Raw genomic sequence first — 288,358 nt, 5'->3', positions numbered from 1 at the left:
CCAGGAGGACACTGAACTTTAATCTTTGGGAGGAAAAAAGTCTTCAATTATTTGCCGAATGGAATGCCACAAATATTGTCGCTGAATGAGAATAATTTTACCTAATAAAACTCCTAATTTTGCTGAAGCGGCAAAAAAATTTATCGAATAAGGAAAATTTTGGGAGGTCACAACGACTTTGCATTGGGACTTTCCTGGGCCTGCCCTCCCCTTCCATGTTGAGATGGTGACACCCTTGTCTGGCTGTGATCTATAAATTTTAGGCCCCCCTGGCAAAAAATTAGCAGAGCCCCTAACTGGCTACTGGAGTTCTAAGCCACTGAAAGCCGGGGGCCCATTTAGTATAGTGAGCCGCCCCGCACTGCAGGTAAGTAGATCTGGAGCGGGGGCTAACCGAGCCCAGGCCCAAGGAGTTTAGAAACCCATCTCTCTTTAAATATCCAATGAATGAAATTTAATTTGTATTTATTAGGCTTTACATATGCAATTACGAAAAGAAAAATAATTGCTAAAATGTTTTTTCGTGAATTTCTTTCTATTTGTAGTTTGAAAATTAAAACATCATTCAGAACAATTTGCATAACAGATTATCTAATAGTCGATAATATTAATTTCTGTGACTGCCTGTCCCTAACCGCATCTCCTCTGAACTGGAAATGTCTGCCAAGTCAATACTGGTACTGTTGAATACATCACACTCTAGGATTCCCCGTACCTACCATTTTTGTTCTAAACTGTTGGATGGGGACCTGAAGACGGCTGTTTTTTGATCCAGGTTAGAAGACGAGTAATCTCTGGTCTAGCACTCCCAGAGGTATTAATTCTTTGAAGGACTTTGACTGCGACATATTTAACTTGCCCCAGTCACCATTAACAAACATGGAAGATCTTTGACCGGCTGGCATCGGACCTTGGACCCTTCGGGTAAGCAGGGGTCCTCCCCCAAGAGCAAAAGCACCCCCCCAAAAAATACCTCTCAATTTTCTTCCCCCCCCCCCCTTCCCTTAGAAATTCTATTGGCGCAGTCTGTACCATGACCCCTTCCAGGTGGGCACCCCTGAGTTAAGAGTCTGACATCTTACGAATCCGGCCAACACACCCCACCTTTGGATACGGGTTGTTAATCTCTGTATTTATTGCACCCTGTCTCACCCCTCTGAACCTTGAGGGGCCAGATATCCAGTACTGATTATGTCTTGAGGATATCCAAGGATGTCATGATACCCTAAAAAGCATAAAATCTTTGAGGCGGATGGCAAACGGGTTGGCGTGCAAAGCGAGCAGGGGAGTCGGGCCCCCTAGTCTAAACTATTTATTTCTGTGTCTATCTTCTCCGGATTGGCCGTGTCTACCTGTACCACTGGATACAGGGCAAATAGGGGAAGCCATTTCCTCTCTAATTAAATCTTTAACGCCCCTCTAAACCTTTAGGGGCTTCCATTCCTGAGGATATTCTGGGATGTCTCGACACCCCTAAAATCATTAATAGTCACCTGCTGCAAGTGGCTTTGAGCGCCCACAGGTGGCAACCGGGGGTTGGCGAGCCAAACGAGCAGGGGGCAGAGCCTCTAAAATTCCATTACAACTATACTGCAGTTTGTACAGAATATGTTTTATTATTCCTTTTTATAATAAAATGACAGCTTAAATAAAGAAATTTGTTTGAAATCAACCGAAGGTATACAAATAAAGTGCATATTGAAGAAACAACAATGAACATTGATGTAAATGTGCATTTATTGGTTTCGCAACTGTAAAATTTTGTGATGTGTATTATGGGAATGATGATATGTATAGTGAAGAACAGGAATTCCAAATCCATCAATTGGGTGGTAAGGGAACCCTCTGAATTTTAGAAACAATCAAATTTGGCATTATTGTGTGTACGCAGTTTGCTTTCTTCCTATATAATCTATTGTGCACAAATCTTTAGACCCCCCCCCCCCACCCATGGAAAATTGTGAAATGAGACCCTACTGTAGCTTAAGGGGGTTCTACGGAAGTATACATGTGTACTTGAGCTTACAGCTATTATGTGCAAAGTCTATGATGGCTGCTGAGTGATGAATTAGCTGCTTTGAGTGTTCAACAAAAAGAAGCAGAAATATTGGAATGCATCAAAAGACAAGTATTTCAGGAGTCTTATACAATGTGTTGAATAGTTTAGATGCAAAGTTTGTCAAACTTTTTTTCTGACCAAAATGTTCAGATTAACCTCACAGCAATGAAACATTGCTTTCCGTCAGCAATATTACCAGCTCATTTGCTCATTCATCATTATGGGATTACCAACTAATTTACCTCATCATTCGTCAAACACAACATCATTTTTAATTCCTAGTATTCATTTATATTTACTGATGGGAGTGAAGTAAAAGATCTTGCAGCTTGGCCCTAGAAACATTGTTGTTTATTTTATTTGTACAAATTAATATTATTCGACATGCAAATGGATCATATATCAAACCTATAAATAAATAAAATTCTCAACCTGACCGTCTCAAATTTCATGAAAGTTTCAGAAGCCCTACTCTCTGACATCTTAAATGTAACAGTAAAACCCCTCCAAACGGCCACCCCACTGATGTGAACAATATTTTATTCTCCGAGTTCCAAGAAAATAACATTGTTAAATCTCTGTCCTGCAGACACCCCTCTATTGCCGACAAAAAAATTGTTCCATTAGTGTCTGTATTAGAGGGGTTTTACTGTATATAGTTTTTAAAAAACTTTCATACATGATTAGTAATTAATTTCTGAAAGTTGTTAAAAAGCACAGCACTTCTTTCTAACTTGCTGGCAGTGCGTAAAATTTTATAATTCAAGCTTTATGAGAGCTACAGAGCTGTATTATAACTCACTTTGAAGAGAAAGACATGCACTTCAGTTGAATGTGTAACTTAAATACTTTTTGGAAAAAAATTCTCTTTCCCAAAATTTTCAAATTAAAAAAAATTGAGAATAGTGTCATTTTATAAAAAAGAGCATGATTTTTACTGTATTTTAGTGAATAGGGCCAAACATTTTCAGAGTGGGACTACAACAAAAATTTTAAAAAGTACATAATTTTAAAATTATTGGAATAAAAAAATGTTTAACTTACAAATCAGAGATGAAAGATAATGAAATTATCCTTAAAATGCGCTATTGTACAGCTCTGTAGTTAAAAAAAAAACCTTATAACTAATGATGTGCTGGATCGTTAGTTATAAGTTTTTTTTACGTTAATAAGTCAGATCTGAACTTTTGAACTTAACGTTTAAAAGTTCAGATCTGCGGATAGGGATCACTAGTGTCTAGATTCGTGAGAACTACTTGTGGGTCAGTACACGCCAGAAACTAAAAGTAGATAAATTTTAAATCGTGGAGCAACAAAGAAATTGCTATTACTCGCAAGCATAAAGGTTTAACATTGAACTCAAAATTTTCTTTTATTGTGTAAACAAGATTATAATTCCTACTTGGAAATTCCTAACAAATATTCAACGCAGAAAATTTCATTCTTTCAACTAGTCCCAATATTTAAACGCACATATATAAGATCTCACTGTTCAAACTGCGAAAAACACTACGTTGGTTTTTAATTAATATTTTCATTAATTCATAGGTGTCCACCAAGGGAAGGTCAGACTACGGCATTGAAAATTTTAGGAGGGTTGTTTTCAAGGGTATTTTTCTCTGTTGCATTTGGGGAAGAGGTGGACACCCCTGGGTAATTAGTGTTACAAAGATGAGACCAAGCTAAGAACACAAAGGTCAAGTCACCTTTTGAGCGTAAAAAAGAATGAACAAAATCGTTTCATCTGTTTGGGAGCTACGATTCCACAAACACACACAAATATACATGTCAAACTTATTATCTCTTTCCTAATAGAGTCGGGGTTTAAAAATTAACTTTTTTAATTTCTGAAATTATACCTTATTTAACAAAATGAAAACACTTAACTTACATAGAATTTAAGAGTGTTTCATGCCTATCTATATTTAGAATTCAAATATGTGTTGAAATTTAAGAATATAAAAGATTTGTTTAAGATCTGGAAAAAACAGATAAGGATACACATTTTTATCTTCCCTCGGACATCCGGCATAACACTAGTCAGGATTTTTTTAAGCCAATTTTTTGTAAAAATTATCCTACAATATTTGTTGCAACTGTTCTGAGCCCACTCTGAACATTTGGGATGCATTCATTATAATACATTACAAAAAAAAAACCCTGAATTTTTGAGACACAATGTCAAAATTTAAAATTGTGAAAAAATATTTTTATCTGAAATATTTGTGTTGTTACACATCAAAGTAAGGCATATGCAGTTTTCTTTAAAATGAGCTATTATGCAACTCTGAAGCTCCCATAGAACTTGAGTTAGGTATAACATTTCAAAACACTGCCGGGAAAATAGTGTTTAACAAACTCAGACATTAGTTACTGATCAATTGTGTAAGATAGATTTTTTTTAAAAGTTTATATACATTTGAGGTGTCAGAGAGTAGTAGGATTTCGCAAAGTTTCTTGAAAATCTGAAACGATCAGCTTCAGAATTTTGTTTATTTTATTGCTTGGTTTAAAATGGAATGACCCACTTACCTGTCGGAAAATAATCTGTACAAACAAAATCAACAGCAAATTTCGTAGGGCCATGGTGCAAGATCTTTTACTTCACTCTTATCAATAAATATAAATGAACGCTAAGAATTAAAAATGATGTTGTGTTTGTAGAACAGTGACGAAGAATGTACTCGCAAATTAGCTGGTAACCCTATATACAGGAGGGAAAGCAATGTTTCACTTCTGTGGCGTTAATCACTTAACTTTTGATCTATTTATAAAGTTTGACAAACCTTGCATCAAAAATATCCAAAGCGTGTGATGATTCTTCAATACTTTTCTTTCGATAAGTTCCAATAGTTCAGCAAGTTTCATAAAACTCATTGCGCGGCGAATACAGCAGCCATCTTTGTTTTGACTCTTAAACGTACGTACGAAAGATTTACGCCAGAAAAATCATGGCGTTAATTTACCGTACGTTCGCGTTTTGGCAGCTGCCTTTTGCATCCGGTAAGAAAGGGCAGAGACTAGCGAATTTTGTTGCGTACGTAAAAGTGACGTCACGGGTGGGCGTTGCATGCGTTAAATTTTTACGTATTGGGCAGAGACTAGGCCTCCGAGTGTGAATATTTATACCATATAGAAAGGTAAGTTCTTTATTTTAGAATTCAAAAAAAAAACCTCTCACTTCCAAAATTCTTTGTTTTTACAGATCCTTGAGGGGTTCTTGTAGTTTTTAACTTTATTTTTACTGTATGTAAATTAATTTTACAGAAATAGTACGGTTATTTTGTTCTAAAAGTTAATTCTTATCGATGCCACGAATTATTTAGACATTAACGTGCCTCCTTTAGGTACTGAATTTTATGTTAACAATTGAAAGTTCTTTCGGTTGTACTCTTAAAAATGCTGAATTTTATTAATAAATCTGCGCAATAATGGTGCATATTTCACACTTAAAACTGTGTCATTATTGTACACTGAACGGAAGGAGCCACCCTTGGGTGTACATACACATGAATATGCATAATATACATAAATATACATAATTGTGACCATACTCCGACTGTAATGTATATTAACAGTCGGAGGGATAACGGACCGAGCGGAGCGAGGTCCTGGCGAGCCAGAGGTCTCATAGTACTTTCGTAATGAGACCGAGGCAGGGCCGGCGAGCCGAGGTCTCATTACGAAAGTACTATGAGACCGAGGGCTCGTATCCCGGAGAAATGATGAAAAAAAATTAATGCATTAATTTCGACTTGTAATTAATACAATAATTTATCTCATTGTATTTTAATATGTTTACAAAAAACCCCGGCCCTGTACATTTTTGAAGCATATATTTGTGATGTTTTTTGTTGTGCTTTTATGTTGTTTTTATATATATTGTGTTCTGAAGTGCTTTGATCATGTTTTTTTATCTGATTTTTTCCTGTTGGCGCTAAAAAAGCATCGCTAAGAACGATGTATGACATATGTCGTCATACATCGTTTTCTTGGCGACGCTTTCTTGGCGCCAACAGGAAAAAGTCGCCAAGGGTGGGGTATATCACATCAGTTCCTAGTAAAATTAATGGTTCATTTAAAAACTATTAAAAGTCTGAATTTTCTTACATTTTAATTTTAAAAACAGCATAATTCTAAAGTATACTTATGATTGAAGCATATTTCACAGTTTTCAAATGACATTATGAAGAATAAAATTATTTAAAAAATATTTTTAGCTTGGTGTTGAACGTACATTTTCGGTGTCGGACGTAAATTGTTCATATTGCACTTAAACCATTGCTCTTAAATGTAAATACATAAATATGATTACAGTTATAAATTTGTAATTTATAGGTTACATATACTACTGAAACAAAATTTACCAAATAAATTCAAAAGTAGGGTTGATTGGGGAAGTGGGTCACCCCCAAAAACTGAAATATCCATTTGGTTTTTATATTTATTTAGATTGAGCATGTCATGGTTCATCACAGTGATTAGTTTTGCATATATTTGGGTTTCGTGGAATTTTTTTTCTAGGTCAGAGAACTTAGACAAAAAAAAAATTCTAAAAAATATTTCTTGGCGAGTTAATCAGCATTTTTCAAAGAAGTGTTTCCCGGTTAGCATTTAATTTTTTTATGATCATTAAACATTCATGAACAGTTTAACTTAAAGTGCATACTGCAATCAGAATATTTGAGTAAAATATTATTTAAAACTTTTAGAGGAGGGGCCCCACTTACCCCGTAAAATTTCGCTATAAGAGGTCCCCACACTATGGGGTAAGTGGTTCGCCCCATAACAGTTAGGATTTGAAAATCAAAAGCAACTCTGATGAATTATTTGTATTAGTGAAATACAAGACAACTATAATGACTTAGTAAGAATTGATAGTTGCGCTACAAAAGCTGGTGATTAGTTATTTGTGAAACTTACCTGCAAGAAAACCATCAAGATTTATATGGGTTGAATGTTGATAATTGTTCTTCCTTAGCCAATTTTGCATAGACGCAGTCATTTAGTGTTTTCGATTTCTTTTTCCACTTAAAAGTTTTGGCAAATTTGCCAAAATTGTGTGATCTTAATAATCTATATTACATTCATTCAACACACCTTTTCTCAAAAGGGGTCCTCCTTACCCCTATCAACCCTAAATGTATATACAATAAATTCACTAAGTTGTTTTTTATGCATGTTTCACTTTAACTTTGAAATTAAAGGCAGAAAAAGGAGAAACACAGTTGAAAATATATGTTGTTTAAAGGAATGTAATGGTGTCGGGCGTAAAAAATTTTTACGTCCGACGCCTAGATTTTAGTAAAAAATATTCTCTTATTATAAAATGAAAATAAGTTACATCAAAAAGATTGAAATTCTTTCTTTATACCCAAAAATACATGTATGTAACTTTAAAATTGGCTCCGCATAATTAAATGCTTATTTTGGTGTTGGACGTAAAACACTTAATGTACCCCAGAGGAATTCTTTTGCAAATCAAAATGAATAATATTTTGACACATTTTTGAAACATCACCAGCAACAGATTGTATCATTAAAGGGTTATTCGTCTCAATTCATAATATTAGAATGTATTTTTTGGAAAAAACAGAATTTTTTCAAGAGTCGCCAAATATGGTTTGAAAATACTCAAGATGTTGACCCTAGTTTAACCTCCTGTAACTTATTTATAACTGAAGTAGTCAGATTTTAGACAGGCGTTTCAAAATATACAACTCTTTACCTTTAAAATGACGCCTCATTTGTTTAGAAAATTTTGAAAATTTGATCATCTGGTTGACCTTATCATGGAATTGCCCAGCTTTAAGTTAGCATATCTTTGTGTTCTAAAATCAAGTATAAAAAATGAAATTAAATAATATTAAGTGAAAGTGAAAATTTTTATTCCTTTCATCTATTTTTTGTTTTAATTCGTTTCTATGTAGAATGCTTGTTTAGCAAAAAAAAATTTGTTTAATATGGGAACTTTATTATAGCATGTATTGCATATTTTACTCTTAGAAAACAATTGTCTGCAAATATTTAGAAGTACAGTGGAGTCTCAAAAATCCAAGGTAATTGGGGCTCCCCTCACCTTAGATTACTGAAAACTCGGATTACCTGGAAAATGTTCCATATTTAAAATTTACACAAATCGGAAGACATAATGAGGATAAGAACAAATGATAAATATTTCCCATCAATGTGTAGAAAGAACAATTTTATGACTCAAAATTTAAATTTAGATACTTCAAATTTTTTCGTAATCATTTCGTTTCAAGGTTTTTCTGGCTAAACCCCCTAGGTGGTCCCTCTCCACAAACTTCATTGGGCATTCATGAGCATGAAAGGCCACTTTGCCATGTTTGGAAAAAATCCGACGAAAACTGGATTTGCATGAGGACCCCCCCCCCCCCCTTGTGGGATGTATCCTCACCCTCCCCCCACATAGATAGGCAAAAAAGCCCTATGACAAATCCTGATCATCAAAGAACCGCTGTGCCAAATTTGGCAACAATCCAACGAAAACAGTGGATTTGTAAAAGGATAAGGAAATCTCCTGTGTGGGAGGGAAGGTTGCCCCCATTGCGAATGAAAAGTACACTATGTTAATTCTTGAGCATCAAAGGGCCTCTCTGCAAAATTTTGCAAAAATCGGACATAAACTGGATTTGTGTAAGGAAAACTTCCGTGAGGTGTTTTCGCCCCCCACCCCCCTCCCTCATAGGTAGGTGAAAAACTCCCTATGAAAGTTTCTGAGCATTAAAGAACCTCTGTCAAATTTGGCAAAGATCCGACAAAAACTGAATTCGTAAAAGGAAACCTCCGCGGTGTGGGGGGGGGGGGGGGTCCGATTCCGAATGAAAACTGCCCTATGTGAATTCTTGACCATCAAAGGACCTATGTGCCATATTTGACAAAAAACTGACGTAACTGAATATGCATTAAAAAAATTATTATTTGGTTAATTATAATATATAATACATTTAAAACTATTGTTTTTTAATCATACACACATTTTTTAATATTGATTATAAAAATGCAATTGATTTTTCTTCAGCAGATCCAATCCAAAATGCATATTATTAGGTACATCAATTATCTCATCAATTTCATTATTTCACAAGCAATTTAACCGAAAAAAGAATACTCCGAAAATGTTTTAACTTTTTTAATTCCGCTCTTATACTGAAGTCAAGACATACCAAACAACGGAGCTGCATTGAACTACCAAAGTAGCGTAAAACCAAACATACTCTCGGATTGGCGTTGCTATAATCATTACTGCTTCAAATCCGTTAATGCGTAGAAACTTACATAACGACCCTATTTTTGCACATGCATCCAAAAAATCCTTCAACTCCGAATATGCCACCTGCCTGTCTAGCGACAGGAAGTTTCAGTTTCATTCGGAGGTCAGAGCTGCCAAAGATAGAGAGTTATCATCGTTTCAAGTGGTGCCGTGCGTTATGAAGGGAGTCTTTGAGAATATATTACGATGCAGTGCTTACACAGCGTGCGTCGCTTATTCCCCGAAAATACTTTAATATTTGAATTTCGTTGACTTATGCTTTGTTTTTATATTTTATAAAATGTAATGTTTCTTTCATTTTACATTGAGTTTCATTCATGCATAAAAGTATTTATAAAAGTTGTACTAGTTCATTGTTTTTATATTTTGTAAAATATGTTTCTCATTTTGCATTGAGTTTTATTCATGCATAAAAGTATTTATAAAAGCTGTGCAAACTCATTGTATATATATTAACTTTCATGCTTAGTTTAATTATTCAACATAACTTTCTCACTTGTAATCAATAAATTCAACTATATTTGTTCTGAATAGGGTGGGAGGAGGGGGGTCATTTCATGTATTATTTTTACCTTAAAAGCTTTTTTGCTGCATCATTACTTTAGTTTCCTTGTTTCACACATTAATTCTGTCTATTTTCAGGCATTAATTAAGCAGTCGATTTGCATTCAACTGAGGTCCAGAAGAAGAAAAATATAAGCAGAAATTTGTTTTTATTTTGTTCATGAAAAGGGTGTTTTTTTTTCTCTTAATTTTATGGGTGGAGGGTTACTATAGTATATTAGGGGGTTTTCCATTGCTCTTTGGGGTGGAGGATGGGCACCCATGCATCACTTAATTGTGTATTATTTATGAATTCTATTGACTTTACTATGATTAGTGTATTAATTATTTATGATTGCTTTGTTTTTGTATTTTATTAAATGTAATATTTCATTCATTTTGCAGTGTGTTTCTTTCATGCATAAAAGTACTTGTTTAATGTTGTGCTAATTCAATCTGTATTTACCAACTTTCATGCTTAGTTTATTTACTTAAACATATTTTATTGTCACTTATAATTGATTTTTTTTTTTTTAATGAATAAATTCAGCTATCTTTGTTTTGGTAGGAGGGAGGAATCATTTCATGTATTATTTCTACCTTAAAAGCTTTTTTGCTATATCTTAACTTTAGTTTCCTTGTTTTACACATTAATTCTGTCTATTTTCAGGCATTTAATTAAGCAGTCTATTTGCATTCAACTGAGATTCAGAAGAAGAAAAATATAAGTAGAAATTCATTTTTATTTTGTTCATGAAAAGAGGGTCTTTTTCTCTTAACTTTATGGGTAGAGGGTTACTATAGCATATTAGGGAGTTTTCCATTGCTCTTTGGGGTGGGTGATGGGCACCCATCCATCTCTTGTTGTGTATTATATGAATTATATTGACTTTAATATAATTAATGTATTAATTATTTATGATTGCTTTGTTTCTGTATTTTATTTAATGTAATATTTCATTCATTTTGCAGTGTGTTTCTTTCATGCATAAAAGTATTTGTTTAATGCTGTGCTAATTCATTCGGCATTTACCAACTTTCATGATTAGTTTAATTACTTAATCATCTTTGATTGTCACTTATAATTGATTTATTTTTTTAATCAATAAATTCAGCTATCTTTGTTTTGGAGGGAGGGAGAAATCATTTCATGTCTTATTTCTACCTTAAGATGCAGCTTTTTTTCTGTATCTTTGCTTTCATGACCTTGTTTCATACATTGATTCTGTCTATTTTCAGGTGTTAATTAAGCAGTGTATTTGCATTCAACTGAGTTCCAAAGGAAGAAAAATATAGGCAGATATTTGTTTTTATTTTATTTTATTTTTTTCAGGAAAAGGGAGTATTTTTCTCTTAGTTTTTTTTTTTTTTTTTTTGGGGGGGGGGGGATTACTCTAGCGTTTTAAGATGTTCTCTATTACTTTTTAAGGTGAGGGATGGGCACCCAAGCATCACTTATTGTGTATTATTCATGATTTCTGTTGACTTAAATATAATTAATGCAATAATTATTTATGAATGCTTTGCATTAAATACACCACCAGCTCAGTTGTTCCATCCGCGGACTGCAGTTTCTTACTTTTCAGCACTCATCAGCGTAGAATAGGAAGCAACTGAGCTGAGGGCCAAAAACCTCTTCAGGGAGCCAAGAGAGCCAAACAAACTGGTAGCTAGTGTAGAATTAGCTCACCAGATGAGTGACCGCAGCAATGGTGCGGTTCAGCTCAAAGATTGATACAAAGCATGGTATTTTGCAGTAAGTTACCGCCCTAAGCCAGGACTAAGGCAGAAATATATAAAACGCTCCGCCAGCTCAGTGATTCCATCCGAGGAAAAGGAATAACTGAGGTCAATGGATGGAATAACTGAGCTGGCTTCAATAACTGAGCTGGCTGTGTATTTTATGTATTTCTGCCTTAGCCCTGGCTTAGGGCTCGTAGGAAAAAAAAGCAGTGAGTTACAGCCCTGGCTTAGGGCTGTAACTTACTGCAGGCCTCGGAACTAGTCTCTTTTCTAGCTATTTGTCTCTTTTTTTTTTTTTTTTTTGAGTGCCTCTTAAGTCTTTATTTTCATAATTTAGTCTCTAAAATCTCTTTTTTTTTCCTACGAGTGCTATGAAAATCTTACTTTTGACGCCTGTTGAAACGATTTCAGTTCGCAGAATTTCGTTTAGCAAACGTACACAGCCTGACCAATCAGATCGCTTCCAATGTTCAGAAAAATAGCTGAAAAAAAGAAGCTTTGTCAATGGAGAGTAGTGCAATAAACCACTCCCCTATGTGCAGTTTTTTTTTTTTCAAAGAGTTATTGTGTGAAGCTTGAGGGGGGGGATAGTCCTTAGCCCTCTGTGTCGCCAATTCTAGGATAAGCTGTAAAGTTCAGAAGCTATCAATACAGAACTTTTTTTATTGTGCAAATGTAGTTTTATTTTTCTTCTTTTTTTTGCTTTTGTGAACTTAATTTCAGGGGGAAGTATCGAATTTGAAAGGGATGAACATTTGCTTTTCAATTACTTCTGAATTAAAATAGAATATTTGTTGAAAACCTGTTAAAAAAAATGGAAGATTCAAACAATAAAAAAAGTGCAAACATGGAGCTGCATGCTTTGCGGAAAATCGGTTGCTGTGTATAAGATATCGGTCTTTTTGCATCCTTGAAATATTTCAATTATTTTTCAGTTTGGAAGCTCTTATATGCAAATGTAGGACAGCTTTTTTCATTCATATTTTATTTTATGATTATTTTTTCTTTTTGTGAACTTTATTTCAGGGAAACATCAGATCGGAAAGGCATAAGCATTTAATTTTACATTTATTAAAAAGCTGTTTAAAATAAAGTAATGGAAGAATAAAAGTATGCGAACATGGAGCCACGTGCTTCGCGGAAAATTGATCGCTGTGTATAAGATTTCAATCTTTTTGCATCTTTCAAATATTTAAATTATTTTTCAGTTTGGAGGCTATTATTTGCTAATGAAGGATAGCTTTTGTTTTTGTTATAATTTTTTTTTTTTTTTTTTGTGAACTTAATTTCAGGGAAACATTTGATCAGAAAGGAATAAGCATTTGGTTTTTAATTTGTTGTGAGCTAAAATAGAACGTTTATTGAAAAGATTTTAAAAATAAATAAAATAATGGAATAATAAAAACGTGCAATCATGGAACCACGTGCTTCGCGGAGAATTGGTCGCTGTGTATGAGATTTCAAACTCTTTGCATCCTTCAAATATTTCAATTATTTTTCAGTTTGGAAGCTATTATATGCAAATGTAGGACAGCTTTTTTTATTTAAATAATTTATTTTTTGATTGTTATTATTTCTTTCTTTTTGTGAACCTAATTTCAGGAAAACATCCAATCGGAAAGTCCTAAGCATTAAATTTTTAATTTGTTGTGAGCTAAAATAAAACATTTATTGAAAAGCTGTTTGAAATAAATAAAGTAATGGAAAAATAAAAGGTTGCGAACACAGATACACGTGCTTCACCCAAAATTGATCGCTGTGTATCAATCTTTTTGCATCCTTCAAATATTTCATGTATTTTTTACTTTCGAAGCTCTCATACGGAAGTATAGGATAGCTTCTTGTACTGCAATAATGTATTTTAATTTTATTTTTATTATTTTTTTTTTTTTTTGCAAACTTAATTTCCATGTAAGATTTCATTCTTTTTGCATCCTTCAAATATTTTTTAGTTTTGGAGCAATCATATGCCAGTGTAGGATAGTTTTTTTTTAATTGCAATATAATGTGTTTCAATTTTATTTATTTTTTTATTACTTAATTTTTTTATGAACTTAGTTTTAGGGTAGAAAGAAATAAGCATTTGATTTTTAATTTGTTTAAAATTTAAATAAAACACCTTTTGAAAAGTATTGAAAAAACAAAACTGAAAATTATAAAATAATAATAATATGCCAACATGACGTTGTTATTTCTTATTTTACTTTTTATGTGCAAAGGTATTTATTTAACCAGGGGTGCCGACCTAGGGGGGCGGGGTGGTCATGGCACAGACTTCGCCATTGAAATTCTTAGGGAGGGTTGTTTTGAAATTGTTTTTTTTTTTTTTCATTTTTAGGGGTCTTTGCAAAATTTAGAGGTGGTGCGCCCTTTTTCTAAGGGGGAGGTCAAAGGCTTTTCTTTTCTACCCCTGATTTAACTTGAGCTTCGCAGATTATTGTATTTTAGACTTAAATCCTCTTGCATCTGAAAATAATACAATTATTAAGTTTGAAAACTATCACATCCTTGTATGAAATGGCTTTTTCATTGCAATAAACTTACTTTAAGGAAAGTACCATATTTGAAACAAATAAACATTTGATTTATTATTCAAAATTAATTTTAAAATAATTAAGTAATAAGAAGTATGCAAACATTGCAACATGTTTCGCAGAAAATTGCTTGCTGCATTTCAGATTTCAATCCTTTTGCGTAATTTATTTATTATTATTTTCGTTAGATATTTTGAGGAACTTTTCTTTCTGTTTTGTTTCAAAACTAAAGTAAAACTTAGCTTAAAAAGTTTTTCTTCTCAAAATTGAAATTAAAATCCTTTTCTATCCTGCAAATATTTCAATTAGTTTCAAATGTGGAAGTTATTTTTATCATATTAGCTTAGAATGCCTTTTTATTTTAATTTATTAATGAATTCTTGATAAATCTTTTTTGCAGACTGAACTGGAATGAAATTAGCACTTTTGTTTGATCACCATTTGCATACTTGCCAACTTTACTGTTTTTAACGGGAGACTCCCGTTTTTTGCTTCCATCTCACGATTTCCCGTTTTTTACGATTCTCTCCCGTTTTTGCAGTTTTTTCAGTCAATCATCAAAAAGTTTCACTTTCTTCTCAATAGATGGCGCCCTTTTCTAGTCTAACAATGTCAAGGAATAAGAATTTTTCCAATTAATAACTCGTTTAGTAAAAATTAATTTTTTAGAAGATTTCCACATTGCATGTTCAACGAAGCACGTGCTTTGCCGAAAATTGCAGCAGATTTCAATGTTTTTGCATCTTGAAATTATTTCAATTATTTTTAATGTTTGAAGTTATTTTAACATGTGTGTGCTACCCTAAACCTACTTATTTTTTATTGTATTTTCATTATATATTGATTTCCTTTTTTTTTTTTCGGATTTAAGTAATTAAATTTTTGTAGCTACTTTTCTGGTAGAGACTGGAGAATGTATGAAACTTTAAGCAAATTCACTCCTTACTATTTAATTTTTCCTTTGCAGTATATTTTTCTTGCTGCTACCAATTTGCTTACATCTGCAAAAAATCCCTATTTCACTTTAAATTTAGTATTCATGTTATTTAAAAACATAATTTAATAATTCTGTAGCGAGGATATGTCGATGGTGAATCACCTATATACCTCTAGTAAATTCTCCTGTTTTTTTTCCTTCGAAGGTTGGCAAGTATACATTTGGAAAAAGAGAATAAATTAAAATTAAATCGTTATTTCAAAATTTCTAATGAGATATTTGGATGCCTTACTTGACAAATTGACTAACTCCATAAAACAAAAAGTAGATAATAGTTATGAAGAAGATATTGTTATCCATAAGAGTAAATCCTCGTGTTACATTTTCTGCCATCAAATGTTCAGAAAGATACTGAACCCATATTTAATATAAATTCTCATACTAAGCATTGATGAAAGACTATTCAAGCAGAACTGAGGATTTTTTTAAAAAGTGGAGTTAATCGATTTCGCAATAGAGGCATCCATTAAAAAATATATAAAATTAAATGAAAAGCTTTCAACTTTGTATGCTTTGAAGAAAATTGTTAGCTGTGTTAGAGGTTGCATCCTGCAGAGTGTAGAAATCATTTTTTTGAAGTATTTTATCAAAGCCTGCGCTACAGATCTCGAATTGCTAGTCAACAATTAGCTAAATTTTAAAAGTTTTAGCCTTATCCAAAACTTTTAGCAAAAGACTTAATTTTAATAAATTAATAACTGTGAGTTTTTGTGTTTTTTTTTTTTTTTTCACTTCAATCAGAAAAACTGGAATAATTTTATAAAATATGCATTGTAAGTGCTTATTATTTTCACTATGTAGTTTACATTTTAAGTTTAATAAACATTTGATAACAATGCATTAGACATTGAGTTCCTAATTTATTCTTATTTTTTATTACAGAATAGTAGTTTTGAGGATTGAGGAAAAATCTTATTTCTGTTTTTTGTGGAAATTTCTAAGATTTTTATGTTAGCAGATATTTTTGCCTAGTTGGAGTGTTTTCGCTGTTATGGTTTTATAGCATTTGGCGTGGTGACAAATGCTTAGTGCAGGCTCTGTTTTGTTATACCAAACCATTGTAGAAATCATGTTGCTATATTCCTGACTTAAAATGAATTATTTTTAATATTCTTGTTTTGCTCTTTAATGCTCACAGTATTTTAGATTTGAAAGACTGAGTTATTTGATTTTTATTTGTTTTTAAATTTAGATAGTATTTTGAAACACAACTTATTTGTATGATATTTATTATCGCTATTTTTCAAATGGAGAAAAAAAGAATATTTAAGTACTGTAAAAAATAAAGCAAAAATTAAAAAAAAAAAAAAAAAAGAATGATTTGCTCTTGATCTCTGATACATTAAGTAGTTTAATTTCAATTTTTTAACCATTAATGAAGCATTTTTTTTAATACTAGATTTAAAGTAAAATTTAAATTTTATATGTTACTAGCTGTACCCGACGCGCGTTGCTACGCCAACAAAAAAATACATCATTATACTGATTTTCATGACAATCGGTTAAACGGGGCAGAAGTTGCTACTCTGCAGTGCCACCTGGTGGCAAGTGGCTTCAATGAGCATATTATGCACCTTCTCCGTGGAAAAATACATATATATAGCAATTTTCATAATAATCGGTCCAGGTATCAAGTGAAGCCGTGACTATACTCAAATTTTGTACTCACGCAGTTTGCAAGATCAATCAATCGCTAAAAATATCAAATAGAAAAAGTTTTAAATCCCCCCGTTGCATGGAAAGCCATAAAACAATCATGAAAGAATTTATTTGTTCAAACTCAAGAAAAATGGCAACAGTTAACTTCTTATCAATGAGATCTTTCACGCGAATTAATTTCTGCAGCCGCTAATTTTATTCGTATTTATCCAATGGATTGTGACTTAAATTAGAATAAAAAAGGAGCTATCGATCGGATTTTTTTCGAACTGGTCTATAAACATTCCCAGTACCAAAAATAACAAACGGTGAAAGTTTCAGCCAAATCTGCCGGGTAGTTTTTGAGTTCATGGATGACATACAGACAAACATTGATTTTTATATATATAGATCAATACAGTATATTTTGCTTTTTTTCTTCTTTTTCTTTTGAGCAATCACGATTGCTTATTGTTCTCACCTGACAGTTTTGAATTCCTATGATTTTATTCCCCCCCCTTCCCCGGGTCCCTCTGCAGCACTACCTTCGGCCGGCCACAGGGCCCCAATTTGGAAATGTGGAGGCCCCGGGGCAATGAAGGAGTGAAGGCCCCAAATCAGGGTTCGAAAAGATCATCATATTTTTGAAAATATCCGATACTCTGATATACAGTCAACCCTCGATAACTCAAACCTTGATAACTCGAAATTTTTGATACCTCGAATTTTTTTTATCCCCCTTCATACTTCCTATACTGTCAATGTTAAAATTACCTTGTTTAGTCGAAATTTTCAGTTTTAAGCCCTTGATAACTCGAAATGTTTTGCTATTTCGCTTGGATTCCATTTCCTTTTTTCTTGTTCCAAAATGTGTACAAACCTGTTTCTATTCTATTCTGAGCCGTTCCGAATTTTCAACATTCCTCTTCTTTTGTCATTTCACCCTCTTCCGCCCCTCTCCCCTTCTTCTGACTTTTCAAAGTCACACACCTGCAGGAGGGGAGCTGTGAAATGTTGGCGGGAGGAGAGTAGGGGGGGGGATAGCTGCTTCTTGTTACAGTTCTGCTGGACCCTCATTCTGTTCTATCTTCACATCGCGTACAATGGTAAAAAAGAATCATTTCAGATAACTTTCAAAGCAGTCCATATACGCTTAGTTAGCTATGGCAACCAAACGAAAATTAAATACGCTTTCTATTCAGGAGAAGAAACGACTAATTGAAGAAGTGGAAAAAGGTTCCAAAAAGAAAAACCAAATCGCAAAAGAGTTTGGAATTCCAAGCAGTACATTATCGACCATATTGAAAAACAAAGAGGCTATTCTGGAAAAGTGTGCTGACGGCTTTGAGAAACGAAAGAGAATTCGAGTTAGCGAGTTTCAAGATATGGAAAAATGTTTAATGATTTGGATAACGCAATGCAGAGCACAAAACATCCCTCTGAATGGAAATTTAATAAAAGAGGAAGCCGAAGCATTTGCTAAGGAATTAGGCCATTTAAGTTTCAAAGGAAGCAATGGATGGTTCGAGAATTTTAAAAACCGAAACAACATTACATTTCTTAAGGTATGCGGCGAAAGTGCATGTGTTGATTAGGAATTCTGCATGGAATTTAAAGAAAAACTACATTTAATCCTGCAAAATTATGATGAAAAAAATGTGTTTAATGCTGACGAAACCGGACTTTTTTTTAAATGCACTCCGGATAAAACCATGGCTATAAAAGGAGAAGCCTGCAAAGGAGGCAAGAGAAGTAAAGAAAGATTGACTTTGCTGCTTTGTTCCAATATGGATGGGACTGAAAAACTACCGCCTCTAATGATTGGAAAATCAGCTAAACCAAGGTGTTTTTCAGGCGTGAAATCATTTCCTTTTGCTTACGATTCTAACCGTAAAGCTTGGATGACTTCCAAAATTTTTGAAAATTGGCTAAAAGAATTAGAAAGGAAAATGAAAAGAGAAAAAAGGAAAATCGTATTGTTCATTGATAACTGCAAAGCTCACAACATAATTCCGAAATTGGATTACGTAAAGGTTGAGTTTCTTCCCCCAAACACGACATCAAAATTACAACCCCTTGATCAAGGGATTATTCACAGCTTTAAGATCAAATATCGCTATCAAGTTGTGAAAAAACTTTTGGCTGAAATTGAAGAAGGAGTGAAGTCTTCTGGAGTGACCATATTAGAAGCCATGCGAATGACTGACAAAGCTTGGAATAGTGTAACTTCCTCAACCATCAGAAATTGCTTTAAGAAAGCTGGATTCGTAAAAAATGAAGAGGATGTCCCCGTATGCGACATAAGTGATGAAACTGAGATGAGTGTGTCAAGGACAGATTGGGGACGACTTTCCGAACGTTTGGATTTAAATGAAGTGCAATTTCAAGAATTCCTAAACGTTGATGAAGAAGTTGCAGTATGTGGTCGATGGGAAGACCGTGAAATTCTTTCTCAAATAACTGCTCGCGATCCAATTTCCGAAGAGGATGAAGAAGAGATCTGCAATCCTCACCAAAAACCTACAAACAAAGAAGCCCTATCCGCTACTGATGTTCTACGAAGAATTCATCGAATCCCGTCCACATATGACAGAAGAGACTTTTAGAGCGCTTTCTCATTTAGAAATTGTAGTGGAACGAGAAAAAGACTTGAATTTGAAGCAAACCAGCATCGATTCTTTTTTTAAATGACTCAATATATCAGTAAGTGTTTTGTGAATAATATATGCATTTATTTTCAAAGTATTTGTTTGCATTTTATCCCCCACCCCCCAGCTACCCAAGGATTTTTGATAACTCGAATTTTTGTTAACTCGAATTTTTTTGATGCTCCCTTCAAATTCGAGATATCAAGGTTCGACTGTATATCCGAATATTTTGATATATATGTATATCTGATATTTTCAAATCGTGAAAGTTAGGATATTTTATAAAAATTTTATTGTGGAGGCCCCGGAGCAGTAGCCCCGCCTGCCCTCACTTAAATCTGGCCCTGGTCAGCCACTTCACGATGCTGCTCCTGTTGCAAAAAGAGTCTCCAGGTTGCGTTAGTTACTTGCCTACATTTACACATACACCTACACACGCATACAGACACCTACACATACGCACAACTACACACAAACACATGCCCCTACACACACACACAAACAAGCATACCCCCCCACACACACACACATGCTTACATACACACATTCGTGATTGCGAAAAACATAATTTTAATTCAAGATATCAAAGTTCAAATTATTATTATTATTTTTTTTTTTTTTTTTGAGAGAGAGAGAGGGAGGGTAAAACCGAAATTTATTCAAATTGTCATCATTCAAGTTTCTTATTTTAAGGTTGTCATTGGGTTATACTTTTTAAAATTCATGTTAATTCTGCTGTCCACTGTTAATCTTAATAAATGGACCTATGTGTTTTTATTGAGTGTTTATAAGTTGTATTTCATGTGGCAGGGTTTCAGCCGAATATATTCTCTTGGGCATGTTTTTTGGAAAAAATTAACTAGACTACAGATATTGAGCAATTATACATTATAGCATTTATTGTATAGAATAATGTTAAAACTTAAATTTAACAGCAAGTATTCCTTTTTGTTTCTGAACCCTTAATGCAGTTAAGATTACATCGGTACCATTTACCCGTTATGTTATAGTTTTGCTGTTTATGTGCCATGCTTCTTTCCTTTTTCCTTATAAGTTGAAATAGCAGTCCCCAATTCAAATTTGCATCCTGAAATAAATGCTAAGCACCCAGGCCACAATCACCTTGTCATCTTACTGATCTTATCAGAGAAACGTCGGTGAACAAATTGAAGTAGAAAATTTATAAAATGCGCTTTGAATCTGAATTGAACTAGTACAGATTCGAATATCACTCCTTTGGCATATAACACACAGTCAGTGCATTGGCTACAATTGTTGAGCAAACTTTTTTTTTTTTTTTCAAATATAGTATGATTTTTATACAATATTTATAAAGGTTTTTTTCATACTATTAAAATACTTAATGGATTAGTCAAATTTATTCTACCCAAAAAGATGGAAGGCACATGCCCCTGGGCTACTGTAAAATAGGCCTGAGCTTGTCTACTTTTAGTCTCTTTTTTATGGTTTAAAGTATCTTTTCTCTACTTTTTTGGGTGCTTATTTTTTTCTTAGGCCTGCTTACTGCAAAATTCCATGCTTTGCCATCAATCTTTGAGATGAACCGCACCCTGCGGTCACTCATCTGGTGTGCTAGTTTTGCACAAGCTATCAGTTTGTTTAGCTCTCTTGGCTCCCTTAAGAGGTTTTTCGCCTGTAGCTCAGTTGCTTCCTATTCTAGGCTGATGAGTGCTAAAAAGAATGAAACTGCAGTCCTCAGCTGGAATAATTGAGATGGCGGTGTATTTTTTGTATTTCTGCCTTAGCCCTGGCCTCGGGAGGTAATTTACTGCAAAATACGAATGCTTTGTTTTTGTATTTTATGAAATAAAATGTTTCTTTCCTTTTATGTTGTGTTTTATTCATGCATGAAAGTACTCTTTTGATAAAGCTGTGCTAATTCATTCTATATGTACCAACTTTCATGCGAAGTTTCGTTACTTATACATCTTTGATTGTCACCTAAAATTTATTCATCACTTATAATGAATAAATGCAGCTCTCTTTGTTGCAGAGGGGAGAAGGGGAGGGGAGTCATTTCATGTATTTGTACCTTAGATTGCATCTTTCTTTCCTGTATCTTAAACCTTGTTTTATACATTAATTCTGTCTATTTTCAGGTGTTAATTATGCAGTCTACTTGCATTCAACTGAGTTCCAAAGGAAAAAATACATATGAGCAGAAATATGTTTTTACTTTTTTTCCTGCAAAAAGTTTTTTCCCCCCTCATAAGTTTAGGGATTGGGGTTTCTCTAGCATTTTAGAAGGGCTTTCATTGCACTTTGGGATAGAGAATGACCACCTGTGCATCCCTTACTTTGTAATATTTGAATTTTGTTGACATGCTTTGTTTTTATATTTTATAAAATAAAATGTTTCTCTTATTTTACATTGAGTTTCATTCATGCATAAAAGTATTTATAAAAGCTGTGCTAATTTATTGTATATATACCAACTTTCATGCTTAGTTTCATTATTCAAACATAACTTTGTCCCTTGTAAAGAATTAATTCAGCTATATTTGTTCTGGATAAGTTGTGTGGAGGAGGGGGGGTCATTTCATGTATTATTTCTACTTTAAAAGCTTTTTTGATGTATCTTTACTTTAGTTACCTTGTTTCACACATTAATTCTGTCTATTTTCAGGTATTAATTAAGCTGTCTATTTGCATTCAATTGGGGTCCAGAAAAAGAAAAATCTAAACAGAAATTTGTTTTTATTTTGTTAATGAAAAGGGGGTCTTTTTCTCTTAATTTTATGAGTGGAGGATTGCTTTAGCATATTAGGGGGTTTTCCATTGCTCTTTGGGGTGTGGGATGGGCACTTATGCATCACTTATTGTGTATTATTTATGAATTCTATTGACTTTAATATAATTAATGTATTAATTATTTATGATTGCTTTGTTTCTGTATTTTATTTGTTAAATGTAATATTTCATTCATTTTACAGTGTTTCATGCCTTAAAAGTACTTGTTCAATGCTGTGCTAATTCATTCTGTATTTACCAACTTTTATGCTTAGTTTCATTACATAAACATCTTTGATTGTCATTTATAATTGATTTTTTTTTATAATGAATAAATTCAGCTATATTTGTTCTGGAGGGAGATGGGAATCATTTCATGTATTATTTCTACCTTAAGATGCAGCTTTTTTTTCTGTATCTTTACTTTCATTTCCTTGTTTCATGCATAAGTTCTGTCTATTTTCAGGTGTTAATTAAGCAGCCGATTTGCATTCAACTGAGTTCAAAAGGAAGAAAAATATAGGCAGATGTTTGTTTTTATTTTTTTCAGGAAAAGGGAGTATTTTTCTCGTAAGTTTTTTTAGGGGGGGGGGCGTGTACTCTAGCATTTTATGATGTTCTCCATTGCTTTTTGGGGTGAGGGATGGGTACCTGTGCATCACTTATTGTGTATTATTTATGATTTCTATTGACTTTAATACAATTAATGCAATAATTATTTATGAATGCTTTGCATTAAATACACCGCCACCTCAGTTATTCCATCCGCGGACAGCAGTTTCATGCTTTTTACCATTCATAAACCTAGAATAGGAAACAGCTGAGCTGAAGGCAAAAAACCTCTTAAGGGAGTCAAGAGAGCCAAACAAACTGGTAGCTAATGTAGAATTAGCACACCAGATGACTGACTGCTGCAATGGTGCGGTTCAGCTCAAAGATTGATAGCAAAGTATGGTAATTTGCAATAAGTTACCGCCCTAAGCCCGGCTAACGCAGAAATGCATAAAATATGCCGCCAGCTCAGTTATTCCATCCGAGGACAAGGAGTAGCTGAGGTCAGTGGATGGAATAACTAAGCTGGCTGTGTATTTTATTATTTCTGCCTTAGCCCTGGCTTAGGGCTGTAACTTAATGCAAAATACCATGCTTTGCCATCAATCTTTGAGTTGAACCGCACCCTGCGGTCACTTATCTGGTGTGCTAATTCTGCACTAGCTACCAGTTTGTTTAGCTCTCTTGGCTCCATTAAGAGGTTTTCGCCTTCAGCTCAGTTGCTTCCTATTCCAGGCTGATGAGTGCTAAAAAGAACGAAACTGCAGTCCTCAGATGGAATAACTGAGTTGGCAGTGTATTTCATGTTTTTCTACCTTAACCCTGGCCTAGGGCTGTAACTTACTGCAAAATATGAATGCTTTGTTTTTGTACGAGGGCTGTTTTTTTTTTTTCAACTTCCGATCGTGCCGCTAGACGGCAGGGCGAGCGGCGTCGGTCAGCAATGCGCGGCAGTCGACTGTGCACCTCTCCCACTACAACCTCACTCTTTTTCGTGCGTTTGACGCCATTACCAGTTTATCTAGTGACACATAAACATGGCTACCATGATAGAATCTCCCCCTAAGTGTGAGATTCACCTTAGAATGAAACGAGTTTATGGTGAAAGCTTTATGAGTGACAGTGCAGTGCGTGATTGGTGTAGGAAATTTAAAGATGGACGAGGCGACATTCATGATGAAGGGGGCCAAGGACGAAAGTCGGTCGCAAACAAAGACCTCATTGATCAAGTTGATTAAACTGTAAGAAGAAATCAGAGGTTTACAATTAATGACCTATCCGATCAGTTTCCTGAGATATCTAGGTCAGCCCTATACACTATCGTAACTGACAAGTTAGGCTACAAAAAGCGCCGTGAAAACCCATCTCAAATCACTGGCGGCAAACTTCTATGAAGAAGGTATTAAGAAGCTTGGACCCAGGTATGAAAAATGCCTCAATTTAAATGGCGATTATGTTGAAAAGTAACTAATAATGTACCTAACTTTTGATAATAAATTTATTTAATTACTCTCTCTAGTTTTATTTTTATACCACATCGGATGTTGATAAAAAAAAAACAGCCCTTGTATTTTATAAAATATAATGTTTCGTTCTTTTTATATTGTGTTTTATTCATTAGTGCAGGCGCTAAAGGGAGTTGAGTATGCGAAATGTGAGGACCGCATTCTGTAAATTGTTTTGAACTCGGAAAATCTTGCAGGTTACGATTCTGGATGTTGCCAGGAGGCTTGCTAGTCCATTAATTTTTTATACCCCGCTCACTTAGGTACTAAGTAAATGAATTGAGCTAACTCATCTGAACCATTTTGATGATTGCCCTAGTTACAATGTTCCATTGTTTCTTAAAATTTAAGATATTTAAAGATAGATAATTTAAAATAAAGCAAAAAAATTAAAAGAATAATTTAATTTTTGTTGGAGAGAAACAATTATTTAATACCAAAAATCAATTTTTTACATAGGTCTTCAAAAGCAAAATATAAAAATCAATCTTTTTTATTTTGACAGTCATTGTTGAAGCATTTGCAAAGCGAAATACAATTTAATTGTAATTTTTTACAAAAACGAGCCTTTGACGGATGAACATTTACAGGGCTGAATCAACAGTTCCGGTAATGATCACTTCATCAGTTGCAGTGGGTACCTGCAAGTTGCCATTTCTTCTTTCGTAGCCAAATAAGGTATAATCAATAGGCTGTAGTAGTGTTTGGTCAGCATTTATCGAAACATATGTTTGTGCTGAAGCTTTCAATCAATGTAAATGTGAAGCATCTGATGTGTGAATTATTTTTGATAAATTTAAATGGAAACTGATATTTTGCGTAATAAATTTATGCTAAAGCTCATCAGCAGTTTTTTTTTTTTTGGTTTTTTTTCGAGAAAAGATAAGTGCAAACAGTTTCTGGTTCAGTTAATTGTTCGAGACTAAGATCTGGATTTCTTAAATGTCGTAGAGCTTTTTGTACAAAATCCAACGATGCAACTTTTGAACCTTGTTTTTTTTTGAACCTAATCACTGGTCGAATCACAGCCACTTAGCGAGTGTAATGCTGGTAGAATATGACAAATGTTTTCACCTAGTGATTGAGCTGCCAAATGACATCCTGAAATGAATTTATTCTTGTACGAACCGTCAAACCATAGACCTAAACAACCAAGACGCGCTAGCTTATTACAAAAATAAATTCCCAAGATGAAAACATCTGTATCATCACTAATAATTATAATATGGGTAGTTATGGTTTTTGCAGCGTGAAATATATGACAAAACATTCTAGAATCAGCTTCTAAGTGGTTGGAATTTAATTCAGGTATTTCAAAAAATAGAGAGCCTTGTGATTTAAAACATTTTGATGGATCATCAAATCCTCCACAAATATATAACTCTTGATTTATTTGTACATATCTCGACGAAGCAATACAGAGAAATTGAACAAGCTGTAACTTATCAGTGCTGGAAAAGAAATTATTCCAATTGCTTGGGACTTTTGTATTATCATTTGCATTTATAACATTTTTATTTTTTTGACCCTTACTCCGTAAAGCTGACTCTAAATATTTGCTTGAAAGATCATCATACTTGACAAATACTATGTCCACTCGTTTTACGTTTAGCTTCAAGGAAAAATCGTGGATTCTTTTGAAGAATGCCTCAGCAAAGTCGCCAAAGGTGTTGAAATTTTTTAATGGAATTCGGTGAACAAGTGCAATACCATCAACAATAAAAATTTTAGAATTTTTTAAATTGAAAATCTCCATCCGCTTGTTTGCACAGCAATTACAATGACTTTCAATTTCAAGAGCGAATTCCGATTTTGGAGATTTCCTATAAAATTCTTCTGCGACAAAAAGGTACTTGCAGTAATCCAAAATGTCATGAGCTCCTGAAATTTGTGTCAAATCGTCGTTGATCAGCCAACATGAATGTTTTTTTGAAAAAGACATATCTGTTGCATCATAACTTTTTATTACTCATAGTTTTTCTTCCTTTTTCATATGTAGTCACAAAGATGTCAAGTTTAAATTTTTTAATAGGGTAGGATCACTTTTTACTCTTAAGAATAAACTGCTCTTTTTCGTACATACTTTATGCACTCTCTCCATTTCCTACATTATTTAGCAAACATTGAGAAGAAGATTCATCAGCAAGTTCACCGGTGTATATATTTTGGAACACGCTCTTCATTGATCCTGGATTGCGTCCATTCATTATGGTAATTGATGTCACTTGTATTCCGATATAGGAAGAAAAATCCTCGTGTTAGCTGTTTTTAAACGGATAAAGAAGTAGCCATCTCTGCATCGCATCTTCATTTTTTGTAATACCAATCAAACCTCCAGTCACTGCTGAAGATCGATTCTGAGACTGCTCTAATGCTAAATCGGGACTTACTGCATTAAATCTACCTTCCGTTCGCTTGACTGACAGCATTCCTCTCTTCATATAATTTACAACTTCTAAAGGTAGTTATATCGTACCTTGTAAATAAATCATGTCTTTATCAACTGTATTCTCTCTTATTTCTCTGAGACAAGTATTTAGCAAATGCATCAATAATGATTGTCAAAATTAAAAAGATTGATTTTTATATTTTGCTTTTGAAGACCAATGTAAAAATTTGATCTTCGGTATAAAATAATTTTTTTCAACAAAAATTATTCTTTAAAGTTTTTATTTATTTTTTTTTTAATTTTAATTACCTACCTTTAAATATCTTAAATTTTAAGAAACAACGGGACATTGTAACTAGGACAATAATCAAAAAGTTTGCTCACTTCATTTACTTAGTACCTAAGGGAGCGGGATATAAAAAAAAATTAATGGACCAACAAGCCTCCTGGCAACATCCGGAATCGTAATCTACAAGCTTTTCTGAGTTCAAAACAATTTACAGAATGCGGTTCTCATATTTTGCATACTCAACTCCATACAGCGCCCGCTCTACATGCATAAAAGTACTCTTAAAACAGCTGTGCTAATTCATTCTATATATACCAACTTTCATGCAAAGTCTCATTACTTATACATCTTTGATTGTCACTTAAAATTTGTTCATGTTTTATAATGAATAAATTCACTTATCTTTGTTCCAGATGGGAGGGAGGTCATTTCATGTATTATTTGCACCTTAGATTGCATCTTTCTTTCCTTTATCTTAAACCTTATTTCATACATTAATTCTGTCTATTTTCAGGTGTTAACTAAGCAGTCTACTTGCATTCAACTAAGTTCCAAAGGAAAAAATACATATAAGCAGAAATATGTTTTTACTTTTTTTTCTGAAAAAAGGTTTTTTTTCCCCTCATAAATTTTGGGGTTGGGGTTTCTCTAGCATTTTAGAAGGGCATTCATTGCTCTTTGGGATAGAGGATGAGCACCCGTGCATCCTTATTTTGTAATATTTGAATTCTATTGACATGCTTTGTTTTTATATTTTATAAAATATAATGTTTCTTTCATTTTACATTGAGTTTCATTCATGCATAAAAGTATTTATAAAGCTATGCTAATTTTTTTTTATTAACTTTCATGCTTAGTTTCATTATTCAAACATAACTTTATCACTTGTAATGAATTAATTCAGCTACATTTGTTCTGGATAATTTGTGGGGGGAGGGGTCATTTCATGTATTATTTCTACCTTAAGAGCTTTGTTGCTTTATCTTTACTTTAGTTACCTTGTTTCACACATTAATTCTGTCTATTTTCAGGTATTAATTAAGCAGTCTATTTGCATTTAATTGGGGTCCAGAAGAAGAAAAATCTAAACAGAAATTTGTTTTTATTTTGTTCATGAAAAGGGGGTCAGCCAGGGGTCTCCAACCTTTTTCACTCGTGAGCCACATTGTAAATTTTTGGAGGCAAGGCGGACCAGGCTAATGATATTTTAGCTCAGACGGTCTATTTAGCACTACCCCTCCCCTCTCTACCCGTACATTGCAAATATTTTTTTTAATTAAGCGCTCAATGGTGGTTTTTGAAAATTTTTGGGCTTGCTTTTAAGTTTCTATATTTCCTTATACGTATTTGCTGTTAGCTAAATTAAATAATATTTTAATTGCCTGTAAATCTCTAATAATATAACAATAGGGAGTCTTGTAAAATTTAGAATAGTTCAGGAAACTGAAAGAAAAAGTATTCTTTCTCACAAAACAAAGTAAAGTTTTTTTTAAAAAAGGCTAAAGAGTGAGTGATACAAGACAAAATTATTGCAATGTACTACAAGTTTATTTTATTGAATTAATGACGATTATTAAGGTCTTTTTCTGGTAGAGAACTGTCATAAAATGAAGCACATGTTTTCCCTGATGCCCAATGCCAGGGGACTACGCAGAGAGATTTGTTCTCAGAAAGAGCAAAAAGAGAGATGGGTGCTGCACTCATAGTTATGGTGAAAAATGATAAAAATTAACAGTAAAATGATTTTAAATAATTATTTGTGAATTAAAATAATATCAAATTTATAATTCCAATGAGCCTGTCTCAGCTCCGAAAAGTAAAGTTTGTAAGCTTTCCGCGAGCCGGACAAAATCAGTTCGCTGGCCGTAGGTTGGAGAGCCCTGAATTAAGCAGTCTATTTGCATTCAACTGAGGTCCAGAAGAAGAAATATATAAGCAGAAATTAGTTTTTATTTTGTTCATGAAAAGGGGGTCTTTTTCTCTTAATTTTATGGGTGGAGGATTGCTTTAGCATATTAGGGGGGTTTCCATTGCTCTTTGGGGTGTGGGATGGGCACTCATACATCACTTATTGTGTATTATTTATGAATTCTACTGACTTTAATATAATTAATGTACAAATTATTTATGATTGCTTTGTTTTTGTATTTTATTAAATGTAATATTTAATTCATTTTACAATGTGTTTCATTCATGCATATAAGTACTCTTTTAATGTTGTGCTAATTCATTCTGTATTTACAAACTTTCATGCTTAGTTTCATTACTTAAACATCTTTGATTGTCTCTTATAATTGATTAGTTTATTATTATTATTATTATTAATGAATAAATTCGGCTATCTTTGTTTTGAAGGGAGGAGGGAATCAGTTCATGCATTATTTCTATCTTAAAATGCAGCTTGTTTTCTTACTTTTACACAAGTTTTATGTCGTACTTTGCAAAGAAAAAACTTAAAACACATGATATTTTGTGCTATTTGATTTTAGGGCTTTTGGTGTATATGTAAAGGGGCAACATTTTTACTTTTATTTATGAAACTTTTCAGTATTGACCATTCTTTATTTCTATAAATTATAATATATGACATGTACTGAGTTTAGCAAGCTTTCTTTTTACCTTATATTAGTTCATAATGATATTCTAGTTTATATTCTAGCTATATAATTAGTTTTGAATATATTTGATGAGAATGCTTACTATTATATTAGCTTTTAGTACTTGTGAATAATAGCATAGAAAATAATTAATCCATTGCTTTTTTGATGTGCTGTATAGCTTATTTTTTTTTAAAAATTGTCTGTTTAAGCATTGGTATGTCCAGGGCTGCTAACTACTACGCATTTGTTGTATGTCTTCACTAGTTTCTGTGGAAAATTCAAAAAATAAAATAATATTTGCAACATTTACTTTGAAAACTTGGTGCAGTTATTTAAAAGAAAACTTTTAAGGAACCAAAATGAGTGATTAGGGTAGAAAACTGGCTCTAGCCAAAATTTGTCTCCACATGGAGCAATGTTTCCAACATCCCTGTGTCAATCAGAAAGTGAGTGCCCTTTGGGTTTGTTCGGACCCTTATTAAAGATATTTTCTCTGCGAGGGATGGGGAGATTTATTAACTTGTTTTTTAAATGCATATTTCATATAGATTCTTTTTTCTTAAAAGGGAAGGGGGTTTATGTTCTAATTGTTATGCAGCTTGATTTAATTTCTTTTTCCTTGCAGAGGAGAGGAAGGAGAATAATTCTGTTTTTTGTATTGAATATATGATGAGTATTTTAGTTAGGTACTTTTTCTTCTGGAGGCTGGATTATTCTTACAACTAAGAAAACATTTTAATTAAATTCATTTTTCTGTAGGGAGAGGGGGAGTACTTTGTTCATATTGTGTAGTGCATATTTTAGCTAAGCGCAAGAGGGTAATTCTTCCCTCACCCCTAATGGTTGTAGAAAGTTATGGGGGAGACGTTATTGAATCATGCTAGAGGACTACTCATAAATACTTGAAATTACATATTTCTTTCATTTTTACCATGCATTACTGTCCTAAAAATGTTGGCAGCCCTGGTATGCATCAAAGATTGAGATATTTATTATTATATGTAGCTCTAATTAGCTCCTTTCACACATGCCATTTTATACTTTCCTTTATACTTATTGGGAGAAAAATGAAACACTCCTACTTATTTATCCATCATGCACACTTAGTGATCGCAATACCGGTATTTCCAGCAATTATACAATTTCGTAATACCAGAATTTGCTGGGGTAAAATACTGATATTTTTGGTATTTGCTGGAAATAATCAAATTTCAATCAGAATATCATTAAACAGAAGTAGTGGAATGATTTCAAAATTATATTTTCATTACTAGATGGTATGGTGAATCGCAGTTTTGCACATCATGTCTTCTATTTCCCTGAGCACTCACACTTTCCCCTTTGTGAAGGTTAATTTTCAGTGCAATTTCGAATGTATTTGTTCTATGAATAATTTAATCCAACGATGAATTGCGGTAATACTTTGATATTTTCTTTAAATGTTCGTCTCAACTGTACTGAATTCGGCAAAAAACTTTTTATTATTAGTAAAACAAATGGTAACTTGTTGTCATCTGGTACTGGTTTGTGGCCATGTCTCACTTTATACCAGGAAGGATAATATTTAGAAATTATATAGTACCTCAAAAATTTGCATAGAGGTTAAGCAAAATCATTCGAAATTTTTTAGATATTTATATAATCATAATTGTAAAGAATTTTGAAAAGAATCCGAAAACTAATAAGATAAACTTACAAGATCAAATTTAGTCCCGTTTATCGTAAATTTCCAAACCAAAGGGTTAATGATGAAAATCAAACACAAACTCCTGCTCAAGCAAAAATGGTCTTAATATTGAAAAAGTATCGTCTCTTGGAAAAAAAATTAAAACTAGCTATAAATCTTTAAAAAATAAATAATAATAGTACAGACAATACAAAAGAAACATGCACATAAAAGGATGTTTCCAAAAATAACACGCAAGAGATAACACATAAGAGATCGAATTATTTGAAGATGAAGGACTTGTAGACAATTAGAGATGTTGAATCTCGCATTGTTAACAGTACCATTGACCTGCGTGAATTTAGAAAGACTATTTTCAATTGTAAGACAGTTGAATGCTAAATGAGTTCCAGACAATTCAGTAGATACACCATGTATGTTTTTGTACAAAATTATGAACTGTGGCGACAAAACAATGTTTTCAAGCATTTTTTGAGAAATTTTAAATAACGGTAATCCGGTATCACGTTTTAAAAATACCGGTATTGAATTTTTGGTCCGGTATTGCAATCCCTATGCACACTAGAAAAACCTGGGCAGCAAAAACTGATTTAGAGTGCTTAAATCGGCATAAATAACAAATTTGATTACATTCTGTCCATTTGAACACAAATTTTTTGACAAATGGACAATCAATATTTATCACATGCCAGTTACTAATCAATGAAAAGAGCTTCTAAGTGTCTGAAAAGGAAAAGACAAAAAAAAAAGGGTTTTATATGACTTGTTATATGTTTGGATAGTTTAAACACAAAAATACTTGAATTAAATGAGTTATCTGATAGCTTTTAAAAACTCACAACAAACATTCTTTTGTTTAATTTCGAAAAAATTTAAGCATTTTAAAACTTGCCAAAAAATGCATACTTTTAAAACATGTCGGGGAAAATAGGGCAAAGAATTTCTGTATTTTGGTTGATGTAGAATTTTTTAGCATTTGTTTTCTGAGTACAGGTCGTGAAAGTTAATAGTGATTCTTCTTGTTGCAGGTGGCATTCTAAATCATGTGGATTACAATGATAGCAGTAGCAGTGGTGGTAGGTCTAGTTTCTTTCCAGGTCTTCTCTTTATTCGAAAGGATTCAAGGAGAACTAGTAGGCTAAGGGGAAGTCAAACTTTTAAGTTCATGATATGTGTATTCCAGATCAAAGAATAGTAAAAGGGGACCTGATTCAATTGTTTAAATTTTACAAAATGAAAGATGTTGAAGGACTAAATTTTTACACTCAGAGCAATCTCAAAATAATAGACGAAAACAGTTTAGAAATGTTTTTAAATTTTGAAAGATTAAATGTTTAAAACATTTGCAAGACCTCCAAAAACAAAAAAAAAAAAAAAAACCACAACACAAGCAAACATCCAGTCTCCGTCATTAATTAAATTTTGACATCTTAAAATGTTTTTTGCAATCACAGATTGCCATAAGACCCTACAGGTTAGGTAACTTGAGAAATTCCAACCCATCATCTGTTTTCTTTTAAAATGTAGAAAAAATTCGAACATTGTCTAGTTTGAAGATTTTGGTATTCTTTCAAGCTCATGTTTTAAAAATGTATCTGAAGCACTTCAGCGCCGTGCCATCTTAAAGAGAGAATGAGTTATAGAAATGAAGATATAAATAAAGGGATACAGCATTAAATGAATGTGGTCAAGCAAAAACTAAGTTATTCTTCATTGCTCAAAAAAAAAAAAAAAAAAAAAAAAAAAAACTCACTATTTGATAATGTTTTTAAGAGAAAGAATGAAATCTGAAGTTTATGAAGGTAAGTTCTCACAAGTTTATGAACAAGGTAAGAAAAATCTCAGATTTGGAGTTTCCCTTTTAAGTTTTGTTTTGCCAATTTTGTCCCTCATGAAAGATGACCCTTTAACTTAAAAGTTCGTTTTTGTGCTAAATTTTTCAAATTATTTGTGAGTAATGTAATAGTTATAAAAAATATAAAAAAGTTTATATCCTTTAAGGTATTGAAAAAAAAAAGAGAAAACATTTTAAAACTTGCTAAAGATGCATATTTTTGAAACATGCCGGGGAAAATAGGCCAAAAATAAATCTATTTTCTGGATCTTCAATAAAAGGTTTTGCTCTGTACTAATTTAATTTTTATGAGTGTGATATTGACAATTTAAGAAATTTTCTGTTATAACCTTAAAAAATGCTTCTGTAGTGTAATTTATTGAAGAAGAAATTATATGATCCCATAGTTTAAGAGGCCGCATCAGACAGATTCCCGATTTTCGAATCCCTATGTTAACCAACGGGGCAGAATGTCTTCTCATTCTTAAGATAGCTCATCAGGAAATTGAGATTTTCAAACTTTTCTTTTTTTGACTTAATCTGTGACGACTATAGAGTGCTTCTACTTTTGCGGTTTTTCATTAAAATAATTCAAATTTTTTTTATACAAACTTGAAGTTGAACTTTGAGAAAAGGTGAATTTTTGACGAACCAGGAGGAGTATTCGGATTTTTAAAAAAATAGAAGCATAGCGTATAATCTCAGCTTTCTAAAGATGTTAAAATATTTTCTATAGCTTTAATAGAACAACAGTAATCAAATAAATGGTGAACCTATTCCAATTCACAAACTAAAAATTTCCATCCCCTTTACGAAGGTACGAGATTCGCCTCTACGCAAGTGATTTATGGCCTTTTCAGGGAAACGGTCAGCACCCCACTTGTGGGCATGTTTCTTCTCCACCTGCTGTCCACAGATCGACTGTCCTAAATAGCTGTCTGGAAAGCGTTTTTTTCTTCGCTTGAGAATTGCGAGGAAAAAACCTGGCCAAAATGACGCTCTTAAATAATTTTAATTTTGCTTAATTTTTAATAAATAATTGCGTTTTTTTTCGTAAAATTATGTATATAAACACAAAATATAAGCTTTAAAAGTATTTAAATCACGATTTAAATGCAGTTGCAAAGCTTTGGGAGAGGGGGGAGGGGAAATTGAGAGTTTACGTGCTTCTCTCAAAGGGATAAAATTAATTGAAAACACTCATTAAATAATTATTAATTAATTTTATCACGATGTAACTATATATATTTTTTAATTATTACATCATATAAAAAGGAAAGAATATTTGAATATACCTAGAAGAAAATTTGAACTTACCCTTATCATTTTTGTTTGCTTTTCGAGTATTGGAATTTAAGGACAGTGCGAAAAAAGATATGTAACTCATTGGTTTTAAACCCAAGGGTATATATTACCGCGATTTGTCTATTACTTCTTTTTTCATTGAATTAGTAATTAACATAAAAAAAAATACATATGTATGTGCTTACCTAGAAGAGTTATGGCGGGTCAGAAAGCAAATCATAAGTTTATGATCAGCAGCGGATTTTAGGGGTGAGGCAGCCCCCCCCCCAAAAGGGATGGATTAATTTAACTATTTTATTAATTATTTTTAATTGAATTGTTTTTTGCATTTTTTATATAGGTTATTAACACAAAACACACAGCATATTTCAAATAAAAGCATTCTCGTTTGCTAAAGAAGTAATACTAGAAGTCAGAGGCACAGAGTGGTGGATTATATTTAACTCACTGGTTTCGAATTCTAGGGAACGTATAATCGCCATTCGTCTTCTACTTTTTCTTTTATGGAATCAATAATTAACATTTTTAAAAAAATGTGTAGGTTCACCTAAAAAAGTAATTTTGATCCAGGCAGCTATTTGCCAAATAATAGATTTCTTTTTCAGCTCATAAAAAATGCAAAATGATAGAAATCGCATGAGGGTAGTTTCTTGGAAAAATCATGATTATTAATGAAAACGGCATGTAGTATCAATATGTTATCTCAACTGTGTCATGACTTTAAAAACAAATCAGCAACTGCTTTGAAATTCACACAGAAATAGTTTCTGAATTCTTCAATAAATCTTATGTTTTATGAAATTATGATTTTCTTACTCAAATAATATTTTGTAGTTAAAATATAAATTAATTTATAAAAACTCAAATGAGGGATGGGTTTATTGAATAACATTGCCTTCAATGTTCCTAATTAAAACGACTCATTGTATAGCATCTCGGTGACGTTAAATTGGGTTTAGTATTTAATTGGCTTGAAACGTTGAAGATGTTTTCCGTCCACATTCAAAATATATTAGTGCATAATATTCCTATATTTAGAAGTAGATTCATTGACCGCAAAACCATTCAAAAATAAAGTCATTAAAACTCTGTTGTTAAACATCGAATAGGTGGGGGGGATTCAATTTTCCGTGCCTCCTCCAAAAGATTTTTCTGTATACTGTCCGTTTTCAGCTTATACGAAACAGCATGGTAAATTAGACTCGTCCAAAATAGGCCTTTTTATTATTTTTTATTTTGGTTTTACTCTCCCATTTGGTTTCACCTATGTAAAAAATAATTATTGTGAAGTTTGAGCTCATAATTTTAACATTTAGAGAGAGGTAGCTTAACAGCCTCAAAGTTTTGCATTTTTCCATCTTATGCTACGAATGTAGGTAGAAATAAAACGGATGCTAGGAAAGGTATGTAATTTCATTTCATGGCAAATACACAAAACTTTCCAATCTTTCAAAATCCAAACTTCTAAGATTGCAGACAAAACGTAATAAACTGGGGTTATAATAAGCGAGCTTGGGCCACAGGGGACATTTTTTTGCGATTGTTTTCCGAAGTGTTTCCTGAAATAAAATTATTAAACTCATACTTCATACTGTAATAAAAAATATTTTTGATGATTTTTTAATCTCTTATGGCAGTGGTGCCAAACCTTTTTCTACTTGAGACCGCACCTCATATTAAAATGATTCTCGCGGTTCAGAACATAATTAAAATTTGAAAATGTTCAACATTTTTTTAAATAGCATGTGAAAATGAGGAAAAAAGAATAAAAATTAAAAACCAATAATTGATGTAATCATTACTTGATGCATCTTTTTTTAATTGCATCAGTTTATCAGAAACCAATTCTGAATATTTAGCTCAATTTTTGACGTTCTCATTAAACGTGCTTTTCGATTTGTTGAGTATAAAGAAGACCACGGGCCACACATATCAACTTCACAGATCGTATGTGCCCTTCGAGCCGCAGGTTGGGTGCCACTGTTCTTATGGTATAACTTTTACACTGTTTCGATTCATTAGTATTCTTTTCGTGAAACATTTAGCTTAAAACAAAAAATCTGAAAAGAAAACCTGAAATTTATTCAAAACTCTTGCTCTTAAAAGCATAGATAAATCAACTACTACGCACAAATTCGAAAAGAGAAAAAAAGGACATTGAAAAAAAAAGGTAAGTAATGATTCAAGACTGCAATCTTTGATTAAAAAACTTCAGAAACAAATTTGATTTTTTTTTCCGAACGCTTTGCTAATTCTAAAATTTACCCTATGAATTAAAACAGTATGTTTCAAGTCAGAAAAATACGTTCCCTGATAATTCACATCGAAAGGTGGCTTGGGGGGGGAGGGAGTTAAGGATTCTGTCATCCCCATAGAGCTTGACAAATATGGAAATTAATGCAGAAAACTTTTCATAATCATCATTCTTTTTCCGTTACTTTTATTTTGATTCACGTTTCTACAAATGAATTTATGATTTATCATACCAGTGCGTTTAATTAAATCAGGATAAATTTAATTGATTATGAAATTTACTGACTTCTGGTTAGAAAGTTAATGATGGTGTCGCAGCTGCCAATGAAGTTCTTAAACGTAATTTTCATAATCGACTTTCAAAATTTGAAGCAGAGGCTGAAATAGATCAAATGCTACAGAATATAGATTGCAAAAGATTAAAATAATACTGGAATAAAACTGTTTTCAAAAGTAACAGCTTTGCTTTTATTCAAAAATATCATTTCTTTAAAATTGGGAGGGGGGTGGGGGGGCCTGTTTTGGCACATTTCTCAAATTTTGAATAATTGTTTCATTTTGGTGAGTTCAGCCAGACCGCAGGAATTTTGCGCCCATTTGCCTGGTGCTGGACGGTAATGATGCGGTAATATTTGATGAACAAGAGCGGCAAATTCGAATCGCAACGTGATCCATAATTTGTTTTATCAATCCTGCGAATGCTTTTGATTTGCAGATTGATAATGCTGCATTTCGAAGGAAAGCGAAATGTTAACGATCCTACTGCATATCCTTCTTGTGCATAAAAAGTAGCATGTGGAAGCATTTTAATAAATCAAATTTAGAAAACAAATAACGAATATAAAATTAACAAAATTTCGAGTTTCAGTGCATAAGGAAAGGAAAGTTAGGCACAAAACACCGATTGTGTAGAAGATTTCGGTCGAAACTAAAATGCGCTAAAAGTGTCAATGCAAAAATTGTTATGTGGTCCTCCAATACTACACACTGACACTCTTCCCCTGCCAATAAATTTTGAGCGTTGACAACATAGAGGGGAAGACGTCCCCCAAAACCTGTCAGCCGCTCCATGTAGAGGGGGAAGAAAAACGCTACAGCTCTCTCTCTCTTCCGAAAGCTAGAAAATTTCTGTCTGATGAGTCTTCTTAAAGGAACATATTCTGTTATTAGATAACTAAGGGTTTAACTTTTCACCAAAAAAAAACAGCAAGCATTCTTTTGTTTTGCATTTGTTTCCTGAGTAAAGATCCTGAAAGTTGATAGTAATTCTTCTTGTTGCAGGTGAAGACATAGAATTTCGCCTCCTCCACATTAAAGAAGAAAAGGAGGAGGAAAACATGATTGCTGGTAATGCTTGTAAGTACAATTTTATCCTTCTCACCTCAAGAACGATATTTTTATTAGATAGGGATCAAAGCGGTGGCGGCTCCAGGGGGGGGGGGCTTCGAGAGCCGAGTAAGATTTTCAAATCTGAGAGCTAGATCTTGATTGTTCAAAAATTCTATTAGCTGTACCATCAGTTTTTGCATAGGAAAAATTTAAATATTTTTTGCATTCACCCTATCAGCAAAATTCTTCATATAGATATTTTTTTTTCTGTATTTGCTTTCAAAACTGATCTTTCGTTTGAAAAAGCACAACAAATAAATACAGCAGTATGGTGTATTAACTCACAAAGAGCACCAAAAATGCCATTTTTTCTTTATTCCAGAAGTGATTTTTTTAAAACTTTCATTGTCTAATTTTAACTGCAGTATTCTTTTTTTTTTTTTTTTCATTCAGAACGAGTTTAATTCTTTTTTATCTGAGTAATGCTAAAAAAAAAACCTACCTTTAGACTTACAGGTTAGAAAAGCTAAAATTGTGGTGGTGTTAAATGCTACAGCTTCCGGAAAAGAGGTGGAGCTATCAGTGACGCCAAAAGTTATGATTGCTCAGCTAACCAGTGACATTTACTTGATGTTTGCTTCAACTGTGTGAGAGCAGAATCATAATTTTTGAGAGTGTTGGCAAATCTGCTAGAATTTCGGTTTTTGCAACATATTTATTTTGATAGGAGTTTTTATCCCAACAGGTGGCACTCCTCCCCCCTTCCGTGAATTGAGATAGTTAATACTTTAGTTCCGAGTAGTACGTGTAAGAAGGTTGCTGTTTCTAGATAGTGTGCTAAGCCATTCCATCCTCAATCCATTCCTTAACTTTATCAAAGATGGCTTACTCTTGCATTATTGGACTGCAATTCGGAAAATATGCCAATTAAGTTTTTATTTTTATGCAAGTTGTCATTTTTAGAGCAATGACAAGAATGTCACAGTTTAGAGAAACAGACCCATTAGGTAAAATAAGTAAATAACTTGCTCATACCAATAAAGCATTTTTATAAGATTACTCAATAGCTCTTTAAAATTCACTTGTAATTTCTTAAGGTAAAGTTTTTTAGCCACTTTTTTTAAAAAATTTTGCCTTTTAGTATATTTTTTTGAGTTTAAGGTAAATATATCTTGTGTAGTTTATATGTATATATAAACTACAGAAAAGCAAAAAAAATTTCAATATATGTAGAAGCACAGTAACTTAATGTACACTAAAACTGCAATGTATAAAGCAAAGTAAATAAATAGAATAAATTTAAATCAGAAAAAGTGTAAAAAGAAAAAGTAGAACAAGAAAGGTCTTGTAAGTTGCAAAAAATATTAGACTAACTTAGACTATTAAAATTTGGGAACGTGTCTGTAACCCTATCTCATCTGGACTGTCAGTACACTGCTCGACATTGAAATTGCAACACCAAAAAGGAGTGTTCAGAAATTTATGCAAATTTTAGAGTAGACGTACATCACTGAGTTAAGTAAATGATGTGAAATGCGTAACTCTCCGACGCACGTGAAGTAAGATATAAAGGAAGGAACTTGCAGAATGGGCAATATTCGTGTCGTTATTTCTGACTGGAAAATTATCGAAGAAATTTTGTTTTTATCTTGGAGGATATGTGTAACACGAGAGAATGTCAGGCCGCCGTCAACGAAGGCACTTCCAACAGATAGACAATTTTACGAGGGGTATGGTGATCGGACTGAGAAGGGGAGGTTGGTCCGTACGTCAAATCGCAGCTGGTACCCACATGGATGCGAGCACGGTGCATCGGCTGTGCCGAAGGTGGTTGGAACAACGAAATGTGGTAAGATTGAGGGGTGCAGGGGCAGCCAGAGTGACGTCAGAACACGTGGATTGACGCATCCACCGACAAGCTGTAGCAGACCCACAAGTCACTTATTCCTCGATTCTGCAGCAGGTGCGAGATACCCTGAATGTTCCCGTGTCAACCAGAACCATTTCCCGTCGTTTGGTCGCACGTGGTCTGCAATTATGGCGTCTGCTAAGAAGATTGCCATTGACCCCACAACATAGACAGCAACGTTTAGTATGGTGCCGGACTAGAGTGATGTGGATGACGGAATGGCGAAATGTCGTGTTCTCAGATGAATCCCGCTTCTGTTTATCCAGTGATAGTCGCCGCATACGTGTGTGGTCTCCACGTGGAGACAGATCTAATCCGGCAGTAACTGGAACGTCCCACCGCACAACAACGTGGCATAATGGTTTGGGGCGCAATTGCGTACAACTCCATATCACCTCTAGTTCGTATTCAGGGCACTATGACGGCCCAACGATACTTGGATAATGTGCTGCAGCCAGTGGCAATCCCTTACCTTCAAGGGCTATCTAATGCAATTTTTCAGCAGGATAATGTCCAACCACTCAGTGCTCGCATCTGCCAACATGCTCTCCAAGGCACACAGATGCTTCCCTGGCCACCATACTCTACTGACCTGTTACCAATCAAACATGTGTGGGGAAGACTCTGTCCCTGCCTCGTTCAGAAGACGAACTGTGGCAAATGGTTGAAAGTGAATAGAGAGCCATCCCTGTATCGCTGTCCGCGGTGGTCCTACATCCTACTGAGCCGACGCCGTTCTCACTTTGTATTCTGCCTAACATTTTGAAATTAAGATAATTCCTTGCTGTCTCCGTCTTTTTTCCAAATTTCATCACTTTCTGACCACTCCTTCTTGGTGTTGCATTTTCAATGTCTAGCAGTGTATTTACTAGGTCAATGCTGGTACCGTTGGGTACAAGACATCCAAGGAAAGCCATTACACCCCGTCTCACCCCTCTAAACAGTGGCGTACTGGGCCGCCAGGATACTGGGAAAATTCCCGGTGTCCTTAGTGCGCCGGTGCCTAAGTCGGTTCTTTTTTTTTTTTTTCTTTTTTTTTTTTTTTGTAGGAATTCGTGCTGGACAATGAGGCACCAGGTACATAAGATCTATTGTGTGAAATAAACTAATAAGAGGACTTGACTTCATAAAACTATGAAATAGGAGTTTTTAAAATCAAAGTTACTTCCATTCATCAGTTTATGTTTTTCTCATTCCAATACAAATCCTTTACCCAAAGGAAAAAATGGTGGCAGAGTTTTCCCCTTCTTTTTCAAAATAAAAGTGACATACTTCTTCATAGGATTTTTTTTTTATTTTTTTGAAGTATCAATTGACAAATCGTAAAAACAATAAGTAACTATTCAGTGCCAACTTGAACTCAGTTGACACTAATAAACCTTTCCATTAAAATTTTTGGCTAATGCCGTGGTTCTAAGATTGTTTTGAACCAAGGCGCCTATTTTGGGGCATTGAACCTTCCTACGGCACCCTTCTCTCTATAACTTAGTGGCAAGGCAAAGGTTTTAGTCTGGGGGGGGGGAGGGAACTAAGGTCAAAATTTTTTCATATCGTCTTTATGTCGTTTCCACCCTCTTTTATTAACATAATTGTAGATACCAATTTAATTTTAACATTTCAAATTTGGAAAATAAGGGAGGGAGCGCCTCCTTTCCTCTTCTCCTCCGAACATTACCGAAGATCATTTAAATGCATTTTAAAAACTACAAAATCAAAAAAGTTCCGGGGTAGAAGCCCTCGCTCCCTACACTTATTTTTGAATAAATGTCATTCTCATGATTAGGTTCATATTGTCAATACTTAGATCTAATAATGCCAGACTCTTAAACCAGAAGATGAAGACATTCTTTTTATTTAAAATACATTTGAACCAATTAAGGGGCCGCCAATTTCATACACCCGCAGTAACGGATTTTAGGGAGGGGGAGGCACAGAGGGAACATATAGGGCCACACACACGAAGCTTAAAATTGTATGAGTGGAGGGGGGAGGCTTTTTACTGGTCCGTTGCCCCCTGAAAAAACTGCCTTTGTATCCACCCCTGTATACCCCCTCCTTTTTTGACTTCGCACCACCCCGGGGGGTGCTCCCAATTGTAGTAACAGTCTCACATTTATAAACCTCTAAAACAGCTTTTCTAAGTCATCAATTTTAAAAACTTTGTGAGAGAGCTTCCTCTTGCCAGGGATGTGTACCCAATCTCCATTTCGTCCTTTAAGGTTATCAAAGATAGCCTAATTCTTAAATTACATTTTTTAAAGATTTTAATTTCAAAAAATTTTCTAGGAGAAACCCTCAAACGCAATATTTCCCTTCCTTAAATAATGTCTAAAATTTCCGTTTTAAGACCTCAATTTTGAAAAATTTCCGAGGGAATTTCCCAAAACCCATGTTTTTACCTGACATCATCAAAGAGGACAGACAAAGGCATATTTAGGATTTCAAAAGTTCCGCGAGTGTGCCCCAGACTCTATCCCTGGCCAACATAATGAAGTTTTTATTTTTTTATTTTTTAGGACTTGAATTTCTAAACATTATCGTATTATTAGAGGAGAATACCCTATCTTCATCCCTGAAATCACTAAAGATGTGTCTACAGTAACGTCTTTAGGACTTAAATTTCAAAAAATTTCCAGAGGGAAAGTTCTGAACAACTCACCTCCCACATCATTAATTTCGTTTTCAGAACCTAATTTTTAAAAACATTCTGGAGGAGAACCTCCAACCTCAGCATTTCTCCGAAATTGATTAAAACCGTTTGAGTTTTCGTTTTTCCAGACTGTAAAATCGAAAAACTTCTGGGGCGAAATTTTCCGAACCCCAACCCTTCTAACTTCACCTCAGACGGCTTACTAATTGCATATTTGAGACTAATTTCGAAGAAATTTTAAGAAGAGAACTTTATTCCTTCCCCATTCACTAAGGCTGTCTAATATTTTACCACAATCGTGTTTTGGACTTCTATTTTGAAAAAACTTCCGGTTGAATCCCTCACCCAGAACTTCCCTTTTTCTTGCATCACTGAAGGAAGATCAAAAACAAAAACTTGCTCTCATTTCGACAAACGGGGGAGTAGTTGGGTCTAAAAGCTTAATTCTCCCAGGGCGCTGAAGATTATATACTCCCCTGTTCGTTAAGTTTAATTTATCAGTTGAGCTGGGTGGATAAGCGTGGGAGGGGGGGGGGGGAGTTATGAAAATAGGACAAGGCGCCGGTCAAGTGTTTTTCCCTGTACACATTTTCGACCCAGTACGCCAGTGGCGAGCAGCTTCTTACTGGGGTTAGAACACTAGTGGAGAATCTGAACCAAAATAAATCTTGGAGTCTTAATTTCCATATTTTGTGAAAATAAAATTCTCTTATTAGATACACCATCACTTAAAAGCACTTCTTGGCTCATAGCCAATAAGGAATTTTAGGATAAAGATTCTTCATATTTCTTGGGAACTTTCCCCTGTAATTGAAGAGATGAAATTCAATAAAACAAACTATTTTAAAGAAAATTGCCAAAGAAACTAGTGTAAGCTTCAAGTTAAAAATGCTCCTTCTCTGTTGAACTAGCCTGATTAATCAGTGAATTGAGACACTTGAGGGGTTTCAACAACCTATCTATTTGAAAGAAACTTTTCATTTCAGTTTGTTAAAAAAATAATATAGAAATGCATCGATGTTGGTAGTTATTTGAGACTAAAACTGTGTAGTTTCTATCCAGATATCAACTCCCTCGCTGAGGAAAAACAGGGTCAAAAAAATCCCATGGAGCTTTAACTACGATTTTCTTACTACTATGCTAGCTAAGTGAATGCAATAAAGTTATTTTCTTTCTTAAATATTCTTTGAAAATTGTTCTCGTACAGTGTATCTATATCAATGGTGCAGCATGAGAGGAGAAGGGGATTACACTAAAGAACAGTTATGAGCAGATCCCCCCCCCCCCCTCCAAAGTAAATTTTGGCTGTGCAAGTAATATATAGTTAGTGCACCTCAATGATATTTTCTGAAAAACTGGTGGGCCGCACAACCAAAAAGGTTGGGAACCGCTGGTTTAATTATTCCCACATTCATAAATTTTGACATCAGCTTTTAATTTTTACTTAGTTGTTCAGCTTTTGCATTTTATTTTTCAATTATTTTATTTTTTCATATAATCATGGTAATCAATGCAAGATCTATAATAGTAAAAAATTTTTACTAATACACAGGGTTGGTACGCCCTTGAAAAACCTTGAAAAGTGCTTGAAAATAAAATTTCATTTTCAAGTGTTTGAAAAAGTTTCTTAGTGCTTGAATCCTTTCAAAAATTATAGTGCTTAAAATTTTTTTAAAATATTTACCAATGCAATTTTCTGAACATGTGTTCGATATGCAACATCACGGAAAACTACTTCCGTGTTTGAGATTTCAATCCTTTTTGCATCTTGTAATTATTTGAATGTTTTGGCTAATTATTTTCACATATGCTACCTTAGATCAATTAGCATATTTTATGTTTAATTTTAGCAAAAAATAAATGAATTTGTTTTATGGGAAACATGCCAAGATTGAACTTGGTTCGCGAAAATTTGCTTTCCTTGTATAAGATTTCAATCCTTTTCCAGCTTATAAATATTTTTATAATTTTTGCAATTAGCAATTTTTTGACACATGCTATAGCAGATTAGCTTATTTTATGTTATTTTTTCTTTGATAACTAAAAAATTAATTAGTTTTATTTTGTTTGATTATATACTTTTTTAATATTGAAATTTTCCTTTATTATTCATTGATTTTTGGTTATTACAGATTATTTGTAATATTTTAAGTTTAAACAATTGAGCACCTAGCATTTTAACTTAAAGTTTGTACTTTAATAGTAAGTTAAATAATATAATTTTATAAAGTTGAATTTATTAGTACATTTTTTCCTTTTTGTCTGCTAAAATAATTTAGGTATGTAACAGGGGTGATTGTGTTTTGGTTATTCACTGGAAATACAGTGGTGTTTGTTATGCTTTTACCTCCCTACCTCTGATTTCCCCCTTTTCCTCAAATGTTCAATATTAATACTTTAGTGGGCACTTGGAACAGCTTACTCAAAGAGGCTGTAAGCAAAAGGGTATGTAGCTTAAAGAGGGTCATTGATCTTCATTGGGGTCTAATAAATTGACTAGGACCAGCCTAGCTAGGCCCAGTGCCTGTTGCTGGTCATCACATTTGTATATTATTCCTTAATATTTTAACTAGAGATGAAAACAGTCGGAAAATTTCCGAAAAATTTTTTTTTTCAACTTTTCAGGGTTTTAATTTAAATTTTTAGCAAAAAGTGATTAGAAATTTCACACGCTTAAATTCTGTTGCAATTTCCTCCCCCCTCCCGTTTTATGTTAAAATACTGTCTAACGTTAATGCAAGTTGTTGTATGACAGTATAATTTGCATATGGATCAAAAAATGTTTAATAATACTTTTTTACAAAAAAGCTTAAACCAATAACCTTAGTGAAGAATTTATTTTCCTTCTTCATAAAACAAACAAGCATACCTTTAATCACAAAACTGTTTCTGCTGACTGCAAAGCTATTGAACAGGGTGCAGCAAAAAAACCCAGGCAAGCAATTTTCCAAGAAACTTTATTAAAAATAAATAAACTAACAAAACACAAAAAATAATAATATGAGAAGATTTTTAGCAATCATTAAATTTAATTGGTTTCAAACTAGCAGCCTTTTACAGTAATACAGAGATGCAACTGCTTATTGAAATTTTCATTCAAGGGCAGCAAGTCCTTTTATCAATCCTATTCCCTATAAAGCAACTGGTTTAGAGAGTTCAATTTTATATGTAGTTTAGGGTAGACATTTGACTCTAAAATAGGCCATACAGTGTAATAAATGGGATTGAGGTCAAGCGAGTAGAGCATCCACTCAAAAGATAATATCTTGTCAAAAACAATGCGCTTTGCACCACTCTTGTCTTTTTGGCCATATGAATCGGTGTGGAGTTAAAGGAAAATGTCCAGTCTACAATGCTGAAGTGCTCTTAGGCCCACAGAAGTACAATAACTTCTAAGATGTCCTTCTTTTTGATTCATTTTACGGCCCTCATCCACAAAAAACTAGAGATTTTTTGTCGCTTGTCCTGATTCCATCTCAGACCAAGCCTGACTTCGGATTTTGGCGATATCTAACACTTTCTAAGGTGCTTGGAGTGTCTACCAAGGGCGCCCATATGCAAAATTTTAAGGGGGGGCTCTGATATTTTCCCCATGGTTTAGCAGGATATTTTCCCCATGGAAATCGACTTTAGTACAGATCAGAGTTAATAAAATTTAACATTTTTGATAACTAATTCATTAATGGCTGGAGAAAAAATGTTTTTACATTTTTACAAAGAAAAAAGTATTAAAAGGAAGAGGAAGTTCTCGTTTCCAAAGAGGGGGAGGGCTTGAGCCCCCACTTCCCCCCTATATGGGAGTCAATGGTGTCTAGAGACCAAATCCTATGGTTCTGGGGGATATGAACCGGTTGAACAGTAAATCAGTGAAAGGTATCTCTTCCAGCGTGGACTTGCGGGCCCGTCTCAAAAGTTTCTGGCATGTTTAGAGTCATACAAATGCCTGAATTTTTGGAACTTGCAAAACTTTTGTTTGAGCTGTTTTTTCCCTTAGTCACACTTATCGGTCACAAATTCCCACAAACGACTGCTCTCGGGGAAACACGAGGATTTGATTGAACTCATTTTTGGATGACTTGACGATTATCTGAAATGTTCACTGTTCATTTTTGTACACTTTCCGGACATCGACTATCATTTCCAAGCCACTTGAAACGGCATGCCGTTTCAAATACTGTTTGTCGAGGCACAACAAGCAAACGAACTGTCGTTCTACTTGGTTAAACAACTTAAAATAGCAGGTATTTCGCTTAAAATTGTAAGAAAACCGAAAAACAGTACATAAACTAGGTAATATATTGTAAATTATTTCTGAATAAAGTGAGAGACAAAAATAAATTAGGTACTCATTAAAATGAAATTACCTTCCTTCCATTCGATGATACAATTTTTGTCCGATATTTTTTTATTGCACCCTGTATACTGCTGTGCTAAGCAAAAAAGGGGACTTTGCAGTTGGGCTCAAGCTGAGATATTGTATTTTAAAATGTGGCTCTCTTCCATACATTTGATTCAGATATTTTTTTTTTAAAGAATTTTTCAAAACAATAGCTCTTGATCAAATGACCCTAAAACACATTTTATTTATTAAGTAAAATACGAAACAGAGAACAACTTAGTTATAATAACTCAAATTTGTTCAAAAGGGCTGGTATGACTACTTTTACTACTGTGCTTAGCACGGCCGTATGAATAAACTTAAACTCCAGTTTAATTTTGGTTCAGCTTAAGAAAAATCAAAACTCAATAGCTTTCATTTTCAGACAGTAACATTGTATTATTTTTCTTCCAAAAAAAAATATCAATCATGTTTGAAAGTCGAAAATTTCAGAAGTTTCAAAGGCAAACTAAAATAGAAAATGTAATTGTTATGATTAGACACAAATTACTCAATATTATTGGTTGAGTGACGACTTGACTTATTTCTGGGTTTGACCATGAAAGCCCTCTACTCAGTTATAAAACAAAAAGGGTTTTTTTTCTAATTAATCTTACCTTTATATGTATTTCTGTCAAGCAGAAAAAGAAGATGTGTGGATAGCATATACTTTTTAATGCCTAACCCTTTATATGTTACAAGAAACACAGAGCTATTAAGAAACCCTAATTTTATTCAAAAAAAAATCAAATTTTCCAATTTTTCATGAAAAAAAAACGTTTTTTTTCCTCCACTTCAAAATTTCCGGAAATTTTACATCTCTAATTTTAACTTAATAAAACTATTTGAAAATAAGAAATGAATTGTATGTATATCAAAAGTAATTGTTGTGCGTATGCCAATGTATATTTAAGTAATAGGGGGCATAGTTTTAAAAATTATCCCCTCCTCCCTCCTATTTGCTCTTTGAAACTTTCAGGTGATTTTTCATGAACTGAGAATCATACCTGAATATAATTGTCTTTCTAAATTTAAATTTTATTTTCAACAATAACCCATTTGTTCCCAAGTTGTCACTACTTTTTTCATAAAGTATGTCAACTTCTTGTGAATCTTTTCGGTTTGGAAATATGGCGCAATGAATCTGAACATGCACATTTATTGACTGTATCAAGTTATTCAGTAAAAGCAGGCTCACGTTTGCATTCAGACAATTTATTACTTTTTAAGCAGTTTTTTGCAAATTTTGAGGTGTGGAGACTTGACTGGGAACTTTCATAAAATGTTTTCTTTCTTACAAATTTTTCAATTTACTTGATAACAGTTGAAATGCCTTATTGGCTGAACAGCTGATACATTCATACAAATAATTGATTTGCATACTCATAAATGATTTGCAAATGTCTAATATTTTAGAACTTAATAGTGCAATCCTGCAACCAGAAATTACCTTTTGGGTTTTTCTTTTTTTGGGGGGTGGGGGTGGGGGGGGGGGTAGATTTCAAAACCTCCTCTCTGGCTATGCCAATGAACTTTGGTATTTTGGTTTCTTCCCATAAAAGTTCTCCCATGCCCTCATAGTAGGGGATTTTTTTTTTCTTTTTAAATATTAGCTTGCTGATTCTAGAAAATATTCTCCTTTAAACGTGCATAACTAAACCTCATTGGATTTCTCCTCTTTATGATGGAGATTTTTAGACATTTTCAGAAAAACTTTCGAAAAAGTAGATCTTTTATCAAAGAACTTTCTAAAACGTGTAATTTACCGCTGTAAGAACTTTGCTTTCATGCCTGCTTTAACTTCTTCTTTTCTTTGCTAAACTTTAGAAAAGTACTTTTATACCTCCTGCTATTCATGGAAAATACTTACGTTCCTGTTATGATCTGTGATCTCCATTTTTGAAACCAGTTATTTTTCAAGATTATAATTTTTCATAATCGTTGCTTTTTGTATTAATATTCATAAAATTTCTCCTCTTAATTTCTTGTCAATTATCCCATTTGTGTTTTAGACAACTAAAACAAAAAAGTGTGGTGTCAATGAAGGCCCACTTTAAGATCATAATTTTCAATCCTACTAGTTAGTGAAATTTATAGTTATTTTTCTTGTTGTAGATGAAACAACTGAAGCCGGTTCGATTAAAGAAGAACCAGATGCAGAAAGAGATAATCCTTCAACTTCAGGTCAGCAAATGAAAGGTACTTTCATGACAAAAGACCCTGAAAAAACTTCAAAAGAGCACAGTCCAGGTAAGTTGACTTTATGACATTGATTTAAAACATGGATTTGATATCTATTATTGGCATACATGATGAGGATAAAAATACTACTATAGGGGTCATTCCATGTCAAATCAACCAAAAAAAATTATTTTCAAATTTACCATCTCAGATTTTCATGAAAATTTCAGGGATTATACTGTTAGACATTTTAAATTCAGATCTACTTTTTAAAAAATTAATCTCTTTTGGTTAATGAGTTATTAATCTTTTAAATCTGTAAAAAAGCGCATTTTTTTTTCTCATCTGTTGTGCTTAAAAATGCAACAATTTTAGTTGTATGGGGTCAATACAGTTGGGTAATAGCTCATTTTAAAGAGAATTGCATAAGCTTTAATTTGACATGCAACTTGCATATTTGTCTTGCATTTTTAATTTTTTTTTTAATTTAAATTTTTTTTAAGTTAGTGTCCTTTAAAAATTTTGAAAAAAATATATGCTTTTTAATATGTTTTAGTTGATTTATCCTAAAAATTTCAGAGTGGGGACATGATGGGATCAGCAGTTATAGCAAATAATGCAATGGTGCTAATTAGTATTTTTGTTTAAAAATTAAAAAAACAATAAATAAATAATACTTTTTTAACTGCACAAAACTATTTTTAACAATTTAAATTTATTTCAAAATATACATGTTTTAGTTTTTTTTACTGATATTATAAACATTTTGTAGTAAAACTATGAATAGTTTAATTAATTTAAAAAACCTTTAAATTTCAAAAAAATCTTAAATTTTGGTTATCTTTTATTCCTTTGAAGTTCAGTAAACAGAACTAGCACAGAAACTTCGAGGATGTAATTTTGAAATGTTTAAACACAAAGTAGAATTCAATACATAAAAATACCTTGTGGGAGATAAGTCTTTCATCTCCTCAGTTTGGAAAGTAGCTTTTTACTCACCTTTGAACTTTCAGATTCTGAGAGATTATAAACCCTTCCAGTTTGTGTTGTAGGGTCAACTTTGGTTAGTATTTCCGTTTTATTTACAACCAATACATCAGAAATATGAGGGTACTTAAAGGATGGAGAAGGTCCATGATGTTGTAAAAAACTTACTTTAACCTCCTCATTTTCAATTCCTAAAACACAACCTAGCCACCATTCATTATTATATACACATGTTACAAAACCAACTATATCATTCAAGTCCAAATCATCAGCATCATCATGTTTGCTTACTATCTCTTCTTTTGTGTGGTGTGAAAAGGAGTAATATTTAACGAAAACTGCTTTTGTTTTTTGGTCTGTAATTGTGGAACTGTTGAGTTCCTTTCACTGTTATGGCTTCTTCAAACCTTGTTTTCAGAAATGCTCATTCTTTTTTGTAATCTTTTTCTGTTGAATATATGAAATCGATATTTTTAATATTGTCTTTAGACCATTCACATAATTGACGGGGGGAAGAAAATTTAAAATAAAAGTAATTTTAAAAAGTAAGAGAAAATAATCTAAAAAAAATGTCTAATAAAAAAACATATATATATATATATATATATATATATATATATATATATATATATATATATATATATATATATATATAATAAAGCAAACACAATTTCAAATATTAAGCAAAATATAAAGAATTAATGATGATGAAAAGGAAAATTGCAAACAGCTATTAAATAGGAAAAGATAAAGTATGAATCCAGAGCTCATCAGCCGTGGAGGATTCATTATTTATGGTCAAAAGACCAAAAATTTAACTATGAACTAGAAGAGAATGTTTAAGTTCCAGTACATGCAATATAGAGTAACATTGGGAAAAAGCACCACTTGCTAAACCAAAAACAATAAACTCCCCTGCTTTTAGTTTTAGGTTTTATCTCTAGTTTATTGTTTTTTAGTTTAGCAAGTGGTGCTTTTGCTCAATGTTACTCTATATTGCATGTACTGGAGCTTAAACATTCTCTTCTAGTTCATATTTAAATTTTTGATCTTTTGACCATAAATAATGAATCCTCCACGGCTGATGAGCTCTGGATTCATACTTTATCTTTTCCTATTTAATAGCTGTTTGCAATTTTCTTTTTTATCATCATTAATTCTTTATATTTTGTTTAATATTTGAAATTTTGTTTGCTTTATTTTCTATTTACTTGGCTTTTTAGTTTTGCTGCGTTGTGCATCTACGGGCTTTTGGTGTGGTCTTTTCAATATTTTTCACTTTTATTATTATATATATATATATATTACAAAAAAAGTGTCATTGCATTATTTGCTATAACTGCTGATCCCATCATGTCCCCACTCTGAAATTTTTAGGATGTATTTATTAAAACATATTTAAAAACATATATTTTTTCAAAATTTTTAAAGGACACTAACTTTAAAAAAATTTAAATTTTAAAATTCTAAAAAAATATTAAAAATTTTGAGAGAAATATGCAAGTTGCATGTCAAATTAAAGCTCATGCAATTCTTTTTAAAATGAGCTGTTAACCAACTGTATTGACCCCATAGAACTAAAATTGTAGCATTTTTAAGCACAACAGATGAGTAAAAAAACATGAGTTTTTACACATTTAAAAAATTAATAACTCATTAACCAAAAAAGATAGATTTTTTTTAAAAAATAGATTTGAATTTAGAATGTCAAACAGTATAATCCCTGCAAGTTTCATGAAAATGTGAGATGGTTATTTTGAGTGATTGGTTGATTTGACATGGAATGACCCATAGCTTGAAAGAATCTAATCCGGTAACATTGGGAAGGCTATGCATTAGGGTGGGGCGAAAAATAAAAAGTTTTTCCGATCAACTAGTAATAGTTGCCAAAAGTTGTCTTTGGTGATAGTTAGCAAAAGTGCAAAATTTGATGAAGATCGGATAATATCTTCAGGGGGCGCTGTGGTCACAAAGTTTTATTATAGATTTTTTCCCGGATTTCATGGTTAAAATACGAAAAATAATGCTGTTAACTTATATCATTGCATTTTTTTACTCATAAGATTTATTTATGCACTGAAAGCATATGAAATAACCCATAAAAGTTCTTTTATGTTATTTATTTATATTTCCAGCATCTTAAAAAGAAACAAAAAAGTAAAAAATAGTGACTTTTAGGACAATACTAAGTAAAAACTGATGAATTTTACAAAATGTGACACAAAAATTATGAAAATACAAATATATTAGACAAATAAAATTAAACAGCACTATTGAAACAATAATAAACTAATTTTAAAAATCTGTAAAAATTTACACTACATACGTGATACAAATTTATGTGTCACAGTTAGAGCTTTTACGAAAATAGTCATTTTTACTTTCAAAGAAAGGCAGTTCCTTTCGAGCCTCTAAACGTGCACGAATGAAACCATCCCTGGCTTCTATTCCACTTACGGCCAGAGATGCATCCGTCACCAACTTTACGCAGCGCTCCACAGATTGAGTATGACAAGGAAATTTGCACATGTTTTGAAGAAAATGAGGAACATCTCCGGTTTTCACTAAGTCATGTAGCTCGTCCTCAGTTAGTATATTTGTTATAGGAGGTTTTGTTATAAGCACTTCTTCACACTGCCAATTGATCAAGTCGACATAGTCAGAAGAAGAAAAGTTAAGCTCAGGGATGGTAAAAGTACGGATATCATTATTGTTCACAGAATTAGTGTCTCGTACTCTCAAAATCCGACGAGCAGCTATTTGCCGTACATGCCTTCGATCATCATTTAACATCGCCAGCAAGATGTTTTCAGGATGTGCAAAAAAGGCGTTCCGCTGAATGACTGGATCGTTGACATGTAACAGGTCGTCTGGCAAATAACGCGACAGATGAATAACGTGCCACAAGTTTCGTGCACCATCCTTGCATGCTGAGTTGCACTTAATTAGAAACCAGCAAGGTGTATAAACTTTAATAACGAATGAAACAAGCATTTTTAAATTTGCTGTTGGATATTCTGTGCCGATGTACAAACGCAAAATCCGACTGGCTGTCGTGAGCCATCTAGAATGACTCAAGGAACCAGGTACTCTTTCAGAAAGGTGTACGGAGCAGTTGCCACTAATAACGGCTTCAAATATGTCCAGTAGATATTTCTGGTCAGTACTTAGGTCCCCTCGGTCGATAGTTGGCATGTTTTGAATATTGCACTCAACGGCTTTATATTTCACTATCGGTAGTGATTCGCAGCCTATCAACATTTTGCCAATAGGACCGCTGAATCCTCGGGGATTAGTACTTGGTCCATCCAAGTATTCTACTAAATGGCGAAGCAGCAATTCGTTGACATGAAGCTGGCATATTAACCACTGCAATGGTCTGTGAAAGAATGTTTCAAGGCGTAAAATCACGCCACTTTTTCTTCCGGTATTTACTGCAGTACCGTCACATCCGACGGCGCACAACTGAGTAATATCAATTTTGTTTTCGACAATGAAATCCAGTATGCCGTTTGCAATTCCTTCTGCGTTTGATCGATTTGGCGAAATATGTCCTAAGTATTTATTATCTGGCAGCATAACCAGTGTTACATGTTCTTCAATAATTATTTTTCGATGATAACTGCCGGACACAGATTGTTCCAAGAACAATGTACTATCCTTTCGGCCATCAAAGTACAGACCTTGTACATCAGCACATTTTGGCCCTTGATGATGAGCTTGCAGATTTTTTCTCACTTTTTACGCTCTCGTTTCACTTTGCTTGGATCGATTATATTTGAAGATGTTTCAGGAGAAATTAAGCCCACGTCTTCTAATATGGATGATGCCAACGCGGCCGCTGATCTATTCGAAACACCTTATCGGTCACACGTTTTAGAAAATTTGTTCAAACTGACTCTTGCTTGCGAAGTGCTTGCTTTATAATTTATAACTATAAATTCAGGATCCTTTTCATCCGTACCTTCTATTGAATATTCTTTATCAATTTCTGTTTCTTCAGAATCTTCTTCACGGGTATTAACTATGCTTTCCCTCTTCTCTCTTGATTCTTCTTTCTTTTTTCGTTCAAAACTCAGTTTTAATTTTCTTGTGGTTTGAATATCAATGTTTCCAATAAACATTTTTCTATCACCACGCTGATCAAAAAGAAAAAGTTGTTCTTTGGAAGGAACTTTGCGAGTCTTGTCGCAGTTACACGCACTGAAACGGCATTTACAACAAGCGATGTCGAAAAGTTTTTCTCGAGCTTCGGATGAAAATAACTGCATCTTTGCGTTAAACACATTTGTTTTAACAGATTTTTTGTTCATAGTTTTCTTCAGGTTTTTATATTTGCCGCGAAAATGTCGAATCATTTAAACGATTCGTTTATGTGAAACTATAGGAATAGAGGAACGATGCCATATCTCTTCTAACTTCGTGGCTACGTCTTCTGCTATCTCAGTCACTGTGGGCTCTTTGGAAGAACTAAACTGTTTCTTTTCGTGTGCAAGAAATAAATAATACTTAAATACATCTTCATACGTAGGTAACACAGAATCAGACAAATTTTTTGGTGTTCCGAAAATGGAATATTTTAACATTTTCCTTGTTTTTACTTTCAATCCAGCACAATAATCCTTCGAATGTTTTCCGCTCATTATGGTGTTAGAGATGGCGTTTCAATGCACTGAAAGTATAAACATACACTGTGCTGTGCACTCGATGCTATAGAAATGCGTCTGGAACTTTTCTCGGTTAGAGTTCAAGGTTGTATGACGTATTTAAATGGCATTTCACATGATTCTAAGAGCTCGACGGCAGTGTCTCTTCAAATTACGGAGTTTTTACAACAAAACCATGCATTGCTTTCTTTTAATGCTAACGTTTAGTGACCAAATTTCTTTTGGAAGCTATTCTATATGTTCTTAATACATACATGTCCTTTAGAATTAAAAAAGGTGAAATTAAAGTTAGAAAAAAGCATGATTTTTACATTGAAACCATGATATTATAGGAAAAAAACAATGTTAAAACTTTGCGATCGCAGCGCCCCCTGAAGATATTAACCGATTTTCGTCAAATTTTGCACATTAGCTAACTATCACATAAGACAACTTTTGGCAACTATTACTAGTTGATCGGAAAAACTTTTCATTTTTTGGCCCACCCTACTATGCATATCCTAATCATAGCATTACCTTGCTTCCAGGTTAGGTTTGTCCCAACTATAGAGCAATAATAGTGAATAAATTTCAAGCTTGCTTCAAAAAAGCCTTCATTCAAAATTATTACCATTGACATTACTGTTGTATCGCAACAAACTTTTGCAACATGGGTTTTAGATTTAATCATCTAATTTGGAAATTGTATTAAATTAGCGTTTTTTGCCCATAACTTTTTTCTTTCTAAAGAAAAAATTTGTTCAATCAAAGGTTGACGGCACAGTGAATATTTTAACGTTGCTGGCTGGTCAGTTTCTTGGAGGTACAGGATGGGGCAGGTATCTCAGACTCCCTGGTTTTTGCAGGAGGTTCCTGAAACACAACTTTAGTAATGTCATTTATTGACCCCTTTTCAGAAGCAGAGACGGATTCAGTAACGGCTGGCTGCATCGGGATATTCCGGGCGGAGTCACCTTTTTGTTATTGGGTATCAACAATAACAAATTGGGGTTGGGGGGGGGGGTTTTAAAGTTTCCCCCGGATGGGAGTTATAGAGGGTTGGTAAAGTGTGACTGCCTGAATTGACCCTCTCTACAAGCGGAAGGCAACATACAACATGGTTTTGCCAGGCTACCAGGTGAACCGTTAGCAATAATGTTTAACCCTGGTTGCCATATGCAAAGTTGGTATGCTCCTTGCAAACTCCTTATAAACTCCTGTTTTTTAAGAAAAGAAAATAAGGGCCCTTAAAACCCCTGAAATTTGCTATTATCTCCTTACAAACTCCTTATTTTTTATTCTACATGGCCTTAAATATTTTCTTCCACCGCCAATTCAATACAAGGGATTAGGTTATACAGAGTTTTACCGAAATTCCGGTATTTCTTCGTCTGTTAATACAGGACATCTGATTTTTTTGTCAGACTATTTTCTTCCCCACATTCGAATTTCCCCCCCCTTACTCTAAATTTCTGACGAATTATGCCGGTAATTATTAATAATATTACATCTTGTAGCCTTGTTAAAGTACTTTTTAAAACTTTTTTTTTTTGCTTTAATAAATTCTTTTATTTTCCATTTTTAGACCTGATGCTTTCATTTTGATTAAAGCAATCTCTTTGTATCTGGTATGAGTCAAAATTTCCTGATTTTTGATGCTTTTTTAGGAGGCAAATAAATGAAATTTCTTATTTTTATAAAAATCAAAAAGTTCAAAATTTTCAAGCAAAATTATGTGTCCTTTATGAGAGTCAAAAACGCTGGTTTAATGTGATTTCTGCGTCAATTACGTCGATTATTATGAAAAATATGTTTATTGTAGAGCTCTAAAATGCAATTCTAAAATATTTTGCATAAATAAATTCTTTTATATGCCGTTCTTTTTAGTTTTATCGCATTCAATTTGAAAATCGCTATATCTTTGCATCCGCCATGGGAATAAGATTTTTTGCATTTATGATGTTTACTATGCCTTGTGAAGAAGCAAGGAAATTAAGTTCATTTGTATTTTTATTAAAATCATTAAGTTTAAAAGTTTTTAACGTAATTCATGCTCTTTAAGAGTGTTGAATGTCATAAAGTTAAGTACTGAATCACTGGCTGTAATTAATTTTTGTTTCAACTATTTTAAGTGTTTTAATACATACGTAATATCTGTAGTTCACAGGGTTTGTAATTTTTTTTTATCTAAAAAAATCAGACTTTTTTTTTTAATTTGTAGATGTTACTTAACATTTATTAACATAATATATTTTATACAGTAGGTGAAAAATGAACTTAATAGCTAAGCAGTACTACTATTGTTTCCTAGAATTTTAATTTTCATACTTTTTGGAACAAAAATTCTTAAAATTTAGCAGTTTTCTATGTTTATCAGCAAAGAGTCACACAAAAGTTTTAAAATGGTCCACAAAATTTTGATCTATTTTGAAGATTAAAATAGTTTGTATAAATTTTTCAAAAGGATCTCTAATATTTAAATTTAATTTTCTGTGTTTCAATCTCGTATATGTTTAACTTTATGTTAAAATCAGACACAAGCTTCACTGAAAATTGTTTGTTGTGTTTGAAGTTTGTTCTTTTGTATCCTGTAAATATTTCAATTATTGTGATAGTTGGAAGTTATTTTGGCCTCTACTACTTTCAGTTGTCTTATTACAGTTCTTATTTAAACAATCATTTTATTTTTTTAAGGGTTTTTTTGGGGGGGTCAGAACATTGTTAGTATGTTTGTTGTTAGCATTTTTTTCCGGTGTAAAGTTAATTAAAATTAATTTAGTAATTTTTGTTTCAGATCAACAAAATAATACCAGGATAAAATCAAAGAAAAAAAATATTGTGAAGAATAACAAGAAGTCAAGTGGTGTGGACCTTGCAGTTCTAAGTAAACATATTCACATCAGAAAACTCGACTTCAATTTAGATTGTGTGACATGTAAAAAATATCTTTTTGAATATGTGGAGGATTGCTGTTCCAAAGAATCAGATGGAGATAAAACGAAAGACAAATTCACCTGTAAAAATTGCAATAAAATTTATGCTAAAAAGGTTCCATTTAGGAACCATGTACTAAAGCATTTTCGAAAGGCACCTAAATTACAGTTTTTTTGCCCTTTTTGTGAGGCTCTATATACAAGAAAAGGTCCATTAAATAAACATGTGAAGAAATGGCATAGTAGGGACATTCTGTTACGTGAATTGGAAAATGAAAAAAAAGCATATTATGCTACTTATAAAGTTCAAAACAAAATTGAATAATATTTTGTTCAAGATATTTTGATTGCCTAACATGTTTCAATTGAAAATAATTTTCTATGTATCCATTGTAATGAAATGTATTTCATACACTGTATTTTTATGAATTAGTGTTGTGTAGCTCAATGAATTTTTATAGGCTTTATTCATCAGCTTAGAATGTTACAAATCATTCCTATTCATCAAACCAATTTTTCTTTTTATATTTATATAGTCGGAATATATTTGTTGTTATGACGCCAAAAATGTTTATTCTTTTATCTGGAATTTTTGGATTAATCAGGAGGTCTGATTCCTATCTATCATTTGAAAGTAAAAAATGAAATCGAGTAATAGAAAAGAAAATAATTCTCTGTGTACCCTATGTAATGAAATGTATTTTATAAGCTGTATTTTTATGAATTAGTAAGTTATGTTATACTGCTCGATGAATTTCTTTGGGCTTTATTCATCAGCTTAGAATGTTTCAAATCATTCCTACTCATCAAACCAATTTTACTTCTCTATATTTTTATATGTGTCCTTATATACTCAGAATATATATGTCATGACAACACCAAAATTAAGATGTTTTCTTTTATCTAGAATTTTTGGATTAATCAGAGGTTCGGTTCCTATCACTTGTGAATAGTGGTGGGCTCCAGGCTCATTTTATTTCGAGATTATGGAATAAAAAATTGAATGTTTTTGGGGTTTTAACTACATCTCTTTTTACTCATAATAGCACCGTTTGTATTCAAAACTTCCTAAAGTTCAATGTAACAAATATCTATAAAAGTAATTTATGTGTGAAATTTGTTTTCTGATGGCAGGGCTGCCAGAACTTGGGAATTTGTAAAATTCTTGGGCTATAGTGCTTTATTGATGAATAGATACATTTATTAAAATTTTTAATGATAGAACATACTAAAATCGCTAGGCATTTAAGAATGGAGACTTTTCTTTCATGCACGTGCAGTAATTATTTTAAAAGGTTGGGCTGGGAAAAAACCAAAGAAGAAAAAAATATAATTGTATCAACTTTTTTTTTTTTTTTTTGGTAGCTGCAAGCAGATGATTTTTTTACATTTTTAAAGGAAATTGTTCCAAGATATAATTAATCATAATTTTTATTTTATCCATTTTAAGATTAAAAACTGAGCAGCTACAGTGGTGGCAATTGCAAGAAAATGAATTAGTTTTAAAAATTTTTTCTTTTATATTTTGCTTTTATCTTGGGGAATTTTATATGTGTTTTTTTGGGTTTCGTGAAAATTCCCAGTGGCGGCCTTGCTGTATTACACATTGTTCACTCTAAGTGCAAGTATAAAGCTTTGTATACCTAGCTTTTGTTTTTTCTTAAACTGTGACTCTTATTTATATCTTTAGTATTTAGATAAATGATTTTGAAAATAATAATCAAAATTTGACCATGATTCAAAAGCTACTGCACAGAGTCCAACATCACAATCTGGACAGTTGAATCTTGTTTCACTGAAAACTTAATAATATGATTTAGCAACTGAAAAAGTAAAGTAAAAGCATTCAACCCTATAAAAAGCACATATGAAATAATTTTTAAAAGATGGATTGTGCAGCCTACCCTAGTTGAATTTGGGAAAAGCTGGGAAGTGGTTAACAACTAGTGTGGTGTAGTGAAGTGATATATTTGGTTATTTCTTTCAAAGTTTTAATGGAAATATTTTGAAGATTTTATTTTGATCGCATTTTAAATATGTTACACTACCTATTGCTATATTCTAAATAATGTCCACATAATAGACATGCAATGTACCATTAGGGCAAGAGCAATTAATGCAGTGTTTTTTATGTTAATGGGAGTCTTGTTGTTCTGGTCACATTGTTAACGAAAACAAGAAATAGCCAATTTAAAGATTTTTTGATTGCAGAGTAAGCAGTTTTGTAAATTTTCCCACACTCATGTAGTTGAAAAGCTTCCTTTTACTGTATTAACTAAATTTTATGGCATTGTTTGTATTTGTTTATGATCTATGTTCTTCTCTATGAGTTATTGTTTTAACTAAATCTTATGCAGTTTTAATTGTAATTCATCTTTCATTTGTATTTTATAATGGAGCATTTTGCTTTTCTTAATAAACATGCATTTATTATTCTACTGCATTCAAAGTTTTTTTTTTTTTTCTTTGTAATGATCTTTTCATAGATAAATTTTTTTCTGGACTAACCAGGAATTTTGGGATTTTTTACATAAAGAAGTTGAATAAGATTCCTTAAAAAATTTTCAGCTTCTAAAATTATTCTAAAATTTTGTTGGTATTTCTAAAGAAATTTTCACTGGTCTCCTTATGAGAATTTAGGTGGTTTTTTTTTTAGGAGGGAGGAGACTTTTCACAAAATATTTTATTGCAAAGCAAACTACTAACTTTTCCCTAGATATTTAATCTAATAACGGTTTACAATATATTTCGTTGAAAATCAGACCCTTTACAATATTTTACCTTCCATAACAGACTGTGCATAAATTTTTTCTTCTGAAAAAACGAACCCTTTAATGTTAAGAACATGTTTTATAACTCTACTGTAACAAAACATACAATACCTGAAATTTTTAGCATTTTAACTTTCTTAAACGCCTATCCCGACCATGCATTCTCTTCTGTAACTTGTTCATTTTAATTTACTCTAATTTCAACATTTGGACATCAATTATTTTATTTCTTACCATTAGTCTAAACTTTACTTAGTTTTCTTAAGTCTGTAAAGGACTTGTAAACTCCTCAGTTTCTCAAGTACAGAAATGTCAATCCTGGTACACTTGAATCGATTCAAACCATTCTTAAATGTTAGCATTAATTTTTATCAAATTGTATCTTTGGTTTATAAAGATGTTGAAAAATTAAATTGATCTAAAAAATTGATAAGGGTGTTGGCGATAACATTAGAATCCAGAAATCGGGGAATTCAGCAGGTCGAGTAAACTTAGGCAAATGTCAAGGATTTTTTTTTTCTTTATTTTCATTGCCCATTCAAAATTTTGTTTGCTATGTCAACTATGATATTAATCATTCAAACAGTTCTTAAAAATTCTGCTCAAAAATGTTTCCATAGTCATTTGCATACCTTTTCTGCTTTAAAAAATGCATTAACTTATCACATCATTATTTCTTGATATTTTTTTAGCTGGTAGAAAAAAAAATGCAGCTTTCTCTTTATTTAATACACATGAATGTTTATACTGCTTAAAAACCACAATATTCTTGGGGGGGAACGGCAGAGTTGAAAAGCAAGTATGTGGGCTTTGATAATAAATAATACAAGGGGGTTTTTTTTTCCTAGGTCCGATCGATCGTGAAATGAAGACCACAAAAACAATGGAAACTTTTATTTGGAATATGTACTTATATGTATGGAAACTTTTATTTGGAATATTTGGAAGGTGTATACCTTCCAAATACTTCTCGACATAGTCACCGCTCCGATTAAGACATTTGTCGTAACGTGGTACCCTCGTCATAGAAGGCAGCAGGCGCGGATCTGCCCCCCTTGTTGACCTAACAAATTTTGTCTAACTCCCGCAAGGAAGGTAAACACCAAGTTTAGCGGATGCCTTTCTGTTTCACATTTCTGTAGCTATCAAGTGAATTAAATGTCAGAATTCAAGTTGTATGGCTAAATCATTTTATTTATAATAATCCAATAATTAACAACTGTAAAACAAACTTTAACATGAGTAAATGGTATAAACAAGTATGAGGAATTTCAACACTCAAAAACATCCTTCATGTTCCTAAAGAACATCTTCCCAAAAAAAAACATTTGATAGCCTAACATGAATTATCCTAAAAATGTTTCAAAAATTTTAAGTCCCTAACTCTCATGGCGAAATTCTAAAAGCCATCCCCTAAGTGCAGGACGTCGCCTCAACAGCGAACGATCCTCTCAAAAATACGACTATCGTCAGTCGAAAATGAGAAACGCGAGCAGAAGTAAGTGATTTCCTTCTCATTTCCCCCTGCTTTTATAATACAGCGCACTCAATGCACGTCACGCCGGATATGCCTACGTAAGAGCTCAGTCTGGATGTTTCCAGAACATTCGATTTGCCGCGGAGCTATCGGGAGATTACATCATCTCCGCTCGTGCTCTGACGTCACATCCTTCTTCCTGACGAAACACGTCGTTCGAAAGTCGTTCAGTGTTTACACGTTGATTCTCCCGATACTCGAATTGAAACAAGCGTCCTTTAAGGGACAAGATTAACCGCCTTTTCATTTATTAAAGAAATACAAGTGAGTAAAAACATTTACACTTCGTTTTCAAAATGAACTGTTGAGAATATTTCTCAAATAGACATTTTTGGCTATCACCCCTGGACAAATCAAGGGGGCGCCGAAGCCACATACATCCTAAACACTCAGAAATAATTCTTCTAAAAAAATTATCTAGATGACAACCATTTTTCACAACACAGCCTAAACTCTGTGATAAGTCCCCCCCCCTGCGCGTGGGGCGTGTCCGCGTCTACCTAAGGGGCGCAACATGCGCCAATTATGAACTTTCCTTCTAAGTTTTAAGGAAATTTTGGAATTCGGTACAAATGAAAGAAAGATATTTGGAAAATGTATTTGTTTCATTCCCCAGTTCTCAACCTGGGTGGAGTGGGGCGCGCGTCTGTGTACGCCTAGGGAACATAAGAGTTTTCTCTCTAAAATTTAGAGGGAATGTTTTTGAATTGGGTAAAAAAGAAAGATATTTAGAAAATGTACTTGTCGTATTCAGCAGTTCTCAACGTGTGTGGAGTGGGGTGCGTCCACGTCCCCCTAGGGGGGCACAATATCCGTAACATAGTTTTCTCTCTAAAATTTAGAAAGAAAATTTTTGAATTTGGGTTTAAAAAAAAAAAAAAGATATTATTTGGAAAATTTATTTCTCTCATCCACCAGTTTTCAACCTGTGTGGAGAGGGGCGCATCAATTGCTTTTGCTAATTGCTTAAATTACTTTACCTAATGAATAAAACGGTAACTTTTTGACTACAGGGGGTCCTGAAAAAGAGTTTGGCCAAGGGCCCCTTTACATCTTAATTGGGCCCTGTGCACCCGCGTCCACCTGGTATTGGGGGGGGGGGAGCGCAATATCCGCAACATAAGAGTCTTCTCTCTAAAATTTAGGGGGAAAGTTTTCGATTTGAGTAAAAAAGAAAGATATATTTAGAAAATGTACTTGTCTTATTCAACAGTTCTCAACGTGTGTGGAGTTGGGCGCGTCCATGTACCCCTAGGGGGTGCAAAGTCCGCAACTTATGAGTCTTCTCTCTAAAATTTAGAGGGAAACTTTTTGAATTGGGTAAAAAAGAAAGAAACATATTCGGAAAATTTATTTCTCTCATCCTCCAGTTCTCAACCTGTGGGGAGTGGGGCGCATCCTCGTCCGCCTTGGGGGCGCAATATTCGCAACTTATGAACTTTTTGGACTTACTTCAGCTGATGTATTTGGAATTTGATAAGGGAAATCATCGATGAGTGTTGCATAAATTCTGTTTCGTGTGAAACGTAAGATAATAATTGCAAATATTATTTTCTTGCACTATATTTTATAAAGTCATCAATACCTTTTCGAGTTACTTTGTTGTTAGGGAACTATGCGTTAACTGGGGGGTGGAAAACCTGCAATTTATCAGTTTTCCTTCTTGATTTAGGGGGAATGTTATGGAATTTGGTATAAAAGAAAGAAAGATATTCGGAAACTTAATTTGTCTCATGTGCCGGTTTTTACCTGTCGGGAGTCGGACACGTCCGCGCCTCTTAGGGGTGCAATACTTATAAAATTGGTGCGTTTCCCCGAAATTTAGGGGGAAGTTTTGGAATCGGGTGCATTGCACATCATCAAGGTTTAATTCCATCCCCACGGTGGATGATTAAGTGAATTATATGTTCCATTTAATTATCTTCGGCTTGAGTAATTTTCATTATCTGAATATAATTTCACCGCTTGCTTACCATTTGGAACGCTATATTCAAATGTTTTACTTTATTTACATATGCTTTTTCTGACGCCCAGATTTCACGTCGCATTTTCTTAGTCTTAAACTTATGGAGTATATAATCTAAATGTTAAATGACTCCTGATTGTATGTTAGTATTTTACGGTTAAACTCCTGTTATCAGCATTGGCGTCGTCAGATAAAATTTATTGTGGGGGTCCAACTTTAAAACTGCTAATTTCAAATTGCATAAAAAAAGCATGTACAGTAAAAATGGATTAACATTATCATTTAATACATAATCTTATAAACTGAAACTCCTTGATTAGCAACTGTGTGTTATTTTTCTGTAGCGAATATTTTTAAAGATTTTTTAATGAAGCGTTAACGTTGCGTGACTTAACCGTTTTTTCTGTATTTTGAGCTGAGTTAACCTACTGAAGCATAATATTGAACCCGAAATGGGGGTTGCGGGGGATTCTCTTCCGGAAAATTTTTGAAACTTTTGTTCTATAGTTTTAGACGGTTATTGGTGATGTTTAGGAGAAGAGAGATTGAGTTTTAATCGAAGTTTTAAAAACACGATTGTAGGTCATGTTGGTAAGGTAATTTCATAATACAGAATCTCGATGTTCCTAAAAGTTTTTCTTCTTTTTATCATTAAAATGAAATTGGAGGGGAAACTTTTAAAAAAGGGGGGAGAGGGGACATATCAGTCCCCAGTAGCGCCAGAACGTTCAAATTTGGTACAGAAATCGTGTTATTGGTCAAATGACGGTGCTAAGTGTCACTTGTGCGTTATATTCGACGTACAAAAACAGTAATATTATCACCGTGCCGTGCCCGTGCTAATATAACGTAATATTTGACGGCATCAAACCGGTGTTAATTTTACCGTTCAATTTCAGTGCTAATGCCACCTAATTCGAGCGCCCTCTATCTGTGTTTACCTCGGAATAGTATAATGAGCTAGAAGTTTCCTTGGAATCTTCTCTTCGTTCAAATACATAAAATTCTGTAAAATTGTATGTTTGTTTGAAGATTAAAGAACACAGTAATGGATTAACCTTTGTCAAAAGTAAGTAATCGAGTTAAATTAAGTTGGGGCAGAGCCGTGTCCAAGGGGAGGGTTTTAGGGGTTAAACCCCTCCCATTAAGGGAAAAATAATAAATCAAATGAAGAAAATGCACATTTGACTTAAATTAACTTTAATGTGGAAGCTGGGGCCATGGCCCCTCCCAAAGCCTTGTGGTCATAGGAATTTTTTTCGGAAGAAAAAGAGGGAATGAAAATATTATGATAGGATAACAAAGTTACAGAGAGTAACAAACTTTAAAAGAAATTAAGTTCTTGATTGGGAAAGAAATTATATCCCTCTCCTAAAAGCAACTAGTATTTCCAAAATTTTGCTCCATCATTAACACCATTTCTTGATGTCAACTTAAAAGACACTTGGACGATCTCTAAATGGTGCTGTCCTCAGAGTACACCTATTGCTTGCAAGAGCAATGGGAGCCTAAATTTGTGTTTTTATGAATTTAATTTCGAAACTTTTCCAAGGGAGAGTTCCATTTTCCCGTGCTCCTCCTCTAATGCTACAAACGAAAACCAAAAATTGCATTTTAGGACTTCAGTTTGGAAACTTTTTAGCTTACTTACCCTTTTCCCTCAATTAGCCTAAAACCGAACTAAATGGCTCTTTTGGGCTTCAATTACAAACAATCTCCGATTGGACCCCTCCCCCCCCCCCCCTCCTCCGACTAATATGGTGATGATAGCTTTAAAATGGGGTTTTGGGGGAAAAACTCACGAAGTTCCATCCTCTTCTCTAATACGTCCAAAAATAGCTTTAAATTGGATTTTTAGAACCTCAATGACATAATATTTCAAGAAATTGGGAGATACCAAGCAAGCTCTTTTTAATGTCAGCAAATATTGCCTAAATGTGCATTTTTCGGCTCGATAGCAAAAGAACTAGATGAGCATCTACCCCATCTCCTAATTTCTCAACAAAAACGGCAGAATATTTCGGTTTTAAAACTTCATTTTCAAAAAATATTTTGGGGTCAGTACCCTAACTCTGACCTTTCTTCTTACGTCATCAAAATAGCCTAAAATGCGTTTTTAGGACCCCAATTAAAAAAAATTACCCGAAAATTTCCATTTTGAAACATTTCTAAGTTAAATTCTTAAAACAATGCCTTTCACCTAACGTCCCCAAAGATAACCTAAAATTGAATTTTTAAAACTTCATTTCAATAAAACTCCTGGGGAGTTTGCTCAAAAATTAAAGTTAAAATTAAATTAAAGTTCCCCAACTCAGAGGCCTGTGCAGGATGTTTTATGGGTCATAATGTGATGAAATTTCGGAAACAGAAAATTCAGATCATGCGCTCGTGATTTATTTAAAAAAAAATAGTACCTGAAGTTGCCGATAGGTGGCGTTGCAGATCAACAAGACATTCTATAGATGTTCTATATGTCTGCCGTGGTTCTCCACAACTTTTTCCATCCGTAAAGCAGTGTGTTCCACAGCGGAACGCAATAAGTGCACATTAATACCACGCACATTCTGAATAATTGAGTCTTTCAGATCTGCCAAGGTTGCTGGATTTTCTCGGTAGACTTGATCTTTTAAAAATCCCCATAACCGAAAGTCACATGGGGTGAGATCAGGCGAGCGAGGAGGCCAAGCTGTTGGGAAACAGCGGCTGATCACACGTGCATCAGTGAAAGTTGCCCGTTACACCTACACCTGTTGAACGCCCAGAGAAATATGGGGAGGTGCACCATCCTGCATTGTCCTGGAGGTGGCCATGTTGTTGCAGTTCAGGAATCACAAACGTTGTCAACATGTCCTAATATCGTCTTCCTGTGACAGAGCAGGTTTCGAATCCTCTTGGAGTCACCTCTTCAAAAAAAATAAGGCCCAATGATGAATGTTGCAGTGAAACCGCACCATACCGTAACCTTTGCAGGGTGCAAGGGCACTTGATGAATTGCTCGCGGGTTTTCACTTGCCCAAATCGAGACCCACGTGATAACAGGCCAGACAACTCCTCTCCCCCCCGCTTCGTTACGCCATCAATCGTCGATCTTTGAACTTGGCGCGAAACTTTGAAAGCAGTGCAGTTTGCAGGCACACAGTACACTGTTATAACCAGAGGTTCCAGACGAGTGAATATATTCCCCCTAAGGTGAAAGCATGGTGACCAAGGGTGCCATACTGGCCAGGAAGTAAAGCAGAGGTGCGAAAGTAGCAGACAGTCGTAGATAGGGGTGCCAAAACAGCAAGCAATCGCTAAATGACTTGCTGGCGCATGCGCTTCCGGCATACATTCACCATTCAACCACTTCAATATGGCGGACGAATGATAGGTTGCACTACGCGTGGCTCCTACGTCTTTCACATTGAATGAAGTACACTATTGGATTAAATCTCAACTTTTGTAGGATAATTCTTTAAAATAACAAGTAAGTACAGCTTTTGATCACTTTGTAGCTTTTAGGGCTTTCAAACATAGTTAAAAGTACGTTTAATGCTTTTCAGTTACCGTTAGTCCGTTACGATACCGTAGTACCGTTAGTTGTTTATTTTCAGGTTACCGTTACCTATCGTGAAAATTCCATCATTCACACAAAACGCTATTAAATGTATCTATCATTATTTTCTTGAGTACTCGATAAGCAACATTTAATCACCGAAATAGTAACCGCAATGATATTTTCAATAACCAACAAGTGAGAACCTAAATAAAAATGATTCTTGCGCTTCGTGTAGCGAGCGCAAAAAATAAAGAAGAAATCTCTCTCCGTCTATCTTTTTCTTTTGCTTTTTCGTTCAAGTGTTTGAATCATTTCCTGTTAGCGGTTATTCGATAGTGTTAGGAGTTTCTTTAAATTTTTAACTGTCGAAAAATTTTATGCGCATTTTATTTTATTGTTATTTTGATTGAAATGTTGAACCTTTGAGAAACGATTTTGTTTTATCGTAACTTTAATATCCCAGAATATTTTTGGCTGTTCATGTAAATAATTCATAAGTACATCTACACTTTACTTTCGGTGCGGTTATTTCTCACAAATGATCATTAACTTAACTATGATTATTCAAATAATTACTCGTCTTTAACTTTAAATATATTTGTGACAACTCTTTGATACCAAATAAAGTCTGTAGATATTTATTGTTTTATTCATCTTTAATATTACTTTGTAAAAAAAAAAAAAAAAAAAAAACTCATCAGTACGCAGAATTTTTTCACAAGTTTTTTACCGCCCCGAGAGTTATTATAATTATTATTATTTATTTTATTTATTTTTAAGAAAAGGATAACAATTTCACAGGTCCGCAATGTTTTACATTTGTTTTTACCGACCCGTGGGTCAAAAGAGGTTGAGAAACACTGATGTAGAGAACGATCAGATGAATTAAAGCAATGAGCACTTTTTAACTATGTTGAAAACGCTGAAATATGGTCAAATGCTGTAATTACAAGTTTTAATCATTTCCAGTACTGAATTCATGCAATGTGAAAAGTGTGCAAAACGTAGACTATCATGAATCAAAACAAAACTATTAAAAAAAAGAAAAATACACAACTGTATTCAAAAACGCACACAATACGGGGGAAGGGGGGAGGATCTACAGTAAGGGTGCCATTTCTCTCTCCGAAGGTTCATTCTTTTCACCCCGGCTGCCTACTTTTTGAAAGGTGCCTGTTTTTCACCCTAGTTAGAGGTGAAATTTCGGCTCCGTATTGGGTGCCGCTGGTGAACAAGCGTTTCACCCCTGAAAGGTGCCGAATGCAACCTGTAGTTTTAACAGTGTAGTGCTGCTTTCTCTGGTTGAAATAGATTAAATAGGAAATATGTAACTTCGGATGCACATTCTTGAACACAATACTGTTGGATTTATCTCATCCTTTAAACGTACCGGAATGTAGAGACAATTAATATATATATATATATATATATATATATATATATATATATATATATATATATATATATATATATATATATATATATAATAAGTCTTGTAAGTGTCTGAGTGTCTGCTAAGTGAAAGGGAGTCAGCGATTTGCGCTAACAACCTGCATGAGAAGAAAAAAATCGGGCGCCTCATGGAATAAATTTTAAAGTTCGGAGGTAAGTACTTTTCTCAGATAAATAAATTAACATTTTATGCTTCATGCTGTTAAGGTTACTTAACTTTTCCTCCATTACACAAACAATTGTCAGTTTCCTTTCTGATATCTTTGTCTGTAATTTGTAATTTCAGCATACTGCTTTAATATTTGAAACAGTTAACTTGCAACTTTTTATTTCTTTATTTTTTCAACCTTGTACACGCATTTATTCGAAATGGATTTTCCAAGCTGACAATATACATGTGTCAAAATTTTCCGCGAATATACTTGTTGCTATCAGAAGCAACGTAACTTGGTGTTGATATTCAGTTAATATGTAAACAAGTTTATTGAAACAGGCTTTTAACTGAACTAATCTTATATTTTCGGTTTCGATTAAATTGTTTCATACGCTAGCATGTGTTATTTTGATCAAAAAACATTCCTTGATGCGCTTCCGTAGTTCTGAGGTAAGAAGATTAGCTTTGAACGCCGGAGGTGGTGGGTTCGATACTCAAACATTTTCCCCCAACTACGCCCCTGCAATGTTATTCAAACAAGCTGGTTCTGTGCGCAAATTTAAAAAAAAAATATGTTTTTTTTTTTTTTTTTTTTTTTTTTTTTTTTGGCACTGTTGTCTTTAAGTTTTATGATATTTATGTACAAATTGTGGTTGAGTTAACGGTATTCATGATTTCTGGGCTTGCGAAAGATTACTTTTTAGCAGTGGATACAACGTGTTTTGCCAAATGCTCTATGCTTGTTTGTTATGCTTAAAAAAGGCAAAATGTCTTGAACTATATAATTTATGAAATCCTTGGGGTTTTCTGTTAAAAAGCTTTCAGGAACACTGAAACTGTAACATAAATTGAATTAAGGGGCTGTCCATAAAGGATGTTGCAAAATTTGAACAAATCCCCCCCCCCCTCCTAGTTACATGTAACGCTGTTCAACATGAGCATATTGTTACAAACTACGCATGATGTCACACTTCTTGTTATCCTCTCCCTTCCCCCTGTCACAAAAATGTCACACTGAATTCCTAAAAGAGCCTACTCAGCAAAATGTTGATCTAAATTTAACATATATGAAGTTTTAAGTATTGAAGAAAGTTGATAAAATGGTCATTCTATGAGAAGTTTTTTGAAAAAGGTTACTTTGTCATCAATTAATGCTCTTTAAAATAATTTTTCAAAAGCCTAAAATGATGAACTATTAAAGCCCCCCGCCCCCCTACACAAGAATCATTAGCAGCAGAAAAAGCTGAAAATGGAAAAGTAGTCAAATTCCAATTTTAAAAAAAGGCTGCTTTGATATTGAATACATTTTTTTTTTTTTGATGTACAACATACAGTATTCATGATGTTGTATAATTCATTCTTTAATTAACGTTTTTCAAGTTGAAAATTCCTGTGTAACTTTTCGAGAGTGCCCACCGAAGGGGGGAGGGGTAGGAATCATAGTCTCATAATAATGATAGCTTTTCAACGGCTATAGTTATAAATAACTGTGCCCTTTAAATTTTAAGGGAGATGGGGGAGATGTTTATGGGGTATTTTTCTTGAAGTTTTCATAATTGAAGGAGGTAGGGCACCGTTTACTTTGGGGGATGGCACCCAAACATTCATGTCTTTTTAAAAGCATAAATTTGCTAAGCTAAGTTAACATTAATAATCTGGTACTATGTATTTTAATTTGATGTTATGTCTTTGAAACATATTGCAGTTATGTTTCTCGTTTACTTTAGTAAAAATGTTTATTTATATTTTAAAATTTCATTTTATTCTTATTCAAATACAATGGTAAAATTATTTTGTGTTTTGATGTAATTGTAAAATGAAAGTTTATTTATTTATTTGAATACTTCTTAAGACTCAATGTTTCAATAATACAATATACGAGTAGTTAAAATGCGATTAGTGTTAAAAAAAAAAATTCAAATGAAAAATAAAACTATGTTTAGTTATTTGAATAATTTTGTGAGACTTATAAATGTTTTTATGTGAAATACTATGAATTAAGCTCAGTGTATTTTTTAATGTATGATTATTGGTTCCTTTTTATGTTTTCAAATGAAAAAGTAGAAGTTTTAATACTACTAAAATAGTAGAAGACAATAATAAATAAACCAAATAGTTTAATTAAACCAAAATACTAATCAAAGCGCTCATTTCCCAATATCATTGTGGATCGACGAACGATGACGTCATTTGCTAGTTGGATGGCCTTCCTATCTCGAAGGCCTCGCCCAAATGCGGCAGTTGTGTGCATTCACTTGATCATTCAGGTGAAAATGGGCCTCATCCGTCCAAAGGATATTCCACGGCCAAGCAGCATCGACTGGCAAGGAACTGCAGCGCAAATGTTTCCCGAACCACAGGGTCCCCATCCGACAGCTGATGAAGACTGGATTTTGTAAGGAAAATAGATACGTTTAGTGGTGACGTCAGGGGTTGCCAGAAACTCGGGGAAGTTTCCAATCATGCCGTTGCTATGCGGGTTGCTAAGGAAGAAACAACGTAGGATCTTCGTACGAATAGGGTTAGAGCGATGTTTAATTGATGGTTTCTTGCCAATTAAATGCTTAAATAATTTTTTTTTAGTGGTTTCAAGTTACATATAAGCCACCTGTAGACATCATTTGACGAATATCGATAGTTTTTACATGTGAATCGGGTTAAAATTCGGCAAAACATAGACTTATGTGGAATACAAGTGTGTTTTCTAGAGTTATACACTCTTCTTATTGTTATTTCTTTTTCTTTGGGTGGAGGGGAACAGCTCCGCCATTTGAGAGGGTCTGGAAAGACATTGCCCCCCCCTCCCCTGCTTTCGGAAAATTGCTGTATTTCTATAAATTTTGCGCAATTTTTTGTCTTTCGATGCAATATGCATTGACTGTATATGATTTAACACCCCCCCCCCCCCCCTTTGCAGAAAAATTTGAAATGACGGGACGAGGGAGATACATTTTTTAAAATCCTGTTTAAAGCTTTCTAAGAATTTGATTATAATTATTTTCTTCGGGCGGGATTTTTTTTTTTTTTAATGGTATAAGTAATTTTTTGTTTGGGGAAGGAGAATTTTTCACTTTTCTCGATTGTGATGCTTGTTTGCATTGAAATTATTTTTTTTTCGAATGGGAGGGGGGGATGTTAGGTTACATTGTCCTTATTCTAATGCGAGTTTGATTGGGATATTTTAGTTTAAATTTTTTCTTCTGCCAGAACACACACGTAATTTAAGTTAAACTCCAATTGAGCTCTATTCCGAATAGGAATAAAAACTAGCTTGAAGAAATTGATAAAATTCCCATTGAACCTAGAAAAAAACTAATATGTATATCCTTGTCCCCCCCCCCAAAGAGCAATTACTTAAAACTACGCGTAGCAAGAAGAAATATCCCCTCCCCCCGAAGAAAAAAATAATTTAATTGAACTATGAATTGCAAATAGTAGAACAAACTGAAATTTTCAGTGTATATTTATGTATATTGATATAAAAAATATGTATAACAAGTAGAGTAAAGTAAAAATCCCCGCCTTGGAATACAAAAAAAAAAAAAAAAGATTAAAATACTCGTGACAATTTGAAGAAAACAAGCAATTCTCCCTTTCCCCCAAAGAGCCCGAAGGAATGGAGTTTCATTAAAATATGCATTATTACTGGAACAAATGCAGAAAAATTCTCCCCCCCTCCAGGTATCGCTGACTAGGCTGACATGGTCTCTCGTCTTCTAAAGAAAAGAATGCATACAATTCAATTAAAACTACTCCTCTTCCTAAAAAAAAAATAAGAACAATAATTACATTTCGCTTTAAACTTTAAAAGAAAAATCTCCCCCCCTCCCCCCCCCCCCAAGTCATGATATTTCAAATTTCCTAGAAGGGTACGTGCAAAAAGGAAATAGTCAAGGTACGAGTATGTTGCGTCGAAAAACAGCAAAAATTACGCCAAATTTATAGAAATACAGTTATTTTCCAAAAGGCATGAGAGGGGCAATACCTCTCCTGACCCTCTCAAATGTCGGACCTGTCTCCCTCCCCCCCCCCCCAACGAAAAAGAAATAACAATAAGAAGAGTGTATAACTCTAGAAAACACACTTGTATTCCACATAATTCTATGTTTTGCCGAATTTTAACCCGATTAACATGTAAAATCTATCGATACTCGTCAAATGATGTCTACAGGTGGCTTATATGTAACTTGAAACCACTGACCTGTATACTAGCTGAACCGCGCATCGCAGGTTCTGACGCGCGGAGAAGTAGAAGCGAATAGAAGCTCTTGGGATCCGCCATGCTCAACCCCAACTCGAAGTGAAACTAATGATTGGTGTATTGAGCTGCGCGCTTTAAATTTAGTTATTTCACTAAATATAAGCGAAAAAAACCGTTTCATGTTGAAGAACTAACATCATATAAAGTCTAGCATCGTTTCGTCTGGAACAGACGTTAAAAACATTCAGTTTTTAATTTTAATGAAATAGAAACCTGTCGAAAAATGGGTGTTAAAACCGTGATGAGATTCGTCAGTGCAATATTATACCGATTCAGACCTCCCCCCCCCCCGCCCCCACCATTTTAAAACCGAAACATCGTCTTATTTTGTTTTTAAAGTATTTTTATTTTTTAACTAAAGGCCGGATTAGAAAAGAATTGTTTAATTTAAGAAAAGGTTCCTATTTTTTAAAAATATAAGTAAGAGATACGCCCGCTTACCGAATATTTGATTTAAAAAAAATTTAACAGTACAATTTTTGCCTCTGTCCAATTTTAAATAAAGAATGTTTTATACACTAAAAATGTATTTCCATAGAACTCCTAAATTTGTCTATATTAAATATAATTAATAAAAAATAAAATATGTTTATCAGCAATTCTGAACAAATTGATATTGCTTGAAATATCGTTACAATTTATTCAAAAAAGTCAATTTGCCCGAAGTTTTTGCAAAAAGTTTAAATGCCCGAGCACATTTAAATAAAAATAAGAGTGAATCAATGAAATAGCTTGAAAACTCCTAGCTACTGCAATTAAAAGTGTAAAATTATAATTTTCTTCTATATCACTCACCTATGAATAGATTTTCCTGGAGTTTTTTGCCTGCAATGTTTGTAACTGCAATTTATTGCACTGCAGGTAGGCATACTTTAATAAGAAAAAGCAACAAGCAAATATAAATCTGTGGCAGAAATGAAACAACAAGCAACAAAAAACTTAATAAAATCAACATAAAATAACAATGGCAAAAGAAAATCTTGATTTAAAAGTGAATTTGAGAAAAAATGCAAAGCGATAACAGTAGCAGAACGCTCGATCAACACTGACTTGGGGGTGAGCAAGATGGCGTTCAAATCACTTCAGCTCGGAAACTGCGATGCTCAGTCCAGCTAGTATACAGGTCAGTGCTTGAAACCACTAAAAAAATTATTTAGACCATTTAATTGCCAAAAAACTATCAATTAAACATCGCTCTAACCCTATTCCTACGAAGATCCTATGCTGATTCTCCCTTAGCAACGCGCATAGCAACGGCATGATTGGAAACTTCCCCATGTTTCTGGCAACCCCTGACGTCACACTAAACGTGTCTATTACAGTACATTGGCGAAATGAGAAATAAAAACGAGCGCGTTTTATTAAACAGCATGGTAACCTGGATACATTAAAGCAACCCCGAGGAAAATGTAAACCGAGCCGCCCCTTTAAATTGTGAGGTAGAAATTGCAATGCGAAATATTGCTGTTTAAAGTTTTAGTTCGTTTTAATTTCACGATTTACTGTTTTTTGTGTTGTGAAATATTTCCGATTTCGTTGGGTTTCTTCTGAAATCTTAATTTACATCTGTATTGTTGTTATGTTTGGAAAATTCTACTTGCTGTAAACATTCGCAATAAATCCACATTGAAAGACACGCAGAACAGATTTTAACATGGTAGATAATACATGCTGTTTCAAAATGAGTTTCTTTGACTGTTGATTTTTTTTTTTTTTTTATATTCTTGAGAATAGTAGCTGAAATACGATCTGAGTGTGCTTCTCTTATGTTGTTGATGTTTTAATTTATTGGTTTTCTCTGAACAATATGTTGAAGATTTTGGTTATTTGGTTAGTTCATAAAGTTTTTTCACAATAAAAATGTCGTGAGAAAATCTGTAAAAAATACTACCATTTAATGATCTAAGAAATACAATTTATCTCAGGAAAGAATATAATCCTTTTCATTTAATTTGTAATTTCACCTTCATCTGTCTCAGTTTTTAGTTTTACAAAAAAAATAAAAATAAAAAGGGGAAAGGATGGGTGGGAAGATGTTGAGTCACTGCTCCTATGCTCTGTGGGGCTCGTGAGAATTTGAGCGACCTGTGTCAGCCTTTGCACACTCCCCTCCCCCCATTTCCTAGAAAAAATTGAAATGACACGTTTGGCTACCACCAACTACTCGCAATCAGTAGTCATTGGCCCCAGGAACTGTAAGCTGTTCCATTTCGATTGTTTTATGCTCCGATACAACAACATAAGGAGCTTGTGTCACTCCTTAACTGTACTAAATCATTATAGTCTAATAGGTGTGAGTTCATTTGTATGCTAATGATAATAATATATTCAGAGCTCTAAAAAAAATTTTTTTGACCTTGTTAATTTTGCCTGTATGAACTGATAATTGATAACAATTTGCAGATTGCAAAAAAATCTTAATTATATTAAAATGTTCCCTATCAAAGGAGTTTACAGCAAATATTGTATAATTGACTTTGAATTCACAGCACCTGTGATAGTTAAGTTAGAGGGGGGGGGGGGAGCCAAAGTGAGTGCCCTTGGCTAGTGCATTCTTGCACCCTTTGAACTTGTTCGTTTCCGTTTTTTTCCCTTACATTCATGGCATGTGAAGCAATCCGGAAAACTTGCAGAAGGGGTTGCTATTCATATTGTATTGTAATTAACTCTGAATTTGGAGCACTTCAGAAGTGATTGGTAGTCGGGGGAAAGGGGGGAGGAGGCTCTTGAGCCAAAGTAAGCATCCTACAACTTGTGAGCCACCCATGTTTTTCTTTTTTAGGTTCAAAGCAATCCATATAAGTTTGCAGAAGGAGCTTGCAGTTAATTATTCTTGCATTATAATTAATTTTTATTCATGGCACTGTGGAAGTGGAAGGAAAATTGGGGGAAGGGCCAGATCTGAAGCCTAAGTGAGCGCAAGATATGGCACGCTTCTCCATGACATTCAATCGTTTTCTCAACTTCATACTTTGTGCAGAATAGGGAGCTGAATAAGATTCAGTGCAAAGGGTTGTGAGAGCCCATGGTGCCCCTACCAATCCTTACGCCCTTATGAATGAAGAACCTTTCAACAGAAGACATTTTGACAAAACCTTATTCTTTTCAAAGTCAAAGAGTCGGAGTCATTTTTCCTCCAATTCCTCAGCCTTGGTTACCACCTGCTTTCTCGACACTAGCTGGCTTATTAGTAATGGCAGATTAAATCAATTAAATTACCTGTTTTATTGGTAAACTTGCTGCTAGTAAGTGTATTTCATTTAATGATAGTTGCTTCGAAATAAAAACTTTTTTGCAATTGCTAATTAACAGTGAAATAAGAATCAAACAGATCAAAGTGATATGGCATCAAAAAAAATTGAGAAAACTACAAGAAAGGCCCGCATGTCTTTCAAGATTCAAGACAGGAACTTAACATTTTGTTTGATTGCTGCTTCCAATTTGAAAGTTAATGATGATTATGAGCAAGATTTGAAGAAAAACATTTTTTTTACACATTTGTCAATTATGCATGTATGACATCCAGAGACTGCAATTTCATCCTTGTTATGGACTCATCAGTCTGGAATGGTCAATCACCAAGCTGAAGGCAGATGTCATCTCATTGAAGCTAAGAGTGCCAACAAACCGGTAACTAAATTTAATTGAGCAAATCACAAGGGTTCACAGCAGTGGTGTGCTTCAACTAAACAATCGAAGGCAATGCATGGGTATAAAGCAGAAAGTTACCGTCCTTAAGACTGGGCTAGGGCAGAACTACATGCAATATACTGACATCCCAGTCATGATATCCAGAGACTGCAGTTTCATCCTTGTTATGGGCTCATCAGTCTGAAATATTCAAGAACCAAGTTTGAGAGGCAGATACGAGACTCATTCAGCTTGAATGAGATGATTTCCGTATGTTGCCTGTAGTTCTACCTTAGCACTGGCTAAAAGGTGGTAAACTGCTTTATACCCATGCTTTGCTTTCAATTGACGAGTTGAACTGCACCATTGCTAGGGACTCTCGCTGGTGTGTTAATTTTAAGTTAGCTACCAGTCTGTTGGCACTCTAAGCATCAATGAGATGACATCTGCCTCCAGCTTAGTTATTGACTGTTCCAGACTGATGAGTCCATAACAATGACGAAACTGTAGTCTCTGGATGTCATAACCAGGCTGTCGGTATATTGCATATCTACCTTAACCCTGGATAACTTACTGCTGAATTGTTCCATACATGTTTTTCTACAACAATGTAATTTTCTTTAAAAGTTAGGAGTCACTGTAGACCCCTTGTCAGCTAGGGCTTGCCAGCCCTCCATAAATATATCACTTGGATTCCAAGCTAGGCCCACTATAGTTCGGGGAAACCTAACCTGGGAATATTGTGAAGGCTACGCAAATCCTAATCACAGCATTACAGAACTGCCGGTTAGGTTTACACCAGGCAGACATGGCCTCTTGTTGACCCTGTCGAAATTTAAACTTCCTATAAGCAGGCCTGTCATTTAGGAGGGTCAATTGCCTCACCCCTAGCTTTGAGAAATTAATGTTACATATAAGGGGTTGTAGTTCCTGCAATAAAATTTGCATTGAGTAAACATCCTCTCCCACCCCTCAAACCCTGGAAAAATTCGAAATGACAAGCTTGCTTATACGAAGTATTAGCAGTTCAGGAATACTAAGAAATTAAGAATTTCTGTACTTATTTATGTCTTAAGCAAACCAATGTGATTTTAGCCAATTGTAATAATTACTGTGAATAAGAAACAATTACCTTTTCACAGATTATAGGTAGTTCAAGTATTTGGTAAATATTCACTTCAAATTACTTCAGAGTTACCAGAAGATTAGTTTTCAGTGGCTGATTTATGGGTTTAAGAGGCCCATTGAAATATATTTTTGGGGACCCCTTTGTCTGTAATTATCATCATAATTGGCTGCATAGCCCATTGCGAGCCTTGGCCTATTTCAGGAGATCCCGCCAGGCTGTCCTCCTCTTTGTCGTTGACCTCCAGTTTTTGATTTTAATGAAATCAAAATCAGAGTCCACACAGTCGACCTATCTTGTTTTTGGTCTACCCATTGGACGCTGTCCAAATGGGACCGCACTAATGACCGTCAACGCAGCTCTGTCATTTTCCATTCTTGAAAAATGACCAGCCCATCTCATTGTTTAGTTTGGTAAATTTCAAAATATTGATATTTCTAAAAAGTTTATTAAGTCTTTGTCTATCATAGAAGTAAGTAAAAAAAAAAAAAAAAAAAAGGCTGCAATTTTGAATTATCTTTATAACCTTATGGTCCTTGGAGCCCCTTACAATTGCAACATGGTAGATCTGCCATTCCATCTTTAGATTTTTTTTTTTTACTTGTCTTGATGCTGTTCTAGATATTTTGGTCTAAACTCGGATTTTTTTAATGCAAAACCAAAATACTTCATAGCTTCAGAACAACAGTAACATATCTAATCACACATATAACACTAAGATATCTTACTGTTGCTTTGAGGGGAAAATATAGGTTTTTTTTTTAAAGAAACACAACAGAGATTTTATTAGTATTTAAAATAAATTGATATGATATTCCGTTATCATTCTTTATTTTCAACTTTAACTTTTTAATCACCAGTAGGATTGCAGGAAAGGTAGGAAAAATTCTTAATATTTTTTGACTGTTCCACAACCCAACTAGTTTTTAACTCATAAGTAAAATGCATTTTAATATTTTTCGGAAAATATAAAAGGAATATCGTCTGCAATTTGAATTATGCGTAACTTCAACACACAGAAGAATCAAACTGAAGTATATTTACGAATTAAAATACATTGAATCAATACTGAATTAAAAGAAATGTCAAATATATACTAAAAAATTCATATATTTTTTACATTATATTAGTCAACAATATAACAACTTTTTAGTAACGCTAACAAAATTCGTGGTTGTTTCACAAAATAAGATTGTATGCGACAAAACATAAGTTTCAAGGATCTATACATATCTATCTATACATATAATAAAATAAGATGTTTGTGTGTGTGTGTGTGTGTATGTGTGTGTGTGTGTGTGTGTGTGTGTGTGTGTGTGTGGCGCGCATCCCGGGAAAACGGTAAGGTCTAGGAAGATGAAATTTGGTATACAGGTGTAGTTTTTGCTGAAGTTGTGCACCTCGGGCTTCGATTTTTGATATTTTAATTAGAAAAAAAGTTATTTAATGTTTTATGTGATTTTTAGCACTTTTTAGTACTTTTAACCTCACAGACCCCGAACCAATCACGCCAGACAAATATTTTTGGTACTATAGTGTCGGAAATTTAATTTTAAATATGATGAACAAAAAAATTTTGAAGATAGAGCAATTTTTGTATTTTTTATGAATTTTTGAAAAAACCTTTAATTTGCATGTTTTCCTGGGTTTTATTTTTTTCTAATATCATCCTGCGAGAAGTATCAAAGCCTCATTTCTGAAATTTAAGTTGGTAATAGTAAAAACATTTCGCCCTCTTCAGAAGAAAAAGTTCTTAAAAATACGCAATATTTTTTTTTTTACAATTTTTTTAATGCTGAACACATCATGTCCTTTCACGCATCAGACGAAAAAACCGTTCTTCAATCTTTTCTGCCTGTGACGTTACTACTTGGGTTTCGATTCGATATTTACGATGGAATCTTAATCGCAAGCAATGTTAATCTTTTTTTTTTTACTATATAGCTTACTTCTACATTTTCTGACGTGATGACCACGTGTTTTTTCAGCAGCGCTTGCTTTTTTTCTTTCCTTTTTTTTTGTTTTATTTAGGGATTGCATTTATTTCTTTTTCCACGCCCCCCCCCCCCCCAAGCTGGACCTTTCGCTGTATCTATATTACGTTATATTTCATAGTTGTGCGCATCAATTCAATAAAAACAGCGAGATTTTTTTTATCTTTGTCAAACGCTACTTTTTGCACAATACGGGGAATTTGAGCTTTTTTTTTTTGCTCTACTTAAATAAAAAAAAGCGGTTTTTTGAGTGTTTTTATTAGGAAATGGGTGAGGAGGTCAAAATAAATAGAGATGGATAAGAAAATGTAGAGATAGATTGTAAAGGTAGATAGCCGCCGAAGGCGGCAATCTTGGCGTAAAAATGTGAATGGCACAAAAAAAAGATAGAGATGGATTGATTAATACTGCTGCCAAATTTATTTAATCAACCGCCGAAGGCGGAAAACTTGAAGTACAAAGGTAAATGACAAGATTGAGCCCTCAATTCCAAAATTTTAGTTGGTAATAGTAAAAACATTCCGCCCCTTCAGAAGAAAAAAGTTTTTAAAAATAAGCAAAAGTTTTTTTTTTTACAATTTTTTAAATGCAGAACACGACGCCCCCCCCCCCCCACCTTTAAAAATATTCCAAAGGACATAACTGGAGATAGATCTGGAAAACACTTTATTCAACACAAAATTTATTTAAGCAGCCGCCGAAGGCGGCAACCTTGGCGTAAAAAGGCAAATGATAATATTGATGTATAGAAAAAAAGATTGATTAATACCATCGACAAAATTTTTCAAGCAAGACGCCAACCTTGGCGTAAAAAGGCGAATGATAATATTGATGTATAGAGAAAAAGATTGATTAATACCATCGATAAATTTTTTTAAGCAGCCGCCGAAGAAGCCAACATTGGCGTAAAAAGGCAAATGAAAATATTGATATATAGAGAAAAACATTGATCATTACCGTCGCTAAATTGGATAAGCAGCCGCCGAAGGCGGCAACCGTGGTGCAAAAAGGTGAATTGCGTAAAAAGGCGGACCAGCTGGTCGCCGCAGGCGGCTAGTAATAAAATAAGATGTTTGTGTGTGTGTGTGTGTGTGTGTGGCGCGCTTTCCGGGAAAACGGTAAGGCCTAGAAAGATGAAATTTGGTATACAGGTACAGTTTTTGCCGAAGAAGTGCACCTCGGGCTTCGATTTTTGAAATTTTAATTAGAAAAAAAGTTATTTAGTGTTTTATGTGATTTTTAGCACTTTTTAGTACTTTTAACCTCACAGAACCCGAACCAATCGCACCAGACAAATATTTTTTGTACTATAGTGTCGAAAATTTAATTTTAAATATGATGAATGAAAAAATTTTGAAGATAGAGCAGTTTTTGTATTTTTTATGAATTTTTGAAAAAACCTTTAATTTGCATTTTTTCCTGGGTTTTATTTTTTTCTAATATCATCCTGCGATAGAAGTATCAAAGCCTCATTTCTAAAATTTAAGTTGGTAATAGTAAAAACATTTCGCCCTCTTCAGAAGAAAAAAGTTCTTAAAAATACGCAATAGTTTTTTTTTACAATTTTTTTAATGCTGAACACATCATGTCTTTCCACGCATCGGATCGAAAAAAAGCGTTCTTCAATCTTTTATGTCTCTGACGTCACTATTTGGATTTCGATTCGATATTTACGACGGAATCTTAATCGCAAACAAATGTTAATCTTTTTTTTTACCTATATAGCTTACTTCTACGTTTTATGAAGTGATGACCACGTGTTTTTTCGGCAGCGCTTGCTTTTTTCTTTACTTTTTTTTTTGTTTTATTTAGGGATTGCATTTATTTCTTTTTCCATTCCCCCCCCCGCCCAAGCTGGACGATTTGCTGTATCTATATTAGGTTACATTGCATAGTTGTGCGCATTTATTTCAATAAAAACAGCGAGATTTGTTTTCTTTGTCAAACGCTACTTTTTGCACACTACGGGGAATTTTGGATATAACTTTTTTTTTTTTTTGCCCTACTTATATAAAAAAAAAGCTGTTTTTTGAGTGATCTTTGTTTTTATTAGGAAATGGGCGGGAAGGTTAAAATAAAAAGAGATGGATAAGAAAATTTAGAGATAGATCGTAAAGGTAGATAGCCGCCGAAGGCGGCAATCTTTGCGTAAAAATGTGAATCGCACAAAAAAAAAAAAAAAAAAAAAGATAGAGATGGATTGATTAATACTGCTGCCAAATTTATTTAAACAGCTGCCGAAGTAAAAAGGTAAATGACATGTTAGCAAACAGCCGCCGTAGGTGGCTGCCTGCATAGAATGGCGAATGGCGTAAGAAGGCGAACCAGCTGGTCGCCGCAGGCGGCTATGATGAAATAAGATGTTTGTGTGTGTGTGTGTGTGTGTGGCGCGCTTACCGGGAAAACGGTGAGGTCTAGAAATTATTCTGTTCAAATTAATAATAGTATAGATATAGATTGATTGATACCGCTACGAAATTTCTTTAAGCAGTCGCCGAAGGCGGCAACCTTGGCGTAAAAAGGCGGGTCAGCTGGTCGCCGCAGGCGGCTAGTTTTAAATATAATACGAGGTAAAATATGAAAGCCATAACGTATGAAGATGAAGCCAAGCTTTCACGACTGCACAAGGAGCATTTGTAAACAAAATTTATAAGTCTCAATACGAAATTTAACTAGCGTAATATCCATACACGACTTGCAACATTTAAGAACTTGATACATATTGTGTTCAAATAATTGTTTAATTAGACCAAGAATATCGTTCAGAGTTTTAAAAATACAGAACTTTATGACAATCGCGACTATTACAATGAACTTTGTTTTCAAACACATGTTGCAAGCAGAGGCGCTTGAGCAGAGCATAAGCAGCACTGCGAAATTCTCGTCAACCATTTTGGCTTTTTGGCAGCTTCCGAATTTCGCCAATGCACTGTAATTGAGAGGGTTTCAAAATTCGCTTGCCGGCGCCCAAAGTGCTCGGCGCCCGATGTTCCCGGCGCCCAAAACGCTCGGGGCCCAAAGTTCCCGGCGCCCAAAATGCTCGGCGCCCAATCTTCCCATTTCGTATAGGGCATATCCACAGCACGAGAAACACGTGGCACATGACAACACCATGTGGCGATTGTCTAGTGGTATCCACGACCGCCAAAGCAACATCTTCTACGCGTGCAGAATTCACAGCATGGCGTTCTCTACCTGGCAAAATTCCCAGTTGTCCAGATCTTTCGAACTTCCTCATCATCTCTCTTAAAGCGCGTGGTGACATCGGTCCTCGGCGCATGTTCTTCAGCCGACGGAATGCTCTTAAAGCAGCACATGAGTTCTCGTCATTCTGGTAAAAAAGTTTGACCAATAGAGCTTTGTCTTTCAAAGTCACCATTGTGTACCAGCGGGGTTGAAAATAACTGCCTGTGCAGCGCCTGTCTTCCACCTTCCACTTTTGTAGGGCTCATCTTTTGCATACGTTGCGCAGAAGCTTTATTTCTGCAAATCACGTTGTTGAAATATGCAAATTTCCCAATTACTTGTGTTACAGCGCCATCTATCAGCAACTTTTAGTACAATTTTTTTTTAAATAAATCACGGGCGCATGATCTGAAGTGTCTGTTTCCAAAATTTCATCACATTATGACCCATAGAACATCCTGCACAGGCCTCTGAGTTGGGGAACTTTAATTTGGACAACCCTGTAGGTATACATTTTTTTATAAACATACCAAACTCTTTTAGACACTGTTAAACAGCTCTTATTAAACTGCTTTAAAGTACTCCGCAACTATACATTACAGTTTCTTACATAAAGAACTAGGCTTTTACTATTTTTAAAAACACTAAAAAAAACAAAAAACGTTTTATTCAACGTAAAATACTTCAAGTTGCACAATGAGTTGAATAATCAAGTTGAATAATCAATGGGAGGGAAAGACATAAAATAAAACAACACGGCACGCACAGTATGTAGTAATAATAAAATGCTGCTCGGTAAGTAGTGCTCTGCACAGTAGATACAGTAATAATATTCATGAGTTGAAAAATAAAGATGATGATGATTTATGCTCCTTTCTTTTTAATTACATTTTAAAATGCTATTGCTTCGCCTTGTCTTTTATAACGTTTCCATTAACCTCTCTTCCGAAACTCTTTAATCCACAGAGCAGCTTCCATTTTCATAATACATACCCTACTAGCAAAATTTCTTGCATCAACCTTGACAGATCTTGATATTATACTGACGGCGTCAATATTGATGTGTTTCATACTGCATAAAGCTTGCATAAAGATTTAAAAGCAATATTACAATAACAACACGTATGCAACATTGCATTCATCTTAAAATATCAATATTGATATTACCTTACAATAACAACATTGCATACATGTTGTCGCCGTCAAGATGATATTGATTTCATGCTGTCGCCGTCAAGGTAATTAGTACACAATAGAACAGGTGGACCTTCGTTGATAATTGCGCATGCGCGCAGTTCTTTCTACCCAGCGTCCCTCGCATTGCTAGCACATTCTTCCTGCTTCGACCAGAGGTGCTGCACGTGGCGTTGCATTCTTTTAGGCTTCGTTAAATTGGTTGCTTAGTTATTAGTGTGGAATAGTATTGTTTTAGGAAAAACTTATGAATGACTAATAACTGCATTTGTTTATTAATATAGTACTAAACAAGTTATATTGCAGACGATGTGCGATCAGTGTTAGAAATGGCCGAAAATAACTTTTTTCGTCCCTGGACTTTGAAACGAAGGACATGAAGCCCAGAATTTCGTATTATCACTTCGATCTCACGTAAGATTAATTTTATTCAATGGTATTTATGTTATTCTTTAAGATAAAATCATATGTTTTGTCCATGGGATATTTTCAATGCTGACACCCATTTGAAAATGTACTTTATTGTATTTATTTATTTATTTATTATTTTGCTACCTTTACTCTTAAATGTGCTATAAAAACTTCCGCAATTATTCCTAACTAGGCATTTTATGTCTTTATAATGCAATTAGAAGCATGAATTTAAAAAATAAGTCAAGTATTACCCAAAACGAATAAACTTTCATTTTTTAAATAAAATTGCGAGTAGTATTAATATCTTTATATGAATTTCCGATCAGATGTCAGCTTTAAGAAAATATTCTCAGGCTAGAAAACTATCTTGAAGAATAACAGAAATAATTAAAGAATGAAATTTAATTCTCGAGTTTGAAATGAAAATAATACAAATAAATAAATGGATAAAACACCTTGCAAACGTGCTGATTTCATACTGTCATGTCAATGTATCCTGACATTTTCCTGTCATATCAATACGTATGCAATATTACAAAAGCAAGATCATCTTGCCTAGACCTTGATTTCATGCTGTCATGACAACATCTTGATATTATCCTGTCATATCAATACGTATGCAAGATTACAAAAGCAAGATCATCTTGCCTAGACCTTGATTTTATGCTGTCATGACAACATCTTGATATTATCCTGTCATATCAATACGTATGCAATGTTACAAAAGCAGCCTACCTTGATATTTTCCTGATATTATGCTGCATACACCTTGTCAGTCAATATTGAGGCAGCCTGCTGACAGCATAAAGGGAGTAACATAACAACATTGAGGCAGTATTAATGCAAGATGATTTTTCTTGCATGTCAACCTTTATGCAATACTGAGGCAAGATATTTTGCTTACTGGGTATTTACTTTGCTTAGACACTACTCCTCAATTCAATAATTGAAACTAAGTTCTGAAGCCTAAGCTCTAAGTTCTGTTGTTTTGACTTTTAATTGATTCAATTTAAATGAATTAATGAAAGTAAAGAGAGAAATGAGAAATTCATTTAATTGAATTAATGAAAGATTCACTCATACTTATTTTCGTGCTACCGTCGACATTTTGCTCTTGTACAAGCATATCGAGAATATTAACCTTCTTTTTTGGCAAAAACTTTTCTTTTCTTCCCATCGTCAAACTTTGGATGAAACTACGCACTAAGGCGTCGTTCTATTTCATCAACTTTAATAATTAGAATGAAAAATAAATAAATAAATGAAAGATGCTGAGTGTTTATTTGATGCACTAACAACGCGATACGGAGACTAGTTTGGTGTGAGAACTTTCGCTGCTGTCAGTGATGCTAAAAGGATGTAATAACATTCATGAAATCAATATTTAGCAGCCAATAATGAAGTCGATACTTCCTCCCCCCCCCCAAAAATCGTGTTGTCGACGAGGAATTCGCGTCAGCTCTAAAACTCGTTACTCGAGAAAAATTCGCGTTACAGCCCTTTCGCGCAAGTCGGATCGCGTTGTAGCGGGAGTCGACTGTATATGCCTTTTGCACGTGTCCTTCTAGAAAAATGTGAAATGTCAAGCCTTGGGGGGGGGGGGGGGGTAATTTTTTATTTTTATTGACATTAGTGCTCAAATTTTTTTTTGAAGAAGAGTATTTTTAATTGAATTGTATGCTTTCTTTGCAATTGTATGCAAGACGATAGAAGTCATATACTGGGAAGGGTGGGGGACTTTTCAATTTGTTCCAGTAATACTGCATATTCGGGGGAAGGAAAAATTGCGTTTTCTTCGAATTGTGACTTTTTTTTTTTTTTCGTATTCAGAGGAGGGGGCTTTTTACTTTACTCTACTTGTTTGTGCATATTTAAATATCAATATAAACATGTATAGAAAATTTCAGTTTGTTCTACTATTTGCAATGCATAGTTTAATTAAATTCTTTTTTCTTCGGGGAGGGGGTATTTCTTTTTGCTGTGTGTATTTTGATTAATTGCTTTGGAAGGGATGGGGGGCGAGCATTAATTTTGTTCTAGTTTCAATGGGAACTTTATCAATTTCTTCAAGCTATTTTCTCTCACTTTTAGGAGTAGAGCTCACTTTTGGAGCTTATCTTAAAGTATGTGTGAGTTCTCGCAGAAGAGAACCTTTAAAATTAAAAAACATATTGTAAGTAGAACAAATTTAAAGTCGCTCTTCTCTGAAGGAAAATCGTTCCCGATCAAACACGCATTAGGATAAGGACAAGTGTAACCTCCCATCCCCCTCCTACTGGAAGAAAAAATAATATCAATGAAAACATGCATCACTATCAAGGTAAGTAAAAATTCTTCTTCCCCAAAGAAAAAAAACTTTACAATTTATAAAAAAAAAAAAAAAAAATCCTGCCCAAAGAAAACATACAATTCGCATTAAGCTTTGAACTAGATTTAAAAAAAATCTGTCCCTCGCCCCCTCATTTCAAATTTCACCCCCAACTCCCTTTTGCAGAAGCATGACATACAGTCAATGCATATTGCATCAAAAACCAACAAATTACGCCCAATTTTTTAGAAATACAGCAATCTTCCGAAAGCGAGGGAGGGCGGCAATGCCTCTCCAGCCCCTCTCAAAATGACGGACCTGTTTCTCTCCCCCCAAAGAAAAAGATCTATTAGATCAGTGTATAAACTCTATAGAAAAAGCACTTGTATGCTACATAAGTCTATATCGTCGAATTTTAACCCGATTCATTTGTAAAACCTATCGATACATGTCAAATGATGTACAGAGGTGACTTATATGTAACTTAACATTACTAAAAAAAATATTTAAAGCATTTAATTAGCAAAAAACCATCAAATAAAATGTCGTTCAAACCCTGTTCCTACGAGGATTCCATTCATCAAGGCAAATTGGAGCAGAAGTATGCAAAAGCGCCCATATGGGGGGGGGGGGGCAAGTAGGGCTCAAGCCCCCCCCCCCTTGAAATTAAAACTTCCTTGCTTTATATACTTTTTTCTTCACAAAAACGTAAAAACATTTCTTCTCCAGCAGTTAATGAGTAAGTCATTAAAAATGTCAAATTTTAATAACTCAAATCTGTACTGAAATCGGTTCTATGGGGAAAACAATCCTGCTAAACCATGGGGAAAATAACTGCACCCCTCTTTGAATTTTGCATATGGGCGCCCTTGGGAGTATGACCTTTGTTCTGTACTCTTAAATATGAAATTAAATTCTTAGCAAAAATAAATCATATGAAATCATGCTATCAACATTGCTTTAACGAATAGAACTTTCCGATAAACCTACAACACCTCTAGGTGCAAAACAGATGCAGCCTTTGATACATCAGAAAAACAATTCACATGTTTTGCTTTTGCTGAGCATAAATAATATGGGTTTTAATTTGGATTAAAAATGAAGAGCAAAATGCTCTTTAGTGTTTTCATTTGTCATACTATGTATTTACAAGCACATAAAACAATACACATCTTTTAAAAAGATTTATTTTGTTGTAATCTTGTACAATAAATTGCCAAAAAACAAACTGAAATTTAGATTTATTGTTTTAAATACGAAATAAATATGTTAGCATCACTAGTAATTTACTTTTAAACATTCTGCTCATTCAGGAATTGATTTAAACGTTATCAAAAAATGGAAGCTCAAGAATAGGTTTCTTTAAATCATAACATAGAAATTACACAGACTACAGTTCATTCATTTATCAGGAATTTTTGCTATTTAAATTATAATATACCATTTTTTAAATCTGTAGTAGCCAGTTATTTTGTTTATAGCATAGAACAGATAAGTTGGAAACATGGAGAATAAAATAAGCTTAAAAATAGATTACTTGATGAGGCAATATTGGACAAATCATCATGGCAAATTATAATCCCTAATAAGGATATGAAATGCACAGTAATGAAAGTTAATCAGAATTCAACAGTTTTGTCCAGCAAGCAACAATACTTTTAACGCTGAGTAACATTTATTATCTAAAACTCTAAATATGTACTTCTGAGAATAGAAACTCAGTTTACATAATAAGTCTATTATATAAAATACAAATACTTGTATATAGCTGCTAAAAAGCCAATCAATCCATCCAGGTATTATAAAATATTTCATAAAATACATTAGTCAAAGCAAATATTGTTAAAATCACTCTGAAAGTTTAACACTCTAAAACAGTTTAATACTGATGGCTCAAACAGAAGCTGCCATGTAACAACTCTTTATGCAAATTTTATTAAAATTGAATGAAAGATTCAACATAAATAAATTTCAAAATAAATAAACTTTAAACAGTAAATAAACAAAACAAAGATAAATAACAAGAAGTTGATGAATTATGATATTTGATCACAATATAGAACATTTTTGGTACTGTATTCACAAATCGACTTTAAAAGCATGTAATTGCTTACATACTATATATATATATATACAGATGGATAATATATATATATATATGTACATGGCTATATAAACACATAACCATGTAAGCAAACTAATATTATTGATGGCACGTTAATTAGAGCATAATATCAATTAATGGTTTTCAGTGCACATCATTACAATAAAATCCTCATTATCTTAAGGCAATAAATAATTCTACATAAAGTAACAAATACATATTTTAAATAACAAATTTAAAATGTCCAAAAGTAAAATCAAGAATAGGTATTAACTTTAACAACTAAAAGTCGATCTGAGTACATATTGCAGAGCTAAAATATACCTACTCAAAATTCTCACAAAACAAAATGCTTTTCCAGCATTTTTTTTATGTCCTGAAGTTCACTTGATAAATCAATGAGTCACGCATTTTGTATGTAGTACAAAATATTGGGTTATTATGCACAAACTGCTCAAAATTACACAAAATCACTAATAACACAATCATGACAAGCAGTGCCAGATTAAACCAGTGTAAGGTCTGTAGCAAATTTTATAAAGTGGCCCTAGTTTTTGTATGAAAATGGATAGTCCTACCATGGGAAGGTAAAGGGCAGTATCTGAATTTTTTCTTTTTGCATTTTTGTCATCTATTATATTAAGCCTTATATTGTACACGCTTGCTTATTTGGCTCCCGCTGAAAATGTAACAAAAAAACGTCGAATTTCAGCATTTCCCTATTCTTAGTTAGGAATCAAAAACACATTTCTTCAAATTGCAGATACTGCCCTTTACCTTCCCACAGCAGAATAGCAGATTTCTTCAGTGAGACAAAGTTTCCCTTATAATATATACATGCCAAACATACATACACATTTGCACGCACATAATTTTAGTGCTTTATGAGGATTATGACCAACCTATTACTCTCAATTTGAGAACGCAATACTAGATGATCTATGATGATATTAGAAGGAGAAGATTCTGGCGTCTTTTCCAATAAGTTTTTTGAAATTATCGTCTTAAAAAATGTGGTTGCAGACTATGCTTGGGTAATGTTAAAGAATGGGATAGGGTTGACAGAGACTCTCTAAGCAATTTTTCAAAATTGAAGACCTAAACGAATTCTAGACAACTTTTTTTGAAATTATAGTATCAAAAGCACAATCTTAGACCATCTTTGATGATGCTAGTCAAAAGGGGTTTGGATCTTCCGTGGAAAATTTTCAAAATTATTAATCTAAAAATGTCCTTGCATTTGATCTTTAGTGATATTAAGAAAAAAGAAATCAAAGTTTCTTCCGTAGAAAATTTTCAAAAATTAACTCATGAAAAAGTGACTATGGGCCATTGTTGGTAACGTTAGGGTAAGGAATGAGCTTCTGGGAATCTAAACAGGCAACCTGGCAATTTTTTGTAATTGAAGTCTTAAAAAAGACATTTTAGATGATCATTAATAGTGTTGGGTACTTTTAGATGGCAGGTTTTTGAAATTACAGTTCTAAATATGCAATTGTAAGCCATCTTAGATAACGTTAGAGGGAGGATTGGCAGGGTCTCATCCATGGAAATGTTCTGAAATTGAAGTTTTGTATAGCAATTTTAGATTACTTTTGATAATGTAAGGCTATTTTTTCCTGGGATTTTTCAGAAATTACTTCAATTTTCAATGTTTAGAGTAATACATGCAGCTTTTAAAATATTTCTACAAGGTCTTTTTCAAAACACTTGTGAAGAAAATATTTTCCCCTTTATTCATCATATTTAATGAACATTGTTTCATTAAACAAAATTAGAGTTGATTTGCTTTAAGTTTGGCTTTTTCCTCAATTTTATTCTTGAGCTTTTTTAATTGGCTCAAGGTTACCTGTTTTCTTTTAAAAAGTACTGAAATATTGATTTTATATGAAGCAAGTTCTTCTTCTGGTCCACAGTAGAGTCAGTTGAGAGGGAAGATTTTTAAAAACATTGAGGAAAGTGTCAAATATCAGCATCAGCTTTCAACCCTTGAACACTAACTGGGGAGTGCATATCACTGTATTAGTGAAAGACGATAAATGCATTTGTAAATAGCATTCAACTACTTAACAACTTGCTTTTCAAACAGTAAGCATTACCTTCAATAGGGAAAGAATGCAGAGGCCAAGTGGGGGAAATATTGTCACTCATTTGTACTTCTTTCATCATCAAACACATTGCAGTTTATACATTAGTGATAGTGTTTAAAAACTGTGAGTGAGTGTGTATGTATGTATGTAGTTCAATGCACAATACTAATATTGTGAAAATGTGATAAGAGCATCTAAAATAGGGTCTTATTTTCACATATTTTGTGTAATTAATAATATGAGGGTCATGGTGACGGAAGTATGTTATTTCATGTCTACAGGGCTCTATGTATTTCAAGAAATGATTTTACAAGGTCGTAAATAAGTTTTCTATTCTCTAACTAGGAAAATATTCGCTTCATAAATAAAGAATCCTATATCATGGAAATTCAATTATACCGGTAGAGGCTGGAACAATGCAACCAGAATAATGAAGAGTTGACAGGTGGGGTGAGTCGAAAAAAAGTTTTGTTCAAATTTTGATGATGGGTAGTAAGGAAAAGGTGTCATTGATGAAGAAGTGCACATAAAAAAATCGAAATTTTTAAGGACAATTTTTCGACCTGACGATAAAGTTCTGTTTTTGCCAGATGTATCTGAAATAATTATCTAGTTTGTCACACATTAGGAATGCGCCGATTAGCAAATTGGCTTATTACCGATTAATGCTCATAATGATTATTTTTAATGCTACTAATTTCTCCATTATATTTTTTCTCTTATAGTTTTGACTTTAGAAACAGTTCATAGTTTATTTCTGAGCTACATGATTTATTTTTCTCCACTTTTGTAATTTTTCCAAAATAATTTCAAAATTTCATCCAGTTTTTTTGAGCCAATTTTCATATTATTGTAGATAAAATTACATTATGTTTATTAGACATGAAAATGTAAAAATATTCGGGGGTAGCCTGTAGTCATCAGGCTAATTTAAGAGCTTCTTTAATTGAAATTTGTTTTCAGTTATTAGTAGTCATTTAACCCAAGACTTTCAATCTTTATAAAAATTATAACATTAATTAAAAGCACTATACTAAGGAGAAAAGTATACACGCATAAAAAGTCGGCAACATTGTGTACATGTTTGAAATTTCACTGAAATTTTGATCTCGGCTTGAACAGTGCCAATATACAATCGGAATTTCATTAACCATATTTTCCAGAAAATATTGCTGGGTTTAATGAAAAGTTAAGGGGAACTATTACTGATTTTTATTGCACTAACTATTAAAATTGGTTGACTTGTGTGAAACTCGTTTCAAGCGGGCGATTTTTAATTTTTTTCAATTTGTTCTCATAGTCTTTGGTCCGACTAAACAATATGGTGGCAAAAACAATCGTTTTTGTAGTAAATTCTTAATCTATCTTTCTTGTGAAGAAAACCTAAACATTGCAAATAAAGGCACAAACTTTCTCTCAACAGTTTCAAGAAATGATCATTCTTAAAATTTTTAAAAGGAAAACAGAAATCACAAAACTTTTACAATAATACTGAGTCTGATTTTCACTTCTGTTGATGACAAAGTGGTCCAAAATTCAACTAGCACTCTTAGGAAATCAATCAAAGGTGTTCATTATTGTTACAAAATATTACTTAATAGCAATTCAAATATTCATAATGAAAATAAAAATGAAAAATGAATTACAAATACCATTACAGTAAGCTCCAGATTATCAGCAGAATTGGGTAGCACAAGTACCCCGGATAATAAAAACTGCGGATAAACTGACTAAAATGAGAGACAAATAAGGTAAAAATTGTCTTTCTTAAAAAACTTAGCTGTATTGTTGCATAATACTTTCTTCAAACAGTGAAAATGTATACAGTAATGTAAAAATGTTTAGTATTTTTTTTCAACAGAACTGAAAATCAATAAATAACATTAAACAAATAAATAAGTTAAAAAAAGCGACCAAGTTCAAATTTACAATTTTTCGACAAAAAAAAAAAAAAAAACCTATTGGTGTTGCTTTCTACTGCAAAAATACATGCTGCTGATTGCTGATTGACTCGCGGATAATCAAATGGGAATAATCAGGAGTTTACTGTATTAAGACATATTGTCGTACAATTACAGAAAAAACTGGCTTATTTTCAGAAAAGCCATCCAACATGTTCCTTTGCATCAAGACAAGGAATCATCACATACATTTAAATAAATATAATTTCAGCCAAAAAGTGGACACATCTACTAGAATGAAGACTATTCCATTTTAGGAACCATGGAAAGAGACTTGATGCTACTTTGATGGATTTGTTACTGTGATCTTTCAAAACGAGCAGTTTTCTGATATCTCATTACCACGTTTATGTTTTTGTGATAAATTTGTAGATATGAGTGGCAGAAGATTCAAACTTGTTTACAGTACAAACCATTTCACAGTGAAAGCTACGATACCGATCCATTGTAAAAAAACAGCTCACTGTGTGGCAAACTGTTCATCAGTATAGGAATTAATAAGAATTTAGAGCATGTAATTTTGAACAAATGCACACAACTTAGAATTTGTTATATTGCTACGACCTCAATAGAAATACAGACCGCCATCAAGTACCTAAAGCTTATTAGTCTTTTTTAAATTAATCTTTTACAATGTAATTTTAAGGATAAATACAAACAAAATATTGCAATTTTGCATATGTCTGATTGATATAAGACGTAAATCTTATGAGTAAACAATTAAAATGTTAAGCTAACTTTGGTAAGAGAAAAACAACACCACATTAAAGAAAATTACAAATGAGAAAATCTAGATAAGGAGCAACCAATTGTTTTGAACACAATCCAAGACTTCTGCGAAAACTCAGCAATGGCATAAAAAGTAATATAATAAATTATTTGTGACATGTGATTAAAATGCCAAAAACTTTGACAAATAAAAATCAGCAAAAGAAAGCCACAGAAAAGGAGGAAGGGGGGGGGGGGAGAGATTAGAAACAACAATTCAAATAAATATAATATCACAAGGTAAAATCTGAAAATGTATAACAAATAAATGCAACAACAATTTAAATAAAACTTAACACATAAATGCTCTGAGAACAGGTATTTAAACAACTAGGTCAACGGCACTAGTAACTGACAAGGATCCAGTAACAGACAGTTATAAGTTTGGATTTAAATAATAAGAATTTTAGGCGGATAAAACTGATGCTGCTGTGGCCCATGAATACAGTGTAACTATCTAGTGTTACCAGAGTGAATTTTATGAGCCAGTTGGTATTTACAAGGCTGTGGTGGAAGGTTATGAACAGCCACCACGAGGAGTCTGTTACTGGGGCTCGGACCTATTTTCGGAATAAAGCAAATAAAAATTAAATTAACTAACTCAGAGGATCCAGAAGCAGCCAAATGTAAGATAAGATGTAGTTGCATCAGAGAAAAATAGTTTAAAAAGTCTAAATACATTAAAAGGCTCAGAAAATTGAGTTAACTTGAGAGGGATGTCTTAAGCATGTCTGTTACTGGTGTTGTTATCCTAAGAGCATTTGTAAAAGAAGCAGTTGAAAACTTTGTACAATGAAATGAGTAAAAATATGACAAGCTGTATACATGTACTAATAAAAGCAATTAAAAGAGTTAAAAAAACTCTGCAAACAGCTGTTTCGGGATTAGGAACTCAAACCCCTTCAGTGCATAAAAGAATGAAGGAACACAAAGTTCGACAACGGACAATTGAACAAGAAAAAATAAGATATGGCTGAGCAAATAGACTGAAAGTGGCCGGAAATGGAAACGTCAGGTTAGCAGAAAACAGCAAGGACATCTGTACCAAGAAACAATGTCATACACTGAAAAAATTTCAATAAAGGAAAGGACGGAGATTCTTCTCGGTCCTACTGTTTAAACAATGACACTGCTTCTTACTAACTTGCTAAATTTTTGGTATCTGTTTTTTCACCTCTTCTTGCCAGCAATTCTTTTACTGTCAGAAACTCTTTAGAGTTTGTTGACAAACTTCGTATATAGACCTACATATTCAATTTACTGTGGAAGTGAAATCTTGCAATCATCTCTCTTTCTTGAAGGTTTCTATTACTTGTCTTGACAATATTTTTATTACTACTGTTTTCTGCAAACCCTTTGTAGTCACTCTTCCTCTATTTGGTCATCCCCGACAATAAAAATTAGCCTCATTTAAAACTTTTTATTTTTTAGGCGTTAGCTATTTGTTCTAATTCTGTTTTACTTTACTCAGAATTGAATTTTTAAAAAAATCATAGCGTTGGATTGGGGTTTTCAATTGATATGATAGATACTATTTACAGGAAACTAATTCAACTACAGTAGAAGACCATTATAACGCACACTTTGGGACCAGAGCTTTTGCGTTATATAGATCATTTTACCAATTTTGAAACTAATATTCAGACTATATCTATATATTTGCACTTCAGAATAAGTTAAAACTGCAGTGTGTATTAAAGCACTAAAATATTACACTTAGTTTTTCACAAATAAATATGTTTCACAATCAAAAGGAAGTGAATTGTCCTGCACTTCTGCTAGCTTTATGGTTTGCATAACAGCTGCATTTTCAAGAGCCATCTGGGTTTTTCTACTCACTATGAGTACTAATTTTCATTTAAAAGCTTTGAATAAAGATAGAAAGATGAAAAACTGTTTCAAAATTTAATTTTGCCAAACAATTTTTATCTTTGTAACGAAAAACAGAGGGATTTTTTAAGCTTCAAAATCTATTGTTTAATTCTGAAAAGTTGTGCAGTTTACAGAGAATTGCTTTATATAGGTCGGCGTTATAAAGGTACTGTAATAATAATAATGGAACACATACTCCTGAAGTCATTTTACCCTTTTTTTCCAAGAATTTGTCATCAAATCGCTAAAATCCTGAAAAGGTTCAATTTTTCTGTTATTTTACCCCAATTAAAAAATTGAGTTTTTCACAACTTAAACACTCTGTTCAGAGATCTGATAGATGGGGGATTTAAAGTATTTTTGGTCAGTGTGGATTGGCATTAGGGATGGGTCGTTTATGAACGAACTGGTCAAAAAGAATGAATCCTTAAAATGAATGAATCCGTTCAATCGCTTAAAAAATGAACGACCGTTCTTTTGAACGGTGAGCAGTTTGGAACATTGTATTGATGCACTTGTGATAAAATCGCATTAAAAAAAAAATTACATTCATCTTCAAATTTTTAACTCTAACATTCAATATCCAGAGATTTTTAATAAGAATTATTGCTGTCTATTTTTTTTCTCCATTTAAAAAAGTGTTGCATTTTTTTTTGTTTGCATATGTACTGTGGAATAACTTGAAGCTCTCTAATATTTAAGGAGAGTCTTAATTCAGTACTCTGGCTGAGCTACTGACACATTTGTTGATACTTTTTTCGTTTCACAAGATCTATTGGTAATACTCTAAGTGTAAATGCAGTGCTGTAGCTGGAAAAATTTAATAACTTGACATTTAATTTTTGACATGCTGAAATGGAACCTCCAATTTTTGGAATGGAAAATATATCTCATATTTACCAATCGGCAACTGAGAAATAGCTTACAAAATAAACTATAATTGCTTTATGCATCTAAACCTGAATTAAGTTTTTTTGAATCATATTCATATGCATATTCTCTTTCTTTTTGATCATTTTAGCTATTTTTCCTTCAAAGAATATTACTGATCTAATGAAACATTTCGTGCATAGAGATCACTATCGAAAAAAAGTAAATTACAAAGTTGTTCGTAATAAAAAGAACTACAACTTTTGTATTTTCACTTTTTTTAAAAAACCTCAAAACTCATGCAAAAAATTAAAATAAAAAAACAACAACAACTTTTTGGTTTTTTGTTCTTATTTCCCATAAAAAACTATTTTTTTTCATGAAACTTAGTGAAAAATTACATTTTTATGTCTCAAACACACTGCAATTTTATTGATTTAAAATATTTATTTTTTCTTCTATTTTTGATTAAGTAAAAAAAAGCATTGTAATTATCAAACTAAAAATCTCACGTCAAAATATCTGATTTAAAACAAAAAAATCAGAGCGTGTTTTTTCGTTGGAATCTCTACTTTCTGATGGTATAAAAAAATATACACAATAGTATGGGAAAATTTCTCAAAAAATGAAAAAAAAACACGAAAAAGTTCGAATTTGAAAAAAAAAAAAACAACATTACGTAAAATTTTAAGCTATTTATTAAAATTTACACTTTAATTAATCAAATAATGTAAGTTTCCATGTTAAACTGCTAAATTATAAAATTGAAAATCCATAGAACATAGAAATTGCAAAAAACACGCAAAAATAGTTAACAAAAATCAACATACAAGCAGTATGATAATGTCCTATTACTGCAACTAAATCAGGTACATTTCTCAAACGAACTATGATGTTTTTATCAAAATCATTCTGTGTGTTTTGTTTTTGAATATGCTGTAATTTGATTTGTTATTTCTAGTATTGTTATTTTGAATCAATTGTAATTTTTCTTTTGAAATATTGAAAAAAAATCATTGCAAAAAAAAAAATAAAACAAAACTCATGAGATTGGAAATTAAATGTGAGAGCGTCTTTATTTATCCTTTGATTTTCTCTGTCCTGAAGTACGAAACGTAGTTACTGCAGTCTCATCATCATATTGACTTTGACAAGTTCAATGAGTTAAAGCTGATGTTAAATTCTTAATTTTTTTGTGCTTATTGTCTACACTTCTCTTCATGGTGACGTCAGAGCATTAGTCGATCAGTGATATTCGCTTTTCTATATGAGAGGATGACTTTTTACTTGAATGGTCTACAGAACATTGTAGCCTCCAGAAAATATTTCGTACAAAAGAGGCAAATGGTCTAGAAAGGTCTGGGCCTTACTACCTGCTGATTATTTCGTAGCAGCTGCTAAGATCATTCGAGCAATGAACAACATCATTTATAAACATACACGTGCAGGTTAGTTACTCGAAGTAAGTCGTGATGAATTTACTTATTTAAAATAAACTTTTGGAATCCCTGTAGTAAGGTAAATACTATGTGTATTTTAATTTGAATCAATCCGCTATAAAATAAAAGTATTATTTTCTTTCATAAATATGCTTAACATAACATAACCTAAAGAAAAATTGAATGGTACAGAAAAATGGTCGTTTTTTAATCAAAAATTTCTTTTATACTTTTCTTTTTAATATACCCGAACACTGAATATGTGAAGCTATTCAAAATAACAATACAAGAGATAACACAAAACAAATTACAGCATATTCAAAAACAAAACACACAGAATGATTTCGATAAAAAATTAGTTTGTTTGAGAAATGTGTCTGATTTACTCGTAGTTGCAGTAAAAGCGCATTATCATACTGCTTGTATGTCAACTTTTGTTAACTAATTTTGCAATCTTTATGTTTCATGGATTTTCAATTTTTTAATTTAGCAATTTAACATGGAAACTTACATTTTTTGAGTAATTAAAGCATAAATTTTAATAACTTAAAATTTTACTCAAGGATGATTTTTTTTTCAAATTCAATCTTTTCTGTGTTTTTTCATTTTTTGCGAAATTTTCCTATACTGTTGTGTATATTTTTTTATACCATCAGAAAATAGAGACTTGGACGAAAAAACACGCTCCGAGTTTTTAAAAAAATCAGATATTTTGACGTGAGATTTTTCAATTGAAAACTACAATGCTTTTTTTTTTTTATTAAATCAAAAATAGAAGAAAAAATAAATATTTTAAATTAAAAAAATTGCAGTGTATTTGAGACATAAAAAGGTGACTTTTCACAAAGTTTCATGAAAGAAAGTTTTTTTTTTTTTAGATAAAAATAGAAAACCAAAAAGTTGGTTTTTTAATTTTTCGCATAAATTTTGAGGTTATCTGAAAAAAGGGCAAATACAAAAGTTGTAGTTCTTATTACCAACAACTTTGTCATTTACTGTTTTTCGATAGGACTTGTAGTTTTGCCGGAAATCGTAATAAACCATTTCCCCCCTTAAACCCTCCCTCTTTCCCCATTGCCGAACTCAGACTGCTCGTAAATTATTTTTCCTATTAATAATTTTATTATATTTTCTTACTTTTCCAATCTGTTTCATCCTGTTCTAATTTTTTTGGTCTCAAACATTATTGGCACTGGCCTATAAGACTTTTTTAAATGAATGAAGTCGTTCAAATGAACGAGTTGAATGAACGGATCAAACGAATGAACGATCCTCTAATGAATGGATCATTAAAAAGAACCTCATTGCCCACCTCTAATTGGCATACATGGGACAGACTAGACATGCTCTAAAATTCCATATAAAAGAACATGAACATTATGTCAAAAAACAAGATTTTAAAAGATCCTCCATCGCCCAACATTGTTGATCCTGCAACCATTACTTTGATTTTTTCCTCTGCTAAAGTTATCCATGGTACTTCTTCCACTTCGGATTTAGATTTTTGGGAATCTTACTGAATCTCTAAAAATTCCACTTTATTAGTGAATGATTTGTCGAGCATGCACTCTTTCCCTACTGTTTGGAAATCTTTCCATTAATAAAATTTTTTCAGTGTATGGCGTTTTTCTTAGGTACAAATATCCTTGCTGTTTTCTACTGACGTAACGTTTCTGGTTCCGGCCACTTTCAGTCTATATATTCATCCATGTCTTATTTTTTCTTGTTCACTTGCCCGTTGTCGAACTTTGGGATCCTTCGTTCTTTTATCCACTGAAGAAGGGGTTTGGCCCTAAAACAACTGTTTGCAGAGCTTTTTAACTCTTTTTAAATCTTTTTATTTGTACATGTATACACCTTGTCATATTTTTACTCAACTACGAGTATTCTTAAACTTATGAAGTGTCATGAAATAATAAAAATGATTGCTTCATAAAACAAGTTGGAGTTGGAACTACATTGCACATCCCATTATAGTGAATTTTTTTTACAGAATTTCATTTCAATAAACAAAATTTGAAATTAAATATGTTATACTATGAAAACAAAAGATCAAATGGCATCACAGTAAGTTTTCATAGACAAACTAAATTTGTTCTTTCATATGTGTAAACATTAGGTAAAAAAACGCAATCCACAAACAGCTAAGAACTTTTCAATAAACAACTCAGAGTCTAAGACGGCAATATGGGCTGCTCTGCCAATTAGAGAATTGGCACTACTGGGCAGAGCATGATGGACATCATATCTAAGCAGGGCAATATCTGGATTTTGTATGATTGGCTGAATAAGGTTGGTAACCATTTCCCGATAAACCATACCTAAAATAAAAATAACCAAAATTGATGAAAAATTTTCAATCAAGAGTTAAAAAAATTACATTTTTAATCTTTAGTGCATATTTATGTTTTTTGTTCATACTTTTGACATGTTGTAGCATATAAAATAAAAAAATATCGCAAGGATACTACACTGGTTATAATAAATTACGGAAAAATCACAAAAATGATTACTCAAAATTTACACGGGCAATTCCATGTCTCAGATGAATCACCTTCTCTACCTCACCATTTCCGATTTTAACGAAATTTGGTGGGAGGGACACATATGACAAGATAACTAATCCTGCCAATTTTTAGAATTCCAATTAAAAATTTTACGAAATACAAGGCTGTTAAAAAACTGAAAAAATACGAAAAGTTGTGACACATAAATGACTAACTTCTCTCCTAGTTATAGTAGAATAAAAACTCAAAAACCATTATAAAGCTAAGGAATAGAGCTTTCTATTGATATAAAACATTACTTTCTTGCGACTGGTTTAAGTTTCAAGGTCATTCGTCATGACTTTTGACCTTGCATATCTCAAAACATGCTCCCTTAAAATTTCTTTGAAAAATATATTTTATAGCTCTGACACTATTATTCCACTACACAAAAACTTAGACTGGGATCGTAATGTCAAGGTACTGAAAAAAAAAAAAAAAAATCAGGAATGTTCACATGTTTTACATAGTGGAATGTTCACATGCTTTACATTGTGGACATTGTGAAGTTATGATTGTCTGCATAAGGTTGGTAACCATCTCCCGATAAACCATACATAAAATAAAAATAAGCAAAATTGATGAAAAATTTCCAATCAAGAGTTAAAAAAATAAAATTTTAATCTTTGGTGCATATTTATGTTTTGTGTTCATACTTCTGACATGTTGTATGAGCAGCATCATAGGTCTGTCCAGGATTTTTCACAGGGTCCGTTTTTTATGAAAAATCAAATAATTTTGTGAAAAATCAACTTATTTTGTGAAAATCAAATAATTCTGAAATTTTTTTTTTTTAATTTTTATTTTTTTGTAAAAACAAAATTTTAGAATTTTGAGATGGTGCAAACGACATACATTAGGTCCATCACCTTCTTGACTTCTTCACCATTTCCGATTTTAATGAAATTTCGTGTGAAGGACACATATGACAAGATAAGTAATCCTGCCAATTTTCAGAACTCTATTTTGAAAACTTTACAAAATACAAGGCTGTTAAAAACTTAAAAAGTGAGAAAAAAACGAAAAGTTGTGACATGCAAATGACTGTAACTTCTATCCTAATTATAGTAGAACCTCGATAAACCGAGCTTCAATTAACCGGGGTTTCTGTTAACCGAACCGATAATAAAGTCTATTTTTTGTAGATAAGTAAGCCCTGACAAAGATAAGATGTTTCATTTCTCTGTTCTTCAGGTGTTTTATGCGTTTTTTTAAAAACAAGAATGTACAAATAACATAATGATGAATTTTTAATTTAAAAAAAATATTTTTCGGATATATTTTTTTTTTGTTTTAACCTTGATATTGTAAAAATATTCAATTGAATTTATAAAACTTATTACAAGTTACTTTCACTTTAAGTTTTTTTAATTGCAAAACATTCTTTTTTATACGTTCTTTTTAATCCTTTAAGAATATTCTACTGTGTTTTTTAATGATACTTTTTGAAATTTGCGATCCTGACAAGTTTTTGTATGAAGTTTCTATTAACCGAGATTTCGACATCCGAGGCAGTAGTGGTCCCAGTTAGCTTGGATAATCGAGGTCCTACTGTATAGTAGAACAAAAAATTAAAAAGCATGTCAATTTTTCCAATTTTTCTGAACTCAGCAAAACAAATTTATGATAATTCCTTTACATTTAAAAAGACTAGTTATAGTTGTAAAGTTTTTTATTTTTTTGACATAAAAATTAATATTGACTCCAAATGTGAAACCATAACTTACTATAAAAGATGCCAATTTCAATTCAAAGTTAACTGACTTCAAAAATTAACTTCTTGCCTCAGTAAAAAAGTTATTATTGGCATGATTGTTTTGCAAGCTTTTAGAATAAAAAAAAATGTAACACAATCACAGCATTGAACCAAGAAATGAATCAACTTAAAAATAAACTACTTGAAAACAATTTCCCAAATATGGAGTCGGCATGTTTTCGAATGTCTCCGAATCTATTATCCCGAAATCAGTCCGAATCCACAGCCATGCAATTTAGTGCCACTAATGGCATCTTTTCTGCACTACTCATGATTGAAAGTAAAAACATAATTTGTTTTACTAATTTTGTTGAAGACATCAAAAAACAGCATTTTGTCCAAACTTCAACGCATTGTGGTAGATCAAGAAGTTGTTCAAAAAAATTCAAATTTTTTATGTGCCCTTTGCTCCACCAATGGCACCTTTTCAGAACTACCCATCATCAAAATTAGAAAAAAGTGTTTTCGGCTCACCCTACTATGCCTGTGCGTCACAGATTATGGACCTAACCATTCTTGTGCAGGAAGGCTTGTGTGACTCGTGCATATATAAAAAATTTAAATTATTATTCATATAAATGAGAAGTAAAAGTATTAAATCCATGCAATTGTTTACGAGGAAAAAAAAACCTTGCCTTGTAAGGACGTATCTTTGAGGGCAGGTTTACATAGTTCAATTCGAGCAGAATGAAGGGGTACATAGCGATCTTGAGAAGATCCAAATAATAAGATATTTTGAAAGTGCTCCAAGCCTAAAAAACAAAGACGACAATTCCTTTTTAGCAAAAGAATTCACAAACAACACATTTTAATTTTAATAAGTTCAAAAATGCTTACCAGGTTTTTGGCTTAATTTATACAGAAATGTTTGCCTTAAATTTGATGAATCCTTCATTGCTAATTGGAGCAGAGAGCCAGATTTTTTCCACTTTTGCATGAACCACATACCTAATAATCAAACGTTTGATTTTTACAAATAGTTTTAGATAAAATTGTTGTAAGTAAAGGATTAAATTCCTTACCCATATTAACTAATCCACTACTATTGTACAATGTTCCCAGATGAGGACCAGAGAGTGAAAGAAATGTATGAAGTCGACTTAAGTATGGCTTCATTTCTGATCTTGTAAGAGCTGATCGTATGATTATATTTCCTAGTGAATGGCCAATGAAGCTTTAAAAAAAAAAATGATTTAAGCAACACTAAGCACATTATATATATATATATATATATATTTATAAAAGCAACAACAAATCTAGTTTCCAAATTCTTTCAGTAAAAGTTGCTAAACAGTTATTTTTTCAATAATGCAATCAGTGGCGCACCTAGCATGGATAACACCCGTGGTGGTGATCTGTGGTGTCCCGCCCCCTCTTACAAATGCACATTTGTTAGTACAAAAGCAGAATCAAGAGCAAAAATTAAAAATCTTCTAAAAAGCTTTGATTGTTAAAACCAAATACAAGTATTTTGTTTGATAACAAAAAGAAACTGGCAGCATAAAAATTTCAAGTCAGTGAGGTTGAAGGCTTCCTCTCCTAATCAGCCAACAATGAAATCATTACTAATCGCCTGAAAAGTTTAAGATTGCATTTGACTTTTACTTAAAAACTATTATAATTCTAGTTCTATATGACTTGAAAGTCATACCACCAGACACAGAAAAATTTGTTCTTTCGATTGGTAACAATATTTTAATTTTAGCACGAATTGTTCACTAACAAAATTGGGGGGGAAAAAAAAAGCAAATTTCAATAGGACTTTAATTAAAGTCTTCAAATATGAGATTAGCTAAGAACACTCTTGATCTAGTCACCTTTTGAACAAAAAAAAAGATTGTTAAAATAGGTTCATCCCTGTAAGAGCTACGAAACTTTTTCAAAATTAAAGTTGTAAAATGCAATTTCAAATAGTTTGGAATGGCAGAGGGGGGGGAAATCTCTCCCCCTAAAAATTTTTTTACACTGAAGTCTCAAAAGCGCCTTTTAGATCACCTTTGGTAATGTTAGGAGCAGAAATGAAGCTCAAGAACTCTCTCCTGCAACTTTTCAAAATTTAAATTCCAAAAACAATTAATGATCTTTGACAATGTTAAGGCGGAGGGATGTTCTAATCTGAAAATTTCAAAATTGAGGTCCTAAAATTGGTGATGTTGTGGAAAGTGATGGGGTTCGAGACTATCCCCATGACTATTTTTGAAAATAAAGTCCTAAATCCACAATTGTAAAATTTCTCCGTAGCTGGACACTGAAACCTATCCAACTGACCATCTCTAACGCCACCAAAATGAGCTAAAACTGTGCTTTTAAGACTGTCTTCAACATGGAAATTTCCGGAAGATGTCACTCAACCCCCCCCTTCCCGTCCGTCCGTCATATGATTCAAAGACAGCCTAAAACTTTTAAGGTCTTGTTACTTTTGGTATTTATCTTTTGTTCAAAGCAACAGACTGCAAAGGAATTTCTAAGTGTTACCTTTGTCTTAAATTTTATAAATTTGCATATTCTTTTAAAAAGAAATTATTTTACTGTGAAAAGTTATGTCGAAAGATGGGTAAGGGCAGCAGCATTGAATCTTTACTTCACTTTGAAAAATAGAAGATGTGACACTGGGGCCGCCAGCGTGCCGCCATCGTGTTGTGCCTTGGCTTTCCCCCTTCCTAACATGAATCCTGACTACCTCCCTGCTACTGAACGTTTATTCTAAAAAAATTATGGGTGAATGTGGCAGGTTGAGGAGGGGTGGTGGTGCTAACTAAACCATATGAACTAAAGTATTGTTAGCCTGCCTCATCTAAAAAACTTACAATGTGGCCCAAGAGTAAAAAAGGTTGAAAATCCCCGCTCTAAACTATGTCTCGACATTCTTCATATTTACTCAGAGGTCATATTAAAACGAAAAGCATACACATTTGAATTAAGTACTAAATTAAAAACAAAGCCTAGTCATTTATTTCTCTTACCTTTTTGATGACGGAAAGAACAACGTTTCATGCTGAGTGGTGGCGGGAAGAGAAAAAATTCTGTCAACAAAAACGCCTTCCGTTCTCAAACTCTAAACTGCCCATTCTGCATATAAGCCCTCTAGTTCCCGCTAAAAATCATCAGATTAGTCGAGAATTTACACCACTACTTCTGCCTCATGTACAAGGATGACTGGTGACAACAATCAGCAGGGAGACAGTCTACCCCTTTACCCGCATGGCAATTCCACGAAAAGTGGCTCTGACACACTAATTTTTTTTTCTTCACATAATACAGAAATAAACCTTATTTTTTGACAAAAACATAACTACACTTTTCAATACCAGCAACAATTTTGAGTTTGAAATATTTTTATATCAGATTTTAGCCTTATTTGATAACATTTGGACTAAGTAAAAAAAAGGCATCGTTAGTGAAATAAATGCAAGAGCCCCATTTTTTTACTTAATCATCATTTTTTTTTCGGGAAAAACTATCAAATATCATGAACACAGATGCTTTACTATATGTCTCAATTTTTTTTAATAAAGATTTTTGATAAGTTTTTAACCCCCCAATATATGCAGGTCACTTTTTATTGGTCACACACGAATGCAAAAGGAACAAAAGTTTTCCTCCAAAGTCAAATTGGGAGACTAGAAGAAAAATATCTCATATCATAAATTAACTTGGTACATAATACCTGTATTCTGACTTTCATCTTCAAACATTCAGCAAAAAGTTTTTAACGAGGCTTATTGAAAGATGTCCCACACGTAATGCTCCTAAATTGTTTTCATTATAAAACCACTTTTACGTACCATTTTTATGAAAAAAAGTACTTTACATCATTTAACTAAACATATTGTGTACTGGCACTGAAACCAAGACTCAATGTGTGTTAAATAATAAATAAATAAATAAGTAAGAATTGTTTATCTCAAAACCCAAAGAGCAACTTAAACTAAGTATTCGTAATCTAACTTTTAATCCTACTTTAAGATCAAAAGTACAATGTTCTAAATACCTTAAACTGCACCAATATTTTTGATAATTTTTGATTTTTGAGAAGAGAAGTGAAAAAATTCAACAGATGACTTAAAACATTCCAAAATAGTTTTAAACCACTTAAGTAAGTGTTAGAAGTTCGTGATAGTTTATAAGCTTGACATTTTACTATTTATTTTCTGTACAAATAAAAATTAATTTCATCTTCATTCTTTATTTTGTGAATATATCCTTTCAGTTAAAGTATTTACTGGCTGTGTTGCCCGGTCTACCTTGAAAATAAAAGTTGTGTCAAGTGACGCATTTTCAACAATCTGGCTTAAATAAAAGAAAAAAAAAGTGTAAAATATCCTGTCAATGTGTAGAAAACAGCAATTTTATGCCTCAAAATTTAAATTCAGACCTCTTACGTCTTTTTTTAATTAAAAAAATGTTATCATTGTTAACAATAGGCCTAACTAACCGGTTTCACTGATTTTCTGGCAAAAATACCCTATAGGAGGATGAAAACACCCCTATGTGAACTCAGCAAATTTGAGAAAGATACGATGTAAACTTAATTTGAACAAGGAAAACCCCCAGGGGGGAGTAAAACCTCCCTTCCCCCAGGAGGAAAAAAATCTCCATGTGAGTTCTTGAGCACCAAAGAACATTTGGCAAAGATTCGATGTAAACTGTAGATTTTTATTATGAAATCCCCTTCATCTGCTGCACGCAGTCACATACGTAACGCTAATAAAATATCTTTTATTGCTATTGTACGAGCTTTAGAAAAAAAAATATTTGTGGAATACTTACTTGGTATACTTAGACACATACACAAAAAATACCGTTCATTTACCTTTTAAAACTTCACAGGAAATTACAAAATAATATGAGGCATAATTTATTTTCAGATTTTCCGAGTCACACACATAACGCTGCATTTCAAATTTTATTTTAAAAAAAAATTGAATTATCCTATGAAAGAAAAATTTGCCACCTAAAAACTCCTACATGTGTTCTGTCATTCCAACAAAAACTATTATGAAATATTTCATATTGGTTTTTATTGTTTTTTGCAAAGAAATGGTGTCAAAAAGTCACACGAGTAACGCTGGGATGGCCCCGCAGGGGATGACATGTTTTTGCACCCAGTTGCGGGGTCTTCAAACAAGTAGGAAAAAAGAGAAAAACTGTTTGAAAATGCCTGTTGTAATTCTGTTGTACAGGAGGGGAAAAAAAAGAAAGAAAGGTTTTACAAAGGTTTGAAATCCGTTTACAAAAACGAGGATTGAACCAATGTTGAATTTTCCAATGTCGCCCAGCGTAGTGTTTTCATTAATGTAAGCTAGGTGGACAGAAGTCAAGTTCAGAATTCATCATTTCATCACACAAAATTAAAGTGTTCCTAAATTCACATGATTTAACTGTTCAAGATGGATATTATTTATACTGGTAAGTGCTTTTTTACCCTAATTTAATAACACTATCTGAGGATTAAACAATATAAAATTTTTTTTTGAAGATAAACGAAAGAGTTTTTGCTTGTTAAAATCTTTCAAGTGATGGTAATGATTTTTCCCATTTGTACCCGGGCAGAATTTTCTGTCATAATAGCTGCTCTTTTCCTATTAGTAAGGCGTATTAGTCAGCACACTCTAGTACAACATATTTTTCTCTAGAGTATTTCCTTTTGAGTATGGATTTCTTTGAAGAATTATTGAAGCACCCAAAGCTTAGAGGAAAAAAAATATATGTTGTACTCGAGTGTGCTGACTATAATACGTCTTATTATATACAGAAAACGCTACTATATACAGAAAATTTAACCCGGGTACAAGTCATTACCATCACTTGAAAGTTTTGAAACATGCAAAAAATCCTTCGTTCATCTTTAAAATTATTTAAAATATTGTTTAACTACCAGATAGATTAATTAAATTAGGAAAAAAAGCACTTACCAGTATAAAAAATATCCATCTTGAGATATAAAATCATACAAAATTCATCACAATCATACAAACACTTAAATTTTGTGTGATGAAATGATGTCTGGAACTGAACCGATTACAAACGGATACATACCTTTGAACCTTATTACTCACGTGACAGAAGGGAGTTAGACATAAACAAACAACTAAGTATCATGTTTTGGTTTATTGTTTGCATTATCTCAATACCAAAGTTTAGAATTTTGAATATGACTTTTGTCCACCTAGCTTGTACTAATCGAAACACTGTGCAGTGGTTTGATTTTGCATCTTCTAGGAGACAGATTTTTTTCACTAAGCGACATTGGTGTAGCGTAGTCCCTATGTTAAAAATGCTCTGATAATACGAGTATTGCCCTGTTAGACATTGTCAGTTGGGAGGAGATAGGGTTACAGACACAACCAGACAGATGCACAACGGTTTTAATAGTATAGATGTGTAATAAGTCACCTTAATAAGTGGGAGGAAAAAACAAAAAATTGAGGAAATAATTATAAAATTAACCAAACAATATGGTAAGTATTGCCACCTCAGAGCAACAGTAAAACTTCTAAATCTCCAAAAAATAGTAAATTGTCCTATATTTGCTAAGGCAATGATACATTATTAATTATCATTTGAATATGGGAAATTTCTTAATGCATGCAGGTAAAAATACCCCATTGGTCGAATTTTTTCCATGTGTCTACATACATTTCCTATATCTTTTCAGTGCATCAATAAAAATCCCAGTATTTCGAGTATAAAAAACATTCCCGCTAGGGATGTGTCATTCATGAACCAACAGGTCAAAAAGAACGAATCTTTAAAATGAACGGATTCGTTTGTTCACTTAAAAAATGAACGACCGTTCCTTCGAACGGTGAGCAGTTAGGATCATTGTATTGATGCACCTGTGATAAAATCGCATTAAAAAAAAAAAAAAAAATACATTCATTTTCAATTTTGTAACTCTCAATCAATCTCCAAATTTCCTTTTTCTCCAATGCAGTACAATATATTCATTCAAACTTCTTTACTTTCTGCTTTATTCATCATTTTTCTTTTATCGTTGCAGTTCATTTGAGATTTTTCAATGTATCCATAAGGAATGTCTTGTGTAACTTGTTTGGGCTACTAACAAAATGTTTGGACATTCACTTCTTGTCCCATGCACCTGCTAAAATTCTTCTCACGCTTTCTGTCATCAAAATAATTTCTAAAAATACCTTTTATCACTTTTCTGGCAATGCTTTTGTTTTTTTATAATATCCCTATCAACTACCATCTATATTGATTTAGCATTTTGAAAAACTTGCTTGGCGACTGCCAAGTCACTTATTTTACATTTATTAAAGAGATTTTTAATAAGGATTAGTACTGTCTATTACTTGTTTTTTCTCACTTAAAAACGTGTAGCATTTTTTTTTCTGTTCTCATCCATACTGTGGAATAATCTTGAAGCTCCCTAATATGTAAGGTGATTCTTTCTTATTTGCATATATACAGTGCTGTAGCTGGAAAAATTTAGTAACTTAATTTTTTAACATGCTGAAATGGAGCCTGCAATTTTTGGAATGGGAAACACATCTTTCCATTTTACCATTCAGCAACTGAGAAATATTTCACAAACTGAACTATAATTACTTTATACAACCAAACCTGAATCAAGTTTTTTTTAATCATTTTTCATAGGCATATTTTCTTACTTTTAGATCACTTTAATTATCTTTCCTTCAAAGAATATTACTGATACAGTCGACTCTTGCTAACTCGAAATTGAAGGGAAGACATAAAAAATTCGAGTTACCGAAAAATTCGAGTCATCAAAAATATTACAAAAAATCATTCTATTTAAGGTATAAGTATTCTTATATGCCTCATTAACAAAAGCGAACACAAAATAAGAACATACCTTTCTTTATTTAAAATATCTCTCGGGTACTCTTTTTTCTCTCCACGTCAATTATATTTTCCAAATGGGAAATAGCATTGAATGTCTTTAAGTCCATATCAGGTCTCGATTCAATAAACAACCGCATCACATGCATGGCACTTTTTGCTTCATTAAAGGTTATCTTTTTTGGATGGATAAGTTCTTCACTCTCATCATCATCCTCTTCTGAGAGTGGTCAAAATTCGTCAACTATGTCTTTGTCCGATAAATTTCCACACACTTGAACATCATCATCTATGTTGACAAAGTCTTGAAATGTTGTTACAGGATCTAGCTGCAGAGCTTTTGACACTAAACTCCATTCCTCATCAACTACTTCCTCGATCTCCTTTTCTTTTTCTTCCTCTTCTAGGTGGATTTCCTCAGCAGATGCTTTATGGAAACCTGCCTTTCTAAAGCAGTTTGCTATCGTCTTTTGTTCAACGCAATTCCAGGCTTTATCAACCATTCTCATTGCTTGTAACACATTTACAGAAGGGTTGCTTCCTTCATCAATTTCAGCAATGCATTTTTTTTACGACTTGATGACGATATTTTAGTTTGAAATTTTGGATGATTCCCTGATCTAACGGCTGTAGTTTTTAAGTGGTATTGGGAGGAAGAAACTCCAGTTTTACAGATTTTAATTTCGTTGTAATTGAGCTTGGATGAGCTGTACAGTTGTCAACAAATAGGACAATCTTGCGGTTTTGACTAAAACATTTTACGGTCTAAATTTTTCAGCCATTTCTCAAACAATTCGGCTGTCATCCACGATTTTGTGTTAGCTTCATAATCCACAGGAAATGATTTAACTCCAGCGAAACATCTTGGCTTTTTTTGTTGGGCTTGAAAGCCTTTATTCAGTATCTTGGAGCGCTTTTAATTTAATTACAAATGTTAAAGTATTTTTTGAAACTTACCTCCGATATGTTTTTGCCACTCCGCGTCTTGTGTCCCAGCGGCGGATAACTGAAATTGATTCGGGCATGATCGTGCAACATCGGAATCATCCTATGACGTAACACCCGATGGTTGAGATGTTTTTGGCTACTTTGAGCCGAAAAAACGAATAGAAAGATTGTTAAATCACTCAATCAGGAATAGTTGAGATGTATATCTCCAATGCAAAGTAGGGTGTGTCATGGGATGACGTATCGCGGTCATAGAACATATAAATAGATTGATCGAAATATTTTCGGTGCTCACTTTTTTGTTTGTGTTTACTCCCCATTGGCATCTTGCCGTTTTTGTTGACCAATCAGGGATTGGTCTTTGAAGGTTTGGCAACCGTGCTAGGTTGTTGATGGAAGTTGCGGCTCGCTCAAGCCGTTGATGATGCAACGTTTTTGAATTCAAGCAGGGCTTGAGATAAGTTTTATTCAGTGTTAATTGTTGTTTAAGAATGTTCTAAATTACTCCTGTTTATGGAGGGAAAATGTCAACATTGCTGAAGATATTCGCGGGAGATGTAGTTCATTGCAACTAGGCCTAACACTTAAACTTGGCCAATACCTGGATTGATTTACCGGTGCTCCTATGGTGGTGTGGGACTGTCATCAGTTTGAAATCATCGATGTCCTTCAGAGTGACCTTCATGATTGGATTTCCTAGACGTTCCTACCAGAGTTCCAGAAGGTTCCGGTGTGATTCCTGTGGGTGAACAAGTTTGTGTTCCGGTATTTGAAAAGGTTCTTCTAGAACTAAGCAAGCCTTTCGGCCGGTGAATGATGGAACAGTTTTCTTCGATTACACTTGGTCAAGAATTCTTCAGCAATGTAAACATGCGCATTTAGCGCAGGAAGGTGACATTTTACAATTTTTTCTAAAATGTTTTGCGTTTTTCTAAAAGTGTTTATTTAACAATTTAACTTTGAAATTTCTGTGATTATTGGTGGGGTTTTACAATCTAAATTATTTTTGGTATTTAACAAATGTTTATTGATGTATACTGTGATATTTTAATAAATGTTATTTATTTAAAATTACTTTGAGTATGTTTTATTTCTTACTGGCAGACTGCACGGCTTTTTGATGTTGGGGTTCTGTAAACCTTTTATTTAGTTCTATGAACTTAAGGTAAAGACACATTCCCCAACAAGTGGTAGCAGAGTGCGTGGTTTGGTCTGCCCGTGGGAAATAAAATATTTTTTGATAATGGATAAAGATTATAGAAATATAGAAAAGTTGGGATCCCATAATTGGGCCACCTGGTCCAGAGATATTAAGATGGTCCTTATTGAAAGAGACCTATGGGAAGTAACCCAAAAGAAATTAGAGGGGGAAAACATTCCTGCACTTGACCGGAAGAAATGTGGTCAAGCTTTGGCAATAATTTATTTAAACTTAGAAGGGGACGTAAAAAGGCTGATAGACGATATAGAAGACCCAAGCGAAGCTTGGAATACACTGAAAGGTAATTTTGAACCCCCATCTCTGGCCAGGATGGCGACATTGTGGGAGTCCTACTTTTCATGTAAACTAAATGAAAACGAATCAATTGGGTTATTCGCTGCCAGGTTGGGGGGAATCCATAAACAACTTGTTGATAATGGTTATGTAATGGAAGAAAAGATTCGGACTTTTCAATTGATTAGGTATCTGCCCTCCAACTTTGACAGTATTGTCCAGGCTATTTACCGGTGGGACGCAAGTATGTTTACCTTCTCCAAAGTAAAAGATGAGTTATTAGCCGAGGAGGGTAGAATCAAATATTTGACTAAAGAACCTGATACATCAAATTCGGCAATGAATGTTTTTTCTAAACCCAACAGACACGGAGTGGCAAATGAAAGGAGTAAACCTTTTTTTAAAAACAAAATTTGTCATTATTGTAAGAAAAAGGGTCATATTGCCTCGCGGTGTTGGAGCAGGAATAGAGATAGTCAAAATAAAATTGTAAATAATAAATCTAAATCAGACGCTCAAGCTGCTGGCATGTTTTGTTCAGTGGAAGAATCTGACGAAATCTCGGCTAACTCTACTATTCCAAAATGTGAAAATTCCTGGCTTTTTGATTCAGGAAGTACGGCACATTTTTGCCGGGACAAAAATTTGTTCACAGAATTAAAGCCTGTTCAAAATACCCAAATGGAGGTGGCAGTTGGTAATATTAAAAGTAAAGTAGAAGGAATAGGTAGGGTAATTTTCAAAATAGAGTCAGATAGGAAACTGATAACAATAACTTTAAATAATGTATTCTATGCTCCAACATTGCGCCACAATTTACTTTCCGGATCATGTATTGACCGACAAGGTTTTAAAATAAGATGGTATCCGGGTAAAATTTGTGTCTTTAATAAAGAAAATGTTAAATTGTTTACTGCAGTATTAATTAATAAACTTTATTATGTTAAACCAAGTTTTTATGTAAATTGTGAAAATACCAATTATGTTGATACCCCTACTGTTAAGAATCACTTTGAAAGGGCCAATGCTGTGAATGTAGATATGGAGCTGTGGCATAAACGTTTTGCTCATACAAATATGGACACTATCAATTTAACAAGTAAGTTAGGAGCCACCCAAGGTCTTGAAATTAAAAGGGGGCCCAGATTTGAATGTGAACCTTGTAAATTGGGTAAAAAGAGAAAATGCTCTTTTAGGTCTGTTCCTGAGCGTCGGTCACAAGTTCCTCTTGATCTAATTCACATGGATCTGGCCGGTCCTTTTCAGACTGAATCCTTAGGGGGGAAAAGATACATTTATTGTTTAATTGATGATTTTTCTTGCAAATCTTTCGTATTTTTCTTAAAGAGTAAAGACGAGGCATTCAATGTTTTTTTGAATTTTCAGAAAAGAAATGAGAGGTTTCTTGATAGGAAAATTAAAGCTGTTCGTTCCGACAACGGGAGAGAATTCGTTAATGATAAATTTGAAAGTTATCTCACTAGCCAGGGGATAAAAATTGAGAGGACTAACACTTATACGCCTCAGCAAAATGGCGTTGTGGAGAGGTATAATCTCACGATTATGAATGGTGTTAGAGCAATGTTAAGAGATTCCGGGCTAGGAGAGGAATTTTGGGCAGAAGCAGCTATGTGCTTTAATTACGTAAGAAACAGGACTGTAGTCGGAAATGAAAAGAAAACCCCTTTTGAGCTTTTTTGTGGGAATAAGCCTTCTGTTAGACATTTGAAAGTATTTGGCTGTTTAGCCTACATAGGATTACCAAAGTCTAAATTAAGGAAATTAGATATGAGAGCTAAAAAGGGGATAATGGTGGGATATGCCATTCGGACTCGAGGATACCGGATTTGGGATCCTAACACCAGAACTATAACAGAAACCATGAATGTTAACTTTAATGAGAATGTCAAATGGGGGGAATCGTTAAATAGATCCAAATCAGAAAGAAATTTTAATTTTATCAAACCTATAAGTGAAATTGAGTTGGATCAAAGAATTAAGGAAAGTACTCAGGGAACTCCATGTAATAAGGTTAAATGGATTAGGGAAGTGAAGAAGAGAAAAACGGGGAAGAAAAAAGATATCTATTATTACACAATTGCGGGGAATAAGAAAGTTCGATTGAGATCCCCAAAGGAAGTACTAAAATATTGTGATGACCACAAAATAGAATATGACCCCAAATTTTTTGACTTTTCTTCCAAAAATCCTGTAAGTGGGGAAGTTTCTAATGGGGATCAACCCCAGGAAGAAATTGTTACTTCTGATGAAAGTGAGGAAGAAGTCCCTGAGGCTAGTTTGGTTGAAGTATTAATTCCCAATTCCTATAAAACAATGTTTATCCACCCCCGAGCTGAAGAACTGGAGACTTGCTATGGAAGATGAACTAGAAGTCATCAAACAGAGAGGTGTGTGGGAACTTGTACCTCCACCTAAGAATCAGCCCATTCTGGGGAACCGGTGGGTGTATGATTTGAAGAAAAATGATCGTGATGAGATTGTAAGATATAAGGCAAGACTTGTTGCAGGCGGAAATCGCCAGATCCCTGGCGAGTCTTATTCTGAGGTCTTCAGCCCCGTGGTGGAATTTTCTTTAGTAAGACTATTTTTCACAATTTTTGTATCTTTATTAAAATGGTGTCATTTTCAAATTGATATAAAGAATGCATATTTATATGCTGACCTGGAAGAAAATATTTTTATGAGGCAGCCAGAAGGTTTTTTAAGTAAAATTCATCCTAACTATGTATGTAAACTTAAGAAATCCTTATATGGACTACACCAGTCCGGGAGAAATTGGTTTCATGAAATTGATGGTGTTCTCCAGCGATTCCAATTTAAAAGAATAATAGGATGTAATTGTGTTTACGTGAGGAACAGTGAAATTTTCCTGTTAGTATATGTGGATGATATTTTGATTTTTGCCAAGAATAAAAATTTAGTTAAAAATGTAATTGATGAAATTAAAACTGTATATGATATTAAAGAACTGGGGAAAACAAGAAAATTGTTGGGAATTGAATTTATTGAGAATGATGGTAAAATTTTCATTCACCAGATTTCTTATATTTCCAAAATTTTAAACCTTTTTTCTGAGTATAATGTGCCTATATCTACCCTTCCAATTTCAAGAGGTACGGTTTTGTCCAAGGATGATTGTCCTAAGACCGAGTACGAAATCAAAGAGATGGAGAAACTCCCGTACCGGAATTTGCTAGGGTGCTTGGCATACATTGCCGGAAAAACTCGTCCTGACATTTCATATGCAGTTAATATATTTTCACAATTCCAGGCTAATCCTGGTAAGAAACACTGGGATTTTCTTTTAAGATTATTAGGCTATTTGAAATACACCTGTAACTATAAATTTAATTTAAGTGCTATTAACAGTATCAGAATTAGAGGTTTTTCAGATTCTGATTATGCTGCAAATCGTGAGGATAGAGTATCAATGGGGGGTTCAATAGTTTGTATTGATAAAGTTCCGATAAGTTGGAGAACCTTTAAACACAAATGTGTCTCATTATCAACCATGGAAGCCGAATACATCTCATTGGGAGAAACGGCTAAAGAAATAGTTTGGTTGAAAAGAATAATTGATGAGATCAACAACTTAGGAATTGAAGGTTTTCAACTAAAAGAAACTAATTTTTTTGTGATAACATTGCAACTATTGATTTTTCGAAATCCCCAATTGAAAACTCGAGGACTAAACACATAGATGTCAGATATCATTTTCTGAGAAATTTAATTGAACAAAAATTGTTTTCTATTGAATATGTTAGGACGAATGTAAACATAGCTGACATTTTCACGAAGCCATTATCTAAATATAGTCTAAACTCCTTATGCAGAATTATTTTTAATTGGGGGGTGGAATGTAAAAAATAAATCTTTTCAAATTGTAAGCTCATGTGTATGTTTATATTGTATATAGTATTTAAATTGTTTCATGTATGTAATTAATAAAAGGTCTCCAAGAGGGGGGAACATGTTGGGCTTGAAAGCCTTTATTCAGTATCTTGGAGCGCTTTTAATTTAATTACAAATGTTAAAGTATTTTTTGAAACTTACCTCCGATATGTTTTTGCCACTCCGCGTCTTGTGTCCCAGCGGCGGATAACTGAAATTGATTCGGGCATGATCGTGCAACATCGGAATCATCCTATGACGTAACACCCGATGGTTGAGATGTTTTTGGCTACTTTGAGCCGAAAAAACGAATAGAAAGATTGTTAAATCACTCAATCAGGAATAGTTGAGATGTATATCTCCAATGCAAAGTAGGGTGTGTCATGGGATGACGTATTGCGGTCATAGAACGTATAAATAGATTGATCGAAATATTTTCGGTGCTCACTTTTTTGTTTGTGTTTACTCCCCATTGGCATCTTGCCGTTTTTGTTGACCAATCAGGGATTGGTCTTTGAAGGTTTGGCAACCGTGCTAGGTTGTTGATGGAAGTTGCGGCGCGCTCGAGCCGTTGATGATGCAACGTTTTTGAATTCAAGCAGGGCTTGAGATAAGTTTTATTCAGTGTTAATTGTTGTTTAAGAATGTTCTAAATTACTCCTGTTTATGGAGGGAAAATGTCAACATTGCTGAAGATATTCGCGGGAGATGTAGTTCATTGCAACTAGGCCTAACACTTAAACTTGGCCAATACCTGGATTGATTTACCGGTGCTCCTATGGTGGTGTGGGACTGTCATCAGTTTGAAATCATCGATGTCCTTCAGAGTGACCTTCATGATTGGATTTCCTAGACGTTCCTACCAAAGTTCCAGAAGGTTCCGGTGTGATTCCTGTGGGTGCACAAGTTTGTGTTCCGGTATTTGAAAAGGTTCTTCTAGAACTAAGCAAGCCTATCGGCCGGTGAATGATGGAACAGTTTTCTTCGATTACACTTGGTCAAGAATTCTTCAGCAATGTAAACATGCGCATTTAGCGCAGGAAGGTGACATTTTACAATTTTTTCTAAAATGTTTCGCGTTTTTCTAAAAGTGTTTATTTAACAATTTAACTTTGAAATTTCTGTGATTATTGGGGGGGGGGGGTTTACAATCTAAATTATTTTTGGTATTTAACAAATGTTTATTGATGTATACTGTGATATTTTAATAAATGTTATTTATTTAAAATTACTTTGAGTATGTTTTATTTCTTACTGGCAGACTGCACGGCTTTTTGATGTTGGGGTTCTGTAAACCTTTTATTTAGTTCTATAAACTTAAGGTAAAGACACATTCCCCAACATTTTTGATTTTCCTATCATTACTGGCTTCATTTTTTCTGATCCATCCATGTTGGTGCACAGTAACAAAGTTACTCGTTCCTTGCTTCTCTTTCCACCCTGGCAAGCTTCCCCTTTCACAGAAATTGTTTTGTCAGGAAGACATTTAAAAAATAGACCTGTTTCATCGGCATTGAATACATCTTTGTCGTCATACTCTTTTAGAATTGAAGACAGTGATCCCTTCCATTGTTCGCAGACTTCTTCACTTACACTGCCACTTTCTCCACAAATTTTGTAAAAAGTGATGTTTCTTTTCTTGAAATTTTCAAACCAACCACTGCTTGCTTTGAAATCTAAAGCCGAGTTGCTTCCCAAAATTCTCTGCTTTTTCTCTCAATATGTTTCCACCGAGTGGAATGTTCTGGGTACGGCACTGGGTAATCCATTTTATCAAGCACTTTTCTACTTCCGGGTATTCCGCTATCTTCATTTTTTTCCGATCCCCTTGATTGTCAAAGTTTTTCAGAATAGTCTCTTTATTTTTGAGAATGGTTGAGATGTGCTCTTTTTCTTTCCCCCTTTTTCAACCGCATCAATCACCTTTTTTTTCTCTGCAATAGAAAGTGTAGTGCATTTTCGTTTTGTAGCCATATTTCGATGACAAATAAACCTGAGCTTTTTCACAGCACTAAAAAGTAAAGTAGGAAGACGATGGATGACTAGAACGAGAAAGGGTTTGTGTTCGAGGAACTGGTCATTCAAGTTCAGAGAACGCTTATTCTAGAAACTCGACCATTGTCCACAGAAAACAGCAGCCGAAACATGTCTCCCCTCCCACATACCTGTGGTGAACACAACTGTGAAAATCACTAACAAAAGAGCCCGAGGACACGTTTTTCTTCTCTAGAGCGCGTAAATGGGGGAGAAAAGGGATAGCTGTTTGAAAATTCGAGTTTTAAGGGAATGAAAAATTTTGAAGTGAATGGGAAAAAAATTCGAGTTACCAAAAAGGTGAATTTAATTCGAGTTAAAGAGATAAAATTTCATTAAAAACGCAATAAAGGTGCAGGGAAATACTTTTTTTCGAGATATCAAAAATTTCGAGTTATCGAAGTTTGAGTTATCGCGAGTCGACTGTATAATGAGACATTTCGATTGTACGTGAGTATGTCGTGCAGAGATCATCTGCAACTTTTTTATATGAACGTAGTCGTTCAAATGAATGAGTTGAATGAACGGATCAAAAGAATGAACCATCCTCTAATGAACGGATCATTAAAATGAACGACATTGCCCACAAGTGGCGGATGGGTTAAAGAAACCGGGCCTGGCATAAAAGGATGTCACGGCCCCATAGCTGCCTATAGATACTAATTTTTACCAAACGATATCACTTAAATATGAGGAAATCATTTGCAAAAATTAAATACTTTTTTTAAACAAAATTTAACTGATGAATCCATTTCTGTGTTTTAATGGTGAACAGTTGATACAAAATAAGCAAAACCTTGGTTTGTAAAAAAAGGCAATTGTAATAGTCAAAGTATTTTTATATGCTTGGAGCTTTATTGATTATTTCCTTAATGATATCTTCTAACATTACTTTAGTTAGAATAGGGAGGTTGTTAGGAAGACAAGGGGGGGGGGGGGTGTAACCCTTTAATTTTGTCTAACACATATGTCAATCCAAAGAGAGAAAGTGAGTCGATTTATTTTCTTGCTTATGGGAGTCATTACATCAATTAAATTAATGAACATGAATTAAATAATATTAGCAATGTAAACCTAATTGTAAGTTTAACATTAAGTCCAAAATAGGGGTTCCTAGGGCTTCTCCCTTCGAAAATTTTTGAAATTATAGTCTTAAAAACGCAATTTTAGATGATCTCTGGTGTAGTTAGGGAGAGAGGAGGTTAGAGTTCCTCAAGAAATGTTTTGGAAGCGAAACTCAAAAATTTCATTTATATATTATTTGCAATGATGTTACAAAGACCGGGGGGGGGGGGGAGGGGGGGGGTCCAGAAAATTTTTAAAATATTAGCTCTGAAAATGCAGTTTTAGAAGATTTTGGGCGATGTTAGGGAAAGTAGCAATTCAAGCAGCATCCATCAAGAATTTTTTGAAATAGAAGTCTTAAAAACGCCATTGTAAGCTTTCTTTGATAAAAACTAGGGCATTGACAGTTATTCAAAAGTTAAGTTCTAAAATAGAAACTTTAACCGACTTGCCATGATTTTAGAAGAAGGATTTATGACGGGACACTTCCTGGAATTTTTTCAAAATTGAAGGAATAAAAACGAGATTTCTGACATGCTTTACTGATGATGACAAGGGGAAGGGGGGGTGGGAGATTTTCTTGAAATTTTTGGATGCTGTAGATTTGAAAACAGAGCTTTTAAATGATCTTTCATAATGTTAATAAGAAGAGAGATTCCAAGGCTTTCAATCGGTAAACTTTCGAAACTGAATTCAATCAACCCAACACTGTTGACAGTCTTTGATGTTGTTATGCATACATACATACACCTTAGAGGTTCCAGTTACATGTCCCGATTAGAATTTGAATGTTATAAAATATAATAAGAAGCACTATACCAAGGGCTCTCAAACTTTTTCTACTCATGGCACCTTTTGAAGATCAGAAGTTTCTCACAGCACCCTAGTCCATCTCTGTTATGCAGACAACTAATTTAACACAATTAGTGCACATAAGTACAGCATATGCAGGACAGAATCATATCCCCCTCCCAAACACTCTGGTGTTACATGATAAGGACATCGAAGTGTTAATAAGTGGAACCACGGTCCTATTGCAGTACAATCTACTTTTCTAGGTATCAAATTTTGGGAATACATGACGGCATACAACAACATTTTTCTCTTTTTGAATTCATCAACTACATAATTTAGGTTTCAAGAACAGTATGCCTGTTTTTTTAAAAATTCTAGTTAAATTTCAGGGAACCATGTAGAAACAAAATGTACCGTAAAAAAAGATTAGCTGGTTTAGATATCACTCTTCTGTAACAAGTTTTGCTTCACTGTTGCCTGGAAGTTAAAAATGGCCTGTTAATAATGCTTTATCATCAGTTAGGCTTTTTGATAACGATGAAAGAGGATCCAGTGAATTTTTATTATAATGTATCAAAAAATTTAGAATTTCCTTTCTGGTCAACCAGTATTATTTTGCCCACTCACCTTACATATATATTGATACCAAGGACACATTGTGGCACCCCTCATCTCTACCTACATCAACCCAGTTTGAGAACCCCTGCACTATACAAAAGGTAAAAAGTGCACGATGATTATAATTAGAAAGCTGTGTGATAAATGGTAAAAAAAAACAAAAATTAGCACAAATGAAAATAATTGAGTTGAACCAAACATATAGACAATGTGAACCACTATGGGTTTAGCAGGGGGGGGGCAGAGGCTGGAAAACTGAAGAGTTTATTGAAATTTGAGAAACACCAGTATTTTTTTTAATATATGAGTTTATAATTTAAATTAAAAAAAAAAACATTGAACAATATTACCCTCTTTGGATAGGAATGAAAAGAGGGAGTGCAATAATTTATTTGCATGAGGATGGAAGGAAGCTGTGCAAAGATTTTTGGAAGGAGAATGAGCAGGGTTACATTTAATGTGAAAAGATGAGGTTAGTGGACAACGGAAGATGTAAAGGTCTGGTTTACCTGGGAGTCCATGACACCATGACATGGACTTTTATATGATACAGAATCTGAAAGTGAGAAATGAAGATAGATACAGAAAGGACTACAGCCAGTTGCAAAAATTGTTTGGTGTATAGATTTAATTTGAGGTTTTAATTTATTTTATGGAATAGGTCATAAACTCTTCTGCTATGATGTTGTTAAGAGGGGAGGGGGAATTTGGGGGTTCTCCTCCTTTTTTCTTTCGAGATTGAAGGAGATGTTCAAAGGACCTCTGAAAATTTTTCGACAGTGATTTCTGACGCTCTTTAATGATGAGGAGGGGACATTTCTTGGTCGGTTGAGGCGGAAAAAACGCTCTTTTTGAAGTTTTTCAAAGCTGAAATCCTAAATATGCTGTTGTAGGGCATCTTTATTGACGTTAAACTAAGGGATGGGGTTCGGGTGCTTTTTCCAGGACTTTCTTAAAAAGCAAAGTTTCAAAAACACACGTTAAGCTAGCTTTGGTGACTAAAAAGGAAGATATAAGCTTTTGGATCCCTGTCTTCCTTCTTTTGGCTATGTCCCAATCTTTTTTTATTTTTTAAAAATTATTGATAAAAAATATGAAACACCCTCCAACAGTTTTCTCTTTAAAAACCATTAAACTTAGATTTGCCATTGTAAAATTTTCAATTTCCAGCCAACTATCTTTATTTGCTTGAAATGCAAGACATCTGCGGCCCCAGATAAAAAAAAAAAGCTTTTCTTGAACTGACCTGGTGCTTTGGTAACCTTAAATAACCTTAATGACCTTTATGTCTCTTTTTCCCACTCTATTTTATTTTAAATATCATTCCTTTCTTCACTTCTTGATAAGTTTTGTTTCACTCTCGATTTTTACATTCAAACACTTACAACTAACTACTGGTGTGACTATTTATTTCAATATTTTCAATCTCTCTCGCTATATTTTAATTTTTCTCCTAGTTAAACCATATTTTGGGGGTTTGTATACGTTTCTCCTCTTAACTCTGATTTTCAGGATGATATTTTTTGTTTAAAAAAAGAAAAAAAAAGAAGAAAGGTAAATGATAGAAAACGTAGGCATATTGGCAGCCCATGAGAATGCTTTTTTATCTAGTAATCATTTTAAAACTGCGGGGTCTTAAACTGTGAATTTGAACCCTTCGAGGGATACTAAGTAAGAGAAACTCAATACATTATTTTTCGTAAAAAAATGTTAGAAACAAACATTTCCGAGGTCTTAACTAAGATTATCGTAATAATACAGAATTTTAGATGCTCCGATTTGTGTTTTAAGATTGCATTTCCTATTGAAGTTCATTAAAAAAAATATTATTTTGTCACTTTTATTGCAATTGTTATGAAGTACAATTCATAACAATTGTGAATTGTCATTCATAAGTAAAGTAAATGTGAATTGCCATTCATAAATGAAATTGACAAATGGACAAAAATATTTTAACTTTTGGTTACTGCCAATGTTTTCTTGTTTTTTTATTGCAATGAAATTAGCGGCCCCATTTCTGAAAAACTGGAGTGGTGTAGCACCTTTACGGCTCCCTTAGTCATGGCCTTGCTCCCTCCACCTGCGGGCTTGAGTCAATGCATAAAGAGGGATTGGAAGTTTTAGAATTTACGTAGCGGTATTTATATTTTGCTTTGTAGAGAGAGCAACTGATTGGCCCAAATTATGATCCGCCCACCCGGCAACTGCCCGATTGCCTGCCAGCTGCATCTGCTCCTGTTGCCCATCTCTAATCCCTGCACATTTCCAGTATTTTAAGAATCAGTAGACATTCTGTATTATATTTTTCTTAGGCAAAAAGGAAACTGTTTTTTCACTGGTCAGATATATTCATTTACTGGGCTGCTGTATCAGTTTCCAACTAAACCCCCTCAAAAAGATGAATATTTTAATGGAAAATTAGTTATAAGAGAGATACAGTGAAGCACTGTTTATGCGCTTCTCTTTTAAACGTTTTAATCATTTACACATTTTTAAAAATGGTCCCTGCAGAGTTCAATACATATTAATGTATACCTGTAATAGTTTTTTTCATACAGTCCCTTTAAAAACATATAAACAGTGCTTCACTGTAATTTAAAGAAAAAACAAGTTTTATTCATTAAAAATATATTTCTTAATTGTCCAATTCTGCACTGATTCTATACCTGGATGTTTTAAAAAGTAATGCAGACACAGAAAAAAGAAATAAAGGAATAGGAGATCTTACATATACATAAATCTACTGCATTTTAAGAAAATAAAAACTACAAATTTAGTAGCGATGAAATCAATAAGATACTTGTGATATTGAGGGAAAGTTTTCAGCAGAATCAGAAATTGACAGGCATGGCACAAGGAATGCATTTCTGCACTCCTGCACTCATCTAAAAATGTGCATGATTGTTTGGTCATTCCTTTTACCGTTGAAATTTTGGAGCAAGAATTCCCAGCATAGGATGCCGAATCAGGGTTGCTGTGAAGTAAACATTTAGGAAAATCCACAGGAAATGGGTGATGGGGAACAAGAAATGGGGAGGAAAGAAAGACAAGCAACCAAAAAAAAAAAAAAAAAAGGCCCAATTATCAGGGATTATAAAGTGACAGAACAAATAGAAAAGATAGTTATCTTAAGAATTGGTATTTGAATGATAGTTTAATGATCTCTTACATGTAACAAAATAGTTTAAAAAGTTATCAAAGTAATTGACATACCTAATTTTTGCAGGTTTTAAGCCATAAACTTCAACATAATAGCTAATTTCAGACACTAAACGATCAGTCATGGTATCAAAATCATCAAATGTTTCTCCCTAAAGTATTAAGTATAGTTAACAGAACAGTCAATGATGCAACACACAATTTTTGAAAGAATGTAAAACCTACAGTTGTAAAGTGTAAGTTAAAACATTCTAACCTGATTTCTTTCTGACATGAGGAACTCAAAATTGACAGTTGGTAGCCCCAGCTCTAAATAGGTTCTAACCAGTCTCAAATCAGCACTGTTGCCTATAACATAAGTTAGAAATTTAGCTAATAATACAGCTTACAATATCAACTGCTATCTAATTTATTTCTACACAGTTTGGTTGTTCGTATATTTTAATTTTAAGTATGGAAAGATTAGAGTTTCGTATATTTTACAGATGGTGAAAATTAGCTTTTAAGTAGATTACTTGACTCCATTTCAGAAAATTTCAATATCTTCCCTTTAAACATTTTTAACCTCTATATGTATGTTGTATTAAATACCAAGTAAAATCATATTAGCGAAAATGAGGAGGGAGCAATTCTTATTTCTGAAGTTAATTTCATATTTCAGATTACATGCAACATTACATTATTTCATCCTAGTCATTAGTGTTAAAAAATACAAAGCATATCCTTCTACTTTCGAAATGTGAGAGAAAAAAAGTAAGCTGCATACATTACACAGGTGCGAAATTAAAAATTTTTTTTGGTGACTTTGATTTTAGTAGTTAGTTTTTTTCTACCACATCAAGTTTTTTCTCTACACCTTATAGGAATGTAACACTTTCAGTCATATTCTCAATATCTTCTCTCTGTGGTGAAGAAACTCGGCTCCCTAAAGCAGCGAGCAAAGGAAAAACTCTGCTTGAACCGGATGCATATTGTCCAAGTTGCTCCAAGTATGAATCACATTAGCCAAGTGTTAACTGAAGTCGAGATTAAACGGCAACCGCCATTGGATAGAGTCATGAGCGCCCATATGCAAAATCTTAAATGGAGTGGGAGGGGGGGGGGCTCAGATATTTTCATCATGGTTTAGCAGAATATTTTCCCTGTGAAAACCAATTTCAGTACAGATTAGAGTCATTAAAATTTGACATTTTTAATAACATATTCATTGATGGCTGGAGAAGAAATGTTTTTACAATTTTGTACAAAAACAAGTATTAAAAGCAAAAAAGTTCTAATTTCTAAGGGGAGGGGGCTTGAATCATCACTTATCCCCCTATATGGGCAAAGCAAAGTTTCAAAACAAGCCCATGCTTGTACTTTGGTTGTCAAGTTTGTGAAATGGTCATCTCATTCATGTTGTATACAATGTGTTAGAAACCTCGGTGGGAGGATAAACGGTACAAGGAAGTGTATGTCATTTGTTATGGTGTGAACCAAACGAGCAGGTAATTAACTGCTACTTTTGCGTCACAAAAATTAAAGGATTCTCTGCAAAAAGTAAACATAAGATTAAGTACCCAGACTTACATTCAGCAATGCAACCAGTTTTTCATAATGATGAATAAATAATACCAACACTTACAGAAAATTTTACATATGACGATGCAGTAGAACCAATGAAAGTTGATGAAGCTGAAACTTCTATTGCATCTGATTCAAGCTAAGCTCCTGACATAAATGATCAACCACAACTAATTCATCAAGAAAAAATAAATGATCTTGTGAGAGACTTAAATTCATCAAGGAAAAAAACCCTCTTAAAATTACTTGGATCAAGATTGCCAGGTTGGAACCTTCTCCAAAAGAGCACTAAGATAACCACTTATCGCAACCGACATAAGAAATATTTCTTTTTTTTTTCACATAAGGTGATTTATGCTACTGCAATAAAATACCGTATTTTCGGGAATAGACCCTGCACCCGGTGTAAGGTCCCCACCCTCCATAATTGAGCACCCAACATTATACAACTTAAAAGCACAATTAGTAGTAAAGAAAGCTGGATTAAATGTAAATGAAAATATTTTTTTATTACTCGTTAGTATTTTTAACTAACGATAATGAAATATTTTTAAAAATCCCCATTTTACACTTTTTGCCCTCGCATCCCTCGATTGGCCATCACTTTCAATGGTTAAATCATCCGATTTCCAACGGCAAACGCATCTCTCCTTAATGCCAAACTTTCCAGCAGCAAGACGATTTCCAATTGCTTCTGCCTTTATTGCCTTAAACTTAAAGGCTGCAGTATAACTTTCCAATCATTTAAGAGCCATTTCAAAAGCAACTCTGAAAACATTCCGTAAAGAAAGATAAGCCACGAACACACGAACGACAGCAAAAGATGCAACACGACAATGTGAGTGAATAGTAAAATTAGAGCTAAGAGACAAGTTTCCATTAGGTTGCTTGACTACCCTGATCAACTCTCTTTTGTGTGGGGGTGGTAAATTCCCTTTACAAAACTGGACATCCATCCCCCTCCCTTACTAGTACTTTTGCATACAATGCTCCTCTCCTTGACCCCTTCGCTCGGATGTGAAAAGGCTTGCTCACCCACGTGGATCAGAGTTTTTCTCCTCATTGTAACACGTGCAATCGCTGACTTACCTTTCCTCCCCCCCCCTTTGCTTTACTTGTTGCTCAAGGTCGAAGGATTTCCTGACCCCATTGCTCCGACACGATAAAGCTTGCTCGTGCTCGCCCTTGTGGATTAGCGTTTCTCTCCTCAGTGAAACATGTGCAATCATTAACTCACCTTCCCTTCCCCCTCTTTGCTTTGCTTGTTGCCCAAGGTCAAATGATTTCGCAAAATGAAAGGAAATGATGTGGTGCCATCTATTAGCAGCATTTTCATTTTTTTTTCTTTTTGAGATTATAACTTTTTTTTCTACTTGAAAATAAAAAAAAGACCCTGTATCCGCCGCACCAGTTATATGCATCACACTGGCAATTTTTTTACTTTGTTTCTTGTTCTTCTGCTTTAAATTGTTCATATAAGTCAGTAGAATGGCGATAGTTCATCAATGGCTCGAAAACTGGCTTGAAGGCAGTATTACTCCATAATGAAAATGCCCTGCCATTGGTTCCAATAGATCATTCTTGCATAATGAAAGGATCTTATGAAAATTCGAAGATATTGTTTCATGAAATCGACTACTTACATCATAATTGGAGTATATGTGTAGTTTTTGAAGTGCACATATACTCCAATGCCTTTCTCATTGGTCTGCAACTCGATTATACAAAATTCTGCTATTTTTTGAATGAGTGGGACAGCAGGGAAAAACATGAACATTATATCAAAAAGAAATGGCCAGAAGGCAAACAATATATTGCAGTTGAAAAAAAAATCCAAAACATTCCTCTAATCGATTAAAAAAAAAATTCTCCCACCTTTACACATAAAGTTGGGATTGCTGAAGATTTTTGTTAAAGTAATGGATAAAGAAGGGTGCAGATTTAAATATTTGCTGGAACAGTTCCCCTCACTCACTTATGCAAAAACTAAGAAGAGTATTTTTATTGAACAATAAATAAGAAAGCTTACGAAGGACCAAAATTTCAAAGCTAGTTTAAGTGATTTAGGAAAACGGCATGGATCGATTATAAAAACGTTTTGAAAAATTCTTAGGAAATAATAGAAGTTCCAACTATTAAAAGTAAACTAATGAAATGTTAAAAAGTTACAAGAACTTGGGATGTTTAATGCCATTGAAAATTTATTTTTTGGCATCTCATTTAAATTTTCTTCCTGAAAGTATGGGAGCTGTGAGCGAGGAGCATGGGAAGCATTTCCACCAGGATATTTCCGCAATTGAGGTGCAATGTCAAGGATGGTTTACTCCTAATATGCTTGAGATTACTGTTAGAATCTTATTAGAGAAGTCTGTGGTAGTGCCTACAAGAGAGCATTCGCAGTTAAGGCATTTACAGCTACATAAAGTACAAAACTTAGGGATTTTTTTTGTGAGAATCATTAATTTTTCATAAAAAATCCCTTTCATTCTTCTACAACTCTTTAAACAATGGATTATTTTTGTGTTTTATATTAGGTTTTAGCTTTGTAATAGTTAATATAAAAGGGTAAATGACAAAAATATTGTACATGTGTTGAATAAATGTCATTAAATTGAAATTTTAAAGATTTTGGATTTTTCAAAAGTCTGTGGGTGATTGAATCTTTTCATTGTCATATTCTTTTTCAGCACCCCCCAAAATATGAAACTCGCAACTAACTTAATGAGGAACAGAAACCTTGTTTACCAGTGTTATTACTTTCTTTTTCAGGAATGGTGCATAACTGAAAGCCTATAACACATATAGTTTGGATAAAATTAATTACTGCAACTACACAAAAATATCTTTAAAGAGAAAAAATTTCATTAAGAGACTTCGAAAAAAGATGTTATATTTACAGCTTACTAATTTATTACATCATTATCGAATGTGGTATGCTCAATATCTTTTCGCTTGATTTCAGTTTGTACTGCTTTTAAACGTCTTTTTGTCCTAAAAGCAGATTATTTGAGTCATCCAGAAAATAAAGACTACGTTAAAAATGTGTTTGCTAAAGTTTTTAGTCTCTCAAAGATTAGCTAGCAATAAAATTTTAGGCCCTGAACCACAGCAAAATTATAGATCAATCAATTATTTTTCACGTAAAATTGCAACACTGTGTGCATTAAGGAGCACTATTGGAAATAAATTACCCCCCTTCACACAAGCTGATAAGCAAATCACTCCGTCAAAGGGAAAAACACCTTTTTTAAAATATTTTGGCAGTATTTTTATGCATAAAATGGAAACGAAACTCAGGTAAAAACTTTTGACTTAAAGAAGTACATTCGAGATATAGACAACTTTGTATTGAAAACACAAAATTATTTTGGACCTAAAGAAAACTTTAAGTTAAAGAAATATTCAAGTTACTACGCTTTGAGTTATCGAAAGTCGACTGCACCTTAAATTTTCTTTTCATGTTTTTAATTTAGTTACTAAAATTGTATGTTAAATCAAAACAACTTCATATTTTTACATGGTATTATCTGCGGATTATTCTAAGATATTTTTCCTTCAGGCTGATTTTAGGATCTGCATACTATATACCACCGCAGATAATATGGTCATGCATGTGGCCTGTATGCCAGGTGCCCTGCAGTCCACATCATTTGACTGTGAACCACAAAAATACTTCTATCATGGTGCCAAAACACTTGTCCTATACAGAGTGTGGTTGGGGGCGGTTTTCTTTAGCGACGAGTCATTCAGTTTGGACAGCAACACTAGGACGGACAAGCCATATTTCCATTTGGTTCTTGATGTACTGTGCTTTTTAATTATGTTGTTTTTCTGTTGGGTGAGGGGAAAGAGCATGATTCTTGTTTAACTGTTTTCTTTAAAAACCATCCAATCCCTTATAGGCTGGGTTAGGGTAGCGAAATTGCTTGGAGAGTTAGGTGATACATAATATAGTTGGTTGATTATTTTAAGTTTTAAAGATACTGTTTATGTAATTTCATGTTTTAGCAAATTATTTAAATTGCGAAGAAACTTGAATATGTTTTTTAAAGGGTGCGCATGCATTTTAGTAAAAATTTTTATTTCTCATCAGAGAAGGGAAAGGGGGGATTTTTGTTCATTGATGGGAGTTCCTTTAAATGCTTAGCATGGGCATCCCCATACGACTTCTGCTAGTAAAATCAAAGTATATCATAAAAATATTTTGGGCTACAATTTCATTACAAAATAAACATTATGAAACGATTTTATAGAATGAAACCTCTTTTTTTTCTTCTTGTAAAGATGAAAACGAGTTGTATAGTTTGCTTTTTTAATCTGCAAACTCAACTATTGTTAGCAAAACTATTTTTTAAATTACATTGATAAAATACAACTGCATTTAAAAAGGAAAGACTAGAAAACATCTCACCATCCAATCCATGAACGCAAATCACCAAATGCATGCCTTCCGGACTGAATGCCCTCAAGTCACTATCACATTGGAAATATGGAACATCAGATGCCAGACTAGGAAAGTCACTAAAAGTAAAATAAGAGATTAATGAGAGCCTAAGTTGTTTAAAAAATAAATGTTTGTCAGAGCTAATTGAAGGAACAATCACTTTCCATGAATATAATTTATGAGTTTTCTCAACAAAGTAGATCAACTTTGAAAACATTCTACAAAATAAGAAATAAATGTAACATTTTGCTGCACATAAATTTTGTACGTCATTAATTCCTCACCTAACTTTGAATTTCTACAAAAAATTAACAGCTCAATTCCTTAATCAAATTCCATGATTTATTACTAATCATTTAAGCTTATCGTGTCTGCTAATGACAAAAACTGAATCCACGGTCTAAATATTGCTTTTTTTCTTTCCTTTTTTTATTGCACATTACTTCACAGCCAAGAGCGAATACACATTGGCTCGGTCCACTAAAGCAGCGTGCTAGTAAGGGGAAGGACTTGGCTTCAAATCTGGGTCGAAATATATGGTTTTAATGGGGTTTTTTTCTTCAGCAGAATTCTTATTTAAGTTTCCATTGATTTTCAAAATTGTACTCATAGCAGAATTCTAAGCAGCAGTTCTGTTGTTGTTAAAATTAGGAAACAAAACATTGATTAACTTTTAAAATATTTTAGCAAAGTAGAAGCGTAAATTTTATTTTGATGCTTTACTATGCATTGGTTTAGTGTATATCATCTCGTGGTTGCATTGAAATCAAAAAATTCGTCCTTTGAGTGTAAATGCTTCACATGGGTCAGCCAGTCATATAAAATTACGTTTCTGGAATTTTACTATCGGAAAAATTGGCAAAGACAGGATTTGAATCTGTCCTCACACTGACATTACCAAAGATGGTCTAAAACCCCATTTTAACAGCTAACTTCGAAACTTTTATGGAGGAACTTCTGCCCCTCCCCCTAGCACCAACATCATTTAAAATAGCCTTAAATTTCGTTTAAGGGCTTGAATTTCGATAAATCACAGGGAAGCTCCCGAAAACTCCCCCTAACATTATCGAAAGTTGAATAAAATTGTTTCTGGATTTCCAATTTCGAAAAATCGTTGACCCTCATGCCAATATCAAACATGGCCCACGGTTGCATATTTTAGATTGTTTATCTTCGAAAAATTTCTGGGAGTGGGCCCTGGATCTTTTCTCCCCTAACCATCTTTTAATATCGTCTAAAACTGTTTTTGAACTACAATTTTGAAAACTTTTTGGAGAAGAACCTCCAAAGCTTCTACTTCTAAATGTAATTAGATAAAAATATAACAATTGTGTTTTTCAAGTTTCAATCTAGAAAAATGTCCGGGGAAACGCCCCCAGACCACTTTTCCAACCTCCCTAAAATTAGCAAAGATCGTCTAAATGCATTTTTAAGGTCATGCAAATTAGAAAAAATAGATCCTCTTCTTGATTTTTGTCCTATTTATTTCTAGTTCTGGGGACAAAGGTTGTTAAGAGCCCAGCAAGTTAGGGGGGGGGGACGTGCTCCCTTGTGCCTCTACACCTCTGTCAAGGACGGTTAAAACTTGAGTAAACAGAACATGCAAAGGTATAAAATCTGCAATTTGTGAATTATGTTGATTAGTTCTGATTTGATATAAATCATGAAATATTCTGTTGGAAAACAAAAAGCTAAAATAGTAAGTAAAGAAATTGATGCGAAGAAGTGAAACAAGTTTTAATTTTTTTTTAAACACAACTCAAAAAATGTTGCTGAAATTTAAGAAGTACAATGGTGTGCTTAAAAAACATGTGAAGATTTTCAGTTTTAATGATATTGAAATTAACAACTCAATGACAGTATTAAAATACACAAATAAATAACATACCTGTACCACAACCAAGGATATTGCAACTGTTTTCTAAATTCTTCTTTTGCTTTGACAAAGCTGAAAAAATATGTGAATATGTAAATATTTGCACAATAAAAGGTTTAAATGCTGAAATAACATTTGAAAATTTTAAAAACAAAGGAGAGTTTTTATATAAGTAAGCAAATTCCTTTGAATGTGCAGAGGATTTAGTGGATGTTATTTTAAATATTTTTAATGCTTCTTAAGAGTTAGGAACAGTGCCAGAGGACTGGAAGCTGGTTAGCATAACATTGCTCTTCAAGAAAGGGTCTAAAGGTAATGCAGGGAATTATAGCAGGGCTGCCGAGAGACAAGGTGGGCCCTATGCCATTTTTTTCACACAGCCCCTTCTACACTTCCCCCGTTTCCGCTACAATATTTACACATATAAAATGAAGAAAACAATAGTTAGTAAACTAATGCTGAGGAACATAAAATGATATTTAATTCAATTAAAAAAACTTCAGACAGCCCTTCAAAATTGTATCACTTGATTTAATACATAGATAATATAAAGGGTAAGCATAAAAGAACATCCCAGTTTAAAAAATTTACCGTAAAATCCCGAAAGTAACCCCCCCCCCATTTTCAAAACAAAACTTGTTGATTTCAGAAGAGGGGGGGGGGTTATAATCGAGATTTTTCTGAAAAATTAGCCAAAATAATTGTTTTTAGTGGTATTAATTTTAGAGCACAGAAAAGAAATAAGTAAATAAGAGTTAATATTAATGAAGAGAGAAATTAATTAATAAAAACCTGTCATACTTTTCTAGTAGTAATAAATTGCATGAGGGTGCCATTTTTTTTCGGAAGAAAGGATTTTGCACCTTAAGTTGGCAAAACCCCTATAATTTACTGCTTGAAAATTCATTATCTACTGAACGTAGTAAGATTACATAAAAGAAGCAAAATCTTAATGTTCTTGTTTCAGAATAGAAGCAAAAATCGCAATCACGGCCGCAAATTCGTTATGAAGATCGTAATTTCGAAAACTGAGCTTTACAAAGTTCGCGAACGCAAACACAGACAAATCTCTTACTCGATTTAGTAAAATTTACATTTCTGATGATCCTAAACTCGTTCAATTACATTATTTTTCCTTCTAAAAAGGTTATTTTTTAGTTTCGCGCTACTTTTTAAGCAACACGTTTCCAAAATGGCGTCACGTTTTCAAAATGGCGCCGTGTTGAAGATCGTTCAGTTTCACAAGTCAGAACAAAAATGCTCCTTCCAAAATGAATAAAAAGCAGTACAATCGTATAAATTTCTTTTGTAATACATATGAACAGAAAAAAAAACAAAAAAAAAAACAAAAAAGAGGCCCTTGCATCAAAAGGAGCCTAGACATTTTGAAGGAATAAACCGTGAAGACCATTTTTTTTTTCTTTTTTGTTTAAATCATTTTGTTTTCTTTCTTATTTATTTATTTTTTTTTTCAGAAAAGCAAAACTTCACATGGAGGGGGAACTAAACCTTTGTAAATGCTTTCCAAGTAAAACAGAAAATGTTATCCTTCTTTTTTTGGAGGGATTGTCAAATGAAGATGATCGGAACATTTTCAGGTGAAGGGGGGGGGGGATATATTTAGGATTTTAAAGTCATTTCACTTGTCGCAAAAAAGGGGGGGGCTATAATCGATAGGGGGGTTACTTTCGGGATTTTATGGTATATTTTATAAAGTATAATACTTAGCACTATAAATGATACATAAAAATAAAGATAAACTGCAAAAGTCTTTTTTTCACGCACAAATGTTGGATGCGTGTGCCATTCGTAACGTGAAACACATCTATAACATAAATTTTGGAATATTTCACGGTCAATTTTTTGTAATGCTACAAAGATGCGATCTTTCAGTTCCTGCATTGTTGTAGGCAATGGTTGTGTATAAATGGTTGTGTAGGCAATGGTTGTGTAAAGTCTTTGACAAAAAATCTTAAAAAAAACAAAAACATATGGGGTTAGTTTGGTGCTCTGCCTGGCCAACGCATAAAGGGTAAATCATCATCACCTGAACTGTCAATTCAGTGTTGCGGAACGGCAGTGGAGCAGGGAAATGGGTTAGTTAGCCTCTGGCAGGTGTTTTTACTCCCAAACCCTCAGCAGGGCAAAAGCACCGGGGGCGGGGGGACATACCCCAGAGGTCTTGGTTTTAACATTGTTGCCAATCCAAAAGCAGTAGTTAATACACATGAAAAGATTGTTGTGACCAAAAAACCCTTTTTGGAAGGAATTTCTGCTGGCTGCGCTAATGCGAAACGTGCACGTTTAAATAGTTAATATGTTCAAAAAAACGCTCAGAGTTTATCTTCATTTTTATGCTCATTTAGAGTGATAAGTGTAAAAGTCTATGAAACATAAATTTTTACAGCTGGGAAATTCTTTTATGCCAACCCTGTATTTTTAACCCCCAACACACCAAGGAAGGGGGTTATAAGTTTGATGTGTCTGTGTATCTATGCATCTGTGTTTCTGTCTGTAGTACTCTAAGCGCCTAAACAGATGGTCTGATCTTGAAAAACTTTCTTTTGTTCGAAAAGAAAGTTGATCAAGAGTGTTCTTAGCTAGGTTGTGTCTTTGGAAGACATTAACTAACGAAGATATTAAAAATCTCTAAAAGGTTTTTTGCGATTTTTGTAGTGAAAACATATTTAAAAATTTCAAAATCTACTACTAAAATCAAGAGTATTTTTTTCTGCATCTGATGGAACGTGTTTGGAACTTACATGTTCTACAGAATTTGGATGATAATGCTTTTTAAAGCAGATTTTAAATATGACTAAGCCTTTATTCAGCAGTTAATAACCGAATTCATTGTTGGTCAACAAGGATTTCAAAAGCAATGATTTAAAAAAAATTTCTGTTGCCAGTTTCTATTTGTTAAGAAATAAAATACTTGTGATTGATTTTTAACAGTATAAGGTTTTTAAAAGGATTTTTAATTTTCCCTCTTGCTTCTACTATACATTTGTGACACAGTCAGGGTTTTTTTTTTAATTTTTAATTTTAGTTACGTATAAATGAAAAACTCGGCTTAGCTCAACTGATCAAACTGAAAATAATATTAACAGTATTAATAATATTAATATGTTGTAATAAAAATATTCCTCTCCTCAAATGTGCCATTCCCCTCCCTCCAAGAGGGTTGGCGCACCTCCTCAAACATGAAGGAACCAGGCTCTCAAAAAGAGAGACCTCTTACCACTAAAAACACCCCCACAAAAAATGGTCATTCTAGGTGAATTAAATTGTTTTCAGGAACGACAAAAAAAAAAAAAAGAAAAAAAAAAATCAACAATATTAAAAAATTTAGTTCATTTACAATATAAGCATTTTGACTTAATAACTCAAGCAACCTTAAAATTAAAACATGGATAACTGACAAATCGTGTCTAAAAGGTCCATCTGAACAACAACAAAAATGAGCAAATAAAATGGAACAAATAAACAGAATATTCCTATTGCTGCATTTTTGACTTATCGACTTTCAAATTTAACTTATGTTTTATCATAATTATTAAATAATGTTTTGAGTAAGAGTGGCCGAAAAATAATTATGGTCACATGTACCCATAACAAATATTCAATTGACTAGTTATAAGCACATTAGCTTGAAAGGATCTTAAATATTTTAAATAATGGCAAAATTATACCCATATGATAGGAAAAAGAAAGCTAAGGTACATACCAATGAAACTGCAATCTGATGAAAAACAGCAATGTAAATTTCTTTAGAAAGAAACCATTCAAAAACTTAAATGCTAATTGAAAGATGCTATTTTAGGAATCCCCTGATTTTATACAAATACAATACAAATGCAACAGGCTCTTAGCCCAGCTAGGCTGGTCCTAGTCAATTTATTAGTCCCCAATGAAGATCAATGGCCTCTTAAAGCTATCCAAACCCTTGCTCATTACCACCTTTTTTGGTAAGCTGTTCCAAGTGCCCACAATCCTACTAAAGTAGTAGTTTTTCCTTATTTCCAGGTTAGCCTGAGATTTAAATAGCTTAAAACAATGACCCCTCATCCTGCTTTCCGTGCAAACATTTAATCCATTAACATCATTCATTTTGATAAATTTAAACAACTAAATCAAGTCCCCTCTGGCCCTCCTTTGCTCCAGGCTAATATTAAGCCTATTAAGTCTGGTATCATAATCTAAATCAGAAAGTCCCCTTACTAGTCTAGTTACCCTTCTTTGAATCCTTTCCAATACACAAATATCTTTCCTCAGATAAGACGACCAAAACTGCACAGCATACCCTGAATGGGGTCTTACTAAACTCCTATATAAAGGCAAAAGAACCTTCTTAGATTTGTTTGAAATAGATCTATTGATAAACCCAAGCATTCTGTTGACTTTGTTACTCGCAATGCTGCACTGTTGACTAAACATGAAGTCCTGATTTATTAAGATACCCAGATCAATAACATTTTCTGCCTGACTAATGATTGAACCCTGTAAACGATAACTTGTATGCTTATTTCCATGACCTAAGTGTAGCACTTGACATTTCCTTACATTAACTGAGATACCCCACTTATCCGCTCACATAGTAATATAATCTAAATCCTCTTGAAGTTGTTTAACCTGTTCTTCATTTTCTACAATCCCCATAACTTTTACATCATCAGTAAAACAATTCATGCTTCTAGAAATATTCTCATTGATGTCATTCATAAAAATAATAAACAAGAGAGGCCCTAAAACTGAACCTTGAGGAACCCCACTTAAAACATCACTCCATTTAGAATGATTTCCCCTCACAACTACTCTGTTTCCTTCCATTGAGCCAATTTCTAACCCTAAGTAAAGTTTTTCCACCTATTCCTATATCAGTTAATTTGCTGAGAAGAGCAACATGCGGTATCTTATCAAAAACTCTTCCTGGAATATCGATTGCAAACTTGATTAATTGGCAATACAAGACAAACCTACCTGTTATTGTTTCGTTGTCCATAATCAGTCATTTATCCTAATATACAAATACAAATGTGTTGACCAGCAACAGGCTCTGGGCTCAGCTAGGCTGGTCCTAGTCAATTTACAATCCCCAGTGAAGATCAATGGCCCTCTTAAAACTTATCTATTCCCTTGCTCTTTACCACCTCTTCTGGTAAGCTGTTCCAAGGTTCCACTACCCTGCTAAAATAATGATTTTTCCTAATATCCATGTTAGCCTGATATTTAAATAGCTTAAAACAATGACCCCTTGTCCTGTTTTCAGTGCTAAACTTTAGCCCGGTAACATCTTTCATTTTAAGAAATTTAAACAACTGAATCATGTCCCCTCGGTCTCTTCTTTGTTCAAGACTACATTTTTAGCATTCTAAGCCTGGAATCGTAGTCTAAATGAGAAAGTCCATTTATTAGCCTTGTAGCCCGCCTTTGAACCCTTTCCAATACATTAATATCTTTCTTAAGATAAGGAGACCAAAACTGAACAGCATACTTTGAATGATCTTCCCAAACTTCTATATAAGGACAGAAGAACTTCTTTAGATTTGTTTGAAATAGATCTATTGATAAACCCAAGCATCTTATTGGCTTTGTGCACAGCTATGCTGCACAGTTGACTAAACTTTAAATCCTGACTTATTAAGACGCCCAGATCAGTAACTTTTTGTGCCTGACTGATGACTGAACCTTGCAAATAATAACTTGTACACTTATTTCCATGCCCTAAATGTAGCACTTGACATTTCCCAACATTAACAGCCATACCCCATTTATCAGCGCACTCTGTAATATGATCTAGATCCTCTTGCAGCTGATTTGCTTTTTCTTCATTTTCTATAAACCCGCATAACTTTGACATCATCAGCAAAAGAATTCATGTTCCCAGAAATATTTTTATGAATATTGTTCATAAATACAATGAATCAAACAGTCCCTAACACTGATCCTTGAAGAACCCCGCTTAAAACCTCACTACATTTAGAATAATTTCCCCTTACAACTACCCTTTGTTTCCTTAGCCAGTTTTTTACTCAAATGAAAATTTTCCGTCCTATTCCTATACCAGCTAATTTGCTAAGTAAAGCAAAATGTGGTACCTTATCGAAAGCTTTTTGAAAATCAATGTGAACAACATCTACAGACTTCTTATTGTCTAAAGCCATGGTAACTTTGCCATTGAAATGCAATAAATTAGCTGCACAATATTTACCTTTCCTGAAACCATACTGAAAACTAGTCAATACATTATTAGTCTCTAAAAAATTTACTCTCTTAATTTTTATCAATGTTTAAAAAATTTTGCAAACCACTGAAGTTAGACTCACGGTCTATATCTTCCCGCACTCCCTTTAGACCCTTTCTTGAAGAGTGGTGTAATGTTAGCTAGCTTCCAATCCTCTGACACTGTTCCTGAGTTATAAGAAGCATTGAAAATATTTAGAAATACATCTGATTATTTCTCTGCAGATTCAAATAAAATTTTTGGATGAATATTATCTGGTCCCGGAGCTTTAGTTGCTTTAATTTTTTTCAAATGAAATAGAACCAACTCCCTGGAAAACAAAATCCTCAAACTGCATAATAGCTTGCGTCTTGCTAGTGTCAACTGTTGAAATACAGTTAAGTTATAGCCATGTAACTCAGCATGTAAGTCTATCATCACTATCATCTTATGCACTTAAACATCAAAGCTTAAAATTAACTGCCATAAATTTAATTCAAATAGATTTTGGCGAAAATTTCCCATTTTTGACTACGAAAACCACTTTGGATGACCTCTAAAAAATCAAAGGTCCAGTTTAGAGAAAAAACAAAACTGGTTTTAAACATCTTTCATATGCAGCTTTTAGGAATATGAGTTTCAAAAAAACTAAAAATGGTGGAGCACACCCATCCGTTGAACCAGTATGGATTGACGCTGCGGTGAGTAGTTAATCATATACTTATTTCCGAGAGTTACTCATGGCTTTAGCAGATATTCGGACCCAAACAGGGCAAAAAAAGTTTAAAAATTTCCATTTTCAATTGACCTCAAAGCCATGAGTGAGACACCAAAATACACTACTCTTTGTGAAAATTGTAACACCATGGAGGAAGCATCATAGTTGAATGAAATTTAATACACAGTTGAGTGGTAATGGTACAAATAAATGATTACATTTTCAAACCAAACAAACAATAAAAAGAGATAGAAATTAGTATCTTGTGTGGCCACCATGCACCGCAATAAGAGCTGCTAGATGACTCAGCATGGAATGAAACAAAGTTTGAATATCTGCCTGCGGAAGAGTATTCCATATTGTTTGTATGCGCAATCAAAGTTCTTCTGTGGAAGCAACAGGACGAGGATCACGAGCAAGACGGCCCCCCATGAAATCCCACACATGTTCAATCGGTGACATGTCTGGGGAGTATGCATGCCAAGGAAGAAGCTGTACCTGCTGGGAATCAAGGTAGGATTTGACAGTCCTGACGACATGCAGACGGGCATTATCCTGCTGGAATACAGCCCCTAGCAATCCTTGCAGGAAAGGAATAGCTTGGGGCTGTAAAACTTCCTTCGTGTATCGAGTACTGTTCAAATTGCCCACAATTCATAGCAATTGTGATCGTCTATGATATGCTATGGCACCTCAGACCATAACTCCGGGTGTTCGTCCACTGTGGCATTCAATAATGCACTCCAGAATGTGCGGTTCACCGGCATAGTGCCTGACACGAATTCAGCCATCATGGTGCACAAATTGAAGCGGGATTCGTCAGAAAAGACGACCTGCTGCCAATCAGCACGACAGCTCCTATGCACATTGGCCCATTGTAGCCGCAGGCGGCAATGGTTTTGCGTGAGAGGAATCCTGTATAAAGGAATCCTTGCGCACAGCCTACGCTCCAGCAGACGTCTCCGAACTGATGAAGCACACAATGAAACACCTGTAGCTGTTGACCATTGTGCGGTCAATTGTCTAGAAAAGCTGTGTGGTCCGTCAGCGCCATACGCATTAGATGTCTGTCATCTCAAGCTGACGTCACATTTCAGGGTCCACTCCCGGATTTCTGACCTTCGCCCATCCACTGCTTCCAAACACCCATGATTGTTCTACTGTTAGACTGTACACAAGCGGCTACTCCACAATAAGACAATCCAGCTTCACGAAGGCCAACGATTCTGCCTCGTTCAAACTCCTAAATTTGCTCAAATTTTGCTTTCTTTCGTCGAAGAGGCATTGTAAAGATTCAGTTAACGTTTACTCTAGCATATAACCACCGATAATCATACATGCCTTGCTACAGCCGTCTATTTATATTCAGTTCGATCTGCTGTTCAGAGGGCGCTGCTCAGCATACGCATGCGCTACCAGTCTGCAATTCTAATCATTTGCATATCATGCCCTACTTTACATTTCCTGCAATTTTCAGCTCACTCGCATAAGTCCTTCATGGTGTTGCAATTTTCAAACAGGAGTGTATATAACGGCAAGTAACAAAAAATGGAATTAAATATATATATATACAGTTGGATCTCGATAACTCGAATGTTCTTTTATCTGGAAGTTTTCATTGGGTCCCAAACCCTTGAGACTGTTGTGAAAACTTCCCATAACTCGAACTACCAGTAACACAAACGTTTTAGCCAGTCCCTTGGTTCTTCCAGTTATCCAGAGTTGACTGTATATATAGATAGATAGATAGATATTTTAAATGCAAATGGATAAAACAGACTACAGGGCAACTTAAAATGAAACTGAAATTTTAAGGGAAAAGAAAAGAACAGATTATGTTTTTAAAGACTGGAAACTAAAAAAAGAACTTCAAGGGAAAAAGAGGAACCAGTTGTGGGTTTGTGAATGTAAACCAAAAACTAAAAGTATTTTAGATTTTAGTAAAGAATAGATTTTAACAAGTAAAATGCATGGAACATATAACTTAAATAGTTTGTTCAAGTGTCAAGTGAAAAATTTTACAAATTAACAAAGCTAATATTTACACCTATGCTGTATTTTGTACGGGCATAAATAAAAGCTATTATGAATAATTATTGAGAAAAAAATACATGCCTAATCATTTCAGTTCCAATAACAGAGGCTCTGCGGACGCTAGGAGTATCATCTTCAGCTGAATTTTCAGTAACAAGGCTGTAGCTTCTTTGTCTATCATTAGAACTGACAGCACCAGGATGTAGATCAGAAGAAGGCAAATATGTGTCGCTACATTCAGTGAAATCAGTCAACATTTCAAATATAGTACATTTGGTATCAAAAAATGACATATTTTCTAAATCTTTATTAATATTTTCAATAAAAGTGTCACTTCCCTCTTCACTAGAACCTACTTTTTTAGATAAAATATTTTGCTTTCCATTATGGACCTCTTCTCCTACAACATTACAGTTATTTTCCGTAGATTCTTCTGAGACAGGATCTGTTACATCATCTCCAAACTGAACTGGAGGTCGTGGAAAAAATAAAGTTCCTTGGCAAATAACGCTTGTTAAGCAGCTATCCTTGGACCTTGTTACACTGGGTTTGGAAGATGCTGTAATTGGCTGCTTCCCTTGTGGAATGAGTCTTTTTTCTTTATCGGATGACAGAGTAGTTGAACATCCTGTCTCAGGAGGATCTTTGAATTGCACTGGTGGTGATGGCGGGCTTATTTCACAGACACTAGAGTTAGAAATAGTTTCAGAAATGGAATGTTTCTTAGAATGTAAGGTTAATGGAGGTGGTGGCTCTGACTTGCTATATTTTTTCTTTTTAACATTATCAAATATACCTTCACTACCTAGCTTTGTGGGCTGACTTGAAACTACTGTATCACAACTATTTTGGTTATTAGTTGAGGGCTGGTTTCTTAACTTAGTGGAAGAATCTTTGTTGACAACAGAATGCACTAAATGTCCATTCACACTATCTTCACAATTTGTAGATTGACTTGAAGTTTTCTTACAAGAAACAATTGATTTAGATAAGATATTCTCTGTAGTTTCATGTGATTGAGATATATTAAGATGATTTGAAGACATTTTTCTAGAGAAATTAATTACCTTTTCTTGATATGCTGGATCAAGGAGATTTTCATTACGTTTAGCATGTGCTTGAGACTTTTCGTGGTCAATGGCAATGCTTAAAAATCTTGACTTTTGAATTGGTGGAGGTGGAGGAGGTGGAGGAATAAATCCAGTTGTTAAATCTGGCATAGATTCGCTGTTTGGAATGGAAGTACTCCCTTCAGTATATAATGTACTCATAACAGAAAGAGTACTTTGGGAATGTCGTATTCCACTTTCTATTGCAAAGGGAACTCTTGATGCTTTAGCAATGGCACAAGATACTGAGCATGATTCTAACTTTTTAACACCTAATAAAACTACCGAGTTTGGTAAATGGCAACTTGGTGGTTTCTTTAATTGGCGTAAAAAGTTTACTGTTTTAGATCTCAGTTTTATTTTAGATCTCAGGGCAACTTTATGAGTTGTTTTAATGAATGCATCACTGTATTCTTCACAATCTCCTTCAAAATCTGGTTTAAAATTTAAAATTTTATCTTTCAAAGATGATTTTTTTGAAGGTAAACAAGATGATTTGATGCATCCGTGAGATGAAACCATTGACTCAGGACACCAAGAGTAAGCAGAAGGACTTGTTGGAGTAGCAGAGATATCAGGTGATCTGTATTTCTGCCCTAAAGAGCCTTGAGAATTTCTTCGTGCTGCATCAGAGATTTCAGTTTGCTCCTCAACAATAAAATTCACGTCTGATAAACTTATACCAGATTCTGACTCTGAAAAATAAAATCTCAAATTAAAGAAAAAAAAAGGCATTTATTCTTCACAAAAACAATTTTTTTTTTTGAGGAGTGGGATGCTGCATATATTTCATTAAATTCAAAATGTATATTTATGAGTAGAACTAAAAACATTGAGTCAAACTGGACAAAATATTTCAAAATAATTTATCATCATACTAATAATTCAAAGCTGAAGAGCTTGTTTGTTTGTTTGAACGTGCTAATATCAGGAACTCTTGGTTCAAATCGAAAAATTATTTTTGTGTTGAATAGTTTATTTACTGGAACCAGAAAAAAGTGTACCTTATTCAGAGGTGTCCCTTAAAGGGGGTACTATGGTACTTCATTATTTTTTTTTATTTCACAGTAAAAATTTTTAAAAAGAGTTTGCTTACTTTATTAATAATAAATTGTACTTTCTACGAAGATGATTTTTAAGCGAAAAGAGATTTTGACAGCTAATCCCTACCTTTTTTGAATATGGAAGAACGCTGTCATGTTTCTCTAAACAAAGGTTTTGTATATTTCTTGTCAATCTAATTATGGGACTCAAGAATCTTTTTCCATGGGAGAAGCTTGCAATGATCAACTACAGCTGAATGCTACAGCTATGGCATTCTTCTCTTGCTACTTCCTTAGCCCAGTTTTAAAACTCATCTGCTTTGCATTCCTTTCTATTGTCACTCATGTCAAAGGTTAAAATTTGTCCTTTGCAGAACTTATGTACACACCCCGCCATTCTGCAGGTGACACATATGAGCTACAATAATACCCCCCACCCCCACCTTATCGTTTCAGAGAAATTCCTACAATAAACTTTTCCAGATGTTTTAAGATCTTATTGAAAACATTTCAATTGCAAAGAAAAATGAGATCCTGTCTAAGGCAGCCCAAAGTGTTGGAGTTTGGTCTGAAATCTGGTGCCGCTTAACATTAAAATAATACATAATATGATTAGCACTTTGAATACGTAACGTGATATTTAGAGCATCCAGAGCGTCACGATAACAAGATCCGACTGTATATATGTGTATATATATATATATATATAAATAAAAGGATATTTCAGGACATTTCTGATATTTTTTCTAGAATTTAACAATATATACCAGTCCTGAATTTTAAATACAGTAGAATACCTTTATAATGCCGACCTATATAACGCAATTCTTTATTAACTGCTCAACTTTTCAGAAGTAAACAATAGGTTTTTAAGTTTAAAAAATCCCTTTGTTTTGCTTTGCTAACATAAAAATTGCTAGGAAAATTAAATTTTGAAACAGATTTTCATCTTTCCACCTTAATTCAAAGCTTTTAAATGAAAATTAATATTCACAGTAAAGAGAAAATATCAGATGGCTCTTGAAAATGCAGCTGTTATGCAAACTATGAAGCTTGCAAAAGTGCAGGATAATTCACTTTTTTTTAATTGTAATTCATATTTATTTATGAATGATTAGTTGTATAATTAGTGTTTTAATACTCATTGCAGATAGAACTAGTTCTGAAGTGCTAATATACAGGGTGATTATAATTAAAGTTCCACTTTCAAAACGCTGTAAAAATAAAACCACTGGTCAGAATGACCTCAAATTTCAACGGAATATTATCGAAGAAGGGGGAAAACGTATGACAAAAGAAAAATAAATAGTTGGAATTTTTAGCAATAGATGGGGCTGCAAGTGTCAGAATATATAAATCAAAACACCTGTCATGCACCCGACTTATTGAAGTTGCTATAAAAACGCCAAATACACGTTTTTTTTCCTCATTTCGCATCTGAGAAGTTCACTATGACTGTCTCAATGAAAGACCTGGCCGTCCCGATCACCTGATCTTAACCTGTGTGACTTCTAGATATGGGGCTATCTGAAAGCTGTTGTGTTCAGTGCTCCGATTGCAAACTTTGCTGAGCTGAAGGCATGCGTTGGGCAATACATTCTATACGTGACCCCGGAAACACTTCAATCAGTCTTGAAACATGCTGATGCTGTTTCTCGATTTCAACTTGTTACAGAAAACGAGGTATATTATATTGAACATCTTTTGCGCCAGTCTCACGAAAATTAAAGACTGATTTGATTTTTACTGATGCTTTTTATGCGGTTTTCGGCCTCAGAACAATTAAAATCCAATTTTCCCATCCGATGTGATTATGACCTTTCCGTGTTGGATGGGCTTACTTAACTAACAGCGTCACACCAATACCCTCATGCATGCTGAGTAGTATGGAGTTTTAACGTATAGTTTACACCTTAGGTAATATTTTTTGATTTATTTGTCATTTGTAGTCAACCATTATTAAATATGATGCTTACAGCGCCATCTATTGCTAAAAATTCCAACTTTTTATTTTTTTTCTGCCATCAAGTTCCCCCCTTCTTCGATAATATTCCGTTGAAGTTTGACGTCATTCTGACCAGTGGTTTTATTTTATAGCGTTTTGAAATTGGAACTTTAATTAAAATCATCCTGTATATATATATATATATATATATATATATATATATATATATATATATATATATTTGGGTGGTCCTTATTTTTGAAGTTGTAGATATTTTACGTGACGCCCTCTCAATTTGTTCCATTATAGAAATAAATGATCCATGCAAAATTTTAAGTCAATCTATGAATATTAACCCGTGCCCCTAGGGCCCCCTTTTTTGAGTTTGGAAGAAAAAATTGCGGATTTTCTCATTTTTATGTAAAAATATTCTTACGTTTCATATTTAAAGTAATTTTGAGCCTCAATAGATGTTGCTACTTCCAGACCAACCATTCTCTCACTTTCATTCCGCAAAATTTTACATATTACAGATGGTACATGTACACCAATGGCCTTGAGACAGGCATACCGCTATTCGCGCTCATTTCAAACCAAACGGCAGGGGAACATTTCTTTCCACCAAGATGGACACAAGAGAATCTAAAGGCCATTAATAAATGGCCTAAGCCATTAATGAATGATCTTTGACAACAACAAATTACTCCTCCAGGCTTTCGGGGTGTTGATTTAGAAAATTTTCTGTGTAATGGTGTGTTCTAACAGGTGTGGCAAATAGGGTCGCTAGGTTTGAATGCTGCAAATATAAGTAATGGCAATTATATTTTAATTTGCTGTTCTTTAGTTATAAATATCTTTAAATGTTTATGCATTCTTAAAATATAAATTTTGAAAAATCCTCGATAACTCTACCATAAAAATACACTATTTTCCATATCTAAAATATTAATTTAAAAAAATTACAGATCGGAATAATGTAAAAATCTATACTTTAAATTGTCTCCTTTTTAGTACATAATCCTTTATTATCATCAAATTCTTCTTGCAATTCACAAGATTTAGAAATCGAAATGGGTATCGATCCTAACCTGCTGAACCTTTTTTCTATATCTGGTCAACCACAACGCAAAAAAGCTTGGCAACTATTGATATCTGCTTGCATGTCATCAATGTTAGACAAATGTCATGTTAGGGACAAAGATGCTGTTCATGTATTAACAGCCTATGTAGATACAGTAAATTTAATTCCAAATGATCTTATGATCAATGAGAGGTAAAATCAGATTTCATGAATTTAAATTTAGATTTTTTTGTTATTCACTGGGATACAAAGCTACATCCAGATGTATCTGGGAAAAAAATGCCGATAGGCTTACCGTGATAGCTTCAGATCCCAATGTTGAACAGCTACTCAGAATTCCCGAGATATTTTTTCAGTTGGATATGATATCTTAGATGATTACTCTTTATTGCTAACTGTTTAAGCTGTATTGTTTGATACACAACGGCTTATAATATCGGACGTATGAATTGTGCATGTAATTTTTTAGAGCAAAATCTGAACGGTGATATATTACATTTGTATTGCCATCATGATGCACTTGAAATCGTACTGCAGAGTGTCTTTAAAGAAGTGCTTGCCTTTCTTAATTCTAGACTCAATATTCCATTATTTAAGCGCTTCAAAATTTTGTGGAAAGATCTCCATCAATCAGAACTTATAACATTTCAACCAAGTACACATACCACTTAAATGCTAAAAGACGAAGTTGATAACATATTATTGTTCGTAGAAAGAGGAATTGAGAAATATTCCAGAGAATTCTCATAACTTGTAATAATATTTCTTGGTGAAGTCGTACCTCTTTCAGGGATATGTTTTCGGCAACCTGGAGCTTATGCCTTAGACTGATGGATGGCAAAAAGAATTTATTGTTTGAATATTTATATATTTAGGAAACAATTTAAATTCACCTTACATTAAGAGAATGCCTGTAAATGCTGTTTTACATATAATGTTGCATGAAGATATGGATTTTCGCAGCAACCCAATCTAGGCCCTTTAAATTAATGTGTCTAAAAAACTAGCAGTGTACAAAATGATGACAAACATGCAGCAGAAGCAGTGACTGGAGTTTTCATAAATCACTTATGGTATTTAGGGAATGAACTAGAAGCTTTGTCCGTATTGGACGAAGGAATTAACTTTGAAGATAGGAAAAGACTACTACAAAACAATGCTTGCTGAAAAGGAAGATGTGACTGATGACTGTATAAAAAATTTCAGATAACAGTAGATGATTTGGAATACTTTCTTAGTAAAGCTCTTCCTCTTTATAGAATCAATTGCAAGTCAATAAAACTGTTTGATAAGTTACAAACACCAAAAGATGTTTTCCTATTTGATCCTGATTCATGGCAAAATGAAGGAAGCTATTTAAAGGGAATTGATATCGTTAAAATGCTGAAAGTTGTGAATGATACAACTGAAAGAGGAGCACAATTAATCGAAGAATTTCCTAATCAACTTACCAAATATGAACTACAAAAGCAATTTAGTATTTTACAGACAGTCCAAGGTTATCAAGAAAAAAAATGCGCGCGATTGAGATATATTGAGAAAAGCACACGATTAAGGTTAAGTTTCTAAAGCACTATTTCATTCTCATTCAATGTAAAATCTTTAGATGAGATGAAGTAATTAAAAAGATTAATTTTAGTGCTACCTCGCTGAAAAAATATTTTGCAAATCTAGGAGAAACGATGTAAGGGGTCTGAAGTAAAAACTTGAAGATTTGTGGGAAAATTATCAAAAGTGTTAAAGTTCAACGTCCTAGGGGCACGTGTTATTGTTGACCGATCGAGTTCAAATTTTGCACCGGTTGCTTTTTATTATAGTGTCACAAAAGTAGGGGGCGTCACTTGTTGAATTCCGAAATTTTTTTTTCCCATATAAATAAGAACCACCCTAATATATATATTATGAATATTAGTTTCAAAATTTGTGAAATGACCTATATAACGCCAAAACCTGTATAACACAAAAGTTCTGGTCCCAAGGTGTGCCTTATAACAATCTTCTACTGTAGTATGAAAGAAGAAATTACAATTTTCAGATTTACTGTTAGAATTGATTATTACTGGAAGAAAAACATGCACTTACGTGAGCTGTGATGACTATTGTTAGAACCTCTTCGGGCTGTTTCTTGATAATGTTCTTCATATAAAATAGGCAAAGAATTTAAATCACCATCAAATTCAATACATTCTACTTCAAGAGGAGGTAGCAAATTCAAATATGATGATTTTCTCAAGTTTTCAGAGACTTCTTGATAGGCTTCAATGCTGTTTAAATATTGAATAATTCAATATATGTATTTATACACAAAAACAAGACTCCAACTTTTTTTTTTCTTAAAGGAAAAAGTTGAAGGGTATATAAATAAAATAAAATCAATCTGCTAAATGCTGCTCCCATTTTTTTTAAAAGGATGATTATTATTTTGTATTGCAAAAATTACTGATACTAGTTATCATTAACTTATGAACACCTTTGTTTCTAACTAATCGGCAATAAGTCAATTTGGTCTCAAAAAAAAAAAAAAAAAAAAAAGAAAGAAAGAAAAGATCAGAGAGGAAAAACAAAATAATAACTTTATAAGAAATAAACAAAATACCTTGGCACAGAAAAGTTTAAAAAATTACAACCTTAAATCAAGTTAAGTTGCAGAGAACTGCATGCATGCATTTTGGGACCATGAGGAGCCCCCTTTTCAATGCAAAAGCGGCGTGTTTATAACAAAAAGTCATTTGGCAAAAGCTAACTTTGTCGATGAAACAAAAAGGTAAAACAAGCGAAGGCTGCTTTTGTGGGATGTCATTTCATCTATAAGCTCACCTTTCTGCATTGAAAAAAGTGGTTCCTTGTAACCCTGAAACATGTGCTTTAACCCCCATTTAGTGTGATTTAACCTAGAAAATTCTTTTACATTTCGTAAACTATAGCATGATAAAATACAATATCGGTTGCAATTTTCAGAGTTCAGATCAACCAACTTTCATTAAATTTATTCAATGCTGAAAATGGTATGCTGAAATGTTTCCACTTTTGCTAGCAGATCTCGAATACTCGTCAATTAGGGTTCTTGCTGATATAATACTTTTGATCTGTTACACTTAACAGTTTTAAAACAAGGTAAGCATTGTTGATAGCCCTCTTATATTAAGCTCAAAGAAAGCTGGAGCCAAAAAAAATATTACACTAAAATTTTAAATAGGACTTAAGGTATAGTCATTTTTAACATGAAATTTCAAGATAAAAGTTAATACAATTCATTTTTTAAGCACAAATGGTTCTTTTATGACCCTCTTCGTATTTTTTATAAACAAATCAAGACGATTTCAGTTATCTTAAATTGAAAAAAAAAAAAAAAAAGCAATGATCAAATAAGCTTTGTGCTAAAATACAATTGAAGTGAAAAACCGAAGAATATACAGCATATAGCTATTTCAAGGCTACAATGGAGCCTCTTGCTATATACTGTATTTTCAGGTAATTTGTGCATTATTTACGTTGGTTTTTCACTTTGATTATATTTTAAATTAGTCAGCAGTGTTGATTTCTTTATATGAAAATTTGCTACTTCATTTTTTTTATGAACCTTATAAAACTGATTAATTATAAATCCAAAACAATATACTTTGGCAAAAAAAAAAAAAAAAAAAAAAAAAAAAAAATGAATAAATAAATAAATAAAAATAAAATTTGTAAAAGTAGGAAATCACCATTTTTTCAATGGTATTTGTAACTTAAAAATTGATATTTATTGCACTAAGTTAATGAGATATTTATATATTGTCTTAAGGTTAGGATCCTCGCCTTTCACCCTAAAACCACAAGAGCTATTTCTGGTGTTGGAAGTAGTTTACTATTTTGCTTCCAAGTCACAACATGTGGCAATTCAAAGTGAAGCTGAGGCCTCATTTTTATGGGTAGGAGATAAGTATAATTTAACTATTTTTACACATGGGGATTTGAAATATTTGCAGTTCATCACGTGAATTCAAACAAAGAAACCAAATGCACTCAAAAACATTTTCAGTTGCTGAGAGAGAAATTTTAAATCAAAATGAAACAGTAAAGAGATAACGTGAGAAATGCAACTAGGTCAAATCTTTAACAACTTTTTCAAAAATGGCAATTTATGTTTTCAACAAATTAATGGCATTGCAATAGGTGCTAATTTTAGTTCTACCCTTGCAAACCCTTTTTTATTATTTTACGAAAGAAAATTTTCTATTGATAATCCCGGAACCACATCTTTTTGTTGCAGATATATTGATGATTTATTATGTAACAACTACTCCAATTTTTCTGAGCTCAGCAAAAAAAATTATCATAACTCTCTTACATTAAAAAAGACTAGTTCTAACTGTAAAGTTTTTAATTTTCTTGATATTAAAATTAATATTGACTACAACTGTGAAACCACACTTCATGATAAAAGACTTGAATTTCAATTCAAAGTTAACTGTCTGCAAAGTTTTCTTCTTGCCTCATTAAACAAGTTTTTATTGGCATCATTGCTTTGAAAGTCATCAGAATCAAAAGAATTTGCAACACTATTACTGCATTCAACCAAGAAATGAATGCACTTAAAAATAAATTACTTGAAAACAATTTTCCAAATATTCTTGTAAAAAAACTTTTTCGAGTACGGCCTTTAATCAACATTTTGCTTCACTGTAACTGTCTAACTATTCACTTTTATGATTTAACCATTGGAAAACACACGTGTGGACTTCAGTCACTGATGTCTTTTGAAATTTGTTTTACGGTCGACCCTGCATGACTTATGGACCTGCTTTTAACGTATGATCCTTTTTTATTTTGAATGGTTTTATTTTATTTTTATTGACTGGCATGAATATTGACATGATGATCATATATTTTAGTTTGCACCCAGACACTTAGGTAAGACTTTTGAATTTTCGCTGGCGGTACGGTGGAGGGTTATTATTGATAGCCTTTGGCTTCTTATAACCAAGACGAACCTCCAGTGTATAAATTTAGGTCTCAATTCCAGAAATCTGCATTCATTTTCCAAATGTGGTGCGTTTAGCCCAATGTAATCATGAATACTAGCTTTTTTCGAAACTGGACATCTTCCATTTAGTTTTAGTATAATTTTTTCCTCTTTTGACCCTAGCAGGAAGCTTCCACTGCTATTTAATTGCACTGTAATTTATCTTTTACGTTTTGTAACCTTGTCCGCTTGTTATTTTATTGATATATATATATATATATATATATATATATATATATATATATATATATAATTGTCAAACCCTGCCTTTCATATTTATGACGCCCAAATTCCACAAATCACCAGTTAAATTTCATTTCATTTGTTCTACTACAAAAAGTTTTGGTAAAAATATCAACATCAAATTACAGTTTATTTTGAAAAAAATTCATGATTTTCTGAAGGTCAAATTTATGCATACGAGCTATTTCTGGTGCATTGACAACAGTTTCGAAATCATTAAAAATCTACAATGCACACCTAAATCAATTTACACATTTGACTTTGAGAATCTATTCTGCAACATTCCCATCGAAGATTTATATACAACTTTGTTAAAACTTTTTGACGTATTTTGCATTGGTGAGGAATTGGGCATCGACAGGAATTTTTTCAATAGTCTTTGTCATTTCTGTTTCTTTAACAATTTCGTGACTTTCAACAACTTTATTTTTAAACAAATACATGGAATTGGCATGGGCACCAACTATTCCAGCACAGCTGCTAATTTGTATCTTTTTTCTATGAATTTAAATACACAGTACATTATAATAAAAAACATGATATTTTTAGGTATATAGATGACATCCTTATCTTCAACAAAAGTATGGATGACATTTTCCCTTTAATCTATCCACAAAATCTACAACTCACTAAAGCCAATGACAACTTTCTGTCTGCCGATTTTCTGGACATTTCTTTCAAGATTGTTGATTCTAACTTTATTAAAGATATTTATGATAAAAAAGATAACTTCAATTTTTATACTAAAAGTATGCCACATTGGTACAGTAATTTACATAAAAAGATCTTCATTAATATTATAATTGGACAGCTCAGCAGATTTTTTAAAATTTTTAGTAACAATTCTCAATTTAATAAACAAATCTTCAAATTTGCTGCAAATCTCTACTATTACAATTTTTATCCTGCCAATTTCACATTTTATTATCTTAATTTGTTCAAGAAATCTTTTCTTCAACATGGACAGATTTAGTTTCCACCCAAACAACTGCGATTTGGCAACAGTGTAACTGGGTAACTTTGATGATAAAGAGTGCTGAAATCCTTTCGACAGGAAGGTGCTTTTTGGATGCCCTGCCCCAGCGACCTGTTCGATTGGCGAGGCATCGGATTTTTAGTCTCTGGCAAATGGATACCTGGACATAGACATTGTTGTCGACAAAATGTTTGAAATCATGTGGTATGTAATTTTTCTCTTTTATTTTGCAGGTCAGAGCTGGGGGGTTGGTAATACATGACAGCATATTACTAATAAACCTTACGCATACTATTTATACGTGTAAAATTTATAGCATTTTATCCAAACAATAAGCATATATAATGTTTTATAATTTTCCTGCTTACTGTATTAAGCCTTATAAGTAGCTACACATATAAGTTCGTTAATTCAAATACACATACTTTTACTTTTAATTTTTGCAGCATGTATGATACTGACCCGCACAGAAACCTTGCAGAATATTTAACATGCCAGCTGCTCCAGCTCTTCATAAACGTAGCAGCAGCTTAATACCCATGATTTCATTAATTCTTGTTTTCAATGTTCCTAGTTTATTTTTTAATGTTCCATGTTCATTATTGTTGTTGTTATTGTTGTTTATCTTCGTTGTTACATACACTTATTTCTGTGCTACCCGTGTATGTGAAACTACATACTTTACTATATACATATATATATATATATACATAAATATATATATAATATATATATAAATATATATATAATATATATATAAATATATATATAAATATATATATATATATATATAACCTTTTCTTTCTCTTCAACTTCTCTCTGTATTATTTCATGAAAAAATATGTTTTACAATCTTATTCTGCTATAATACAACACGGTGTTACAAATAATTCACAGCAATATATTTTGAATTTTCAGTTTTTTCTTGGCCAAAAACCTGAGAAATCCTTACTGGTGAAACTCACTGAGTCATATCTTTATTTATTCAAAAAATTTTCATGTTGATGCCTATTGTTAGTTTACAGATGACCATGATCGCATTTTTAAAAAACATTGAGGATTAAATTGAAAAATCCTACGCAAAAACTGGCACTTGAAAACAAACACTAAATGTAATTTAAGTTAACTGAACCTGCTGTCACAAGGTGATAGTGCAGAATCTCTTGTTCTTTCGACTATGAAGAAGGCTTCAGAAAAACGCTTCACCCGTTGAAAATGCCTTTGTCTTGACAAATGCTGACGAACTTTTTCTCTTCCAACAACAATATCAAGAAATTTTTCCCACAGTAATATTAAAGCACCGGATATTTGAGTAATATCACTGCTAGCTTTCATTAAAAATTCTTCTTCAGTGTCCATGCCCTAAAGATAAATAAAAAAAGATATAGGTTAAATATTAAAAAAAAAGGAAATAAATAAAAATATAAAATTAATCAAAGAAACAATTTGATTCAAATAGAAATTGAATTTAAATCGTTTTTTTTTTATTTTGGGCTTTTAAATTTCATTCTCACAGTGACTCTCACTGAGAACTAGAAGTAAAACGTAATTAAATGAAGTGTGCATGTGCATGCAGCATGTCAGAGTTGCACTTGATACATCTGTTCTAAATAAGCCTTACTTGTTTAGAAGTTTAATCATCCAGTAAAGTTTTGTTTAACAGCACTGTGCACCTTAGGAAGCCCCCCCCCCCAAATAAAAGTCGATGTTACAAGTCGGACATCCTCTTATATTTTTAATTTTGTGTTAAAACTGCAAAAAAAAAAAAAAAAAAAAAAAAATGTACTTTGAACATCCTGTGGTGACTTGTGTCTGAAAGTGTAAACCAGCAGTGTGTACCTGGTGGAATCAAAGCAAAAAACTTTTTTCGGAAGTTTGAAATTTCATGTTGATTGAACGTCGTCCTTATAGCCCCATATATACCACAAATATTTTCCAAAATATTTAGGCGTCCAGCAGAAGACTTAAAACTTATAATTTTCTTCAAAAAATTGATTATTTTCTAAACATTTAAAAAAAAATGTAAGGCAAAGTTTAAGAAATTATCAAGCTGAAAAATATAAACAGTAAAGTAGGTAATTAGCACTCCACATAGTACTCAAAGATATGGATATTTTCCAGTTTAAGTTATTTTTTTCATTTTAAATAGGGTTAGTTGGGGGAAGTAGGTCACCCCCCCTAAAACTGAAATATGCATATGGCTTTTATACTTTTTTACTGATCATGTCATATTTCATCAGTGATTTGTTTTGCATGCATTTGGGTTTTGTGGAAATTTTTCCTAGGTCATAGAACTTAGTCAAAAAAAAAAAATCTGAAAAATATTTTTTTATGAGCTTTAGCAACCTTTTCAAAAAAGTGTTTCCAGGTTAGTTTTCATTATTTTTTTTTATGACCTTTAAATTTTCGCAAGTGGGTTCCCAATAATAGTGAGAATTTTAAAATCACAAGCAACTCTGATGAAATATTTGGTACTGGTGAAATACAAGACAACTATGATGACCTAGTAGGAATTTATAGTTCAGCTAATAAAGCTGGTGATTATGTATTTGTGAAACTTACATTAAAGAAAACCATAAAGGTCTAATGTCGGAAGTTGATGATACAAATTAAAAAAAAAACAAAAAACTGCTGAATTTGCAAGAACGAACAGAAATAGTGACATTTTATTGGTCTGTTGCAGATATTTTTGGAATTATTACTGAGGAGGAAGTGATAATAGTTCTTCCTTAGACAACTTTAAATTGACGTAGCCAATTAGTGTTTCTAATTTCCTTTTCAACTTATAGTTTTGGCTAATTTACCAAAATTGATCTTAACTGTAGGGGAAGCTGCTGTACCCACGGACGGTTTTACCTACGGATGTTGGTCAGGAAATTCCAGGTATTGTAGAGAGAGAGATCCTAATTAGGGTTCAACGTGTGTGCCACAACCCTCTCCAATACCCCAGAAAGTTTCAACGCCATCAAACTTACATTTAAGATTCTATCGCATTTTTTCAGTTTTAGTAGGATCTAAGTAAAAAAAACAAGAACAATTTCTTTTTTTTTTACTCTGTCATGGATTGTATTATTCACTTTTGTTGTAGGTATGATTTGACCTCAAACCCATGAGTAAGTCACCAAAATATTTATGCTAGAATGTACCATAAAACCGTACAACTTTAGACCACTTTATGTGTACTTTTCTTCATATTTTCATCACTTTGCCAAAAATGGTTGAGAATTTAACCATACACTACTATACATTTCAGCTGTAGAGTGATGCTTCGAAAAAAATTCTAAATTACGCGCAAAGGGAGGGGGGAACCTTTTTGTATAGTGGTATAAAGTTTGCATATGGTAGGGACAACTTTAGACCACCTCATATTTTTCTTGATATGCACCACTTTACCACTCCGGTCTAAATTTACAATGCATAGATCGTTCTGTTCCAATCCCGTACACAGCAAAAATTGAAGAAACAAAAACAAAAAAAAAAAAAAATTGTACTTACTTTTTCCAATTTATAAAATTTTTATACTTTTTGAGTCAATTTCAGGTTCTCTTAAATAAAATCAATTGCGAAAAATACAATATTTTATTCAGATACATAAATATGAACGTTAGATAGTATGAAAAGCAATTAGTAGGTACCTACTCCTGGATTTTTTTATATTTTTACAAAGGCATTTTTGTTTATCATTTTTTACAAGGGCTTGATACAAATTTTGTCTCAATTGGGTTGGTTTCTTTGTTGTCGCAAGAATTTGCTTTTATTTGTACCAAATGACATCAGGGGAATGAGGCCAACAGTAAAATTTACCCTTTTTTGCTTTTCTTGTTGAAATTTGGTGGCTCCTGATTTCTTGGATCACGTTTTCCTTTAGTTCAGGCGAGTAGTTGAGGTAAGGACGGCCGCCTATCTTCCTTTCCCTGGATTCATGTCTAGTACCAAAGAAACCCCAAAACTAAAAAACTGCTCAAGACAATACAAAATTGTTCACAAAATATTGACAAACGATAGTAAAAATGGGTGGTCTAAAGTTGCAACTTGAATTCCCGTATTTTATTTACTTCGAAACGAGAAGTAAACAAAGCAACATCAGGATTCGCCGATAAGGCTAAATCATCTTAAAAACATAAGTAATAAATTAATAAACTTACTTTCGGAGAATTCAATCGGCAAATATAGGTTTTGAAGTAGACTTTGAGAGCTGAAGCAAAAATTTCAAAAAAACCTCCCAACACAAATGAATGTTGCCACGAGAATGATAACATTGGAGCTTGGGGTAACCAACATGAACTTCACTGGACAACATTTGCGAACCTACTGATTTTTTAAAGACTTTAGCTTTGCTCCAATGACCACTACATGGCACATACTACCAGATTCCTTCAATGGTCTAAAGTTGCAACACTGGTCTTAAGTTGTACGGTTTTATGGTACCTAGTATGAAGTAGCATCCACATTTAAAAGAATTGGCTTGGTTCACTCATTGCTTTTGAAACAAAGCAATCATATACTTAACTCTTTTTTTGCAAGATCATAAACTTTGACCTCTACTCGAAGGCCAACAAGTGGAATTTGAGAGGAAAGAAGCTTCACTTTTTCTTATCACAATACTTATACAATATCCTGAAAGTTTCAGGAAAATTGAAGGTGTCAACTATCAGGCCCCCATTCACTTTGTCCAAGTTAAAAAAAATGACTCTTTAATATAATAATTTTAATATAATATTTAACATTTTGAAAAGATGTCCTTCAAGTTTGGGTTATAAGCAAATTATTAGCTTCTGAGGTTTGAAAAAAAAAAAAAATTCCAGGGTTCATACTCTATTTGGATGAAAAAAATTCCATGACTGTTCCAAGACTTTTTCATGACTTCATAAAAATTTTTATGTCCTTGTTACACAAAGAGAATAGTACTATCTGTCAATTTTCTGCAATTGGTATTAGGAAAACTATTATGTGAATGCCACTACCTTATCAAAGCATTTGCTTGTGACTGAAAAAACATCAGTGCAAAGTACAGAAACTAATAACTATTCTTATATATCTTTTTAATTTAAGTAAGGTAAACCTATAGTGAATGCAATATACAGATGTTTAAATTAATGATTATTTAATAAGCAGAGCAGAATAGTAATAAATAGGGCGGAATATTAATAAATGGGACCAAGGTTGAATGAGTCATTACAAAGTTTTCAAAAATAAATTTACTTCATAAAAATATTGCCCTTTGGTGTCAACAGTGTATCTAATAATCTATGTAACTTGACAGCATTTTGGTTCATTGAATTAAAGCCTCGTTTTTCAGTAAATTCATTTTTTTTAAGTATTAGTATTCCCTATTTCTTTGTTCTATCGCCTGACTAAATGTTTATTTTCTAAAGCCTTCAATATATTAAGATAAACTCTGACAAGTTTAATAATGATTTTTTATGAGTGGTTGAAATGACCCCTGGGCATCGGATGCAATTGAATTATACTTTTTGAGTGGGTGTGGCAAAATCTAGAATGTGCAAGTCCAGTTCTAAAAAATATAAAATATAAGAAGCGCTGAAAAGAATTGTGAATTCCAAATAAGTGATGTTCCAGTAGTAAAACTACATAAAAAAAAAAAAAAAAGGCGGATGGCTGTTACAGAAGAGGATGCAATAGGATTCCAAAACTCAGATTTGTTTTGGGGATGGTTCAGTTTTCCAAAGTAAATAGCTTTCATATGCAATACTGTTAAATCACTGAAGATTTCTAATGTTCTTTTAGCTTCTGTTACTTTCTTACTACCCAAGACATTTTTCTATGACTTGAAATACATTTCTATGACTTTTAGTGAAAAAATTAATTTTCCATGACTTTTCCAGGTCTGAAAAATCTGTTTATTTTTTCCCATGACTTTCCAGGCTCCCCTTTCCATGACCTGTACAAACCCTGAAAATCCAATTACAAAAAAAAAGATTTATAATTGTTACTAATTTGTCAAGTGCTATTTTTATGCTTCATGTGCTTAATGTGTTGTCATCGTGCTAAATTTGGTGTTTACTCCATTAATTTTCACTCAAAGTAAAAAAATTATCTTAATTTTTTGAAACTTTACCTTGATGTTGATTTTTCCTGCTTTATACTATTTAACATTATGTGTATGTGTTTGGCGAGAAATGGAAGAGATATCATCCAGTTGGCATTGTTTCTAGACCAAATTTGGAGAATGTCAGTTAGTTTATCTACTTTTCACTCTGTTTAGTTCTGTGCTGCTTGACCTGCATTCATTGTATTTGCAATTGAATATGTGCTTACTGTTAGTGCTTATGGTGTTTTAGGCCATTTGCTTAATTGCTGTGGATATTTTAGCAATTCTTAATGACTTGTTGGTATCAGTAAATAAATTTGTTATGCTTTTAAGAGGTTTGAGGCACCTATTTATCAAGAACACCTGAAGTAAAAGGTGGATTCCAAATAATATTCTAAAAATTCCAACTCATTGGAAAAATTAAATAATAATTGTGATATTTTTTACATCCTGGTTTATTACAAATATACTACCTCATAGTGTCCAAAAAGCTGCTCTTTGGATGGAATAGCTGGGCTGTTTTTAATATACTTATGACATTCCTAAAATATGAAAAATATGTAAGCACAAATGAGAAAACTTTGCACACATATAAAAAAGTTTCATTAAGTAAAGTAACAAGTTCATGCAGCATAAACACGGAATTCACTCCATTTGCAATTTGCGTTTTACAGCGTGCATTTGCGCGCCTAAGCCTATCGGCGGCATTTCTGACCGATGTGCGTTCATAAAGACTCCCTAACCCATTGCTCTCTTCCTTGTAAATTATACAAGGAACTGCTCTAAAAACACTCATTCTAAAATTAGAATCCTAACACTTGAAATCAAAAGCCACATCAAACGCTAGAAGCAAGTCAGCTGCATTTGATAAACAACAATCATATGTAAATAAGCTGATCATTGGCAACGGAAAGAAACAAATAAAGGCTCATTGTGCTTCATGTATAAGCATTTTATCTATATAGATTGCAAAAAAAGAATAATAGTACTTAAGAAGGTCAATCAATACACATACCTTTTCTGTCAAATAACTGCAACTAGTGATTGCAATACCGGTATACCAAATGCCGGTATTTTTAGCTATTTTGCAATACCAGTATTTGCTGGGGTAGAATATCGGTACTTTTGGCATTAAATAAAAATAATAAATAGTTTTTAACTATAGAGTTTTCAATTAAACTAGTCAGATATCTACTGTTATTATAAATATAAATTTCTTTTTCGATATACGATAGTACCAAAATCAATCTATTGAAGTAAAACTTTGGCTTCAAAGGTGCCAATTTAAAAATATCAATAAATAAAAGTAGTGGAAATATTACAAAACTAGGGGGCTATCGCCCCCTGCTCGCTAACGCTCGCCAACCACCGGAACTGCTTACGCAGTTCCTTCGGATCGCTATGCAATCCGAGCTCGCTACGCTCGCTCACCGGTCACCAAATATTGGTCTAGCTTTATCTGTATTAATAAAAAGGTAGTTTATTTTAAAAATATGAATATCATAACACTTATGATTTTCATATATTTAAAAAGGGACAATTACTTTGACATGCAACTTGTGCATTGGATAATCATAAAGCAAAAGTTTGCAATTCCATTATCTTTTGAGAGAAGTATGCAAAGGAACATTTTTGTACTAAAATTACAAACATAATATAATCTTTTTTCCCTACATTTACTGAATGCAAAAGAAATTGCAGTGAAAAAACCCTACAATGTTAACACACTTAAAAACATTTCATGGTCATTAACTATAGTATGTTTAGTGTCAAAATATGTGTATATATATGTTTTAAAATGTCTAACAGTTGCAAAGAGCGAGCAACTTCTGACATTCTCTGAAAGCAGTGATTTAGTAAAAAAATGTTAGAATGAGTGTTTTAAGAGTCAAGAAACCAAATCCAGTGGCACGACAGCTTATGAGGGCCAAGGCCTACTGTACCCATCTCACTCCTTCTGATCAAGGGCTTTGGGGTGCTAGGCAGATGTTCCGGTTAAGAGGTCAGCCTAACATGGAACCCTCAGGGGTTAGTTCCCAAGCATAGTTTTTATTTTATTGATCCACTGAAGGAATGAACAGCTGAATCAATCATGCCCAACCCAGAGATCGAACCCGGACCTGCAGCGTGGAAGGGCTACCACTGAGCCTCTGGGCTTCAGAGCACTTGAATATAATTTACGAAGAAGAGAGCAGTGGACTACGGAGACTTTAGATGAAAGATCTGAACGCAGATTGGTCAGAAATGCTGCCGATACGCTAAAGTGCACAAATGCACACCGTCTTCAAATCGAAAGAATTCCGCAAGTGTTTCCGAATACATTTACAGATTAATCATGCACTTTGCAGGAGAAAAAGAATTGACCTAAGACTGATAATTATAAAACTGGAGAAATATATTATTGTAGCAAAAAATATTGATTATTATATAACACCAATATTTGTCATACCTCGGATACCATTTATTTCATCCGATAGCAATGTGCCTTTTAAATTCAAACAAACAATTTCCCGTTAGATTAGCCTTCCTAATGACTATAAATAAAGCAGAAGATCAAAATGATTTTGTGAAAACATATTAGCAGTAATATCAGGTTTCACAATTCAATTTGTTGCTTTACTTTGCCCCTGTGGTTCAATTCTTAACATCAATGCCATTGCAAAAGTATGAAATGTTTTGCTCTTCAGGTCTTCACGATTCAATTTGTTGCTTTACTTTGTCATTGTTGTTCAGTTCTTAACTTCAATGCATTGCAAAACTAAGTAACATGTTTTGCAATGAGAACTGTCCAATAAATTCATTTAGTCTATGTGGAATAACATAATACTGTTAAGCACAGTTAATATGTTTCTCTTCTATTCGTTTTTATCAATTATACGTTTATTAAACTGTCCCTGGAGGGTCTAATATACATTTTCTTTACCAATTATACATTTTTTCATTTGTACGCTTTTTTCATTGTCCCTTAAAAAATGTATAAGCGTTGCTTCACTGTATATAAAAAATGTGGTTGGAAAAAAAACTTCAGTATTTACAGGTTGCAGTTAGTTAAGCTTGACCACAAAAAGAAGGCGGATGACCTTGAAGGGAAACATCATTTGTAATAGGTAGAATCTTCCAGAAAGCACCAAATAGTAAGAGGCATGGTCTCGCTAATCCTATCTATTCCAAAATTATAACAAACAACCTATTACAAATGATACAAATGATGTTTTTGTATTGAGGTCATCCACCTTCTTTTCATGGTAAGCTATAGCAGGGCTGTGGAGTCAGACTGGCTTTATGGTAAAGGAGTCGGAGTCGAAGGTTTAAAATTTCAAGAGACGGAGTTGGTAAATTTCTCTCAAAATTTGCAGCTCTGCCAATATTTGCGGAGTCGCAGCCGGAGTCAGACTAATTTTGGGTAAAGGAGTCGGAGTCTCTAAAAATCCTGTAGTCGGAGAAAGACATTTTTCCTCCGACTCTACAGCCCTGGTAAGTAGGGAATTTTTTTTTTTTGCAAGCACTATGGTTAACGGAAAAACCTTTCGACATCAACATTAACTTTGCAAAGGATTTTCAAAAAAAGAAGAAAATCATAATACTTCTCTGCCTACACGATAGAAAATTTCTGGGTTTTCAGATACTATGACTCTTGAATGCCTTACATATGACGTCATGTCTATGATTGAAAAGTGGTTTTGTCAAATCTAAAAAAAAATTATCAAAAGTTTGACCCTGTGCGTTATTTATAGTCATTAGGAAGGCTAATCTAACAGGAAATTGTTCACGTTTGAATTTAAAAGGCACGTTACTATCGGATAATATAAGTGGTATTCGAGGATAAGTATCAGTGTTATTATTAGCATTTTTAAAAAAAATAAAATAATATTTTTCTCCAGTTTCATTACTATCACTGTTATTTCAACTCTTTTCTCCAGTAAAGTGTATGATTATACCGGAAATGTGTTTCAAAACACTTACAGATCTCACTCGATTTGCAATTCGCGGTTCACGGTGTGCGTTTGCGCGCCTAATCCTATCGGCAGCATTTCTTACCGATCATCGTTTAAATCTTTCATCTAAAGACTCCTAAGCACACTGCTCTTTTCTTTCTAAATTATATTCAAGTGATCGAAAACACTCATTCAAAAATCAAAATTCTAACGCTAGACATCTAACGCTAGAAGCGAGTCTGCAGCACTTGTAAACAACGATCGTAAACAAAGCGGATCGTTGCAATGGAGAGAAAGAAATAAAGGCTCGTTTTGCGCCATGCATAAGCGTTTTATATATATAGATTATATTTTCATCACTAGATGGTCTGATGAATTGCACTTTCGTGAATTTATGTGAACCAAGTTTTTATTTTCTCCATTTCCTTGACTTGCCCTCCCGTGAAAATTAATTTTAAGTGTAATTACGAATATGTTTGTTCTATGAACACTTTATTCCAACCATCAATGGCAGCAATTCTTTATGATATTTTTTAAAAATTATTTGTCTCAACTACTGAATTTTGACAAAAATTTTTTCTTGTTAAGTTTACCAAACAGTAATTTGTCATCACCGGTATTAGTGAGTGTTCTGTTTTATTATTCAGCTGTATACCAACCAAGAAAATATTTATAATGCCTTGAACATTTGCAAAGAAGTAAGAGTTGGAACATATTTTAAGATATTGCATAATTGTAAAGAATTTCGAAAGCAGAAAAAAAAAAAAACTAACAAGTTAAAATTTACCATAAATTTTAAACCAAAGGGTTAATAAAAAGCAAATACAAACCCATTCTGACCAAGAGGAAATTGTTGAAGATGATGTTAAGAAAATAATTGTCGCTCAAAGACCTGCTACAGTTAGCTATAAATAATAATAAATAAACTACCCCCCCCCCCCCCAAAAAAAAAACACCTACACTCACAAAAATGATTTTTTACAGACCCAACAAAATAAAGACCGAATTACTAGAAAATGAAGGACTTGCAGGCAACTACAGGAGGTTAATCGCGCATTATTAACAGTACTATTAAATAGATGCATCATGTTTCTCGCTATTACTGATTTTTTGTAATGATATTTGTTCCGTCTTTTTTTGGACCTGATAGGTATTATATTACTTTAACTTATAAGTTGAGTTGCATCAGTACTCCTTCTAATTTAAAATCACTTAGCTTGTAACAAACCTAACTTGATTTCAGCTTCAGGTAGGGGAGCTAGGGGCTTGATGTAACAGGGGTAAGTAGTAACAGTGCTTTTTTACTAAGAATTTAAACGTTATTAACTTTTTTTTGACTCAATCTTACTGTTATAATGTACCGCGTCACCTCATCACCGCCAGTGTCCCGCCAGGCGACACAGTGAGTGGGTGTGTGCGAGCCCTCCGCTATTGGCATGTAACATATTTTTTGACCTTCGTAAATTTTTAGTTAGTTTTATTATTTTTGACTAAATAGGGCTTTCAATATTTTATTTCATTTTTACATTTATCTATGTATGATGTATTATCATAGTTTTCAAGATTACAAAGTTGTTTGAATAGTTAACACGCTAAATATGAAAAACTATGATTTGGGGTTAATTGTAACAAAATCTTGGAGTATGTTGTAACATGTTACAACTTGCCCCATATTGTTGTATGTTATTTGTAATGCAATAAGGGATTTAAAGCTTCCAGTGTTTGGTTTTTAAATGTAGATATTTTCTAAGAATGTGACTTTGCGCCCTCTTTTGTCACTGATTGTCCAGATCCCACTAAACAATCAGAAAATTCTCTAAATGTGATTGAAAATTTATCGTTGAATCTCGAAACTGCTAACAAATTTTTCCCATCGAAAATTAGACCATTACTAAAGGCACCACCAAGGAAAACAAATATAAATAACAGGCGTTAAATGAAGTCCACTGTTTTGAGAGACACACCAAAAAAAAAAAAAAAAAAAAGAAGCTTTGAGAATGGAATATGAAAAAAAAGAGGAAAAAAAACAGAAAAAAGATAATAAAGATAAAGAAAAAGTAAAGGGAAAAGACAAACGTAAAAATCTGCAAACAATAAAGATGGAATAGAAAGAATAAAGAAAAGGGTTTTAAATTTGGATTCGGAATCTGAAGAGTGGTATTGTCTAGTTTGCAATGAAGGGTATTGTCATTCAAAAGGTGATTGGGTTGAATGTATTGTATGTAAGATGTGGGCACATGTAGGATGTGTCAGAGGAGAAATCGGATGAAGACTAAATTCATTGATAAAGAGACTTATGAACAGACTGATTATTATAAGATGTAAGAACTAAGAGATTATTAAAATTCTTAATTTGGAGGTTTATAATTTAACTTACTGTGATTTTGAAGTGCCTAGTTTGTATATAAGTACCTATGGTAGAATTTTACTACAAAACAAGATTAATAGTTTAAAACTAAAATATTTAAATTGTTGATTAGCAAAAAACTGTTTCAGTTAATTATTTAATAGTAGATGCATTTAATAGAAGTATCTTATTATTTTCATTAAATACCTATTTATTTGTAGAAAACAAAGTAAAATGTAAAGAGAATAAATGATTAATGGTGTAAAATTCCTGTTTTTTATTGTTGTTACTATATGCAACAATAGATGTTACAACAAACCTCAAGTATGGGATAAGTTGTAACACTTTCCTTTTTATAGAATTTTTTTTCCTGAAAGAGATAGCTATAGATGTGATGTTTTATCAATTAGACTTCATAGAAGAATAGTCAGAGTACCAATCAAAGTTTATTTAGTGATAATTTAACCAATACATCTCAAGATATGACGACATTTTTTAAATTGTTACAACAAGCCCCTCGCTCCCCTAATATACGATTATACTAACCATTACGACAGCAATTTCTTTAAAACAGTCCAATTCAGTCAAAAATAAAAATTATTACTGTTAGGGAATAAAAGCTTTGCAGTATTTTAATAAATTTATGGCAGTTTTCAACAACATATACGAGTTCAATGAAACATCGTATCAGCTGTATCTATATTGAAACAATTTATCACAAAGAATATTTTCAGCTTAGGTTGCAAAATCCTTAAATATGAATTACAAACTGGATCACAATTTATATTGGATACACCACTAGTTTGATTACAAAAATTTTACTAAGCTTTTTATCATCTATCATAATGAATGATTTAGAAATATCTAAGAGAAGAATCTCTACTCTTTCTCTCTAGGACTAAATCTTAACAAATCTGGACATAGGAAATTCAAACACTCTACAATACTGAAGACTAGCAGCCACTTTAGATTTAACATATTTTGTCGACTCACTAGAAAAATACTTGCAAATTTCCACTGAAATTTCAGGGGTCTAAGACAATATATTTCAATCAAAGTTTTGTCCTAAAAGTTAATTAGGAGAAGCCGGGAAAAAATTTCAGAAAAAAGTTTAGCATTACACAGTTAAAGAAATTCTTAAAATGCTTTCCCACTGCAGCATATTTTTATAATCATTTGTTTATTTTTGTTCATCAATAAGAGTATATTCATGAAAGGTTTGTTCTCAAAAGTATTTTATACATTTGCTTCATAACATTCAAAGTTTTCAACTTAATATCAGGAATTATGCAAGCTATAGTAGAGACAGTATCCTTAAACCAGTAAGCAAAACAATACTTAATACAGTCGAGCCTCCATATATCAAACTTCTACATATCAAAATTTTCTATATATCTAAATCCCGACAAGTTTCATTGTTTATTACAGTAAACTCCCGATTATCCGCAGAATTGGGTGGCACAAGTGCCGCGGATAATAAAAATCGCGGATAACCGCAAAAAGACTAAAATGGGGGACAAATCATGTAAAAATTGTCCTATCTCAAATTCTTAACTGTATTGATGCATAACACTTTCTGCAAACAGTGAAAATATATATAGAGTACAGTACAAATGTTTTGTATTTTTGCACAACCGAACTTAAAATCAATAACAAACAAGTGTATGTACGATGAAGAACGCACAAAAATAATAATAATAATAATAATAATAATAAAATTAAAATAAATCAATCAATCAAGCAAAAACAACTGAGTGTAAATTTACAATTTTACAAAAAAAAAAAAAAACAGCCACTGGTATTCGCTTTTTACTGCGAAAATACATGTTCGTGATTGTTGATTGATTCGCGGATAATCCGCCCCGCGGATAAACCGCTCGTGGATAATCGGGAGTCTACTGTACATAGAAAAATTGTTTCTATATATTGAAAAAATCTCTATATATCGAAATTTTTTTGAGATCTTCGTAGAATTTTTTTTCTACTTTAGACTGTTTGACACATGAAAAATGAAGTTTAGGGGAGAAAATTATGTTTACTAAAGGTAGCTAAGAAACTCATAAGAAATCTGAGTCTGAGGGGTGTGTAGATAGGTCGTTGTTCAATTCTGGAGTTCTCAAATTCCCTGAAGTTTATTTCAAACCTTAGTTGTAACCAGTAACACTGTAAAATCAGTTTAAAGTTATCCTTTTTCTCTGCTGATTATCATTCCTAGTCTTTTTAGCTTCAGTAAAAATCATTCAAGTTAAGTAGATTGATTTTTTACTTTTCTCTCGATTACATTATCAAAACAAAAATCCCCTCATGTTGCGAATCAAGTGTAACTGCAAAAAAATAAAGGTGTATGAAGGCACAAAAATGTAATTTCTGTTAATTTTTCAGTTATTAACTTTCGTTTAATCCGATGCTCGAAAAAATTAGAAATTGGTTTCATGCACGAAAATTAGCTTTAGTTTTAATGTTTTAGAAGATTTTTATGATAAAATAAGATTGTTTCTATATATCGAAATTTTTTCTGGCAATTTGCTACTTCGATATAAGGAGGTCCGACTGTATATGATGACATGCGAACAGTCTTACTAAATATTATTTAACTGCACATGTGTCAGTAATAAAAAAAGCATTTTGGATAATTTATACACAAAATATATTGAGCTTCTCTAGTAAAATTCTTAAGAATTAATGTGAAAATCTGCAGAGATACCTACGATCCAATGAGTAAAATTTTAATTACTTTCAAAGAGAAGAAAAACTGCAAGCAGTCTTTTTCCATATTGTTAATTTTTTGGGCAAATGTTGATATCGGAAAGCTAGAACTACCAATTTTTAATTAATATAGTTCTCATTTTTTATTCAGTTTGAATGCATATTTCTTTTCCCTATTTCATGCATAAAATTTACCTTTGCAAAGTCACTTAAGTTTTCCAAATAGGCAGAGTTTTCAAATGAATCTGAAAAAGAAAAAAACATATAAATTATGAGAATAAATGGTAGGAAAAAATTAACTTTAAACTACAGGCTTCTGGTACATAATTTTTATTTTTCAAAACCCAATAAAACATATTTTATGAATCAGAATGTTTTTAACTTTGTTTTAATGTGGATACCCATATTGAAAGTTTTGTTTTACAGTTTTGAACATGATATCAGATAAGTGATGCCCCACTACCCATACACTAAGTAAGTCAAATGGTGTTTTTCATGACTCTTAGAAGCAAAGCAGAGGGTTTGTTGGCAGTTTCTGCCGGAATGTTGATCTGTAGGTCTTGTCGAGTCCTTGACGGTTGTCATAAACACAGGATTCGGACCTCCCCCCCCTTATACACACAAAATAAAAACTGCAAGGGGCAAATCAGGGAACATGCTGGGCATTCCAAAGTACATTTTTTATATTTATTCACTCAGAGAAGAGTTCCACCAAACCAGCTGTTGATGCCTTTTTAGTGTGAGCTGTTCTCTGTCCTGTTGGAATCAAATGTCTTCTAAGTAAATTAAAAAAAATCCCAGGAAAAAATGGACTTTTTCAGTGCTTGGGCAAAAGGGGTATCACCTACTTTATATGATTTTCAGAACCGTGTAAAGTAAAACTTTAGTTACGTACCCACACTGACTAAAAGTAAAAAAAAGACCCTTTTTCAAAGTGTGCTTTACTGCATATTGAAATAAGAAATTTATGATGCCGAATCCAGTATATTTAATCTACAAAGCTCTAAATGAGCCAAATTAAAATGAATATAAGTTTTAATATAAAACAAATTATTCAAAAAAAAAACAAAAAAAAAAACATGCGACTATCATTTGCAAAGAGGGTCTCCTACTAAGAACAATTCTGGTATTTTAACAGCACAGAAATAAATATTTGCTTTGAATTTTAATTGATCACAGTCAAAAATATCTATGGTTAGATTCAATACAAAAAGAATAACAATAGAAAAATGTACAACACATGAAAATCAGTTACCAACAAAATAAAGCATGCTCATATTTAAAAAACAAATGCTAAAGAATTAACAAAAGTTTACAACTAGCTGATCATAAGTGTCTTGGTGCTGAAACTTTTGTTTGAAGAATGTATTTTACACTTATGATAGTACAGGTTTCTGCAAATTATACTTTGTTATGTGATTATATGATCAGAATGGTAAGGCAGGGTAGATGACAATAAATAAATTCCAACCATAGATGCAGTATTATGCTGAATAACAGAAAAATATTCACACTATTAGAATGTACTTCTACAATTAATTATAACAAACATATATCTTTGCTTCAAATCAACAGTAGGACATCTTAATGTTATTCTGGGATTAGATGTCTTTCTGTTGCTCTGTGGTGACGATATGAGAGAAAGACATTTTTAAGAGCATGATATTTCCAAGAAATAAGATTTTTTGATCAATAATTGCAGCTTGAGAAAGAAGTTCTTTTTTTATAATACTTATGCTAAAATGTCGCCCGCCTTCTCTAGTGGTCAGAGAAGTCTGACTGCGCTGGGGAGGTCCTGGGTTTGAATCCCGGCTTGGGCATGAGTACTATCTTTCTCCTGTTCAGTGGCGGATCCAGAACAAGTTTTCAGATGGGACATCCTCCGTGTGGGTGATATTTTTGTATGATCCTTGCCCTTGATGCTACTAAAGGTATAGCAATTTCGAGCATTTTCCAGTGGAAAGCCCTATGCGTTCTCGGCTACTACCCACCTCATTCTTATTTGTGTGTGTGAGTGTGTCCAATTGCAGATCATTAGGAATGATGTTAGAGGAAGGAATGGGGTTTTGGTAGTACTCTCACCAGTAAATTTTTAGAAATTGATGTTATAAAAGCGTACTTGTAGGTCACTTTTGATGACTGTATCGGGAGGAATGGTGTTCAGAATTGTAGACTGGAAATTTTTCAAAACTGAACTTGGGAGCTTCTAAAACTGCAATTTTGGGCGATTTTTGATGATGTTAGCGGGAGAGGGTTCGAGAACTCATCTTTGGCAATTTTTCAAAACTCAAATTTCAAAATGGCAATAGTAGATTATCTTCGGCTATGTTAGAAAGATAAAAAGATAAAATGAAGGATTTGGGGCTTTCCCCTGGAAATTTAAGTTCTTAAATGCAATTGTATGCTAACTTTTATGACGTCAGGGAGAGTTTGGGACTGTCAACTGGAAATGTTTCTAAATTAAAGTTCTAAACCGCAACCTTAAGCCATGTTTGATGACATGAGGAGATCTGATAAGGTTCAGAACTCCCTCCCCTTCCAGAAATCCTAAAAATGTAATTGTAAGTCACTTTTTATGACATTAGGGGAAGGAATTGAGTTCATTATTCTCTTCTTGAAATTCATTTTGATTAAAATACTAAAATCAAAATTTTAGGCTATTTTTAGTGCAGTTAGGCATTGATGTAAGGATGACTAGCATGGTTTTACACTTCAGGGTCCCTGTACCTACCACTACAGGTGGGTTCACTGGTTGGATGAGGCATGAAATTTTGATTCAGACCAGAAGCCTATCATTCCCTGGTCCAGCACCCCCAGACATATTGATTTGGAATTTTAACTTGGAGGACTTTGTGACCACGATGTATAAAGCATGCCTTGTACCCATTAATGAACACGGAGGATCTTCGACCAACTAGTATCGAATCCGGGACCCTCCGATTACGAGTCTGACATCTTACCAGTTGATTTCTGTGGTAGGGCACTCCTAAAATTTTTTTAAGGGGAAAAATTTCACACATCTTATTCATGGCTCAAGATCATCATAAGGTTACAAAATGGTGACTGATTTTTAAGATCCGTTTTTTACTGGAAGAAAGAACAAATTGAGTTTATGATTCAGGATAGGGTCATTATTAGAATATGAGCACAGAAATCAGGAAAACTGCATCATATTTTTAGATGGAGAAAGATAATTAGCAACATGAACTTAGACATAAAGTAATATTTGCGCAGAAACAAGGATACATGGGCGAACAAACAGAAAACAGTTTTAGATGATTTTTGGTGATGTTAAGGTAAGAGGGGAAGGATTCAGAGGATCTTTCTGGTAAAATTTTAATATTGAAGTCTTAGAAACACGACTGCAGATCATCTTTGATACATTAGTGGAAAAGCTAGGATTCAACAAATCTACCAGAGAAATTTTTTGAAATTCGAGTTGCAAAAAATGTAATTTGATATCATGCTCGAGAGTATTAGAGAAAGGGGTATTGGGGGCTCTCTCCCCAAATTTTCTTTGAATTGAGGTTAAAAAAACCACAATTCTATTCCATCTTTGATGATGATAGGAAAGGGGAGGTTTCAAGGCCTTCTCACTAAATTTTTTCGAAATCTACGCCTTAAAACAGATTTGCAGGCCATCTTTCCATCAAGCTCATTAGTCAATTCTGCCACTTAGATTGACAATATGTAAAGAAATGAAATTTATACTAAAAACATAACAAGTCAAGGAATAGAAAAATTACTTTTTAGGTTCTCAAGCATTATTCCTTTCTGTTTTTTTCTTCTTTTTGATTTATGGCTGTTTTACAAAACTTAAACTTAAAAACCCCCTCATTCTTAAATTCCTGTTTGGAGTGTGTTCTATCCCGAATGTGTTGCATATGTTAGCTAGTAATCAACATATTGTCGCCTCAGAGTAACACTAAGACATCTAATCCTAGGAATAACACTAAGATATCCTACTGTTGCTTTGAGGCGACGATATTTAAATAACGCAATACTTGAAGAAGCATAAAAGCAACATATCTTTCAAAAGACTTCTGCTGCATTAGCTTTAAAAATTTTGAAACCATACCTAGTTTTAGTTGCTGCCAAGGAGGTAATAAAGTCATGTATTCAAACAATTTTCGACATAAGCTATTATGAGCAGAAAGTAGAAGAGTACAAAGTTCACAATGAACTAAACGAGCTCTATGTAAGCGAGATGAACTAGTTGCAGAGCGCCCCATCTAAAAAAAAAAAAAAATGTGTATACATACATATAATCTAATTTTTCACTTAACATAAAAAATCATCACTGATTGTAAGCTTTAAAATACTGGCAAAGGATAAAATATTTTTTTTTGCATAGAAAATAAATCATGAACATACTAAATAGCATTTAATGAATTCATCTAGTTCTCAGCCTGGCGGTACTCGCTCACAAGAGGGCCATTTGGCTCCTGAAAATGGTGATAAATTCTTGAGGGTCAATAAGGGGAACATGAGTACTTCCAGGAGGAAAGTAAAATGATAATTAAAAACAAATATGGCAACAGATATCGAAATTCAAAATATATTAGGATTTGACCGATGCATCAGCCAGGCCAATGGTTCACACATTTGTTTATGTCTATTACAGTTCTGTCCTTCAAAAGATAAATAGAAATAATATTACTAGCATCCAAACAAAAAGTAGCTGCAAAGCAGGTGATGTGTGTCATGTAAATATCAGCTGTGAGGGTTGTTCTTTAATATTTCATTCAATGTTATGCATTTTCTATGCTATTTGCTTTGTTTTTTCTCTGTATTCTTTGATACTACATGCAGGGTATCAGCTACATTTTAAGTTTTGAAATCCATGACTTTTCTCGACTTTCCATGACTTCTCTACTTAACTTTAAATGACTCACAATAGATTTTTTCAAGGAAAAAACATCACTTTTTCACAAGAACAGCTTAATTGTGTTTTGAGAAAATTAAATTGCAATGATCTGATCTATGCTTTGGACATATGTTTCTAAAAATTCAAATTAAATTAAAAAGCAACTAGCTCTCAGCTACTATTATAACTAAAAAACAATTTATGTTACAATAGCTAGTGATACACATGAGATAATTACAGAGTTTTAACTTAATTGCTTTGCTAACAAGGACATGCACTTATAGATAAAAAATTATTGAAAATATTTTTTAAATTCCAATAAATGATACAACATTTTTATAGTATAGGTAAGAATTTACATACAAACAAATTTATTATTTTTTCGCTGAAAAATCTGATTTGAACCACAAAAAAAAAAAAAAAAAAATCAATCACTAAAAATATTGCAAAAAAAAAAAAAGAGTTTTTGATTTCCGAATGATTTTTCAAAATGAAAGAAGCTTCAAACATGCAGCAATAATGATGAAAAACTACTGGTGAATAGCGAAACATTTAAGCTTGAATTTAATTTTTTTTTCTTTTGAACTTCAAATAAATATTTTATTTTATAAATAAAAAATGAATCTGAAACTTTTTCTTCTTTTTTTTAAGCTAGTAGTTTGCTAGAAAAAATTGTGACCTGCAAAAATTTAGTAACAACTAAAATTAAGTTTACAATAAAGAAAATAGATAAATAATCAAAAAAAATAAATAAATTAAATTACTTTATAACTAACTTACCAAACATTACCACCTATTACCACCAAAATTTTAGGATAGGCTACAAATATTGAAACAATTCCCGAATTTGTGATTTTGGTTTCCATGTCTATTTACTTTGCTTCTTTCCATTTTTGTTCATTTGTCGTTCGATCTACATTGTGTGGACTTTTCGTTCTTCTTTTATGCACTGATGAAGGGGCTTGCATTTGACAACCCCGAAACAGCTGTTTGCTGAGTTTTTAACTCTATTTTATTACTTTATTTGTACTTTATACACGTTGTTGTCGTTTTACTCATTCCATAGTAAAAAGTTTTCGACTGCTTTTTTACAAGTTATTGAAAGCATTTTAACTTCCACCCTTCAGCGAGTGATGCAGAATTTTGCTATTCGTTTGCGCCTTATTATAAGCTAAAGATAAAAGACACATCGAACATGTATAAAACAAATTCCCACATATTGTACTTTGTTTTAGAATTTAAAAAGAATTTTTTGAATTAGTAGTTCTCGAGAAATTAATTTTTAACATCAGCGCGTTAATTATTGGTCATCCTGTAAATAAAACTAAAGGTGAATGGTAAAAAATGAACGAAATTAACATTTTTTTATAAGTCTAAAAACAAAAGTAACAGATTAAAAAAAACTAAACTTCATGAGGTAAAATACTGGCTTACCTGTGGTCCAAACAAAACAGTTTCCAAACTGGAATGAGATTTTTTACTTGAAAGACGAGGGCTTCCAGTAAGAAAGGTTTGTTTTGAGGGTTTCTGCATACTATAAGAAAATAAATATTTTAAATAATTTTTTCACTGACAGTTAAACAAATGCAGAAGAATAAAATGGTTTAACAAACCAGAGAAATTTCAGTACATCTAAAACAAGCACAAGTCTATTAACAAATACAGCTAACACTTACTAATTACAAAGAAAAATGTTTTATTTTAATTGATCATGCACCTCAAAACATCAAACACAAAGAAAAACCCACACAAGCTGTAAAAAAAAAGAGTTATAAGGGCTTTATGCTATTAAATCTATAATAATGTAAACTTCAAGTTATAAGAAAGTATTGAAGCATACAAACATAGATATGTCATGTAGCAAAAAGAGTGTTAAACAATATTGAGTTTTCAATACAGTTGACAGGAATGACAGGTAGACCTCTACTGTGGCTTATCACCTAAAATAAAGGTAGCTAAAGATGAGGCAATCACCAGTACCTGAGCTGTATTTGCCACCAAACTTCAACCCGTGGTCATTACAAATGAATGGTTTATTTTGATAAGAGAACAATTCTTAAAAACATAATGAGTTTTATCAACAGTTATCTTATACAATATTTGCCTTAGAGATTATAGCACTTGACAGAAACTATCATTCTTAAGTGAATAAAAAATATATTTATAGTACCAACTTCACTAGACACTGTTGACCACAGCTTTAAATTTTCATAAAATGGCAAATACTCAGTTGGAATATATATATATTGAATCAGCTTTTTATATGCTTCATTTTCATGATATTATTGGTAGCTTTGCTATGTAAGCTGGACAATCTACTTGATTTCTAAACCCGACACATGCAAACATAGTCTCAACAAGTGAAACTAATGCTAAAAAAAAATAAATATAAATTAAATATGACCTTTTAAAAATCTAGGTATATCAGCAGATTGTAATCACTGACTGAAAAAGACACTTTTTGACCTAATAGAAACTTTTCGCCCAAACCTTTTTTGTTTGACAGAACAGCCATCTAATAGCAACGTGCAAATCATTTTTATAACAAATAATGTCAGATGTTACAAAATTATACACATGAAACATAATGGTTAAATGATAGTCAGATATTGAATTTTTATTCAGTTAAGGAAGATAAAGTTTATTTTCATTTTTTTTTCTCATTTTACACCAGCAAAACTATGTTCATAGTCATCAAAGGAATATCATTGTAAGGAAAAATACTGTAAAATCTTATTAAAATGCTTAGTTGCAGCTGGTGCCAGAAAAAAAAATCAAACAATGGTATTGTTCTGATTTTCACTTGGACAGCTATCAGAAAATAAAACTCGGTTCTTTTGTCTCTGGCACGATACATTTTTTTATATATTGAGCTAGGAAAATGCAGACATTATTTGGTTCTTCATATGATTTATGTTCATGATAGAAACATATTGACAGAGATATTACAGTGAAACCTCAATAAGTAGTCGACCGGTTAAGTGGTCACTCCTTTTAAGTGGTCGTTTTTGTTTGGTCCCGACAAGGTCTCATTCACAGTAATGTAAAATGACCCTCCTTTACTGGTCACCAAATTTAATTTTACCCGGTTAACTAGTCACTCAAAAATTGTTTCCTAAAATTCCTTTTCCTTATCGGATCTTAGAAAATAGTATCGGACTTAGTTGAAAGGCTGTTTGATATTTATTTTCCTTGAAATCTCGATCCTTGGTTCTGGTCATTCAAAGCATACTTCTTGCTGTGACTCTGCCGAGTGCCAAGAGTATGAATCTAACTCCTTTCAGCAAGACAGACAAAATCTAATACCGGGAGAAAGTTAGTCAGTATTTAACATCCGTTCACAAGGAACAAAAAACACAAAATTTAAAGCTTGATGTACGTTAGATGAGATAGTTCTTTTTCGTAAGCAACAACTTCATCAGTCAGCATTGAAGGATTGTATTAATGTACTGTGACTACATTAAAATAAGTTGTTGTTATTAAGTAATGTATAAATAAGAGAAAACAAAACGAAGTAACTATCATTATTTTCGCCCTTTTTAAAATTTCCACTAATTTATAGACATTTCTTACATAAGCTATTGTTTTTCTCACACAATTCTACTGCTATTCATGAATATTTGTAAGGCTTTTTTTTTCTTCCTTAATTTCCCACTCCACATAAGTAGTCACTTCGCATAAGTGGTCAAAAATTTTTGGTCCCTTGAGTGACGACTTAACGAGGTTTTACTGTATATAAAATTCAGACACACGAAAAGACAACAAGACTGTTAAAGTGTTTCTGAGAAAGCACCAAATTTAGTCTTTTAGTTCAAAAAAGAAACAACTTATAGACAAATATACTTTCTGAAACAAAACATCATTAAAAATAATTTTAAAAGTATGGATGCAAGCTGAAATAAATGTCAGAATATTAAAAAAGGCCTTCAAGCTTATTTTTTTAAATCATTTTTCAAAAAAAGTGGAAATGCTACCATTTAAAAATAAATGATCCAAATAGAGACTCAAAGCAGACACATGAAGCAAATCTTTTACAGGAACCTCTTACAGTTCTTAGAATATAATTAAATATTCCCCAAGATATTTGTCTTAATAAAGAGAGAAAGCCTAACAACCACAAAGACTGTATGAGGCAAATTTTTGCTTAGAGACAACCCTGACGGGCGGCAGATTTTAGGGGAGGCAAATTTCAAAATTGAAACTTTTCTTTTTTTTAAATATGAATATCTGTTTCAGTGCCATAAGATTCACTGCTTCAAAGCTAAAAAAAAAAAAAAATAATAACATAGAGTGCATTCCAGCGCTTGGATATACAAAAACAAACTTCGGAATTTAACAAGAAATTCAATTTACAGTCGGACCCCAATTTAACAAATTCATAGGACCTGAAATTTTATACATTAAATCGGGGCTATTGGCTATATTGGGATGAAAAAGAAAGCACTAATAAGCAACTGCACAAAACTATCCATGATTAGAAAGTGTACACTTTTCATTCAGCATTCTGCAACACTCTAATTAATTTGAAAATTTAAAGTACTGAGCATTAATGTTTTACAATTTCCTTTATATTTGACTTGATATAGTTCTTTTTTGACTTTATTGAGAGAAGAAAATACTGCGTCATTTACAACTAGCTGCATGAAGTATGTTTTTAGTTTCCAGGTCATGTAAAGCATTTGAAAAAGTAAGTTTTATTGGGAGTTTCATTATCGCTCCTCTGCGCCAGAATCACTATTCATTGGCAGCCCCCTCGCTCATTAAAAATGGCTGATTCCAAGAAAAGTCTTTTTCTGCTTCGGACAAGATGGATGTATCATGTGGAAAACAATACAATATTTTCTAAATCAAATTAACAAAAGAAAAGAAACATTTTGGTTTCTTGGCAGTTAAAATAATTTGTTAATTCAGGGTTTATCATTCAGTAAATAGAGGCTTTTTTATTCATTTTAGTCGGGGGGAAAAAGAAAAATTCGCTAAATCGCGAAATTCGTTAAATAGAGGTTCGTTAAACCGAGGTCTGACTGTAATTTTAGAGGCGGCAAATTGCACGAAATTTAAAAATTGACAGTGAGTAGAGTCACATAATTCGGGAAAAATATTTTCTTAATGACAGTGTCTGTACAATTCACTCTGACCCAGTATAGGTTATAAACCCTTGAATGTAATTGGTATATACGTATACGCTTTATTATAGCGAGTTTTTCGTTGAAATATGAAGCTCGTCCTGCATTTTTCAATGGTGTTCACATGTGCCTCAAGCTTGTTCAGATGTATCCCCCCCACCCATAGAGGCACATGTGAACAATTGAAGACATTTTTTAAAAATTCCATAAAGTAAAGAAATATTTAAAAAAAATATCTGAAAACATTCCATGGCACAAAGAAAAGACTATTTAATCATAGAAACCCTTTTTCTGGGAGAAATTGATAATATTTTCTGAGAAATTAAGAAATGAAAAAAATCGTTCACATGTACCCCTTTTCCCCTTCCTAATTCTAGAAAATAATGCTTTAATTTATCTAAGTAAGAAATTTAAAGCAACATCATTTATCCATTCAAGCAATATTAAAGTTAAAAATGTATAACCATGAAATCTCTTTTTGAAAGATTGGTCTGAACAAGAAAAAAGAAAAGAAAAAAAAAAAAAGATTAAATAAAATTTCTCTGCCACATGTTTTATTTATCATTTGCCAAATTCAGGTTTTTTTAAAAATCATAATCTTACTTTTTTAATAATATTTCGGAAATAAATTTTATTCTACGAAATGTATTGCGTTTTAAATAATGCTACGAGAGGGATTTTTTTTTTGGCGCCAGGAGTATGACATTTTTTGGGACAGGAGATAAACATTTTCCTTGTAATTTGCCTGTTGCATAAGCGCAGGATTATAATTAAGGTAACTAATTATTATTTTTCTATTCCAACCTCTTAACTCAACTACACACTATGAGTAGAATTATTCTTTTCCTTTTATTGAACACAGAAATTTTGTGCAGGAGAATGACAGCAAACATGTTACATACCCATTTAAGAATAGCAGACAAATCATATTAATACTCAAGGAATCTAACAAAATGGTGATAATAAACAGTGTTGCAGCACAGCAAATCAAAAATTCCTTTTTTTTAATCTATAATAATTGAACTTATTCCTAGGACAAGAGAATGATATGAAACCTGGGGACAAACTTTTAGAATGATGTACCTTGATTACTTAGATAATTAAATTTATTTAAGGGAATCAGAAAAAAAGAGACAAACATAGTAAAAGAGAATTTTTTTTTTATAAAATTGTCTCTAACATCACAGAGAGAAATGTTAATCAAACTATTAAAGGGGCCCCATACCTGAAATAGCTTAGGGCCTTGTTAAGTCTAAATCCGGCCCTGGGCTCCTGGGACATAATATTGTTAGGATTTTCGAGAATCACCTATATGCATAACATACCTGAAGAAAACATAATTTAATTATTGTTTATAACAAGGAACTAGCTATGATAGTCTTTTGGCCAGTCATTAGGAATTTTTCTCCTTAGTTCTTTGCAGAGAATTAATGCATCTGTGATCACTTACATCATTTCCAAGATAGAATCTTCCTTCACTAACAAATCAGAGAAATCATTTGCTATTATCAAGGAAAGGATCAGAATTTTCAATGAGAATGTTTTTGGTTTTGTGTCATTGATGTTGGTATCCTCGTTGGTTTTGTCCTCCTTTGTGACTCCTAAAAGCTCTTCTTCCAGTGAGTTCTGGACATTGTGAGTTTAATAACTTTACTTTTGCAAAGAGATCTGAAACCAATTGTATAAAATGTCCCCAGTGGCTCAAGTTTGATTATTAGCACGCCAAAAGGCAGGTTATTACATGTAATTTGCAATCTCACGAATCTAGATTTTGAAAGAGGGGAAATTTTTACCTGTTTGCATTTCCGCATGTGCGTAAAACAAAAAACTCATTCGTATATAGCCAAAATCGAGTAAAACGAGGCTCTACTGTATTTCATTTTTAGCTTCTAGATAATGTTCTTATTAATTGGTAAGGTAGGGAAGTTACTCTTTGAACTCTGAAATAACTTCATGCTACAGTTGTAGTCTATAAAGCATAATTAATGTTACCAGTGTTTAAAAAAAGTTCTTTTAAGTGACTTTCAACTACTTACCAATATGATAATGGTAAAATTCAAAAATCTATTTAACATAAAATTTTAAGTAGTATACATATAAATAATAATATACATACTGTAACTGGAAGAAACCCAATCCAGCCAGACAAAAAACAGATACTTCACAGCTTTACTTTTTCAAATTAAAGATTAGGATTTTTTAACACAATTTAAACAATATCATGCATCAAAATAAGTCTAGTTTCACTGAAATATTAACACAAATAGATCTTTTTTACTAACACAAAAGAGACAAATGTTCATACACCTAAATTATCGAAATTTCTTATTCACAAATTCAAACAAAATTATCGCATTCAATATATTTTCTACACATTGAATTTGGCAAACAGCAGCTTGTTTTGCCAAAATATTTTCAACATGCAAACTCTAGAATGCATTGCTTTTTTTTTTACATTATATTCATTGAACATTGCAAAATCTATTAATGTGGGATTCAAAAAAATATTTTACAGCTTAGCACATGCTTCTTGCTACAGACCATCAAGTACTATTTTACATAAATAATTACATAAAACAAATCGTTATGATTATGAGACAAATAAAAAACAAATGCAGCAATAAGTTTCACAGTACTAAAATCACTCACCTGGCTTGATGAGAAGACACCATTACACCTTTCCTAAAATGTCAGGTATGAAATAATACAGAATTCTTCAGGAGTTAGAAAAAATAAAATGTTCTTAAAATGAGTACCAGTGAAAGTAAGGAAAATAATTTTGGTGTGAAAGTAAGGAAAATAATTTTGGTGTGAAAGTAAGGAAAATAATTTTGGTGTAAATGATACCAAAACACTGTTTAAAGTTGGTTTTGAAAAAGTTATGCTCTTCAGCTCTTACAAACATAAATGACTTGCAAATTAGAAGCTATTGCATGCATTAAATAATGAACTTCAAAAATTTTTTTTAACCACAAGGAATAAACAATGGTTGAATATTTAGCATAAGAAATGCAGTTTATAATAGAAAAATTTCATCTGTTATAATTAGATATACAATAATGCACTGCTTATAGCTATCTCCATATTTGTCATTTCATACTGCTCACAATTCAGTTTTATCTATTACTAGCATACCCACATGGCGATGCCCATGCTAAGCATTTAAGGGAAGTCCCTTGAATAAATACCCCCCCCCCCCGGCCCCCTCTGATGTGAAATAATCATGTTTCTTTCACTAAAATGCTTACACATCTTTTAAAACATATAAAATTTTCTTTGCTATTTGAAACAATTCAACAAATATGAAATAACACTAACAGTTGCTCTTAAAGGTAAAATAATCCACCAATTCAAATGTTTATTGGCTAGCTCGCCAAGCGACTTTGCTACCCTAATAGCTGATAAGCAATCCAATTTTTTTAACAAAAATCCTGCTCCTTCCCCTTTTCCATGGGTGCAAGTTTGGTGATGTGTTCAAGACGGAAAATATTTCCAGCCCCCCCCCCCCCCCATCATGTGTGCTTAAGGAAAATTTTATGTGTATAAATGTTGGACATTTTAACTATGCCAGTTTTGGAATCTGTTTGATTTTAAAAATTAAGTTTTTAACTTTTGTAACAACATGAACTTAGTTTAAATTGTAATATTTAAGCTTTCTGATATCGTAACTCCAAAAACTTAAAAACCGCCAATAACGGGGGATCTGGGGGCTCTCCCCCAGATTTTTTTTTAAATTGAAATTCAAAAAACGCAATGATAGGCCATTTTGGTAAAGTTCAGGGAAAAGAGGGATTCAAGGACTCTCTTAGATCAATTTTTTCAAACTGATAGTCCCAAAATCACAATATTGGGCGACCTTCAAAAGTATTAGAAAAAGAGGTGGGGGGGGGGGGGCGCTCTGAACTCGCCCCGAAATTGAACCTTTAATAACGACATTGTACTCCCTCTTCCATAACGTTTATACGCTTTTTGATTGCATTATTGAAGGGATGAAGTTCAGGAACTCTCTGTCGGCAATATTTCGAAACTGAAGTTCCAAAAACGCAATTTTAGACGATAATGGATAATGTTAGTTGTAAAAGCGTTCGGGGCTCCCCGCCATTAGCCTATTGCCAATCATAAACATATTTATTGCAGCAATAAAATCGCTTGGGACATAAGATTTTCACTTTTGCAACAGAAATCAGATATGATCGGAAATCCTACCCAAGGTAGCGCCAACAAACCAGAAAAGAAGGAGAAGGGGAAGGGTATGGGCGATTACTGGCACCATTCCCCCATACAGTCTTCATTTGAAAAAGAATTCTTTATAAGATAGCAGGTGGTGAAATTAGCCATAAAAAAACCACTTCAGTGAAGTAGATACATTTTTTAAATGAGGTACACTTTCCAGTATTCATTAATTTAAAAAAAAAGCAATAGGGGAACTGAATGCTCACCCCCAGGGAGGGCCCTGAATCACATCCCTCTTAAGGCACTCAAATATAGCCTAAAGTGGCCTTTTAAATATTTCAGCTTCGAAAATTTATCGGAAGAGAACTCCCGAACCCTTCTTCTGAATTCACCACAAATATTCTAAATTTGAGTTTTAATGCTTCAGTTTCTAAATTTCTTTCTAAGAACAATAACCCCCTTACCTACATACATGACTTATGACCGCCTAAAAGTTTTAATTTCGGAAACTTTTGAAAGAAGCTTCCTACTTCCTTCCCCCTTAAGTCATCCAAAGATAGCCCAAAACAGAGCTCTTAAAATTTCAGAAACGGAAATATTTCGGGCTGGGCGACGGGATACCCCCCCCCCCTCCTCTTTGTGTTTATTAAAGGCACTGTAAGTTTGTGTTTAAGATTTATTTTTCTACTGAAAGACTTCAATTTCGAAAAAGTTCCGAGAAAGACCTCCGAATCCCCTAACTCTTAACTCACTAAACAATAGCCAAAACAGCATTTCAAAATTCAGCATGGAGAAATTTTCGGGGGAGAGAGCCTCCCCCCCCCTCCCCAAACTCCTTCCCCTAATTTCACTAAATTTGACTTAAATTTACGGTTCCCCCTTTTATTCACCGAAATTTTAAGAATTTAAGTTCTTAACTTTATTGAGAGAAAGTCTTTGAATTCCATCCTCTTAAGTCTCTCAAAGATTACTCAAAGCTGAGTTCTGAATGCTTCAGCTTTGAATTTTTTTCTGGGAAGGGGACACAAGATGGTCTACAGCCTTAAGGTTCGCTTTTACAACTCCAGTTTCAGAATTCCGCCTAAAGAGATTCCCCCCCTCCCCTCTTGACATTGCCAACGACAGCCTGAAAGTTTTAAGACTTCAATTACAAACACCTTTCGGGAGAGGATCCCAAATTCCCTTTCTCTTAAGAAATTTAAGTGTAGCCTTAAATAGTTTTTAATACATCAGCTACGAAACATTTTCAGGTTAGAACACCAAAACCATCTCTTATCAATTCGCCAAATATTGCCTAAATTACTATTTTTAAGACTCCAGTTTCTGATTTTTTTAAAATTTCCCCCTCCCCACTTTTACACCATTAAGGATAGTCTAAACATTTTTGACTTTTAAATTTTAAAGAGTTCGCAGAGGAAAAATCCCAAACCACTCCTAACTTCAAAAATGACTTTGAATTCAGTGTTTCGATATTTTATTATGGAGCCCTTGAGTAGCCTCCCGCCCCCTCTTAGAATATCCAAGATACAAACGTTTTAGGACCTCAGTATCGTGGGTTAATTTGCGGACTTTCCCTCTTTGCAAGAGCAGCGTTTTTTTTTCTCTTTCTAATTTGTGATGCCGTTAGTTTTTCTCGTTTCCTTTTCTATTCCCCCACCCCCTCCTTCCGTATTTCCATTCTAGCGAGTGTTAAATTGAAAGACATTAGAATTTAGTAATTCCTCAAATCTTAGAATATTTTACCAGCAATATGTCAAACATTCAGGAACAGTTGCCCATCGGTGTTTCAAACCAGCTTGAAATCCCCCCCCCCCCCCGATTCTTTTCAAAATTCCCCTTTTCATTAAAATCTTTGAAGTCCCTGATAGTTCCCGTTTTGCCTGGTATGTGGACGCCCTTTGCTGTAAGGTAAACATTTCATCCCGTCAGCAATCACTCTCAATCGGTGATTCAGATTTAACTCTCAAGACATTTTCTGCCACAAAAAAAAAAAAAAAAAAAACCCCGCAAATGAAAAAACGAAAGGATGATCAAGAGAAAAGGCTAAATTTTCAAATAGAGACGATAAATCAGGGAGAATAGTGAGCAACTCCGCGGTCTGCAATGCAGTGAGTTGGAAATAACAAAGCAACCTAAAACAAGTCAAACGGCGCGAGTCTAAAGCCACTCCTCCAAAAGCACGTTGCAAACAAAACAAAAACAAGCCCATGGTGGAAAATCGAGAGAATGTCGATGTAAATTCGTGGTTATGGAACGGTACAGTAATTAAAGCATATTTTTCAAATACTCAATTTTTCTTTTTTAAGTAAAAACTGCAGGAAAGTCATCGAAGTTCTTTCCGTCCCGACCTCCGTCTCGGAAATTTTGTCCAAGACGGAAATCCGTCCTGAGACGGAAGGTCTTGCACCCATGCCCTTTCCCTGCATAAAAACAGCTTAGTTTAAAAAAAAGTACATTTAGAAGAAAAAGGAAATCCCGCTCCCCATCCTCCTAACATACAATTTAACTGTTACAAGGCTATCACTTTGGGAAAGGAAAATTAAAAAAAAAGTTCCTTGAATAAACGAAAGTACCCCGACACCCCCCCCCCCCCAAGCAAAATAATCATTTTCTTTAACTGAAATGCATAAACATCCTTTAAAAAACCAAAAGACAGTTCTTTGCAATGAAACACACTTTGGGAATCGCTGCACTAGTACACTAGTTTTATCCTTCTTAACTTGAAGAGGGAAACTTTTTTAAAAATTTGTATATACTTGTAGTATAAGTTTTGTAATAATAAAAATTCATTACTAAATTTTGTTCATGTCTTTTCGTTTGTACTGTGTTCTACTTCAGTCCTTTAAGAGCTGTATACATGGTGTTTTGCTACTCTTTCCATATGTACAATTTTTTTCAATTTAAAAAATATTTGCAAATATACTTAAAAACATGCATGTAACAATTGAAGTTAAAATGCATTGTACAGCAAGAATATTTAATTATTTTTTTAAAAAAGGGTAAGCATCAGTCTTTTTTGATGAGAGAAAACAGACAAAATGTTAGCAATTAAGAGCCAGTTTTTATAAGAGTCGGGCAGAAATGGAGTGTTCACATATACACCATCTTTGATTTTGCTCAAATTTTTATGGCGGATTCTTTTAAAGATTTTAGAAGACACATATTTTTTCTTTTCCTCTAAAAAAATTTTTGGGGACGTGTAAAAATTTGTAAAGCGGAGCCCGACATAGTTTTTTTTTCTCCAAATCAGCATTTTTTAAAAATGCGATTATTTCTGTGCATTAAGCATCAGCCAAAAAAATTTTTGTGTTGACAATATGATATTTAGTACCTAAATTGAAATACATTGTAAATTTTGTGGCTGACCTTCAGTGCAGCACTTCAGGGGTCTCCAACTTCGTCAAAAAAAAAAAATGAAATAGTGCCATGTTTGAGGCCCTCTGGTTCCCTGCATTCAGGCTCAACCATGGTTTTTGTATGCAATTTCTGTAAGAATATATATAAATTATTTAATACCCTCATTAACTGCATGGTTCACCTTCTGCACTGCCAAAAAAATGGCAGTTTTTGTATCGAAAAATGCTAAAAAGTGCATTTTTCATGAGCTTTTATCTCAGTGCACTGAGGGTCAGTGTAGAACTGGATGCCTGCATTTCAAACTAGAGTATGCGCATTTTCACAAACAAGTGACAGAACTATGAGCAAATTCTTTTCAAGAACACAATACGTATTTCAAAACAGTAAAATGAGCTATTTAGTTCTCAATTCAGTCATCATATCCAGGTTTAAACTTTCCACCAGGCACTTCCAGATACTATTTGAAAAACTAGTATGATCTAAAACTTACCATAAAAGAGTTTATTATGCGTACTTGCATACTTTATAATATGATAACTAGAAGCATAGTGAAAGAAAAACATCAAAATGTGATAAAAAATACACTTTTTAGGGGCTTGTATCTCAGTTCACTGAGGGTTAGTATAGAACTTGATGCCTACATTTCAAACTAGAGTATATGTTTTTTCACAAATAAGTGACATAACTATAGGCAATGCTTCTGCAGGCTCATAAAATGCACTTCAAGATGAGGAAATTGCGTAAGAGTTAACGACGCATCCAGTTAGTTGTACTTAAGCTACAATGCGTTGTCTTGAATTCTTTTTTTATTGTCCCACTAGTCAGTTAGGCAACTATGCCCTTGTTTTATAATTTCATAGTATTGCTTTTATTATAGGGTCATTCCATACAAAATGAGCAAAATTCACAAAAAAGTGGTGGCCGCATGGCAACAGATTTTTATGAAATTTGGTATACAGGTTCCTTTGATGCCTATATAAAAATATCCAAAATATTTTCACTTAATATTTTTTAGTTGAATAGTTATATGCGATTGAAAATTGGTCAAATTGAACAACATTCTCATAAATGCTAAATGTTGCATTTTTGAAGGCTTGTATCTTATTAACTATTTAATGAGAACATAAAAGTAATATGCTGTTGCAATCTATGGAATAGGATAATTAATCTGATATCAGTAAAATTTTCAAAGTTATTATAGTTATCTTTTAACTGAGTTTCAAAAACTAAAAATATTTCAGTTTTTTCATAATTAAGCATTTTATTTTTTAATCTCAATCTTTACAGAATGCATTAGCTTTGCTGAAATTAATACCCAATAATGTGCTAAGTATCATGAAAGAAATATCTTACTTTTGAAGTTGTATTTTAACTCCTTTGTCTTCAAAATCAGTTTTAAACTTAGTGACATTTTGTAAAATGATGATTTTCTGCTTTAGATAGACACAAAAATGCAAATGAGGGAAAATTCAGACAACTTTTTTTCCAAGAATATAGAGCTGAGTTTCTACTATTTACTTGAAGAAACTCGAAATTGGTTTTTGATTTCCAAACGTAAAATAAAATTCAGAAAAATAGCATTTTCTTTATGTTTTATGGGTCAATCCATACAGGTTCGACACATGGGTGCGCTTGACCATTTAATTTTTTTGAAACATATATCCCTAAAAGCTGCATATGAAAGATGTTTAAAACGACTTTTATTTTTTCTCTCAACTGGACCTTTGATTTTTTAGAGGTCATCAAAAGTGATTGTCGTAGTCAAAAATGGGACTTTTAGACCTTTGCATTTTGGCCAAAATCTATTTGAATTACATTTATGACGGTTAATTTAACGCTTTGACGTTAAAGTGCGTAAGTTGATAGTCTTACATGCTGAGTTACGTAGCTGTGAGTTAATTAAAATAATGGGAACAGATTAAAGTTCAAGGTCAAATGTAAAAATTTTACTCATTTCAAAGGGTCATAACTCGCTTAGGGGATAAAAACACAAAGTGAAATATGGCAAAAACTAATAACTGGAACCATGCTAAAAAGAATATGTAACTGTTGCTGTGTGTTTGTGTACCCTTTATAGATTACAGCCCCTCAAAAATTGGAAAAATGACAAAAAATGACATTTTTAGACCCCTGTAAACCAAAAAGGGATGGAATTAAAAATAAATTTCTTGGCCAATTGAATATTCCATTCAAGTACTATGTTATATATATTGTTTTTTGTATTTAGTTTGTAAAAAAGATGCAGGTCTTTGAAATTGAGCAATTTTGCTAGTCAATTCACACACTAAAACAGAAATAAAATGTGTGAAAACTTCATTGCACCTTCTTAAGTTATGTATATTGTGTCCTATATAATACATTATACTGAAAAAACATATTTTAATTTTCAAAATAATTATTTTAATTTGATAACTTAGAAATATTTGTACATGAATGAGTATTTTATACTGTATGAAACCTGTATGAATTGACCCTTATATGAAATTACGAGAATTCAAAGAATTAGATAGACTAAATGATGCAAAAACAATTATATCTAACATTTATTTCAATTTTTAAAAAATGTACTGGTATGTCATCTTTAATCGGTCATGTGTACTATGGTGACGGTCCATGTGGATTCAGTAACTTAAGAAAATCACTTATCTGAAAAAATATCGATGCATAAAATCAATGTGTAGGAAAACATTATCTAGTTACAAATAGTTACTATCCATATATAGCAAAAAAAATGAATTTGATGATGTTGGATTTAGGCCGAATCTCTAAACTATTTCTCTTCATACATATGCTCATTTCACTGAAGACTGAAATAAATGTGAGACAAGGAGTTAAGGTGTTCAATTGTTAATTGAGATGAAATTATGATAATTTCATATCTCCAAGACAGCTATGGGTGCATCAATAAATTGTTATTGAACCTAACTTTCAAGAGAGCTATGTTTTACTGATGAGACCAAAAAAAAAAAAAAAAAAAAAAAACTATTCGCAATTGTGGCATGCAGAAGAAGAAAATATCTTGCAGTTATAAGTGGATTATTGCATGTCATATGCATACTTGTTCTGACGGATAATAGTTTGATACATCAATGCCATAATAAGCACTTTTGCTATTGATAGCAGAAAGAAAAGCCAGCTGCTTTCCATTGAAAATTAGATTCATTGTGGCAAATGTTGTTTAACTGAGAAATTTTTATTATGGAATGAAAAGTTATAACTAAAATAGAGACAAGTTTCGCTACCAAAGAAATCCTTTTGTTTCAAAGAACGTCGCTGCAGGGTGGTTGAAATAAATGTGTATTTCGTCAAATATACTTATTTATGGATAAAACAAATTTCCTCAAACCCATAGCCCAATCTCAAATGCTATTCTGAATTAGACGAGATAGTCCTCTGCCCATATGCTCCCTCTTTAAACTCTGCATGTTCTTTAAGAGCTATTTTTCTCATATATCATGAATGGAGAGGGAAATTCAACACAATAATTAAGGAAACATTTCAGCAAGTACTTCATAAACATGCTTTTGATAAAATGAAACACAAAAGAAATGGTTAATTTTGCTAAACTTACAATAAAAAGAAGTAACTAATGAAATTTTACCTTAGTTCAAGTTACTCTAGTAACAAAAATATGCTGATTCCAATGATTAAAATTTAGTAGCATCTAAAAAACACTTCACTATGTTATGTAAAAAAAAAATAAGTAATTTTAAAGCATTCCCTCATCTTCAAAAAAAAAAAAAAATTAAATTTTCGGAAATTTTTGATTTTTTAAAGTACGATTTCGTCATTAAGAAATTCATAAAGAATTATTAAATTAGAGCAGATACTTAGTTAAAGATAGCTTTTCAATCTGAATCATTTTTACTGTTATTTTTTCATTAAAAGAGATAGAAGAGTGATTTGAAATCTGAAGAAAATTGGCAAAATTTCAATCTTTGTTAATGTCTCAGATTCAAAAAAAGATCCGAATAAACTTTACTTTGCTCTTTGTCAATAGAGATTTGTTTATAGAATGTGGAAATATTTATTTTTTAAGTGTACATTTATAACTTATGGAGTTATTGAGTCACAAACTGGCTGCATTGAACTCTGAAAATTTAGGTTTACTGTAAGCATCAACTTCTAATTTCAATAACAAAGCAACTAACAGTTTTTAAACTTCCATACTTTGCATTCCCTCAGATATGCATGGTTTAGCTAAATAAAAATTTTCATTGAAATCTGTGACTTGTCATCCACAGCTGAATTGCTCATTTCGCATGGAATGACCCTATAAGTAATAAAATATGACTTAGTTATTGTTTGCTATGATGGTAGTTTAGTGCAGAGAAAATAATTTTTGTCACTATTATGTACAGCCTAAAAGAAAAAAGAGAACAAAAGAAAGCTATCTTAATTAAAATAATTAAAAATATACCTAACACACATTCATAAAAGTGTTACAAATAACTTATGTTTTTACCGTAATAACCGTTTTTTTTTCTTTTTTTCACTTTGCTTCCAGTTATCATATTATAAAGTATGTGAGTAAGCATAATCAGTCTATTGGTAAGTCTATAACTCTTTTATGGTAAATTTTTGATCACACTAGTTTTTTAAATAGTAACTGAAAGTAACTGGAGGAAAGTTTAAACCCGGATATGTTGACTGAATTGAAAATTAAATAGTTCATTTTACTGTTTTAAATACGTATTGTATTCTTGAAAAGAATTTGAACACAGTTCTGCCACTTGATTGTGAAAATTCATACTCTAGTCTGAAATGCAGGCAGTAAGTTCTATACTCACCCTGAGTGCACTGAGATACAAGCCCCTAAAAAGTACACGTTTTATCATATTTTGGTGACAAAACTGCTATTTTTTTGCAGCAGTGAGAATCAACCATGCATTTGATGAGTCTATTTAATAATTTATATATATCACTACACAAATTGCTTGCAAAAACTATGATTGAACCTCAGTGCATGGAACCAGGATGCCTCAAAAATGACACTTTCACTTTCTTCGGCACAGTTTAGCCGCCCCAGCCAGGGTCCACTAAAGGTCAGCCATAAAATTTACGATATTTTTTATTTGAGGCACTAAATATCATGTTGTAATCACCAAGCTTACTTTTGCTGATGCTCAATGCGCAGAGATAATTGAATACTAAAAAATGTCGATTTGAGAAAAATCCTAAGTTGGGATCAACTTTTGGAATTTTTGTGGGTCAAAAAAATTTTTTTTGGAAGAAAAGAAAAATATGTTTCTTTTAAAATCATTCAAAGAAACCACTGTAAATTTTTTAGCAAAATCAAAAATGGCATGTATCTGACCTGCCTGACTCTTATAAAAACTGGATCTTAACAACAACAACAAAAAGTTAAGATAACACTAACCTGAGGTATGGTTGACAAAGAGCAATGATAGAGGCATGGATGGTAATGGTAACAGCACATAAATGAAAATAATCAAATAACAATGGAATATGATGATGCAATCCTCTGGCTGGATCAAAATGCAAAAGCAATGTTCTTGTACTTACACAATGGATGGATATATGTTGGTCAGGTCTAAAAGAGGAACTGTTTGACAAAAGTTATTAGAAGTTAGCACATGGGAAATAAATAATAATAAATGCACAAATTAGTAGTAAAACATCAAAAGAATCACCAGACATAAAATGCAGAAATCGAACACACTTATCGAGAGATGAATCTACAGTTAAAAGATGTGTTTCAGAGTCAGTACAATGAAATGGATGTATCTCTATTTTATTCTATTATTTTAATTTGAAGATTATTATTTAAGGTGAAGTAATTATATAAGAACAAATCAGCTTTTGTTTGATCAGATTACTGAAAAAGGTAATTGGGGAAGGGAGAGAAAAGAAAGAAATGAATATTGACTCCAACTGTGACACCACAATTTATGATGAAAGACATGAATTTCAATTCAAGGTTAACTGTCTGCAAAAGTTTTTCTTCCTGCCTCAGTAAAAAAGGTTTTATCTGGTATCATTGTTTTGCAAGCCACCAGAATCAAAAGAATTTACAACACTATTGGGTGATTTTCAAAATGATTGACAGTTTGGTGTCCCCCCTGACTTATCTGTTCATTTTTATATTGATAAAATTATTTTCTTTTTGGCATAGTAAAAGCATGTAATAAGGCATTGTTTTACACTTAATTCATTATTCAGTGCTTTTTTTCATGATTGTAGATTACTAAGCCTTTTCTATTACTTTAGTTAGCTAGTAACGGAAATTTACTTGTCCTGACTAAAAAATTCACATTTCCTAAATCTTTTTTGTATGCTTTCAAGCAGCTTGTTTATTTTTTGTGCAGTGAAGAAGGAGGTAATATTTGTTAGTTACACATAGATGAAGTAAATTTTACTGAACTGTTAATCTAACAGTTTAAAATTCCAAAGCAGTTTGTGTTCTTATGTGCAATTCCTTCCAGTTGTCAGCGGAAGGAATTTCTATCATGTTGAACATCCGAATTGGCTCTTTTTATATGGATTTCAAGGTAAGATAATTTTGTTATTGGCAGGTACTGTCCCGTGGATGGCTAATTATCGGAACTTGTTTTCCTAATTAGTCGAGGCGAAACCCCCTGCTTTTAGTTTTAGGTTTGAGCTCTTGTTTATTGTTTATAGTTTAACAAGTGGTGCATTTGCCCAATGTTATTCTATATTGCATGTACTGGAGCTAAAACATTTTCTTTAATTTTTGGTCTTTTGACCATAATTAATGAATTGATGAGCTCTGGATTTATACTTGATCTTTTCCTATTTAATGCTGTTTGCAATTTTCTTTTTTATCATCATTATTTTTATATAATTGTTTAATATTTGAAATTTTGTTTGCTTATTTTATATTTACTTGGCTTTTTAGTTTAGCTGTTTTGCGCATCTATGGGCTTTTGGTGTGGTCTTTTCAATATTTTTCACTTTTATTATTATATATATATATATATTCATGAATAAACAATCTGAATAAAATTGAAGATGCAAAAAGCAAGAACGTAAAAATGAAAAAAGGTGAACCAGGGACCGACACTTCCTCAAGAAGCTTTCTCATGCAGTATCTCAGTATCTCATGTTGTATATATATAATAAATTCACTTATTCACTTTTATTAAAAATTGAAGAGTGAACACTGGCACAAAGCTAATGTTTGCAAAAATGAAATTTGTGGCCGCTGTTTCGGAAAGACTAACTCTCAAAATATGGTATTCAAATAATTACATGTTTTAGAAGAATTACTGCCAAAACTCTACAAAAAGTAATTGTAATTTAATAAGTCAATTTCTCATGAGTGTTACTATAGCAAAAATTAAGCATTTTCATTAATAAACTTTTTCTTGAATCTTTAAAAATTGGTTTCAATATTGAAATTTTTAGCTATTTATGGTAATTGCAATGAAAACATTCAATGTTTAATTTAATATGTTTTTATCATAAACTTAACCATATCGCCCATGAAGCTGGCATCGAGGGCAATGCACTTGTATGGATAAATGACTTCTTGAGAAACAGACGCTTCGCAGTCAGATTCAATGGAGCACTCTCTAAGACCTGCAAAACTCGGGCTGGTGTACCACAGGGCTCTGTCTTGAGCCCTCTGCTGTTTCTCCTTTACATGAACACAGTTGATTCCTATATTCATAAGAATACCAAAATCGCCTGCTATGCAGATGATATTGCCATTTGGTGTACAAGTCAAGATCTTAAAACCTCCCAGAAATTTCTGAATCTTAGTCTTAAGGGCATTGCAACATGGGCTACAGATCTCAAACTTACTATTAACCCCAATAAGTCTAACTACTGTGTTTTTTCAACTGATCGGAAAAATCGTGGAACCTTCCAACCGGACTTAAGAATTGAAGACTCCATTATTAAGCGCGTCGAAAATCCCAAATACCTGGGAGTGTTTCTAGATCCAGAACTGAGATTTACAAATCATACGAAAATCACAGCAAACAAAAGTCTAAAGAAATTGAACATCCTCCGCAAACGCTGCGGCACCAACTGGGGCTCAAGATCATCAACGTTAAAAAGTACCTACTGCACCGTCATCAGGCCAGTACTCGAGTACTGTTCCCCCCGTTTGGGCACATGCATCCGAATCTGCCAAAGAGACTTTAGACTCAGTCCAATATAGAGCTTCCAAAATCATCATTGGTGCAGTATCCTCTGCTAATAACACCAAGGCTGAACTCGAAAGTGGTCTTGTTTCCCTCGAGAACAGACGGAAACTTGCTACTGTAAAGTTCACTAATAAAATCAGAAGCCACAATAAAGACCACATTGCTCACAGAGCCTTCAACGCTTGGACAGGCACATCAAGGCTTCAGAGATCATCAACGCTGCAGTTAGACAGGGATATCAGAAGAGCCATTGATCTTGCCCATTCCTCCCTGGACATAACTCAAGAACCACTCTCTACTTTTAGACCTCCTAAGAGTACTAAAATCAATACCTACCTACTTGAACCATGCTCTAATAAGGAACCAAATCAAATGTTATTACAGAAAGGCGAAGACACTATTCGTTCACTTGCATTTCATGAAATCCTTTACAGTCATCGGGCTCCAGAATTAGCGGATCTTGTTTTTAAGACTTTTGGAGCCATTTAAACCTTTTGCACTCTGCACTTCTTTGGACACGACAACAACAACAACCTTTTATTTAAAAAACGTAACACTCACGAGAAAAACATTTTTACAAATACTTAAAATTTCTTAAATAATTATTTATACCATTTTGACTTAAAACTGAGTATTTAAGATACATAGTTTAATCAAGATTTGTTAGATTACTTATTTTTAGAATTTATTCCACTGAAGAATTCTTCTACAAATCTCATGAGTGTTACTTTTAACAGGTAACATTCATGATAAGGGAGTTACACTCATGATAAAAGAGATCCAAATAAAGAATAGATCCATAGTTATAGATATTAACACATATCTTTATCAAAGATATATTATTTTTCACACACACACACATATATATATGTGTGTGTGTGTATAATAAACTGACTTTTATTAAAAATTGAAAAGTGAACACTGACACAAAGCTAATATTTGCAAGAATGAAATTTGTGTGCGATTTTTTAGGAAGGACTTAAATTCTCAAGATATGGTATTCAAATAACTATATTTTAGAAGAATTATCGCCCAAACTTTACAATAAATAATTTAATGAGTTCATCTCTCATGAGTGTTACCGTCTCTCATGAGTTTTACTATAGCTAAAATTTAGCATTTGTATTAATAAACTTTTTCTTGAATCTTTAAAAATTGGTTTCAATATTTAATTTTTTAGCTATTCATGGTAATTGCAAAGAAAATATTTAATGTTTAAATTAATGCATTTTTATCGTAACCTTTACCCTTTATTTAGGAAACAAAGTAACATTCCTGAGAAAAACATTTTTAAAAACACTTAAAATTTCTTAAATAAATAAGTATTTATACCATTTTGATGTAAAACTGAGTATTTAAGATAGTTTAATCAAGATTTGTTAGATTATTTCTTTTTAGAAAAGAAATCACAGAATGGATTATAAAGGCAACACTCATGAGAAAAACGGTGACTTGCCATGAAGTTTTTTGGAATTTCTAAAATATAAGCAAATTAACTCAAATAATCACCTGGTTAGAAAGCTGTAAATTATAAGGAATTTACACCTAGAAAAGTTTTGATGTTTATAACAATAAAATTTTTCAAATTGTGTCACACCTAATGTGTCAATGCATTTGAAACTCACCCTATTACAGCACTCAACCAAGAAATGAATCTACTGAAAAATAAATTACTTGAAAACAATTTCCCAAATATTCTCATAAAAAACATTTTCACTAGCATAGCCTTTAATCAACATTTTGCTTCACTGTAACCGTCTAACTATTCACTTTTATGATTTAACTTTGGGAAACCACACATGTGGTGAAATTTGTTTCCTGGTCGACCCTGCACGATTTATGGACCTGCTTTTAATGGATGATCATTTTTATTTATTTTGAATGGTTTAATTTTATTTCTATCGACTGGCACGACTACTGACAAGATGATTACGGTTTTAGTTTGCACCTGGACATATAGCTAAGACTTTTCAAATATGGCTGGTGGTACAGTGGAGGGTTATTATTGATAGCCTTCGGCTTCCAATAACAGAGACGAAGCCCCAGTGTATAGATTTAGATCTTAGTTTCAGAAATTCTGCATTCATTTTTCACAAGTGGTGCATTTAGCCCAATGCATTCCTGAATGCTAGATTTTTTGGAAATGGGCATCATCCATTTAGTTTTTAATATAATTTTTTGCTCTTTTGACCCTAGGATGTAGCTTCCACTGCTGAGCTGAGGAGTTATGGTTTCATCTACTTAATTTATTTAATTTATTTTTATACATACATGAGGTGGTCATATTTGGATCAGAGGGTCACTTTACATAACAATCAGCAAGAATTGTGCAAGAACCATTTAAGATATTTTTTGGTGGGCAGTGTAATTTACTTACAAGTTAACAATGTGGAGTTGCTTCTCATGGAAACATTGAAACATGGTTTTACATGTATCAAAGGCACTGAATCTGATGATGGGGGGGGGGGGGGGGACTTTTAACAGCTTTCCCATTATCAAAATATACATGATTGAAATATAGCATTTAGTAGTATATTTCAATCTACTGCACTGGAGAAGATGAGGAACATTTTCATGAATCTTTTAAATATCAGAACTAAATTGGGACTACTTCATTCATTCCCAATTTAATACTCTAATTGAAAACTAATATGCAATTTATGAGAATGACCAATGACTACTAGAAAATCTCATAAGCATTGCATAGCTAACTGCTAGAATGATAAAGGATGCCACATATAAACAAACATCCACTCGGCTGCTGCGGAGCCATTTTTGTTTATTCCCAGATTACGACATTAAAATACGCCATTATATGCTATATTTCAATCTCGTATACCTCAAAAATGGGGAAGTTGCAAAAAATTAAAACCTCAATCATCAGATTCAGTTTTCTCAATACATATAAGAGAACTATCATCCAAATTTTTTTCTTCACAAATGAGTCTGTACTGTTTACTTGCTGGGGGAAAGATACAAAAGTAATATGATGATTCTTTTAAACTTTATCATTAAGCACACTTTAGGAGGCCATTTCCAATGATTTTTTGATAATGGGGAAAAGGGCGTTGTGCAGCGGCGGATGGGACAGCTTGGATTGCCCCTGGCATTTACAGGTCAACCAGCCCCTTAAGAGTTGCTCCTTGAAAACTCGACCCCCCATCTATTTTTTTTTTTTTGAAATATAAAAGAGGGAGTGGATTCAGCTCCTAGTTTTAGGAGGGAGTCATCATTAGAATTTGAGGATTCAAATTAGAATAATTGCATTTACAAATGTAGATAAAAAGAATTAGAAATACGAATGTGTGCATTGCATATAGTGTAATATTCGTCCAGACAATGGGGGTTCCAAAATTATAGCTTCAAAAATGCATTATAAGATTATTTTTAAATGATCTTGGGTGATGTTTGCAGGAGGGGAGATTAGGCGAATTCCCCAATTTTTTTTTTGAAATTAGAGCTTTAAAAACGCATGTGTACGTTATCTGGTACTGGAAGCAGTAGGTGAAGGGGTGGGTTCAGGAATTCTTTCTAAGCAAAATTTCTCAACTGAAGTTCCCAAAGCGCTAATTTGGGCGATTATTAACGCTCTTTGAGGGGGGGGGGCTTGTTTTTTGAAATTGAAGCTCTTTAATAAGTTTGTTAAGGATAAATTGAATCCCCCCCCCCTTCAGTCAGTTTCTGCAGACACACTTTATCTGCACAACAATTGAAGAGCACAAACTTTTCCCGCGATATTGTGTGAAAAAAGAATAAATAATTGTAATAAACGTGTAAAGCAAAAATTCAGACAGATTAGGAAGCTACCCCCAAAATATTGTTGCAATTTAAGTTCTAAGAACATACATGTATTAGGCTATCTTTAATGACGAACAAAAATGGCTAAGGTAAGGAATCTTCCACGGAACAACGGAACAGATGAAGTATTAGCCAGAAGAGAAGGTTCTCAAAGGGTTTCAGGTAGATGGTGGATGACATGTCAAGCCATCTTGGAAACACAAGCCCTATGCTAACATCAACCCATGTCTCCAGGAATTAGGCCCATCGTGAGGTCTAAAAAGGACCTTCCATGCTTTTTACACTTCTTGCACATGAATGGGCGAATGTTTAACTATTTCAGATGTATCTTAAATACAGAGTTAGAGAATGGGTTCAGCTTCTGGTTTAAAAGTAAGTAACTAGTAGATCTACAATCTGAACCTAATCATAAGTATAACCTTCACTCCGGAGATTTCTCTTCACAAATGGTTTCAAGTTTGTGGTTTTATAAATGAGCTTGAGGCGATCTTTGATAATGCTTAGGGGAGGAAAGGTTCAGGCGACTTACAGGAGAAGTTTTGCGAAACTGTTGTAGTTCTAAAAAATGCAGCTTCATATGGTTTTTGGTGATGTTAAGGAAAGGAGAGATTCGGGGGCCAACATGATGTCTGGAAATTTTTCCGATTTGTATAGTGTCTTAATGTTTTCTACATGATCTTTGAATAGGTTAGGGGGGGGGGGGGGTGTTCAGGGGCACTTTCCTGGCTATTTTTCAAAATTGAAACTTTTAAACCGCTATTGTTATATTACTAATTATGTTAAGGATAGGATGACTGTCTTTGGAAATTTTGGAAAATTTTTACTTTAAAAATGCAGGTTTAGACAATCTTTGACAATGTCAGGAAGAGCAAAAATCCGGTAGTCCAGTTCTTTGCTACCAGGAATTTTTTTTAAATTTGTTGTCTTAAAAATGCATTCTAGATGATCTAAAATAATGTTAATGAAGAGGTTCAGGGGCGCTCCCCAGGAATTTTTTTTGAAATTGAAATCTAAAAAATGGGATTGCAGGTCTTCTTTAATAACATAAAGGGGACCGACAATTTTTCGAAATGAAAGCTTAAAAAACGATTATAGTTGACTTTTGATGATGTGAAGGGGAGGAGTTTTAGGAGACCTCCTCCGGAAAATTTCAATATTGAAGCCCATAAAAGAAAATTTAAGACAACCTTTAATGATGCCGACAAGCATGTTGTGGACCTCCAACGAAATTTTTTTTAAGTAAGCTTTTAAAACGCAGTTTTTAGACTATCTTTGATAATGTTAGTGGGTGAAGCTGTTCTGAGAATCCCTCTTTGGTAATTTTTCGAAATTAAAATATTAAAACGGCAGTTGCTGATGAAAGAAAAGAAAAATCATGGATTTTTTTTTTGTATAATTCAATTGAGGCAGTGAGAAGCAAAGGGATGTAAGTGGACATTTTCAAGTTTTGAGTAAAACGCATATAAAGATTACATCCTAGGTAAGCTTTCATTGAATTTTTTTTCTAAATCAGGGTGGCGACAGGAACTGTGAAAAAAAGTTCCCTGACTTTTCCCTGATTAAGTTCACCAAATTTCCCTGATTTACGTTACCAATGATAATGGTTTTCTTTCTTTGCTCTACTGTAAATCTATTGCATGATTGTATAAAATGCAGTATTTTAAACGTTTTAAATTGGGTAAAGTTGCTGAACTAAAGATGTATTTTAAAAAGATGCTACTTTTTTTAATAAAATGGTTTTTAAAAAAAACATATCAAGTCAATTTTTTGGGGGGGGAAAACCCCTACAAAACAGTATATTAAATTTTTCTACATGGAAAGATTATAGAAAATTAAAAAAAAAAAACTTTACTTCCAGAAACTACTTAGCATAAGAATTTTAAGAAACTATCAAAGTTACTCTTAAAAAACGTATATGTATTTATGATAGAACTAAAAAAAAAAAATTGAAATTATTTTGAACTAAGTTTTCAAACAGTACAATAACTGTTGCAAGAATAACAAGTAATAGTGAAAGAATAGGAGTAACGTAGTTATTCTTATATAACTAATTGACATATTTATGCAAAACAGATGAAACCATTCGACATCCATTCAAAGGGAGCTTTTCTCTAATCAAGAACATAGGTTTTAATGAATGAATACAGCTTTTTAACAATAAAAATATAAAGATATATACTTAAGTACACAAGTTAACTCTATTTCAAATGATTTCAGTATGTAACGTAAAAAAAAATCTTAGATTGCTTTTGTAACAAACAACTTTGAAATACAAGAAAAAAAAACAATTAGTCAATTTCAAAATATATAAAAGACGAATACAACTTAAGTATAAAATTAAAGAATCACTTAAGTCTGAAGAAAAGAAAACCTTTATAATCTGCGGTGACAGCAAATTGTATAAAGGCAAAAAACAGTTTTTTTTTATTGAAAGTTTAACTTTAGCAATTAAATTAAAAAACGCAAAGAAGTAATAACTTTTAAGCTTTAATAGTATTAATTCAAAAACCGAAGATTTCTTCCTGAAATCGTGATTACAGTACACTAATTACTTCGAGACAATGGAATAAAGGTAAAGGAGCTAAGGCATTAATGAAGGCTTCCTCCTTGCTGTATGGTTGTTTATTTTACGTATCATTGAAAGTGTAAAAGGAAATTTCAAGCTAGGTAAAATAAACAACCTAACAGACACAGAAGCAATCTTAGGAAGTTCATCCTGTGGTTAATAAGTAAGATTCAATACTTTGACATTGAGGAAAAAAGATGCACAAATATGCTGCAGTGTATAATCGCACCTCATTAATTTTACTTTTTTTTTGAACAGATAATTGGTGGAAAATGCGTAAGGAATTAGAGTACTTAATTTTGCAAAGCAAAAAAAAAAAAAAAATTTTTTCTTCATAAAATCAATTTTCCCTGATTTTTTGTTATTTTTTCAAAATTCCCTGATATTTCCCTGACTTTTCCCTGATTAATAAAGTTCCCTGACTTTTCCCTGATCTCCCTGATCTGTCGCCACCCTGTAAATCATGTTATACAGCAGCACTTACCAGGGCTACTAGTACTATCTCTTGCCGCAAGACAGAGGAGGGGTTCACCTACCATGTGTACTGGTTATCTCCAAATTTTTAATTTCGCCACTTGTGCATCCCTTTGCTTCTCACTACCTCAATTGTAAAATTCAATGCTGCCCACCAGGCAAATGTCCAGCTGCCCACCGGCCCCATCCACCCCTGGCGTTGGGAAAAGGGGATGCAGTAACTATAAACTTAACAATTCAAATAAATCAAATGTTCTTTAAAAACAAAAGAAAACAATATGGTTCAGAAGAAAAGAATAACAATAAAACATATGAAGCTTCATCAGATTATTAAAAAAATTGTAGAAATGATTACTGATTTTTCTCCAAGAATTAAGCATTTTCTACATTTTAAAATCACCAGTTCGAAACACCACTGATTGCATGCAAGAAGAATTGTATATTTTTAATATAACTAGTTTACTTGAAACCTCTTACCCAAATGATTGGTCCGTAAACCACAGTTCAACAGCGATTTGAAAGTCAGCTTTTAAAAGAGATTCTCTAACCTGTAATACATATGAAAAAAAAAAAGACCTGTTTAATTCTGTTTTAAGAATTTTACCATACATATAAAAAGAAGGAAAGAAATCTAAAAGTAAGCAAAAAATTATTACATAAAAAAATGCATAAAGATGTTGTTGTGTATTTAACGTTAATTGAAGTTCTGCTGCTTAAGTTTAGATTTGCTCTGAATTGAATAATAACGCAGACGATTTTTATCTGCAGACAATTTTTTAAAGCATGCATATTTCATTCTGTGTTTTCGTTTAAGATCACAATAAATGGTGGAACAAAGATGATGTGTGGTCAGTTGTCTTATTTTATACATCATATCACATAAATTTTTATTATATCACATAAATATGGACATCCCCGCATCTACCAGCACCTTACCACAAAGATGTACTTACTAAAACTAAAGCTTGCAAAAGAAAGATTTGTTACTACACAGTACAATTTTTCTCATCACTTAAAACAATTTCACTAGCATGGTATTAAACAGTTTATAGCAGGGATTCCAAAACTTTTTCGACTCGCAGCCTATTAAAAGAATTAGAATTTTCTCAAGGTACCCTAGTCTATCTCTATTATATATAAAGTGCACCAAACATGGCCATTCAAAGGTTCATAACCTAACATTTAGTTCATTTGCAAATGAACTGGCTTCAGTTTTAGCATATTCATCAGATGACTCATAAAAAAAAGAAAGAAAAACCAAAGCAAAAAGTTAAGTTTTAACTATGTTTTTCAGCAGCTTTGGACTTTTTCAGAATATAGCTCCTTAATAAAGCCAACTCTGAACCAGTATTGCATCACCCAGCATGAAAAGAAAAAACAATGAAAAATTACAACAAAAAAAAATTATTTTTTTTAATTACCCAGTGTGGCAAAAAAATACCTTCAAAATGCTTCTGACATAATACTCGCTGGTTCTTATGTAAAATTCTCCCCTGAATCCAAATATAGTCAAACCTCCATATGTCAAACTTCCACATATCAAAATTTTCTATATATTATGTCCCAGCAAACTTTTATGTCCATTACGTAGAAAAATTGCTCTTATATATCCAAAAAAAAAAAACCTATGTGGGTGATTTTCTCAATTTGCTGACTTTTGTGTCTTAATGCTATATCTCTTTCAACTAAATCTTTATTTTCAATAATTAATGAGATATTTTACTAAAATACTCACAAAGAGTATTAACAATGTGGATCAGACACATTTTGTACTTAAATTTTATTTTTAAAAAATAAAATGTAGGCAACATGTCATCATTTGTCTCCTGTCCCCAACATACATTTGTCAACTTTTGAACAAATTTATTGTTTTATTGAAAGGGTCAAAAAAATTAATACATATGCATTATGATATAGTATAGGTGTCTTCTAGAATGTGCCATAGCAATATTCTTCAATTTAATACATACATTTTGAAAAATACATCATTTTGTATGCGTCCCCAGGTTTTGTGTTAATACTACCCCAAATAGAAAAAAGGGTAATAAAGTTCTAAAGGTGGCGTTAGTTGGCAAAAAAAAATTATTTCCAGAATACAAGATGGTTTTTCTTTGCAGAAAAACAAAATTTAAATGTTGTAACACATCTTTAAGGGTCTGTGAGCCTTGTTTTTTTTTGAAAAATCCATGTGTAACTTCATTCAATGTCACCTCAGTCCCCCAGAAATTGAAAAGAAGTTTAAAAAAAAATGGTTTGCCAAAGTAGATTTACGTACATTTATAAGCTATGAATAGTTAAATTATACTGATGGAAAGATTTTTCCCCTGTTGAGCCAAAAAAAAACTACTATTTTGTCACCTCTGTCCCCTCTTCATAGGTAGTTTCACGTTACAGTAATTATATAGTAGTTTAGAAAGCTTTTAGAACGCTTGATTTATTTGGCTATGTAATTTTTTAATTATTTTCTCAAATTTCAAATAGAAACAAGTTTAGAATATTGATCACTATATTTAAAATTTGAAGATATTTAGTTATATCTAAAGTTATTAGCTGATTTATTAGTTTCAAAATATATTTTTAAAACCTATCAGAATAAACTTTCAGCAATTAATTACTATTCTTAATGTGGAATTGGAAATAATTCTAATCAATATTTTTAAAGTTATTTAGAATATTTAGTGTTCGAAAATCGTTTTTATTTACAAAATAGAGCAAATTAAAACAGTACAAAAAAAAAATTTTTTTTTTTTTCAAAAGTTAACTGCATTTTTAGTGCTGTGAAATTCATTCATTGTAAGTTTAACAACTTTGTTCTCCTCTTTTATTCTTAATAGTTTCGAAACTTTGCATAATTGTTTTAACTAAGTTATGGCTTAAAATAGATGCATAACATGATTTTATTTGAATTTTGTTTGATCGTTATTTTAAAAAATGCTGTTGTAAATCAAATCAGTGCTAAGTTTACAAGGTCTGACCAGCATTTATTGTGAAACTGAGTTAATTTGTCAGCATTATGCATCGAGTCTATCGATAGTTAACATTTTATCAGTTAAATAAAAATATGTGATATTTACACTTAAAGATAAAAGTAAGAAACAAGCTGTAACTCTTTGAAATAAATCAAAAGTTTGTCAGTTGGTTGCAGTTATTTGACAGAAAATGGTATCCAGGTATGCATTGTGATTGACTCATGAAATGAATCAAAAGAAAGGAGGGTTCAAATGAACCAAACATTGCGACCATAGGTCTATTGTACTAGTCTCCAAACAGAAGTCTTAAAACAGACCAGTAGCTGAAGTAAATATCAACGAACACCTAATAGGAATGTTATGAATCACCTATGGTTCAAGCAAATGACGACCAAGATGTTCAAACCTATAGGCAAAAAACACTTCAGAACCACACACGATGTGAGTAAGTTTCCTCAAGAAAGAGGCAACCACGGAAAGTTGGATCCTTATTGACACCTAATAAAGCAAGGTGTCGTTTTAAGGTGCAATGACCAACACTATTTTTGTTAAGAAGCCTTTTGCATTTTTGGCATGTGATCCCCAGAAAGAATCAGGACTGCCCTTCTTAGGATGACCAGCTGAATACGTTCAATGTCATTGTGAGATAACTTCTCCAAAGGGAAGGTTTCTCTCTCACACACACAACAGCCATCATAAACATACTCCCTGATTGAGCATAGGACTGTGGTTGACCTGTCCTTACTCTCAAAGATGCAGCAGTTTGTTCAGGGGAAGGAGTTGAGACCTCCGACCAAAGATATTTGGTTTCTCCTACGTTCTCGGGAAAGGCTGGCCCAGTGGTTTTTATCTCCTGTACCAGTCTCCCCCCCTCTCCTGACTGTGCCTGTTGCGTTTTTGTGCAAAATTAAGTACTCCCTGCCCCCTTACTGCAGAGTCTGTGGGTTGCAGACCTTCATCCTCAACCCTCTCAGTTGGTGGGTTGTAGACTCATACCTTCACCTCCTCCAAATTACCAAATCAGTGTTTTATGTTATCATTCATCCACACAATTCTTTTACTCAACATGGAGACAACATATTTATGAATATGAAAGGCTGTTCAGCAAAAAAAAAAAAAAAAATCTTGAAAAAGTTTCAAGGAATGAAAAATATTAAAAGATGATTATTTTTCCAATGTAATCAAATATTGTAAATTAATTTTTGCAAATTTTGTTTTGAGTTTGATTTCTAGATAAACCAAAATATGTCCAAAAATACTTATTATTCTTATTGTTCACTTTTGGGTCATTCATACTTGAGCAAAAATAAAAATATTATATTCAAAGGGGGGGGGGAATGCGATAAATTTCCATTGAAACCTGATATTCACTTAAAAAGCAACTGAAACACCTTTTTTGGCAAAGTTTCGAATTAGCACACTTATTACTGTATCAATTCAGCTAAAAGTGCAAGCTAATTTTAAAGATGTATAGCAAGATATCTGAAATTTAAAAAAAAAGGGCTTACGTTCCACGCAATAACCAAAAACCTTACCAAATCTAGGACAAAACTAGCAACTTTTATTGTTTCAGTTGGAAAAAAAAAGTTGTGCTATGATTCAGCCAATTTTGAAAAACTTGTTTTGTTGATACATCCATAAGTTATAAGAAATATGATTAAGATTTTATGAAAATAAATAACTAAAATGGAAAAGCATTAAATCACTACTTAATGATCAATTAAATTACAGGACTGAATGAATAATAAGTAAGAAGTATCGTAATAAACATTCAGGTTGTTAAGTTTGATAAATATTTACTTACTTTGTGTCCTTCAACAAGTGTGTGTACTTTAAAAACTATTATGTCATCTAAAACAACTTCTTCGTTTTTGTAAAGTATCTGAAAGGTTTTACTAACAGCTGTTCCGTTTACAATGCAGGCTGGAAAGACCAAAGAACAAGCTATGGGGAAAAAAAATTGATTTTTTATAAAATTAAACAGGCAAAGAATTATACTTTCAAAAATTAAAATTATTTCTTAAATATTAGAACTATATTACATCAAATTAAAAACCATACCTTTAAAAAGCATTTGAGGGAAATGGGGGGGGGGGAGGACAAAGAAGAAAAAGCTGTTATGACTTGTGTACAAAATTCTTGCATAAAAATAAAGCAGCATATACAGTATACCTTCCATTTAATGATATACGATTTAACGATTTCCTCTATTTAATGATAAATTTCACTGGTCCGGATTTAACTGCTTTAAATGAATATGCTCCTTGATTTAACGATAAATTTTCCAGTCCCTTGGCAATCGTTAAATTAATGTTATACTGTACGTATATATATATATATGTATATATATATACACACAGTAAAACCTCTTAAATGTGGACACTAACGGGACAAATTTTTTTGTCCACAATAGAGGGGTGTCTGTAGGACAGGGGTTAAAGAATGGTTTTTGCCTTGGAATCGGGGAATTGAAAATTGTCCGCATGTGAGGGGTGTTCGTTAAAAGGGGTCTTGCTTAGGCCTCCACTATCAAAACATTTCTGAGGAAGAAGTCTATGTACTCCTCTCTTAAACACCATCGAGTGGCGGCTAAATTTCAAAAAAATTGCCGATTCCCAAACATGGCCAACAATGGTGCTTTCAAGACTTCAATTTCAAAAAATGTCTGGGAAGGGTCCTGAAACTCCCTTTGCATTATCACCAAAAATTATCTAAAACTGTGTTTATAGAACTTCAATTTCAAAAAAGTTCCGAGAGGAAACTCCAAACCCCTGCTTATCTTAGTAATACCGAAGATAATCTACTATTAGTAATGACTCCCTCTTAAACCTGAAAGAACTATATATATATATATATATATATATATATATATATATATATATAAGTGAAGAACATTGAAAAGACCACACCAAAAGCCCATAGATGCGCAACGCAGGAAAACTAAAAAGCCAAGTAAATATATAAAATATACAAGCCAAATAACAAGTTTTAAACATTTTTTTAAAGAAAAATAAGAATGAGAAAAAGGAAAATACAAGCAGCAATTAATAGAAAATGTTAAAAGGTTGAAGCCAGAGCTCATCAGCCATGGAGGATTCAATAAATATGGTTAAAAGACCAAATTTGTGTCCAATTAATTTTATCTGATGATGCCAATGTTTGGTAGAGGAAAATGATTTTAGTAATTTTTTTAGAAAACCAAGGAAGCAGACTTTTTGGAGAAATTATAATGTAAAATCTGAAATATTTTAACAGTATCAGTACTGCAATTTTCACAGACCAGCAGAAAATGGCATTGGAAGCGGGATACCGTACGAAACGGACAACGTAAAATCGGGGCTCTACTGTATTTCTATATGCACACACATACAGACCTATGTAGTCCAATGCTCTAAATATTACGATTTCCAATACCATACCAAATTCAATCCCGTGGGATTTCGGGATTGTAAGGAGCCAATCCCATGGGATTGACTTGGCTTCTAAAAATTTAATGTCAAATAGAAAAAATTATGTTTTTTAGGAAGCTTGTGTTTCTTGCATTAGTTGTTCTCTCGAATTCCTTAAATCAATTATAGAGCATTAAAACACATCCAAATTAGCAACTAATGTTTGATACTCATAAGTGTGTTCTAAAAAAGTCTAATGCATTTTAACAAAGCATTGTTTGTATAGAACGGGAAAGGATTTTTGAGCAAAAAAGGTAGCAATAAACTTCATCACCTTCTAAAATATATCTTTCTTTTCTTATGGAAGTCACAGGTTATGCTTAGTTTTTGCTCTAAAACTGCAAATTTCGGACAAAAATAATGTCTATTTGATTTCTGTATTGCTGTATCCAATTTAACTTGTATTGAGCTTGACACCCTCGTTGCTTCATTAACGTTGGTCAGTGCATTTGATTCGTTACAACAGAAGGTGAACACTGATTGGTTTCACCAAGTCGCAGTCTCAGCAAAAGTGTTTCTTTTTGGATAACTTAGCTGATTTTACCTCTCATTGGAAAGAGACATTCAGAAATCAGAGCAGCTTAATGCACTGTACTCGAGTCATCATGTGTTGCATCCAAGTTTCTGTCGCCTCATTTCTGGCCGGATATTGCAGATTGCTCAGCCAATTCGTCCAACATAATTTTTGAGGTCCCGCCCACAGTAAGAATATTAGCTTCAACAAGCACTTCCTGCAGATTAGAGAGCATAAACAGGGTTGCCAACTGCTCTACAAAAATGGCGAAACTCTGCGGCCACGCAAAGCAGTTATTTTGCTCCGCATTTCCTGGGCAAACATTTTCAAGCTTATATTTTGTTATTAGCATGTCAAACATGTAAATATGGGAAATTAAAGATGCTTATACTCAAAGATTGAAATAGTGTTATAAGCTGTTTTATTCATTAAAAAAATTCTTTTTATACTAGTGCTTAAAATGATTATTAAAGCTCTAAAACAATTTTAGACAAGTGATTTTTAGTTATTTTTATTGATTGTTATACAAAGTACCGAACTGCTCCGCAAAATTTCTAATTGCTCCTCAAAATCACCACAGATGCTCCTCAAATTGTTCCTCCAAGGTTGGCAACCCTGCAAACATAATGTCAAGTTTTTCAATGCTTTCTTCTTTGGATAAAAGTCTTGTGCACTTCTAGTAAATTAAAGGTTTGAGTGAATTCCTTAAGCTTACAGAAACGTTCCAACATTGCGATTCAGGTGGGTTTTGCAATCTGTTTTGTAATACTTTCTCTATTTTTTTCAAAGAGCAATTCTCTGGGTTTGTAATTTTAGTGATGGTTTTCAAAAAACCCTATAATTTTCGTGCATTTCCTCAATAGCTGAACGTATGAAAACTGAAACCTCAAATGAGGCTACCAATTTAATCTTAATAATAGGTACTTCATTTTTATTGTGTTCTTAAATTGTAAATCCACAGTTCATCATATGAGACAAAAAGTCTTTCTTGGTCTTCTTGCAGATATACGAGGAAAGCGATGCAAATGTTAAATTTAGATGATGCTTTGAAAATATACATTTTATAAGTGGCAAAGGTTGGAAAACGTTTGCATGGAAAGTATTTGCAAGACTGAAAATTTTGTGGGACTTTGCTCTCAGTCCTGCGGAATTAATTCCGCTAAATATCATGTGGGATCCCACGGATTCAGGAATGGAAACCCTACAAATACAGAGCGTGTTTAACATGTCTGTTGCAATGATTTTAATATGGATCTCTACATAAAAATAAAAAATACATTCATAATGAATTTTTCCCTTTAAGAGGGGCCAGGAGCAATTTATTAGTGTGGCTTTATCTCATTCATGTCCTTGTTCAAATAATCTCTTTTTTATTTTTAATTAAAAGGCAAATTTAGGTATATTTAAATTTTGAACTAGAGTAGAAATGTAATCAGTCAAAAGAAAAACAACTTAGCATACTATTTTGACAAGAACTTGAATTTAAAATATTCATGAATTAAGTCATTAATAAATATTTATCAAGCGCATGAAACATCTAGTCTGTAAACGACAATATGAATACAAAATGTGCAATATGCCATAAGCAAAACATTACTTACTAGAATTTTTTGGCAAATTCACTTCAATTTTAACAGGAAGTTTTTGGGATGCTTTCAATGTACTTCTTACTTGATAAAATCTGCAGGAAAAAAATTAAAAATTTTAAATCTTAGTACAGGTAATTTTCCAGATAAAAGATTTCAAGATATAAAATAGAAAATGTCACCCAGAATCAGGAAGTTATTTAAAATGATAAATGGCATGTTCATTTGAAAGTGACAGCAAGTGTATTTTAAAATATTGCAGAAAAAAAAATGAAACACAATTTGGTAAATAGTGTTAGGAGATCGTTTTTTGACCAGAAAGGCGATGCTTCAGCATTTCAGCAAGAAACATAGTCATCATATTTGGTCATTCACAAGATCAAAGCAAGATGCTTAAGTGCCTAAGTTTTCAAAAACAAAGCAGAATTGGATGTTTTACTTAACTGCAAACAAATGAAAATTATGTAAAATGTGTTGCAAATTGCTTTGCCTTTTTTTTGGACTTTTTTAAATAATTTTTTTCAGGAACAAAAAATTTTGTATTTAAAATTTCAACTTATCGTTCAGGCAGGGGGAGGGGGGGTAGTAGTACAAATTTCTGCCTCGGATGACATAATCGCCATTAAACAAAGTAAAAGTGATTAAATTTATTGTTTTTTTTTCTCTCAATGGCCGACTCATAATGGGGAATGTAATAAATTGGGATAATTTTTCTGAATAAGATCTTAATTTCAAAGAAAGGAACATGTTGTTTTTCAATTTTTCTGAAAATGCGTAGTTAAGTAGAAAAATGTCGTACTGGCTGTTAAAACATACAGTAATATTTCAAACTAAATAAATGAGTAAGAGTAACACTCTTTTACTTTATTCTCCCCATTGGATATTTTATATAAAACACTTTTTTGCATACAATATACATTGCAAATTACATTGAAAAATATAAATTGCTTTGGTAACATTACTTATGTACCTTTTCTTAAGGACTCATTGAATAGTCTGTTTCTGTCCTCATGGCCTACTGATAAATGTGCTTCATGAATTACGGTAAAAATTTCTTCAAAATAAGATCAGGAACATTGAAAATAGCACCGCAAGAAAGAAGAAAGGTACAATCGCGAAATTTTGCATACAAGAAGAGGGACATCTGACATGCTAATGATCCAAGTTTGGTGTCAATGCGAATGACCGTTTACCCTACAGTATCGGTGCAATCGGGAAAAGTGTGCTATTCAAAACCAGTGCACAATTAGAGATTTATAATTCTTACGATTACATCCAGATTGTTGGAGAGCCTTAATGAGTGAAGGATGCCAGGTCGATTAGTTAGAAAGCGTTTCTTACAGTTAAGCGAGTTTGAGAGAGGTTTGATCAATGGCATGAAAATTGTAGTACAGTCGGATCCTGCTACAACGCGATCCGAGTTACGGGAAACGGCTATAACGCGAGTTTTTCATGAATAATAATTTTTTTTTTTTGATGATGTAAATTGCTCGCTTGCAATATGACTTCTTTTTGGGAAGGAGTCGCGGAGCCTTGTAATGGGTTTCATTGAAACTAAATATTGGTTTCGTGAATCCAGTCCTTTCATTAGGCATCACAGTAAGCTGAAGTTCACACACTGTACTAGTCTATAATGTTCTGCTTTGAATTAGTGTACTCGGACACATAACCGCTCCGATTCTTTACTTTTTTTCATTCTACATATGAACGTTGATAAGATAGAATGGCTCCCAAGTGTTATTAAGGCAACGTTATTAAGCCCTTTTTACAAGATAGTGCCTCCAAAACCTAGTGCAAGCAATGAACAGTTGAAAATTTCAACCTGAAAGAGTACTGGAAGTAGTACATAATAACACAATTGCCTCTGCACTGAAAAACATAGACACATCATTAGAAGCCATGAAAACACAGAAAACCAATGCAAGTTGAAAGAAACTTTGACCGAATATTGTGCATGATTGTGAAGGCTTTGCTCCTGAAGACATTCACTGTGAAGCAGTTCAAAAAGCAGTGGCATTGGTTTTACAGAAGGAAAAACTAAGGCAACCGAAGATAACATCCTTTCTGATAAAAGTGAGTGATCCACCGAAAAAAACACGGGATGATACTAAAAATGCCAAAGATGAACCATCACCCCCTTCTTCCTCTTCTTTTGACGAGTTTCTTGACTTGCATGCACTGTCAGAAGACTGATAACAGTCTGATCGCACTGCATAAACTATCATCTTCTTCATTTTTAAAATTGTAATTAAGTTTACTATATCTACTGTTTAGTGCTATTATGATACTGTAATGTGCATAATGCAAGTATAGTACTGTTTTATTTCATGTCTCTCTCTCCTATTGATCATTGATTTTGTGCTTCATAACCATAATGTATGTTAAATAATTACAATTTTTCTAAAATCAGGGTTCATAATCTATTTAGATGAAAAAATTCCATGACTTTTCCAAGACTTTTTCATGACCTCCTTACTCGAAAAGAATAGCACTATTTAATCTCAAACTTGATAGTTTTTGGAAATGAGCATTAGCAAAACGTCTACATGAATGCCACAGCCTCATTGAAGCACTTACTCGAAATGGAAAAAATATAAGTGTACGCTTAAGAAACTAAACTATTCTTATTTGTCTTCATCATATAAATTTAAATAAAGTAAAAATACAGTGAAACGAATATGATGATGCTTAAATGTCTGATATTTTATTTATAAACAGGCAGAATGATATTGAATGGGACAAAGGTTGAATGAGTCATCACTAAGTTTCAATAAATTTGCTTCAAAAGTTGCCTTTTAGTGTCAACAGTGCATTTAATCATCCACGTTGCTTGACAGTCTTTTGGTTCTTTAAAGTAAAGCCACATACGTGAAATACACCAGCCATATAATTTACTGAATAAAGCCACATAGTTTAGTTTTTTATGTTTCTAAATCAGATCTTTTTTGAAAAAACCATTTAGCAATGAATCAATCTTCTGATTCAAAAGTATACTTGTTTTGTTTATTTATTTGTACTTTTTTAATTACATATAAACTAATTAGGTGCAGAAATTTCAGAACATGTTTGATTTCTGACGTTGAACTTAGCAGTGGGTCGCATGGATTAGTTTTGCAGGCCGTATGTTGGGCACTACTGTTTTAAATTATTAAAATTTCTCTTTTTCTGTATTCTATCACCTGACTAAAGATTTTTATCTTCTAAAACCTTCAACAAATTAAGATAAACTCTGATAAGTTTAATAATAAAGTTCTTACGAGTGATGGAATCGAACTCAGATGCAATTGAATTGCTTTTTTTTTGAGTGGGCGTGGCAAAACAAAGAACGTGAAAGCGCTACTAAACTACTAAAACAAAAAACGCTACTAAAGAATATGAAACATAAGAAGTGTCGAAAATAACAGTAAATTCAAAATAAGTGATGTCCAAGCAGTCAAATCAAATCGCAAAAAAAGGCAAGCAGCTGCGACAGAAGTGGATGCAATGAGATTTCAAAATTCAGATTTATTATTGGGATCGTTCAATTTTCCATTATTACCAGCTTTTATGTACTATACTATTAAATCACTCAAGATTTCTAATGCTCCTTTAGTTACTGTTACTTTCTCTTTGTCCAAGATATTTTTCCATGACTTGAAATAAATTTCCATGACTTTCAATGAAAATTTCAATTTTCCATGACTTTTCCAGGTCTGTAATTCGCTTATTTTTTTCCATGACTTTCCAGGATTTCCATGACCCGTACGAACCCTGAAAATACAGTAAAAAGCCAGTTCTTTATAAAAGATACGGTACTATATAGTTAAGAAATGGTTGGAAACTATTCGAGGGGGGTTACAAAGGTCTTAAATAATTGGGTATGCTTTTAAAAAAATTTTGAACATACATTCTGTTTAGAATTATTTTCCAATACAGTCAACTGCTCTAGAGGGCGCTTCAGTTCATGCAGGGACGTTGAGTTTTTTCTTTTTTTCACGGTTGATTGTGTGTGCACGTACGAGATGCTTCGTTTTGTTCAGAGGTCCCTGTGTGAACTGAATTCGTGTGAACTTACAATAAACGAGAAGTAAGTGATATTTTGTGTTTCATTCACATGGAACAGAAATACAAATGCAAATTATCGAACATTTTTTGGTCCTGCCGACCCGGACTTCTTAAACCTTGATACTTTCTTAGTGCGCATTCTGTTCCATTCATAGTCAAGTTCGCATATAGACTTCCTTGTTGCAAATGAATTCAAAGTGTTTCATTCAGAACTATTAATTCCAGTTGCGAAAGGCATTTTCGTAAGTTCAGTTATTTCAATTGCAATTTGAATTATTAGTGAAAGTTTATGAAGTGTTTAGTTTCAATTTACTTTTGCAAATGCTGGAATTTGAACTTTTGCGTATTGAAATATTTCCTTTCCGTGTATCTGCCATTCTAATGTCAACTTACTATCGTGTTGAGTTTGTTTCGCAAATACGTTAGCGGTTTTTTCTAAGTAATTTGTTTTAGTCAAATTGTGTTTTTTCGCGTGTGTGATTGAGTGCATTATTTTTCTTTTAAAATGGATCTAAAAGCATTACTTAACCAAAAGATTGCAAAGGCAGCTATTACTCGTCTTAAAACAAAAACTGAAAGGGATGTTGAAAATTTAGATCTTACTGAATTGGAAGTTAGGCGAAATCGATTTATTCGATTGAGGGATGAAGTTGAAGGGATTTTAAATTCAATAATGAATGTATGCGAAGATAAAGAAACTGATACTTATTGTATTGAAAAAGAGGATTTACTTGACGGGTTTGAACAAATGCTGGTTTTAATTGGTAGGAACATTGCTAAGCGTTCTGAATCTAAGCAGCAGAAAAGTTTTGATTCAAAACCTACCGAATCGGCAGATGTTAAATTACCTACGTTATCTCTTCCAACCTTTTCGGGGGAAACAGAAGAATGGTTAACATTTTCAGATTTGTTTCGTGCTGCGGTATCAGATAATCCAAATTTAACTGAAGCTCAGAAATTACAATATTTAAAAGGTGTTTTAAGAGCAGATGCTTTAAAAATTGTTCATTCATTACCAATTACTGATAGTAATTTTAAAATTGCATGGGACCTTTTAGTTGAAAGATATTTTAACAAGCGGGAAACAATGTCATTGCTAATGAAGAAATTTATGAACGTGACACAATTAAATGGTGAGTCACACAATCAAATGTTGAATTTGATCGATTCTACTAAAGAATTTGTGCGGACCTTAGAGTCGTTAGAGTTTGAGTTTGATAAAACGGCGGATACTATTTTAATGTTCTTAGTTATGCTTAAACTTGATCCGAACACCAGGACTCGGTTTGAGAGAACCCTTTTGGGGGATAAGATTTCCTCCTTAGATGATGTACTTCAATTTCTCAAAACGCGTGCGAGGTCTATCAGGACAGGAAAACAAAGTGAAAAAAGAAATGTACAGAAAAAGGTGACGTTAGTTGCGTCAAACCTGCAATCACAGTGTTCACTCTGTAATGGAGATCATGAATTACGTAGATATGAGGCGTTTTTAAAATTGCCGATTCCGAAGCATATGGAAGTCGTAAAATCAAATAATGTTTGTTTCAATTGCTTAACGCGATTTCACGGAATCAAAACATGTAAAAGTAAATACAGATGTCGTACGTGTAAAAAACCGCATCATACTTTGCTACACTATGAATTTTCGAATGGTAACGGAAAACAAACAGTAGGAAGTGGACTTTCAATAAATGCTCCCGTGTTTAAGCCAGAATATGCTTCAAGTGAAAATGTTTCCGATAAAGCGTGTAGTGTTCCAAAGGTAGTAGATGTTACATCTTGTTTGTCAAATGTTGACCCTGATGTGCAATTTCTTCTGTGAACAGCTATAATTCGTGTAAGAGACGTTTGGGGCGATTTTCAGACGTGCCGATGTTTGCTCGACAGTGGTAGTCAAGCTTCGCTGATTACTACTGAGTGTATTGAAAGACTAGGTTTAAGCAAACAAAAAGCTAATGTGCGTATTTCATGTTTAGGAGCGTCAGACACTCGAACTAATGGAATGTGTCAAATTCAATTCACATTGCATTTTCCATCTCGTTCTTCATTTACGGCGTCAGTGTATGTGGTAAATAAAATTGTGGGTTTGCTTCCCCAGTGTAGTTTAGCTGCGTCATACTCAGAAATGTTTACGGATCTCACTTTGGCTGATCCAGCGTTTCATGTTAGTAGTCCAGTTGATATTCTTCTTGGAGTTGATCTCGCGCTACCGTTATTACGGGGTCAGACATTATCAATGGGTAAAGATAAACCATTTGCAATGCGTTCAGATCTTGGTTGGGTGATAGGCGGTAAAGCTACTTCAGGAGGTCAGAATTTTCTAAATGTAAATTCCATCCAAGTAGTGTCAGATCAGCTAATGAATAAATTTTGGGAATTGAATTCGGTTCCTTGTGCTAAAAGTTTTACAGCTTTAGAACAGTCTTGTGAAGATCATTTTAAGGAGACACATTCTAAAAACGATGAAGGCAGATATACGGTTAGGTTACCATTTCATTCCTCTCCTACGCAGTTAGGCGAATCGAAACAAATAGCCCTTCGTAGATTGCTTGCAATGGAACGTCATCTCAATTCTGATCCAGACAAATACAATCAATATAGACAATTTAGGAAGGAATATTTGACTTTAAATCATATGGTAGCAGTGTCAATTTCCGAATATAACAAAGGGAGTTCATATTATTTGCCTCATCATGCTGTTCTAAAAGAGTCTAGTACTACGACTAAACTTAGAGTTGTTTTTGATGTATCAAGCAAAACGTCATCAGGTGTATCGCTAAACGACCTTCTCATGGTTGGCCCTAGAGTACAACCAGAACTGTTTGCAATACTTATTCAGTTTAGAAACTTTCAATTTGCACTTTGTGCTGATCTCGAAAAAATGTTTCGTCAGATAGAGTTCATCCAGATGACACTGATTGGCAAAGAGTCTTATGGAGAAATTCACCCGATGATTCTATTACAGGATATCGTCTTGTCACTGTTACATACAGAACTTCCTGTGCACCATTCCTTGCAACAAGAACTTTGCACCAGCTCGCACTAGATGAACAAGAATCCTATCCATTAGCTTCTAGCGCAACAATTCGTAATTTCTACGTCGAAGATCTTTTGAGTGGAGCTTCTACAAGAGAAGAAGCAGTACAACTTGTAATCGAATTACAAGAGATGATGCAAAAAGGAGGCTTCAATCTTCGAAAGTGGCATTCTAATGATCCCTCTATTTTTCGTGATACTTCAGTTGACGTGCAAGAAAACGATGCAGTTCAGTTTGAAGACGACAATGATTGCAAGGTTCTTGGAATTGAGTGGTCGCCAAAGTTAGATGTGTTTAAGTTCTCAATAGCACCAGTAGACCTAAAATTCACTTACACCAAGCGAGAAGTACTCTCACAAATAGCCCGTGTATTTGATCCGTTGGGGCTCTTGTCACCATGTGTAACTTTCATGAAAATTCTGTTGCAAGAGCTTTGGCAAGGGAAATTCTCTTGGGATCAACCTCTTACTGCTGAACTTTGTAAACGTTGGAGGTCGTTTCTGGAGGAACTACATCTTTTTGAGCAAGTTACCTTCCCGAGATATGTGCTGCAGTCTCAGAGTGAATTTGAGTGACATGCATTCTGCGATAGTTCTGAGAAGGCTTACTGTGCTGTCATTTACATTCGCTGTGTTTCTAATTCTTCGGTTCAAGTCACCCTTTTGACATCAAAAACCTGAGTGGCTTCTCTAAAGGTGCAATCTCTTCCAAGACTTGAGCTCTGTGCCGCTCTTCTGCTCACTAATTTGTTACATTCTACTCTTCCACATCTGAACTTCCCTATCAAGTTGAAATGTGCCTGGTCCGATTCAAAAATCGCAGAACCTAGAAGATGGCAACCTTTTGTTGCTAACAGAGTAGCCCAAATACAAGAATTGGTTCCAGATATTCAGTGGAATTTCGTGAGTGGACTCGAGAATCCAGCAGATTGCGGAACAAGAGGCCTATTTCTGTCCAAATTTGTAAACTGTGACTTGTGGTTCAATGGCCCGAAATGGTTAAGTGATCCTTCTATACCCTATACAAGGCATGAGGAAGATCAACCACTGCCTGAAGAATTTCTTAAGGAAGAGAAGAAAACCTTCAAAATTACCATTGCAAACAATCAACAATACGTTCATGACTGAAGTAATTCAGAAATATTCCTCATGGAACAAATTGAAATGAGTTATTGCATGGTGTCGAAGATTTTCCACTAATTGTTCGGTACCGGCTGAAAAAACAGTGAAGTTTTTTTTGGCAGTTGAAGAGTTAGTCAACGCGGAGAAAACAATTGTGAAATACATTCAAAAAGTTCATTTCTCTACAGAACTTTCGTGTTTGGGTGCTGGAAAACAACTTTCTTCTGGCAGCACAATCGTTCCGTGGGGCACCATTTATGGATGAATTTGGAATACTACGTGTAGGAGGCAGATTAAAGAATTCGAATCTTCCAGAAGAACGAAAGCATCCCATCTTGCTTCCCAAAAATGACTACTTAGTAGACTTGATTATTACTCACTACCATTTAACTTTACTTCATGCAGGCCCGGAACTCCTTCAAGCAGCAATGCGAGAAAAATTCTGGGTGCTTTCAGCTAGAAATGCTGTGAGAAAGGTCATACACAGATGTGTCTCATGTTTCCGCAATCGTCCAAAGGTAGCTCAACAGCTCATGGGAGATCTTCCGGAATCCAGAGTTTGTCCTTCTACAGTATTTCAAAACACAGGTATTGATTTTGCTGGACCATTTTTGGTTAGAAGCTCAAGAGGAAGAGGAAGTTGCAATACTAAGTGCTATATTTGCGTGTTCGTCTGCCTTGCAACAAAGGCGGTCCATCTAGAAACTGTGAGTGACTTAACTAGCAAGGCATTTATAGCTTGTTTGAAACGGTTTGTAGCCTGCAGAGGTAGGCCTACAGAACTCTGTTGTGACCGAGGTACCAATTTTTATGGCGCTAGCAGAGAACTTAAGACAGAATTTCAACAATTGTTACGAGATGACAACCTCCATCACTTCCTTGCTACAGATAACATCAGATGGCGTTTCAATCCTCCCTTGGCTTTACACTTTGGAGGCCTTTGGGAGTCCGTGGTGAAGTCCTTTAAGTTCCACCTTAAAAGAGTAATAGGTAACACCAGTCTCACGTTTCAGGAATTGACAACGATTGCTAGTCAGATAGAGGCATGTCTCAATTCAAGGCCTCTTTGTGGACTTTCAAGCGATCCTAATGATCTTAGTGCTATCACACCAGGACATTTTTTGATCGGGAGACCTTTAACTGTAGTGCCGCAACCACGGATCTGTGACAAGATCAGCCATTGCGATCGATGGCGTTTGCTTCAGCGTAGGATTCAACATTTCTGGAATCGATGGTCGGCAGAATACTTAACAAAGCTGCAGTCGAGATCCGAGTGGTGTAGGGCTAAAGCAAATCTTGACATTGGTGACTTGGTGCTGATAAAAAACGAAAACTTGCCACCACTGCAATGGAAGTTGAGCAGAATTCAGAAAATATTTCCAGGGAAAGATAACAAAGTTCGCGTTGCAGAGGTAAAAACGCAAACCGGAGAACTAGTGAGACCAATTTCCAAGCTGTGTCCATTACCTGTTACATAGTTGAACATTCTAAAAGACATTTTTGCATATGTATTTACTCATGTTTTCGGTTTTTTTCCAGCGTTGTAGAGAGTCATCTTTTCGCTGTACTAATTTGCTCAATGTGTTTATTTTACATATTCTGCAATTTCTTTAAGTGCATTTGTTCTGTTAGATTATTTAATCTAATATTATGTTTAATTATGTTATTGAAACCCCCTCCGAAGTTTCAAGGGGGGCGGTAGGTTTAGAATTATTTTCCAATACAGTCCACTACTCTAGAGGGCGCTTCAGTTAATGCAGGGACGTAGAGTTTTTTCATTTTTTCTCGGTTGATTGTGTGTGCGCGTACGAGATGCTTCGTTTTGACCAGAGGTCCCTGCGTGAACTGAACTCGTGTATTATTCCTGTGAACTTATAATAAACGAGAAGTAAGTGATATTCTGTGTTTCATTCACATGGAACAGAAATACAAATGCAAATTATCGAACACATTCTTCCACAACGCTAAATCTCGACTTACGGGAGGGGTCTTGGAACGCATCCCTCGCATAAGTCGGGATCCGACTGTAGTAGTAAATTGTAGTATGAAACTGTTGCTGACAGTGAACACGAAATGGTACCTACGAGCAAAAAACCGGGTCTGAAGCGACCAGGAAGTCAACAAGGAGAGATAATCAAAGTATCATGCGGCAAGCACTCGTGGATCCCGCAGACTTGTTCCACCATACAAACAGACATAGGGGTAGCAGTTGTTCCTCGAACCATTTCTAAACGTCTTGCGGCACTGAATCTGAAATCCAAGTTCCCTTTTCGTGTACTCCCACCAAAGCATAGGCAACTCCGTCTACAATGGTGCAGAGCCAGAGCGATGTAGAATATCACTGACTGACAAAAGGTGGTTTTCAGTGGTGAATCCAGGTTCGTTTTAGGGTCAGATGATAACGGTGAACGGATGTGGAGGTGTCCTGGCGAAAGGTACCATTCAACCCATTTTATTGCACTACACACTGCCTGAACAGCGAGCATAATGGTCTGGGAGGCCATAGATTATGATAGCTGATCCACTCTAGCTGGGGTACGTAGAACCTTAACGGGCTAGCGTTATTTTAATGACATTCTGCAACCACATGTAGGACCCTTTCTAAATGGTCTCCCGTGGCAATTTTTCAGCATGGTAATGCTCGCCTGCATACAGCTAGAGTTGCTCAAGACTTCTTACGTCCTTTTGAGACTCTTCCATGGCCAGCTGCTCCCCCGACTTGTCCCGTATAGAGCATGTATGGGATCAGCTGAAATGCCAGACGCCACCGTGCATCTCTGTGCAAGATTTAGAAGTAGCTGTTCAAAATTTGGGGGCCCATCTGCCTCAGGGCAACATCAGACATTTAATTAGCTCAATGCCGGATCGTATTACAGGATGTATTGCAGCAAAAGGGGGTCCAACGGGCTATTGATATAGCACTGTATTTATCTCACTTCTTAGCCTGTATTTATTAAATTGCCTGGATTTTTGCATCAAGTGCATCTCTCACCTGCATTATTATGTATATTAAATTTCACTTCAATCCAATGCTTCTTTATTGGGGTGCTATTTTCAATGTTCCTGCGTGTACATGTAAAATCTGACACTGTATCTGTCTTATTTAAGGGATAGATTAGTTTTTAAACATTGACAGAACTGTCATTACAGCATATCTTTTTAGTCACCATATCCTTCGGATTTTTTCCCCCACAATTTTTGTTTCAACTATAATTCACCCTTATTAACAAATCGTCAAAGTTTTCTTTTATCAACAAAAAACCTGTGTTTTTTTTTTCTTTGAATTCATGACAGTTACTAAAACTTATAATTGAAACGCTGCAGCATATCGGCCATTATTTGAAACTCTATAAAAGCGAGAAAGCAAATATCCCGCAAAAAAGGTCTTGCCAGCACATCAGAAATACAGTGAAACCTCATTAACCTGTACAAATAGGGGATCCAGGTTGTACAAATTAATAAAAGTACAGTTTAAACAAAATAACCAAAAAATTGAGCCACGGTACATAAATCAACTACTGTACGCAGTAAAAATTGTGTTTTGAATTCAAGAGAATAATACGTAAAACTGAAGAGAAAATTTTAAAAATGCTTAACAAAAAAAAAAAAAAAATGGCCTACAAAGATTTATTATTACGTGAAATTGCATTTTATTTATATAGTGCACATTGAAATGGCTATCCGGAATTATCAAAATCCAGTTTAATAGGGTTTGGATTAGCGAGGGGTTAAAGTATTGAATTGAAATTAAAATCCTACTAACATGTCAATTAATGCACAGAGCAGACAAGTGCATCCAACAAAAAGCCCTCGTCACGTAGAGATACTATAGGTCATAAAAAAAGAGCCAAGTAGCTGAGCAAACTGAAAAAAATTCGGCTAAGTATCGACTTTTATTACATTCCCCATTACGAGTCGGGGATTGTATTGTTACAAATCCTGTAAATAGTAATTATTGTAGTAACGTAACCTGTAAATAATTTCCCGTAATGAATATACAACCCCTTAACATATGGCTAAAGTATACAACCCCCTATTCTTTTTATTTTCATTGATAAAATTTGATAACGGTCTACGCATTTCTCGAAGCAGAAAGAATGTTGTGGAAAATTTTTGGATGTTTATAAAAGCCGTTAGCGATGGATAAACGGAGAGTTTCGATTGATATTTCGAACTGGAGAGCATTTTGCTCTGTTTATAGCGAGGCATTTCGCTGTGTTGTTTTCGTATTCGGAAGTAAATACGTGTGTAAACGTTGAGTTTACGGTGTTGTGTGATAGTTGCTTAATTGCTGATGAATAATTTAGCAGTTGTTGAAGATCTTTCCTGTACATAGTGTAAATAAATTTCCTGTGTTTTTATCAAGAACTGTGTTTTCATTTCAAGAAAGTGGAAGTCGCACCGAATCCGTTACAATTTGGCGCCCAACGTGGGGCTTCTTCTGGACTTTCTTGGAGTAAGTGTGACTTTGGACATTTTTTTCATAAAGACTTTTTTTGAATTTGGACTTTAATTTTATGGTGATTACTCGCGCAATGGATGAACAATTAAAACAACTTCTTGATGCAATCAACTCTGTTAAAAATGATATGGCGGCTAATCAAGAACAAATAAAAAATGATATGGCGGCTAATCAAGAACAAATAAAAAATGATATGGCGGCTAATCAAGAACAATTAAAAAGTGATCTGACTGCAAGTATGTTGGCAAATCAAGATGAGTTAAAAAGCGATTTAACGGTGCTGAAAAAGGACTTAACGTCTAACCAAGAAGAAATTAAAAACGACCTTATTTCGGTAAAGACTGATGGAAAATAAATTTAATGACATAGAGCATCGAGTTAATGCTATTGACGAAAAATTTGATACCGTTGAGAGCCGATTTAATGCTGTGGAAAATAAATTTGAAGAAGAAGATAGAAAATTTTATCTACTTAAAGAAGAGATCTTTAAGGACGTGGAAAGAAGATTGGCGACCGCAGAAAGCAGCTCTGTACAGTTTGGCGCTCCCACATCGGTTGCTCGACCGTCCATTAAACTTGCCACATTTGATGGGAAAACTTCGTGGCAAGTTTACAAAACTCAATTCATGATAGTGGCGGAAGCGAACGGATGGGACTCTGCTACCAAGGCCTGTCATCTTGCAGCATCCCTGAGAGGTGACGCAGCGGACATTCTCCAGACCCTTCCGGACAGCCAGCGCCTGGATTTCGCCGCCCTCACAGCTGCGTTGGAGCTTCGCTTCGGTGAGAAGTGCCAGAAAGATTTCAGCCGACTCCAGTTGAAGTCCCGTTTCCAGAAAACTGGGGAAACCCTGCAAGAGCTTGCGGCGGACATCGAGAGACTGTCTCATCTTGCTTTTTACGACTGTCCTGCGGATGTTCGAGACAACCTGGCACTCAACTACTACATCGACGGGGTTCGAGATCCAGAAATCCAGAAAGCTCTACGGATGGCGGATGTCAAAGACCTGAATTCTGCCGTTGTGTATGCGATGAGATACGAGGCCGCCCAAGAAGCAACCCGTGTGGATCGCCATCTAATCCGGACTCAGGAAGCTGATGAGTCTGATTCCAGGTCGTCCCACCTCGCTGAACTTGAGAGACAACTCGGTGACTTGACAAGACATCTGAGCAGCATAACAGCCCAAAAGAAACAAGGGCAGAAGTGCTGGAAATGCGGTAGTGAAGGACACCTGCGAAGGAGTTGTCCGGCTCGCCAAGCTACGCGAGGGACAGAAATCACCACCACTAAAGCTCTGCAGATTTCCTCTTCTAGTAGTGGCAGTGATGGACTTTTCATTTATGCACATGTAAATGGGAACCCCTGCAGACTGATTGTTGACACTGGAGCCAATGTGACAATCATTAGGACAGATGTGGCTCGTGAATTTGGATTGAAACTGCTGTGGACATCGCCACGCGTAAGTCTCCAGACTGTGACAGGTGACAAAATTGAGATTGACGGTAAAGCGGACTTGGAAATAGTGTTTGGGAATGCCACCTACCATCATACGGCATTCGTCGCTAATATCACGGACCCCTTCATTCTCGGATTGGACTTTTTGAAGAAATATGACTTCACTCTCGACTTCAAGACTAATGAGCTGCACTCGATGAGAGAAGACATAGCCGTTTTCCCTGCAGAAAGTGATGTCAAATCCGCTCATCAAATAATAGCCCAAACAGATTTATCGATTCCCTCAAGGTCAGAATCATTAATACCTGGCTCCATTGAAGAAAGCAATAGTTTTCGATTTGGACTCATTGAATCCCCCAACCTAAACAATAATCTAAAAGGAGTAATGATAGCATCTACGCTTGTGGACCTTTCTAAAGATGTAATTCCTGTAAGAGTCGCCAACGTGAGTGAAAGGCCAAGGAATATTCGGAAAGGTGAAGTGTTAGCAACTTGTACTCCAGTAAACTGCATCATTAGAAGAATCAATTCCCCCGAGACTGTGTCTTCTGAGTCCTTGACATCGAAGTTACTTGGGAGTGCGCCATTATCGAAAGATCAAAGAACTGCTGCGGAACAATTGGTGGAGGACTTCAAGCATCTGTTTTCATCTACATCGGAGGATGTGGGCAGGACGAATTTAACGCAGCATAGGATCTACACTGGAGAACACCTCCCTATTAAACAGCATCCAAGACGACTACCGTTCGCCAAGAAGGAAGAGGTTGAGACCCTCCTGAAGGAGATGAAGGAGAACGATGTAATCGAACCCTCATCCAGTCCTTGGGCGTCTCCCATCGTCTTGGTCCGAAAGAAAGATGGCTCCACCAGATTTTGTGTCGATTACCGGCGGCTGAATGAAATCACCAAGAAAGACAGTTACCCTCTTCCACGGATAGACGACACCTTGGACACTCTTTCCGGACACAAGTGGTTTTCGACCCTGGACTTGAAGAGCGGCTACTGGCAGGTTGAGATACACCCTGATGACCGAGAGAAGACAGCGTTTACAACTGGACAAGGCTTATGGCAGTTTAAAGTGATGCCCTTCGGCCTCTGCAATGCACCAGCTACGTTCGAACGTCTTATGGAGACAGTGTTAAGAGGACTTTCCTACGAATCCTGTCTGGTCTACTTAGACGATATCATCATCGTGGGACGCAGCTTCGAAGAACATCTGGCAAATCTTAGGAAGGTGCTGCAAAAGCTTAAGGAAGCCAATCTGAAGTTAAGCCCGTCCAAATGTAATTTGTTCCGCCGGGAAGTGAACTACCTTGGTCACATCATCTCTTCTGAGGGTGTACAAACCGATCCAGAGAAGGTATCTGCGGTCAGGAGTTGGAGTCGTCCCGAAAACATCCATCAGCTGCGAAGTTTCCTGGGGCTGTGCACCTACTACAGGAAGTTTGTAAAGGGTTTTTCCAACATTGCACGACCTTTGCATAAGCTGACGGAGAGCAAGCAAAAGTTCGAATGGTCCAAAGAATGCGAAGATGCATTTCTACGACTGAAGGAGGCTTTAACATCAACGCCTATCCTCGCCTATCCTCAGCCTGAAAAATCCTTCATCCTGGACACTGATGCGAGCAACGAGGGCATCGGAGCTGTTTTATCCCAAGAAATTGACGGAAATGAACATGTCATCGCTTACTGGAGCAAATGCTTATCAAAGTCGGAGCGAAATTACTGCGTCACCAGAAAGGAGTTACTGGCCATAGTGAAAGCTGTAGAACACTTCCATCATTACCTCTACGGCCGAAAATTTCTGCTTCGGACAGATCATGCCTCATTAACTTGGCTTTTGAACTTCAAAGATCCGGAAGGCCAGATAGCCAGATGGATACAGCGGCTCCAGGAATATGACATGGAGATCAAGCATTGAAAAGGGTTATCTCACGGTAATGCTGACGCTTTATCAAGGAGACCCTGTCCTGAGAACTGCCACTATTGTTCCCGAATCGAGAAACAGTATGGAACGACTAGCCCTACCGCCTATCAGGTGACAGTGACTCCAACATCATCAGAACCTGATCCATGGAGTGACGACCAAGTTCGAAAAGATCAACTTGAAGACCCCGACATAAAACCAATTTTGGAGTTCATGGAAAGTGACAGTCGGCGACCTAGCTGGCAGGACGTTTCCATCTTCAGTCCTGCAACAAAGAGATACTGGGCTTTATGGAACTCGCTCTATTTACGGAACGGCGTGCTACACCGAAAATGGGAATCTGACGACGGCAAAACATCTAGGTGGCAGTTACTACTTCCACGATCAAGGATTTCAGATGTTCTGAAAGAAATACATAGTAGTGCGACTGGAGGACATTTTGGTGTCCTGAAAACCCTCAATAAAGTTCGGGAGCGCTTCTTCTGGAGCAAGGCGAAGGATGACGTGGAGAAGTGGTGCCATTCTTGTGACGCCTGTGCTACTCGTAAAGGACCGAAGAAGAGAAGCAGAGGGGAGCTGCATCTGTACAACGTTGGAGCTCCTTTCGAACGAATTGGGATCGACATCCTGGGTCCTCTACCAAGAACTGCTGATGGGAACAAATACATTCTTGTTTCCATCGACTACTTCACCAAATGGCCGGAAGCATATCCCATTCCAGATCAAGAGGCTACCACCGTAGCAGAGACTAGTCCAAAATTGGATCTCGAGATATGGAACACCTTTTCAGATTCATTCCGATCAAGGGAGGAATTTCATCTCTGCTGTGTTTAAGGGCCTATGTCAAATTCTCGGAATTGAGAAAACTAGGACAACACCACTACACCCACAATCGGACGGCATGGTGGAGAGATTTAACCGCACAATCCTGAACAATCTCTCACTTATGGTATCCAGAAATCAACAGGATTGGGACAAGAAGCTACCTTTGTTCCTGCTGGCCTACCGCAGTGCTGTCCATGAGACTACCGGATTTGCCCCATCCCAGATGCTCTTCGGATGAGAGCTTCGGCTACCTTGTGATCTCGTCTTCGGTCGTCCTCCGGATGCGCCTTCATCGCCTGAGGAGTACATCCAGGATCTCCAGGCCCGGTTGGAAGACGTTCATAACTTCGCATAAGAGCGAATCAACATCGCGGCGGAGAAGATGAAGACCCGATACGACACAAGGTCTACTGGACATGAATTCAACGAAGGCGACAAGGTTTGGTTATGGAATCCCATCCGACGGAAAGGTCTTTCACCCAAATTGCAATCGCATTGGGATGGACCCTACAAAGTCCTTAACCGACTGAATGACGTCGTAGTGAGGATCCAAAAATCACCTGATGCAAAACCTAGGGTTGTACATTATGATCGGTTAGCCCCATACTATGGCCATAGTTCATGAGTATTATGTAAACAACCATGGTTGATAACATAAAAGTTGTAGATAATTAATTTTTGCTTTTAATGTTTAGTAATATTTCTTGTTATTATTGTGTTTCCTTTGCACTATTGGTTATTATTTAATGTGTGTAATTGTGAACTTGTGATAGAAGTTTGGCACCCTTTCTGGGGATTGTACTGCCCGGGACGTGCAGTCCTTGGGAAGGGGGCAATGTTACAAATCCTGTAAATAGTAATTATTGTAGTAACGTAACCTGTAAATAATTTCCCGTAATGAATATACAACCCCTTAACATATGGCTAAAGTATACAACCCCCTATTCTTTTTATTTTCATTGATAAAATTTGATAACGGTCTACGCATTTCTCGAAGCAGAAAGAATGTTGTGGAAAATTTTTGGATGTTTATAAAAGCCGTTAGCGATGGATAAACGGAGAGTTTCGATTGATATTTCGAACTGGAGAGCATTTTGCTCTGTTTATAGCGAGGCATTTCGCTGTGTTGTTTTCGTATTTGGAAGTAAATACGTTTTCCGGTTGACTTCAGAATATTGGAATGTTGGAAGAAACTTTAAAAAAAAAAGGAAAGCTGATTTAGAAAGTAGTAAACATTTTATGAATCACAAAAATATTGCTCGTTTTAAGTGGGGTTTGCTAGTTAAAAGCAAGTTATGCTCCCATAGACTTAACATTGTACTAACCATATGTTTGATTTCCTTGCTAAATCAGAATTCTTGTTAAATCAGGGCTTGTTATAAGCGAGTTTGACTGTAATAATTCTGATTTTAAATATGTTGTTTGTGAATTATCTTACACCTCTAGTAAAATCTGCTACTTTTTTTCTTTGAAGGTTGGCTAGTATGTTTAAATCGAAATACTACACGTGCAGCAGCTTAGAATTAAATTGTGAGAAATATCATCTGCTTAAGAAAGTAACTTTACTTAAAAGAAAAAACAAAACAAATTGAATAGAATTATTCTGTTGCTACATGTTTATTTGTTGTCTGCCAAGTTTTGCTTGTGTTTTCTCACATGATATCTTTTATGACTGTACATTAGCAAGAAATAATTTTGTTTTATTGTTTCTAGAACACAGATACAAAGAATAAAAGAATATTTTATTTAAAAATAAGTCCGAGATCTGTAAAATTACAAAACGTTTTCTTCGAATTTATTTGAAATAAAGAATGATTATTTCTCAAAATAATAGTTTTAAGTATTTTTAGCGCTCAGGGGTACCTCAAAGTTAAAGATTTGGATGGGGGTAATTCCCAATTTCCTGAATGATTTCCCAATTTTACTGAATGATAAAATACGACCAGGTACGCATGCCTACATCTAATGAGAATCTTCTAAGCATCATTTAAAAAAATGCAGTATTGCAATGTTGTCTCTAAATTTGCAGAATGAAGGGAATTTTTGAGAGGTCACAACACCCTTCAGTGACCTATCATCGGGATACCCCTGCTTGCTCTTAGTTGAGCTACAAAAGAAATTGTGAAAATGGTTTTTGCGTCTTGGTGCAAGTTTTGGCAGTGATTCATTTATGTTCCATTCTTTGGACAGCGGTTATGCACTGGTAAAGAGCAATAGGTACATACTGCCGATTTCCTGTACAATTTAGTAATAAAATCAGTTACCGTTAATTACCACTGATAAAAAATGCTTTTTTTTTAGCGGCAATCAAATAAACATGCTTGTAGCATAAAACTGAAGTAAGATAGACATAAAAAAAAAAAAAAATTAAAATCGAAAAATTTGCATTGATACTGCTGTTTACTTGCTCATGGCAGCATATTCCATTCTATTGGAAGTTTTCCTATAAGGAATTAAGTTCAGAGTTAAGAGTAGGTCAAAATTTGCCAATGAAAATACTTTACAGATGATTATTCCTCGAACATTTTTAGCTCAGTAACAGAACTTGAAACTATGGACCTGCTGACATTCATAAAATAGGCCTATTTTAAATTCAGAATGAATTCCTTTTTGCAGTATTTTGTACTTTTCTTGCTGCCACCAATTAGCTTACATCTCAGAAAACCACCTATTTTATCTTAAATTTAATAATATTCATGGCATTTAAAAGCATTAAATAATTTTGATGTGAAATATGTTACTAGTGAATCATCAATATACCTCTCTAATAAAATCTCCTGTTTTTTCTTTGAAGGTTGGAAAGTATGGTTCTCATCGAAATACTACTCGTGCAGCAGCTTAGAATTAAATTGTGAGAAACAGCGTCTGTTTAAGAAAGTAACTTCATTTAAAAGACAAAACAGAACAATGTGAATAGAATCATTCTGTTGCTACATGTTTATTTGCTGTCTGCCAAGTTTTGCCCTCCTCAGCTTTTATCCTAAAAAGAGCATTTGAAGGTAAAATTTTTTTGAACCTTGATCAACTAGGATCAGCAGATTCGGAAGTAGATTTCAACATATATTGGTTACACATAGAAAGGACAACTAGTCAGCTCATTATATTGCATAATAAATAACCTTATAATCTACTTTACATGTAGGAAATGAATTAAGCTAAGTTTTGAGTATACATTATCTCTTCTATTTTTTATCATCTAGTATTTCAATTTGTCACACAGCAATTGAATTTCAGAGGTTAAGCTTATTAAAAATTGGGTTCATTTACAAGTTTCTTTTATTTTATAATTTACATGCACCTTCATTAAGCCTTAGCTAAACTATAAACATCAAATACAATATAAATACAAACCCTCTTTGGAATAAGTCCACATTTATAAATTTATGAAGCTCAACAGAGAATTCCAAAGTACATTGCAATTCACCCATCGTCCTTCCACTTATTTTTAATGTATGTCATTGATAACTAATAATATTCAAGCACCTAAAAATAAAATAATGCAAGTAAACAAAAGTGTGTTTATTTTCAGTTCAATATTACGTTATAAAAGCATTGAATTGATAACTGATATTAATACTAGAGGCAAAGCATATCAGATACACAATTTAAGATTGAATGACACTATTTTACTATCATAGATATGACAATACGAAACTTTTGATTTTTTTTTAATCAAAACATAAATACTGCCTTATACTTTAATTTTTCAGTTGATCTGCTTGAAACTGCAAGATAATACAATTACTGAAAATCAAATATAAGTATCAATGATCAAGAAAACTCTATAGAATAAAATGCTACGTATGTCAACTTTCTAAACTAAGTAAACAAAAAAAAGAATAACTGGATACAATAAGCAAATTTCAGATCTGCAATGACAATTGTTTCTAATATACATACTACTGATAAAACAATATGTACTGAATTATTACTTCACATTGTACTAGTCCATCTCTGATAAGAAACTATGTAATTTATGTTAGCATTGAATGTAAAAACTTTAGCAGATAAGGAATGATAAACTACAAAGCAGTTTAAGCACATGTTGGGCAAAAGCCCTTATTTTGTTTTCTTAGAGGATTTTATTAGACATTAAAATAAAATAAGTGTAATCATTTTGATCTACCATTTTTGTAATTCCAGGAGAAAACTGTGCATGAATTTTTCAGCAGATTCAAGTTAAATTTCATTTTTCTAATTGGATATCTTCTTTGACTTTATGTAATAGCATGCGTGATTGGTGGAGTGAATCATTAATTCTCGGATTGTTTCCTGACCGTGAGCTGCTTATGACATAAGCTCGTTAGTTGAGCTGCACTAACCTAACTAACAATAAGAAATATTAAGTGCGTTAAAAGCTGTGTTTTATTTGAGTTGAGTGGATTTTAAACAAGGCAAAGTAGTTTTTTATCATCAAGCTGCGTGCATGTTCGAATCTGGCAATAAATAGCTGCTCAATCTGTGATAGTGTTGCTTTCTCTCTCAGATCTTCATTTCTCCCGTTTGCCATGATGCTTGTTTGTTGGTAGTTTTTCAGTAGTTATGTGCTGAGGCCACCAGACCTGCTGGGCCCTAATTGTTCTGGTTGAAATGAGCATTTGGATTTGAAGGGCACTACTCTCTTGTGTTGTCTACCTGACATGGTGTTCTACATTTGTTAAATTTTAAACAGTTGTTCAACCAGCTTTTAGCAATCCTTTGTGGGAGCCTTCAAATTTAATTATCTACTATCAAGTTACTGTATAATGTGCAGTTTCTCAAATTCACATCAATGCTACTGGACTTCGCTCAGCAATGAATTTATGCACTGGAGCTCGTCCTGGGCAGCTATGCCCAATAGGGTATGTCATGAAAATAATTTTTTTTTTGAATACTGACTTGCGCAATTAGGATGCACTGTATTTGCCCCCTAGAAATTCACTTCTAATATTATTTTTGAAAAATATTAAGGTTTAGCTACTGGGAAATGAGCTACAAAATTTGAAAAAAAAAAAGGTAAAAAAAATGGTCAATTTGCAAAATTTTTTACGAAAATAAAATATTTAAAACTTTTGTTCTGATACCATTCAAATGCTTCCTTTTAACATTCTTTACACATATCTTTATGATTAACTACATTCCTTTAAAGTTTTTAGAATAAGCCGTACATTTTCGTGAAATTAACCAAAATTCGATGTTTTCAGGTTTTCTTGTATACATTGCAGTATTTTTTTTGCCAGAAAAAGTTCCGAAATATTTATTTCTCAATAAATGTGCATTGCGCACAACCTTTGACCAGCGGGCTAGACTTGGTAATAAGTTTTCTCATCTTTCCTGAGCTTTTAATGACAGCTACATTTACCGATAAAAGACAGTATGGCGTTTCTTTTGTGTTTTGTCAAAGGGAGGGGTTGATTTCCACCAAAAATCCAGAGAGCGAAAGACACTAGCAGTTTTTAACTTCGGAGAAGTCAGATTTAACTTTTGACTCTTCCGAAATCTACTGTTATCGTATTATACCATGATTCCAAAATATCCTGTGAAGTTTTGTAAGGTTTCTGCACAAAGTATTTAAATATATTTCATTAAGTTTTACCCCTGATAAATTTCCTGCTCAGCTGAACACTCATCTGCACCACTTTAATATGCTACACTGCGAATTTCAAACTTCAGGTACTCAAGACGCCTTAAAAACTTCATAGATTATTTTGATAATTATTTATAGTCAAAATGGCATTTTCAGCTGCCAAAAAAAAAAAAAAAAACAGACATGCTTTAAGCACTAAGTTGAGTGAGTATCTAGGAGGCCCCAAAAATTTCCTACCAACTGAGTTTCCAACTTTATGTGACTGTTTGCAGAGATGTCTCGAGTAACAGCAAGATGAAATGCTCCTGAGCGATCGAGACTCACGCAATGTTTCAAAGAGAAATATTTTTCCCGTGTTGCTGTTGAGATTGCAGAACGATAGTCAAGCTCTGATTGCGAGTTAAAGGAATCTATTGTTTATAGCACAAAAGTTACTTTGCTGGAGCTGGTCAGCATTCTCTGAGATAGCTCGAAACAAAGAACGGAAAACCATTACAAAACAGTATGAGCTTAAACTTGATAAACTTTTCAATATAGCTTTGTGCACATGTAAAATTGTACTATGCGGTGAGGATGATGCTCCATGCAAGCAAACTTGTAATGCCCAGGCCCAGTGTCTTTGCAATTGCGATATAAAAGTAAGGCTGCTCTTCTCTGCTCTCATGACACAAACAAAACAGTTTTTGCAGTAGGGTAGGAAATGAGCAAGGACGGTTCATCAATCAGTACGGTCTTTTAGAGTTCTGCAGTCGATAAATCTTGATGCTTGCAATCTGACTGAACTGATCGACTGGGTCGCTAAGATCAAATTTTCAGAGCAAATTTATCTTTGGAACATCTTAAAGCATTGAATGTTCTCTCACTGAAACTTCCTCCATATTCCACACACACTCAAAGTTGTGAGAGAACGGTGAAATTAGTGATAGAGGCTGCAGAATCAGTATGTAGTTGGGCCAAGAGGGATGGATTCATACGGAAGCAGTTGCGTAATCGAGAAGCAATGCCTTTTTTGAGAACAAATGAAGATTTCCTAAAGTGTTCCAAATTTGATGGAAAAATAACTGTATGAGTGGTTGATTGCAGTATTGTGTTTGGGCACCTGAGTGAAAGGTTGACATACGGTACGTAAACTTTTCCACGTATTCAAATTGTTGTAATTATTTGGTATTTCACTTTTTGCAGTAGATTAAGTATGTTTTGTTTCACATACCGTTCTTTTTACTTATGAAATAAATGAGTTAATTGGTGATAAATGTCTGTGTAGCTATTAAATAAACGCTTACGAGCATGTACTTAACACGAACATCATAGAGCATTTTTAATTGTCAGAAATAATATCAGAAAGAAATATCTCATGTGTTTTGATCCCATATGAGCAAATTAACAGTCAAAAAAAAAAAAAAAAAAACATTAATGCAGGACATACTCTACATGCATAGTGCACATTTATTGGGAAATAAATATTGCGGGCCTTTTTCTGACAAAATACTACTATGTACAAGAAAAGCTGAAAAAAATCGAATTTTTGTTAATTTCACAAAAATGTACGGCTTATTAGCAAACTAAAATCTTTGAAAGAATGTAGTTAATCATAAAGATATGTGTGATGAATGTAAAAAGGAAGCATTTGAATGTTATCAGAACAATAATTCGAAAAATTTTATACTGGTAAAAATGTTTGGAAATTGACCATTTTTTACCTTTTTTTCAAACTTTGTAGCTCGTTTCCCGGTAGCTAAACCTACACTCTATTTCCCTAAGCATGGGCAAACATAAAATCAAACAAAAACCTGGTGGTGAAAACCACCCAAAACAAAATCTTGACTCATCCTGGGATATCCAGACGCAGCCAACCCTCACTCAAACGGTCTCTGCTCCTGATAAGGGGTCAGCAGACAACACTAACAAAACTGTTTTTCAGGAACCTCTTGCAACAACCATGTATCCTGAAGTATCTGGCCCATCCGGTACCTCCAAAAAGCTGTCCAGCCGGCAACGAAGGAACTGCCAACGTGCTATCAAGTTCCAACAGAGCCAGGAATAGGGACAGCAAGGCACCCCATCTACAAAAAGGGTCCTATCGTAGGGTTCCACCCCTTCACCATCCAATGTAGCCCAGGTTAAGAGACCTAGAATTTCCTACAGCCAGGCTGCATCTACCATTAAGTTGGCCATCACCAAAAAAGATTACCCAGGGGATCAACTTTCCCCGGATGATGCCACTGGTATCCAAAGGGACATCGATGCTATCATTGATGACATCCCCTGAATGACAATGTACCTCAATTTGCAGCTGTCAGTCTTTCAAATGGTGCGCTGGTTATCCAGTGCACCAATGACTTTGCTGCAGAATGGGTACAGTCGCACTTCAATGGCGCACTGCGGGCGACTCAGAACTTGCAGTGCTGCCCTTTAAAGATCTTGTAAAACCAGTGAAGATTACCTTTAAGTCAAGGAACATCTACGCCTTGGAGCAAGACAAAGTCCTGAAACGACTTGCTCGCCTAAACCCCGGCCTCAATATGAGCAGCTGGAGGGCAAGAGTCAAAACGGTCGTCAAAGACAACTATGTCAGGAGGATCTTCGAGGTGGACTCTGGTTCAGCCGAGTTCATTAAGAAGTCTAACCTGGAATTGTTTGTTGGGGGTTTTGGTAAGGGTCTGTGTAAGATCCTGCACGATTCCAACACACAAAATTCTCCTGGTGTAGAAACTGCCTCATCCAAGGATTCCGATATTTCATTGGAGCCCAAGGATAATGAGGAGGCTGTTGAAACTCCTGCTGGGGGGCAATGTTCCAGATCCTGCAGTGATGGAAGGGGTGGAAACTTTGGTGGTTGGGACACCATCTGGATCCACTCCTACTGTAAGTATTGAGAGCAAAGATAATGTTTCTAACTCTCCTAAATCCACTACCAGTTCGATTTCGAACTTTTTGGAAAATCTTGACGTTTCAGATGCAGATTCCGACGTCACGCTAACGGATGAGACCCTCTTACAGGATACTCATCCAAACAAAAAAACTGCCCCTTAGTGGGTCTCCACTCTCTGCGATGGCGGTTCCTAGCATCATTGCTGCACAGCTTAACCTAAATTACTGCCAGTCTGCTACTGCTCTTCTCGGTAAAGACTTGGCTGAAGGAAGGATTGATATTGCCCTAGTACAGGAACCCTAGGTTAACCATGGGAAAATCCTCGGTCTGGGTTGCTGTGGAAATCTCTTCTATGATCTGACTTGTAGTAGACCAAGAGCCTGCATAGTTATTAACAAGCGCCTGAATGCTCTCTGCCTACTGAAGTTTCTTGATGGTGACGTCGCCATCCGAGTATTTAGTGAAGATGGTGCTTTGGCATGTTTCATGTCAGCTTATCTACCCTATGAGGATGAGATTACTTTAGCGACCTCAACCAGGAATTTTGTAAAATTCTGTGCGCATGCCAGGCTGAAGTTCATTATTGGCTGTGACGCTAACACTCACCAACATTGTGTGGGGAAGCAGTGATTGCAGCAAGAGAGGTGAGGAACTTTTAGAGTACCTGTTACGTAACAACCTAATATTCTCAACAGAGACAATAAACTTACCTTTATTACCCATACCAGATATGAAGTCATTGATCTAACGATATGTAATGACAGAGCACCAAACTGCGTAAGTGTTTGGCAGGTGTCGGATGGGATTACCCTATCTGACCATAGATTTATCCTTATGACTTTTTCAGGTCCTGCACTAAGCGAACTGCAGAAGGAACGGAATCCCAAATGAACACCTTGGGATTCCTATCGGGCAGATCTGAGGGTCTCCCTAGCAGGTAAGAATTTTAAACTTACTTTGTTGATAGACTTGGAAATAGCTGTTGATTCACTTCAACAATCTATACTCCAATCTCATCAACATAACTGCATTGCAACCTCCACTAGTTTACCAAGACGAGTTTCTTAGTGGTATAAAAATCTTAGTGGATTAAGAAAGAATTGCAGAAGACTTTTTAATAAGGCCAAGAAAACGGGCGATTGGTCTTCGTACCATGAAACTCTTAATAATTACAATAAGGCAATAAGAACCAGTAAACAGGATAACTGGAGACAGTTCTGTAGCCATTTGGACAGTGTTTCTCGTGTTGCTAAACTCACGTAAATACTCTCTAGAGACAAATTTTGTCAACTGGGTTCCATTGAAAAGGAAGATGGTTCCTTTACTGAAGATAGGGAAAGCACTTTAACAGAAATGCTTAGGGTACACTTTCCCGGCTCTATAATTAAAGGTGACGAAAGTCATCCTGATATTCTGCTACACTCCTTACGTGGTAGTAAGGAAAGGTGGAAACTAGCGGGTGAAATTGTGATCCCCGGTAAGATTGTGTGTGTGTGGGCCATTAATTCATTCAAGCCATTTAAATCTGCTGGACCTGATGATATTATACCTGTTCTCCTGCAGAAAGGTGTGGATATTATCACACCAAGTCTTTGTAGGATCTACCGGTACTGTCTTGTTTTTGGCTATGTGCCTTATGCTTGGAGAACTTGCAAGGTAATCTTCATACCCAAGCCAGGTAAGCCAAACTACAATGAGGCAAAAGCCTTTAGACCTACCAGTCTAACCTCTTTTCTCCTAAAAACTCTGAAGAAACTGATTGATAGGCACATCAGGGATAGTGTTTTGAAATCCAATCCTCTTTCTAAGCGCCAGCATACTTATCAGCCTGGAAAGTCAACTGAGACCCCGTGGCAGAAAGCTGCTGACAAGGCAACATTGTCGCAGAATGAGAGAGAGTTTATGCAGAAAGATTTTGCACTAAGGAGGGAAAAAAAGGGATAGGGGGAAAAAAGGTCAGCAATAAAATCATTCTGCAGAACAATACCAAAGGATAGCTGTTTCACGGTAAAAAAATGTAACTGGACTATGAATTAAGGAAAAGGGCTGATTTCCCACGAAAAATAAAATAATTGCGACATTTTACAAAAAAAAAAAAAAAAACTTTGGCGAGTGCCAAATCGAGCGATCATTTATGACTGTGGTAGTCTGCAACATCGGAGATCGGGAGGTGGTATCGCAGGGATTAAAACCAGTTCTAACCAGAACTTCTCACCACATGGAGCGATTTTAAAGCAACCCTGTAGGCAAAACACATGTTTGTGTTTGTTTGAAAGACTTGTGCCGACTTGCTTTTTTTTCACCTCTGTTGAAAAATTAATTTAAGCCCTAAAAAATTGCTTATTTGCGGTGTCGCAAGTTGCAGCAACAGAAAACAGATGGAATTCTTGATAAATTGTGTTTTCTTTTGAGCTGACCAATCGTTATTCAGATAGGGGTGCTTACATGAATGAAAACCTTTCTCTCTTTGAAGAAGTTAGATTTTTTTCTAAATGCATATTCTAATTAAATTATTTTTTCTTCGTATGGAAAGGGAACTTTTGTTTGCTCCAGTACTTGTTTTAAATTCTTTTTTTTCACATGAGGGAGAGGGCAGGGGAGCCCACCTCGGGCGGGGGTCATGGCACATACTCGGACATTAAAATTTGTAAGGGGGGGGAGTTGTTTTGAGAGGTATTTTTTCATTGGGGGTTTCCGCGATATTGAAAGGGGTGCGCCCTTGCCCTTACGGGGGGGGGGGGGAATCCCTAAGTGGGATTTCTTTTTTGCTTTAGTTTTTTAATAAAATCCTATTTTCTTCTGGGAGGTGGTTGAATTCCATTTTTTCTGACTAAAATATGTTCTTTAATTAAATTTATTTTCCTTTTGGGGAGAGGGGGATACTTTGTTTATAATCTTGTGCATTGCATATATCAATTTTAGATGCGAGGGTGCCCTTTATTTATTTTTTTTTTCTCCAAATCACATGCATGTTTTATTTTTTTTTTCTTCAAACTGTAATCCATATTTTAATTAAATTCATTTTCCTTTGGGGGGAGGGGGATACTTCGTTTTAGTTGTGTAAAATGCATATTTTAATTTGGGTTTTTTTGTTTTTTTTTTGTGGGAGGAGGAGGGATGATCCTTTATTTTTTCAAATCACATGCATGTTTTTTTTTTTTTTTTTGGTGGGGGGGGGGGGGGCACCGAACTGTAATGAATATTTTAATTAAAAATTATTTTTTCTTCGGATCTTATTTCTTTGAGTATTGAATAGATTTTGCATCTGTATTTTTCTGGTATTGAGAACAACAGATAAGTAAGTGCTAAGAGATTAAGACTGGAAACTCAAATATGAGAGTGGCATCTCTGTTTAAACAATCGCCCCCAGCTATAACATAATAATTTACATTGCTTTCGGTTTGATTTGATTTTTTTCTCCACTTACCAATTGCTGTTACCATGGTGTTAATATTTTTTACCATATAGATTTAGTTGAAGGTCACTTTTTTCCCCTGAAAGAAGTGACCCCCCCCCCCTTTTTTTCCCAGAGCTGAAAATCCATTGGAAGCCTTGATACTGAGCTTTAATGCTTTTTGTTTTTGTATAAATGAATTTACCTAAACAAGAAGTTGTGCAAAATTCGTTAAATAAATTTTTCACTTTTCAAATGAACTGCACTTAAGTTTGTTCATTAGTTCATTTTTTACTTCACGGAGCATTCTTGCAGAAAGAAAAAAGGTAAAATAAAATGCTGCCACCGGGCACCGAGACACCACTCTATGAGTTGGCAACAGCTCTGGATAGTGCAGTAAATGGACAAGAAGTAGCACTTGCTGTTTTCCTCGACACAGAGGGAGTCTCTGATAAGGTCCCCACTGAGATTATAAATAACTCTCACAACTCTCGCAAACAAGGGAATTGATCCCATGATATGTACCTGGGTTAATAGTCTGCAGTTAATAGTCTGCTAACAACCCGTATGGCAAAAGCTTGCATGATGGGCAAAACTATAATCGTGGGTAACTGCTGTGGTTGCCCACAAGGAGGTGTTCTCTCTCAGGGGCGCATCAAGGATTGTTTCCTGGGAGGGGCTAGAAGTTTCGCGAGGAGCTCCGATTAGTGAAGTCGAAGGCAAAATTAATGAAGTTTCAAAAGTTCCTTCCCCGAAAAAAAATTACAAGTCTACAAAACTTTAAAAGTCTCCCCCCCCCCCCCCAAAAAAACGTAATTTTAGGGACTCCTTAGACTTCAGAGAATGGACGGAAGTAGGCGTTTCGTGAGAACTGCCCCGAAAAATTTCTGATGGGGAGCATTAAAAATGATATTTTAGGGGTGTTAATGGAAGATGAAGAGACTTTCCCGCTGGAGAACATTGCTAATTTGAAATTACTAAAAATTCCGAAATTTATTTAAAAATTGAAAATTTATGTAATTGTGGTGACGTGTGAAGCTGGGGCAAGGAGATTCTCAACTGGAATTTTTTTGAAATTTAAGTCTTAAAAACACATTTTTTGGCTATCTTTTTGGTATGTTAGGAGAAGAGGGTCAGGGTTCAGGGGCTCTGACCAGAAATGTTTTGATATTGAAGTTACAGAAACGCAAATGTAGACTATTTACTGATACATTAGGAGATTCATTGAGGGTTCTCTTGGTAATGCCTCGAAATTAAAACTCAAAAAATAAATTTTCATGCTATGTTTGGTGATTTTAATGGGGTAAGGTTCAAGGGTTCTCTTAAAAAATTTTTCGACATAGAGGGTCTAAAAATACAATTTTAAATTGTCTTTAATGCACCAATGGGTACAGGATGGAAGATTTGGGAGTTCTCCGATTTAAAACAGATTTTGCAGCTATCTTTTGGAGATGATACACCAAGGAGGGAAATACAAAAGTTCAGTACTGGAAATACTTTGAAAATAGAGTTCCCAAAACTCACTTTAGGCTATATTTGTACCAGTTAGAAAAGAAGGAGAGGTTAAGTAGCTCTCCCTCGGAAATTTTTCGAATTTAAAGTCCTTGAAAAAGATTAAAGTTTTCTTTGGGGAAAATAAATTGAGTGCTCTCTCCCGGAAAATTTAAAAAACTCAAGGCTAAAAAATGCAATTTTAAGCTCTCTTTGGTCAAGGGGGTTCGTCTTCATGCTTCTGGGAGGGGCTTAAGCCCCTTAGCTCCCCCCGTGGGTGCACCACTGTTCTCTCTCCTCTCCTATGGAGCCTGGTGGTTGATGAACTTCTGGAAAGAATTCGTCGCAAAGGTCTGCACTGAATTGGCTATGCGAATGACATAACCCTTGTTATAAGGGGCAAGTTCCATGATACTATTACAAATCTCATGAGGACTGCCCTTAAGGAAATTGAAAAGTGGTGTATGGAGGCAGGTCTTACAGTCAATCCAAATAAGACCTATTTGGTTCCCTTCACTCGGAAACGTCTCAAAGACTTGCAAATAATTGAGTTCTTTGGTTCTCCTCTTGCCTACTCTAGTGAGGTCAAGTACCTGGGTGTGATCTTTGACAAAACTTTGATCTGGAATCCTTACCTTATGCTAATTACAGATAAGGCCAAGAGGATCTTTTGGTCTTGCAGGCATGCCATTGGTAATAATTGGGGTTTTTCACCAAAAATCACTCTTCGGTTTATACTAGAGTAATTGTACCTACAATTACGTATGGGGCAATTGCCTGGTAGGGTAAAACCTGTACTGTAACAGCTGAAGGTTGCCTCACTAAAGTACAAAGGATGGCTACTATTGCAATCACTAGTGCCATGAGAACAACTCCTTCCCATAGCCTTGAGCTCCTTCTTAGCCTACTTCCGCTACATAAGCAGGTGGAAATGGAGGCAATTCTGTGTGTGTACCGCCTCAAGCTCCTGGGTCTCTGGAAGTCCCCTCATTACCTGTCTCTGCATGATAAACTGCGTGCAAAGACTAGTAAGCATCTTTACTGTATGATGCCTTCAGACAGGATGTTAAAACAATTCAGCTTTAATACCACTTATAACATTGTGTTTCCGTCCAGAGAACAATGGAAGGATGTCATTGGCAAAGTGTACGAAATCTGGTTTACAGATGGTTCCAAGACTGCATCTGGAACTGGTTCAGGTGCATACTGCAGCAGTAATAACACAAATCTGTGCTTCTCATTAGGGAAGTTTGCTACTATCTACCAGGCAGAAACTTTAGCCATATTGGCTTGTGTAAATAACTGCCTAGAACGAGGCATAAGCGGGAAAGTTATCAGAATATTCTCTGATAGCCAAGCTGTGTTGAAAGCTCTCAATCGAGACTGCTTCTCTACCAAAACTGTTTGGGAGTGCCATAACGCACTGGTAAGACTAGCTGGCAGTAATAGGGTTTCCTTTTACTGGGTTCCTGGTCATCGTGACATTGTGGGCAACAAATTGGCAGATCAGTTAGCTAAGCAGGGCTCCAATACACCATTTATGGGACCCAAGTCAGTAATGCAGTAAGGACTACTGCAAAGAACCTTCTTATGGATGAATTAGTGTTCACTCTAGAGGAAAAAAGGGCAGGGCGCTGGTCTTTGAAAGGGGCACTGTTATCATAAAAAGGGCACTATTTCAAAGTGGTGCACCCAGCCCCCCCTACCAAAGAGCATTGACGCACCCACTCAAAAAGTATTTAGTCCCCCCCTCCCAAAAAAATAACAATTTAAAACACCTTGCAAAAATTCAAACAGTGTAGTCTGCACCATGAGCTCCCCCCCCCCCCCCCCACCATCAATGGCCACAACTGACTTTAGAATTAAATATAGTGATATTATCCAGAGTCACTTGTCTTTAGAAAAGGATTCGTTTGACTAACTAAGCACATTTTTCCCACTCCAAAGGAGAATTTAGCTAATGATGAAATTTGGCTTTTGGGTGTTTTTCAACATTATTTTGAGTTATAAATTTGACTACTTATTCTGTAAGAGTGAAAACTCTAGACATATCAAAATCCTTTGAATTGCAATGTGAGAAGAACAGTATTTAATTACTGATCCCCCCCTTCCTAGATATAAAAACCTTCCTAGTAATCTGCATAATACGTACCATGAAATATTTTAGTCAAGCCAAACATTAAATTAAAATACCATGAGCTCATTTGTTTAAATTTAATTTTTTTTTGCAAAAATTCAGTGACAACCAATGAGGAAATAATGATTAAAATCCTATTTGCAAAATTAATAGAGAAGATTAAAAACAAAAGCATTTTTTTAGTATTTAAATGAAAAACAACATATATGCTGATTAAAGTCGCACATGTTAAAATTTACATTCCAATCTTAAGAAAACTGAAATATTTACAAGATGCAATGGATTGAAATCTCAAACACTAAAAGTTATTTTTCGCGAAACATCCCAAAAATAGTGTTATGATTTATTGAAATAAAATATGAAATAAGCTAAGCTTGAGTTGCATAGCTATGTCAAAACAACTTCCGACTGTCAAATATATTACAATATTTACAAGATGCAAAAGGATTGAAATCTCAAAGATGAGATGCGATTTTCCGCGAAATGCGAGTTCAATGTTGGCATAATTTCAAAAGTAAGGAATTTTTAAAAAAATAAAACACTAAACATGCAAATATAAGTCAGCATGTGTCAAAATAATTTCAGACTGTCAAAAATATTAAAATATTTACTAGATGCGAAAGGATTGACATCTCAAGTGCGGTTGACGATTTTCTGCGATGCACTTGTTAAGCATACTGACACATGTAAAGAAAATTGAAAATTACCTTGATGAAATGTTAAAAAAAAAGAAAAAAAATGCACAATTCAACCAATGCCTAAAGAATTCAAGCACTACAGAATACTTTCATAACATTTTCAATCACTTAAAAATGAACTTTTTTCCTAAGCCCTTTTCAAGTTTTATCAAGAGCATACCAATCCTGCTTCTGTTGTATTTTGCAGAAGAAAAAAAGTCTGAAACATCACTAATCTTGATATTTTACCTCCTGGCATCTATATTATTTTCATCCAACTCTTCAAATTTCCTTTTAGCAGAAGGCACGTGTGGTTTGCGTTCTCACTCAGATCTTTTCTAAGTACCCCTTCTACTTTTCCTGGAACAGACACCCCCTGGTCGTACAGCAGAAAATACTATGAAGTATTTACTCTCATCATGTTGATTCTCAGAAGACCAAAGACAGGGCCTTAAATGAAACCATCTCCCCCCCCCCAGAAGACCAGACCCCTTCTCACACCCTTTTAAGCCCCCCTGGGAAGAAGGAAATGCTTTTGTACCCAACTGATAAGCCTGTCTGAATTATGAGAGTATCATTTACTCTCTTTGCCTAGGTGTTTGCTTCCCCTATTATTTATGGGGTCATTTTCAGGGTGAAATTCTGGGAACAATGACAATGTTTCTGTGACTGATCAGTATGCAAATAAAATTGTGGGGTATCATGGTGTTTGATAAGATGCTTGTTATATCTTTTTAAAAACATGGGGGGGGGGGGGCATATCCTTATTTTTGAAAAGGGCAGGGTGTACCTTGCACACTAAATGAAGGGCAGGGCGCATTCTGCAGATATGAAAAAGGGCAGGGAGCTGCGCCCTTCAAAAACGGCCTAGCAAGAGCACTAATGAATCATATGGCCTGTGGCTTCAGTTCGACTCTCAAAGACAGGCCAAGACTCTGAACCAGCAGCCCCCTTGCCTTAGATCCAAGGAACTGCTTAATTTGAGTAGGTATGAGATCAAAAAGTCTGTTGGGTTACTAACTGGACACTGCTCTCTTAATAAGCATCTTAATCTGATGGGTGTTACCTACAATCCTTCGTGTAGAGGATGCCATACGGGCTGATGAGAGCTCAATTCATGTGCTATGTGAATTCTATTCTGTGCAGAGATTTGAGTACTTGGCGTACCACTATGAGATCCGAGGAAACTGACTAATATTTCAGTGAGGCAACTGCTGAAATTTATTTCTGTTACTGGACTCCTTTAGTAGTTTTAAACGGAACGGGGACAGAACAATAGACCAGCAGTCTCAGTGCTCCCGCTCGTTTCACAAAACCACAAACAATACAGAATATTTCTGAAGATAAGCATAATTATCTGAAAAACAATTTTTCTGTAACACACTACCTACCTAATGATTCAACGTCATTCTAAACTCATGATGTGTAGGAATCTGATAACCAAACGATCAGCGATCTGGAGAATCCCTCAATTAATTTCAAAATGAAATAAACACTAAAGTAGCTTCAAAATTGAATGAAGTTTTAAAGTACTGTCATGCAAATCTATCAATTATGATAATACAAATGAAAGAGTAGCAACTAAAACAAGAGAGTCTTCAAAGAGCGATCGACAGATTTTGAAAGATTGTTGAAATGTACATAGCAATGTTGGCAAAGCATTGTTCTTTGGCACATTTCTAGATTTACATAAAGGAGAAAATGGGCAATGAATAAAAATTTCTTCAAATAATTAAAAATTTTTTTTTTTTTAAATTGGTAAAATCTCATCTTGGAGCAACTGTGCCAAAAGTTGCGTAAAATCAGTTTTCTTATCATTAATGGCTTTATTGCGCTCTGAAAATTATTTCAACTACTTATGATAGCTACTTTACTACTGACCTCTGATTACTATTTTGAACAATACCTGAAACAAATGGACATTTAAAAAAAAAAAGATTTTTCAAAGAAGAATCAATTAGCATTTGACTATCTATCAGACAAATCTATTGTACTAAGAATAGATTTGGGTGTAAATTTTCTCCACAACATGCACAACATTTCATCCACCCCTTTGTTTTCATTATTGATTGTGATCGCTATTTGTTTTTTACATATTACCATTTTTCTTTCTTTTTAATTCTTTATGTATAACTATTTGACAAAAATCAAATATGAATGTATGCAGAAAACAATACATATTATCTTATATGGGAACATAATCATTGCTCATATTTCAAAACAAATATACGAAAAGTTATTATCAAGTTCAAAATTGTAAGCAGCAGATGTTTCATCAAATTAAAAAGAAAGAACAGACGAGTCAGATTGGAACGAAATTAGAAATATCATATAATTATAGAGAATTTATTTACAATAGCAGATGATTAACGTAACGCAAATGCAAGCAAATTTGTTTTCTGCAGTACTATTGAACATAATGGGAAGTGAAATTTAAAGACTTCCCGTAGAAAATCCGCGAACGATGAATGCAAAGCAATAGCAATTCTGTACTTCCGTCAAGAAACATCAAATTGCAATTTCAAAATGTTCTGTAACAGATGGCAAATACCTGCTTTCGTGAAATAAATAAATAAAACGTTACGATACGCATGCAAACAACTTAAAATTAAAAAGCTGGAATAAAAATCCATTTTCAAAATTACTTTCAGTAAACAAATCTAAAAACAGGGTATGGGAAAACTTACCATACATCATCGATCGTTCCATGGAAGTTTCTTAAAACTTCAACGATGAACAAGATAGAAAATTATTCTGAAAAATAATTTCCCTCATTCAAGAAGAGGCCATTTATGCTTTCTTAAAAATATACAAAAGTACAAATATATGTAGTCGTGTACACGAATCTGTAACCCGAATCCCAACATTTTAAATGACAGGTAAAAATTTCAATACAGTTGCACACATTTCAGAGATTAAACTGAACCAGACAGCTCAATCGATTAAAATTACTCAACAGATTTTGTTATTGACATATCGAATAGTAAGCACCAACAAAGCCGGCAACCATTGACGTCACATCCAATGGTGGACGATACATCACCTTCGGCTGAAGGATCGAAGGAAGTGACGTAACGAGCTTTCCACCAGAGAAGTATCTGGAAGTATCCCTACGCGAATGGGAAATCGGACTGTCACAATGAGGGTGCATTCGGAAACGCGGATCGGTCGCCTCGGAGCAACCGCAAGCGTTCGGAAACGCTTGCGGTGGAACCGGTGACGTCACTTAACCGCGTTCGGAAACACTGCGGTTCTTTTCTGGCGGTCGACTTGGTAGCAACCTGTGACACCGCTGTCTGCAAGCGGTTAGCGAGATCACAAACGTCACAAAGTCTGTGTTGGCCAATCCGATCGTGTTTCATGTTTTGATCGTAACGCACGTGACTTGCCTATTATGAAAGTTACGCGTTGATTGGAGTGTCGTTTGCTGCTGAACTAGAACTACCGCGGTTTAATCACGAGCGTTCGGAAACACAACTGTTCTACCGGAATTCCTAGAGAAATTCCAAATACGTCATAACCACACCGGACTAACCACGCGGTGTAACCGGTGGATCGTTTCCGAACGCAGCCTGAATGTGTCAAAAATAGGCGAAAATGTTCAATGTTGGGAGAAATTGTTTCTCAAATGCGAATCTCCTTATTTTGGATATATTTCATCTTATGACATGACAACTAAATAGGGAGCGGGGTACGAAATGAGGGGGCGACGTAAGGCGTAGAGCCTTTGTGTCTTTGAAGTACTCGTAGATAAAAATTCTGGGAACATATACCTGTTTAAAATCTAGCAAAAGGCACTTCTCCTTTGTTTAGTTCCCTCTAAATTCCTTGGAATATAGTCCCTGCGTGGGCTTCCTGGGGAAGTGGGGAACCTAGCATTAAATTTTGCTGCTTATTTTAAATTCAAATGCATTCAAAATTATTACTTTGTCACTAATTACAGTTAAATAAATTTTTCATCTCTAAATTCTATTTTGCTTATTTTTTAGAAGATCTGCATATTAATTCGTCAAATTTCCTTAGCCCCCCCCCCCCCCGCCGAAATGAAAATCTCGCTACGCCACTGATTGGACCCCCTCCGAAATAAAATCCTGGACGCCACTGCATACAATCCTTTACTGCTGCTTGACTCATAAAATATGACACTATGAAATACAAAGGGTAAGAAAAGCTCTATATGTAAAGAGAGTGCAGGGCGAAATTTATTACTATGCACTTATTTCTGAATACTTAGTTGCGAGTTTTAAAGATAGTAAAATGTAACATCCATTTTTATGCTGTACACATTGAGGGGGGGAGTCTTGAAAGCCTATGCTTTACACATTTTTTAAAAAACAATAGTTAAACTTTTTAATTGCAAGTTGATTTTTTTTTTACATAATGAAATGAATTTTTGAAATAAACAAAAATCATTTTTTGCTATGGTTGGGGCAAACTAACCTGGTTAGTTTTTAATGGTGTGATCTGCTTGATAGCTCTGCAATGCCAATCTCTTCTTCAGAACATAGGAAAATGTAAATTTACTTTGTCACCTTGTCTAATAATCGCATAAGTTCTAAATTTGAAGTAGAGCACAGTGTTTTACTGTTTAGGCACAAACTTACTATGAAAATATAGTAGGCATGTGTTGAAATTTTCGGAACACCCTCGTCAATCAATGCCAGGAAATAAAAACTACCCGAAAATAAAATATTTTGGAGTTAAATGCAATGCCTTCAGTGCAAAGAAATTAAGTTACTCCCGAAAAATGGCTATTTTGTCCGATTAAATGAAACTAATTAAATGATCCCATAAAAAAAAAAGATGCGATAAATTTCCACCTTTTTTTATGGAGATGCACAAATTTTGCTATCAAAAATAAATGTTTCAATGCAAGTCATATATTATTCTTTCTTTATGAACCATAATTTTCAGAACAAATTTTAAACTTGTTCATTTTTTAAAAAGTATAAGTATGTTAACTCTTTCACTTTGCCCCACATTCCCCCATATAGCGAAATAACACTTCCTCACTCTTCAAGAGTTAATACTTTAAAAAATAAAATATTGGTTCTTTAAAAATTCCAAATTCGGAACTCCAGCGCTCGAATACGCTACCTTGCGGTGATTTACAAAAGTGCCGATGAAACTAAAACATTGCCACGTTGCGTTCCACGTGTGTCTGTTGACGTAAACACAGGCAGTTTGTTCTGAGTATTTATTAACGCAATCGATGAGTCTTAGTTTGCTTTCAGCTACAGAAATTAATTCGTCCCTTAGTAGTATTCTCGAGCTTCTCAAAATAATGTTAGTTTTCCTTATTTCCTTCTAAAATGTGAGTTGATTGAAAATAGTGAAAGCGAAAACTGGATTAACAAACTTGGATAACGTTATACAAGGTAAAAAAAATTTATTGTTTTGTATGAATTTGTAAGAATATGAGTTTTTTTAAATCTTTAATTAATTTAAAACCATCTTTTACAGCAGCATTTAGTTGGAATGGACGGTATGCAAAATATTTTCTTGAATATATTATCGTAGAACAAAATGAAAAATGTTTCACCGAGAAAGAATTTACTTTATTCCTTTTATTCTCAGCTGAAAGGTTTCGCCAAATTTGTTTAGGGTTATAGTTTTAGTACTGTGCGAGCAAAGTAGAGTTGGCGAGATTTCGCGTTTTTAGTTAAACCATTTTTAATTTTTATCAAGAGTGGAATAAAATGGTAGTAAGATTACAGAATTCGATAAGTAAAAAGAAATAATGGTCAATCAACTGAAAAGAAAACTACTACCATATATCCGTAAGAATTCTGTAGATGATTTGCATAACTTGACATAATTATATCGTAACTCAGAAATTAGAAAAATCGAAACAGAAAAATTTTAAATTAACCGATTCGGGAATTCGAGAGAAATAACTCAGCAACAAATGCAAAACAATAAGCGCTAGCCAAGCAAGGCAAAGAAGTATCATCTTCTTTCGATAATAATTTGTAATGTCATATTGAATTTTCTAGCATTAATTGTTGTTCTTGTCAGGCCACAATTATTATTTAGTTTGTATCAAGAATTGATAAATATCGAATTCAACATCGTGGAAATAGCTGCTTAGAACTACGAACTACGTAGTTTGCATTAATCTTTGACGTTTAGTAATGCTTCTTGAATTCTCATTTCTTTCTACGTGGGCCAGAATATCCACAAGACTTTGAAAATTAATTTAAAAAGAATAAAGCGAAAAATATCATACATACGAACAAAAATCACAACACTTTTAGCATTTTCTTCGTTACCACATGCGTTTGTTTTAGTTTTTAAGTCGGCCATTAGACAGTGACTGCAGTGCCCCCTATAGTTCGTTGGAGTTGCGAATAGAAAACTAATGAAAACACATTTAAAAATTAAGAACGGTAATTTTTATTATTGTTATTTTATTTATTTATTTTTTGTACATTACAAATAAAAATTAAGATATTTTATATCATTAAAAATAAAGTATGTTCTTTTATCCCAATCAAAAAATGACTTAAAATACTTTTGGAAAATACAGAACAGTAAATGTATTTTTACACTTGTATGTTATCACACCCGTCATTTCTAATACTCCCATAAATTTTCTCAGATCAGGCTGGGGGGAGGGCGGGAATAATAAAATAGTTCAATAATCATGCCCTTTTCCGCTTGTTATACTCATAAGAACTTCCTGTTGTTAAGGTAGCGAAATACTTCTGCCGCAAACATGGGGGAAAGAAAAAGGCGGAGCTAAAATGACGTCACTTCCTTGGATCCTTCAGCCGAAGGAGACATATCGTCCACCACATCCAATGAGCCCCTCACAACGGTCACAGCGATTCAGAGCTCGGTTGCGAGCTGAAAGCTTTCGGAACCGGTAGAGTCCCTATACGTTTTCATGCAGGGACTCAGCCGTTTTGATCGCTTGCGCGGCACTGGTCGCACCGATGGCACCAGTGCCTACTTCCGAATGTAGCCCAAGGGTCCTAAACGTAGTTACTTCAGGAAGGCAACCCACCACGGAGTAGATAAAGCTTCCTCCCTGCATGCCACTAAACCAGATAGATATAACGGTCCCACCAGCTGTTGATCTGCGGGTATTTTGACTCGGTACGCAGTGTCTGTCGGTCTAGGAAGCATTTTGCGGCGCCGGGAACATTGGGCGCAGAGCATTTTGGGCGGCGGGAACATTGGGCGCAGAGCATTTTGGGCGGCGGGAACATTGGGCGCAGAGCATTTTGGGCGCCGGGAACATTGGGCGCCGAGCATTTTAGAAGTCGAGCACTTGGGGCCCAATGTTACCGGGACCTAATATGCTCATTGAGCTGTATAGTAACCCTGGAGAGCGGATGGGGTCGAATCGGATTGGGGTAGAGTGTAACCTTCGAATCTCGCCAATGTTCCCCTCGTTAGGCTTAGGAGATGGTCTTAGCATTGGAGTCTACGAGGAAGCTCGCAAGCTTTAAAAAATATTTAAAAATAACCCATTTGCTTTTTGTTATCAAATGACCGGTTTTTAACCACATCACGTTGTCGGTCTGCTGAATATATACATCATTAAACAAAACACTTCTTTACTTTTATTTAGTAAAAGAATAAAAATTTGGCTCCTTTTCGGCAACCATTATTGCCAAGACTCGGGGTGACGTGAGATGACGTAGAAGGAGAGGGAGGGAACTTCCATCGCTTGGAGCGCTCGGGGATATGTTTTTCTATTCCTTCGTTTTTTGTTTGTTTCGCTTAATAAGAGTAAGAATTAACAGATAATTTGTTAATTCAAATTTTAATTGTATAATTAAAAATTTTAGTATTTTTCATCGAGAATGTAGGATTATTTAACACAGTAACACAGTACTTTTTAAACAAATGCAGATTTATTTCAATTTATTAACCATTTACCTTCTGTAAAAACAGTTACACGAGTCGTAATTTTTGCGAAAATGAACGTATCGGTGACTTTGCGAGATAAAAAACTTAGTGAATTGTATGTGAATAGAACAGATAAATATTTCGCGTGGCTTAAATTTTCGCGATAATGATGAGCTAGCGAAAATTAAAGTAAAACGAAAACAAGGGTTTTCACATTCACAATATTGTTTTTGTATGTTTATCTCTTTTCTGCAGGGAAGTTTTAGGTTTTCTTTCTCAAATATTCAGCAGATATTTTGTAAGTATTGTGTTGTCTTCATAATATTTATTTAAAAATTTTTTTTTTCAAAAACATTAAAAAAAAAAAAAAACCTCATAGTTTGGCTTTTAGCTATAATTATGAGGTACATACTAATTTTTGAATCACAGATTTTTTTTTTTTTTTTTGATCGTTAGAAAAGAATTTATTGAAGAAAAGAACTTATCAATTTTCCTTTTACACAATTCCCAGTTTTTTTTACAGATTTGTGACGTATCGCATTATATTTTAATCTTTTTGAGAACTATTTCTTTTGCAATGTAAAGAAATAGTTGGAAAAAAAATATGTCTAAATTCCCAACTTTATTATTAATTATTTTAAATCGTTTATTCATTCATTCTTCGTTGATAGAAAAAAGTACAAATTATGTATTAATATCCTCTTGGTTTAATCATTATGAAAATGTTTCTAAGTAATACCGTGTATTTTTATACAATTATGGTGAAATTATATAAGGTTAAACAGTTTATAGGTATAAATTTCAAAAAAAAAAAAAAGAAAAGATTTTGCGACCACATTGGAAGAAATTAATATTGACTTTCTCTTTGAACACTCCGTAATGTGAACACCCCCGATATTCTGAACACATTTTGATGGCGAATCCATATAGTAAGATATCCTGCTGTTGCTTTTGCGGCGACAATGTTTTATCCAATCCCCCTTTATGGTGCACCCCTCTCCCAATCAGAATATTTTTGTTCCATTCCATAAGTGTTCAGGTTAGAAATAATTTACTGCACAATATTTCTGCTCTTTAAAGAAGATTTATTGGCTTAAGGGCTTTTTGAAAACATCATTAAAAAACCCATGATATTGTTTATTTTATTTTTTAATTGTATCGGGGGGGGGGGGGGGTTACCTTTCGGTGCCCCTCCCAAAAATTATTTCTGTGTCCGCCCTTGCACGTATGGGGGATTTTTGTTTGTGAAATATTTTTTTATATTTCTAAAATAGGTTTGTGACTGAATTGAAACTCATTATTTCAATCAAGTCCATGTTCTTGTATGCTATGTATAATAGTACAATTACTTCCAATTGTTCCTAAAAATGAAGATGAAAGAAAAAATAATATTTCAACTCAATACATTTGTAAAAAAAAATATGTATTTCAGTTCCTGTTCGTACTATAAATAAAACAAGTGTAATAAATCAACGAATTCAAAAATCGAAATATAAAATTCATGAAACCATTTCTTGTATACACAAAACAATACAAATGATAATAATGAAATGATACAAGTTTTCTATAGTAAGTCAAATATACACTTCTTGTTGACTTTGATTGCATGAGCAAAATATGTAGAAAGATAAATTTTTGAATTTTTAAAAACTGCGGAAAATGAAACAAAGAAGATATGATTTTAAAGCAAAGAAATGTATTTTGTAGGGCAGAAAATAATGTTTGAGTAGTAAAATTTCCGCATTGGAGTAACAAAAAATTATTTTGGAGTGAGAAATGCTAAATTTAGGAGTGAAGGGAAGAAAAAAAAAAAAGCAGCTATATATTTGCCCCGCAAAAAGGGGGGAAAAAGAACATGAGACGTAGAAAGTATAAAAGAGAATTAGGCAAAGTGAGACAGGAAGAAGAGTGAGATAGCAAAAATTTCTTTTATGTTTAGGCTAATTCCAGCCTGTTGAAAGTTTTGAAAAATCAACACGAATTGCGATAGGATCCTACTCGTTGAAGTTCATATTTCTACAGATGGAATGGAAATGGTAAAGAAATCTGCACCCGTCCTATTATGACTCATGATTTTACAGAATAGATAATACGAGGCATATCCATGAAAAATAAAATAGTGATATGGATGCAGTAATTAAGATTGTGATTTTATGGCCGATATTCACCAGTACATTTATTATAAAGATTATTTACAGCGTATTACGTTATGTATTTTTATTTCTTATCAGTGTTAACTGATGGGAATGAGTAATCGGGAAATTTTGAATTTAGATAGTTTTATTGTTTAAATTCATCCATACAGGTGTTTTCGCCTGAAAAAACGCAATTTTTACCCAAAAAACCTTCTTTTTTAAATGTTAAGTCTGCTTGAGTTAGGCCCTGAAAAAAAAATAATAATTATAATAATAAAACCAATCCGCCGACGATTTGTAACTATGATGACGAAAATTTCGCTCTCTAAATAAATACTAAAAACAACCATCGTCATGGTAGTCTGTTAAAGGATAGTAACATCCTTTTTGGTGAAGCGAGGATAGTATATAATTCGTTATTGCTAAAAAAAACAGCCCTGAAAAAAATATAAATAAAATCAAACCGCACATGGTTTGTAACTATGAAGGCGAAATTTTCCCTCCTAAATAAGTACTAAAAACAACCATTGTCATGGAAATCTGAAAAATCAGAGCAACATCAAACTTGAGAAAGTGAGAATAGTACGCAATTCGTGATTGCTCAAAAAAAAAAAAAAAAAAAAAAAAAAAGTATTTTATTTTATGTGTTTGGACTGACCCGTTGATAGCAATCGAAAGAACACATTTTTCCTGCTTATGAAAGCATTCGTTTGGGAATTTAGATTGATATTGAACTGAAGTTATAAATAACCTTTCTCAAGTAAGTTTCAAGAACAATTCTAAACCTTTATTTACGCAATTGGTAACGATTTCATTATTGGCACACAATAGTAGAAAGCTTAATCATTTAAAATTCTTATCTACTGTCAATTCTTTTGAGTTAACAAACAAAACACTTGTAATTGGTTTTAGTAAGGGATTTTCAATTCTCTCTCATGATTCTGCTTTTACGACTAGCAAAACTCAGTAGTTGTGATTATCTTTCTTTTTTGCTTGTTTTTTCATTTCTTATAAAAAAATTTGAATTTAATGCGCGCTTTTTCCCGCGAGATTCATCTGAAAATGAGCTAAGGCAATCGAGGTCGCGATTATTTTAATTTTTTAATTTAATATAAGTTCTTGTACTACTAACTACTGTAATATATTTCAAGTAAAATATAAGTGTCAAGTCCACCCTTTATGGTTTTACAACAGGATACGGTACACAACACAACAATACTTCATATAAGTTTCATTTGCATCAATTATTTCCTTTCAAGAGAAAAGCAAAACTGCCAGTCTTCCCAAAAAGCGCAGCTATTACATAACTGGTTGCATCCAATGAGATCAGCGATCGCATCCTCGTTAACACGCCCTCCAGTGCATCAGCAAAAATCGTAACGCCAGCGAAACAGCGATAATCTTACAAATCTAGTCTTTCGCTCTACCCCGTTCTCCCGCCAAGCGAGCTCAAGTTTCCACTATTGTAGGTTTTCTCCATTTTATAGAGCTCACTAAATATGCTCGGCGCCCAATGTTCCCGGCGCCTAAAATGCTCGGCGCAGAAAGTTCCCGGCGCCGAAAGTTCCCGGAGCCCAATCTTCCCATTTCGGTGTTTGTAGTGTATCCCATCAGTAAGCTCATTACCTATAGCTGTCTTTTACTTAGTCAGTATAACTAATTTTCCTTTGATTTTTCTTTAGTAGTTTTTCTATCCAGAACAGGGTTGCCAGACGTCCCGGATCTCAAGGGACAGTCCCGTATTTTGAAAAATTGTCCCACGTCCCGGGGAACATCCATACGGGACGGCTAAAGTCCCGTATTCTGGCTAATAACAGTATTTTACATAACGAGACATTATTTTAAGGGGAAAAAATAACAAAACATGTGAAAAAAAGAGCAAAAAAAAATAATTTGGTAGCAAATGCAAAAATTGTTATCGTTTTTATTTGGTTCGTTCGTTTTTGTTTTAGCGGCCGGCCATGAGGCTTACTCATTCAGATTTCCACATTGGCTGGTGTGGCATTAAAAAAAAAAATTTTGCTCCACGATTCCTTCCATTACTATTTTTAATAAAGTAGTCACATTTTACAAGAAATGTTTTCGATTGCACTGTTTCTCTTATAGCAAACGCAAGTAAAAAACTAATTAGCACCTGTTCCTATCAACGTCGATCTGTACACTGAACATTGTTCTATTGCTTGCTTTATTCTCTGAGATTTATTTCCTCCAAAATTGTGCTCACTCATAAACATATCGAAAGGAATCTTAAGAAAGTTATAAAACCATTGTTGTTTATCACTGCTTAAAAATACACCAATACCAGTAATTGCACTCAATCTCAAAAATATCCCCCCATTTCACTCTTAGAAGCCTGTCCCGTATTTACTGTTCTTAAATCTGGCAACCCTGATCCAGAAAGTAGTTAAATAAAAATTGGTAGCCGGCTGACTTTAGGTTACCATGTCATGCATTAAGAGAAAAAAGATATATTTTTTTTGAATTTTAAATCTGATGTAACGAATCTTTTATATTTTGTTCCAGTAACTCTTTTTGATTTTTATCACATGTACATATTCTACCCAATTTAATAAATTAAGCTACTATAATACAATGTTAAAAAGCAAATTTTACTGACTAAAGCCAATTTGTTTATTTTCTCCGGTTTTTATGCATTTGTAGTGCACATATTAAATTTGATAGGAATATGCATTTTTGAGTTTCACATCTCATTATGAAAGCTGTTCAGTAAAATATTTTTTGAAATTTTATAATAGAAATCAGATATTTTTACATCCTGCATAGGATGTATTTTTCCGTTTTAAATTAAAAAGATAACTAGAATTTATATATTGATGAAATGGTATAGTAACTGTTAAAATTCTGAACATAAAGACAAGACTGACATTAAAACAAATAAAATAAAATTAACTTAGGCGAAAATGAATTCGTTGAAAAAAAAAAAAAAAACTGAAGCTATTAAGATTAATCTTGCATTTTAAAGGATAAGGAAAGCTCGAATTCTGCCGTGGGCAGGTAAAGGGCAGTATTTGCAAATTTTTCATTTTCTTCACCTATAAGTGTGATCAGGGCTGTGAAGTCGGAGTCGTAGTCAAAGAGTCAGAGTCGGACGGATTTTGGGGTAAAGGAGTCGGAGTCGTTAGAAAACATGCCGACTCCGACTCCGGGCTTCTTTTTTTCTTTCCTTTTCACTGACTCTCCTTGCATTTTTAAAAAACTGACTACCAATTGTTCGATTACATGTATAAAAAGATACAAATGAGAAAATAACTGCCATTATGGCAATCAGCTAGCTTGAATGCTAACCGAACTTTCTGTAGCCGTCACCTAGTTTGCTTGCTTTTCAACTTAACTAATAGCAACTGTCAGCAAACGGTTTTGTTGCCTAACATTTTCAAGTAATCACTTTCAAATAAAAATAGAAATATAGTGTTTTGTTCGATCTCAGTTATAAAATAGTAAAAGAAACGTAACAAATTAGTAAGTCGAGACCCGTAGATATGGTTGAAAGGTTTAAGGGTGATCGGCAAATTCAATGAAGTTCTGGCGCGAAAGCACGAATACAAAAGATTCAATGAAATAATCTAATGTTTTTTCTTTATTTATTATGTTCTCACTAAAAAGTATGGAACAAAATAAGTGTAAATGATTTCTTGATTACAATACTCAATAATTGCAGTTAATCTTAAAATCTTCATATTAAGGTTAATTCTAAAGCAGCCAATAAAATTTAAATAAAAAATTTAGCGAAGAAGAAATATAGGTATAGTAAAAGCTACTCGTACAAATTTGTATACCGCCGCATTTTGAGTAAAATTACCTCCTGACGTATATATGCTCTATTTTCGTTGAAATTTTATTGATGAAATATAATTTAAAATATATTCTTGAAAATTTTCAGAATTAAAGTATTTATATTATTTATAAACTCTGAAATTAACTTTGGATGTCATCTACTAGATTGGTGTCACCCGGGGCAAACCACCCCCTCTCAAGAACTTGGATTTAGAAAAAAAGCTTTTTCTCTCTCCAGTTACAGCTTTCAAAAATTGAAAGCACACGATTTGATCAATATCTATTTGTTAAACATTAAAGGGGGCAAATTACAAATAATCCTTTTCAAATTTTTTAAAAGGGATTTTTAAGTCATCTCACTTTTTAACTCGTAGCTATTGGAAAATTTGATTTTTAAATTGATTTTCTAACGTTTTATGTGTCTTGGGTTTATAATAAAAAACAAAATGCGAAATTTTCACAAAAAGGAATTAATATTTCAATCTCTGGTTAGAGGTTTTTCCCCCTTCCCCTGAAGGGAAAGAGGGAGTTTTAAAAATACAATTAAAAACATTTAAAAAAATCCGGAGTCGGAGGTTTCAAAATTCAGGAGTCGGGGTCGGAGTCGGCCATTTTCCTTCCGACTCCGCAGCCCTGGGTGTGATAGTGGTAGATCCAAGTAAAATTTTCGGGAAGAGGAAACTCGATCCCCCCCCCCGTAAAAACTGTTCAGATCTGCAAAACAAAATAATTGAAATCATTGAAAAAAAAAAACATTTTTTTGTTATTTTTTCAAATAATTTTTCAGTTTTAGAATGTTGTCAGCCCAAAATTTTTGGAAGTGGCAACCCAAAACTGTCGGAATTTTCGGACCACAAACACCCCTGCATCTACTATGAACGATATTTCACTAGCTTGCTCAATTGCTTTCCATTGAAAAAAAAACCTTATTCCAACATTACCCTGATAGTGTTGAATCCAAAACGCGCTTCTTCAAATATATCTCGCACAATTATTTCTTCAGATGATGCCGTTTACCTATCCACGCCAGAAATAAAAATTTAAAATGTATTATATCATAACAAAAAAAAAAGATTATGTTTGATTTTTGTTTCTAAATTTATCGGAAAAAATGAAATTTACTTACTTTAGAAAAGCGAGGATTGAGAACTCGGATTTAGCAACTAGTACATTACGGAACGATGTACGAGAGAACAAAACGTGGTCAGGAGGTGGAATGAAAAAAAAAAAGGCTGTAGTTGCGCACTCCCCCCCCCCCTCGGCGTAGCTTCACAGACTGCATTACGCATGCATCGCAGAACGCATATATCAGCAACGAGTTTAAAATAAGTTGGGCATGAATGTGAAACCAGGTTTGGAGGTTAGAAATAAGTTGGGAATGCGTTTAGTAGGATATAGGTTGGTTTTAAACACTCCTCCGGTGCTTTGAACGATCGAATGAGCGTATGAAAATAACCTATATCAAACCTAACGTATTTCCAACCATTGCGATGTATTTTCAACCTTTCTCAAACGCAAATCCGACGGTTTGTGCGACCTGGAATTGCATAAAGGTTGACATGTCAGGAAAAATGATCTTGCATTATTGCTGCCTCAGTATTGTTACGTAACTCCATTTATGCTGTCAGAAGGCTGCCACAATATTGACTGACAAGGTGTATGCAGCATAATATCAGGAAAATATCAAGGTAGGCTGCGTTTGTAATGTAGCATACATATTGATATGACAGGAAAATATCCAGATCTTGTCATCACAGCATGAATCCAGTCTCTAGGTAAGATGAGCTTGCTTTTGTAATCCTGCATACATATTGATATGACAGGAAAATATTAAGATGTTGTCATGACAGAGGGAAATCAAGCTCTAGGCAAGATGATCTTGCTTTGGTAATCCTGCATTCCCAGTAAGCAAAATATCTTGCCTCCGTATTGCATAAAAGTTGATATGCAAGAAAAAACATCTTGCATTAATGCTGCCTCAGTATTGTTGTTTTACTCCATTTATGCTGTCTGCAGGCTACCACAATATTGACTGACAAGGTGTGTGAAGCATAATATCAGGAAAATATCAAGGAAGGCTGCTTTTGTAATCCTGCATAAATATTGATATGACAGGATACTATCAACCCTGTAAGCAAAATATCTTGCCTCCGTATTGCATAAAGGTTGACATGCAAGAAAAGTCATCTTGCATTAATGCTGCCTCAGTATTGTTACGCAACTCCATTTATGCTGTCAGCAGGCTGCCACAATATTGACTGACAAGGTGTATGCAGCATAATATCAGGAAAATATCAAAATGATCTTGCTTTTGTTCAAAATCGAGAATTAAATTTCGTTCTTTAATTACTTCCGTTATTCTTGTTTCTGTGTAATTTAATTTAAAAAATGAAAAATTCTTCGTTTTGCGTATTACTTGACTTATTTTCTAAATTCATGCTTCTAACTGTATTATAAAGACATAAAATGCCTAGTTAGGAATAATTGCGGAAGTTTTTATATCACATTAAAGAGTAAAGATACCAATAAATAAATAAATACAATAAAGTACATTTCCGAAAGTGTTAGCATTGAAAATGTACCCTGGACAAAACATATAAATTTATCTTAAAGCATAACATAAATAATCATTGAATAAAATTAATCTTACTCGTAAGATTGAAGTGACAATACGAAACTCTGGGCTGCATGTCCTTTTTTTCAAAGTCTAAGGGCGAAAACCTTTTTTTCGGCCATTCGCACATCGTCTGCGATGTGGCTTGTCTAGTACTATATTAATAAACAAATGCAGTTATCAGTCATTCATAAGTGATTCCAAAAACAATAATATTCTACACTAATAACTAAGAAACCAACTTAGCGAAGCGTAAGATCGCAACGAGACGTGCAGCGTAGAGCTCCTGGACCAACTGTATCGAGGGTCGAAGGAGGAAGAAACCATGCCAGCAATACAAGGGACGCCGGGTATAATGAACTGTGCGCATGCGCAATTGAACGAAGGTTCACCTGTTCCGTTGTGTACTAATTACCTTGACGGCGACAGCATGAAATCAATACCATCTTGACGGTGTCAACATGTATGTAATGCTGATATTGTAAGTTAATATCGATATTGGTATTTTAAGATGAATGCAATGTTGCATACGTGTTGTTGTTGCAATATTGCTTTTTAATATTTATGCTACCTTTATGCAGTATGAAACACGTAAATATTGACGCCGTCAGTATAATATCAAGATCTGTCAAGGTTGATGCAAGAAATTTTGGTAGTAGGGATACATGTTGATATGACAGGAATATATGAAGATGTTGTCATGACAGCATGAATCCAGTATTGGCATGGACCTTGCTTTTGTAATCTTACATACATATCGTCATGACAGGAAAATAACAAGATATCTTGTTATGACAGTATGAAATCAGCACGTAGGCAAGTTGTTTTGTCTATTTACTGATTTGTATTATTTTCACTTCAAACTCAAGTATTAGATTTCATTCTTTAATTATCTCTGTTATTTTTCAAGACTCATTAATTTTCTAGCCTAAGAATATTTTCCTAAAGCTGACATCTGATCGGAATTTCTTCGTTTTGCGTAATACTTGACTTATTTTTAAATTCATGCTTCTAATTGTATTATAAAGACATAAAATGGCAACTTAGAAACAATTGAGGAATTTTTTATAGCACATTAAAGGGTAAATATAGCAATAAATAAAATAAAGTCCATTTCTGAGTGGATGTCTGCATTGAAAATATTCCCTAGACAAAACATATAAATTTATCTTAAAAATTAACATAAATAATCATTGAATAAAACTAATCTTACTTGTGAGACTGAAGTGATGATACGAAATTCTATGCTGCATGATCTTTGTTTCAAAGTCTAGGGACGAAAAACCATTTTTTCGGTCATTTCTGTCATTCATCGCATAGCGCCCATATGCATAGTTGCAAGGGGGGGGGGAGGCTCAAATATTTTCCCCGTGGTTTAGCTGGATATTTTCCCCACGGAAACTGATTTCAGGATAGATTAGTCATTAAAAATTGATATTTTTAATAACTTATTCATTAATGGCTGGAGAAGAAATGTTTTTACATTTTTGCAAAGAAAAAACTACTAAAAGCAAGGAAGATCTATATTCAAAGGGGGGCTCGAGCCCCCCTTGCCCCTATATGGGCGCCCTTGTCTGCGATGTGGCTTGTCTGGTACTACACTAATAAACAAATGCAGATATCAGTCAGTCATAAATTATTCCTAAAACAATAATATTCCATAAGAATCCAACTATATTAGCGAAGCCTAAAAATTGCATTGCCATGTGCAGTCGCGTGTAGAGCTCCTGGACCGACTGTAACGAAGATCGAAGGAGAAAGATGCCAGCAATACAAGGGACGCTGGGTATAATGAACTCTGCACATGCGTAATCTACGAAGGCCACCTGTTCTATTGTGTACTAATTTCCTAGACGGCAACAGCATGATATCAATACCATCTTGACGGCGTCAGCATGAATGCAATGCTGATAATGTAAGGAATTATCAATATTGATTTTTAAAGATGAATGCAATGTTGCATACGTGTTGTTATTGCAATGTTGCTTTTTAATCTTTATGCAACCTTTATGCAGTATGAAACATGCCAATATAGACGCCGTCAGTATAATATCAAGATCTGTCAAGGTAGATACAAGAAATTTTGCTTGTGGGCGTAAAAACTCGTTTTATTCAATGATTATTGGGCTTCATTTGCACCATAAACATGCTTAAGGCTTATACAGACTTACAACTGCATGAAAAGTGCTGAGAAAAGGGAAAAGTAAAAAGAGAATGAGTTTTCACCATGTTTTTGATAAAAGGAACTAAAGAGGCTTAAAATTATGAAAATACAATTATTAAGAGAGAATTTCGTACATCAAATGAATCGTTCATCATTCTTTTACATCGTTTCTTAGTTAGAAACTTCCAAAAGATCCCGTTTTTAAATAGAAAGAAGAGTTATTAGCCGTATAAAAGCAAGTGTTATTAGATCTGGATTTCAGTCTGCTACAATACCCACAATGTACCGCAGTGACGTCAGGGGAATAGGGCCCTGTGGTGAACAAAAGTCTCTTCACCCAGAAATGGCGCAACCAGAAAATAGTTTTAGGGGAGTGGGATCTATGGGCGTATCCAGAGGGGTGAGGGGCAAGAGAGGGCAACTAATTCCCTTCCAAAATAAAAAATATTAAAATAAATTTCCAAAAAAAAAAAAAAAAAAACACTTTAAATTGACGGTTACTTCAGTTTCTCAATTTATAAATGATTTCAGCTGAAGTAAATTTGTCTCGAAGTTTGAAAGTGGATACATCTTCTTTGGGAGCCCACATTGCTTCCAAATTTTGGTTGGTCTAGGAAGATTGGGCGCCGAGAATATTGCGGGTGCCAGTGACGGCCCTAGGTTTAGGCCCTGGGCGAAGTTCTTTTGCAGGGCCATCAATTAAAAACTGTTAATGATTGTATTATTTATTGGGATGTCCATTGCAAGAGAAATGTCCCTCCAGCCTTTCTACGAACGAGATCCCTCAAAAAAGTGAGAAAAAATCCCTAGAAATAGCCTCTTAAAGATTTCAGCGACTCATTTTCAGCAATGCCTTTTCCCCAAGCGTGCACCTCTGTTATTTTATCAATAAAACAAATGTGTGTTAGTATAATTATAGTGCCTATTCTAGGCACTATAGTACAATTTACGCCTAATTATATGCAATTAAAATTAAATAAAAAAACATTTCTCGATATAATCTCCTAATGTATACATTTTATCATTGACCTTGGATCAAGGGGAATGTCAGGAGAGTTATTCAAGGACCACCTTACATGCGACATCGAATATCCTTAGTTTTGGGGGGTCCGGGGGTTTCTCCTCCGGGGAAAATATTGAAAAATAGATGCACAATTCTGCGTTTTGAAGCCTTATAAAGCTTAATTCAAACTACAAAAATATCAGGAAAACGTTAGTTCATTTTTTAAATGAACCATAAATACAATAAAGTACATTTCCGAAAGTGTTAGCATTGAAAATGTACCCTGGACAAAACATATAAATTTATCTTAAAGCATAACATAAATAATCATTGAATAAAATTAATCTTACTCGTAAGATTGAAGTGACAATACGAAACTCTGGGCTGCATGTCCTTTTTTTCAAAGTCTAAGGGCGAAAACCTTTTTTTCGGCCATTCGCACATCGTCTGCGATGTGGCTTGTCTAGTACTATATTAATAAACAAATGCAGTTATCAGTCATTCATAAGTGATTCCAAAAACAATAATATTCTACACTAATACCTAAGAAACCAACTTAGCGAAGCGTAAGATCGCAACGAGACGTGCAGCGTGGAGCTCCTGGACCAACTGTATCGAGGGTCGAAGGAGGAAGAAACCATGCCAGCAATACAAGGGACGCCGGGTATAATGAACTGTGCGCATGCGCAATTATGAACGAAGGTTCACCTGTTCCGTTGTGTACTAATTACCTTGACGGCGACAGCATGAAATCAATACCATCTTGACGGTGTCAACATGTATGTAATGCTGATATTGTAAGTTAATATCGATATTGGTATTTTAAGATGAATGCAATGTTGCATACGTGTTGTTGTTGCAATATTGCTTTTTAATATTTATGCTACCTTTATGCAGTATGAAACACGTCAATATTGACGCCGTCAGTATAATATCAAGATCTGTCAAGGTTGATGCAAGAAATTTTGGTAGTAGGGATCATCCCAGGTAGCATCAACTCATCGGATTTTTCTCGGCCGATCATCGACTCCTCCTAAACTCATCGCGTAATGCACGCTGATATCGTTGCGATCAGAATCCGAGAACGGTTTTCGATGAGCTGTTTTTTATCAGAAAACTATATCCTTACGATCAAATTTCCCGATGAAAATTTGCCGAGCTGCATTTCATCGGAAAAAGAGATCGTAACGATCAAATTTTCCGATGAAAATTTGCCTAGCTACATTTCATCGGAAAAAGAGATCTTAACCATCAAATTTTCCGATGAAAATTTGCCGAGCTACATTTCATCGGAAAAAGAGATCGTAACGATCAAATTTTCCGATGAAAATTTGCCTAGCTACATTTCATCGGAAAAAGAGATCTTAACCATCAAATTTTCCGATGAAAATTTGCCGAGCTACATTTCATCGGAAAAAGAGATCGTAACGATCAAATTTTCCGATGAAAATTTGCCTAGCTACATTTCATCGGAAAAAGAGATCTTAACGATCAAACTTTCCGATGAAAATTTGCCGCGCTACATTTCATCGGAAAAAGAGATCGTAACGATCAAATTTTCCGATGAAAATTTGCCGAGTTACATTTCATCTTAAAAAAAGTAGGTCGTTTAAATTTTCCGATAAATGTTTTCCCAATCTAAAATTTTTGGAAATCTCCCAACTGTTAAAATAGGATAAGTTTTATTATTCGAATATCCGACTATTGATCAAACGTAAGGCTATACGGATCAACATTCAGGGTTGAGAATCGGAGGAAAAATGACTGAGACTTTGACTGCGAATCCGACTCCTGGATTTTGGAAGGGTTTACTCCGATTTGCTGCAAAATCAATTCAACTTTAACTCCACGATTCCAACCCCGATTAACTCACTGGAATTGCGAACAAAATGAGACTCCGACTCTTGAATGATTTCTCTCTATCTCCAAAACAATTCCATTCTGTTCAATTTGACTCCCAAAATTACCGACTCCGACTCAGTTTGCGGGCAAAATGATCGACTCTGACTCTTCACTAGCTGGCGCCACGTATATTCACTGAATAAAATTCTCACTTTCCGTTCAGAAATCTGTCATGGCCTTGCCCCCCGATAGATGGCGCCACAAATGATTTTCCATTTAATACATTATTTTCCTCCTTGGAGAGAGCATTGCTTGTCTAGTGGTTAGCATATGAATCTCATACTCCAGAGGTCTAGGGTTCGATTCCCGGCTAAAGCGACTTATATTGAGCTCATGAATCACGTTCATCAAAAGTTGTTAAATTAGAAATTAACTAAACAAGTTATTAAAAGAAATTAAAATATATTAAATAATTGTCCAAAATGACGAATCCGAAAATACCCCTTCTGAAAGTTTTAAATATGGCGGACCCATCTTCCCACTGTTATTTTTTTTCCTCCTGCTTGTCCCTATATTGCGGTTGTTATTACTTCTCATCGTATTTTCATCCTAAATTCATCGCCTCGGAACAGCACTGCTCGTCTATTGCTCCAAATCTCATCGTATTTTCATCCAAATTTCATCGCCTCGGAACAGCACTGCTCGTCTATTGCTCCAAATCTCATCGTATTTTCATCCAAAATTCATCGCCTCGGAAAAGCACTGCTCGTATATTGCTCCAAATCTCATCGGTATAGGGAGCAAAATTAATCGGATTCCGATGATCGGATTCTACTATTGCCGATCATAGATCTTTAAAAAGGATAGATAGGCCTTTCTCCTACAGCGCAGCGTATTTCGCCCGGAGAAAGTGGGGTCATCATGATTCTGCCGAGAATCACGTGATCAAGGGACATCGTGTCTCCCTCTTCTCGGGCAGCAGTGATATAACAATGCGAAGCGTCGTTAAAAGTCTAGGATTGTCTGAAGATTTTCATTATACTTATGGGAGAAATCTCTATATGTGTGAATCTGAGATTTTCTAGCGAAAGAGGGTTTGATGAATACGATGCTAGTGTCAATTTTATTAAAAAATAAAGACATAGTGGACTTTCTGAGTAAAAGAAATCTTTCTTTCTGCTAAAGGCAAAGTCCCCTGCAGAGTCAAAATTAAGAATATTTTAAGCAATTTATTGTAGATGCCGAGCATTATATTAAACCACTAAAAACAAGCGATGGAAAATTAGTTATAGTATGTCCTCGAAAAACTGGATTTTTAAGTTTCCTAATTTCTATGAAAAGTGTGCTGGGAACATATGAAAAGTATGTAGGTGCCCGAATTCCGTTTCTAAACTGCGTAATGACTTATAAGCTTACTCAGGATAACCTTGAAACTTTTTTTTAGTGCGATCAGGTTGTGAGGGGGGATTCAACAATAATCGTCGGACAATTTCGAAGTGCGAAAAAAAGATTATTCATTCATACGGAAATTTAAGGAGTTCAGTTCTTTAAATTGCGCTGATTTTGTCAACCTTCAAATGCTAAGATTAAATTTGAAGCGTAACAAAAATGCTTTGAAAGAAAGCCTTTTCTTCCGATTCCTTTGACGACGATTTGGAAAATTCAGAAATCATCTCAATTAACATGACGCAGTATATTAATGATGTTTCTGACTACGCTGGATTTTTTGTCCGGCAAGTGCACTCTGTTGTGAACTGCGACGACTGCAACGCAGTCTTAACTACAATAAACCAAGAATAGGCATAATAAAATTTAAGAATTTTGAGACACATTCAAGTATGATAACTTATTGCAAGATTGCAACCATTGAAATATGTACATTTGTGAAGAACAACTGAGCGAGAATGTGAAAAAGTTTTGGGAGTAAAACATAAAAATATAATGTTACTCATGAAACCACAAGAATTATGAGAAAAATTTCTAATTCCGTTTTTCTAAGTTTAAATAAGCATATGTTGGAAACAGAAGCAGCAGATTTTCTCGTTAACAAGTTTATAAAATTAATCGTTACTAAATATTGAAGCGTTAGAATGTATCGCGCAGTCAATTCAAACAATGAAAATAATTCACAAAGACCAATAAGTAGGAAAGTGACAAAATTAATATTGTTGAGGGACAATAATCACTAGTTTTCTTCACCCTCGAGTTTAAATTGTCAAAATTATCATATCCTGTAGGACGAAAAAAAAAGAAAAGAAAAGAAAAATTGGGGAGGGGGCAGAAGTCAAATGACCATTCAAGTAGTTTATAATTGCAAATGAATTTATTTTCTGAGTACTTAAAAAAAAAAAAAAAAAATAAAAACTGAAGTTGCTTAAAAATCAGGAACAAACCAAAGTTATTTGTTTGGCTAATAGAGTGTTGGTGCGAAACGCATGCGAATCTTAGAATATTATTTAATTGAGTTAATTGATATTCGATACTATTTACATTTGTATTTCTAATTGGTTTATGGTTTTAGATAGGGTTTTATTTTAAATTGTTGCACTGGCTTCAAAAGTTGTGGGAAAAAGCACGCATTGAAACCATTTATATGTATTTGAAAAATTTGATTGAAATAAAAGAAAATTTATAAGGTCAATTTTTGTTCAAGATTTTTGAAGACGTCTATCTCTACTCAGTATTTAAAGCACTTGAAAAAATGTTTAAATAGCTTGTGCGCCTGCTTCAAAAGTTATGATTGGGAAAATATCTAATGGACCATTTCATCAAAAAGCTGTCATTTTGTCCCGCATTTCATTAAAAAGTAATAACTCAAAAAGTAACAAAGGACATTTTTCGCAAAAGTACAACAAATACATTTGCGATTTCTTAATAAAAAAAAAATTGTTACCTTTTTTAATTATTACTTTTAGTAAAAAATATGAGGTGTTACGTGAGGGACAGAGTGTTTCCTTTTTCTTTAATAATGGGTTAAATGCTTTAATTTAACCCATGCTTAAAGGGGAGTTTAACCCATGGGGTATAACCCATGCTTAAAACATTTAACCCATGGGTTAAATGCTTTAATTTCCCTTAATTGTGCAAATGATCGCTGCGCAAAGTGATTCTCTTCGATAGGGGAAACAGTTTCTTATGAGAGGTGTCCCTTGATCACGTGATGTCCAACGGGGGATGTTGACGCGCGCTCTGAGGAGAAAAGTGGGGAGAAGGCACATCTATTCTATTTTAAGATCTATGTTGCCGATGAGACATATTGGAGCAATTTCCGATGAAAACTCATCGGAATCCGATGATCGGCCGATCATCGGCCGATAAGCGTTTGATCGGATTTCGATGAACGGCCGATGATCGGCCGATGAGTTGATGCTACTCGGGATAGATCTTAAAATAGAATAGATATGCCTTCTCCCCACTTTTCTCCTCAGAGCGCGCGTCAACATCCCCCGTTGGACATCACGTGATCAAGGGACACCCTTCACAAGAAACTGTTTCCCTTATTGAAGAGAATCACTTTGCGCCGCGATCATTTGCGCAATTAAGGGAAATTAAAGCATTTAATCCATGGGTTAAATGCTTTAAGCATGGGTTACACCCCCCTTTATGCATGGGTTAAATTAAAGCATTTTACCCATTATTAAAGAAAAAGGGTCTGTCCCTCACGTAACACCTCACATTTTTCACTAAAAGTAATAATTAAAAAAGGTAACAATTTTTTTTTTTCATTAAGAAATCGCAAATGTATTTGTTGTACTTTTGCAAAAAATGTTCTTTGTTACCTTTTTAAGTTATTACTTTTTAATGAAATGCGGGACAAAATGACAGCTTTTTCATGGAATGGTTCATTAGATATTTTCCCATCATAACTTTTGAAGCAGGCGCACAAGCTATTTAAACTTTTTTTTCAGGTGCTTTAAATACTGAGTAGAAATAGACGTCTTCAAAAATTTTAAACAAAAATTGACCTTATAATTTTTTTTTTCAATCAAATTTTTCAAATACAGATAAATAGTTTCAATGCGTGCTTTTTTCCACAATTTTTGAAGCCAGTGCAACAATTTAACAAAAAACCTTATCTAAAACCATAAACCAATTAGAAATACAAATGTAGATAGTATCGAATATCAACTCAAATAAATAATATTCTAATATTCGCATGCGTTTCGCACCAATACTATATTAGCCAAACCAATAACTTTGGTTTGTTCCTAATTTTTAAGCAACTTGTGTTTTTTTTTAAAGCACTCAGAAAATAAATTCATTTGCAATTATAAGCTACATGAATGGTCATTTGACTTCCGCTCCCTCCTCCATTTTTCTTTTCTTCTTTTTTTTCGTCCCACAGAATATGATAAATTTGACAATTTAAACTCGAGGGTGAAGAAAACTAGTGATTATTGTCCCTTAACAATATTAATTTTGTTACTTTCCTACTTATTGGTCTTTGTGAATTATTTTCATTGTTTGAATTGACTGCGCGATACATTCTAACGCTTAAATCTTTAGTAACGATTAATTTTATAAACTTTTTAACAAGAAAAGCTGCTGCTTCTGTTTCCAACATATGCTTATTTAAACTTAGAACAAGAAGTTTCGACTAGAACTAAACGAGAATACTTTCCCGTATACCCATACTACTTTCTAGTACCTGATCAATATTCCCAAAAATAGCTAAAATTACAAATTGTTTCAAACATTTTTTAAATATCTTAAACTGATTTCCAGGAATAAAATATTCCTCACTCATCTAATTAAAAAAAAAAAACGAATAAATAAAATAGCAGCATCTTGTAAACAAAGCAGCTAATACACTTTTTTCCATTAAGAAAATTCTTTAACAGCTTTCAAAACGAAAAAATTATAATTAAAATTAATACTCTCATTAAAATAAATACAGTATATAAACAAAAAAAATCGTTTATTTTTCCCCTGTTGCCAAAAAAAAATTTTTTAAATGAATTAATGCACTTACCAAAATAAATAAAAACAATAAAATGTCAACTTAAAGAAATAATTTTCATTGTCAAAAAAAAAAAAAAAATCGTCCGCGCATATCTTTATGTAGAAACATAAATGACTTCGAGTTTATTCGCCGAAAACTGAATACGTAAATTAAAACTTTAGCGTGAAAATAAAACAAGTCATATCAACAATAAGTATTTCACAGTTAAAACCATCGCTGCGAAGTCGGAGTCAATCTCATTTTGGGATAAAGGAGTCGGAGTCGAATATCCAAGAATCGGAGTCAGTCATTTGTCCTCCGTGTATAAATTTTTGCCAAAGCTACGAAGTCAGAGTCGAAGTCGGGAAGTAGGAGTCCGATTAGTTGTCGGGCACAGGAGTCGGAGTCGGGTGCCCCTAAATTCTCGGAGTCGGAGTCTGGCGTCAAGAGCTATTTCCAACAAAATTTGTTTGAAGTAAATCCGCCTTCAAGTACGGAATCTACATTGACTTTCAGTTTCCCGTAGGCGCTAATGTTAAGGGATTTGAACTGTTCAAAATTGAACGGAAAATTGTTCAAATCAAAAAGATATTTTATGTATAAGTTTTTCATCAAAAGTTTTTCCCTACAAAGTTTGTTTCAAGCAAATTCGCCTCACAGTTCGAAATTGCCTTGAATTTCTCCGTAGGCGCTAATGTTAAGTTTTTTTGAACTATTTTATTTATTTTTGACTTTTTGTTTTGTTTTTCGCGATATTTTTAAGATGCATTCAGCCTTTTTTCATGCTTTTTTCTTCTTTTTCTGACTTTTACTGGGAATGTAGGCTAAAAAACGGAATTTGAAATTTTTCTCTTAACTCTTGTGGCCTCATGAGTAACATTATATTTTTGTGTTTTACTCCCAAAACTTTTTCACATTCTCGCTCAGTTGTTCTTCACAAATGTACATATTTCAATGGCTGCAATCTTGCAATAAGTTATCACACTTGAATGTGTCCCAAAATTCTTAAATTTTATTAGGTCTATTTTTTGATTTTTTGTAGTTAAGACTGCGTTGCAGTCATCACAAATTGCAAGTTCACAACAGAGTGAACTTGCCGGACAAAAAAAATTACTTTGAATTTTGACATCTTGAATTCAAATTATATTTTTCGCAATCACCGGTGTGTGTATGTAGGCGTGTGTGTTTGTGTGTGTGGGGGGTATGTGTGTTGTGTGTAGTGGTATGTGTATGTGTGTGTAGGCAAATGTGTTTGTGTCTGTGTGCAGGCATAAGTGTGTGAGTAGTTGTATGTATGAATGTGTGTGTAGGGGGGTACGAAACAGGGAACCCCGCTCTGCTATGCCATCTGGGGCTTCCAGAGAACTGACCTTTCGGCCGGGGCCCCCTTACCCGTAAGGGAACGAGTATGTGTATGTGTGTATAGGCATGTGTGTTTGTGTCTGTGTGCTGGCATAAGTGCGTGGGTAGTTGTGTGTATGAATGTGTGTGTGGGGGGTATGTGTATGTGTGTGTAGACATATGTGTTTGTGTCTGTGTGCAGGCATGAATGTGTGGGTAGTTGTGTGTATGTGTGTGTGTATGTTTTTGTGTGTGTATGTGTAAGTTTTTGTGTGTATGTGTAGGTGTCTGTATGTATGCATGAATGTGTGAGCAGTTGTGTGTATGTTTTTGTGTGTGTGTATGTGTAGGTGTCTGTATGTATGCGTGTGTGTATGTGTATGCGTGTGTAGGTGTATGTGTGTCGGTGTATGTGCTTGTGTGTCGGTGTATGTGCGAGTATGTGTTTGTGTGTGTGTGTATGTGTGCGTGTGAGTGTGTAGTTGTGTATAGATGCGCGTGTGTGTAGGACATGGATGCAACCTGGAGACGGCTTTCGCTATAGGTGCAGCATCGTGAGGACCCGGTCGACGGTGATGGTGCGGAGGGTGGCGGTGGGAAAATAAAATGATAGGACATCAAAACAGTCAAGTGAGAACAATAAGCAATCGTGATTGCTCAAAAAATCCAGCGTAGTCAGAAACATCATTAATATACTGCGTCATGTTAATTGAGATGATTTCTGAATTTTCCGAATCGTCGATCGTCAAAGGAATCGGAAGAAAAGGAAGCATTTTTGTTACGTTTCAAATTTAATCTTAGCATTTGAAGGTTGTCAAAATCAGCGCAATTTGAAGAACTGGACTCTTTAATTTCCGTATTGAATGAACAATCTTTTTTTCGCACTTCGAAATTGTCCGACGATTATTGTTGACTCCCCCTCACAACCTGATCGCACTGAAAAAAGTTTCAAGGTGATCCTGAGTAAGCTTATAAGTCATTACGCAGTTTAGAACTGGAATTCGAGCACCTACATACTTTTCATATGTTCCCAGCACACTTTTCATAGAAATTAGGAAACCTAAAAATCCAGTTTTTCGCGGACATATTATAACTAATTTTCCATCTCTTGATTTTAGTGATTTAATATAATGCTCGGCATCTACAATAAATTGCTTAAAATATTCTTAATTTCGACTCTGCATGGGGACTTTTTTTGCCTTTAGCAGAAAGAAAGATTTCTGTTACTCACTATGTCTTTATTTTTTAATAAAATTAATCAAACCCTCTTTCGCTAGAAAATCTCAGATTCACACATATAGAGATTTCTCACATAAGTATAATGAAAAATCTTCAGACAATCCTAGACTTTTAACGACGCTTCGCATTGTTATATCACTGCTGCCCGAGAAGAGAGAGACACGATGTCCCTTGATCACGTGATTCTCGGAAGAATCATGATGACCCCACTTTCTCCGGGCGAAATACGCTGCGCTGTAGGAGAAAGGCCTATCTATCCCTTTTTAAGGCGATATTTCCATCTCTACTAGACTTCTGTTAGGGTGTTCTGCAGAGCGCCGTGATTGGCTGACTGAACTGTCGATCAAATAGTTGGTGGTACCACGTGCTACTACCACTGAACTCAATAGAACTCTGGAAGGATTACACCCCGCCGCCGCTCGTGGAGGAAATGAAGGCCAGCAACCCTAGAGGAAACGCCCCTACCCCACCCCAGCGGAGACTCTTAACCATGGAGTCCTACGGAATTTTGCTCGACTTTAAATGCGGGCAGAACGTTTATTTTAATCTTTTCGAAAGTTACAAACGCAATAAGTGATTGAAAATTCTTCATTTTTTGAGCTACCAGGATTGATTTTTTTCTGTTGCCAACGAATTATTTTAAATTCTTTACAAAACGTAGCTTAATCTTGAAGATATTTTTGTCGCCAAGTTTTGTTTCTTCGTTTGCCGCGTCGCGAAGAGCGAAATTAAGTTTCGTTTTTCTTTTTTTGTTGAAAATGGACTATGAAAAACAATATTCTGTAACCTGTTACGACATAACGTATCGACTAAATATTTTTTAATGACATAACGGATGTACTTTTTTTTAATGACATAGGTATAACATTCTTTTCATATACGAATAAATACCATGAAAGTTGATTTTTTTAAATAAAATTGGTATTATCACGCATTTCGATTTATATATTTTGATATATTTTCATCACGCATTTTGCAAATGATTTTCTAATAATTTTAATTATATTTTCTTACATTAATTTTTGGGATAAATTAATAGTTTAGTTATTAAAATTAATTTATGATTTTAAACTAATAAAAAATAATTAATAATAAAACAATAAAAACATATTTTTAATAATATCAATTAATTTTTTTTTTAATTTTGAGAATTATTTGAAGCAGAATTTAAAGGGATTGATTTCATTTCTTAAAAGCAATATGATCTTCAGTTTAAGATTTAAAAAAAACCTATAATTTTCATAGAAAACAAATTAAAAAATTAAAATTTAAATCAAATTTTAAAAAATTTGAATTAAATATACAATTGAAATCTGCGCACATTTGTTATATTTTCATTTTTAGCTTACTTTCCCAATAAAAGTCAGAGAAAGAAGAAAATATCATCAAAGGCTTTCTGCAACTTAAAAAATACATTGCGAAAAACAAAAAAAAAAAAAAAAAAAAAAAGTCAAAAATAAATAAAATGGATAAATTAATATCGAAAAATTAAAAATTTCAAAGTAGGGTATTGAGATGGGGGAAAATGTCTGTCTGTTCTGTCCCCCCCCCTATTACTTTTGAATAAACGGTCCAATTTGAACTTTTTTTTTTTTTTTTTTGATCGAAAGAGGCCACCTCATTCCCACATTTTATTTTTTATTTGAACAATTTTTCGTTCAGTTTTGAACAGTTAAAAAAAAAACTTCAAGGCAAATATAAATTTTGAACTTAGAGGCAACTTAGCTTCAATAAAACTTTGTAAGAAAGAGCTTTTGATGAGAAATAGATAATGTGTTTTGATTTGAACAATTTTCCGTTCTATTTTCAAACAGCTGTAAAACAAATTTTTCTTGAAAAAATAAAAACCTAAAAAAAAAAAAAAAAGTTGGTGAGTGTTTCAGGGGGAATTAACTTTGCATAATTTTGGGAATTAACTTTGCATATATTTTCTTGTCATACGTGAAATGCTTCATGTTCTATTGTTACTATGATAACTACTTAAAACACACACATGAGTTATGAATTTTGATTTAAATCCACCTCAAGATGAAATCACCCAATTAAAAGTCCAAACTATTAAAGTGGTTACCACTTACGTTTACCGGAAAAAAAAACGTAAATCAATAATCCATTAAACAGCATTCATTATCTGTTTTTTTTTTTAATACATGGGTATGAAATAAAATTAAGTTTAAACTATTTATTAACAAAAGCTTCAAACAATTCAACGTGTTTCTTCCGAAAACTTAGCAGGAAAAAATATCTACAAATCAAAATGATTCTCATACTCACAGAGTAGCGGATTATAGAAGAGTGGGGGGGGGGGGGGGAGCAGACCCCCCCCCAAAAAAAAGGATAAATTAATTCATTTATTATTTTTAATTAACTTCTGTATAACATAATTTTTTTTTTTTTTTTTGCTTAAAAAGATCTTTGATGGAATCAATAATTTTTTTAAAAAATATGTAGACTAGACGTTCTTAAAACAGCCGTTTCCATCAAGAAGCTATTTTCAAAATAATAGATTTCTTTTTCAGCTCATAAAAATGCAAAATAAAAGAACTCACATGGTAGTTTCTTTGTAAAACAATTATATTAATAGAAACAGCAGGTAGTTTCAAAATGTCACCTCAACTGCATCATGGCTTTAAAAACAAATCTATAACTGCTTTGAAATTCGCAAAAAAATTGTTTTTGCAGACCCGGATCTGAAAATTTTGGGCCCTCCCGCAAAAAAATCAGCGATTGCTCACCTCCCCCTCCTCCTCCCCCTTAATAATGAAAAGAGTGATTGTTGTAATTTCTACCTCCTAGATAGTTATGTGGGCTTTTTAAACCCGATTTTATGCACCTTGTAACAGGTATCTTTAATGTACCTTGTATCTTTAATGCACCTTGTAACAGGAGAATGGCCCTAAAATGGGATGTAGAACATGCATAATTTCAGGGGTTCCGGGGGTTTCTCCCCCGGGAAAATTTTTGAAAAAGAGATATAAAAATCTGTATTATGAGGCCTTATATGGTGGTAATTGAGACTGGAAATATGAAGAAAAATAGGCAAACAAAACGTTTTAAAAGTTATGCACACAATAATAATTGAGTTCACAAAAACGCGAGAATCGTCTTTTTGCATTTTTTAGGCAGGAAGGAGCTGAATTAGGCGCAGCATGGTAATCAGACACTTGCCTAATCGGAAACTAGGGGCTCGACCCTTGAGGAGTCCCGAAATTGGCGTACTGTAAGTTTTATAAGAGTTTTTGGGGGAGGAGGGGAAGTCTACCAAGCTGACCGAGCACCTGCCTTGGTCCTGGACGGCTCTGAATTGAATTGGGAAAGAGAGCAGGAAGACCTAATAAGTGTCGAAATTTATGTATGCTTTGCAGCAAATGAGAACTAATTGCTTATTCTGCATTTCTTCAAATTTTCACTCGTTTAATATAGTTACCCAGTTAAGACTTTAAAAAAACCTTTCTTCTGTTTTACGTTGCAAAACGATTCGGGGGAGGGGTCCGCCCCCCTCCCCGCCCCTGTGGATACGTCCCTAGTCTGCGGGTACGTAGATCCAGGTCAGAGTTTCTGAATTCTTCAATAAAACTTATGTATTATGATGTTATGATTTTCCTAATTACATGACATTTTACAGCTAAAATATAAATTAATTTATAAAAACTCAAATGAGGTATGGGTCTATTTAATAGCCTTGCCCTCGTGTTATAATCAGTATGACAATGTTCCTAATTAAAACCGTTCATTTTATAATATCTCAGTGATGTTATATTGGGTTTAGTATTTAATTCGTTTCAGGGGTGCCCATCCCCCCCCCCAAGTTCAATGGCACAATTCCCCCCCCCATTTTTCTCAATCCTCTTTCCATTTTTTAAAATTTTTCATTTGTTTTTGCTCTTTTTTTTATTGAATTTATTTTTTAAATTTATTTAATTTATTTAATTTTAATTGCTATTGTGATTATTTTATCAGAAAAGTTCTGTGCTACGCCAATGACATACATACACACACACACTAAATAAATAAATGAAATAAATTATAAACAGAATGAAATAAAATAAAAAATTTAAAATAAAAATTAATCAATAAATTTAAGTTTAAAAAAATTAATCATTAAAAATTAATCAAATTCAAAAAAATAAATAAAAACATTAAAACAATCCCCCCCCCCCAAAAAAATAAAACTTTTGATTGCGCAACATGCGCCATTATCCCATCCTGTGGGCACACCCTCGCTTGAAATGTTAAAGATGTTTTACGTCCACATTCAAAGCATATTGGTGTATAATATTTATGTACCTAAAAGTAGATGAAAAGGCTCTAAGTGATCCTAAAAGAAACATTTAAAAATAAAGTTATGAAAACTTTGTTATGAAACACTGTATGCGGGGGGGGGGGGTGCGCTATTTAATTTCCAGACCCCTCCAAAAGTTTTTTCTGTATCCGCCTCTGTCACAGATGGACCGTTTTCTCTGAGGTTTTAACATTTTGATGCTTGTATAAGAGCAGTTATATGCACTACAAGTTGGCATTGATTGTTATAAAAAAAAAGCATTCGATTTAAAATCCAACACTGGAACCACATTGAACAATGCAACAATGAACAACAAAAGAGCCCTCGCCAAACGGCATCTTTGCCAAATATCTGCCAAACTAGGGATAAAGTAGCCACGCTAGAAGCTGGAACCACACCCGAAACCCTCGCCATGAAAGCGGCGAACGGCTTCCCCCGGCTAAGGGGAAGTGAGCTATCCAGAAATTCTAGTTCAGATCAGTGGCTACTACGGAAGTCGGTTGTTGCAGCAAGGGGTTTTGGCGCCATCTGTCGGAAACAAATTTAACTAAAACTAATAATATTTTTTAAATCATTTTTGTTAAAATACTGGAAGAACTTTCGGCTAATAAACGTCTTTAAAATTCCAGAATTTTAGTAGAAATTAAATTTTAAAATCTTAGTCATACGAATCAAAATTTCGCTGGGTTCAATGGCAAGAAATTAAAGAGAGAGCAAGAATTAAATTATTATTTCCATACCATAAAAATATGAAAAAGAATTCCAGTTCCAAATGTATGAAAATTTATAATTTTTGGTGCAAATTTTAAAAATTATTAAAATTTAAACTATGGAGCATAGTTAAAGTCTGAAGTAAAATTAATTTAGGCATAAAAGAATGAATAATAATTACTATTTCTCTCGGAAATTATTCATATTATCTACAAAAAATCAAGTTTTGAAAATTGTGTTTTACATTGAATTTTAATTACATACACTTCACATTTGAAGCTATGCTTTTCCCCCCGTTTCGAAAAACACGCGCTATATTTCTTATCAACTTTAATAGACTTAAATATTTGTGGATAAAAAATTAATTTTATCATAGTGTAAATTAAAATGCAATGTTGTAATGAAAAATTTACTCCATGGTAGAAGAAAATGAGATGAAATAATTTTATTTGTATTAGTAGATTCAAAGTAGTAGTTATATGTTTAATGAGGAATCAGCTGGTTTTTAATCATCAAAAGCGTATATGTGGCCAGAAGATAAAAATAGTTAAATCAACAGGTTTAACTTATTTATTGAAAAAAACAAAAAACAATTGCCTTAAATTCTATTACAAATAAAAAATTAATATAAGTTTTTTAACACATACATCTAAAAAGTAATAATAAGAAATATTTCATCATTTGACAATCAACTTTTTTCTATTAAACTTTAACAATAGAATCAGGAAATCAACTTTCTAAACAATTTATATTTGGTCAAAAAAACATTCTCGTTCGTTCCTGATTTTTTTCTTGTTCAAATTTAAAGTGCCAAGTACTATACAGTAACATAAATTTTTATACAATTACAGAAATTCGATCACATTAAAAAATGACACTGAAACATTTTTACAGTAAAAAATTTACTTTTAAGTTATTTACAAGTGAAAAATCAATATCAGCTTTTTAAATACACTTGAACAAAACATATTAATCAATAAGAATTATTTGATCATTTGACAGTCAACTTTTCTCTCTATATTTTCTTACTCTTGAACAATAAAGTTAGAAAATGAAGTTTCTAGATAACTTATTTTGGTAGAAATCTATTCTTGTTGTTCCTGAATTTCTGCCTTAAATTTTTTTAAAAACTTTTACACATATGGGTGATTTTTCAAAAACCAGACATTTTCCAATCACATTTTTTTAAAAAATAAAAATGCTTAAAAAAATCTGGGGAAAAAAAAGATACTCGATGTTAAGAACTGAAAATGGAAAGATAGAGGGGACTCACTTTAACTATGCTACACCTCTCAAAACTGGGGGTCAAATTTTCACACACCAGAAGAGTGACAAGCAATAAGTTTCATCAAAGGTTACAAAAAAAATTATTATAGTGATAAATAAATAACTGTAACCTAAATCAAAAAATATATTATTCCATGACAAACAAAACACTGGTGAAACATTGATTCTCCTTACAAATTGCCTGTTAAGCATTCCTGGGATAATAATTAAGGTAAAGAATTTTTTTCTGTTCTTACCTCTTAATTCAACTACACACTATGAGCAGAGTTAAAAGTTTTCTTCTATTAAATCAAAAATAATGTTGTCCAGGAGTGTGACAGCAAAAGTGTTATATGTACCCCATTTTTGAACCTCAAATTTTTAATGAGAACAGCAGACAAATCATATGAACAAAATACTCAAGGAATTCAAAGATTAAAAATTCCTTTTTTTCTTAAATCTATAATAATTTACTCATTTTTATGACATTAGAATGCCTTTAAAACCTGGGGACAAATTTGAAAATGATGTACTTTGATTATTTAAATAATTAAATTTATTTAAATAATGTTACTTTACACCTTTAAGAATATGTAATTTAACAGTACAAATTAAATTTGTGGACTGTTGTTATAAAATTTTAAAATAATTTAAGAAAATTTGAGAAACGAATGGGAACACGCTGAAAGAGTGACTTTCTGGTTATTCAAAAATTTTTGCAGAAAAAAATAGAGGAGTTATTGTTTTTATAAGAACGGAATAACATTGGAAAATTTATTTCAACTAATAAAAAACAAAAAAAGTTCTAGGTCAAACAATCCTTGTGTCAAGCTCCTGGGACATAATACTGTTAGGATTTTGGAGAATAACCCATACATTTCAATAACACATATCATTAGTGTTTCTTATTTAAATTCTGATTATTTAGTAGAATAACAGAATAGAAATATTTACAGCAATTTAAGATATTTGATCACATTATAACAAGACACTGCAACACTTATGCATTAAAACAAGAATCTGAAATACTTTTGCATTTAAATATGATAGGTACTGAAACATTTTCGCATTAAAATATGATTACTGAAATACTTTTCACATTAAAAAATTGCAGTTAACAATGGTTTCAACTTCTATTGTGCATGGAATGTCAAAATGTACCTTCTATAATTATATCATTTACTGACTCACATTTGTTTTGGTTTGATATCAGATTGAATTCTTTATTATAATTTTTGGATAGACGTTTTTTTCTTAAAGGAAGAGCAAGATTTCTTATGTTCTCTGTATTTTTTTCAGAATGTTTGCATCTTTTCTGTTTACTGCTTTGCTTAACGCCTGTGTTTTGAGCTACAGTAAGTCCTTGTTGCTTAACAGTCTTTGTTGTGACGTATTTTAGGACTGGTTCCACCAAATTAATTAACCCATCCATCGTTTCTTGATCATTTATTTCGAACGACAGGGTCCGAATTTCAGCCAACATTTCTCTGACTTTGGTGCCTTTAATATTTACAGATTTTCCTTGCTGTTCTTGTTCATCTACAGTTATTTCATTTGAAACATCGTCATCTTTTTTATTTTCTATATTATTTTCTTTCGTTGGTGATGCGGCTTCATTAACATATCCATCATCAGATACTCCATTTGCATTTCCTAATTCTGTATTAACTTTTAAATTTTTTTTTGAATGTGTGCCAACATATACACCGTTAACAGACATGTCCAAGTTAAGGTATGGGCTGTGTCTAAATTTTGGTGATAAATTATCCCATGTTATGTTGGTATAGTTAAATACAGAAAAAAAATGCTTGCAAAGCCACTTCCTCCTTTGCCAGTCATAACACTGACAAGAAGGCATCAGATCATCATCACCAAAATCAACAATGTAAAATGAGTCTGTATTTGTCTGGCTGCGTATTTGAAAACAAATTCTAGAACTTGATATACGTGTAACATCATGTGATACAATGCTTTTAGCCAAAGATATTCTTTCCATACAGTGTAAGATAAACGGCCTTGGCCTATTAATTAGGTACTGTGGAATATCTGCAGAATATTTTCTATAACCAGAGGAGTATTTAATATTTAATTCCTCATATGATCGATAACTATCGGGTATAAACTTTGTAATTATTAATTTTAACATACTGTGTAGAGGCATTGAAATTTTGTTGAATAAATAATCATATTTTAGACGTCTGTTTTGACGCTCAACTCCATTGTTGGTATTGATTGGCAACTCCATTTCATCCTTCCGAAAGGCCCACACCCATCTCTTACGAACAGAAAGCCATTCTTTCTCAAACCAATTTTGCATTTTTTGGTTTGTTATCCAAAAATTTCTGTTTTTTAGTACCTCCACAGTTTTGTCGAAAGCTTCCACTGATTCTGCATTTGCTATGTCCCTTAAATGTTTCAAAACATAGTCTCTCTCTGCTTGATTGACTCCATTTACTGATTTTTTTATCCAGCGCTCCCAGGCTTGCTCCCGATGAAAATCGCATAGAAACACAAAAGTCTCAGGAAAAACAGCTTCAACAGCATTAATTTCCTGTTCACAGAAGTCCGTCATAAAATTTTTAGGGTTCCAAGTTAGGTTTGCCTCTTTTATTACATTAATTGCTTCTTTAATGCTAGCAGTTGTTTCATCTTGGGTAATAAATATAGCAACAACTTGATAATTTACATTCGTTTTGACACATATGAAAAACAAGGGCAAAGTATACTTTGTCGTCCGATAAGTAGCATCTAAAAGACACATCATGTTTCCGTAGGTCTGGAGCAAATACTTTTGTTTTGAAGACTGATATACTATCAACATATTTTTTATAGTTTTATCTTCAATATTTTTGCCTTCAGTTTCATGGTGAGATCTAAAGAAGAAGAAGTCATCAGGATATTTCTCCAAATGGTCATCTACCATATGTTGAATATTTTCCTGTAGAAAAAAAGAGATAAAATTCTGAAACTCCTCTCCTGCGGACACTCCTCCGACAAAAATATCTGTCGCGTTAGCATCCGCTTTAGAGGGGTTTTACTGTATTTACATACTGACTTATATGCAGAGAAGAACTGTTTATACGTTTTAGAAGGGACTGCGTGAAAAATCTTACAAACTAAAAACATATAATAGGTATGTTTATATGTATTGGATTCTGCAGCGACTAATTTAAGAAGTGCATGAATGGCAAGAACGTACGAAAGAGAAACTTATCGACAGTGCTACATTGTTATGTACAGTTTTAATTGCTCTAAAAAATTTCCAACCATAAAAAAAAACTTTTGTTTTTACATGCCTTCAAATGTTGAACAATACTGGGCATATGGTAAACTCTGCATACTATTGTTAATCAACATAATATAAATGTTCTTTTTTACCGCTACTAGGGTGTACTTTTATTTACTACTATTGTATTATATCCATACTTTTATCTGCTCTTGACAAAAAAATAATTTTCTTTTAACTTATATGAAAGCATGGAAATGAAAACTACCATTTTAATTTCATTTTGAAGGATTAGTTTCCACAAAAATATAATTGCATTAGGCTAAAAAAAAGTTACGAATGTAGAATGTAATGTCGACTTGACTTCTTGACTTCATCTGTTACTGTCAACCAATACCTCCCCCCCCCGATTATTATCCATTTAACAAGTGTCAGACCTTTTCCGTTTTTAGCATCAGGAAACATAAACCAAAAAAAAAAAAAAAAAAAATGTTCGCATCATTCTGAAATTAAGAGAAAAATTAGATGACCTTCGTACAGCCAAAATATTAAATTTCTCTTACCACTGACGATACATACACACTAATCAACCCATTTATTTTCAGTATTTGTGCTTTTAAACTATTTTTTTTTCATCATGAAATGCGAAATCATATTGTTTTAGATCTCATTACAAATATTCTGATAAAAGCATTTAAACATCACACTTCAACGGAAGGAAGCACTACAAGTAAACAAGTAGGCGTTTACAACTCTCCGATGACGTAAGCCAATGGCGTTGCTCTGTTCAGCACTCGAACAGAAGTCTAGTAGGGATGGAAATATCGCCTTTTTAAGATCTATGGTAGGGATACATGTTGATATGACAGGAATATATGAGGATGTTGTCATGACAGCATGAATCCAGTATTGGCAAGGACCTTGCTTTTGTAATCTTACATACATATCGCCATGACAGGAAAATAACAAGATATCTTGTTATGACAGTATGAAATCAGCACGTAGGCAAGTTGTTTTGTCTATTTACTAATTTGTATTATTTTCACTTCAAACTCAAGTATTAGATTTCATTCTTTAATTATCTCTGTTATTTTTCAAGACTGATTAATTTTCTAGCCTAAGAATATTTTCCTAAAGCTGACATCTGATCGGAATTTCTTCGTTTTGCGTAATACTTGACTTATTTTTAAATTCATGCTTCTAATTGTATTATAAAGACATAAAATGCCAACTTAGAAACAATTGAGGAATTTTTTATAGCACATTAAAGGGTAAATATAGCAATAAATAAAATAAAGTCCATTTCTGAGTGGATGTCTGCATTGAAAATATTCCCTGGACAAAACATATGAATTTATCTTAAAAAATAACATAAATAATCATTGAATAAAACTAATCTTACTCGTGAGACTGAAGTGATGATACGAAATTCTATGCTGCATGATCTTTGTTTCAAAGTCTAGGGACGAAAAACCATTTTTTCGGTCATTTCTATCATTCATCGCATAGCGCCCATATGCAAAGTTGCAAGGGGGGGGGGGGAGGCTCAAATATTTTCCCCGTGGTTTAGCTGGATATTTTCCCCACGGAAACTGATTTCAGGATAGATTAGAGTCATTAAAAATTGACATTTTTAATAACTTATTCATTAATGGCTGGAGAAGAAATGTTTTTACATTTTTGCAAAGAAAAAACTACTAAAAGCAAGGAAGATCTATATTCAAAGGGGGGCTCGAGCCCCCCTTGCCCCTATATGGGCGCCCTTGTCTGCGATGTGGCTTGTCTGGTACTACACTAATAAACAAATGCAGATATCAGTCAGTCATAAATTATTCCTAAAACAATAATATTCCATAAGAATCCAACTATATTAGCGAAGCCTAAAAATTGCATCGCCATGTGCAGTCGCGTGTAGAGCTCCTGGACCGACTGTAACGAAGATCGAAGGAGAAAGATGCCAGCAATACAAGGGACGCTGGGTATAATGAACTCTGCGCATGCGTAATCTACGAAGGCCACCTGTTCTATTGTGTACTAATTTCCTAGACGGCAACAGCATGAAATCAATACCATCTTGACGGCGTCAGCATGAATGCAGTGCTGATAATGTAAGGAATTATCAATATTGATTTTTAAAGATGAATGCAATGTTGCATACGTGTTGTTATTGCAATGTTGCTTTTTAATCTTTATGCAACCTTTATGCAGTATGAAACATGCCAATATAGACGCCGTCAGTATAATATCAAGATCTGTCAAGGTAGATACAAGAAATTTTGCTTGTGGGCGTAAAAACTCGTTTTATTCAATGATTATTGGGCTTCATTTGCACCATAAACATGCTTAAGGCTTATACAGACTTACAACTGCATGAAAAGTGCTGAGAAAAGGGAAAAGTAAAAAGAGAATGAGTTTTCACCATGTTTTTGATAAAAGGAACTAAAGAGGCTTAAAATTATGAAAATACAATTATTAAGAGAGAATTTCGTACATCAAATGAATCGTTCATCATTCTTTTACATCGTTTCTTAGTTAGAAACTTCCAAAAGATCCCGTTTTTAAATAGAAAGAAGAGTTATTAGCCGTATAAAAGCAAGTGTTATTAGATCTGGATTTCAGTTTGCTACAATACCCACAATGTACCGCAGTGACGTCAGGGGAATAGGGCCCTGTGGTGAACAAAAGTCTCTTCACCCAGAAATGGCGCAACCAGAAAATAGTTTTAGGGGAGTGGGATCTATGGGCGTATCCAGAGGGGTGAGGGGCAAGAGAGGGCAACTAATTCCCTTCCAAAATAAAAAATATTAAAATAAATTTCCAAAAAAAAAAAAAAACACTTTAAATTGACGGTTACTTCAGTTTCTCAATTTATAAATGATTTCAGCTGAAGTAAATTTGTCTCGAAGTTTGAAAGTGGATACATCTTCTTTGGGAGCCCACATTGCTTCCAAATTTTGGTTGGTCTAGGAAGATTGGGCGCCGAGAATATTGCGGGTGCCAGTGACGGCCCTAGGTTTAGGCCCTGGGCGAAGTTCTTTTGCAGGGCCATCAATTAAAAACTGTTAATGATTGTATTATTTATTGGGGTGTCCATTGCAAGAGAAATGTCCCTCCAGCCTTTCTACGAACGAGATCCCTCAAAAAAGTGAGAAAAAATCCCTAGAAATAGCCTCTTAAAGATTTCAGCGACTCATTTTCAGCAATGCCTTTTCCCCAAGTGTGCACCTCTGTTATTTTATCAATAAAACAAATGTGTGTTAGTATAATTATAGTGCCTATTCTAGGCACTATAGTATAATTTACGCCTAATTATATGCAATTAAAATTAAATAAAAAAACATTTCTCGATATAATCTCCTAATGTATACATTTTATCATTGACCTTGGATCAAGGGGAATGTCAGGAGAGTTATTCAAGGACCACCTTACATGCGACATCGAATATCCTTAGTTTTAGGGGGTCCGGGGGTTTCTCCTCCGGGGAAAATATTGAAAAATAGATGCTCAATTCTGGGTTTTGAAACCTTATAAAGCTTAATTCAAACTACAAAAATATCAGGAAAACGGTAGTTCATTTTTTAAATGAACCAACGGATCCGTTCATTTTAAGGATTCGTTCTTTTTGACCCGTTCGCTCATGAACGACACATCTCTAGTCCAATCCAATGAGTGTTTTGTTGGGGTTCTTTGAAACAAATTCTTCAAGAAGATGGGAAATGGGTAAAAATTTCACAGCTTTCAAGAAATTATGGTAGTAAGGTAGAAAAAATTAAAAAACTGCAAAAATTGATGTTTACTATTAAGAAAAAAATGCGATATTTGCTCGAAAATGTTGAATAAAATTGTAAATGAATGAAATGTGAATAATGTTTTTTTTCTCTTATAAAATTGGTAAATGTTTTTATTAATGCACAAAGAATATGTTTTATTATCTGTACACTTTCTATGTTATTCATCCCCGAAATATGTGCAAAGCTTTCCGGGACCATAGGAGGGATGTACAGAAAATAAAAGAGTGAAAAAAGAAAGGAAAAGGGTGTTAAATAGGATTATTTAAATTTTGAAATTAACTTAAAGCTTAATTTTTAACGTTCGCATGTAATCACAACTACATTTAACAATTAAAAAAAAAAGTTTTTTAAAAAATAAAATTCTGTTGCTTTAGTATTTTCACCCCCCCCCCCTAGGTTTTAAAATTGTTTTTCATTCTCTTTTATTAGTTTCATGTAGAAATAAGGGGGTGAAAAATCTCGTCAAATTTTGGTGTCAAGCCTTTTAAAATTTATTTTTTTCTTTCTCTTTTTTGATTTCTTCTAAAGCTGTAATTGTAGTATTACCTGAGAATATGTTCGATGTTTTTCCTTTTTGTTTTTCTTGAGTTATTAATATTAATGGAGGGACGGCGCTTGTAATAATCGCTTGCCGCTGTAAAACTACTAGGGCCGGACCTCCACACACACCCTAGGGATTAATTTTCAAATGAACTAACGGGAGCTTAGCTCCTGCATTTCTCTTCAATTCTGTGCAACAACATTTTAAGCAAAATTGAGGCTATTTATCAGTAAAAATAAAATTTTGAGGGCTGTAGGGCTCCTGCACTTCTTTTGGTAGAAATTAAGCCCTGACCAGGTAAGTTATTACAAAGTTTTCCGGGGGAAAGGGGGCATTAACCCCCCACCCCCGATGTCCAAATGGCGGACGCGGACCTGGCCCTGTCACCTATACACAGCAGACAGCAACACACCATATATACTTATACATAATTATGTATCTTATTTAACAGTCTTCGAGACTATCAAAAATAAAGATTCCCTTTGATAAGGATAAGTAATTATTAAATAATTTGGAAAATATTGTAGATCAGTCTTCTGAAACCTTTAACAGGAAAAAGAGTAAAGAACTTTAAAAGGAAGCTGAACTTTTTTACTAATCATAGTATTTTTTGCAAAGTATTTCAATTCAGAGATGCCCATAGGGGGAGGGGGATAATTTTTTAAATTTATTTATTTGAATTTATTTGTTGATATCTTTTCAATTTAAATTATTTATTTTATTTTATTTTATTCTGTTTATATTTCATTTCACTTATTTATTTATTTAGTTTGTGTGTGTGTGTGTGTGTGTGTGTATGTATGTCATTAAAAGTCAGAACCTTTCTAATAAAATAATAATAATAGTAAATAATAATTAAAAATGAATAAATAAATAAATAAAAAATATTTTTAAAATAAATATATTAAAAACGAGAGTTAAAAATTAAAAGGGAAATAGAGTTGAGCAAAATTTTTGGAGGGGGCGGGATTTGCGCCCATTGAACTTGGGGGGTGGGATGGGCCCCCGTGTTTCAACTCCTTTGTGAGGAATTTCATTCATTTCTTTTAATTTTGGTGATCAGAAGTTGGTGCTGTATACTGTGGAACAATTTATATTACTCGACATAATGATCCTTTTCACTTACATTTAAAGCACAAGATGGCGCTACAAAAGATGATAAGACTGTTTCCATACTTCAAATCTTGATTCAATTCCCAACCTTTTTTCCCTTGTGATCTTGCAAACCCTTTCAAAAATGCGAAAAAAGTTGGCGAACCCCTTGTGCAGTAAGTAACAATTAACAAGAAAAAGAAAAAGAAAGCTATGCATTAAATAAAGTTCTGGAGAAGTGTTTTAATTTGATATTGCTGAGAGAGAATAGTTCATAAAAACGAAAACACAGTACCAAAATTTGTACAAACATTTCTAAAAACTAAAAAAATAGAAAACGAACGCAAAACAAATTAAACATAGAACAAACTTAGGTCTTATTAGTAATTGTTGAACTTCAGTCACATTAAAAAATAAATAAAACATTAAAAAAAAAAACTTTTAATGGGAGAGTCATTCCATTTCAAATCAGGCAGGCAGGTATGAAAAGTGTCATATGACCATCACCGATTTTTTTGAAAAAAATACAGTAGTTACAGCTGAGGGACATATGAAATATCCCAAAAGGATTTTGCAAGAAAAATTTTTTTTCTTCAGTTACAGCCTATTAATATTCTGCACAAAATCCGCAATTTTGGAAAAAACCGGCAAAACACTCCATTTGAAATGGACACTATTTCAAAAGTATTTAACCTATTTGAATAATTCTTTTTTCTAAAAATAAAGAAGGACCCATATATCCTCTAGACATCGTTTTTGAAAGTTTAGTTAGGTTTTTTGATAAAGAAAAAAATTCATTTTTGCCGCGAAAAAACTGCATTTTTACCGATTTTATGATTTTTTTTTCTCCATGAAAAAAAAAAGTTTTTTTACTAAACGGAGATGGCAGTCTAAAGCCCTTATATGATAGTTTTATAACATATTTTATTATAATCCTTGGATGCATACAACCTCGGAAATAAAATTTGAAATTTTGAAAATTTTCAAAAATTAGCGATTTTTAAAGTGATTTTACTCAAAAAACCCATTTTTTAAAAATCTAAAAATTGGCTCATTTGAACCCCATATAATGCTTAACGAGTGGATAGACACCGCATCCCGTATTTTTTCCCATAAAATGTTTTATGATTTTTTGAAAGTGACCTTATCGCCCATGGCATGCATGTAAAATAAAAATTTCTAATAATTTCAGTCACTGAAAATCTGATTATATTAATGCCTAATAGCTACTATAATTTTGCACTTTATCAGCAGCAAATAAAATTTTACTGACTTTTAATAATATAGCAGAATCAAACCCCTTCTGATGACCCAGTCAATTCGTCTTTTTGTGCTTCGTTATATGAATATATTTTTCTTCTGATCAGCGCCTAATTGTTATGGGAGCTGAGCTTCCATACTTTCTTATTTGTTTCCCTCAAATTTTTGTATTTTTGACGGAATTCAGGCCACTTAAGCATTAAAATAAGTTTTGAAGACTATAGGGATCCTGCACTTCTTTTGTTAAAAATTGGATCCCTGGCTATAATAGCTACTTTTGGTGAGATCTGTTTGGTTACCTCAACTTACAACCATGTTCAATTGATTACTTCTCTCATAAAACAGGTGGGCTTTTTAAATTCTTAAACTACAAGTGAGTTTTGCGGTTTGAATTTAGTATACATATTGTTACGCATAAAAGTAATCATACGAGGTAGGATCTAAAAATTATGTGACAACATTCGCCAATGACAACCAAAGCACGAAATTAAAATTAATCGTTTTAAATGCATTGTATTGTTTTTCCCTTTGATGGTTTCCCCTGTCGCGTAATTGAATTGAAGAGAAAGAGAATTGAAAGAGAAAAAATATGATTCGTTGCTGAATATGAAAGTAACGGTGAATGCATAGCTTTGGAGACAAAATAAACTAATATTTATAAAAAAAAAAAGGAAAGATTTTAACTGTTACTAATAAAGTACATCATTATCGTAGTTATTAGTCATTAATATAATCACCAAAGGCTCTTCTATCTAAAGGCTATACACAGAGTCTTACAAAAAGACGAATTGACTGGGTCATCAAAAGCGGTTTGTTACTGATATATTATTTAAAGTCAGTAAGATTTTAGTTGTTCCTGATAAAGTGCACAGTTATTGTAGCTATTAGGCATTAATATAGTCAGAATTTCAGTTACTGGAATTATTAGACATTTTTATTTTACATGCATGCAATGGGCGATAAGGTCACTTTCAAAAAATCATAAAACATTTTATGGGAAAAAATACGGGATGCGGTGGCTATCCACTTGTTAAGCATTATATGGGGTTCAAATGAACCAATTTTTAGATTTTTAAAAAATGGGTTTTTTGAGTAAAATCACTTCAAAAATCGCTAATTTTTGAAAATTTTCAAAATTTCAAATTTTATTTCCGAGGTTGTATGCATCCAAGGATTATAATAAAATATATTATGAAACTATCATATAAGGGCTTTAGACTGCCATTTCCGTTTAGTAAAAAAAACTTTTTTTTTCATGGAGAAAAAAAATCATAAAATCGGTAAAAATGCAGTTTTTTTGCCGCAAAAATGATTTTTTTTTCTTTATCAAAAAACCTAACTAAACTTTCAAAAACGATGTCTAGAGGATATATGAGTCCTTATTTATTTTTAGAAAAAAGAATAATTCAAGTAGGTTAAATACTTTTGAAATAGTGTCCCTTTCAAATGGAGTGTTTTGGCGGATTTTGTTCAGAATTTTAATAGGCTGTAACTGAAGGAAAAAAAA

At 33.8% G+C, this 288,358-nt stretch overlaps 2 protein-coding genes across 2 annotated transcripts; one reads left to right on the top strand and one right to left on the bottom strand.

Annotated features, from left to right (window-relative positions):
• The first annotated feature begins 32,994 nt into the window (after positions 1 to 32,994).
• Positions 32,995 to 60,075, top strand: LOC129231736 (uncharacterized). The gene is made up of 4 exons (XM_054866098.1): positions 32,995 to 33,034; positions 37,906 to 37,980; positions 49,006 to 49,140; positions 57,499 to 60,075. The coding sequence occupies exons 1-4, from the start codon at positions 32,995 to 32,997 to the stop codon at positions 57,960 to 57,962; spliced, it is 714 nt and encodes a 237-aa protein (XP_054722073.1). The 3' UTR covers positions 57,963 to 60,075.
• A 40,312-nt stretch (positions 60,076 to 100,387) lies between these two features.
• Positions 100,388 to 229,090, bottom strand: LOC129231735 (protein FAM135A-like). Its single transcript, XM_054866097.1, has 21 exons — positions 228,962 to 229,090; positions 208,754 to 208,833; positions 204,994 to 205,133; positions 200,698 to 200,768; positions 190,628 to 190,801; positions 174,026 to 174,125; positions 171,803 to 171,956; positions 167,920 to 167,969; positions 159,210 to 159,278; positions 153,817 to 154,046; positions 148,543 to 148,724; positions 141,695 to 142,531; positions 141,364 to 141,415; positions 132,323 to 132,382; positions 130,402 to 130,511; positions 124,684 to 124,775; positions 124,482 to 124,579; positions 103,597 to 103,748; positions 103,412 to 103,522; positions 103,210 to 103,326; positions 100,388 to 100,593 (listed from the first exon to the last, which is right to left on the bottom strand). The coding sequence occupies exons 1-21, from the start codon at positions 229,036 to 229,038 to the stop codon at positions 100,388 to 100,390; spliced, it is 3,162 nt and encodes a 1,053-aa protein (XP_054722072.1). The 5' UTR covers positions 229,039 to 229,090.
• Positions 229,091 to 288,358: the final 59,268 nt, after the last annotated feature.

This window comes from Uloborus diversus, chromosome 10 (genome assembly GCF_026930045.1).
Source record: "Uloborus diversus isolate 005 chromosome 10, Udiv.v.3.1, whole genome shotgun sequence".
Classification (NCBI taxonomy): Eukaryota; Metazoa; Arthropoda; class Arachnida; order Araneae; family Uloboridae; genus Uloborus; species Uloborus diversus.
The sequence above is the reverse complement of the archived record's forward strand: the minus strand, read 5'-3'. Positions and strand labels throughout refer to the sequence as shown.

Bases quoted from the DNA above. Each gene is read 5' to 3' on its own strand.
- LOC129231736 (XM_054866098.1), top strand. From the start codon at position 32,995: ATGTTTTTAAGAGAAAGAATGAAATCTGAAGTTTATGAAG. The intron at 37,981-49,005 runs GTAAGTACAATT...TTCTTGTTGTAG, and splicing joins CATGATTGCTGGTAATGCTT to ATGAAACAACTGAAGCCGGT. The intron at 49,141-57,498 runs GTAAGTTGACTT...TTTTTGTTTCAG, and splicing joins TTCAAAAGAGCACAGTCCAG to ATCAACAAAATAATACCAGG.
- LOC129231735 (XM_054866097.1), bottom strand. From the start codon at position 229,038: ATGGGTGAATTGCAATGTACTTTGGAATTCTCTGTTGAGCTTCATAAA. The intron at 205,134-208,753 runs GTAAGTAATGTT...TTTTCCCCATAG, and splicing joins GAATTTGCCAAAAAATTCTA to CTTGTTCTTTGGTCTTTCCA. The intron at 174,126-190,627 runs GTTAGTGTTATC...ATTTTCTTATAG, and splicing joins CTTTGTCAACCATACCTCAG to TATGCAGAAACCCTCAAAAC.